Genomic DNA, 211548 nt, shown 5'->3' with positions numbered 1-211548 from the left:
AGCTACAGCAAAGTTAGAGGACCAAACAATGTTTCCCATCTTTTACAATGTGTGGGGACACAGTGCCTCCCCCTCAGTGCAGGTCTGGCGTGGGGAACTCTGAAACTGAAATGCATTAGTGTCTCACTGACATCTCCCTGCACTGCTCTGCTGATAGGGAGAAAGTCGAGTGCCGGCAAAAGAGACTTTGTGTGCTGGGGGTTGCCTACTCCTGGCATAGCTCCTTAATCCTGTCAAGTATTTCTCCAACAGGGCTCTTCTTTAGCATAGAACCTCAACACCTTGAGACATTGGCGAAAAAACTGAGGTACTTCCTGTATGAGAGGGGTTATATAGAGGGGGACTTCCTGTTTTTTTAGTGCACCAGTGTCCATTCACCTATAGGTGGCATTTAACCCACATAGTAATTACTATGGCTACTCTGTGTCCCGTGATGTATGATAAAGAAAAAACACCATCTTTCTGTTTTTGCCAGACATGATCAGATCAGATTGGATGGTGGCGGGCATCAGCAGACATGTGTCTGCTGCCATCCGCTGCTCCACAGAGGAGACTGGAGGGTCTGATCAGGTCTGCCTGAAAAACTGACAGGCGCAGCTGATTGGATAGCTGATGTGAAGTAGACCTTCGGCTGTGTTGCTGTGGCATGACAAGGATTGAGTGCAAAACTGAAGATAATAAAATAAAAATAAAAAATACAAAATGAATTATAATGAAAAAAAAAAAAAAAACGTTTCCCTTGTCAGGGAGGGGGTGGTAAATGGAACTGAAACCATTCCAACCAGCTGCCCCACACTCCCTATCCACTCACTATTAAGGTGAAGCCCGCAACACCTTCAATCTCTTACCAGCTGTCAAATTGATGTCGGAGGAGGGCGAGCAGTGGAAGCCCTCAGCACTGTCAGTGACTGCTTGTCGCAGCCCCAGGCACCAGAAAAGGGCAACGGTTCGCCGGCCAATGTTATCATTGTAAGGGCAATGCCCTTAGTCAGCATAGCAGGCGCTGCATCTCGCTCCAGCAGGCCGCAAAGCCACGGCCTCATTTACCGGCCAACACACCCTGTTAGTCCACACACCCGTGCGGGGTGCAGGGGGACATGACACCTGCCACAGTGCAGCCCAGACGCCAGGCCGCTAATTCTAGTTGCCCAAGCAACCTGGCACCTGGGGTGTGTTGAGCCCTGCTTTAACCTTATACATCAAGGAATTCTCCTGTTTGTTCTTGAAATTCCCCTTGCCTGTCCTTAATGTCAGTTAAAGAGGAACTGCAGTCTGTTCACATAATTTGTAATAAAAACATCTTTGCCGTTCTGAAGCTTCCCTCCAACCACTTTGTATATTTATTTTATTTTGTACTTGCCAAATATGTTGCAGAAATCTCCGTCCACTGAGTCTGGCTGATTGCATTTTAACTGTGGGCAGCTGAAGCTGCTGCCTGTTCACTTCCTGGATTTACACAGACACACAGGAGGCACACCTCCAGCTCTGCAGCTCTCATTGGCCCTCTTATGATTCACCCCCCCTCCCTTCCTGGCAAACTCTCACCAGAGGGAGAGAGAGCTGTGCATGATGGCATAAGCCTAGGCCAGTGATGATGAACCTTGGCACCCCCCAGATGTTTTGGAACTACATTTTCCATGATGTTCAAGCACTCTGCAGATGAGCATAATGGGAAATGTAGTTCCAAAACACCTGGAGTGCCAAGGTTCACCATCACTGGCCTAGGCTAATGGCCAGACAAGAAACAGGAAGTGGGCTGTATACGGTATTTATACACAAAAAAACCCTAACTTCTAGATTGAAAGGACTATAGCGGTAACAATGGAGTAAAGAAGTATCTAACAACTAACTAAACAAATGAAAGTGCAGCGCAAACTGTTAAAAGCATTAAATAAAAAGTCCATCTAGTAAGACATATATTAAATTCTTCTTGGCACAAACAGACTGGTCCCCTTTTCCTGCGTCTCAGATGTCATATACAAAATCGTATGGGTACGCTTACCGGAAGGGATGGACCCCTTAATTACAGGGGGTCAGACACGCCTGGATGAATATCTGAGGGGCAGCTGCCTTAGATCTCGTCTGCGGTGGTCGGTCAAACAGTATATCTGAAGTGAAGTCGTAACCTGGCAGCAAAAAGGGTTGTTGGTTCAAATCCCGTGACACCATTCGCCCGTGACACCATCTGCCTGGACTGCAGGCATCCAGACATCTGAGACGCAGGAAAAGGGGACCAGTCTGTTTGTGCCAAGAAGAATTTAATATATGTCTTACTAGATGGACTTTTTATTTAGTGCTTTTATTTAATGCTTTTAACAGTTTGCGCTGCACTTTCATTTGTTTAGTTATTTGCTATTGAGGTTGGTGAATCCTTTAAGTGTCCAGCTTGCATTCATTATTACGTTTAGTTTGCACTGATTGTCCTCTGCTTTAGTAAAGAAGTATCAAAAGTATTTATTTATACAAGTTAAAATTACTGAAGACATGAAAATATACACATATACCACAAACATAAACATCAAGACGATATGATGCTCTTCTTAGTGTTGATTCTCATCAACCCTACTACAGTGGGGGATGAGGGACTTGCTTTAGCTTTGTCGCAGTTGCGTTTCATGGGGCATAGCCCGCCCTTTCTTCAGGAAAAATGTATCGCAGTCAAACACTGAAAAAAGAAATATTATAAATATCAATAAGTATTCTGCCACAATAATGTGTTGCCACATACCTCAATGTTGTATAAAAGAACAAATAAATGGATTCATAATAAATGGCCTTCATATAGTCAGCTGCCACCTTCTGGTGGGCACATGGGATAGTCCGCATACAGCTCTTTAACCACTTCAGCCCCGGAAGAATTGGCTGCCCAATGACCGGCCCATTTTTTGCCATTCGGCACTGTGTCGCTTTAACTGACAATTGCGCGGTCGTGCGACGCTGTACCCAAACAAAATTGATGACCTTTTTTTACCCACAAATAGAGCTTTCTTTTGGTGGTATCTGATCACCTCTGCGGTTTTTACTTTTTGCGCTATAAACAAAAAAGAGTAACAGTTTTGAAAAAAAAGCAATATTTTTTACTTTTTGCTGTAATAAATATCCCTAAAAAATATACAAAAAAACAAATGTTTTCCTCAGTTTAGACCGATACGTATTCTTCATATTTTTGGTTAAAAAAACCCGCAATAAGGGTATATTGATTGATTTGCACAAAAGTTATAATGTCTACAAAATAGGGGATAGATTTATGCCATTTTTATTAATATATATTTTTTTTTCTAGTAATGGTGGCGATCTGCAATTTTTTTATCGGGACTGCGACAATATGGCGGACACATCAGACACTTTTGACACTACATAAGTTCACCTCTCCCCCGCTGCAATCGTCTGGGACACGTTCCAGAAGATTGCCCGGCCAATCACAGCGCGGCTCGCACATGCGCAGTGCGTGCCTGGCTGTGAAGCTACAACCGGGCGCCCACAGTAGTGATGCCGTTCCCGCAGAGAGGAGCGGGCTTCGTTCGCCCGCATCGCTAGACCGTGGGACAGGTGAGTGTCTGATTATTAAAAGTCAGCAGCTACACTTTTTGTAGCTGCTGACTTTTAATTGGGTGTTTAATGAGGAAGTAAACCCTGATGGGCTTTACTTCCTCTTTTGCTCATTGCAAACCCTGCAAATTAAAAGCATAATGGGCTATGTGACACCTGCAAATGAATCCAGTGCTGTCCCCTGTGCAGGCTGCGTCCACCTTTATGCCCCTCTTCCTTCTGGAGCCTCGGATTCCGGCTCTGTGATTGGCCGGAGCCTCAATGACGTCACTCCCACGCATGGGAGCCGCCAGTAGCGGCACAGTCTAACAGAAGCAACGGCACAACGTGCCATTGCTTCAGTGCGCATGTGCCGATGACTTCGGCACATGCAGATACAGGGGGATATCTCCTAAACCGTGCAGGTTTAGGAGATAATTCAGGGTAGCTACAGGTAAGCCTTATTATAGGCTTACCTGTAGCAAAAAATGGTTTGTAAGGGTTTACAACCACTTTAAGCAAAAGCATTATCATATGCAAATATAAGAGCTTTCATTATATGATTCAGGACCTACCCAGCTCCACCAGGGGGCAGCAGCTGGCTATTTACATATTTAAAACAATATACACATGCTGATAACATATTGATGCAGCTGTAGACATAAATGACAAAGACATAACAAATGCACAATAACACCAATGGATCCCTCCTACCCCCCCACACTAAAACAGAAATCCTTACTTATAGGCAGTATAGTATATACATACAGTATATATAGGCAGTATAGTATATACATACAGTATATGTAGGCGGCATATACATCTCTAACCTGTGGGATGACGGCCACACTGAACTACAAGAACAAACCTGTTACCAGAATTGTCAAATAGAAGAAACAGAAGTAAGAACAGAAAAAGAAGGGCATGAGGCCAATAAAAAGAGGGGTACTAAAAGGATATACAGAAGGGGGAGGGGAACTCCACATCCCAGTCATACCTATTCTTTTTTAAATACAAAGAATACAAAAGAAGAAAACCCAATAATTTCTCTCATCCCTGTATAAATTGCACCATAGACACTATTTTAATATAAAGTTTGATTCTTCCAAAATCTTGAATTTGATTCAATCCAAACTATTTTATTGAGTAGTTACATTTTACCATGTATAAGGAGGGTAAATGTTTTATATTTGTTTCATTAGATTTACTTCCTGAATCCATTCTCCCTCCATAGGTATATACACATTTTCAGGGTTAATGTGGAATCACATAGGAAAACACTGAATTCGTATAATTACTAAAACCCAGTGATTTGTAAAATGCTGGTCCCTCTGAATTATGAAAAGTTGTTTTGCCTATTAACCACTTGAAGACCAGGCCTTTTCTGGGACTTTTTTGCTATAAAATGACTTAGAATGACTTTCCCCTGCTGTAGCAAATTGGAGCATGCTCTGCTGGGGTTTTTTTGCCTTCCTCTGGATCAACTGTGGGTATAGTATTGGGTATATTGTTTTTTTTGTTTTTTTATGGTTGGACTGGATGGACTTGTGTCTTTTTTCAACCTGACTAACTATGTAACTATGTAAGAACCCCCAAACATTATATACGGTATATTTTTTTAGCAGACACCCTAGAGAATAAAATGGCGATTGGGCTTGGGGGTTGCTGGTGACCCGGGCCGAACGACCCATGGGGGGAGGGGTTGTTTGCATTGTTTGATGGCCCCCAAACAAACCACTAGCCACCACTGTTGGAGATTCTCTGCATGTTGTAGTGTTTAATGCAGTTTTCCATTTTTTGGCTATTAAATTAATGTGTATTGGTACAATAAATATTCACTCTTCAGGTTGGTGAGTTTGGCTTCTTCGGAAGTAAGTACTGCACGAGATATAATTGTGGGTACAGAAAAACAATGTATTTGATTTATCTGTTAACCTGTTTTGCTGTCCTAATCATGCATGAAGGTAAAAAACCTCTGTGCAGCAGCCCCCCCCTAATACTTACCGGAGCCCCATCGTCTCTCTGGAGACTCTCCCTCCTCGTTGGCTGGGGCCGAGCCATGGCTCTGTGTATGAATGGACATGCAGAGCAGCAGTTCGGGAACGAGCCAACTTCAGTGCCCCAATTGCAAGGGACTTGCTCTGGGGGCAGGAGGGAAGGGCCAGGAGCGCCATCGGGGGGACCCGAGAAGTGGAGGATTGGAGCTGGTCTGTGCAAAACCATTATACAGAGCAAATGAGTATGACATGTTTGTTATTTTTTTTAAAAAGTAAGCCTTTAATATCACTTTAATGTTAGGGTATATGAGGTGTGTCTAAAAAGTTTGGTAAATGATCCAATATCTCAATGGCAACATGGGCCAGGTGCATGCACATGTGTGAGAGATATGGTCACAGTGTAATGGAGCAATGAGTGAACATCAAGTTCTGCTACAAGTTGGGGAAACCATTGATGGAGATGCAAAAAATGTTGGTGCAAGTGTACGGGCAGAACCTATGACCAGAAAATGTGTTTCGCGTCAGGAAGGAAACAACTGAGGATGAGCCACATTGGGGTTGGCCGTTGACAAGCAGAACCCCAGTGTCAGGAAGGCACTAGACATAGTACAGATGAAGCCTCAAGATGTACACTGGTGCGCAGGGACAGTTGTGCAGTTGCCCGTGTTACTTCTGTTATTGACCCAGCTTTCTCTGACCTCACTTGAACGCTGCCTGCCCTGACCTTGGCCTGTCTCTGGATTTGCTCTGCCTCCTGCTCATCTGCCTGATTCTACATTGCTGTATTCGGCTTGTATCCTGACCATTCTCTGCCTGCTGTTTATGCCTGTATCTGACCATCTGTTGTAGACCTGGCTCGTCTGACCTTGTATCCAGTTACCCACCCATCCTGCTCTGCATGCTACCTGGTCCCTACTGGTCCTGAACCTGCTACCTGCCAGCCGCCTGTCAAGCAGCTGCAGCCTGCCCAATCCGGGGATGGCTGTCTCTGCTGCCATCTGCTGTTCCAGCAATCTGACCCGTCTCTGGCAACGTACTTGCAACCCACTGACGCGGCTGACAGACATCATACAGGCACTCGTACCTCGCCGTGCTCTCACTGCCACTGACGCTTCATCAGTGGTCTCAGAGCTGGGGCTGTATGAGAGGCCGCCCTGTACACATCAGGCTTTGTCACAAGGTAAGTGACACCCAGACATGATAGAGCGAGTGCAACAAATGCTAGCACGGAAGTGAAAGATCTGTACCCGGTTTGTGCCACACAAGGTGACAGACAAACAGAAAGCAAAATGGATGGAAACCTCAGGAGATTTCATTACCATGTGTGACCAGGAACCATCCTTCCATCGTCACAGAGGATGAGACCCGGTGCGATCCACGTGCGCCAATTCTTGGCTCAGCACGGTGCACCTGTTCTCGATCATCCACCATACTCCCCTGATCTGGCGCCTGTGGACTGCTTTCTGTTTCCCCACCTAAAGAGCGCCACGAAAGGCGCACGTTATGCGGACAAGGCGGCAATCCAAGAATGTGTGACAGCGGTTTTGCGATAGGTTCCTAAAGAGGCCTTTGATGAGTTGCCAGAGGCTTTATGAATGTTACTAAAAGTGTGTTGTGAAGGATGGCAATTATTTTGAAGGCCAATGAAGGTAATTTGTATTTTCTGTTTTGTTTGATGAATGGTATCAGAAAACAAACTTTCTAAACACACCTCGTATATATGCCAAAAGATCTGACTGGGTAAACTTATGCAGTATTTTATTGCATAAACGGCTGCAGCCACCAGAATTTTGGGTAAAAAAGATTCCTGCCTGTCAGGTGGATGCATTCAGGCGCCTGCGCTGCCGCCTGATTTCCTCCACACACTCCCGGTAACGGTGCTGCCCCCCCCGCAATGCATTTTGGACTCCGCTTACCCATCTGTGGGCCTGGGACTGACATGGCAGGTGGTAGAGGGGAGGGAGTAGAGCGGACATGTCTGCTCCCCTCCCCTTCTTGCTGTGACCTGGAAAAGCAATGTTGTATGACATCACTTCCAGGTCAGCCTCTGTGTCCCCGGCTAGCAGAGCCAGGAGAGGATGTATTGCAATGCATTCAGTGAAGCCCAGAGGAGACCCTGCATGTCTCATTAAAGAGAACCGCTTACCTAAAAATCATCACATAGGGGACTTTTTTTTTATCACATAGGGGACAAAAAGTGAAAGTGGTTCTAAAGGCAGAAGGTTTCTTTTTTTTAATCTATTTTTATTCTATGCAGTACAATAAAAAAAAAAAAAACCTGTGTGCAGCAGCCCCCTTCATACTTACCTGAGCCCCATCTTGATCCCCACGATCTTGCACGAGAGTCTCGGCTGTCCGGGGCTCTCCCTTCTGATTGGCTGAGACACAGCAATTTGGGCTCCATTGGCTCTCCCGCTGCGGTCAAAGTCAGTGAGCCAAGGGGGAGAGAGAGGGGGCAGGGCCCAGCCGCGGCTTCTTTTTTTTAATTGACACACGGAACAGAACAGCTCGGCCCAGGTGCCGCCATAGCAAGCTGCTTGCTGTGGGGGCACTCAACAGGAGGGAGGGGCCAGGAGTGCCAGCGGGGGACCTGAGAAGCAGAGGATCAGGGCTGCTCTGTGCAAAACCGCTGCAAACACATTTTTGTTTTTTTTAACAAACAAAAAAAAAGACTCTGATATCACTAATTTAATATCACTTAAAAAAAAAAAAAAAGTTACACCCAAGCACGTAAACCTCCCCCTAAAAAATGTTGAGGATCCCCACTTATGAATGTATATGCTTGTGTTGGGGGCACCTACACGTGAAACAGTTGATTGCGATGCACGTTACATATCGCCACGCACGCTAGAGAGAGCAATATTTCTAGCACCAGACCTCCTCCGTAACACTAAACTGATGACATATAGAGGGCTTTTGAAGCATCACCTATAGAAAATATAGGGGACTGAAGTTTGTCGCCATTTCATGGGTTCATGCAAATTTAAGGTCTGACATGTTGGGTATCTATTTACTGGGCGCAACCTCGTCTTTTATATTTTACCAAAATGTGGGTAGTTTATTTGCCCTAAAATTCACTTTAGTGTTTTTCTACCTAGATCTTTTCGGTGATATCAAGTGACAACCAGGGCCTGGTTTTTCAACCAGAGTGCCTTTGGATTTCTTCAGGGGTGCCTTGGCAAAAATGCCTAAAAATTGCCCAAAAAGTGTATACAAGGCCAGCAGGTGGATCAAGCACCATTACAACCTTACAGCTGCCAGTGTCCGAACAACCAATTATGTCATCAGATAAGGAGGATGTTGGGTGCCTGCACAGCATCCTTGTTAGACAGATAAAGTGAGCAAATGTCAAGGTAATGGGGGGGGAGAAAGGGCTCATGGCGATATTATGGGTCACTGGGAGCCTGGGTCCTCGGGAGACCCAGAAATTGCTGTGGACCTTGATATACCCTCTGGAGTGTAAATGAGCCTCTGGGTTATTTTTTTCTGTATATCCTGAATTTCTGTTTGAATGCTGGATATCTGGCTGCCTTATCATTATTATACAGGATTTATATAGCGCCAACAGTTTACGCAGCGCTTTACAATATAAAAGAAGACAATACAGTTACAATACAATAAAATACAAGAGGATTAAGAGGGCCCTGCTCAGAAGAGCTTATAACCTTATGAGAAGTGTTGCATTGTATCTGGGTTGTGAACTAGCTAGTTTGAGATATTTATTGGGAATTATATTATTATTACAGCTTATCCCCAGCTTTTTATACGCTGGATTGCTGCTTGCATATTGAATACTTGGTTACCAATGGTAAGTGTTGCCTATATCTGAGATGTGAACTAGCTAGTGTGAGATGGTAATTACTGGGAATTAACAACATTATCATTATTTTATCCTATCTTCAGCTTTACATTATGTACCACCATTGCTGTCTATGGTTATCCGGAACATGTTTTTTAATTGAAGGTCAGTATCATCATCAGGCTGTAATCTTTTTACTTGTGATTACAATTTGTGACCCATGGGGGGTTCTATTTACTTGCTCATAATTGTTGTATCATATTTGTAATTTGGTGATTTCTGTAATACAGCCCTTAGGCTATGTTGAGAGCCTTTAGCCTAACTGCTCCACTCCAGGAGGTTGTTTGGCCCAGTGCAATTCCTTGAATGTTTGTCTCCCATGGCTCAAACAGAAGTGATGGTTATGTGATCCAACACTCTTTTCCCCCTCCCCTCCCTCTTATGTATATGTTGTTCCTTTCTCCATTGGATAGGGTTTTTTTTTTTTTTTTTTTTTTTAAGATGTACGCATATATGAACGTGTGTTCTTGTTAAATTTATTTTGACTATGTATTGATCATATATGTTCATTGATTTTAGGTATTCAGTCAGATGCTGAGAGCCTGAAGAAGCGGCCTTGATCTTGTAACGCGTAGGCAATTTCTCATCACCTCATCTTGTTTTTATATACTACGGACTACTTTGTAACTTTTATGCTACAAAATGTAATTTTAAGCATTTTTGTTGTAATAAAGACATCATTTAAAATAAATAATTTGTCTAGTGCAATTTGGGTTATCAAGGGGTCACCCTTACCTTGACATTTGCTTGCTTTATCTATATATACTTATAGGGTTGATGACCCCCTGATACTTAGTTGGGCTAGTCCCTTCCGTTTTGCCCATTCCATACATCCCTCTATTACTATCCTTGTCAGACCCTCTCCCTCTGTCAGCATTGGGGTCATGTTAGCTGAACGAGGGAGAGAAATTGAGGAAGAAGACAAACATTAGAAGTCAGTACCAGTGTAGACATTGGGTGTTATACGTCTGTGGACGTTGCCGCGTTATGTAAAACTGTATTTCATTTTTTTGCCTCGAGATTATGCATCATTTTAAAGGGTGCTTTGACTGAAAAAAAAAAGATTGAGAAACACTGCTTGAGGGTGTCAGCTTTCAGAAAATCTATAGTTTGTTTTTTTTTTTTTTTTTTTGTAATCTTCAGGCCTAAAATTATTTTTTTTTAAACGTGTGCAAAAAAAATGCCCCTGGCAGCCAAAGTGTTAAATGAAAAGTATAATGTATATTGGCATTACTGTGGGCTTTACCTCATGCACACTGGATGTTTTTATAGCTTTTGTTTTTGGCTTTAGACCTTTTTTTTCTAGTCATTAAACTCCCCATCATGTTATCCTATGTGTCCATGCACACATACGCTGTCATCAGCAGTTTTCGGCAGGGGTATTTTTTTTGGCTTTAAAAAATAAAACCTCAAAACTAGTGGGTTCTGAAAGGAGTTTTTTTTTTTTTTTTCAGCTCTAACGTAAAAAAAAAACATAGATAAACGTTCAATCACCAGCGTTTAACGTTTTTGATCCATTGAAAAAAAAAAAAATGCTAACGCAGAAAAACACTATAAAAACTCACGGCAAAGCTACTGGCATTTTTATAACGTTATTTTAACGTCCAGTGTGCATGAGGCCTCAAAGTAGTTTTAAACCCAAAGGTAGACATTTACATTATTGCAGTTTACCATTTATTAGATGTGATGGCTGCATTAGACTTTTTTTAGGCTCTCTTTCCTTTATAATCATCAGGTGATGCAGCCAGTAAATCCGTTTTTCTAAACAAAATCTCCTGCAGATTATATCAGTTACACGGATGAGACAACCGGTTTGCTGTAGCTGCTTATAAAAGTGTTAGATGGAGTTTGGCTTCAATTTGTTAGTGTATTTTAATGTGCTACAACATCCAACACTCCCCTCCCCCCAGACTGACAATTCTGCTGTGCCCCCCTCTGCTCATTCATCCAGAATGGGGGCACTGTAATACAGGAGGGGGGTTACTGGCCAGATCACCAGGGGAAAAAAAAGAGGAAAAGAAGCCTGAAAAAAGAAAACAAATGCAGCTACCACCTCTAAGAATTGGTAAGCTGCAATATTACATTTTTGGTTTAGGGAATTTTTTTTATTTGACCTTCTAAAATGAAAAAGCTTACTCTTTTTTTATACATTTGCTGATCAACTACTTTGTATTTGCCTCTCCCATCCTTCCTTCCTTAACCACTTGCCGACCGCCGCACGACGATGTACGTCGGCAGAATGGCACGGGCAGGCATAAGGACTTACCTGTACGTCCTTGCCTGCCCGCGGGCGGGGGGTCCGATCAAACCCCCCCCCCGGTGCCTGCGGCGGTCAGATTATCGTCAGGGGCGATCAAAGGTGAGGGGGAGGCCACTCATTCGTGTCTCCCCCCTCGCGATCGCTCCTGGCGAATGAAATGCTTCCTCAGCTTCTGTAATGTAAACAAAAGCGGAGGAAGTGATGTCATCTCTTCTCGAGCCGGTCTTTTTGTTCTGCCGCCGAGGAGAGAAGACATCAATGTGAATTTGCACAACACTACACTTACAGTAGAACACGCAGGCACACTTTTCACCCCCCAGTCACCCCCCTGTACCCCGTCACAGTGACACCAATAGCAGTTTTTTTTTTTTGCATTGGTGTCAGTTTGTGACAGTTATAAGTGTTAGGGCAGTTAAGGTTAGCCCCCTTTAAGTCTAGGGTACCCCCCTAACAAAGGTTAACCCCTTGATCACCCCCCGTCGCCAGTGTCACTAAGGCTCGGTTCACACTGGGGCAACACGACTTCAACCCGACTTCAACACGACTTGTGGATCCGACTTTCAATGAACGGGGATCCGACTTGGATCCCCGCCACGGTGTTTGGTATGAATCTTTAGGGGGAACTCTGTGCCAAATTTTAAATAAAAATCCGGCATGGGTTCCCCCCCAGGGGCATACCAGGCCCTTGGGTCCGGTATGGATCTTGAGGGGAACCCCCCTACGCCGAAAGGACGGCGTGGGGGGTCCCCCCCAATCCATACCAGACCCTTATCCGAGCACGCAGCCCGGCCGGACAGGAATGGGGGTGGGGACGAGCGAGCGCCCCCCCCCTCCTGAACCGTACCAGGCCGCATGCCCTCAACATGGGGGGGTTGGTGCCTTGGGGGAGGGGGGCGCGCTGCGGCCCCCCCACCCCAAAGCACCTTGTCCCCATGTTGATGAGGACAAGGGCCTCTTCCCGACAACCCTGGCCGTTGGTTGTCGGGGTCTGCGGGTGGGGGCTTATCGGAATCCGGGAGCCCCCTTTAATAAGGGGGCCCCCAGATCCCGGCCCCCCACCCTATGAGAATGAGTATGGGGTACATCGTACCCCTACTCATTCACCTAGGGAAAAGTGTCAATTTAAAAATAAAACACTACATAGATTTTTAAAGTATTTTATTAGACAGCTCCGGGGTCTTCTTCCGACTTCGGGGGTCTCTCCGGTTCTTCTCCGCGCTCTCCGGGTCTTCTGCCGGGCTCCTCCGCTCTCTTCTGCCGCTCTTTTGCTAAAGCGGAGGAGCCCGGTCTTCCGTCTTCTGCCCTCTTTTCTTCTGATGTTGACACGACGCTCTCTCCGGCTAGAATGCTCTCTGTACGCTCTGCTTTGACTTATATAGGCGGTGACCCCGCCCCCTTATGCCGTCACAGTCCCTGGGCATGCTGGGACTATGACTGCATAAGGGGGCGTGGTCATTGGGTGATGACCACGCCCCTAAAACGTCACAGTCCCAGCATGCCCAGGGACTGTGACGGCATAAGGGGGCGTGGTCACCACCTATATAAGTCAGAGCGGAGCGCTCAGAGTGCATTCCAGCCCCAGAGAGCGTCGTGTCAACATCAGGAGAAAAGAGGGCAGAAGACGGAAGACCCGGCTCCTCCGCTTTAGCAAAAGAGCGGCAGAAGAGAGCGGAGGAGCCCGGAGAGCGCGGAGAAGAACCGGAGAGACCCCCGAAGAGAAGAAGGCAGCAGACCGGGCTCCTCCGCTATAGCAAAAGAGCGGCAAAAGAGCAGAAAATAGCGGAGCAGCCCGGCAGAAGACCCGGAGAGCGCGGAGAAGACCCCCGAAGACGGAAGAAGACCCCCGGAGCTGTCTAATAAAATACTTTAAAAATCTATGTAGTGTTTTTTTTTTTAAATTGACACTTTTTCCCTAGGTGAATGGGTAGGGGTACGATGTACCCCATACTCATTCACATAGGGTGGGGGGCCGGGATCTGGGGGCCCCCTTATTAAAGGGGGCTCCCGGATTCCGATAAGCCCTCCGCCCGCAGACCCCGACAACCAACGGCCAGGGTTGTCGGGAAGAGGCCCTTGTCCTCATCAACATGGGGACAAGGTGCTTTGGGGTGGGGGGGGCCGCAGCGCGCCCCCCTCCCCCAAGGCACCAACCCCCCCATGTTGAGGGCATGCGGCCTGGTACGGTTCAGGGGGGGGGGGGGGCGCTCGCTCGTCCCCACCCCCATTCCTGTCCGGCCGGGCTGCGTGCTCGGATAAGGGTCTGGTATGGATTGGGGGGGACCCCCCACGCAGTTTTTTCGGCGTAGGGGGTTTCCCTCAAGGTCCATACCAGACCCAAGGGCCTGGTATGCCCCTGGAGGGGGAACCCATGCCGGATTTTTATTTAAAATTTGGCGCGGAGTTCCCCCTCAAGATCATCTGAGCACAAGTCGCATGCCGAAGTCGGATCATGCGAGACGGCGATCCGACTTCAATGATAGTCAATAGGCTGAAGTCGGATCAAAGAAAGGGCTTTGTCTTCAAGTGGTTAGAAGAGTGGGTGATGTGTGACATAAGCTTCTAAATGCTGTGCATAAAAAGCCAGGACAGTTCAAACCCCCCCAAATGACCCCATTTTGGAAAGTAGACACCCCAAGCTATTTGCTGAGAGGCATGTCGAGTCCATGGAATATTTATATTGTGACACAAGTTGCAGGAAAAGGACAATATATTTTTTTTTTTTGCACAAAGTTGTCGCTAAATGATATATTGCTCAAACATGCCAAAATACATTCTGTTGCTTCTCCTGGCACAAAACCCCCCCAAATGACCCCATTTTGGAAAGTAGACACCCCAAGCTATTTGCTAAGAGGTATGGCGAGTATTTTGCAGACCTCACTTTTTGAAAATTGAAAAAAGAAAAAAGAAAAAAACATTTTTTTTTTGACATTTTTTCTACCAAGGACATGTGGCCGAATACATTTTGGCCTAAATGTATGACTAAAATTGAGTTTATTGGATTTTTTTTATAACAAAAAGTTGAAAATATTTTTTTTTTAATTTTCGGTCTTTTTCCGTTCATAGCACAAAAAATTAAAACCGCAGAGGTGATCAAATACCATTAAAAGAAAGCTCTATTTGTGGAAAGAAAAGGAAGCAAATTTCGTTTGGGTACAGCTTTCCATGACCGCGCAATCGGCAGTTAAAGCGACGCAGTGCCAAATTGTAAAAAGTGCTCTGGTCAGGAAGGGGGTAAATCCTTCCGGGGCTGAAGTGGTTAAAAGGAATCCATCAAGAAAGAAATGTGGAGCGGACCTCTTTCTGAGAATGCTCGTTGCCTGGATGACTTGCTACCCCCCTCAACCGTTAAACAAGTTGAGCTGCAAACCTGAAAATTAGTATGTAGATCAGCAAATTCAAAGTACTCAAGTCAGTGGGTTAGCATAACAGCCAGGCAACTAGCAGATTCAGATCTATTCTGAGCCATGAGTCTTTCACGTGGAATTCAGTAAAAAAGGAGTGCAAGGGCACTAAACAGACTTTTTTTTTTAAAGTTAAAACTTGCAACACCAGTGTGTTTAACAAGCACCAATTGCCTAGGATTTACCTTGAATTTCTAGCTATGGGTGGCAGAATTGCCCACCAAACGCAACAGGGGGAATAATCTTTACAGCACCACAGAGGAAAGCATTGCAGCCATGGCATATGTACACCCCTGTCGGTCTACCTTTGCAGCATAAGTGGGAAGGGGGGTGCAGTAAAGGTGGCTCAGCTGCCTATTTTGTTTGCCTAACCCCCCCCCCCCCCACCACCACATGTTCACTAAGCCCAAATCATATCTTGATGGAATTCAAAGCAATGATTCTCTACTAGAGTGATTGTAAATTATAGGTTGTGATTTTTTTTATTTTTAAATAACCATGTTATACTTACCTGCTTTCTGCAGTGATTTTGCACAGATCAGCCCGGTCCTCTTCTTTTTGGGTCCTCCCCCGGCGCTCCCAACAGCTCCTCTATGCTGAGTGCCCCCAATAGCAAGCCTCTTGCTATTGGGGCACACAAGCAGGCTTGTTTCCGAGCCACGCTCCTGTAAATGGACATTATCTATTCACACAGAGTGTGGCTCAGCTGCCCCCCCCCCTCCTCCTCACTGGCTGTGATTGACAGCACTAGGAGCCAATGGCTCCAGCTGTTGTGTGAGCCAATGAGGAGAAAGACCTGGGAGAGTTACTTCTCTCATGCATATCGCTGGATTGAGATGGGGCTCAGGTAAGTATAAGGAGGGGGGGCTAGGGGGAGCTGAACCCAGAAGGTGTTTAACCTTAATGCATAGAATGGGTTAAAGGTAAAAATAAAACCTTCTGCCTTTAGAGCCACTTTAAGGCCAAAACAGTGCAAAGAGCATGGCCAGGGTGACCAGATTATAGGATCTTTGGTGAAATAGGCTAAATGCTCTGACCTTACTGTGTGCTACAGATCTTCTATATGGATAACAATGTTGTCCACTTTCTTATTACATGGAACATGACAGGAGCCTTTTTGGGTAAAATAGTCTTTATTTTCTACCAATATATACATTGCATTAAAAGTCGATGACCTCTTTCAGTAATGCACACACAGTGTACATATCAAGAAAAAAAACCAATTGAAGCAAAGATATGCCTAGAGCTGAACTCCAGCTGACAAAGATTTAATACAATAGTGTGTATACAAGAACCTGTCTTTATATTGGGTTCCTGTAACCTCCTGCAATGAAGGACCCAGAAGGAGAGAGAATAATGTGAGAATAAAGATCCAACACCAGGAACATGATGGAGAATGAAGAAAGGGGAGCGCACTGGGCTAACAATGTGATCCAACTGGTGTGGTAATCCTTCTTCACTGTCCAAGCAGCAGTCTTCGGTACAGGTAAGTGACCCATACTTACAGCTTATCTGCAGTGGAGAAAAAAAAAGTGAGGTCAATGACCTGACTATTCAGTGTCCGGATCAAAAGATGGGCTGATCAGAATTACAAATCTTTTCTCCAAAAAAAGCATTTCACCTAGACTTGTGTGCATGGAGTTCAGCATTACGTTTTACTGGACAGGACAAAAAAACATCAATATGTGAAACATACAACACAAACCATTAAATCGTATACAATAATACAAATATGGAAGACAATAGTTTGTTGAACTAAAGCAAAAATATATTCCTATGCAATTCGGATATTATCAACCAAAGAAATTACCACATCTACCAAGTATAGTATTAACACATTAGGCCAAAAAGAATGGTTCTGTATAAAAATATATTTGTGAATAAAACAAGAGGAATAAAAAAAAAAGTGCATTCTCATGGGGTATTTAAATCCCATTCAATTGCAGCACAAAACAAATCACCTTCCTCATGTAGGAAAACATGGTCAGCATAGCTTCTATTACCCACCACTGCTTAACACATAATGACAGCCTCATATACACAGAAAGTAAAGGAAAAGAAAATTAAGTTTTGACCACAGAAGTCAATTCAATGCTTATTTTTATTACCAAAACTTGCAAACCCGAAAAAAAAAAAGTAATAAGTGGTTGGTTTTAATGGGCAACATATCTTTTTTCAGACCTTACTAGGGTCCTGTATAACTGTTGGCAAACAAATCTTCTCTACATCAGATCCAAGGCTGTAGTCACATAGCGGGAAAATATACAAGCTGGCAAATGTATACAAATGCTCTAGAAACATCACCGTCCAACATTACACAATGCAAAAATAAGGGCAAAAAACAAAACAAAAAAACACAGTAACCTTGGCAAGACCATGGTAGCAAGAAGAAAAAAAAGACGCATGCAGAAAGTGCCATGCACAAAAATTGGATCTAGAATTTTAAAATAAAAAGTGAGCAGGTACCCATCACATTTCCATTGGTAAATTTCCCTGCAGGAAGCCCAATTGTTTCTCAGTGGAGTTTTCTCTTCTCTTGGTCTTTATTTTTCTATAGCACAAATAGATGTCCAGTCAGCAAAACTGTTGTAACACCATTGTCAGGCCATCTCTGAAAAACATTTCAATTAAACATAAAAGAATGGTTTAGTAACGGATTACAATATACAAAGTATATACTGTACAGTACAGGGGACCTGTAAAGATGGCAGGTACTAATACTGACTGCAGACTCCAAAGGTGTCATCCAGAGTCCCACAACCTTAGGACCTGTATTGATGGCATTAGTCTGAGATGGTTCTGAGACTATTCAGAATTTTTTGATAATGGAGGGCAGACCAGTCTAAATGGACCTAAGCAAATTTTACATACCCATAGATTAGCATGAAAATGCAAACTCATTTGAAGCAAACAAAATCCTGTCAATCTAGGCCTTTAACCACTTCAGCCCCGGAGGATTAGACTGCTGAATGACCAGACCACTTTTTACAATTTGGCACTGCGCTGCTTTAACTGGTAATTGCGCGGTCATGCAATGTTGTACCCAAACGAAATTTGCGTCTTTTTTTCCCCACAAATAGAGCTTTCTTTTGATAGTATTTGATTGCCTCTGCGATTTTTATTTTTTGCAATATAAACGGAAAAATACCAAAAATTTTGAAAAAAAAAAAAAAGATATATTCTACTTTTTGTTATAAGAAGAATCCAATAAACTCAATTTTAGTCACACATTTAAGCCAAAATGTATTTGGTAAAAGAAATGTCAATAAGCGTATATTTTTTGGTTTGCGCAAAAGTTATAGCGTCTACAAACTAGGGTACATTTTCTGGAATTTACGCAGCTTTTTAGTTTATGACTACCTCATTTCTTGAGGTGCTAAAATGGCAGGGCAGTACAACCCCCCCCCTTCCCCCAAATGATCCCATTTTGAAAAGTAGACACCCCAAGAAAATTGCTGAGAGGCATATTGAGCCCATTGAATATTTTATTTTTTCTCCCAAGTGATTGAAATTTTTTTACACAAAGTTGTCACTAAATGATATATTGCTCATACATGCCATTGTTATATTTGGAATTACACACCAAAATACATTCTGCTGCTTCTCCTGAGTATGAGGATACCACATGTGTGGGACTTTTTGGGAGCCTAGCCGCATACAGGACCTCAAAAACCAATCACCGCCATCAGGATTTCTAAGGGCATACATTTTTTATTTCAGTCCTCACTACCTATCACGGTTTCGAAGGTCATAAAATGCCAGGATAGCACAACCCACCCAAATGACCCCATTTTTTAAAGTAGACACCCTAAGCTATTTGATGAGAGGCATGTTGAGTCCATGGAATATTTTATATTTTGCCACAAGTTGCGAGAAAAAGACAATTTTTTTTTTTTTTGCACAAAGTTGTCACTAAATGATATATTGCTCAAACATGCCATGGACATATGTGAAATTACACCACAAAATACATTCTCTTTAGGTCAAGTACATAGATACCAAACACGATATGCTTTAAAATTGCGCACAAACGTGCAGCGGCAACAAACTACATACATTTTTAAAAGCCTTTACAGGTTACCACTTTAGATTTACAGAGGAGGTCTACTGCTAAAATTACTGCCCTCAATCTAACTTGCTCACATGCATGGTGCAATTGCTGTTTACATATGACACCAGGCCGACGCTTGCGGAGGGGACAGGGGTGCTTTTTTTTTTTTTTTTTTTTTTTAATTATTTATTTTGCTTTTTTATTTTATTTTTAAACTGTTCCTTTCATTTTTTTTTTTTCATTTCTATTGTTATCTCGGGGAATGTAAATATACCCTGTGATAGCAATAGGTAGTGACAGGCAGTGTTAATTTTGTCGACTAAAACATTTTAGTCGACTAAATGAACATTATTTTAGTCTACTAAAATACGACTAAAACTAAAATGCCATTTTAGTCAAAAGACTAAGACTAAAACTAAATTGAAATTTGACTTCAAAATTAATACTGGTCTGTAGTGCATGTTCATACCTCAATGTAATAATAAACAACATATTAGATTTTTCACTCCAGCAGTATATAATGACTTTGCAAATTGTAGAGAATTGTTAACTAATGCATTGCAATTGAATTACACCCATTAGATTTTAATCGACTAAAATATACTGGAGATTTTAGTTGACTAAATCGTAGGACATTTTAGTCGACTAAATAAGACTAAAATTAAAACAATTGCAGAAGACTAAAATGGGATGAAAACTAAAATTCCATTTTAGTCCTAAGACTAAATTGAAATATGCTGCCAAAATTAAACACTGGTGACAGGTACTCTTTTTTTGAAAAAATTGGGGTCTATTAGACCCTAGATCTCTCCTCTGCCCTCAAAGCATCTGACCACACAAAGATCGGTGTGATAAAATGCTTTCCCAATGGTGCTGTTTATATCCGGTGAAATCTAAGTCATGAAATGCTTGTAGCCGTTCTGGTCTCTGATCAGCTCTATGGTCAGCTGGCGGAACTACCGGCTGTATTCTCAGGTTCCCTGTTGGGACAGTTGAGCCAGAGAAAACCATGGAAGATGGGGGGCGACGTTCCCTCCTACTGCTTGTAAAAGCAGTCTAGAGGCTAATTAGCCGCTAGGATTGCTTTTACATTAAAGTCGACTGCTGGCTGAAAAGAATGATATCAAGATGATACCTAAACCCGCAGGCATTATTCTGGTATAACCACTCAAAGTCCAGCAACATACCAGTACGTTGCTGCTCCTTGTTAGGCATATATTGTAATCTTTTTTCATGCAGCCTGTGGGCTGAACGGAAAAAAAAAAAAAAAAAAAAAAAAAAAAAAAAAAAAAAAAAAAAGATTGATTGGTGGGTATGCCCCCCCATTAGAATACCGCCCTTCATCCACCAACTTCTAATGGATGGGCATACATGCTTCATTTTGTTTTTAACTGTGGTGGTGAAATCACCCCCTACAGCACTGGAGTCGCTGATTTATGTATCGTGGGAGCAAATGCTGTTGCTGTCAAGATAAATAAATCAGTGCTGCAGCTGATTGGCGTACCTGCTTAGCAAATGATGGTTAACAATAAAACAAAGTAGCATTACAGTATAACAGTAAGACATACCATACCTGCAAAGCAAATACAAAAAAAAAAAAAAAGTAAAAAATAAAACATTTTTTTACGCAATCTGTGCCTAAAATATATTTATATATGCCGAAGCATGGGGGAAAATCCGCCCCTAATGTTAGGAGCAAATCGCTCCTCCACCCCTGCCCCCATGCTTCGGCATATATGCTCTGTTTTTAACTGTGGTGGTGAAATCACCTCCTACAGCGCTGGAGTCATAGCTTTATGTATCATGGGAGAAAAACGCTGTCAATCTGCTGTCAAGATAGATAAATATGCGCTGCAGCTGAATAGCGTACCTGAAAACAAAAAATGGTTAACAATAAAACACAGTAAAGTATAAAATTCATACATACCTGAAAAGCAAACATGATAAAACATAACAATAAAAAACATTGCAGTTAAGCATAGAATACAGTAAAAAAGAGCAGAACAAATCGAGAGAGAATAGAGAGATAACAATAAAACGACAACTATTTTTGGTTTTTTAATTTATATTTTTTTTTTGTGTTTATTTTTTTGCCATCTTGGGAGACCCCATGAAAGTGTGTCCTAGTCTGTGCAGTGCTGTACCCTACGCTAATACTCCACTAGTGTATGGTAGCGTTCAAAACATTCACCAATGCAAAGACCAGGATTGTCAGGACAGGAGGGACAACAATAGCGGGTGTCAAACCTATATCCACGCTTGCTACAGACACGACATCTTCTTTGGGGGGCTCGTTGGATAGGGGTACCAGGGAGGACATACGGAAAATGCCTCTCATGCAGCTTACTGCATTTGCATTGGGAAGGTGGAGTGCAGCACCGTCTGGAAACAGAAGGGCTGTGATGATCTCTTCCTGGAATTTAAAGGGGTTGTTAAGGTTCATGTTTTAATGCATCCTAGGGGTAGATTTCCTCTCACTTCCTGTTGTCTCCCTCTGTTTGCAAGTAGGAGTTGTTTGTAAGTCAGATGTTTGAAAGTAGGGGACCGCCTGTATGTACTATACGGCCTGCCCTATATACTCTGCAGAAAATTGGGCCTTAGGTGTTGGTGGTACCAGAACACTGTAAGCCCACACAGTTACTCTTGGTGGGCGCTGGAACGGGCCCTGCTGTGAATTATTATATTAAGAATTGTAATTACATGCCACTGTTAAACAGGAGTAGAAAAATTGGGCCTTTGGTGGTGGTGCCACAACACTCTAAACCCTCACACTTACTCTTGGTGGGTGCAGGAACGGGCCCTGCTGTGAAATATTAGAGCAAATATTGTAATTACATGCCCCTGTTAAACAGGGGCAGAAAAATTGGGCCTTAGGCACTGGTGGTGGTGCCACAACACGGCAACGCCTCACAGATACTCTAGTTGAAAGCAAGAACGAGCCCTGCTGCAAAATATTACAGCAAAAATTATAATTATAAAACAGGGGCAGAAAAATTGGTCCTTAGGCACTGGTGGTGGTGCCCTGAAATAAAAATGTTCTTAGAGCGATCAACATGAACATTGAGGAGAAATAGGATAGTCGCTTAGCATAGGCAGTCTTCAAGGGATCTCACATTCATAGAAAAATTAATTGGTTACATCAGCATCAGGTGCTTGGTAGCTGGTGATCCAAGACTGATTCATTTTTATGAAGGTGAGTCTGTGGACAGGCGCACTCTGTGGTCGGTTACAAAGCCTCCAGCAGCACTGAATGTGCGTTCAGAAAGAACAGGACAGGCCAGTAGCTCAATTGCATATTGCGCAAGCTCTGGCTAGTGATCCATCCTCAAGACCCAATTACCCAGTGGATTTTCAGTTGGAAAGGTCTCAAAGTCTGATCTTGCCCCTAGGTATTCCTGCACCATGTAAATCAGATGCTGGCGATGCTTGCTGGAACCGATCAGACCTTGGGGCTGCGGACTAAAGAATTGTCTGAATGCATCAGTCAGACGGCCACCTTCTCCACTGCTCCTTCTTTGACTGACCGAAGCCTCAGCAACACGTTGTCCAGGAGGACCAGGAAATTGTAACCTCTGAGGCTCTGGAAATGCATTGCACAAACCTTTCTGCAAGGCCTCCCAAAGAGGTTTGATCCTTTGCTCCCTCTGCGAAGGCTGGATAAGTCCGCAACCTTACCCTTGTAACGTGGATCAAGAAGGGTTGCCAGCCAGTAATGATCCCTCTCCTTGATACCACGAATCCGAGGGTCCTTTCGCAGGCTTTGCAGGATCAAGTAGGCCATGCATCAAAGGTTTGCTGAGGCATTCGATCCAGAGTCCTCGGGGTCACTAAGGATGACATGATCCACAGCCACCTCCTCCCAGCCACGAACAAGTCCATGGGTTTCAGGGGACTGAGAACGATCCCTTGAAGACTGCTGCTGATGCTGAGTGCTAGGCTTCGCCTCCATGCTGACACAATCCTCATTCTTCTCTTCCTGTGTGATCGGCAGGCCTGCAGGAATACTGTCTGGATAAAGGGAGCGTTAAGAGGTAAGGAAGTCCTCTTCTTCCTCCCTCTGTTCTGCCTCAAGTGCCCTGTCCATTATTCCACGAAGCGTGTGCTCCAACAGGAAGACAAGAGGGACAGTATCACTGATGCATGCACTGTCAACTGCTCACCATCCTTGTGGCCTCCTCAAATGGTGAAAGGACAGTGCATGCATCCTTGATCAGTAGCCACTGGCGTGGCGAAAAAAAGCCAAGCTCCCCTGACCCTGTCCTGGTGCCATACTCGCACAGGTACTCATTGATGGCCCTCTGCTGCATGTGCAGCCACTGCAGAATTGCCAATGTTGAGTTCCACCCGGTGGGCATGTCACAAATGAGGCGATTTTTGGGCAGGTTGCATTCCTTTTGAAGGTCAGCCAGCCGAGCACTGGTATTATATGACCGGCAGAAATGCCTACAGACTTTCCAGGCCTGCCTCAGGAGATCCTGTAAGCCCAGGTACCTGCCCAAGAACCGCTGCACCACCAAATTAAGGATGTGAGCGAAAAAGTGAACATGGGTCAAGTGTCCCTGTCGGAGGGTGGAGAGGAGGTTGGTGCCATTGTCGCAAACCACCATTCCTGGCTGAAACTGGTGTGGTGTCAACCACCTCGGAGTCTGCCCCTGCAGAGCTGACAGAATCTCTGCCCCAGTGTGGCTCCTGTTCCCTAAGCAGACCAACTCAAGCACCGCAGAGAAAGGGGAGTTATGGTCTGGAGAGACCCCTCTAACACCTCCATCCCTAAATATTGCAAAAGAACAAGGAAAGCTAGCCCATTGGGACTTTGAATGAGGTGAGTGGGATAGGCACACGTACACACAAAATGCAATAAAAATTGATTAATTAATACAGAGGCTGTATAAACAAATGGGAACAACAATAAATGTGCGTTACCCGGCATAGTAGCCTAGTTACAGCATAGGTAAAAAACAAATACAATTACACTGCAATCAGTTTGTACATCCATAAAAAGTAGCAAGATCCACGATGAACATTATAACCAATAAATACATATATATCATTTAACATTTGAAAATACACAAACATAAGTGGCAGCAGTGTATGAACATGGTATGGCCAGCTGCGGGAACCCAGCAGAATGGGCATGCAGGTAGCATCGATGGTGCCCTATGCGCTTCGCGAGTCTGTTCTCGCTCATCCAGGGTTTTGGTGACCAAGCCCAGTTGATTGGTGAGTATGAGGCCTTTATGTTATTGACCTCACTTGCCAACCACCTCTCCCGCCCGACCCATCTAATGAATTACATATATTCACTACTTTAATATTTCTGTTATAGACAAACTCAGTATGCATCTGCCCCTGATGAGCGAGAACAGACTCGCGAAACACATAGGGCACCATCGATGCTACCCGCATGCCCATACCATGTTCATACACTGCTGCCACTTATGTTTGTGAACGTTCAAATGTTAAATGATATATATGTATTTATTGGTTTTAATGTTCATCATGGATCTTGCTACTTTTTATGGATGTACAAACTGATTGCAGTGTAATTGTATTTGTTTTTTCCTATGATGTTAACTAGGCTACTATGCCGGGTAACGCACATTTATTGTTGTTCCCATTTGTTTATATAGCCTCTGTATTAATCAATTTTTATTGCAGTTTGTGTGTATGTGTGCCTATCCCTCTCACCTCAAAGTCCCAATGGGCCAACTCAAGCACCGCATGGCATCTTTTTGCCTGAGTGTTTGCGTAGCCCCTTGAACGCCTACGGAGCACCGCTGGTTCCGAGAAGAAATATGCAGAGGAAGAGGCCATAGAAGAAGAGGGGGTGGAGGAGAGAGGTGTGGCAGAATAACCACTACTAGCATTTTGGAGGCGTGGTGGCGGAACAAGCTCCAACAATACTGCACCCTGTCCTGCATCCTTCCCAGCTGCCAGCAGAGTTACCCAGTGAGCCATGAAAGAAAGGTAACATCCCTGTCCATGCCTGCTGGACCATGAGTCAGCAGTAATATGCACCTTACCGCTGACCACCCTGTCCAACGAGGCCAAGACATTGCCTTTCACATGCCGGTAGAGTGCCGGAATGGCCTTCCGTGAAAAGAAATGGCGTTTGGGAACCTGCCACTGAGGTACCACACATTACACAAATGCACAAAAGGGGGCAGAGTCTACCAGCTGAAAAGGCAGCAGTTGGAGTGCTAGCAATTTAGCCAAGCTAGCATTCAGCCGCTAAGCATCTGGATGGCTGGGACCGAATTTCTTTCTACAGTTTAGCAACTGGGGTAGGGAAATTTGCCTGCTACAATTGGATGTTGGTGTAGCGATAGCAGATTGCCCGCAAATACTTGGCACACCTAATTCTACACCTTCATTCCTCTCAGTGCAGGTTTCTAAGAGGGCTGAAGGTATAGTGGGGTTGGAGAACCCAGCTGATGGGGAGCAAGGAGAGGTCCGCCTTGTTCTTTGATGTGGGTCTTTTAAGTACTGTTGCCAATGGGCTGCATGGGAGGTCGACATATGTCTGGTCAAGCATGTGGTGCCCAAGTGGCTGCTGTTTTGGCCGCGCTTGATACGCTTCAGACATAGGTTGCAAACAGCAACTGTGCAATCTGCTGCACACAAATCAAAAAAGGCTCACACCAAAGATCTTTTTAAAATACGTGGGGAGTCAGCAGCACCCTGCACATGCGGAGCTCTGCGGTGTGATGCAGTCGGGTGGCTGCCCTTAAGCTGGACCCTGGGGGGCATCCTCCCTCATTGGAGATGTGCCTCCTCCTCCTCTCTTCCATCAGGCACCCACATAGAGTCAGTGACCTCATCATCCCCTCCCTCCTCGTCACTGGAGCAAACCTGGCAGTATGCTGCAGCTGGGGGAACATGACTGGCAGTTTCTTGTCCTTCTTGGGCACCCCCTCTCTCTGGGCTCATGTTACTGCCTTCCTCAACCTGGGTACGATCATCCCTAGTTGTAAGCTTGTTCTAGGGTCAATGGTTCACTAATAACAGAAAGATAAGAGAAGTATGATGCCTCCAGAGCGGGCACTTTCAAGACCAAGCTAGAACTAGCTGATCTTATATTTCTACACTACATATTCCATTAAAAAGTGGACCCACAATGTCCATAGTGGGTGACTGGACACTGTACTGTGGGAGGTGGGGTGAGTGCCAGATGTTATATAGTCTGTTTACCAGACTAAAAGAGCAACTCAAGCAGCAAGCGAGCACTGGAGCGAAAAGGTGTAGGGAAAGGGTGAAGCTTCACAAACTCATTTACTAACTTAAAAGGAAGTAATTATAGTTTTCTTCATACAAAACGTGTACTATACATACAGCTGCTAAAAGGTGACACTTCTGACATTCCAGTTCCATTTTTAATTTTTTCAATGTATAGTTATTTTTTTTTTTTTTTAACACTAAATCGTTTTTCTTCTGTTTTTGCCTTACCAAAAGGGGAAGAAAAAAAATATATGACCATTAAATCTTATGGAACTCTTCACACCAGTCAGTTGCATTTTTGCTACACAGAAGCTGCCTTTTTGGTAAGAGGGAAAAAAAAAAAAAAAAAAAAAAAAAAAAAAAACACACCCCACGCACCTTCCCACTAAAATGAATGGAAAACAGCAAAACCGCATCAGAAATGCACCCACAGTTGCGTTTTTTTGAGTCGCATGCACTTTTTCACAGGTGCAAACTGCACCAGACATGCTTCAAAAACGCATTTGCGCTTCTTACCGCGTTTTCACAAAAGAGCAGTGTGGAAAACTCCCAAAATGTTTTTTGCCAATACCAATCACACACATACATTTCATACAATTCTCTGAATAAAATTGCCCACTTGGACTTTTCCACATTTTGTAGTGTTACAGTACAAAATAACATGTACTGAGTAGTGCTAAAGGTTCTTTTAAACATACATCTACATAGTCAATTTCAGTACAACACTAATTGTTTTAAAAAAATGTCCACAAGTTATTTTATGCCGTTATAGGCCCCTCTATACCACCCAGGAAACGGGAGCTCCGCTTCATTCATTATATGTTCCATATTTCAACAACCTGTTTTCAATCATTTTGCAGAGGCAGGTCATAGTGCCTCTATCGCTCTCGGGCTGCCTGTGGCTATAGCTACAGGCAGTGTCTTTAGGCTAGCCTGCAGTCTTTCATGGAAGCATGCATTAACGGGTGCTGTGGGGCTCCTTGAGATCTTGCAATGCAAACATTTTACCCTTACAATGGAAACCAAGACCAGCAAAGAGGGGGCCAAGTGAAAAGGGAGGATCAACAAGCAGAAGCATAAGAACAGAATATGAATCTCATAGTGGGAGGGTTCCAGCAACAGTGGCATTACTGCTAAACCAGAACGCAGTTGGCAGGACTAGGTGTAGCCATGTGCTGATTGACTAGCTAAGAGGAATCAGGAGTAACAAAGGCGACAATGGCCCCTGCAATTTTTCTTTATCCCACTGCTGTGGAAGCAAGCACTGCCTACATGAGAGTTACAACTCTGCTCCAAATTCAGAAGAAGTGCAGCATGGGTGCCACACACCATCAAAGAGGCTGCATTAGGTGAACTTCACTGGCAGGCTGAATAGATGTTGATGAGACTAACGGAACACTAAGAGGTTGATTTACTAAAGGCAAATATACTGTACACTGCAAGTGCAGTTGCTCCAGAGCTTAGTAAACGAGGTAAAGCTTTACTTTGCAAATACCCAATCACATGCATGGAAAAAAAAAAAAAAAAAAAAAAAAAAAAAAAAAAAAAAAAAAAAAACACACAGCATTTTTGCTTTTACATAATTGGAATCAGGAGAGCTTCCCCTCAGATCTAGAGCTTGAAGATTACTTGCGGTGCACAGTATATTTACCTTTAGTAAATCATCCCCTAAGTATAGATGCAAAATGTTGTAGCACATTTTTTATGGGAGGCCATAGTTCTGCTATCTTTTTCTTTTTTTAAAGCTGCAGCACAAAAGATAGTCAAAAGTAAAGAAGTAGAAAACCCTCCACCCCAAGTCAATACTTGGCGGAATTAACTTTGGCTTTTGTTCCATTTTTACTTTTATTAAAAATATAACTTCCTAGGAGTTTTGCACATAAGAGTGTGAGATGAAAACTAACACTTTCATTTCCACATCTTCCCAGCAGATGGTATACGCAACACATAATAACACACTGGGTAGGTTAACCTCTATCACCTTGGTAGCTGCAGGTCATTAGAACGGTTGTTTCGCTATGCTCTATAAAACAGAAGCCTATGCGGATTCTCCTCACTGCGATTGGTTCGCATTGGAGTGATTTGGCATGCGATTTGACATGTCAAATCGGCGGCAATGGCACCATGCGAATCGGTGCGACACAGCATTTGCGGAGCTGCACTGATTCCCAAAAGTAGTTTCTGTACTACTTTTGGCAACTTCGGGGTGCGATTTTCATAGACATCTGTGCAGGAACCCGCAAAGATGTCTCTGAAATCGCCCCCCAAAGTCAGGACTGACATGTGGGAATGAAATTGTGCGAGTTCAACTGAACTTGCACAATTTCATTGCCGCTGTCAGTGTAAACCTGGGCTTAAACAATTTGCCAAGACTGAGTTTTTGATGACAAAAAAAAAGTGTTCCTCAGTTCATTACACTTGGTTGTTTTGCTACTTTCTAAGAAATGGATGTCTCTGCTGGATTCCATTCCAACAAAATCACTCCCATCATCTCTAATCGCCAGTAAAAAGAATAATGCAGACTTCCTGTGTAGAGGTACAGAGAAACAAGGAGTATACAACCCCAAGTTCCAGATATTGGTCAGCTCCCCAAGATATACCAACTTGTACCAGGTTGGCCACAGAATTATAAACAAATTGGAAAGGAAAAATGGGAAGGCAGTCCCACCCTTCCAAGAGTTAGGGGACTAGTAATTTCTGGGGTAAGCTAACTTCCCTGAAAAACTTACACAAATGACCGTGTTTAACATTGCCCTTAGGGGTTGATTTATTAAAAGTGAAGCACTCCAAATCTGGTGCAGCTGTGCATGGTAGCCAATCCGCTTTTAAGTTCAACTTATTCGATTAAACTTTGACAATAAAACCTGGAAGCTGATTGTTTTCTGTGCAGAGCTGCACCAAATTTTGCACTCTCCAGTTTTAGCAAATCAACCCCTTATGTTGATGTTATTCAGACCAACTATTCCCCTAAGGTGCCTATGACTTTACTCCCTCCCCTCGCGCAATGGAGGACAGAGGCACTTGACACACCTGTAAGGCCTCATGCACACTGGCCATTTTTACAGCTGCTGTTTTTGGCTCTCCAGCATGTTATCCTAGGTGTCCATGCACACATAGGCTGTTATCAACTGTTTTTGGCTGTAAAAACCCCCAAAACTAGTGGGTTCCGATAAACGCTCAAAATTGCAGCTCACCAGCGTTTTTAAAGTTTTTGATCCCATAAAAAAAAAAAAAAAAAAACTGAAAAATTACTGGCATTTTTTTAACGTTGTTATAATGTTCAGTGTGCATGAGGCCTAATGCCTGGTTTACACTGATGCAAATTCATAACGAATGCGATGCATCAAACACTTTAAATTCGCATGTCATCCCTAAAGTCATTGTTTTCAATGACGGTCGTTGACATACATGCGTTGCGATTCCTCTACGAGTGCGATAAAAGAAAGGGTCTTGTGCGAGTTTACTGCGTTGCGAATTTAGTCTCCAGAGACATCAATGTAAATCGTTCTTGAACCGCATTGATGGTTCAGATATGTGTGAATTCCACCACACACTACTCTCCACAAAAACCAGGAAGTACACAGAAGGTTAACACCTTTTTTTTTTTTTTTTTATCAATAAAGTGATTTCGCACACAACAAAAAAGTGAAAATGAAATTCCAAATAATACTCCAAATAATGTTCAAGTGCCAAAAAACTCATAAAAAGGAAGTAAAGTGAACAATGATGAAGATCAAAAAATAAAAATAACCTCCAAAATAAAAATCGGTGTAGTGGATCAACCGATATTATAGATAGATAGATAGATAGATAGATAGATAGATAGATAGATAGATAGATAGATAGATAGATAGATATAGATATATATATAGTCAATCAATAAATTGGTCCAATCGTGCTGGGATTGGATACGTTCCAAACATAGGGTGGATGATGTAGACAGCAATAGGTGACATCTGTGTAATAATGTGCTCACAGAGCCCTTACCTCTAGAGGCATAGGTAAATGCCTTAGTGCTCCAAATGGTGGTAGAAGGTGGGGGATGGATGAGTCCTCGGGTCAATAGATGTCAATCGTCGATCTGGGTCAGGGTCATCTCCGGATCCAGGTGTATAATGCAGAGAAAAGAAAAAAGGACAACCTCCAATGGTGTAGTAAAAAAATCCCGTATTTAATGATAAAAACCGCTGTACAGGGCATGTAGGCAAAACAGTACAGCATACAGCGGCATACCGCCGCTATCTAATACAAAACTTCCGGTTCGCAATGTAAACAACCGGGTCGGAGTAAGAGCTACCGGTTGTGTGAGCTGACGTGGATCCTACGCGTTACGTCACAACCCCTCGTGACTTCCTCAGGGAATCTGATTGGCTAAGCAATCAGTCCATTATATAATGAGAGAACAGGAAGTAGTGCAGACGCCATTTTAATGGAGTCCGAGGGATATTTACTATAGAAAGTGACGGCGGCTATACAAAACAATGCGGCAGTTAAAAGGAATATATGAAAAAAGATGAAAATGAAGATACTTTTAATACAATGGTTAAAAACAATGAATAGTGCATGTGTCGTACTCAGGAAAAATAAAAATGAAAATAAACAGCATCCAAGAGCACTAATGTCAATCTGAACAGATAGATGCTCACTATTGACATCTTGTGGAAATCTGTCAAACTGCATGTAGTCTAATGGTCATACCAATGACCAGTCGCTCATAGAATTGAATAATTTGAAGATGAATAGTGTATTAACTGTACATCATCTAAAAATATAAAATCAAGGCCATCGAAAAAAAGAGAGAGACCGATCCAGATCAAAATTAAAAAGGGGGTAAACTTACATAAACAGCGTTCCGGGAAATTGAATAAAAGGTTCACACAAGATCAGAGCAATTCAAATTAAATCAATAATCACTAATAAAACAATTGAAATCGAAGTCTATATTTAACCCATTAGGTGTAAGTGTGTTGATTTTATGGATCCATTGGGACTCTTTTTAGCTAATACTCCTAATTCTGTGGTCTCCCCCTCCAAGGTTTATGGTATCTGTCTATACCCCAAAAGGTAATTTCTGCTGGATTTCTGTTGTGTGCTAGAGCGAAATGCCTTGATACATTGTGTTTTGGGAATGCTTCAGTGGCGGAAGTATAGGGGTCGCTGAGGTCACCATGGCGACTGGGCCCCTTGAGGGCCCCCCTGTTTATCTTGATAGGAGGAGCGGCTAAGATCGATCTTCCCATCGGCAGCCGAACTGTAATCGGCACTGTGCGGGGAGCTTGTCACAGTGATCTAAAGTGAAAGCTCAATGTGTGCTGTGCTCTTTGTCTCCCCCTACAGTGCAGTACCCGGCAGGAAGAGGTAAGGTAAAGCATTGCCGTTTTTGAAAAGGCTTTCTGTATGTGTGTGTGTGTTCTTGTATGTGTATGTGTTTGCATGTGTTTATGTGTGAATTTATATATGTTTGTGTGTGTATATTATGTGTGTGTTTATCTATGTGTATGTGTGTGTTTAGATGCAGTGGCGGCCCATGCATTAAGGGCGCACGGGTGCCGCCCCCTCTTTCCAGCCACCCCTCTATCACCAATAGATAGATAGATTCATGAATCTATCTATGGCCGCCGCTGCCACCCCCTATTCAGGCGCCCAGACCCTTTTTGGGCGCAGGGAACCTGAATTACAGCGGCGAGGGGGGGGGGGGGGGGTTGAAGCACTGGATTAGAGCCATAGGCTCTAATAGGCATCAAAAAAGGTGACCTCACAGGTCACTCAGCTGTGTTAGAAAAACGAATGACTATGCGCTTTCCTAACACTAAACTGCCTCTCCGCCAATCTGGTGCTCGGGTCTGTTACCCGTCACCTGATTGGCTGAAACGACAGGCACCACTATTGGACGCCTATCAGGAGGAGAGGACGGGAGATGAGGACAGCAGGAGACGCATGGAGGACCCCACTCGTCGCAGTCACCCGCTGCCCCACCAAGACAGGGTAAGTGCCGGTGAGCGGTCGGGGGGGGGGGGGTCACACTGGCAGCATTTAATGGGCACACGGGCAGCGTTTGATTTTTTTTTTTTTTTAAAAAATGTTTCGCCCCCTAAAAAATTTTGAGCACCAGCCGCCACTGTTTAGATGTATGTATGCAAATTTTATGTATGCACGTTTAATCCTGACACCCTATATGTGTACAATCAGAACTGATTTTTTTTTCTTGCTCGTTCAAAGTACCAGCAACAAAATACTGTTCCTCTGAAAAGCGATCCATGCTCAGATCACTTTTCAGAGGCATTTGACAGCCGGTAAAGAGGCAATATGTTGCCTCCTGACCACCTGTTTTAACCCCTTAAAGTGATTGAAAAGGTTTTTTTTTTTAAATAACAAACATGTCATACCTTCATTGTGCAGTTAGTTTTGCACAGAGTGGCCCCGAACACCGACTTCTGGGGTCCCTCGGCGGCTCCTCCTCTTATCAGACATCCCCCTAGGAAAAGCGCTGTCCAGGGGTCAGGGGGGCCCTTCATGATTTCTTGCATTGGGGCCCTGAAGGTTTTAGTTAAGCCACTGGAATGCTTTCATGATATTCTGAACATGCTCTTTAAGTCTAACTTTCAGTGCTCTTTTTGTTCTTCCTACATACTGTAGTTTACAAGAACATTGCAAGACATACACTACCCCCTCTGTATGGCAGCTAATAAAATCTTTGATTGGGAATGTGTGTCCAGTGCTGGTTGCCAAAAATTCGGTCTTTTTTCCTTGGAATTTTTTAGAATGCTGACATGCAAAATAATATTTGCATGGAAAGAATCCTTTTCCAATAAAGAAAGAGAAAGTATTGGTGGAGGGGAGGTCCACTACGTTTTTAGATTCATGATAATCAGCATATCGAAGTCTTCAAGAATTTAGACCTAAAAGACCTGGCTGCACTAAAAATTAAGAAAATCAAGGAACCCAATCACATCAAAAAAGGCATACGTTCACTAGTGGCTAGAAAAGATATAGTAATCAGACCAGCTGATAAAGGATGAGGAGTGGTGCTACAAACTATATCCAATTACTTGAATGAAATCGAACGACAATTGCAAGATTCCACTACATACACTAAACTGTTAAAGAATCCCACGACGCAAGTTAAACGTGGACTATAAACGTTCACTCGGGAGTAAAAAATCAATTTTGAATAATAAAGAAGCCTGTTATTTAGTGTATATAATGGACTGATTGCTTAGCCAATTAGATTCCCTGAGGAAGTCACGAGGGGTCGTGACGTGACGTAACGCGTAGGACCCACGTCAGCTCACGCAACCGGAAGCTCTTACTCCGACCCGGTTGTTTACATTGCGAACCGGAAGTTTTGTATTAGGTAGCGGCAGTATGCCGCTGTATGCTGTACTGTTTTGCCTACATGCCCTGTACAGCAATTTTTATCATTAAATACGGGATTTTTTTACTACACCATTGGAGGTTGTCCTTTTTTCTTTTCTCTGCATTATACACCTGGATCCGGAGATGACCCTGACCCAGCTCGACGATTGACATCTATTGACCCGAGGACTCATCGATCCCCACCTTCTACCACCATTTGGAGCACTAAAGCATTTACCTATGCCTCTAGAGGTAAGGGCTCTGTGAGCACATTATTACACAGATGTCACCTATTGCTGTCTACATCATCCACCCTATGTTTGGAACGTATCTAATCCCAGCACGATTGGACCAATTTATTGATTGACTATATATATAATATCGGTTGATCCACTACACCGATTTTTATTTTGGAGGTTATTTTTATTTTTTGATCTTCATCATTGTTCACTTTACTTCCTTTTTATGAGTTTTTTGGCACTTGAACATTATTTGGAGTATTATTTGGATTTTCATTTTCACTTTTTTGTTGTGCACGAAATCACTTTTATTGATATTTTTTGTATTGGTTAATTGGTGTACGCCGTAGATTTTGCAGCACTTCACATAGTACACATTTGTAGTACACACTTTTTTAGCACATATTTTAGTAGCGCAGAGGTTCACTTATATTGTACTTCTTCCTTCTTTCCTTTCTTCGGCGTGGTCACTGTGTGAGGTAAGGAAAGCCGAAGCCTTTCCTGTGAAAGCAGTGCCCAAATTATCAGTGCAGCATATCGGTGCCCAACAGTGCTGTCTTGTCAGTGCCCATTTATGCAGCGCACATCAGTGAAATAGAAAAATTACTTATTTGCAAAATTTTATAATCAAAACCAGAGGATCTTTTCTCAAAACTTTTGGTCTTTTTGTTTGTTTATCAGAAAAAAAAGTCCAGTGCTGACTAGCACCAAAAGAAAGTTCAATCTTTCTTAAAAAAAAAAAAAAAAAAAAGTCATATGGGTACAGAGTTGCATGACCACGCAATTGTCATTTAAAAAGTGTGACAGCGCTTAAAGCTGAAAATTGGCCTGGGCAGGAAAGGGGGTAAAAGTGCCCTATGGGCAAGTGGTTAAAGAGTTTGTTACCCTTAAAAAGAAAAAAATGGATCCTGTTCCCTTAAAGCATGCTAAACAGCACAGTGCTTGTGCTGTGTTATTTGGCCATCTCTATCACCTGAAATACTGGCTAATCCTGCCTGGTTCTGCCCTCCCCTATGTAAACTGACCACGGTTTATTATGGCTGCTGACACCGTGGTCAGTTTACGTGCCTCTGTCATCTGCTGATATCTGCAGCTTTCCTGTGTCTCCCTATGTCCTCCTTCTGTCTGTGCTTTATAAAAAAAACAGATTTCTACCTAACTTCACAGCGCCTCCCAGCCCTCTCCTTCCCGGCTAATGTCAGCAGGAGTTCTCAGCCCCACCCGCTGGAGCTGTCAGACGGGGAGAGGAGAGAGCCGGGAGACAATGTGAAATCGGGTAGAAATCAGTTTTTTTTTTTTTTTGTTAAATAAAACACGGGCATTAGGACACAGGTTGTTATCGAACAATGGCGATGGTATAAACATAACATAGCTTAACAACCACTTTAACCACTTGCCGACCGCCTCACACATATATACGTGAGCAGAGCGGCACGGGCAGGCAAAATCACGTACCTGGTACGTGATTGCCTTCCCGCGGGCGGGGGGTCCGATCGGACCCCCCCCCGGTGCCATCGGCGGTCGGCGTTTGGTTGGAAGCGATGAGAGACGAGGGGGAGACCATCCGATCGTGGCCCCCCCCTCGCGATCGCTCCCAGCCTATGAGAAACATCCCCTGCCTCTGTATAGTACACAGAGGCAGAGGATGTGATGTCATCTCTCCTCGGCTGGCCAGTTTCCGTTCCAGCACCGAGGAGAGATGACATGTAAGTGCGCCAACACTCACACACAACACAGTAGAACATGCCAGGCACACTAAACACCCCCGATCCCCCCCGATTGCCCCCCGATCCCCCCCCAATCACCCCCCCCCGTCACAAACTGACACCAAGCAGGTTTTTTTTTTTTTTTTCCTGATTACTGCATAGTGTCAGTTTGTGACAGTTACTGTGGTAGGACAGTGAGTGTTAGCCCCCTGTAGGTCTAGGGTACCCCCCTAACCCCCCCCTAATAAAGTTTTAACCCCTTGATCACCCCCTGTCGCCAGTGTCGCTAAGCGATCATTTTTCTGATCGCTGTATTAGTGTCGCTGGTGACGCTAGTTAGGAACGTAAATATTTCGGTTCGCTGTCAGCGTTTTATAGCGACAGGGACCCCCATATACTATCTAATAAATGTTTTAACCCCTTGATTGCCCCCTAGTTAACCCTTTCACCACTGATCACCGTATAACTGTTACGGGTGACGCTGGTTAGTTCGTTTATTTTTTATAGTGTCAGGGCACCCGCCGTTTATTACCGAATAAAGGTTTAGCCTCCTGATCACCCGGCGGTGATATGCGTCGCCCCAGGCAGCGTCAGGTTAGCGCCAGTACCGCGAACACCCACGCACGCACCGTACACCTCCCTTAGTGGTATAGTATCTGAACGCATCAATATCTGATCCGATCAGATCTATACTAGCGTCCCCAGCAGTTTAGGGTTCCCAAAAACGCAGTGTTAGCGGGATCAGCCCAGATACCTGCTAGCACCTGCGTTTTGCCCCTCCGCCCAGCCCACCCAAGTGCAGTATCGATCGATCACTGTCACTTACAAAACACTAAACGCATAACTGCAGCGTTCGCAGAGTCAGGCCTGATCCCTGCGATCGCTAACAGTTTTTTTGGTAGCATTTTGGTGAACTGGCAAGCACCAGCCCCAGGCAGCGTCAGATTAGCGCCAGAACCGCTAACACCTACGCACGCACCGTACACCTCCCTTAGTGGTATAGTATCTGATCGGATCAATATGTGATCCGATCAGATCTATACTAGCGTCCCCAGCAGTTTAGGGTTCCCAAAAACGCAGTGTTAGTGGGATCAGCCCAGATACCTGCTAGCACCTGCGTTTTGCCCCTCCGCCCGGCCCAGCCCAGCCCACCCAAGTGCAGTATCGATCGATCACTGTCACTTTTTTTTGTAGCATTTTGGTGAACTGGCAAGCACCAGCGGCCTAGTACACCCCGGTCGTAGTCAAACCAGCACTGCAGTAACACTTGATGACGTGGCGAGTCCCATAAGTGCACTTCAAGCTGGTGAGGTGGCAAGCACAAGTAGTGTCCCGCTGCCACCAAAAAGACAAACACAGGCCCGTCGTGCCCATAATGCCCTTCCTGCTGCATTCGCCAATCCCAATTTGTGAACCCACCACTTCTGCAGCGCCCGTACTTCCCCCATTCACATCCCCAACCAAATGCAGTCGGCTGCATGAGAGGCATTTATATGTCCTCCCGAGTACCCCTACCCAACGAACCCCCCCAAAAAAGATGTGTCTGCAGCAAGCGCGGATATAGACGTGACACCCGCTATTATTGTCCCTCCTGTCCTGATAATCCTGGTCTTTGCATTGGTGAATGTTTTGAACGCTACCATTCACTAGTTGAGTATTAGCGTAGGGTACAGCACTGCACAGACTAGGACACACTTTCACAGGGTCTCCCAAGATGCCATCGCATTTTGAGAGACCCGAACCTGGAACCGGTTACAGTTATAAAAGTTACAGTTACAAAAAAAAAGTGTAAAAAAAAAAACAAACAAAAAAAATAGTTGTCGTTTTATTGTTCTCTCTCTCTCTATTCTCTCTCTATTGTTCTGCTCTTTTTTACTGTATTCTATTCTGCAATGTTTTATTGTTATTATGTTTTATCATGTTTGCTTTTCAGGTATGCAATTTTTTATACTTTACCGTTTACTGTGCTTTATTGTTAGCCATTTTTTTGTCTTCAGGTACGCCATTCACGACTTTGAATGGTTATACCAGAATGATGCCTACAGGTTTAGGTATCATCTTGGTATCATTCTTTTTAGCCAGCGGTCGGCTTTCATGTAAAAGCAATCCTAGCGGCTAATTAGCCTCTAGACTGCTTTTACAAGCAGTGGGAGGGAATGCTCTCGCGCTAAGGCGAACGCAAGCGTCGGTCTGGCGTCAAATGTAAACAGCAATTGCACCATGCATGTGAGGTATCACCGCGAAGGTCAGATCGAGGGCAGTAATTTTAGCAGTAGACCTCCTCTGTAAATCTAAAGTGGTAACCTGTAAAGGCTTTTAAAGGCTTTTAAAAATGTATTAAATTTGTTGCCACTGCACGTTTGTGCGCAATTTTAAAGCATGTCATGTTTGGTATCCATGTACTCGGCCTAAGATCATCTTTTTTATTTCATCAAACATTTGGGCAATATAGTGTGTTTTAGCGCATTAAAATTTTAAAAAGTGTGTTTTTTCCACAAAAAAATGCGTTTGAAAAATCGCTGCGCAATTACTGTGTGAAAAAAAAAAAATGAAACACCCACCATTTTAATCTGTAGGGCATTTGCTTTAAAATAATATATAATGTTTGGGGGTTCAAAGTAATTTTCTTCCAAAAAAAAATAATTTTTTCATGTAATCAAAAAGTGTCAGAAAGGGCTTTGTCTTCAAGTGGTTAGAAGAGTGGGTGATGTGTGACATAAGCTTCTAAATGTTGTGCATAAAATGCCAGGACAGTTCAAACCCCCCCAAATGACCCCATTTTGGAAAGTAGACACCCCAAGCTATTTGCTGAGAGGCATGTCGAGTCCATGGAATATTTTATATTGTGACACAAGTTGCGGGAAAGAGACAAATTTTTTTTTTTTTTTGCACAAAGTTGTCACTAAATGTTATATTGCTCAAACATGCCATGGGAATATGTGAAATTACACCCCAAAATAAATTCTGTTGCTTCTCCTGAGTACGGGGATACCACATGTGTGGGACTTTTTGGGAGCCTAGCCGCGCACGGGACCCTGAAAACCAAGCACTGCCTTCAGGCTTTCTAAGGGTGTAAATTTTTGATTTCACTCTTCACTGCCTATCACAGTTTCGGAGGCCATGGAATGCCCAGGTGGCACAAAACCCCCCCAAATGACCCAATTTTGGAAAGTAGACACCCCAAGCTATTTGCTGAGAGGTATAGTGAGTATTTTGCAGACCTCACTTTTTGTCACAAGGTTTTGAAAATTGAAAAAAGAAAAAAAAAAAAATTTTTTTTCTTGTCTTTCTTCATTTTCAAAAACAAATGAGAGCTGCAAAATACTCACCATGCCTCTCAGCAAATAGCTTGGGGTGTCTCCTTTCCAAAATGGGGTCATTTGGGGGGGGGGGGTTGTGCCATCTGGGCATTTTATGGCCTTCAAAACTGTGATAGGTAGTGAGGAGTGAAATCAAAAATGTATGCCCTTAGAAATCCTGAAGGTGGTGCTTGGTTTTCGGGGCCCCGTACGCGGCTAGGCTCCCAAAAAGTGCCACACATGTGGTATCCCCGTACTCAGGAGAAGCAGCTGAATGTATTTTGGGGTGCAATTCCACATATGCCCATGGCCTGTGTGAGCAATATATCATTTAGTGACAACTTTTTGTAAATTTTTTTTTTTTTTTTGTCATTATTCAATCACTTGGGACAAAAAAAATAAATATTCAATGGGCTCAACATGCCTCTCAGCAATTTCCTTGAGGTGTCTACTTTCCAAAATGGGGTCATTTGGGGGGGGGGTTTGTACTGCCCTGCCATTTTAGCACCTCAAGAAATGACATAGGCAGTCATAAACTAAAAGCTGTGTAAATTACAGAAAATGTACCCTAGTTTGTAGACGCTATAACTTTTGCGCAAACCAATAAATATACGCTTATTGACATTTTTTTTACCAAAGACATGTGGCCGAATACATTTTGGCCTAAATGTATGACTAAAATTTAGTTTATTGGATTTTTTTTATAACAAAAAGTAGAAAATATCATTTTTTTTCAAAATTTTCAGTCTTTTTCCGTTTATAGCGCAAAAAATAAAAACGGCAGAGGTGATCAAATACCATCAAAAGAAAGCTCTATTTGTGGGAAGAAAAGGACGCAAATTTCGTTTGGGTAGAGCATTGCATGACCGCGCAATTAGCAGTTAAAGCGACGCAGTGCCGAATTGTAAAAAGTGCTCTGGTCAGGAAGGGGGTAAATCCTTCCGGGGCTGAAGTGGTTAAAAATGCACTGATTACTGTGTAAATGACACTGGCAGTGAAGGCGTTAACCACTAGGGGCCGGGGAGGGGTTAAGTGTGACCTAGGGAGTGATTACTAACTGTAGGGGGATGGGCTGTGTGGGTGACGTCACTGATCTCTGCTCCGATGACAGGGAGCAGAGATCGAGTGACACTTGTCACTAGGCAGAACGGGGAGATGCTGTTTATAACGGCATCTCCCCGTTCATCCGCTCTGTGAGGCGATCGCGGGTATCCCCGCGGCGATCGAGTCCGCGGGACCCGCGACTCGACTCACGGAGCTCCCGGGCGGCACGCACGCACGGGCACGGCGGGAAATTCAAATGGACGTACAGGTACGCCCATTTGCCCAGCCGTGCCGCTCTGCCGACGTACATCGGCGTGCACCGGTCGGCAAGCGGTTAATCGCACTGATCGCTGTATAAATGGCAATGGTCCCAAAAATGTGTCAAAAATGTCCGACATGTCCGCCATAACGTCGCAGTCACAATAAAAATCGCTGATCGCCGCCATTACTAGTAAAAAAAAAAATTATTAATAAAAATGCCATAAAACTATCCCCTATTTAGTAAACACTATAACGTTTGCGCAAACCAATAAATAAACGCTTATTACGATTTTTTTTACCAAAAATATGTAGAAGAATACGATCGCCTAAACTGAAGAAAAAAAATGTTTTTTTTATATATTTTTGGGGGATATTTATTATAGCAAAATGTAAAAAATAATGCGTTTTTTTCAAAATTGTCGCTCTTATTTTGTTTATAGCGCAAAAAATAAAAATCGCAGAGGCGATCAAATACCACCAAAAGAAAGCTCTTATTGTGGGAAAAAAAGGACGTCAATTTTGTTTGGGAGCCACGTCGCACGACCGCACAATTGTCAGTTAAAGCGACGCAGTGCCGAATCGCAAAAACCGCTCTGGTCAGGAAGAGGGTAAATCCTTCCGGGGCTGAAGCGGTTAAAGTTAACAGCTATACTTAAGACTTAGGCCCCTTTCACACATGCGGACCGTATGTCCGTATTTCATCCATCCGTTTTCGGATGAAATACGGACATACATGCATCCCTATGGGATAGCGGGTGTCAGCGGATGTACATCCGCTAACACCCGATGTTGTCCGGCTCCGCTCTCGTCCGATTCTGCGGACAGAAGAAAATCCTATTTTTCTATCCGTCTGCAGAGCGGATCGGAGGAACACGGACAGACGGTCCGTGTTCCTCCGATCCCCCATAGGGGAGAGCGGAGATCTGACAGGGCGGTCCCTGCACAGTGTGCGGGTCCCGCCCTGTCATCTGCCTGCTCAGCTGGGGAAAGCGGAGCGATCCTCGCTGAGCAGCGGATAAACACGGGGCGGATCAACACGGATCCGTCCCGTGTGAAAGGGGCCTTAAAAAGAATTGGTCATAACATATAGGAGTTGCCACTTAAGTCACTAACCTGGAACAAGGTCACTATCGGGTGCTGAGTTAATGGCTTAACAAAAAAAAAAAAAATAAAGGACCTACACACAACACCCCGCAGTCCTATATCATGAGCCTTAAAAAAATAAGTTGGCAGAGGCAGCTCCCATAGTTCTGTCTTGACATTTTCTTTTCAACAGAAATACTCCCACCAAAAGTTAGGCCGGGTTCCCACTGCTGCGATGCAAGACAATGTTGTGCGGATCACATGCGATGTCTGTGCGATGCAAATTCAGATTGTATGGCTGAATTTGCATCGCATTTGGACCAAAGTCGTGCAGGACACTTTTTTTGGTCCACTCCAGAATAGGATCACATGGGTGTTCACACCCATGCGATCCGATTTCTGTTCAAACTGACAGTTCGCACTGCGATATGCAAACCGATCCGGGGGTGTCGTTAACACCTGCAGCGGTTCTCATAGGGCAGTGTGAACTGCCTGCGAGTTGTATGCGATGCGGGAACCAGCACTGGATTCGCACGGGTTCTTGCATCGCAGCAGTGTGAACCAAGCCTTAAAAAGATTTATTAAATCCTGCGTATGAGGACATAGATTTGAAGCCCTCTTTTATATTGCCTCCATGCTGCAGTATGATGAGTCTTGTACTAAGCTTCAGTTGGGGGAGTTTGGTTTTTCAGTTACATTTATAGATCACCATATGGTTTAGGGAAGGTATCTCTGATAGGAAAAAGAAATCGTTTTTTTTTTTTTTTTCCTTTCTCCTTTTTGCTCTGGAGTCTTCATGCCCCCACCTTATAAGTATAAAACACTCATACAGTTTTTCCCATACATTTTAATAAAGGTTAATTTGGTGCATGGGTAGACACACTTCTGTTTTGAAGTAGAGATTTTCTACTACTCATCTTGCCTACCCTGTGCTTGAAAAAAAATAAAGATCTCTATGCTTACCTTTTTTAAAATCCGGCCCGGTCGTGTGATCCTGCAGTTTCAACCCTATACACAAAACACTCGTCCCTATTAAAATCAGTGCTATGGGTTGGAATTAAAAATGCAATTTTTATTACTGTTATTGCTGACTGTCGCTCCACCCTGGGCAGAAGACCAAATAATGGGTGTTCCTATGGGGAGGTACAGGCAGCACTAAAGTCGCAGTCACCTCTCAAGTCTACAGACCCTCTTGCCATGCTGTGCCTCCTCTGCTCTTTTTGTACAAATAATAGGCTGAGCCTGCAACTAATATATTCCCAAGCCATTTCTCACAGCTGCCAGCTTGTGTTGAGCCAACAGCACATTCCTGCAACTACTACATTTATCAGAGATACAGACTTGTATAGTAGTTGGTGGAGTGTGCCTCCTTTATCCAGTGTTGTTGGATAGCAGTGAGTTGTAAGAAGGGCTTACAACGCTGCTTAGGAACCAATTTTAACAGGGACATATGCTATGTGCATAGGATCCCCTTGGGGGATTTAACAAGTGTTATATAATTCTAGGGAGAGTTCTTTAAAGTGGAATGCAAGCCCAACACTGACTAATCGTAAAAACGCCCCCCCCCCCCCTACTCCTCCCTATCCTGCCCACCCTGTGCAAAAAAGATCTGTATACATACCCATTTTTTAGTCCAGTTACCCGATCTCGCAGCGACGGTGTTACCCATAGTCTAGCTGTGATCCCTCTTCTCCCCTGCAGGCACGATCAATAACACAGGGGACTTGAAACTGGAGGATCACATGACCAGAATGGATTTAAAAAATGTAAGCAGAGAGATTTTTTTTTTCAAACACAGGGCAGGCAAGATGGGTAGAAGAAGATCTCTACTTCAGAATGGTACCAGCTGATTGGAATGGTACCAGCTGATTGGAGAAAAGCCAATGTAGCACCAATATTTAAAAAGGGCCCAAAAAACATCCCTGGGAATTACAGACCAGTTAGCCTAACATCAATAGTATGTAAACTCTTGGAGGGGATGATAAGGGACTATATACAAGATTTTAGTAATAAGAACGATATCATTAGCAGTAATCAGCATGGATTCATGAAGAATCGTTCTTGCCAAACCAATCTATTAACCTTCTATGAGGAGGTGAGTTGCCATCTAGATAAAGGAAGGCTCGTAGACGTGCTGTATCTGGATTTTGCAAAAGCATTTGACACAGTTCCCCGTTTACTGTACAAAATAAGGTCCGTTGGCATGGACCATAGGGTGAGTACATGGATTGAAAACTGGCTACAAGGGCGTGTTCAGAGGGTGGTGATAAATGGGGAGTACTCAGAATGGTCAGGGGTGGGTAGGGGGGTTCCCCAGGGTTCTGTGCTGGGACCAATCCTATTTAATTTGTTTATAAACGACCTGGAGGATGGGATAAACAGTTCAATCTCTGTATTTGCAGATGATACTAAACTAAGCAGGGCAATAACTTCTCCGCAGGATGTAGAAACCTTGCAAAAAGACCTGAACAAATTAATGGGGTGGGCGAATACATGGCAAATGAGGTTCAATGTAGAAAAATGTAAAATAATGCATTTGGGTGGCAAAAATATGAATGCAATCTATACACTGGGGGGAGAACCTCTGGGGGAATCTAGGATAGAAAAGGACCTGGGGGTCCTAGTAGATGATAGGCTCAGCAATGGCATGCAATGCCAAGCTGCTGCTAATAAAGCAAACAGAATATTGGCATGCATTAAAAGGGGGATCAACTCCAGAGATAAAACGATAATTCTCCCGCTCTACAAGACTCTGGTCCGGCCGAACCTGGAGTATGCTATCTAGTTGTGGGCACCAGTCCTCAGGAAGGATGTACTGGAAATGGAGCGAGTACAAAGAAGGGCAACAAAGCTAAAGGGTCTGGAGGATCTTAGTTATGAGGAAAGGTTGCGAGCACTGAACTTATTCTCTCTGGAGAAGAGACGCTTGAGAGGGGATATGATTTCAATTTACAAATACTGTACTGGTGACCTCACAATAGGGATAACATTTTTTCGCAGAAGAGAGTTTAATAAGACTCGTGGCCACTCATTGCAATTAGAAGAAAAGAGGTTTAACCTTAAACTACGTAGAGGGTTCTTTACTGTAAGAGCGGCAAGGATGTGGAATTCCCTTCCACAGGCGATGGTCTCAGCGGGGAGCATTGATAGCTTCAAGAAACTATTAGATAATCACCTGAATGACCGCAACATACAGGGATATGTAATGTAATGCTGACGCATAATCACACACATAGGTTGGACTTGATGGACGTGTGTCTTTTTTCAACCTCACCTACTATGTAACTATGTAGAACAGAAGTGCGTCTACCCCTGCACCAAATTAATCTTTATTAAAATGTATGGAGAAAAAAAGTGTAGGTGTGTTTATACTTATAAGATGGGGCATGAAGACTCCAGAGCAAAAAGGGAGGAAAAATAAATCAAGTTTCTATTGGAGATACCTTCCCCAAACCATATGGTGGTCTATAAATGTAACTGAAAAACCAAACTCCCCCAACTGCAGCTTAGTACAAGACTCATCATACTGCAGTATGGAGGCAATATAAAAGAGGGCTTCAAATCTACGTCCTCATACAGTCAATTTTGGTGGGGGTATCAAAAAACATTCAGTGAATATAGATAATGCCAATATTAACCTCCTCCTGTGCATAAACTATATTCCACTCAAAAAAAAGACTCAAACCAGTAAAAGGTTATCTTAGAGGGATCAAAAAATGGGTTCAGTGACCTCAAGGAAATCTTAACCCCCTGCACACTGTCTCCACCAATGCAACCCCAACTATGTTTCAAGCCACCCTCAGCAATTGTTAAACAGCATCATCTGCCACCTCCCCAATAATAAACCATGTGTGCAAAAAAAAATAAATAAAAAAAGCACTCCCCAAAAAAGAAGGAATACAACCCTACATGTTTTTCTCTAATAAGAGCTTCATCAGGTTTTTTAGCAAAATGATACTCCCACAAAAGCTCATGGCTCAAAAATGCTGATAAACGCAGAATAGCTGCGTCTTTCAGCACTTTTAAATTGTTTTCAACCTTTTTCAGAGTTAGAGCACGCACACTGGATGTTTTTAACAGCTGCATGTTTTGAAAGGAGGCGTTATTCAGCTGTAAAAACGCTCTAACTTTGATAAAAGCTTCAGGCTCCATGCACACTATAAGCTTAAAAAAAAAAAAAAAAGCCAGAAAAATGCTGAACAACAAATGCTGATAATAGCATTTTAGCAGCCTTTAGGAGTATTAGCATTTTATTGGCATTTTTGCAGTAAATGAAGGGGGAAAAAAAAAAAGCAGCTGTTATTAGCATAATTTTCTGCTGGAAAAATGCTCCAAGAAACATTACAAAACTATTTTTTTTCTTCTCTTAGAAGCTGAAGCTCAAAAAACGCTAAAGGCCTATAGTAGTGTGCATGGACACAGAGTACTAAACAGTGTTATCCTAAGAGCCTAAAAAAATGCTAGCGTGCGTGGAGCCTGAAAAATGCCAGAGAAAACCGAAAAACGCAGCTAATTGGCATTTATTAGCATTTTTGAGCCATAGGCTTTTGTGGGAGTATTAGTTTGCTAAATAAAGCTAAAATGCTACAGCTGAAAAATGCTAAAAAACGCTGAAAAAATGAATTCTACAGCTTTCTGCAGCTAATGCTACTGGCGTTTTTATAACGTCCAGTGTGCATGAGGCCTTACAGTTGAAAAACTCATCTCAAAACCCACTAAAGGTAGTTCTGGGTATTTTTTTTTCAGCTCGAAAACTCCCCTGCCAAAAACTGCTGATAACAGGCTGTGTGCAAGGACACATAGGATAACATGCTAAGGAGCGTTTATTGGCACCTGAAGCCAAAAACAGCAGCTGTATAAACGTCCAGTGTGCATGAGGCCTAAAAACAGTGCATAGGTGGGTTTGTTTTTTCTACAGTATATAATAGAAGTACCACATTTTCCTCCATGAAAGTCATTTATTGTATATTTGACAATAAACAGAAAAATCCTTTACAAAAAGGTGTCACCGGTCACATGTGCCCAATGTGCGCCATCTCTGAATCCAGCAATGGGTGGCATATTCAGCACAACCACAAAAGTGCTGACTGCACCGAGTTGTGTAAGAGTGTGTGGGTGAGTATTTAGAGATTAACGTTTCAAACGTCCCGTTCTAGAACACGTATTCCTATATTACAGCTTTACATATCCGGTATCCCAGTCTAACATTTTAACTAGCGATAGGTTAAAATTGTGAAAAGCATTACACTTACCGGCTGTGGCTGCTCTCCAATGCAGACACACACAGCAATAACCCAGCACCAATGATAGACCACCCAGAGAGCTCCAAGCAGGACATGTAATAAATAACTTGTGTATAAACCATGCCAAGTACTAGAACATTGTAAATAAATATCGAATAACTTGTACAAAAGAGTAGAGGAAGAAAACAATCAGGGACCACCCGTGCAGCCGGACCAACCGTAGCTGGTAAATACAGATAGTAACAAAAGGAACACAAATGCAGCCCAGCGCTCAGGGTGTATTAAAAGCAACCTGCAACGGTCGTAAGAATTGAGTAATTTAATAAATCAGTAATAAGTAATTATAAAGTAACAGTAGTAGCTACTGATTGAAAAAATTAAGTTAAAAAGCACTGTTACAGAAAAACCACAGTAACACAGTATTGAGAACCACAACCTCACAATAATAAAAAAGTTAATAGGTATTGCTCTAAGTTTCAACATATGAAGAGCACTTGAAATGGAATACAGTCAGCCTTGGAACAACAGGAGACCATCACAGGAGATCCTTGCCAAAAAAACTACCCCAGCACAAGAAGGTGGGTGAGGTGGTCAGAGCGGAACACAGTGCTCACAGCAGGAGAAAAACACTCACAGCTACCCCGTTCGTTGGGGAGGTTGGCATCATTCAGAACGGCTCGCCGGCTCCAACAGGCTGTGAGATGACCGCAGCATGGATGGTGACAGAGCTCCGCCATGAGGAGAGCAGCCCAGCTGGAGCTCTGTGGCGTTGAGAGATGACGTCAGCACGGGGGAGCCGCTGGGATGTCAGCGGATGGACAGCAAACCGCTGCTCTGCCGGATGGTGTCTCCACAGGGGTAAAAGCTCCTCAGTGAGAATGGTGACACTGCACCGGGATGTGTATTGAAACTAGGAAGCTAGTCAAGGGGGAAATGGTGATGCCAGCAGGCTGATGGAGCTCTCATCTGCCTACACGGCCTGGGGTTCATCAGAAAAATGTAAATGCAATAAATCAATCAAAATAAAAAAATAAAAATGAAAAATGGAGCAACCCGGAAAACTAGATCGGATGTCGCCAGACCAGGAAGGAGTGGTGAAAGTAATGATGCTGAGGAAGAGCCACTGCTGGTTGATGAGGCGGTATCACAAAAAAGATGGATGGATGGATCGATCGATCGAGGCTCACTGTGAAATGGCTCTGGCTGGGGCCACTGTACTGGGGTTGCCTTGACAACGCGTTTCGCACATGAGCGCTTTGTCATATTCAAAAGTGTAGCCAACTCGCAAGATTTAAATAGATAAATGTGAATTAAAGGAGGGGACATGGTGGGAGGGGGAAAAAAAAAAAAAAAAGTTAACCCATTATGGGGGACAGAGGAAAAAAAAAAAAAAACAGGATCTCCGATGTTGACCCCCTGTTGTTCAAAACACCCAATGATGGAAAAAAAATCACAATACTATATATATAGCTCCAGCTGGGCTGCTCTCCTCACGGCGGAGCTCTGTCACCATCCATGCTGCAGTCATCTCACAGCCTGTTGGAGCCGGCGAGCCGTTCTGAATGATGCCAACCTCCCCAACGAACGGGGTAGCTGTGAGTGTTTTTATCCTGCTGTGAGTACTCTGCTTCGCCCTGACCACCTCACCCACCATCTCCTGCTGGGGTAGTTTTTTGGCAAGGATCTCCTGTGATGGTCTCCTGTTGTTCCAAGGCTGACTGTATTCCATTTCAAGTGCTCTTCATATGTTGAAACTTAGAGCAATACCTATTAACTTTTTTATTATTGTGAGATTGTGGTTCTCAATACTGTGTTACTGTGGTTTTTCTGTAACAGTGCTTTTTAACTTAATTTTTACTCAATCAGTAGCTACTACTGTTACTTTATAATTACTTATTACTGATTTATTAAAATTACTCAATTCTTATGACCGTTGCAGGTTGCTTTTAATACACCCTGAGCTCTGGGCTGCATTTGTGTTCCTTTTGCTCTCCAATGCAGCAACTGAAGCAGAAGAGAAATTCAGTCATTTTCTTAAGGGTCAAATGGAAGCCAGCCTCTCTCTAGAGAATAAAAAAAGAAGTGTTTTCTTCCTCCCAACCACTGATGGGGCCACCACAAAAACTCATCCGGAAGACACACTCCGGAAAGTCAATCAATGAAGATGTTTGTCACCCTTCAAAAGGAACGAACAAACAAAAAAAAGATCTAAAAGCTTAAATACAACATCAACAATCTAAGGCTGCTTTCACACTGCTCTGCTGCAAAAATGCAGTAAAAACGCATATGTACTTTCAGTGTTTTGGCTGAATTTCTGGTGCGTTTTCTGGTTGCCTGACATCAACATGCACCTGTGAAATATGGACACGTGACAACCGCGGGTGCATTTTTGATTAGTTTTCAATCACTTTCAGTGGGGAGGTACGTTTTTGGTATCGTTTTAAATAGGGATTGACCGATTTTTTTGGAAGTATCGGTAACAAACATACCCGATATTGCTTCAAGGGATTTTACCCCGGTACTGTTCTTTAGAGCGGAAGGTCGGCTTTATTGTAATAACAACCAATGTGGCTCAGCAGTCACTCAACTGTTATTACAAGCAGCGGGAGGAGGCGCCCCCCCCTCCTGCCACCGCTCACCCGGGTTTTCCCATCCCATCGGAAGGCCCGAGCAACCACCCGGAACGTCCGCCGGCTGGCCGAAGAAAGCCGATGCTTCATTTGGGTCTCGGATCTAGTAACCCGGAAGCAAAGTCATGACGTTTTGAATACTTTCAAGTGCAGTAGAGGGGTTTGGGGGTCTTATAGACCCCCGATCTCTCCATAAAGAGTACCTGTCACTGCCTATTACTGTCACAATGGAGGTTTACACTTCTTGTGACAGCAATAACAGTGATAAAAAAAAAAAAAGGACACTATACATTTTTTTTAAATGTACAGAATATCGGCTATAGGCCTGAAATATCAGTATTGTATCGACACCGAAAAAATTATATCGGTCAATCCCTAGTTCTAAACATGCATCACAAATGCAGCAAGCTGGATTTTTAGGCTGCATTCACACCTGAGCATTTTCAGCTCATAAAATGCTCGTAAAACGCCCAACAAGCAAAATCCCATTCATTTCAATGGCACCTGTTCACATCTGAGCGTTTTGTCACCTGAAGCAAAGCACCTGAAAAACACCCTAAGCTCAAAAAAAAAAACATGAGCTTCTTTGGGGCAGACTACAGGCGTGTTTCTGCCTTTTACATTGGTGACCTTAACAAAATCGCAGTACTTTGAAATGCTCAGGTGTGAATGCAGCCTTAAAAATGCAACTGATGTGAAGAGTTCCATAGGATTTTAAGCAGGGGTGCTCAACCTTTGAAAAGAGAGGTCCACTTAAAGTGGTGGTAAACTCAGATTTTTGACTTGTACCTACAGGAAAGCCTATAAAAAGGCTTACATGTAAGTACGATGAATATCTCCTAAAATTGCACAGTTTAGGAAACATTCACATGGAATTCCACAAGTGACATCACCAGTGCACTCTGAAAGTCCGGCAGACCATAGCCGAGGGCTCCCATGCACATGGAAGGAAGACCGGGGGAAGATGGAAGCCCTGTCAGCGTACCGCTAGAGGGCTTCGTTTTAAGCTAAGTCTCACATAATGTGATGTAATGGAGCCGCTTCACACATGTTCGGGGCGGCCGTGGTCTGTTTTTCAAAAAAAAAAAAAAAGAGTCCTGTGCGATTTTAGGTCCGGTTTGAATATACACCTGAATCGGTGAACAAAACTGCACCGGACTCTTTTTAAAAATGGAACTGCAGCCAGACATGTGTGAATCTAGCCTAGGGCTGTCAGCAGATACAAACTCCGCACCCCTCTGGAAAAAGCCCTATTCCAGCGTTCGCACTGATGCATTTTTACTAGGTATCGACCAATTATTGGTGCGGCAGATATTCACTTTTTTGAAGTACACAATATTGCTTCAAAGGGTTTTACTGGGGTGATGTCTGCAGGTGCATGCATCACCCCGGTACCGTCAGCTTTCTTATAATAACAACCAATGAGGCTCAGCTGTTATTATAAGCAGCAGGAGGGGACGTCGCCCTCCTACCGCCGCTCACCCGGGCCCTCCCATCCCACCGGGCGGCCCGAGCAACCAGCCAGCGCGTCTGCTGGCTTGCCGAAGACTCGAGCAAAGCTGATGCTCCGTTTGGGTCTTGGCTCTAGTAACTCGGACACAATGTCATGACATCACTTCCCGGATTACTGGCATCTTAAAGAGAAAGCGAACCCTGATGGGTTTTACTTCTTTTGCTCCTTGCAAATTAAAAGCATAATGGGCTAGTATGCATCGCATACTAGCCCATTATGTGGCACTTACCCGCAAACGAATCCAGCGCTGTCCCCTGTGCAGGCTGCGTTCATCTTCTCGCCCCTCTTCCTTCCGGGGCCACGGACTCCGGCTCTGTGATTGACATCACTCCCGCACATGAGCGTGGGAGCCGCCAGTAATGGCACAGTCTAACTAAAGCAACGGCATGACATGCCATTGCTTCAGTGCGCATGTGCCAATGACTTTGGCACATGCAGATGTAGGGGGATATCTCCTAAACCGTGCAGGTTTAAGAGATATCCTGGGTAGCTACAGGTAAGCCTTATTATAGATTTACCTGTAGCAAAAAGTGTTTTAAGGGTTTACAACCACTTTAAAGGCGCCAGTTTTAAAAAATAGAAAGTATTCCAAAATGCTGATCTTGGTGTTTTAAATACTTTCAAGTGCAGAGGAGGGGTTTGGAGTCTTTTAGAGATCTCTCCATAAAGAGTACCCGTCACTGACTATTACTGTCACAAGGGATGTTTACATTCCTTGTGACAGCAATAACATTAAAATAAAAATGTAAAATGACAGTGTAAAAATAAAAATGTACAGATTATTGGCACATAATATCGATGGTCTGAGAGGTGGCCGAAAAATCTGTATTGTATCGGCACCAAAAAAAACGATATCGGTCGATCCCTACTTTTTACCATCCTAAAACACAAGAAAAAGGTTTTTCCCTTTATCTTATGGAACTCTTCAAACCAGTTCGGTGTTCAAAAACCACCAGTTCAAAAACGAAGCTCCCCATTGAAATGAATAGAAAACATGGCAAAAACAGATCAAAAAAATGCAACACGTTTGCATTTTTGGTGCCTTTTTTTTTTTTTTTAGTCATTTGCCCATTTCTCGTGGGTGCAGACAACCAAAAAATGCACCAGAAACGCAGCAAAAAACACATGCGTTTTTGCAACGGAGCAGTGTGAATGCCGCCCATATCACCTACCCAAATTCAAAAAATCAAAAAAATGTTTTTGCTCTAGGGTTAGGAAAGAGTCTTGCTGCAAACATCGGGCTTTTTGAGGCATCAATGGGCTTTACGTGCGTATTTCTGTACCTGGGAAAGTCAGCTGCAGTGTACAATAACTAGATATTTGTGAGCACACCAAGGATCATCAATTTTGTCCAAAGGGGTTTTTATTCAAGAAAGATCACATCACAAAATAGTATAGTGCAATGTTACGGAGCCACACAGGGCCCCTTCGTCAGGCTGTGATGTCATCCCTGACACTATACCATTACCACTAATCCACAAGGTCTATAAAACAGATATAAAATCCATATACACAGAGCCCCCTTACTACAGCTGATTGCAGTCACAGCTCACTCTGCACAGCTCTGGGGGGATTTCTAATGACATCAAAGTTTGGTGGAGTTGCTGGGATGGATGCAATCATCTATTGTAATATTACAGGAAGACCCCGCCCCCTAGAAATAGATCCTTCAATAATAACATGAACAGAGCCCGGATCCCCAAACAAGGGAGAGATGTAACGAGCAGCAAATAAATCCCAGCGACCACTGGTGCTCTGTCAATATCTCCAACCCATCAGAAACTCCAACCACATCACTTCTGGTTTATTTAAAACCTTAGTAATCAGAGATTTTGATAAATTGGTGGTTGGACACAACACCGACAACCGAATAGAGTCCCGTGCAGGAAGACTGAGCTGTTTTGACAGCACAGCGACTAACGAGGACAAAGTTGTTGCTGCCTCGGGAGGTGGCCATTTTGTTGGCTACTATTGGAGCAAGAATCCCCGCTCATAATATCCTGCTCCGGACTCTATTTGGTTGCCAGTGTTGTGTCCAACCACCAATTAGTCAAAAACTCCAATTACTGCTGTTTTTAAATTAACCGTAAGTTAAGCGGTTTGAGTTTCTGACGGGTTGGAAAACTTAACAGAACACCGGCACACCCCTTATCTGCAGCCCGTGTTCAGTCAGATTTGGTAATGGAAGTGACGTTTTGTTGCCGCCATCTTGCTACACCCCGCACTCCTCCATAGTAAGGTCGCCACCTTTTCTTCAAGTCAAATCCGAACTTACAGCAAATTTTTTTTATAGTATAAACTATACATATATTTTGCAATTAAATAACATTTCTAATCATATGAAGTGAACAAGAGTCCCCCTTTACATCAAAGTCCACAGAGTTTTTTTTACATCTGAATCTGCAGAGTTCTCTTTTCACATCTGAACTCGCTGAGTTCCCTTATACTGTAAGGGGGACTCTGCAGACTCCGATGTAAGGGAGAACTCTGGGGACTCTGACATAAGGGATTCTCTGGGAACCCTGATTTAAGGGGGAACACTGAGAACTCTGAGGTATGGAGAGGACTCTGATGTACTCACTCAGAGGCAGGAGAGAGAAGGGGGGAAACTTCAGTTACAGACAGGGATGGATGGTGATCTCATTCACCCCTTGGCAGTCAGCACCTCTCATCCAGATGTATCTGAGGCTGCTGGACTTCAAACTTTCCTTTTCTGAGGCACAGCACTGGGGATTGGATTGTGGGCAGAAGCAGGAGGATCAGATTGAGCCCTCTCCTCTCCCGTCTGTGTGTGTGTGTGTGTGTGTGGGGGGGGGAATTGTAAGTGTTGGATTTGGGCAGTGTGAAAGAGAGTGTAACAGACAGTCTTTGCTTAAACAACTGCAGCCAGCAACCCTACTGGGAAGCCATATCAGGTCTGAACTATGTGTCTGGGTTTCAGTCAATCTGAAATTGATGATTCCAAACCCAAACTGTCTGGGTGGTAACCCTACTCCATAGTAAGGATACACTGAGAAGGGGCAAGCGGACATCTTGTTATACCCATCGGAGTTTTGCATTTTACACTTATTTTTAACAGTAAAGTGAGTTGATATAGTGAAATACAGTACTTAAAACTCCATCTGACGGTTTACGTTCTGAATTTTAAAAGCAGCAAACTTCTGTCCAATTAGCAAGCCTGTGAGATTAGCAGGCTTGCTGCTGCTTTTAAAATTCAACATGTAAACATGGAGTTGTAAGTACTGTATTTCACTATATCAACTCAGTTTACTATTAAAAATAAGTGTAAAATGCAAAACTCTGATGGGTGTAACAAGATGTCCGCTTGCCCCCATCTCAGTGTATCCTTACTATGGAGGAGTGCGGGGTGTAGCAAGATGGCAGCGACGAAACATCACTTGCGTTAACAATTCTGACGGGTCGCCAAATCTGACGGAACACCCGCACATCACACTGCAGTGCAGCTTCTGCAGCAAGCTCCATAATCTCCACCCCTGGGGGCGGTACCCAGCCCACCATGTGACCAGCCTACCGCTGTCAGTGTATAGCGATCCGCTGCCAAAGGGGACCAACAACTAGGAGAGAAACAAGCTCCACCCCCGTGGCTGATTGACGCAGACATAAGCTCCGCTCCCCCGTATTTTGTTTGAGTAGGTGTAAGGCCCACCTCCTAGGTCTGATTGGAGCAAGTTCGCCATGCATAGGTAGTTGGCGGAGTCCAGGAGAGGAGTAAAAATTGTGAGATTTGTGGTGGCCAATAATCGGTGCAGTGATCGGGGACAGTGGGAGTGGTCTGATCGCCCAAATATTGAACACATCCGACCACAGTGAACAGGGAGGTGTGTGACAGTTATAACACCTAATAAAAAATGATTATATAATAAATAAATATAATAAAGGGTCAGTTCACCATTACTTAGTTCAGAGGCGCCTCCTTACCTAGGCAAATTCGGCGGTCACCTTAACTATAAATTTCATATATTAAGAGCCAAAGTGCTGGTGTCAGTGCGCCCTCTCTCAGCCATGGTGTCAGTGCGCCCTCTCTCAGCCATGGTGTCAGTGCGCCCTCTCTCAGTCATGGTGTCAGTGCGCCCTCTCTCAGCCATGGTGTCAGTGCGCCCTCTCTCAGCCATGGTGTCAGTGCGCTCTATCCGGTGTTGGTGCGCTCTCCCTCTCCTCAATGGTGTCAGTGTGCTCCCTCTGGTTTTAGTGCGCTCTCTCTGGTGTCAGTGTGCCCTCTCTCAGCCATGGTGTCAGTGCGCTCTCTCTGGTGTCAGTGAGCCCGCTCTCAGCCATGGTGTCAGTGTGCTCTCTGGTGTCAGTGAGCCCGCTCTCAGCCATGGTGTCAGTGCGCTCTCTCTGGTGTCAGTGAGCCTGCTCTCAGCCATGGTGTCAGTGCGCTCTCTGGTGTCAGTGAGCCTGCTCTCAGCCATGGTGTCAGTGCGCTCTCTGGTGTCAGTGAGCCCGCTCTCAGCCATGGTGTCAGTGTGCTCTCTGGTGTCAGTGAGCCTGCTCTCAGCCATGGTGTCAGTGCGCTCTCTCTGGTGTCAGTGAGCCCGCTCTCAGCCATGGTGTCAGTGTGCTCTCTGGTGTCAGTGAGCCTGCTCTCAGCCATGGTGTCAGTGCGCTCTCTCTGGTGTCAGTGAGCCCGCTCTCAGCCATGGTGTCAGTGCGCTCTCTCTGGTGTCAGTGAGCCTGCTCTCAGCCATGGTGTCAGTGCGCTCTCTCTCTCAGCCATGGTGTCGGTGCGCTCTTTCTCTCTCCTCAATGGTATTGTGCTCTCTCTCATTATGCTCTTTCTATCTCGAAGCTGGTGTCAGTGTTCTCTCTCTCAGTGCTGGTGTTGGGGCACGCTTTCTCAGTGTCCTCTATCTCCCTACTGGTGTCAGTGCTCTCCCTCTGTGCTGCACTGACATCAAGCTCCTTGAACTTGGCCTCATAGAAGAGAAGGGATGTGCGAGTTTCATCACTGCGGAGGTTTTGTCAGGAAGCAGTAGGTCCCCATAGGACTCTCCATAGGGGAAGACCTCCTGGCAGGAGAAAGCAGTGGAAAAGCCAAACAGGCAGTTGCAGCGCTTGATGCGGAGTGCCTGGCCCACCATGGCTAAGGATCGGCCCTGGACTGAGCCGGGACCCTCGCACCAGAGGGAGGGTCAGGGGGATAGGCGCTGTCACTGGTGGGTACACTGGCAGAGGACTGAGCTCTCCTCACTATTTAGGACTCCCATAAATGGGAAAAATAATTCAAGCGATAAACTTTAACTGTATAAAGTTCATATATTAAGAGCCCTAAAGTGCTGGTGTCAGTCAGCGCACGCTCTCTCTCTCAGCGCTGGTGTCAGGAATTACAATGTTTATGCCACTGAAGATGAAGAAAGCCTTTGGGAAGCAATACTCTATTACCACCAAGTCCATCAACTAACCATTACACACAATGCAGCACTTTACCTCAGCACCCACCTGCATGAAGTTGCAAAAAAAAAATGATTTGCATTTTCAGTACAGGTGATGCTAAATACAAAAAAAAAAAAAAAAAAAAAAAAAAAAAAAGCAAACTATTAATAGGCATGTCAGTTTTATAGAACATGATTCTCCTTTATGTTGCACATGCCCATTGTCCACTCTTTGACAGCGGCTCTATTTCAGTGTGCATGTTCCATTCCCTACTTGAACAACCCCTCTGCACTCCCAGGGCACCTGACATCTTTACGCCATCAGGGAGACCTGTCTGGACGAGAGTTGGGCTGCGCATGCGCAGATTGTAGAGAGGATACTGTGAGGTGCTGGTACTTGGCTGGGTACGAGGCCGATCACAGTGCTCTATACAGACTGTTTTCTCTAGTCTCATCATTGTAGAGCAGACTTCCCTCGATCACAGTGCAGTATATCTAATATCTCACAAAAGTGAGTACACCCCTCACATTTCTGTAAATATTTTATTAGATCTTTTCATGTGACAACACTGAAGAAATGACACTTTGCTACAATGTAAAGTAGTGAGTGTACAGCTTGTATAACAGTGTACATTTTCTAAACCGCTGGCAACAAAAGTGAGTACACCCCTAAGTGAATATGTCCCTCCCTGGTGTCATGTGACTCATTAGTGTTACAAGGTCTCAGGTGTGAATGGGGAGCAGGTGTGTTAAATTTGGTGAGATTAGAAGGGGAGACTAAGGGGGGATATGATCAACATGTACAAATATATAAGGGGTCCATATAGTGAACTTTGTGTTGAGTTATTCACTTTACGGTCAACACAGAGGACAAGGGGGCACTCTTTACGTCTAGAGGAAAAGAGATTTCATCTCCAAATACGGAAAGGTTTCTTCACAGTGAGAGCTGTGAAAATGTACAATAGACTCCCTCCAGAGGTGGTTCTGGCCAGCTCAGTAGATTGCTTTAAGAAAGGCCTGGATTCTTTCCTAAATGCCCACAATATAACTGTGTACTGACATTTATAGGTAAAGTTGATCCAGGGAAAATCCAAATGCCTCTTGGGGGTCAGGAAGGAATTTTTTTGTCCCCTGCTGTAGCAAATTGGATCATGCTTTGCTGGGGTTTTTCCCCTTCCTCTGGATCAACTGTGGGTGTAGGATTGGGTATATGGGATTGTTTGATGTTTATTTATATGGTTGAACTAGATTGACTTGTATCTTTTTTCAACCTGACTAATTATGTAACTAAATAAATTGTAGCGCTAAAACACACGTGTAAAGTATGAACAGAGTGTCTCTGTAAACATACAAAAAGTGTCCCAGTAATGACGTGTTATAAAAGAAGTGGTCCACAGTGAATGGGTGCAATCAGTGTGATGGTTCTTTCTGCTTCCCAACTGTTAGCTCAGATGTCATCAAACTAACGAATAGATGGGATACGCTTACCGGAACTGTTGGATTCTACTGCCATAAGCATAGAATCAATCGAGCAGTGTGCCACCAAGGGCAGATGTGTGGAGTGGTGAAGGCAAGGTGGAGCCTCTGCAGGGCCAAGATGTCACCTCTGGATCCACAGGAACAAGGCAAGATTGGTTCCAAGATAGAAGCTTTTCAGTAGACTTTTTACCCTGGCTTGACATTCCACAGACTCCACTTCTGTCCATACAGCATAAGCGGTTCTTCAGTCTTCACACTATCAATCTCTTCTCCTGCTCAAACTTTCAACACAAACACAGGCAGACTGTCCACACTTCAGAGCTGAATATACCTGGAATTCTGCATTAAAACTCCCCCTACAGGCCCAGGAGTAGAATCCTCTCACGCTCTAAAAGACTAAGGTGCACACACGGGGAGAGAGGTCCTGCTCCAGCAGCCCTGCAGAGGCTCCACCTTGCCTTCACCACTCCACACATCTGCCCTTGGTGGCACACTGCTCGATTGATTCTATGCTTATGGCAGTAGAATCCAACAGTTCCGGTAAGCGTATCCCATCGATTCGTTAGTTTGATGACATCTGAGCTGACAGTTGGGAAGGAGAAAGAACCGTCACACTGATTGCACCCATTCACTGTGGACCACTTCTTTTATAACACGTCATTACTGGGACACTATTTTTATGTTTACAGAGACACTCTGTTCATACTTTACACGTGTGTTTTAGCGCTACAATTTATTTATTTAGGATTTGTTTGCATTTTTGTCACATGGTTTGTAGCAGCTTTTTTCTTCTTTTTTCTTGTCTTTTTTGGGTAGCGCATTAATCATCCCCCTCTTTTTTATTGTAATTATGTAACTATATGGCATCTCATGGCAAAGAACTCTGAGGATCTGAAAAGAAGAATTGTTGCTCTACATAAAGATGGCCTAGGCTACAGGAAGATTGCCTAGACCAGTGACGGAAAACCCGTTACACGCGTGCCGCTGCCGGCACGCCGAGCCCTCTCTGTGGGCACTCCAGGAAAAATGGAGAAAAGCACACACTTAAACACTGAAATCGCCCACACTGCACCATGAACTACATTTCCCACAGGTCTCTAGGTTAGCGGTGACGCGGCCAGGAGTGACGTGTATGCGCACGCAAATCCAATCACAGAATCTGTCTCGTCCACATCAATCTACATCTCCCACAAATCTCTGGGGCCAGCGGTGACGTGTATGGGGTGGGCGTGCCTGAGAGAACAGGGCTCCCACGCGGCTGGGATCGATTAGGGGTGATGTGCGGACGGGAATGAGCTGCCAGATCAGGAAACACTGGAGACAAGTGAGATGTTTATATGGACAAAAAATAGAAAACTGGGAACCACACTATGGAATACAAATATTACTGAGAGCTCATCCACTCACTATGCAAAGGAAGTGGAGCTCAGTGTCCAAAAAGCTACATACAAGGGAGAAGGACTGTGCCAGAGAGAAGGAACAGTTAAGATGCCACAAAATAGAGCTACAGGGATATAGCAATTAAAAAAAGAAAACAAAAATAATGGAAAAATGACAAAAACGTATTAATTAAAACAGGTCAAATACAAAAAGTTGCTCCTCCACCTACAACCATCTAAAAAGACAAAGTTGTCTAAAACAAAAACATCTAGGTGCCATTATGCATTCACATACCCAAACAATCGTGCAGTATCCATATAACAATGGAATGTATGCCTGGGTATACCCAATACCCAGCAAATGCATCCTTACCAGTGCTCAGCAAATGCATCCCTGCATTCTGAGCGCAACGCACTCCTGATCCCTGCATTCTGAGCGCAACGCACTCCTGATCCCTGCATTCTGAGCGCAACGCACTCCTGATCCCTGCATTCTGAGCGCAACGCACTCCTGATCCCTGCATTCTGAGCGCAACGCACTCCTGATCCCTGCATTCTGAGCGCAACGCACGCCTGATCCCTGCATTCTGAGCGCAACGAACGCCTGATCCCTGCATTCTGAGCGCAACGCACGCCTGATCCCTGCATTCTGAGCGGAACGCATTCCTTTAAAAAAAAAATTAAAAATCTCTGGGCAGAATCGTACGTTTTTGGTCCCTTAGGGCTCATTCAGAGGGATGATCAGTCTCATCCCCTGTACTGAACCGCTGGTAGGTTTAATTCTGTGTTGGCACTTTGAAAAAAATAAGTTGTTTTTTGTCGCTGTTTGGGCACACAGGCTCAAAAAAGGTTCGCCATCACTGGCCTAGACCCTGAAACTGAGCTGCAGCAAGGTGGCCAAGATCATACAGCGGTTTAACAAGACAGGTTCCACGCAGAACAGGCCTCGCCATGGTCGACCAAAGAAGTTGAGTGCACGCTCTTAGCGTCATATCCAGAGGTTATCTTTGGGAAATAGACGTATGAGTGCTGCCAGCATTGCTGCAGAGGTTGAAGGGGTGGGGGATCAGCCTGTCAGTACTCAGACCATATGCCGCACACTGGATCAAACTGGTCTGCATGGCTGTCGTCCCAGAAAGAAGCCTCTTCTAAAGATGATGCATGAGAAAGCCCGCAAACAGTTTGCTGAAGACAAGCAGACTAAGGACCTGGATTACTGGAACCATGTCCTGTGGTCTGATGAGACCAAGATAAACTTATTTTGTTCAGATGGTGTCAAGCGTGTGTGGTGGCAACCAGGTGAGTACAAAGACTAGTGTGTCTTGCCTACAGTCAAGCATGGAGGTGAGAGTGTTATGGTCTGGGGCTGCATGAGTGCTCCTGGCACTGGGGAGCTACAGTTCATTGAGGGAACCATGAATGCCAACATGTACTGTGACATACTGAAGCAGAGCATGATCCCCCTCCTTTTGGAGACTGGGCCGCAGGGCAGTATTCCAACATGATAACGACCCCAAACACATCTTTTAGACAACCACTGCCTTGTTAAGGAAGCTGAGGGTAAAGGTGATGGACTGACCAAGCATGTCTCCAGACCTTAACCCTATTGAGCATCTGTGGGGCATACTCAAAACGGAGGGTGGAGGAGCACAAGGTCTCCAACATCCACCAGCTCTGTGATGTTATCACGAAGGAGTGGCTGAGGACTCCAGTGGCAACCTGTGAAGGTCTGGTGAAATCCAGGCCCAAGAGGGTTAAGGCAGTGCTGGAAAACAATGGTGGTCACACAAAATATTGACACTTTGGGCTCAATTTGGATTTTTTCACTTAGGAGTCTACTCACTTTTGCTGCCATCGGTTTAGACATTAATGGCTGTGTGTTGAGTTATTTTGAAGGGACAAAAAATGTACACTGTTATACAAGCTGTACACTCACTACTTTACATTGTAGCAAAGTGCCATTTCTTCAGTGTTGTCACATGAAATGATATAATAAAATATTTACAAAAATGTGAGGGGTGTACTCACTTTTGTGAGATACTGCATAACAGGAGCACCTAGCCTAGGAGGTCCTAGGAGACTGGGCTAGTGACTTACTCTTGCCTCTACCCTGTAGCTGCTTGCATGCAGTACACTGGTTGAAGGGGAAAAATGCTCAGCTCAGACACAGAGCGATGCCGCACACACTGAATCCCAAAACAGCTATCATGTCTACTATTAACTTTGGCAGCTGGGTGCTAAAAGGAGTATTCCAGCACCCAGCTGCCAGAGGGACATGGCTAAGATTCACCATTGCAACCCCTGTAACCATGCAAGTGTGTATGGGTAAATGGCTGCATGCATGTATAGGTAAATGGATGTTCTTTTTGGGTAAATAACTGTGTATATATACCCTGTGCAAGTATGAGCAATTGACTGAATATGGCTGTGTGAAAGTATGGATAAATGCATGTCTGCATGAACGGGTAAATTACTGTATATACAGTTAGGTCCATATACAGTGGGGACAGAAAGTATTCAGACCCCCTTACATTTTTTACTCTTTGTTATATTGCAGCCATTTGCTAAAATCATTCAAGTTCATTTCTTCCTCATTAATGTACACACAGCACCCCATATTGACAGAAAAACACAGAATTGTTGACATTTTTGCAGATTTATTAAAAAAGAAAAACTGAAATATCACATGGTCCTAAGTATTCAGACCCTTTGCTGTGACACTCATATTTAACTCAAGTGCTGTCCATTTCTTCTGATCATCCTTGAGATGGTTCTACAGCTTCATTTGAGTCCAGCTGTGTTTGATTATACTGATTGGACTTGATTAGGAAAGTCACACACCTGTCTATACAAGACCTTACAGCTCACAGTGCATGTCAGAGCAAATGAGAAAAATTAGGTCAAAAGGAACTGCCTGAAGAGCTCAGAGGCAAGGCACAGATCTGGCCAAGTTTACAAAAAAAATTTCTGCTGCACTTAAGGTTCCCAAGAGCACAGTGGCCTCCATAATCCTTAAATTCAAGACGTTTGGGACAACCAGAACCCTTCCTAGAGCTGGCCGTCCAGCCAAACTGAGCTATCGGGGGAGAAGAGCCTTGGTGAGAGAGGTAAAGAAGAACCCAAAGATCACTGTGGCTGAGCTCCACAGATGCAGTCAGGAGATGGGAGAAAGTTGTAGAAAGTCAACCATCACTGCAGCCCTCCACCAGTCGGGGCTTTAGGGCAGAGTGGCCCGACGGAAGCCTCTCCTCAGTGCAAGACACATGAAAGCCCGCATGGAGTTTGCTAAAAAAAACACCCGAAAGACTCCAAGATGGTGAGAAATAAGATTCTCTGGTCTGACGAGACCAAGATAGAACTTTTTGGCCTTAATTCTAAGTGGTATGTGTGGAGAAAACCAGGCACTGCTTATCACCTGTCCAATACAGTCCCAACAGTGAAGCATGTTAGTGGCAGCATCATGCTGTGGGGGTGTTTTTCAGCTGCAGGGACAGGAGGACTGGTTGCAATCGAGGGAAAGATGAATATCCTGGACGAAAACCTTCTCCAGAGTGCTCAGGACCTCAGACTGGGCCGAAGGTTTACCTTTCAACAAGACAATGACCCTAAGCACACAGCTAAAATAACAAAGGAGTGGCTGCACAACAACTCCGTGACTATTCTTAAATGGCCCAGACAGAGCCCTGACTTAGACCCAATTGAGCATCTCTGGAGAGACCTAAAAATGGCTGTCCAACATTTACCATCCAACCTGACAGAACTGGAGAGGATCTGCAAGGAGGAATGGCAGAGGATCTCCAAATTCAGGTGTGAAAAACTTGTTGCATCTTTCCCAAAAAGACTCATGGCTGTATTAGATCAAAAGGGTGCTTCTACTCAATACTGAGCAAAGGGTCTGAATACTTAGGACCATGTGATATTTCAGTTTTTCTTTTTGAATAAATCTGCAAAAATGTCAATATGGGGTGCTGTGTGTACATTCATGAGGAAAAAAAATGAACTTAAATGATTTTAGCAAATAGCTGCAATATAACAAAGAGTGAAAAATTTAAGGGGGTTTGAATACTTTCCGTCCCCACTGTATATTTGGACACAGGCACAATGAGTTTTTTTCCCTTCAGGTATTTACTAAAACATATTAAAGCTATCATTATATAATGGATATATATGGGCTGAAAGTGTACACTCTCAGATTTAATTTGAGGGTATGTACATTGAAAATTGAGGAAGGGTTTAGGAATTATAACTCTTAAGAATAGCCATTCCCCTTTTCTTAAGGGACCAAAAGTAATTGGACAATTGAATCAAAAGCTGTTTCATGGCCAGGTGTGGGCTTCTCCTTCGTAAAAGGTCTGGAGTTGATTCTAAGGGGGTTATTTACGAAAGGCAAATCCACTTTGCACTTCAAGTGCAAACTACAAGTGCAAAGGGCACTGAAAGTGCACTTGGAAGTACAGTCACTGTAGATCCAAGGGGGACATACAAGGAAAATAATAAACAGCATTTTAGCTTGCACATGATTGGATAATAAAATCAGCAGAGCTTTCCCTCATTTCAGATCTACCCCTCAGATTTACAACGACTGCACTTCCAAGTACACTTTCAGTGCAATTTCAAGTGCACTTTGCACTTGTAGTGCAAAGTGTATTTGCCTTTTGTAAATAACCCCCCCAAGTGTGGTATTTGCATTTGGAATCTATTGCTGTGAACCTACATCATGCGTTCAAAGGAGCTGTCCAGGCAAGTGAAACAGGCTATTAGAAGGCTTCAAAAACAAAACAATTCCATCAGAGAGATAGCAGCAACATTAATAGTGGCCAAATCAACAGTTTAGTACATTCTGAGGGAAGAAGAATGCACTGGTGAGCTCAGCAACATAAAAAGGCCTGGAAGACCATGGAAGACAACAGTGGTGGATGATTGCAGGAAAACATTCACAACATCCAGACAAGTGAAGGACTCTCTCCAGGAGGTGGGCATATCATTGTCAAAGTCTACAATCAAAGAAAAAGCTTAACGGGAACAAATACAGAGGGTTCATTACCAGGTGAACCATTCTTAAGCCTAAAGAATAGAAAAGCCATATTAGACTTAACCAAAAAAAATCTAAAAAAAGCCAGATCAGTTCTGCAAAAGCATTCTTTGGATGGATGAAACTAAAATGAATCTGTACCAGAATGACGGCAAGAAAAAAAGTGTGGAGAAGGCTTGGAACAGCTTATGATCCAAGGCACACAACGTCATCTGTAAAACATGGTGGAGGTAGTGTGATGGCATGGGCATGCATGGCTTCCAGTGGCACTGGGTCAATGGTGTTTATTGATGATGTGACAAGACAGAAGCAGCTGGATGAATTATACAGTGTTTAGAGATATACTGTCAGCCCAGAGTCAGCCAAATGCAGTAAAGTTGATTGGATGGCACTTCACAGTACAGATGGACAATGATAAAAACACACTGCAAAAGAAACCCAGAAGCTTTTCAAGGAAAATAAGTGGAATAAACTCTGCAATGGCCGACTCAATTACCTGATCTCAACCAAATTGAGCATGCATTTCACTTGCTGAAGGCAAAGCTAAAAGGCAGAAAGACCCACAAACAAAGAACAAATGAAGCCCCCACCCCCTGATGCACCACATCCTTAGCCATTTGAAAGGAACCCAATGAGATATCCAGTACGATACCTACTTACACCAGATGGACCCTAATTGTTGGGATGCTTGTTGCTGCTATCTGCCTGGAAGTCATGGACTACCTGCACCCGCTACTTATTGCGCAGGTGAATCTGCATTATGCTCAATTCAGAGCTTACTATGGGAATAACGCTCCTGCAGGATTTACACAGGATTACCATCTAACCTGCATTACCTGCTTGGACTAGGGGATAGCCGTTTTCGATCATCTTCATTCAGTCACCTTGTTGATTGCAATTCTTTGGAGGACTGCCACAACTACAACCATCCAGCTGCCCCTTGAGGAAACAGATCTGTGAGTTCACTCATACACATCACCGATCATATTGGCAGTTCTAACGGAGTACCCGGGTTGTCGGGACCCATTTACTCACTGGCCGGATCGGATGTATGTAATTATCTGTGTGTCCCTGTGACACTGTATAGCACTTTCCATCTGTGGGGTCACCTCCATATGACTTATATCTGTGTGTGACATTGTGCGGCACGACCAGCAGTATTACCAGTGGATGAGGGCATTCCCTGACTATCCAATTATCACTCATGGCTTGATCCCCTGTTTTAGTCATACAACCAGGATCACCAGAACTTTTGTTTTATCCATCCAGGTGGGATTAGGTCTGGTTCATATAGGAATCACCTACACAGAGGTGATCATTATCTATTGAGTTTGGTCCATCTGAGGATTCCCTGACCTGGTATTGGGTTACTGCATTCACCCAATGTGGCTATAAGGTGCAGAGCCTTATACTTAGGCAATCGGGCAATTACCTGGTCTGGAATCATCATTGGGTGTTCATCACAGGTGGTTCATCACAGTCCTTTGGTTCCAGCGCTGGTATGGATATAAGGGGGGTTCTTAGCGGTTCCACACATGTGCTGAGGGGAGATATGGGAAGGGAATAGGCTCACATGGTTTACCGAGTTTTGATGGTTGGGAGGGCTGAAGGGGTTTTGGAGCATTCTTATTGGGGGATATGGCATCTTATGTGAGGGAAAATTGTTATAGAAATGTAATTTGATGGCATTTTTAACAAAACATTTTGAGGAGATAACCCATAGGTGTGCAGATAGAGTATATATATATATATATATATATACACACACACACACACATATATACACACACATACATCTATCCATCCATCTATAGCTTTGCATTTTGTATACACACCCTACCATTATTGATGGATGTACCCTCATATATGTAACTTGTCAGGCTCCCAGTTGGTTTTTGTTTTGTTTTACTTTTTTTTCATAGAACAACTGAAGACAGCTGCCGTTAGAGCTTGGCAAAGCATCAGAAAGGAGGAGACCCAGTCTTTGGTAATGTCCACGGATTCCAGACTTCAGGCACTCATTGCCAAGTAAAGGATTCTCAACAAAATATTAAAAATGAACATTCATGATTAATTTGTCCAATTACATGTGAGCCCCTGAAAATTGTGGGGGGGGGGGGGGACTGTGTATAAAAATGGTTGCAGTTCCTAAAATGTGTACTATTTATGTTCAATGTTCAACCCCTTGAATTAAAGCTGAAGGTCTGCCCTTCAAATTAATTTGGATTGTTTCATTTTAATTTTATTCTGGTGGCATACAGAGCCAAAAGTATGAAAATTGTGCGCGTGTCCAAATCTATATGGACTTAACTGTATGTCTGTGCACAAGTATGGGTAAATGGTTGTGTCACCTCAAACACCTGTTCCACCATTGCACCACCTCCTGAACAGCTGTTACAACACTGCACCCTCATCTTTTCTACCACTGCACTCCCTCCTGTTTAAAACACTGCATCCCCTCCTGAGCACCTGTTCCAACCACTACACCCCTTCTTAAGCACCTGTTCCAACCACTGCACCCCTTCCTAAGCACCTGTTCCAACCACTGCACCCGCACCGGAGCACCTGTTCCAACCACTGCACCCCTCTTGTGCTAACCACTGAACTCGCTCCTGAGCACCTGTTCCACCGCTGCACCCCTCTTGTTCCAACCACTGCACCCCCTCCTAAGCATCTGTTCCAACCACTGCACCCCCTACTGACCACCTGTTCCAACCACTGCATCCCTCTTGTTCCAACCATTGCACCCCCTCCTGAGCGCCTGTTCTACCACTGCACCCCTCTTGTTCCAACCACTGCCCCTCTTCTGAGCATCTGTTCCAACCACTGCACCCCCTCCTGAGCACCTGTTCCACTACTGCACTCCCTCCTTAGCATCTGTTCCATCCACTGCACCCTCTTGTTCCAACCACTGCACCCCCTCCTCTTCCACCACCTCCCCCCTGAACTGCTGTTCTAGCACTGAAAAATACACTAGTTTCTATACCTCCGATTCCTCTTCCACACGCCTGCATGCTTCTTCTCCTGTTGCTTCCAGGTCGGGTGGAGCCAAATGACGTGACTGCTACCCTCAAGATCTGGGATGAGTATTAGAGTAGTAATACTGCACGGCTGCAGCAGCCTGACAGATGATCATGATTTTAAAAAAATGGTGGGCAGACACCCATGAAGACCTGGTGCTCCCAATGCTGTACTGTACTGAGTTGAGTGAGCAGTGTGAGAGCAGTGGTGACAGCTAGCCTGGACACATCCTGTTATATCGGGACACAGCCACTGTGGCCAGGCTGCTGTACACACAGTGTAGCCGGAACTGAGTGATGTGGTCTCTCATTGGCTGGGAGGAGGGAGAGGTGACGGCTAAGCAAGGTCAGTCTTCGGAGCCCAGAGGGGGCTCTTCAATTAGGCGGCCGTGGGGCCCCTGTGACCGCGAGGCCTTCGGCAACCGCCTAGTTTAAGAGCTGCCCATGCTCCTCACCTAAAACAATTTGGTCAATGACTGGTTTTAGCTGCTTTGCACCTTTCTCCTCATGCCCCAACAGGACAGTGGTAACACCTGAGTCTAAATTTTAATTATTTCTGTACTTTTTAGGTGCGATTGCACTCAATGCACTCCAGCCAGCTTCCTTATCTGTTCACCTCTAGTTATAACTTTGCTGTCAAATTAACACATCTGATAACACTGATAAGGTTATCATTACCTGCTTAGTGGACATAAGCTGGCTGTTTATAGAACCCAGTAACCCAAGCTGAAATTAACAGGCAAGCAAAGGAGTTGGAAGACTTAAGCTAGCCATAGATGGATTGAAATTTGGCCGGATCAGCAAGGACTGGATATTCCAGTGAAGTTGATTTAAATTATTGACTTCTTTCAAACTGGCTTGTTGGAAAACATCCCTTTGATCAGTGTATTTTGACAAGGGAGGAGTCCCCACTGTCAGAATATAATAACACAGTGGGGCAGATTCCTCCATCCACTTCACTTGTATGGATGGGAGAATCTGTTCAGTTTTTTTCAAACAGCCGCGATAAAAAAAAAAAAAACACGAAAAATGATGTATGACTAGTCTTGCTTGTTTGTTAGGCTGTAAAAGTCTTTCAAATAGATGGAGAGTCTGAAAGGAAACTGCTTCTTACTCTCTAGAAACCCATGTATGGTGCACTCTGACAAAAGTATCCTGGGTGGCAATTTAAAAATATTGGATTTTATATGATTAGTAAAAAAATAAAAAATAAAAAAATAAATGCAAATCCTTATTTCAAACATTTTAAAAAGCCCTTATATTTTCCTATTTGCCAATGCTTGGTCTTTATCACTTGGTAATTTTCAGACAGTATATGTGGGTTTCGTTCAGAAATTACCGTATTTATCGCCGTATAACACGCACCCCAAGTTTAGGAGGGAATTTTAAAGGAAAAGAAACTTACATTAAATGCCCATCAATGCAGCCTTATCAGTGTCCATCTGCATGCTTGTCCAGTGTCATTTGCAGCCTTGTCAGTGTCATTTGCAGCCTTGCAGCCTTGTCAGTGTCCATCTGCAGCCAAACTGCAGTGACATGTCAGTGTCACTGCAGTTTGAAAATGGCGCTGCTGAGTACACAGAGCCGGTCCTGTATCTCGGCGGCTCTCGGCCGCTTTCGGCTCCTCTCGTAGTCCCGCCCGGGTTGGGTGTGACTGTGAGCGGAGCAGAGTGCCGCCCATATACATAGATAGCCTCGGCTAGTTCCGATTACAGTCACGCCCAGTCCCTGTGTCCATCATAGGGCGGGACTGGGCATGACTGTAAGCGGAGGTAGCCGAACCTAGCCGAGTACACTTGGCTATCTATGTATATCAGCGGCCGTCGCTCACTCCGCTCAGTCAGCGGGGGATCGGCAGGGATTGGTGTATAAACACGCACCCGCGATTTCCCCCTGATTTTAAGGGGAAAAATGTGCGTGTTATATGCCGATAAATACAGTACATTCATTTTAAAACTGAATGTTAAAAGCAAGTGAAATTTTTAAACGACATTCTTTTATTCAGTGAATGTACAAAAATTTTTGGTAGGAATATTTTCATCCGAAATTCGATACGTGTATGGCCAGCATAAGGCTCTATGCAGTTTGCTTTTGATCAGTTTCTGCAGTGGTTTTTGCTGCGTGTTTTGCACACACAATTTGCGTTTAGCATTTCTATGCTTTTTTTGGCCAATTTGTTGTTGGGCAGATTAAAAAAAAACACAAATTGCAGCAAAACCACACTACATGCTTTTCTGCAGTTTCTCCATTGAAGTCTATTGAACCAAAAAAAAGCACCATTTGGCGTTGAAAAAAGTCCTGACCCTTTCCAAATACTCAGGGTGGAAGGGAGATAAATATATATTTTATATTAAATGAGGAACTAAAAGCTAAGACTTCTTTTCATCAATATGATCATTTTAAATATAATGCACAATACTGGTAAAAGTTTACTTTAAACGTAATTGTAATGCCCTCTATTACCTCCAGTCTATCAGCCTCCAGGCAATCTTCTGGGACACATCACAGGTCTCAGAAGATTGCCCGGCCAATCACAGTGCGCATGAAGCCACAGCCGTGCGCCCACAGTAAGAATGCCGGTACCGTGAAGAGGAGGGGGGAGAGGGGCGGGGCTTTGTACGCACGCATCACTGGACCGCGGGACAGGTGAGTGTCTGATTATTAAGAGTTAGTGGCTACATTTTTTGAGGCTGCTGACTTTTAATTATTTTTTTTTCGGCGGAACTCCACTTTAATGGATTCTATGCATTAAGCTCCCCAGAGCCCCCCCCTTTAACTTAACTGAACCCGATCTTTCCAGCGTCGAGAATGAGCACAGCAGCTCCAGCCACTGTCTTGGGTCCTCATTGGATAAATTGATAGCAGCAGGAGCCATTAGGGGCAAGGCCGAGTCCTGCTGTCTATGTCAATGGACGCAGCAGCAGGACTCTGGAGCATGCCCCCATGGAATGTGGCTCTCTGTGGGGGCAATCGACGCAGGGAGGAGCCAGGAGTGCCACTGGGGGACCCCAGAAGAGGAGGATCGGGACCGCTCTGTGCAAAACCCTTGCACAGAGGTAGTAAGTACAATATGTTTGTTATTTTAAAGAAAAAGCCCTGGAAGGATTTGCACCCTTAATGACCAGGCCATTTTTGGCGATACGGCACTATGCTGCTTCAAAGTGGTGTTCCGGACGAAATTGTACTTTTTAAATAAAAATACCCCTATAATACACAAGCTTAATGTATTCTAGTAAAGTTAGTCTGTAAACTAAGGTCTATTTTGTTAGTTTATAGCAGTAGTTTGTTATTTTAAACACTTACAGCAGGCCATGGCCATCTTAAGTATGGGCATCTGAAGCCAGACTGTATTTCTTCCTGGATCTCATCCTTGCAGATCTCGCATATGCTCAGTGCAGCACAAGCAGTATAATAGGTTTCAGGTCAGGTTTCCATAGCAACGGCAGTTTCAGAGGAAGTTGCCGCCCCTTCCCAGAAGGCATTGCAAACAGGAAATGATGCGATGGGCCACGGCCAGGCAGCAGGAAGTGAAAAATGAATACAGCAGATATGCAGTAGGTGCTAAGAAAAAAAATAGAAAAATATCCAATTTGTTTACAGTGCACAGTTTAGTGAGGGATGCTGAAGAGTTGTAAAAGCTCGAAACCCAAAAAAAAAAATGTCCTTTAATAGAGCTTTCTTTTGGTGCAATTTGATCACCTCTGCGGTTTTTAATTTTTGCGCTATAAACAAAAAAAAGAGTAATCAAAAAAGTGCAGCGCTGGACTAAGTGATATATACAAATAATAAAAAAGTTGTTGAACAATACAGCAAACACCTGAATGAAAAAAGTGTAGATAGCACTCATAAACATCAAAATAACAGTGCATTAAGTGAATCTAAGTGAACATCACAAAAAATTTCAAAGAAATTAAGAGTCCCAAAAAAATGTGTAGATATTCCATACAGGGTCAGGAATCAATCTTCACCATTCTGTGTTGCTCACCACGTGATAGTAAATTGGAGGCTTACCAGAAAGCCTGTGACCGCCCTTACTCAGGGGGGGTCCAAACAGGCTTAGCAGATGGAGAAAGACCACCTTGGGGATACTTCAGAGGACACCACCGGATAAACACCACAACCTCCTTCCTAGGCAGCAAGCTGGCTACCGCTGGGAGTGATTTCCAAAATCCTGTTCCGGGACCTCCTCACATAGGGCTATTGGTAATGGCTTCCTAGGCTCCAACTCAAAAATTGGTATGATACCAAAAAAGAGGGGAAAAAAAAAAAAAAAAAAAAAGAAGAGACTCCGCTGGTGTAGAAATCTTCAGTTTGTTTAATTAAAGCGGAGGTCCACCTATCTATCTTTTTTTTTTTTTTTTGAGTTCATTCACAAACTTTTCTTCTCAGCATTACATACTCACATATTGTGTGTAATATGTCCGCCTGTGTCAGATTTCGTCGGAAAGAATAACTTATATTATTCACTGCAGGCGGTTTCCATCTTCATTGTGGGCATTTGAAGCCCACAAGCATTTATTTCCTGGATGTGGTGAATGCTCTGCTCCCATTCACCGCTCGTTCCTGCACATGCTCAGTGGCATCCTGGGAAGCCTGAGACTAGCTCCCAGGAGTCTGGGAGAGGCTAGAAACACGCCTACTCCCACGGGAGGAGAACCAGGAAGTGCAAAGAAGAATAGAAAAATAAAAAGGTAATTACTGCGATTTAAATTTTTTTAAACGGCATGTCAGCATCTAGGCAAGGAAGAGAATACATACAGATATTGTTCAAAATTTGGGTGGAACCCCGCTTTAAATAGCAAATAAATACAATCAAGATGCGGATCCTTCATAAAAATAGCAGATAGATAAAAAACGACAGTTAAAAGCGCGCATGCGCAGTGCGTATAGTGTTGTGACTCTACGGCCGTTTCATCACAACTGACGTAATCAGGGGTACACACCGACGCACACGCAACGCATGCGCATTATAAACTTTAGCAGCGTAACAGAGAGCGCCGTGATTGGCTAATCTAAAGAGGAACAAAAATTTTTTTTTGGTCTAAAAATATCTGGCATCAACCACTTAAAAGAGGGAGGAACCCCTCGATTAATTGTGGAGATAGGCTTCCTTATATTTCCTCTAATTAAATTAGATACAAGTACATGGGGAAATATATTAAATGCCCTCTAGTGGATCTTGAGAGATATTACCCAAGAGATCACATGAATAGAACAAGAGTTTATAACCAAGAGTGCGTGGGAAAATACACCTAATGCCATCTAGTGGTTCCTGTTGAGTATTACCCAAAAAAGAACAAATCAATAGTTTAGAAATTTCTAACCAAGAGGACATGATATTGCAAAATTAATAATAATCTTTCCAAAATCACTTAAAATATAAGTAAACAAATTATTAAACACCCAGTGTTGTGAAGTAGCATATGAACAGCATAAATGCATAAAATACTGAGAATAAATAGAAAGGATAGGTAAAACCCAGTCACAAAAGAAGATCAATATAGAATCGTAGAACAAAAATCACCCCTTTCTACAGCGGTGTTAAATAACTGGGTAACATGGATTAATTATTTATGTATAAAACATAATCTGATCATCAATCTAAATAGGCACACCAGAAAACATCAGGAAAAAAAGCAAAACAGCAAAGATGTATTGGGGGGAACATTAACCATTGTTAATAAAACAATTAATGTCCCACTCTATGTTCAAACCGTTAGGGGCATGGCAGCCAAGCTTATAAATCCAGTTAGTTTCTGATCTGGAGATAGTTCGCTTCCCATTACTGCCACTCCAGTGTGGAACATATTTTTCTATACCTATGAAAACGGTACCTTTAGGGTCTCTTTTGTGTACTAAATCATAGTGTCTAGAGACTTTCTATTTATTCTCAGTATTTTATGCATTTATGCCAGTGGTTCTCAACCTGGGGGTCGGGACCCCTTCAGGGGTCAAATGACGATTTGCTAGGGGTCACCAAATCCTGGGCTGTTCCTGAAGCCTGCACCGCTCTCCCAGCTATTTTGAGGCTGCCCAGCAGGGCTGTCCCTGGAGCCCTCAGCCGCCCACTCAGCCTCTTCGCAGCCACCCATTCAGTTCACTGCATTGCTGGGGGCAGAGACTAGAGGTCAGCTGACTGGTGAGGAATGTGAAGTGGGAAGGGCTGCAGGAGACCCCATCTCCTGATTTCGGCATAGGTGTCACTGCTGCGAGACACCACAAAGTAGGAGACACAGTGAAGCCAGGGATACAGTGAGTAACACTACCTGTGATTATAGTAGTCATTAAAAGTCCCCACTACAGTTCTCAGATCAGCAGATGACCTAAGTTGCCTGATCAGAACTCCCCCCAGCACTGCCACTCATTCTCCCCCCCCCCCCCCCCACTAAGGAGTAAGAGAAGGAATAAAAATAGAGAATACATGGAAGGGAGAGGAAAAGAGGGGGAGGAACAAAGAAAAAGGGAGAGAAAGAATAAAGTGAAAGAACAAGGAAGACAAGAGAGAGGAATGGGGGAATAAAAACAAGAAATTAGGATAGAGGAAAATTAAAAGGGAAAGAAAGGATAACAAAAGAGAAGGAGTGGTAAATCCTAAAATATACCATAAGGAGTTTTAATACTGTACGAGTAGAAGGGACTCGGGGAGCGCTAAATGTCCGTGGGTTTAGGGGCGCAAATTACTTGTCTTGCCTTGGGTGCTGACAACCCACGCTATGAAAATAATTTTACTGTTAGGGGTCACCACAGCTTGGGAAATTTTATCAAGGGGTCACGGCACTAGAAAGGTTGAGAACCACTGATTTATGCTGTTCATATGCTACTTCACAACACTGGGTGTTTAATAATTTGGTTACTTATATTTTAAGTGATTTTGGAAAGATTATTATTAATTTTGCAATATCATGTCCTCTTGGTTAGAAATTTCTAAACTATTGATTTGTTCTTTTTTGGGTAATACTCAACAGGAACCACTAGATGGCATTAGGTGTATTTTCCCCTGCACTCTTGGTTATAAACTCTTGTTCTATTCATGTGGTCTCTTGGGTAATATCTCTCAAGATCCACCAGAGGGCATTTAATATATTTCCCCATGTACTTGTATCTGTTTTAAATTAGAGGAAATATAAGGAAGCCTATCTCCACAATTAATCTAGGGGTTCCTCCCTCTTTTAAGTGGTTGATGCCAGATATTTTTAGACCAATAAAAAATGTTGTTCCTGTTTAGATTAGCCAATCGCAGCGCTCTGTTACGCTGCTAAAGTTTATAATGCGCATGTGTTTGCGTTGGTGTGTACCCCTGATGACGTCAGTTGTGACGAAATGGCCATAGGGTCACAACACTATACGCACTGCGCATGCGCGCTTTTAATTTAAACAGCGGCACTGTCGTTTTTTTATCTATCTGCTATTTTTATGAAGGATCCGCATCTTGTTTGTATTTATTTGCTATTTAATTAAACAAACTGAAGATTTCTACACCAGCGGAGTCTCTTCTTTTGTTTTTTTTCCCCCTCTTTTTTGGTATCATACCAATTTTTGAGTTGGAGCCTAGGAAGCCATTACCAATAGTCCTATGTGAGGAGGTCCCAGAACAGGATTTTGGAAATCACTCCCAGCGGTAGCCAGCTTGCTGCCTAGGAAGGAGGTTGTGGTGTTTATCCGGTGGTGTCCTCTGAAGTATCCCCAAGGTGGTCTTTCTCCATCTACTAAGCCTGTTTGGACCCCCCTGAGTAAGGGCGGTCACAGGCTTTCTGGTAAGCCTCCAATTTACTATCAGGTGGTGGGCAACACAGAATGGTGAAGATTGATTCCTGACCCTGTATGGAATATCTACACATTTTTTTGGGACTCTTCTTTGAAATTTTTTGTGATTGTTTTTCTACACAAAATTACTTGTGTTCACTTAGATTCACTTAATGCACTGTTATTTTGATGTTTATGAATGCTATCTACACTTTTTTCATTAAGGTGTTTGCTGTATTGTTCAACAACTTTTTTATTATTTGTATATATCACTTAGTCCAGCGCTGCACTTTTTTGATTGCCTACATGTTATGATGCCCTTATATCGGGGTTATGATGTATAGCTGCAGGACAGTTTTTTCATATTTGTATTTACATTAGTCATTTTGATTTTTTCACGCACCAAGCGCAATTCTTTTCTGATTTTCTATTTTAAACAAAAAAGAGTGACAATTTTGAAAAGAATAAAAAAATATTTTTTTACCTTCTGCTATAATAAATATCCCCCCAAAAAACTAAAAATTCCTTCATCAGTTTAGGCCAATATGTATTATTGCAATTTTTTTTAAGAAGTGTATATTGATTGGTTTGCGCAAAAGTATTAGCGTCTACAAAAAATAGGGGTGAGATTTATGGCATTTTTTTTTTTTACTAGGAATGGCGGCGATCTGCGATTTTTAGCGGAACTGCGACATTGCGGCGGACAGTTTGGACACTTTTTGGGACCATTGACATTTATACAGCGATCAGTGCTATAAAAATGCACCAATTACTGTGTAAATGTCACTGACAGGGAAGGGGTTAACACTAGGGGGCGAACAATGGGTTAAATGTGTTCCCTCATGTGTGTTTCTAACTGTGGGGGGGTGGGACTGACTGGAGGAGGAGACAGATCGCTGTTCCTAATTACTAGGAACAGCAGATCTGTATCTCCTCCCCTGTCAGAACAGGGATTTGTGTGTTTACATACACAGATCCCCCTTCTGTCTCTTGTGCCCGTGATCATGGGTTACTGGCAGACATTGTGGCTGCCGGGCACACGCCCCTGCTATGCTCTTAAAGGAGTTAACGTACAGGTACGGCGATTCGTGAGAACGAGTCACCTGCCGCTGTGCAATGACGGTGGCTGGTCGGCAAGTGGTTAAAGTGATTTTTTAAACAACAAACCTATACTTACCTGCTCTATGTAATGGTTTTGCACAGAGCAGCCCCGATTCTCCTTCCGGGGTCCCCCACTGACGCTTCTGGCTCTTCCTGTCTTTAAAGTGCCCCAATAGCAAGCTGCAAAGTATAGTATAGAGTACCCCTATACCAAGGTAAAAAAAAAACTTCTGCCTTTAGAACCAATCACTTCCTACCCAGGACTACATGTCCCATGAGGCATTGCTCCTCACACTTTTACAAGTTCTCAGGCACTTTGACATATATGGATGGTGTACTGAGCTGTATGTGTGCTGCACTGTGTCTTCTGACATGTATGGACTTTGTACGATTACGTTGTACGATAGAGTAGTTGTCGATTAATAGATTTGTTGTTTCTACCCTACACTATAAAGTCTGATTTTACAATCTTTGCTACCATCTGCTATGTAGCGCAAGGGCCAGTCTAATTTCATATCAAAACGATGTAATATGGAGTCAAATGTAAACAATACAGAGGCATTTGTACAATCAGCTATGTAGTGCAAGGGCCTGTCTGATTTCATACAAATGGAACAGATTGTTTACACCGGGCGACATATTATATCGTTTTGGTAAGTCTAAAGACAATCGTACAATCAGATTGTATAGTTTATGGCCAGCTTTAATGTGACACTAAAAGATATCCGATATCCTTATTTTCTGAAAAAAAATATCCATACACATCCACTATTTTACGGGCCTGTCATTTATTTTTCATTAGTTTCTTCTGTATTTCCTTCTGTATTTTTCTGCCTTCTAATGTCCTCTATGAGCTCTCGAACCTCTGCTTCCCCCCCTCACTTCTGTTTGTTCATAATGAACAGAGACCGTTAGTTGTGGTCATACGCTATATTGCCAAAAGTATTAGGACACCCCTCCAAATTATTGGATTCAGGTGCTCCAATCACCTCCATGGCCACAGGTGTAAAATCAAGCACCTAGGCATGCAGACTGCTTCTGCAAACACTTGTAAAAGAATGGGTCGCCTTCAGGAGCTCAGTGAAACCAGGCGTGGTACCGCTATAGGTTGCCACCTGTGCAATAAATTAATCCAGGAAATTTTCAACGATTAACCACTTCAGCCCCGGAAGGATTTACCCCCTTCCTGACCAGAGCACTTTTTACAATTCAGCACTGCGTCGCTTTAACTGCTAATTGCGCGGTCATTCTATGCTCTACCCAAACGAAATTTGCGTCCTTTTCTTCCCACAAATAGAGCTTTCTTTTGATGGTATTTGATCACCTCTGCCGTTTTTATTTTTTGCGCTATAAACGGAAAAAGACTGAAAATTTTAAAAAAAAATGATATTTTCTACTTTTTGTTATAAAAAAAATCCAATAAACTAAATTTTAGTCATACATTTAGGCCAAAATTTATTCGGCCACATGTCTTTGGTAAAAAAAATGTCAATAAGCGTATATTTATTGGTTTGCGCAAAAGTTATAGCGTCTACAAACTAGGGTACATTTTCTGGAATTTACACAGCTTTTAGTTTATGACTACCTATGTCATTTCTTGAGGTGCTAAAATGGCAGGGCAGTACAAACCCCCCCAAAAGACCCCATTTTGGAAAGTAGACACCCCAAGGAAATTGCTGAGAGGCATGTTGAGCCCATTGAATATTTATTTTTTTTGTCCCAAGTGATTGAATAATGACAAAAAAAAAAAATTTACAAAAAGTTGTCACTAAATGATATATTGCTCACATAGGCCATGGGCTATGTGGAATTGCACCCCAAAATACATTCAGCTGCTTCTCCTGAGTACGGGGATACCACATGTGTGGCACTTTTTGGGAGCCTAGCCGCGTACGGGGTCCCGAAAACCCAGCACCACCTTTAGGATTTCTAAGGGCATACATTTTTGATTTCACTCCTCACTACCTATCACAGTTTTGAAGGCCATAAAATGCCAAGATGGCACAACCCCCCCCCCAAATGACCCCATTTTGGAAAGTAGACACCCCAAGCTATTTGCTGAGAGGCATGGTGAGTATTTTGCAGCTCTCATTTGTTTTTGAAAATGAAGAAAGACCAGAAAAAAAAATTTTTTTTTTCTTTTTTCAATTTTCAAAACCTTGTGACAAAAAGTGAGGTCTGCAAAATACTCACTATACCTCTCAGCAAATAGCTTGGGGTGTCTACTTTCCAAAATTGGGTCATTTGGGGGGGGGGGTTTGTGCCACCTGGGCATTCCATGGCCTCCGAAACTGTGATAGGCAGTGAAGAGTGAAATCAAAAATTTACGGCCTTAGAAAGCCTGAAGGCAGTGCTTGGTTTTCGGGGTCCCGTGCGCGGCTAGGCTCCCAAAAAGTTCCACACATGTGGTATCCCCGTACTCAGGTGAAGCAGCAGAATGTATTTTGGGGTGTAATTTCACAAATCCCCATGGCATGTTTGAGCAATATAACATTTAGTGACAACTTTGTGCAAAAAAAAAAAAAAAAAAATTTGTCTCTTTCCCGCAACTTGTGTCACAATATAAAATATTCCATGGACTCGACATGCCTCTCAGCAAATAGCTTGGGGTGTCTACTTTCCAAAATGGGGTCATTTGGGGGGGTTTGAACTGTCCTGGCATTTTATGCACAACATTTAGAAGCTTACGTCACACATCACCCACTCTTCTAACCACTTGAAGACAAAGCCCTTTCTGACACTTTTTGTTTACATGAAAAAATTATTTTTTTTTGCAAGAAAATTACTTTGAACCCCCAAACATTATATATTATTTTAAAGCAAATGCCCTACAGATTAAAATGGTGGGTGTTTCATTTTTTTTTTTCACACAGTAATTGCGCAGCGATTTTTCAAACGCATTTTTTGTGGAAAAAACACACTTTTTAAAATTTTAATGCACTAAAACACACTATATTGCCCAAATGTTTGATGAAATAAAAAAGATGATCTTAGGCCGAGTACATGGATACCAAACATGACATGCTTTAAAATTGCGCACAAACGTGCAGTGGCAACAAAATTAATACATTTTTAAAAGCCTTTAAAAGCCTTTACAGGTTACCACTTTAGATTTACAGAGGAGGTCTACTGCTAAAATTACTGCTCTCGATCTGACCTTCGCGGTGATACCTCACATGCATGGTGCAATTGCTGTTTACATTTGACGCCAGACCGACGCTTGCGTTCGCCTTAGCGCGAAAGCAGGGGGGACAGAGGTGCTTTTTTTTTCTTTTTTTTTTTTCTTTATTATTTTTTTGCTTTTTTATCTTTTTAAACTGTTCCTTTCATTTTTTTTTAAATCATTTTTATTGTTATCTCAGGGAATGTAAATATCCCCTATGATAGCAATAGGTAGTGACAGGTACTCTTTTTTGAAAAAATTGGGGTCTATTAGACCCTAGATTTCTCCTCTGCCCTCAAAGCATCTGACCACACCAAGATCGGTGTGATAAAATGCTTTCCCAATTTCCCAATGGCGCTGTTTACATCCGGCGAAATCTAAGTCATAAAATGCTCGTAGCTTCCGGTTTCTTAGGCCATAGAGATGTTTGGAGCCACTCTGGTCTCTGATCAGCTCTATGGTCAGCTGGCTGAATTCTCAGGTTCCCTGTTGAGACAGGAGAGCCAGAGAAAAACACGTAAGACGGTGGGGGGGGGCATTCCCTCCCACTGCTTGTAAAAGCAGTCTAGAGGCTAATTAGCCGCTAGGATTGCTTTTACATGAAAGCCGACCGCTGGCTAAAAAGAATGATACCAAGATGATACCTAAACCTGCAGGCATCATTCTGGTATAACCACTCAAAGTCGTGAATGGCGTACCTGAAGACAAAAAAATGGTTAACAATAAAGCACAGTAAACGGTAAAGTATAAAAAATTGCATACCTGAAAAGCAAACATGATAAAACATAGCAGAATAGAATACAGTAAAAAAGAGCAGAACAATAAAGAGAGAATAGAGAGAGAGAGAGAGAATAAAACGACAACTATTTTTTTTTATTTTTGTTTGTGTTTTTTTTTTTTTTTTTACACTTTTTTCTTGTAACTGTAACTTTTATAACTGTAACCGGTTCCAGGTTCGGGTCTCTCAAAATGCGATGGCATCTTGGGAGACCCTGTGAAAGTGTGTCCTAGTCTGTGCAATGCTGTACCCTACGCTAATACTCAACTAGTGAATGGTAGCGTTCAAAAAATTCACCAATGCAAAGACCAGGATTGTCAGGACAGGAGGGACAATAATAGCGGGTGTCACGTCTATATCCGCGCTTGCTGCAGACACATCTTTTTTGGGGGGGTTCGTTGGGTAGGGGTACTCGGGAGGACATATAAATGCCTCTCATGCAGCCGACTGCATTTGGTTGGGGATGTGAATGGGGGAAGTACAGGCGCTGCAGAAGCGGTGGGTTCACAAATTGGGATTGGCGAATGCAGCAGGAAGGGCATTATGGGCACGACAGGCCTGTGTTTGTCTTTTTGGTGGCAGCGGGACACTACTTGTGCTTGCCACCTCACCAGCTTGAACTGCACTTATGGGACTCGCCATGTCACCAAGTGTTACTGCAGTGCTGGTATGACTACGACCGGGGTGTACTAGGCCGCTGGCGCTTGCCAGTTCACCAAAACGCTACAAAAAAAAGTGACAGTGATCGATCGATACTGCACTTGGGTGGGCTGGGCTGGGCGGAGGGGCAAAACGCAGGTGCTAGCAGGTATCTGGGCTGATCCCACTAACACTGCGTTTTTGGGAACCCTAAACTGCTGGGGACGCTAGTATAGATCTGATCGGATCAGATATTGATCCGATCAGATACTATACCACTAAGGGAGGTGTACGGTGCGTGCGTGGGTGTTAGCGGTACTGGCGCTAATCTGACGCTGCCTGGGGCTGGTGCTTGCCAGTTCACCAAAATGCTACCAAAAAAACTGTTAGCGATCGCAGGGATCAGGCCTGACTCTGCGAACGCTGCAGTTATGCATTTAGTGTTTTGTAAGTGACAGTGATCGATACTGCACTTGGGTGGGCTGGGCGGAGGGGCAAAACGCAGGTGCTAGCAGGTATCTGGGCTGATCCCGCTAACACTGCGTTTTTGGGAACCCTAAACTGCTGGGGACGCTAGTATAGATCTGATCGGATCAGATATTGATGCGTTCAGATACTATACCACTAAGGGAGGTGTACGGTGCGTGCGTGGGTGTTCGCGTTACTGGCGCTAATCTGACGCTGCCTGGGGCGACGCATATCACCGCCGGGCGATCAGGGGGCTAAACCTTTATTCGGTAATAAACGGCGGGTGCCCTGACACTATAAAAAATAAACGAACTAACCAGCGTCACCCGTAACAGTTATACGGTGATCAGTGGTGAAAGGGTTAACTAGGGGGCAATCAAGGGGTTAAAACATTTATTAGGTAGTATATGGGGGTCCCTGTCGCTATAAAACGCTGACAGCGAACCTAAATATTTACGTTCCTAACTAGCGTCACCAGCGACACTAATACAGCGATCAGAAAAATGATCGCTTAGCGACACTGGCGACAGGGGGTGATCAAGGGGTTAAAACTTTAATAGGGGGGGTTAGGGGGTACCCTAGACCTACAGGGGGCTAACACTCACTGTCCTACCACAGTAACTGTCACAAACTGACACTATGCAGTAATCAGGAAAAAAACAAAAAAAACAAAAAAAACCTGCTTGGTGTCAGTTTGTGATTGGGGGGGGTGATTGGGGGGGGATCGGGGGTGTTTAGTGTGCCTGGCATGTTCTACTGTGTTGTGTGTGAGTGTTGGCGCACTTACATGTCATCTCTCCTCGGTGCTGGAACGGAAACTGGCCAGCCGAGGAGAGATGACATCACATCCTCTGCCTCTGTGTACTATACAGAGGCAGGGGATGTTTCTCATTGGCTGGGAGCGATCGCGAGGGGGGGGCCACGATCGGATGGTCTCCCCCTCGTCTCTCATCACTTCCAACCAAACGCCGACCGCCGATGGCACCGGGGGGGGGGGTCCGATTGGACCCCCCGCCCGCGGGAAGGCAATCACGTACCAGGTACATGATTTTGCCTGCCTGTGCCGCTCTGCTCACGTATATATGCGTGAGGCGGTCGGCAAGTGGTTAACTGTTAGTGGTATTATAATAAAGTGGAAGCAACAACAACTCAGCCATGAAGTGGTATGCCACGTAAAATGACGGATCGGGGTCCACGCATGCTGAAGCGCACAGTGCTCTGAGGTCACCTACTGTCTGCAGAGTCAAATAGCTACAGAGCTCCAAACTTCGTGTGGCCTTTAGATTAGCACAACAACAGCGTGTAGAGAGCTTCATGGAATTGGTTTCCATGGCTGAGCAGCTGCATCCAAGTGCAATGCAAAGCGTTGGATATAGTGGTGTAAAGCACGCCGCCAATGGACTCTAGAGCAGTGGAGGTGTGTTCTCTGGAGTGACCAATCATGCTTCTCTGTCTGGCAAGCCAATGGATGTGTCTGGGTTTGGCGGTTGCCAGGAGACCAGCACTTGGCTGACTGCATTGTGCCAAGTGTAAAGTTTGGTGGAGGGGGGATTATGGTGTGGGGTTGTTTTTCAGGGTTTGGGCCCCTTAGTTCCAGTGAAGGAAACTCTTAAGGCGTCAGCATACCAAGACATTTTGGACACTTTCATGCTCCCAACTTTGTGGGAACAGTTTGGGGATGGCCTCTTTGTGTTCCAACATGACAGTGCACAAAGCAAGGTCCATAAAGACATGGATGAGCGAGTTTGTTGTGGAGGAACTTGACTGGCCTGCACAGAGTCCTAACCTCAACCCGATAGAACACCTTTGGGATGAATTAGAGTAGAGACTGCGCGCCAGGCGTTCTCATCCAACATCAGTTCCTGACCTCACAAATGCGCTTATGGAAGAATGGCCAAATATTCACATAAACACTCCTCAACCTTGTGGACAGCATTCCCAGAAGAGTTGAAGCTGTCATTGCTGCAAAGGCTGGGCCAACTCAATAAGCCTGGGATGCCATTAAAGTTCATGTGCGTGTAAAGGCAAACATCCCAATACTCTGGGCAATACAGTGTATGTACAGCTCTGTGCACACTACACATCCCACATTCCCATCTCAGGAGAGAGCAAGAGAGGGGGGTCTACATTTCTACACACACTGAGAATTTGAAGGAAACTGAAAGCAATCAATGGGACTTTTTGAGTCAAGAACCCAAACTCGAATAGAATTTTTATTTTTTAACCACTTAAGGACCGGAAGATTTGCCCTCTTAAAGAAGAGTTCCACCCAAAAATGGAACTTCTGCTTTAAGTGTTGGTCACCCCCTGACATGCCACATTTGGCATGTCCTTTACTTGGGGGGAGGAACGGGTACCCTGTTTTTACAGGCACCCAGCTCCCACTTCCTCCCTGGTGCCGCAGCGCTGAAAAGGAAGATCACCTCTCCCCCCTCCCTCCCTGCAATCTTCTGGGACACGTCACAGGTCGCAGAAGATTGCCCGGCCAATCACAGTGCGCGCACAGCCGGGCACCCACAGCTAGAATGCCGGCGCCGCAGAGAGGAGGAGGAGAGGAGTGAGGCTTCATGCGCACGCATTGCTGGACTGTGGGTCAGGCGAGTGTCTGATTATTAAAAGTCAGCAGCTACACTTTTTGTAGCTGCTGACTTTTAAATGGGTGGAACTCCATAAAATTAGGAACATAACAAATCTTTCCGTTCTGCACATGTCTACTGGTGACTCTCATTGGTAAATACTGTAAATATATTTCTTTAAATAACTGCATTGGTAATCTCTCTTTGCCATTTGGTCTTCTGGTTTATAACTATGGATGTTTTATATTTACCCACTTCAGCCCTGGAAGGATTTACCCCCTTCCTGACCAGGTCATTTTTTGCGATACGGCACTGTGTCACTTTAACTGACAGTCGTGCAACGCTGTACCCAAACAAAATGAACGTCCTTTTTTTCCCCACAAATAGAGCTTTCTTTCGGTGGTATTTGATCACCTCTGCGGTTTTGATTTTTGCGCTATAAACATAAAAAGAGCGTCAATTTTGAAAAAAAACAAAACAAAAAAAACACATTAACTTTTCGCTATAATAAATATCCCAAAAAAATAAATGTCTTCATCAGTTTAGGCCAATATGTATTTTTCTACATATTATTGGTAAAAAAAAAAAAAATATTCGCAATAAGCGTACATTGATTGGTTTGCACAAAATTAATAGAGTCTTCAAAATAGGGGATAGATTTATGCCATTTTTATCATTTTTTTTTTACTAGTAAAGTCGGTGATCAGCGATTTTTAGTGGGACTGCGACATTGCAGCGGAAAGATCGGACACTTTAGACACTTTTTTATGAACAATTACTGTATAAATGCAGGCTGGTGCAAGGATTTTTGACACTCTAGGCAAACCTAATTTTGCCGCCCTCCCTTGGCTCCACCCCTGACCCCACCCCTTCTGCCCTACCTATGTATACCTCACCTTTAGAATGAAGCCCCCATCAAATGCAGCCTACCAGCGCCCGTCAACGCAGCCTACCAGCGCCCGTCAATGATTGTTTGCTTGCTTCCATTCATTCGGGATTTGGGACACAAACCTCCGCCGCTAAGCCTCTAACACTATGTGCGACCATGGTGCTTCTCCTCTCTCCCACTGCTTCCTGCATCACCAATCATATACAAAAATCCTAAGCAAGTCTGATTCTGATTGTGTGAATTGAGATGTCTCCTAAGGCCAACACTTTCTTTTACATTAGGATGTATGTTGGGAATTGCTCTCCTGTATAGCAAACATGTGTTCTCACATCACCAACAAAAGTGACTGGAAAAGACTGGAATTTCTGTGGTGCATTACAGGATCACCTGGAGAAAAACTGCACTACAGGACAGGTATGCTGTGCTCTCTGTATGTATTTCGTTTTTACTGAAGTGTACTTATGGGAAAAAAAAAAAAAAATCCATACTTACCTCCAGGTTCCTGCACACCAGATCTGTTCTCGTCTAGTGAGCCCTGATCTGTGGTTGTTGGCTCTTGGCCAATCCTGTTCTGAGCTTTACTACCGGCTAGTGTGGCTGCCCATCACAGAAACTGGCCACTAGTAAGTCGCTGGTGGGCAAGGAAACCCTTAAAGAGGAAGTAATCGCCCATGCATGAACTTTCGATAAATCTATAATAAGGCTTACCTATGGGTACACTAAATATCTCCTAAACGTGTAACCTGCACAGGAGATATTTACTGTACATGCAGCCGGTGACTTCACAAGCGGAAATGCTTTGAAGGAACGGCATACCAGTGTCTTTCCTTCAGAGTCCTGTGCCATAAACGGCGGCTCCAGCACACGTGCGCAGGAGTGTTATCATGGCTCCAGCCACTCATACAGCCAGCGTCCGAACCCGTAAGGAAGACCAGGTGAAGATGGAAGTGCCTTCAGCGTGACAGCGCGCCGCTGGTAGGCTTCGTTTTCAGGGAAGTTTCACAAAAAAATAAAATGAAAAAGTATACCTTTCAGGTTAACAAAAACAAAAACCCAGCGGTTTACTACCATTAAGGGCCAGTTCACACCAGATGCAGTTCTGTGCGCTTTTTTTCTGCACTAAAAATGCATGCACAGTGTTTTCCATATATTCCAATGGCTCTAGTTCACACCAATGCAGTTCAGTTTCTGGTCTATTTATGCACCGGAAACTGACTGCATGGTGTGAACTAGAGCCATTGGAATACATGGAAAACACTGTGCATGCATTTTGTACAGAAAAAAAGCGCATGGAACTGCATCTGGTGTGAACTGGCCCTAAATGGAACCATTACCACAACACACAATTCCTGGTGACTGCAGCTCTATGTCGGCATCCCTAAACAGCATCAAAGTGGTTCTAAAGGCAAAAGGTGTTTATCTTAAAGTGATTGTAAAGTCTTGGTTTTTTTTTCTATAAAAATAACAAACATGTTATACTTACCTCCTCTATTGCACTGGATTTGCACAGAGCAGCCCGGATCCTCTTCTTCTTGGGTGCCTCTTCACTGCTTCTGGCCTCTCCCTCCTGTTCAGTGCCCCCACAGCAAGCAGCTTGCTATGGGAGCACCTGAGCCAAGTCACAGCTCTGTGTATCCATTCAGACATGGAGCCCAAACCTGGCCCCACCCCCACCCTCCCCTGTTTGGTTAGCTAACTTTGACAGCAGCGGGGGGGCAATGGCACCGCTGCTGTGTATCAGCCAATCGGGAAAGAGAATTTCAGATGGCCAAAACACTTGGGGACATTGCTGGAAAGAAAGGGGCCTCAGGTAAGTGTTAGTGGGGGCTGAGGGGGGCTGCTGCACACAGAAAGCTTAGAATGCATCAAGGTAAAAAACCTTCTGACTTTACAACCCCTTTAATGAAATCTCTGCATTAAGACAGAAGAGTATTGTTAAGTCAGATCCCCTCTCCCCACTAAATACTTACCTGATCCCGATCTCAATCCAGTCCTGTACCCGTCTGCAGCAGCACTGCTCTTCTCTCCCTTCTTCTCACAGGGAGCTCAGCAGCAGCAGGATCCACTGTATAAATGTGCAAAGCTCCACACTAAAGACAATGAAACTAGGAGCTTTCAGCTCTGAAACCCGCGCAATCTCTTGTGGTATCCCTCAAGGTTTACCCTTGTCACCAGTGCTCTTCAACATCTACATCCGCCCACTCCTCAAAATCATCAGAAAATCGGACCTCTGCTTCCACCCATATGCTGATGAAACCCAACTCTACCTTCGCATCACCGGAGAAAAAGACCATCATCAACTAGAAAAATGCCTCACTTTGATAGACGACTGCATGACCACTAGCTCTCCTAAACTCAACGGATCAAAAACAGCTTCTTCTCCTACATGCAAACCAAAACTTCAAAACTAAGACCCCATGGACACCGCCCACCATCTTTGGACAGACCATCTCTCCAAGCACCAAAGCCAAGAGTCTCGGAGTCATTTTTGACTCAGAAATGTCAATGGATGCACAAATAAGATCAGTAGTCAGCGGATCTCACCATCTCCTCCGCTTGCTACGTAGACTCATCCCCTTCGTCCCAGAAGAGGACAAACCAGCAGTGGTTGGAACAATCCAATATGAGCTTGCGCGCTTGCAACTCATCCAAAACACGGCGGCAAGACTGTTAACAGGAAAAAAACCCTGGGAATCCATCTCCCCTTCCCTGAGGAGCCTACATTGGCTAACCGTAAAGAACCTAATCACTTTCAAGACCCTCTGCCTCACCCACAAATGTATACAAGTAAACACTCCTCAATACCTATGCGAGAAAATAAAGCACTACACACCCAATCACAGTCTTCGATCTTCTAACCAAAACCTACTCCTTATTCCAAAAACCTGCTACAAAAACAAAGGAGAACGAAGATTCGCAGTCCAAGTGAAAGTAAAATGTAGCGCATAAATTGTGCAAAAAGTCTTCAACCAAGAAAACAATTGAAAAAACAAATATCCACGAATGGTAAACAAAACAATAATAAAACCTATAAGTCTCTCAATAGAGGTGGATAAAATCCAGTGAGTAAATAGAAAACAAATACACATGGAATGTCCCACTGGAAATGGTAAGTGGATGCGAGACGGCAAATGTTCTAACACGGGTAAATAATCAGATCATCTCCAAGCTGTATCTCACAACTGCATGTGACTTTAGTAAAGATGGAGTGTAAGAAACTCTTACCAGATACATTGGACTCCCTTGTCAGCGACAGGGAGTCACTCGAGCGGGTTGCCTCTCAGGGCCTGTAAACGGACATCACAGCTCTGCGAACCTTCTGGGTCAAACTCTGTGTGGATCTCCTGGGGCCGCCAGGTGGGTCCCCCCAAAGGATGGCCAAGATGCGAATCAGAGGGAACCGTGCGTCACGTGAAGACTGGTTTGATCTCTCAGTGGATATGTGGAGAAAAAATGAACAGGCTCCACATAGTGTAGATGAGCAAAGTGGGATTTTTATTGCTAAAAAAGCCAGGTAACAATAAAATGTGATCACAGGGTATAAAAACAAAAGATGGGCAACAAGAAGGATGCTGAAAGCGACCGACGCGTTTCGATCAATGGATCGTCTACTGGGGCATAGGACCAAGGACCACGGTTATGGAACGCTCTACCTACTCACATTCGCATGGAAGAAAACCATCAGGCCTTCAGGAAGAAACCCAAGACCTACCTCTTCTAAAAAGCTGGACAACACAGGACAGATCTAGCGCCTTGAGGTGATTCAGTTCGCATTTGCAGCGCTATACAAATCATTAATTCAAAGAGCTTTTCAAATTTGAAGTCATTGTAAAGTCTTGTTTAAAAAAAAAAAAAAAAATTAAAAAAACAAAAAAAACAAACACAAAACATGTTATACTTACCTGCTCTTTGCAAAAATCTAGTCTTCTCGGGTCCCTCTTCGGTGCTCCTGACCCCTCCCTCCTGTTGCGCAGCTTGCTATGGGGGCACCCGAGCCGAGTCACAGGGAGCCATTCAGACATGAAGCCGTGACCTGGCTCCGCCTCCTCTCTCTCCCCCAGTTGGCTGACTGACCGACTGATTGACAGAAGCAGGAGCTAATCGTGCTGTGCTTCAGGCTTAGCCAATGAGGAGAGTCCCCACCAGCTGAGACACTTCTGCTACATCGCTGGATAAAAGTGGACACAGGTTTTTTTTTATCTTAATGCATTTAAAAAAAAATCTGCATTTACAATCCCTTTAAACAGTTTCTCCCGCTGCTGCAACTGGCTAATGCTGCTGTCAATCAAACCTCTGAGCAAAGAGTGGGGGTGGAGCCAAACCTGCGCTGTGTGTGTGCATGTGTGTCAATGGATGCACATAGCTCGACTCCGAAAAGCAAGCCTCCAAGTGTGCCAGCATAGCAAGCAGCTTCTTATGGGGGCACATTCAGAGGAGGAGGAGCATTGAGTGCCGGTGTGGACCCCAGAAGAGCAGGTTCTTTACATAAAGCGGATCTTCACTTAAACTAAGTCTCATATTGCCCCTCCTCCCCCTCCCTCTCACAAAGCAGCACTTCTGCATTACCTCTTCTAGGCGAGAATTAGGTTTATGCTGCCCCGCCCCCTCCCTGATTCCGCAGAGGAGCCTCCAGGTTCAGATCCATCCAGGACAGCTATTGTGGAAGGCTCAAAACGTTGCCATGTTTGTGCATGTACAGGAAATATCCTGCATAGATATGCTGCCAAAGGGCTCTTCCAGAACCCAAAAACCAGGCAGGGTCCTTCTCCTCCATCCAGGTTTTCACTAGGCACTGGTGATGTAGCCAGGTCCTCACAGTTGTCCCCTGAGAAGGTGATGTCCCCAGTGCCCTCCAGGGAGATCTTGAATGATGTCACACGTGTCATAGGAGATCTGATGAGATTTGTATTTCTTCAATAACAAACTGTCAGATCCCGTATGACATGTGTGAGATCAGGAGCAGACGTCACTGGTAGGCTGCACAATCAGGGGGAGAACAGACCATGGAGATGCCGGTAACTATTACAAGTTTATTGATTTTAAAGGGTTAGTTCACGTTTCAAAAAGGAAAAAAAAGCTGAACAGACTCACACTGCCCCCCCCCCCCCCATTACATTTAGCTCCTTCAATGATAATCTTCCACTGCCCACACTAGTCAATGCAGCGGTCCAGGCATTTAAAAAACGCACTGATGTGTACCTTCTTTTATCTGGGATGTTGTTCCAGAACAAAGAGGGCCCAGAGAGATGCTCATTGGTCAGTGTGGTCACATACCGGGGCTGACCAATGACTGCTCACCATAGACAAGCTTTATGATGTTGCTGCACTGGTTGGCATGGGTGGCACAGGATGGTTATGGAAGGAGCCAAGTTCAGCGTTTTGCGGGGGTGGGGAGGGGGTTCTTAGTGCACCCTTTCTTCTTTTTGCGAAAAGGTGAACGTAAGCTGGCCACACACTAATAGAATTTTGGTCAAAACATTTCATTTTAAGAACGTTTGTTCAAATTTCTAAATGTTATTGGAGTGAAATCGATGTCAATTTTTTTCTTCAACAAATTTCTAGCAGTGAATGTGGTTTTCATTCAGGAAAGTTTGTTTGTTCCAAAACTGAATATTGAAAACAAGTGAAATGTTGAAGTCGTTTGGAATTACATTTGCCGAATTACCGAGTGATTAGATGAATTTTCATACAAATGTTTAATAGAAAATCTATTTGTGTATGGCCGGATTAACCACTTCCCACCCAAGGACGTCATCTGACATGCTTAGGTTGAAGTAGTGATATCTGAATGATGCTTGCAGCTACGTCATGATGTCACTTTCCGCACTGACAGATGTAAACACTGCCAGTTTTTTGTCCTGGATCAATGGTTTTTGTTTATCTCATGTTTTCCAGGGTAGAGGAGAGATTTGGGGTCTGACAAGTCCATAAAGAGGACCTGTCATGCTTTATTCCTATTACAAGGGATGTTTATATTTCTTGTAATAGAAATTATATGTGTGTGTGTATATTATATATGTGTATTATATATATAGCATTTGAACCAAATATGTAAGGTATCACCGCAAACAGAGTGAGAGCAATAATTCTAGCACAATACCTCCTCTGTAACTCTAAACTGGTAAACAGCCTACGAAGATGTTTAAGTATCCAGGTTAGGCGCTATTCCACAAGTGTGCATAATTTTAAAGCTGACATGTTAGGTATCCATTTACTCGCACCAACCTCATCTTTCACATTATATAAAAATTTAGGTAAATAGTGTTTTGTTTTTTCCTAAAAAATTGCGTTTAAAAATTGATACGCAAATGCCATGTGATAACAAATTTCAACAATCGCCATTTTATTTGCCAGGGTCTGTGCTAAAAAAAATATAATGTTTGGGGTTTCTAAATAATTTCTTAGTAAAAAAATAATGATTTTTACATGTAGGAGAAAAATGCCAGAATTGGCTCGGTATGGAAGTGGTTAACCCTCGATTGATAATTTATGATCAGATCTTCCAATTATTGATCCAAATCCAACGACCTCAAATAACTAGAGATCAACTGGAAAGAAATCATTTTCTGAAGTGTGTATGACCACCATTAAGGCTCTGTGTACACAGGACTGAGGAGGTTATGCCGGATCTTCCTGACACCAGTATGGTGTATATAGTGCATGTGTATCCTCCGTATAGATGTGTAGACGTCCTCATCAGTATCATATTCCTCCACCTCCCAGGATTTTCCATGAAAACCTTCAAACTATATTCTATTCTAAACTAATATTCTGATCGATAATCTTGGTGACCTTTCTTGCACTTTTTTCAGGGGGGTTAGTGATTTGTGTGTGTAGACGTGTATATGAGTATTCAGGAAGACACATGGAATATACGGATGGCTTTCTGAGGAATGTGATTCGAGTGGTTCATTAGCCGCTGAATTGCTTTCAGAAGCAATGGGAGGGGAAGTTCCTCCCTCCTGCTGGTGTTTCTCAGGCTTACCGGTTCTACCGATGCGTCCAAGAAACAATCCAATGGTCAGCCAGCTGGTCACAGAGATGAAGAGACCAGATTGTCTCTGATCGCCTTCATGGCCTTGGAGGACTGAAGCGACGTCATGGACATAGCTTCCGGTCTAGGACTAAACAAAATATCTCTATATTTTTTTTTTAAAGCAAAAGCTCAAACACTTTTGCTTTTAAAAAAGGTAAAAAGGTGAGATTTGGGGTCTTTATGGATCTCTCCATAAAGAGGACCGAGCAATAATTCTAGTGCTAGACGTCCTCTAACTCTAAACAGGTAAGCTGTATAGATTTTTAAAGCATCGCCTATGGAGATTTTAAGTTTTGTAGTTTGTCGCCATTGCATAAGCATGCGCAATTCAAAAGCGTGATATGTTAGGTATCTATTTACTCGGCGTGACATCATCTTTCATAAAAAAACCAAGGTAAAATCTTGTGAGCAACTAGAATGCTACAAGTAAAAAGTGAGATCTAGCTGCTAGCATTTAAACACATCCCCATACTTATGTCTACATCCATAAAGTTAAAATAAACGTGTCGCGTAATTATATGTACCTAAATAAATATTATACTGATTTCACAAATTATAAACACAATCCAATCGATAAAAAATGCTTCCAACTCCTAATCGGATTATATTGTGATCTACAATCCAAATTTCACAGTTTATCATCCCACTATTTAATTAGAATTGTGCCAATACCTAAATAAAAAAAAAGCATACAATATAATAAAATTAAAATAAGAGTAAAACAAAATTATAAAATATTTATAACAATAGTTCATGAATGTGCAATCCTGTCCCTGGTGGTGCATCAATAGTGCCGTGCTTGCATGCTTCTAAGTATACATATGCTTCTCATAAAACGTTTGGGTGCTTCACACATATGATTATATAATACACTCGTGTCCCCCCATCAGATGTGCGCTCAACTGATGATATGTGACCTTACAATTAAGCTCGGTCATGTATCGCTTTTGGTCCTTCCAGGACTAGAGCAGCAGATGTCAGCTCTCCTTTCCCGCTGCTATGTCTCCTCAACTCATACAGCATTTCCAGACCATATAAATAAGGAAAAAAACGCCAATAGTGCTAATATCATAAAAATATATAAATGTCTTTATTTCTTCCAAAAGTAGCTACTCACATTAGTTGGGTGCTCCAGGGCACTTCCTTATTACAGCATTAAAAACTCAATATATCCGTGACACTGCATCTGCCTGCGATCGGTATGTTTGGAATCCAAGCGTCGTGCCGTCCTGTTGCCCCTCTCTAGGGGGCACTATTTACACCACAATTACACCCCATTGTGGCCCTGCCCCATTAACCTGCTTGGGCTGTGATGGGGGGGGGGTCAGTTCTGCTGTGACCTGTGTACAGCCCCCACCAACTGCAGCTTCTCCTCCAGGTTGGGGGGCGGTAATGATGCAGTTTCATTGCCATCCGTGGGAATGAGGCCATGGAGACAGCCAATCACAGATCACCATCAGACAGGGTCAGAGGTCAGGATTGGGGAAGATGGGGACACCTTCCGCCATACACAGATCCCCCAATATCACACAATACAGCCCCTCCCCCATATCACACAATACAGCCCCTCCCCATATCACACAATACAGCCCCTCCCCCATAAACACACAATACAGCCCCCCATCATATCATACAATACAGACAGTTCTACAAGCAGTAATCAGCTGGAGGGGCGGAGCGCTGAGCTGTATCTCAAGAAGGAGCTTAACCAGTTAACCCCGTAAGTGCCGGGCGTCAGAGGCACAGAGGATGTGATTTCATGGGGGAAACCGAACAAACATCTCACACTAAATAGTCTGGGGGATCAGAAGATGTGCGTAGAGGGTGTCAGTCTGGGGTAGATGGGGGTGGGGGTATCAGTCCTGGGTAGATGGGGTGGGGGGGTATTAATCTGGGGTAGTTGAGGGTGGAGGGGGTATCAGTCTTGGGTAGATGGGGATGGGGGGGTATCCGTCTAGGGTAGTTGGGGGGGGTATCAGCCTGGGGTAACTGGGAGGTATCAGTCTGGGGTAGATTGGGGTGGAGGGGGGGGTCAGTTTGAGATGGGTGGGGTTGTCTGGGGTAGATGGGGGTCCATGGTTGTAGGGGTAGATGAGGGTGGGGGGTAAATCAGTCTGGAGTAGATAAGGGTCGGGGTCAGTCTGGGATAAAAAGGAGGTAGTCAGTCTAGGTAGATGGGGGTGGGGGAGTATCAGTCTGGGGTAACTGGGGGGGTATCAGATTGGGGTAGGGGGTCAGTCTGAGATGGGTGGGTCAGTCTGGGGTAGATGGGGATATCAGTGGTTGGGGGGAGGGGTGTCAGTGATGGGGGGAGGGGGTGTCAGCGATGGGGGGAGGGGGTGTCAGCAGTTGAGGGGAGGTGTTGTCAGTGGTTGGGGGCAGGGGTATCAGTGATGGGGGGAGGGGTTTCCTCACGGCTCTTTTTATATAACAATAAAAGTATTTTACGATCTGTGTGATTATCTCTTTATCTCGTGTTAGTGGTGATTTCTAATGATTTCGGAAGGTGGATCCTCCAGTAAGAGTCCATTCACTCCGTATTGATGAAATAACATGCATCTTCCAGCGATGTTACCACAATGCACATCGATACCCCATAAGTTGGTGGATGTGATGGGGGAGGGGGGCATTCTTGGACCCCAATGTACCTTCCAGCAGACATACTTGGGGTATAATGTATGACAATGCAGTAAAGTGTCTAGTGGTGTTTGCCAAGTAATAGTACATGGAACGTTCTGCCACCTCCCTACCCACACAGCGCACTCAGGTCCTCGCTTCTTTCCTTCGTCCCTTAAGTAGACCATACAGTATACAATGTGGTTGTACAATCTTCATCAGATTGTGGTGTATGGACTTGCCTGATCTGATACAATTGAATGGGTGGTTTAAATCTGTCCTCCTATTACATAGTTCTGGTAAATATAATGAAGATTGTACAATCACATTGTATAGTGTATGGCCAGCTTTGCACAGAAACATCAGTCACCATGGATACGTATGTGCGCTGTGTGGGCATTAAAGCCCGCCCTCATTGCGGCCACACATGTGCATTACGTGGTCAGCAAGAGGTTAACATTGCGGTGCTGTTTTGTAAATAAATTCTGACTTCTTCAGATGTTATGACTTTTCTTCCTCTCTCTGTCTTGCTAATGACAGCTCCAGAAAACTCACAACTGTACTCTCAGCTTTGCTCCCTACCCACACATGCACAGTCCATTCTCATGGAAAGATAAGCTGGAAGAGAAAGCAGACTGTGCATGCGTGGGTAGAGCATGAAGCTGAGTGTGCATTTGTGAGTTCTTGGGGCGCACAACAAAAGCTGGGTACATTCTGCCATCTGCAGGACAGAGAGGAGAGGACAGTCCCCTTCCAGCGCAGGGAGCACTCCACCACACCATCACCTATCACCTACCAGGTCCAGTTCCAATGTCACTGTACCACGGTCTGGCCGCACACAGCCACTGCAGAACACAGAGTTCTCTACATGCTGCCAGACATAGGAAGAAGGATTCTCAACCAAGTACCTATCCGCTACAGCATATGTCAGAGCCTTATACATGTGTAGCAGGAATGTGCTTATGTACAACACTACGGCATATGTCACAGCCATATACATGTACAATAGCACATTGCTGTTATGCAACGGTATGGCATGTGTCACAGCCATATACATGTATAGTAGGAATATGCCATTGTACAGCGCTATGACATATGTCAGAGCCATATCCATGAGTAGCAGGAATGTGTCATAGTACAATGGTACAGCATATGTCAGAGCCATATACTGTACATGTATAACAGGAATGTGCAATTGTACAGCGCTATGACATATGTCTGAGCCATATCCGTGAGTAGCAGGAATGTGTGACTGTACAATGCTATGGCATATGTCAGAGCCATATCCATGTATAGCAGCAATGAGCCATGGTACGGCATATGTCAGAGCCATATACTGTACATGTATAGCAGGAACGAGCCATTATACAATGCTACAGCATATGTCAGAGCCAAATACATTTATAGTAGCAATGTGTCATTGTACAACGCTACAGAATATGTCGGAGGCAAGTCTAAAATATAGCTGATGATTGCCTACATCCCTTAAATACATGTATATGGAACAAGGACTCTCCTAAATGGGACTTTACATGGCAACAGATAATATTCCCCAAATTAATTGCAATTAGGAGTATATTGTTTGTAAAAATCTTTTAAAGTACTTTATTAACCACTTGCCGACCAGCCACAGTATATACTGTATACTGTGGCAGGCCGGCTCTCCTGCGCAAACTGATGTACCCGTACATCGGTCCATGCATGTTAAACTGCAGGTATGCGCGCCCGCTGCACGCCGCGGGAGAACGCCGGCGGCTTATGCGGACTCGATGTCCGCCGGCGCCCCGCAATCGCGGTACACAGAGGCAGAACAGGGATCTGCCTATGTAAATAAGGCGGATCCCCATTCAGTCAGAGGACATCATGGAGATCTGCTGTTCCCAGTGATCAGGAACAGCGATCTCTGTGATGTTCCAGTAAGCCCATACCCCATACAGTTAGAACACAGTTAACCCCTTGATCGCCCCCTTGTGTTAACCCTTTACCTGCCAGTGTCGGTTATACATTGATCTGAATTTTTATAGCACTGATCAATGTAATAATGTCACTGGTCCCCAAAAAGTGTCACTTGGGGTCAGATTTGTCCGCCACAATGTTTGCTTATAGCGCAAAAAATAAAAAACGCAGAGGTGATCAAATACCACCAAAAGAAATCTCTATTTTTGGGAAAAAAGGACATCAATTTTGTTTGGGTACAGCATCGCACGACCGCACAATTGTCAGTTAAACTGACGCAGTGCCGTATCGCAAAAAATGGCTTGGTCATTAAAGGGGGTAAAACATTCTGGGGCTGAAGTGGTTAATGTCACAACAATGGTTTTAAAAAAACACATACAACACAACACATGGTAGAGATGGCTATTCATATATACACTTCCAACTTGAAAGCATCAGAGTGCCTAATGCAATGCACATCCAATGCGTTTTAAAAATAACTTTCATAGTCTTCTTCAGGGATGTATTTGGAAGCAAGAAGCAATATTCTATAATAAAAACATAACAAATTGTTCAAGAAATTGCTAAAAGCTTTTTTTGTGTGTATTAACTGTATATATGGCTGGTACCTGTTTGGAGGTTGAAGAAATAGCCATAGTAAAAACAAAGGAAATTATAGGTAATGTCCTCCAGTTACCAGTAGGGGGCACAGGGGGCCGGGGCACTCAGCCTGAACCCCACTGGGGTCGGTTAGAATCAGAAGAGTGAAAAAAAGTGCTGTTTGGACATAAAGATTCCAAAATCACTAGTGAGCCTTTCTACCTTAAAACATGTATAATGACTGAATAGAAATATAGGTAAATAAATATGTCTAACCTTGGAGGGATTAATATTGTAGTAGCAGATGTGTTAAAGTGGTTGTAAACCAACAAAAAAAAAAAAAAAAAAAAAAAAAAAACTGCAAGACAAAAGGCATAGCATACTAGCTCATTATGAAATACTAACCTTAGATCGAAGCCCCCACAGCGGTCCCAGTACACAGCTCCGGCCGGCGACATTTCCCCCGGAGTAACTTCCAGGTATCGCGGCTCCGATAAAAGTGGATTGTAAGGGTTTACAACCACTTTAATATAAATGCTGCATCTTATAAAGTATATGTGGTATATGTAGTTCACAGCGAGGCATCTGAGTCTTTTTAAGGGAGAGAATTCTTAGGCCTCATGTACACTGCTGCTGGTAAACGAACGTTTAGGAGCATTTGGGCATTTTCAGCTTCTCTTGAACTCTCCCCTATGTTATCTTATCAGTACATGTACACAGAGTCGTTTACAGTAGTTTCTAGGCAGTGAGTTTAGAAGAATTTTTTTTTTAACGCAAAAAAAGGGTTAAGACGGGTGTTCAGAGGCATTTCAAACACCAAATGCCTGTAACAGCTTGTAAATGCTGCTGAATGCGGTAACTCGCGTTTAGCAGCATTTCATTTACAGACGTTTTTCATTTTAACAAAAAAAAACATTTTTTTTGCAAACGCTTCTAGACGCAAACACGGCTAAATGGACTTTTTAGATGTCTGTTTCTAGCTATCAAGTTAAGTAGGTTCAGGAGAACGTGTACATGAAGCCTAAATCTGCAGTGAGATGAAATCTAATCAATCACTGCAGAGTAAAATAAATAGATTCCTTATTATTGACGGAATTAGAGACAAATATAAAATGCAATTATATATATATATATATATATATATATATATATATATATATATATATATATATATATATATATATATATATACATACACACACATACATACATACACACACACACACACACACACACACACACACACACACACACACACACATATACATACACACACACACTGCCAGGATGTCTTAGACACGGACATATACTTTCAGCAAGGAGAGGCTTATCTAGTTTTCACAGGCAGCTATAGCATGCCACTGCTCTGCTGGTTGGAAGGCAAATGGACAGAGGAAAAAAAAAAAAAAAAAAAAAAGAAAGAAAAAAATAATCTTGATTTTGCAAACAAAAAACTCACAATGCCTCTTACTAAATACCTTGGAATGCCTACTTTCCAAAAAGGGGTCATTTGGGGGTATTTGTACTTTCCTGGCTTGTTAGGGTCTCAAGAAATGAGATAGGCCGTCAGTACTTCAGGTGTGATCAATTTTCAGAGATTGGCACCATAGCTTGCGGACTCTAACTTTCACAAAGACCAAATAATATACACCAATTTGGGTTATTTTTACCAAAGATATGTAGCAGTATAAATGTTGGCCAAAATGTATGAATAAAAATTACTAATTTTCAAAATTTTATAAAGAAATGAAGAAAAATGCATTTATTTACTTTTTTTTTTTTACAGAATTTTCAGGTTTTTTTTTGCGCTATAAAAGAAACAGCGGTGATTAAATACCACCAAAAGAAAGCTCTATTTGTGTGAAAAAAAAAAAGGACAAAAATTTCATATGGGTACAGTGTTACATGACTGAGTAATTGTCATTCAAAATGTGAGAGCACCAAAAGCTGAAAATTGGTCTGATTAGGAAGGGGGTTTAACCAACTGTTTAATACGTCCAGGGACGCCCTTCCAGACGCCAATTGCCGGGAGGGCGTCCCTGGACGTATTCCTGTTTACTTATATGAGGCACGCTCCCGCAGGCGCACATCGGGGAAATTCTGTGCTGGCCATGTCAGCCAGTCACAGATCGCTGTAAATGGCCAATCACAGCGGCCGTTTACAGCGCGATCGGAGCTTCCAATGAGAGATGATCTCATATGTAAACATATGAGATCATCTCTCATCGCCGACTCTCCCTCCTCACACAGAGACAGCGTGTGAAGAGGGAGAGCTAACGGCTGCAGCGTGAGTGTCAGGGGGGGAAAAAAAAAAAAAAAAAAAACAGAAAATATAAAGTGCCCAGAGTACCTGTCAGTGCCACTTGTCCTCACTGCCACCTGTCCCCACTGCCACCTGTCCCCACTGCCACCTGTCCCCACTGCCACCTGTCCCCACTGCCACCTGTCCCCACTGCCACCTGTCCACAGTGCCACATGCCATCTGTTATCAGTGTCATGTGTGCCACGTTTCAGTGCCATCCTGTCATCAGTGCCACGTATCAGTGCCATCTGTCATTGTCCTGGTGCTCCAGGCCTTCGAAATGTAATAGGTAGTCAACAAGTTAGATGTGTAATTTTTGCTCCTAGAACACGTGATGGTGCTCCCTGCATGTTGGGCCTCTCTATGTGGCTAGGCTGTGAAAAAGTACCACACATGTCGTATCGTAATACTCAGGAGGAATAGCAGAATGTATTTTGGGGTGTCATTTGTGGTATACACATACCATGTGAGAGAAATAACTTATTACAATGACAATTTTGTGGGAAAGAAACAAAATCTTCATTTTGCAAAGAATTGTGGGGAAAAAAATTACATCAAAAACCTCACCATGCATTTTGCTAGGGGTGCAACAGATCGCCACCGACCCGTGATCCGTACGGTTCAACCTGTTCGGATAGGCACACATGCGCTCAGCGGAGCGCGCCACTGCCTCGGCCTTAGGAAAGGCCGTGGCTTCGGCCTAGCTCCGAAACGGCGGCCATCTTGGTACACCCGGCGGCCGTTTAGCACATGATCGCTCCGTCAAATGACATGACCCTGGTTCCTCTCTCCCCTTTGTGTACTGATCTGTACAGTGGAGGGGAGAAATCGGATGGCAGCAGTGCCAATACTCTGCCATACCCTGCAAATATATTATTACAGTGGGGGAGACTGTGGATCTTATTACAGTGGGGGAGACTGTGGATCTTATTACAGTGGGGGAGACTGTGGATCTTATTACAGTGGGGGAGACTGTGGATCTTATTACAGTGGGGGAGACTGTGGATCTTATTACAGTGGGGGAGACTGTGGATCTTATTACAGTGGGGGAGACTGTGGATCTTATTACAGTGGGGGAGACTGTGGATCTTATTACAGTGGGGGAAACTTTTTTTGTTGATCCGAAAATGATCCGAACTGTGACTCCTGATCCGAGGAACGATCCGAACTGAGTTTTTTGATCTGTTGCACCCCTACATCTTACTAAATACCTTGGAATGTCTACTTTCAAAAAAGGGGTCATTTGGGGGGTATTTGTACTTTCCTGACTTGTTCGGGTCACAAGAAATGAGATAGGTGTGCAATATACATATATTGTTATTACACAGAATCTATTTGCAGTGTCGATACTCAATTTTATTATTTTGTACTATATTTATTGTTTTCATTTTTATTTGCACAGTGGTCTGATGTACTTATTAATGTACTCTTATTAAGCTTTGCTTGGATTTAGTCACTTTTTGGATTATTTGATGATAACCCCGTTTTTTTTGGATGTATGAGGCTCATTAGTGATTTAGAAATAGGGAAACCTACACCCAATTTTTGTTGTAGCAATGGTTTATTATAACCTTTGGTACACAATATGATGGGAGATTAATTGTTTTTGACACAATCATCATTTGGATTCTCTTTTAGAATCTCCATTTACGTGGTTGTTTTACATTATCATAATAACTATTTCACACCATCTATATTGTATTTTTGCACACCTTTTTTTGGATTTAGTGCCACATTACCTATTATTTTGTCAGATTTTTGTTGGGGTGATGGCTTTATCATTTTATTATATATATTTTAATATTTTAGTTTGTGGTTTGCGCACCAGTTCTCACTATTACTAAGAAATGAGATAGGCCACCAGTACATCAGGTGTGATCAATTTTTTTATGATTTGAACCACAGCTTGTAGACTCTCTAACTTTCACACACACTAAATAATATCAACCAATTTGGATTATTTTTACCAAAGATATGTAGCAGTATAAATTGTGGCCAAAATTTATGAAGAAAAATAATTTGCAAAATTTTATCACAGAAACTAAGAAAAATGCGTTTTTTTTTTTTCTAAATTTTCGGTCTTTTTTCATTTATAGCGCAAAAAATAAAAAAACTCAGAGGTAATCAAATATCACCAAAAGAAAGCTCTATTTGTATGAAAAAAAAAGGACAAAAAGATCATTTGGTTACAGTATTACATGACTGAGTAATTGTCATTCAAAGTGTGAGAGCACTGAAAGCTGAAAATTGGTCTGGGCAGGAGGGGGGTTTAAGTGCCCAGTAGGAAAGTGGTTAAACCCTCAGAAGCTCACTAAGGCAGGGTCCATGTTAATTGAAAAACAATTAACATATGCACAATGGCACATATATGTAAAATTTGTAAGTGTTGTGTACTGGATCCAGCCGATGTTGCAAATAAAAATAAATAAAGTAGAATATGTCAGTTAATGTAGAATGATTTGTGATTGTACAACACTACAGAATATGTCAGAGAAGGTGAATGGCACCTGGAAGAGAATTTGAACTAATTTGCATAATAACCATCATATTTGCTGTCCAGTAATGTTGCAGGTATTTTGCCAATTTGCATAATAACTGTCACATCTGCTGTACAGTAATGTTGCAGGGATTTGGCTAATTTGCATAATAACTGTCACATCTGCTGTCCAGTAATGTTGCAGGGATTTTGCTCATTTGCATAATAACTGCCACCCAGGGCAGAGCCAGTTGCCGCGGCAACACATGTTCAGTGATGATGTCATAGTGAGACCTACCTGATAAACAGCTGCTCACAGATGCCACTCTGACACTTCTAACTAGAAGCTTGCAGAGTACAGACGTGTTTTCAGTTGCTCCATTTCAGAGTTGGTGAATTATTCATTCTGTTATATAGATTATATAATATATATTAGAGGAAGGACATCGCAATCTAGGAGGAATAGAGCGGTTTGTTTATATTTATATTTTTTAAAAAATAAAAAACAAAATGGTGAGACAGATCCGTAAGAGGAAGGAGCCTTTTGCTCCAATCTCCCAGAGGCAACTTAGGGAATCTAAGGAGGAGGAGGAAGAAGTCAGCAGAGTTGAGAACGTCTGCTGTTCAACATCTAATAATTCAGATATGAGCACCAGAAAGAGGCGCAGAGAGAAAGTATCTGATAGCACTAGAGAGGAAGGACAGGGCTCTGTGGAGGGGAATGGTGCAACCCCAAGGAAGCAGAGCAAATATGACAGCCCTGCAGAGACAGGACAGAGCTCTGCACAACAGAGAGGAAAGAAGAGGAAATATACTGAAGAGCCTGAATGTGAGAGTCCTGTGGTGAAGAAGAGGACAGTACAGAGCTCTTCAGAGGATGACAATACTACAAGGAAGCAGAGCAAATATGACAGCCCTGCAGAGACAGGACAGAGCTCTGCACAGCAGAGAGGAAAGAAGAGGAAATATACTGAAGAGCCTGAATGTGAGAGTCCTGTGACCAAGAAGAGGAAAGTACAGAGCTCTTCAGAGGAGGATGACGATACTACAAGGAAGCAGAGCAAATATGACAGCGCTGCAGAGACAGGACAGAGCTCTGCACAGCAGAGAGGAAAGAAGAGGAAATTTCCTGCAGAGACTGAATGTGAGAGTCCTGTGGTAAAGAAGAAGACATTACAGAGCTCTTCAGAGGAGAATGGTGAGACACCGAGCAGAAATTACACTGCAGAACAGAGAGGCAAGAAGAGGAAATCTACTGAAGAGACTGAATGTGAGAGTCCTGTGACGAAAAAAGGAAGAACAGACAAAGCAGGTAAGTGTTATAACGATGGATTATTATATAGTACATGGGGAAGGGGGGAGGGGAAGGCATTTCTCCACTAACTTCAACATTAGTTAAAATGAACTCAAACAGCAGAGATTTGCTTTGTTATCGGGAAGATTTTGAAGCGTTAAAGTGGAACTCTAGCCAAAATGAAAAATGATATAGGCTGTCAGTAGATCACAGTCTTTGCTTTCCTGAGTTCCACTTTTTACATAGTTTATCACCTGGTGATCTGGCCAGCAAGTTTGTGGTTCAGCTTTTTTTTTTTTTTAACAGACCAAGCTGTCCAGCACAGGATGTCAGTTGAAAGGGTCATAAGGAGCTAGCAGGAAGGGGTAAAGGGAACCTGTAAAAACAATACAGGGGCTCCAATTGCTGACCTGTTCTTAATGGCTCATGCTCCAGGCCTGACATCATAATCCTGGCTTTCTATCAGGTCAGAAATGGAGAGTTTTTATTTATTTCTAATCCTGGCATGAAGATTGGTGAAATGGCAGTCAGATCCCAAGTATACCAGGGAGGGGCGCTGTTTGAATAGGATCTGGTTTACCTTGTGGCAGAGGAATTGGCTATCGATTTGACATTTGTTTAACTGATTTAGGATACTTTCACAGTGAGGCGCTTTACAAGCGATATAGCGCTAAAAATAGCGCCTGTAAAGCGCCTCTCCTGTTACTCCACTGTGAAAGCCCACTGGAGCGGTGCGCTGGCAGGACGCTAAAAAAGTCCTGTAAGCAGAATCTTTGAGGCGCTTTAGGAGCGGTGTTTATACTGCTCCTAAAGCGCCCTTGCCTATAGAAATCAATGGGCAGCACCAGCGAAGTGGCACTTTTAAACCTTTTTCGGCCGCTAGTGAGGGTTAAAGGCACCCCACTAGTGGCCAAAAAGTGCTGGTAAAACTACGGTAAATCACTGCTAAAAATAGCAGCACTTTACCGCCAATACCCGCCTGCCCCAGTGTGAAAGTGCCCTACATGCAAAACCGAATGATCAGTTCTAGCTGGAGTAAGACGTTTTTGTTTGCTGTACTCTGTTTTAGCAGTTCTTTCTGTTTTGGAGCCTTCAATTCCTGTAACATGATTGGTGACGGGGTAATAAATGTAATTTCTTTCTTTCTCTAGGAGTTAGCGGAACGACATTGACTCACAGCAAAAAAAGAAAAGAACGTGAAACGGCCTCCCTGGGTCCAGACGACTTCATCTTCCATAAGATACTTGGAGAAGGAGGCTTTGGGAAGGTAAGTGATCGAAGATAACTACTAAGGAAACTATAAACACTGGGGGGGGACACAATATGACCCTCCGCACAGAAGACTGTACACCATGTGCAGCATAAACATGTACACTCAGCTAAGTCTGCGGGGAGAAGGATTGGAATGAAGTCCTCAGCAAGACTATCTGTACACCCTTGCCCCCCACCACTGCAAGGGTTAAATGATCATTTTAAGTCAACACTGAAAAATAAAAAACACATAGATCTCCACACACCTACATGAGTTGAACTACAATAATTTTATTGCCTATAAAAAGCGATATACATAGAAAAAAGCACCATACTAGGGGAGGGAATAGGTCTGCAGACTGTGGGATCTGTTTATCCCCTCCCATTTGTGAGGGTTTTTTTCTAAACATTATTTACACACTCATGTAGGTGTGTGGAGATCTATTTGTTTTTTATTTTTCTGTGTTGACTAATTCTAATTTTTGATCACACCCTCCGAAATTCATTCGGTGAGTGCTACGATTTCAAATAGGCGGGATTCCCATTTTGCTCTCTCTGCATGTTAAATGCTCATTTTGCCTAGGGGGAGGTGAATACGGCAAGATCCTTAACTTATTAATCCAGACATCTCAAGTCTCCCGCGAGCCGCGGGAACCTCCCGCATTTGGTTGCGGGCTCCCAGACACCCGCGAATGTAGGGCGATCTCCTGGCTGCACCTGTCACTCAGCCACAGACAGACAGAGCAGCCCGAGTGGCCGAATGGAGTACGGCCGCTCTGTCTGTGACTGAATCAGGGGCGGGCTGGGCCGGGGTGCAGGAACGTTAGTGCTGTGAGCGGACATCTGTCCTGTCACAGTGCTGTTCCCTGCTTCTGAGCTGACAGTCTGTGTCCCTTTAGAGCAAAGCCGAATGGAAGAGGGTGGATCCGCTCTGCCTCCTCCAGCCCCCCTTTCTCACTGTCCCCGCCCACACTCTGGGCAGCCAGTGTGCTGTGTCTGAATAGGACATGTGGATGGGAACATTTAAAATAAGCGGACATTGTATACTGTTAGGGATGCTCTGGATGCTGATGACTGAGCCTTGTGCTGGGTCCTTCCTTCCAAGTAGATGAGCTGTGACCGGCCTCCCCCCCCCCCCCCCTTCCTGCTCGCTCCCAATCCCCCCCTGCAGGTGAGGAGGTTTCTTTCAGTACCTGGTCCTGCGTTCTATGATGTGGGCTCACACTGGTGTGCTGCAGTGAGTGTTGGTGATCTCACTGTCTTCCTGCATGTTACCCCCCCAGTCAAATGCAGCCTCACCATGCCATGAATTGCAGCCTCACTGTGCCCATGAATTGCAGCCACACTATACCCATCAAATGCAGCCACTGTGACCCCCGGTGGCATTTAACCAGCACCCCCCCTTGCCCGCTCACTGTCTGAGTGGCACTTACCCCATCTCGGTGGCGTGTCAGGCAGCGGATGACAGCGGTGAGCTGTGGGATGGGCAGCGGGTCAGGGAGCAGCTCCTGTGTTCTCCATGCTTTTCCTCCTGCTAGATGTCCAATAGGAGCGCCTGACCTTTCAGCAAATCAGGTGATGGGTATCAGACCCGCGCTTCCTGATTGCCGGAGAGGCGGTTCAGTGTTAGAAAAGCAAATATTCATTTGCTTTTCTAACACACCTGGGTGGTCTCCAAGCACAATGCTCTGCGCGAAGCGTCACCTCCCTGAAAGGAGTTTGAAACTTCCCTGAAATGGATTTTTGCAGGTCGGGATGTCTGTTAGTCACGTCAATGGCAGCCAGCACTCTCCTCCGCTTCCCATGGCCCTCAACATCCTTCCATATAATGCAGGACTCCTGGATCTGCACTATATGGGATGAGATCAGAGAGCTACAACCGGCTAGGCAATGAAGGGAAGACACTTCGGAGGGAGTGGTCATGCAGTGCGGGGGAGGCCTGCGGGAGTAAGGAATACAGTAAATACAGTACATTACCTTATTCATTATCCCCAAGGTACAATGAGCAACTAACCCTTGTAGCGCAGAGGGTGACCCCACTGCAAGGGAACATTGTAATGGGGAGTGTCACACTGTGCCTGGCAGTGCAGCAACCAGTCAGAATCCACCTCGTCTGACTTCTGCAGAGTGAATTCTGATGCTTATAAATCAGCCTCCTGTGGTGAATAAGGCTGACAAAGTTTTTGTGTACAGAACACATATGGCAGTCGGTTATATTTCATCAAATGGCAAAACCAACAGGACAGAAGTAATTTAAGATATTTAGGCATAGAACATGAGGATTGTATAATAATGATATTCAGCTAGAGTGCATGGAAAAGATGTATTAACTGTCTCTCTCCTACAGGTGGTGCTGGCGACACACCGTGACAGCGGACTACTGGTGGCTGTGAAAATGGCCCACAAGAGGCAGCCAATTAGGGAGAACCCAGACAGGGTGCTAAATGAGCGCATAGCCATGGAGAAGGCTGGGGGCAGTATTTTCTGTGCCCATGCTTATGCCACATTCCAGACGGAGGTAAGTCTAATGTTGGAAAAGTTAAAAAGTCAGAATTATCAAATGAACAGCATATATAAAATATAACATACAGGAGCACAAACATAGCTTGAATCCAGGATGAGATTAATCAGGTGTAGGAGAAGACACTAGAAACATGTTACCAAAAAATGTACATTGCTTATAAGTTTAGTATATGTGTCCTTTCTCCATGGAACACTTCAGTATTTACAGCAACTGCCGGAAAGTGAGATGCTATACATGAGATAGATAGATAGATAGATAGATAGAGAGATAGAGAGATAGAGAGATAGAGAGATAGATAGAGAGATAGATAGAGAGATAGAGAGATAGAGAGATAGAGAGATAGAGAGATAGAGAGATAGAGAGATAGAGAGATAGAGAGATAGATAGATAGATAGATCTTCAGTAGTTTGTTTTGGTAGAAAATTGTAACATGTTAGTTACTTTCATTTGGACCTTTTAACTGAAATTCATTCACTGACCTGTCTGTATTCTTTCTCCAGAATTACTTATTCTATGTTATGGACTATATGAGAGGAGGAGATCTGCCTGACGCATTGGAGGCAAGTGGCATAATTGAGCCCACTGACACAATGGACCTCCCCACACTCAAACTCGTGGCAGCGGAGCTCGTGTGTGGTCTGGAGTACCTGCATTCCAGAGGCATCGTTCACAGGTAAATATAACATTCTTCAATCATTTTACAATTTACCCCAACCCCCGATGAATGAATGGTTCAGTTTCTGTTCCATTCATTCCCTATTCATGGGTTATTACAATTCTTCTCCTTTCTCTGATGTAAGCAGAAGGGATTGGCAATGTGGTCATCACAGCGATCGCAAGGTACTGAGCTGTTCAGATCAGCTCTGCACACTGTGTCTGTGTACTGAGCTGTACAAGCATGGCTCACTACACAGTGGTTAGAGGGCGCAACAGCGGCCCAAAGGCGTTGTTTATAAACTGCCCAGTAGTGGTCTGTACGTGGTTAAAGTGGGATTCCGTAAAAAAAAAAAAAAAACAACTGTAAAAGTCAGCAGCTACAAACACTGTAGCTGCAGACTTTAAATAAGTACTTACCTGTCCTGGGTGCCCGCGATGTCGGCCGCCCGAGGCCGACCCGTCCCTCGGCTCTCGGGTCCCGGCACCGCCATCCTAGGTAAGGGAAATAGGCAGTGGAGCCTTGAGGCTTCACTGCCAGTTTCCTACTATGCACGCGCGAGCGGCGCTCTGTGAATGGCCCCGTGGTGTTCTTGGAACACACACAGTTCCCAGAAGACAACGGGGCTGCTCACCGAGGAGCAGAACACGCCGCAGAATAGGAAGAGGCAGATTAGGAAGACTGCCTAGCATCAAGGGTTTAGGCAAGTTTAAACTTTTTTTTTCAAATTTTTTTTTCTTTTTTTTAGGATTTTTCGTGAAATTTTTTTTTTCAGGGTGGTCCTCCACTTTAATGATAGCACAGCTCATTTAGTGCAATCAGTTCATGAAAGATACGACTGTTTCCTGAATTGTAACAAGCTGTGCATGGACTGTGCTAGAAAAGGGAGCTTTGGTATTGTCGATCCCTCTGTGGATCAGTAATATTGGGGTATATGGGGGATAATTGCCTGAAATGCAGAAATGACACTTATTTTCTCTCCACAGGGACATAAAGAACGATAACATTCTTGTAGACAGCACCGGTCATGTAAAGATCGCGGACTTCGGCTTGGCAGTATTAAACGTGTTTGGATACAACATGGTGACAGAATACTTTGGACGTATGTTTAATGCGGCTCCAGAAGTAAGTTAAAAAACATTTTTTCTACTTTTCTAATATGCTCATACACATAGCAATTATATATCATATTAGTCCTAAAGAAACCTGTATAAATCTGTCAATAAAGGACCAGATTGGGCCTGTCCAGAATTAAAGAGAACCTGTGTATGAAGTGCAACTATGAACCAGATTAGGCCTAGATGATAGAAAACCAATATACACAGTATAATTATTGACCAGAATAAAAATAGAACCTGTCAGCTTGGCCTTTACCAGTCTCAGCTGAGGGTCGCATCTGGCACTAAAGAAAGGCACCGACTCCCAGCAGCAGTGCTAGTTCCATGGCTGGCATGTCCGTATGTGTGGCCTGCCCTGGAACTAGCACCACTTTTGGAAGTTGAATAATCAGAGCTTTCAGCACTGATAGGAAGTTGGGACAAGTTTAATCCACAGGGATAGGTTCTCTCTAACGTGCCAATAACCGGGCAAGAAATAACCGCTTTAACTGGACTATAGAAAGCTCACATTTGATTGTGTTCTGGGATTGGAAGTTTCGCTCGGGAGTCATCCAGCCCTGGGGGTCCTGTCCAGTTACCATCCAGCCCTGGGGGTCCTGTCCAGTTACCATCCAGCCCTGGGGGTCCAGTCCAGTTACCATCCAGCCCTGGGGGGCCCTGTCCAGTTACCATCCAGCCCTGGGGGACCCTGTCCAGTTACCATCCAGCCCTGGGGGACCCATATCTTTGCTCAGGATTAGTTATAATCCATATAATATGTATCACTGATATCATTATTAATATAAATATGACAGGATAAAAATTACTCTTGCCAACTTGGCAAGGGTCAGAGAATTGTACTTATAGCTCTGTGTGCACAGACAGTGAATCTGGACAGTGTGTAATGGCTTGTTTATGTCGGCTCCACATAGAAGTTGGATGATTCTAAATAACCTAAATTATACATTTTAATGAAAACTTCTGGGTGGAACCTTGTTCTAAATGATGCTGCTTTCCAGTCTGATTTGTCATTCTAATCCTACTCTCTCTCTGATTTTTTCACAGATGTTGTTCAAAGTTCCGTATGATGGAGCCGTGGATTACTTTGCATTGGGGATCTTACTATTTGACCTGGCATTTAATCGATTTGCCTTTCCAGAGAGTTTGACTGGGGTACGAGGTATAAAGTATGGTGTGCCACGCTACCCAAAGGGCGCTGACCCCGACGTCAAGGACCTTCTGGAAAAGGTACGTAGTGACAGTCCAAGCGGGACAGGGAAAGTAGACATATAGGCTCAGCCAAGGAGCCAGTGTGCTTTATAAATACGATTTGAACTTAACTAGCTTTGGGACTCTGAACAAAAGTGAAGCCCCATTCAATCTAATGATCGTTAAAAAAAAAAAAAAGAAAAAAAAAGTGTCATGTGACGGCACTCTCATCCTATGATCATGCATTCTTTGCAGCATTATGCAGAGAACACACCGTAGACTCCACATTGCGCTCAATTTATTAATAGAATGTACATTACCAGCGCCATGTGGAGTATTTCCTGCGATGTGCGGAGAGTGAAGGCCACAGGACTGTATAAATAGACTTCTTAGCAATGTTATGCCATAGCTGTCATCTTATGTTTTTCTATTTTTCCTCCACAGCTCCTGTGTAAAGATCCATGCAGACGCAATGATTTCATTGCCGACATACAAGATCACCCATTTTTCAACGGCATAAACTGGAAGGAAGTGGAAGCGGGGGAGGCACGCCCTCCTTTTTTCGTACAACGGAAGGTAAGTAAAAAAAATCTGAGCAGTTTGTATACGGTCCACCAACCTGTCACTGTACACAGCTGTGACCAATCATGACACTTTTAGCGGGGGTGTTTATAGAGGAGACAATGACATTTGTGAGACAGAGTATCATTGTGCTTCTAGAGGAATTCCAAGCTAAACCCTAACTAATCTTAAAAATGTCCCCTCCCCCAACATCTATTGATTAACCTATGTAAAAAAAGATGTATATACTTGCCTATCAGACTGCTCCAATCTGGTCAGGTGATCTGACTTCCTTGTGTCAGCCAGAAAAAGCAGCTGCAAGGAAGAGGAGACAGTGTTGGTGTCTTGCTGAAAAAGTTCCCCCGGCGGATAAGGACCCCCTGTACTGCGCATGCACTGCTCTTGCGCAGTACGAACGGCCTGCGCAGTACAGGGGAGTCCTTATCCGCCGGGGGGGGGGGAACTTTCTCGGCAGAACACCGGCAGTGGCTGGAATGCCTAGGAGTGGTGACATCACCCATAGACTCATATGGCCCAACAGTTTTTATTGCTCCCTGCTCTCCCTTGCAGCTGCTACTGGCTGACACAGTGAAGCAGGATCACCTAAAAATAGGCAAATAGGCAAATATAAATATATATATATATCTTTCTATCACAGGTAATTCAGTATAAGTGTTAGGAGAGGAGAATCCGAATATTCAGACTTCATTTATTCTAATTGTGCAGCATTTTCATTTGCCATCTTAGCTTTACCTTGAATCTGATTCACCAGTTTGAGAGTCTCAGGGAAGGACTTACATTTCACGGCCACAGGGTTCTTTTATTTGATGCAGTTATGCACTCAAGAACTGGGAGACACTGGGGTTGATTTACTAAAGGCAAATATACTGTGTACTGCAAGCGCAGTTGCTCTAGTTCTAAGGGAAAGCTCTGCTGATTTCTAGTATCCAATCATGTGCAACCAAAAAACACTGTTTGTTTTATTTTTGTTGCATGCAATCAAGTGTTCTTTGCAAAGTTTACCTCATTTACTAAGCTCTGGAGCAAGTGCATTTGCAGTGCACAGTATATTTGCCTTATTGCCTGACTCAATCTGGAGACTTAGGAGAAGTGAGATTAGGGGACACATATAAACTATTCAGAAGTGAGTTTGCACAACTCTAATAGTGACAATCCTCATCTTTCCTTATGCACAGTGATGACTGGTATCTGACATTTCCTTTCTATGGACTTGAATGGCCCACACATGGGCAGATGGTCCCCAAAGGTCATAGAGGCATTTCTTCTAATAAGTGGTGGATCTCATGGCTCTCTCTTTCTTTTTTAGGGCTTCAGAAACTTCACAAGAGAGAGGATAAAACCGGAAGACCTGATGAACAACATTGATTGTGACGGAGACCCTATTGAACCTTCAATTTCAGCTGAGGAACAGCAGCTGTATAATGGCTTTTCCTTTGTCAGTGACACATGGAAAGCCATCCAGAAGCTGAAATGAAGCCAAACACACCAGGTTGTTGGGATCCGGGTAGAGGTGAGGGGGTTGTGCTAGGAAGGTTATTTTAGGGAGGGGGGTGCAAGGAGATAGGATTAGGGAGGGTTTGTGCTGTGGAGGTGATTTAGGAAGGTTTGTGCTAGGAGGGGGGCCTAGCGCTCTTTCTAAATCATCTATAACCATGTGCCAGAATGGGAATTTGAGTAGAGGTGGGTTGGTTGTGCTAGGAGGAGGTATTAGGGGGGTTGTGCTAGGAGGGTTATTTTGGGGGGAGGTGAAAGGAGGAGGAATAGGGTGGGCTGTGCTAGGAGATGGGATTAGGGAGGGTTTGTGCTATGGAGGTGATTTAGGAAGGTTTGTGCTAGGAGGGGGGCCTAGCGCTCTTTCTAAATCATCTATAACCATGTGCCAGAATGGGAATTTGAGTAGAGGTGGGTTGGTTGTGCTAGGAGGAGGTATTAGGGGGGTTGTGCTAGGAGGGTTATTTTGGGGGGAGGTGAAAGGAGGAGGAATAGGGTGGGCTGTGCTAGGAGATGGGATTAGGGAGGGTTTGTGCTATGGAGGTGATTTAGGAAGGTTTGTGCTAGGAGGGGGGCCTAGCGCTCTTTCTAAATCATCTATAACCATGTGCCAGAATGGGAATTTGAGTAGAGGTGGGTTGGTTGTGCTAGGAGGAGGTATTAGGGGGGTTGTGCTAGGAGGGTTATTTTGGGGGGAGGTGAAAGGAGGAGGAATAGGGTGGGCTGTGCTAGGAGATGGGATTAGGGAGGGTTTGTGCTATGGAGGTGATTTAGGAAGGTTTGTGCTAGGAGGGGGGCCTAGCGCTCTTTCTAAATCATCTATAACCATGTGCCAGAATGGGAATTTGAGTAGAGGTGGGTTGGTTGTGCTAGGAGGAGGTATTAGGGGGGTTGTGCTAGGAGGGTTATTTTGGGGGGAGGTGAAAGGAGGAGGAATAGGGTGGGCTGTGCTAGGAGATGGGATTAGGGAGGGTTTGTGCTATGGAGGTGATTTAGGAAGGTTTGTGCTAGGAGGGGGACCTAGCGCTCTTTCTAAATCATCTATAACCATGTGCCAGAATGGGAATTTGAGTAGAGGTGGGTTGGTTGTGCTAGGAGGAGGTATTAGGGGGGTTGTGCTAGGAGGGTTATTTTGGGGGAGATAAAAGGAGGAGGAATAGGGTGGGCTGTGCTAGGAGATAGGATTAGGGAGGGTTTGTGCTAGGGAGGTGATTTGGGAAGGTTTGTGCTAGGTGGGGGGCCTAGCACCCTTCCCAAACCATCTACAGCCATGTGCTAGAAGGGAAATTTGGGTAGAGGTGGGTGGGTTGTACTAGGAGGAGGGATAAGGTGGTCTGTGCTAGGAGACAGGATTAGGGAGGGTTTGTGCTAGGAAGGTGATTTGGAAGGGTTTATGCTAGGTGGGGGGCCTAGCACCCTTTTCAAACCATCTACAGCCATGTGCTAGATGGGAAATTTGGGTAGAGGTGGGTGGGTTGTGCTAGGAGGAGGTATTAGGGGATTTGTTGTAGAAGTGAGGATTAGGGGAGCTGTTCCAGGAGAAGTAATTAAGGTTATTAATGGGGGTTGGGGGGGGTGCTAGGAGGAGGGATAGGTTGGGCTGTGTTAGGAGACAAGATTAGGGAGGGTTTGTGCTAGGAAGGTTCATATGAACTTGGTGTTGAGTTATTCACTTTACGGTCAACACAGAGGACAAGGGGGCACTCTTTACGTCTAGAGAAAAAGAGATCTCATCTCCAAACACGGAAAGGTCTCTTCACAGTAAGAGCTGTGAAAATGTGGAATAGACTCCCTCCAGAGGTGGTTCTGGCCAGCTCAGAAGATTGCTTTAAGAAAGGCCTGGATACTTTCCCAAATGTACATAATATAACTGGGTACTAACATTTATAGGTAAAGTTGATCCAGGGAAATTCCGATTGCACTTTGGGGGATCAGGAAGGAATTTTTTCCCCTGCTGTAGCAATTTGGAGCATGCTCTGCTGGGGTTTTTCGCCTTCCTCTGGATCAACTGTGGGTATAGAATTGGGTAAATGGGATTGTACAATATTTTTTATTTTTATGGTTGAACTAGATGGACTTGTGTCTTTTTTCAACCTGACTAACTATGTAAAAGTGTGACAGCACTAAAAGCTGAAAATTGGCCTGGGCAGGAAGGAGGTAAAAGCGTCCAGTCGGCAAGTGGTTAAAGTGGATGTTAATCCAATTGCCTCCAATTAATCAGGCACACAGTACATGGTTCCCTAAGCATTGCAGCATCTTATTTTTTTGTGTGTAAATACCTTTTAACTAGCCTTTTTTAGCTCTGCCACTTGTCCTGTTTCATCTTTATATCCAAGCTGAGGGAGCTGAGTAGGAGGGACACAGATTCCTTCTGATGTATGCAAGATACGTCAGAAGAGGAATCTCTTATCTTCCTCCCTGTGGCCATCAATGCAGTGTGTACAAGTGTGTGGTGTGTAGTGATAGGGTAGTCAGTGTGTTGGACCAGCTATATGGGAAGACTGTAGGCTGGTACTTTTTTTTAGGTGTGTGTTGGACTGGCTATAAGGGGAGGTCGGAGGCCAGTATTTTTTTTAGGCGTGTGTTGGACTGGTTATAAGGGGAGGTCGGAGGCTTGAGGGGCGTGGCTGGGAATGTAGGAGATCATCTTTCTCAATCCAGACAACGGTGTTGGCAGGTAGAGGGAGGGGGAGCTGAAAACAGGCAGAGGAAAGGGGAGACCTGCGGATGATGCAGAAACGCATTTAGACTGCGGTATCTTGGCTCAGCAGCCATGATAATTGTGGTCTGTTCTCAGGGGGGAAGACAGGAGCTGTCAGGATCAAACAGGTATTGTAAGATATACAGAGAAGTAATGCAAAAAAGCAAAAGTATCATGCTGCAGCTGGCACATTAAAGAGACAGGAGCAGCATATTTTTTGGGGGGGGTTAAACACTTTAACAAGGCAAGAAGAGTTTGATTTAACCACTTGCCAACTGTAGGATGTCCACAGCAGGCAGTATGAAAATTTTCAGCCAAGGATTTCCTTTAATGCAGAAGTAATTTATGTGGCTAAATACCCCCTTCCCACCACCTTTCCCGGGCTCTGCCGTCCGATCACGTAGCCTCGGAGCAATGCTGCACAGAACAGAGAGAGGAACTGACACTGTTCCTCCCTCTCTGTGATACCGGAAACAGGAAGCAATTAGTATGTCTTTACTTCCGGTTCCACCTCTGTTTTCCTGGCTGTCAGCAGCCGATAAGACCGATTTGTGTCTGATCAGCTGTATTGGAGGCCAGAGGAGAAATCTGTGGGTCTAATGGACCCTAGATCTCTCCATAAAGAGGACCTGTCACAAGGAATGTTGTTCATCCCTTGTAATAGAGCCCTTGCCCTTCCATGTGCTCCTTGCTGTGAAGGCAGTTATAGGTGGGGGCAGGGGCCCATTTGAAAGCAGGGTGACACTGTAGGTACAACTATAGAAGTATCTCAACGTCCCACTATTAAATTGATACAATTATTGTTGCCTTACTAATTTTCTTACCTCATTATCAATTGTACGCATTTTCTTGTCGTGAGTCATGCTACCACCACGAGAGACTCTTCCTTGTCTTCTTTCCTTTTCAATTTACTTACCCCTGTTCTCCATTTTAAGCTGACCTACTGGCCTGCATCGTCTTAACACTTAATCCTTTTTCTTTTCTACTTCCTTTTCTCCATTTTCTCTATTTTTCATTATATGACCCACAAATGGGATTCTCATATTCCTCAACTAAATACATACAACGAAGAGATTAAAACGCATCACCTTTACTGATAGTTTGATCCTTACTGCTTTTCTCTTAGACCTACTGCAATCGAGTATTGTAATATGAGTACCACGCCCACTTCATACCCCATATTAGGGATGAGCTTCTGCCATGTTCGACTCGAACATCGCCTGTTCAATTGTTCGTCGAATTGCAAACGTTATGGGCCGTTCGCGCCAAATTCGAGTGGCGCGTCATGGCCCATAATTCACTGCGGAATCGCTATGCATTACTGGCTGATGATTGGCCAAGCATGCACTATAACCCGAATGCTTGGCCAATCACCGCGCTGTCTGTACAGAGAGCCGTAATTGGCCAATTATGGCTCAGGGGGTTTAGTACATGCCCCACACTATATAAGGCCGCCTACGTGGCAGTGTGTTGCGGCGGTGGAGAGAGATAGAGACAGTGTCATTTGGATTTAAAGTTAGTGTAGGCAGGCGAGTCAGTCAGTTAGCTGCACTTACAGTGTATTGTGTATATATATATATATATATATATATATATATATATATATATATATATATATATATATATATATATATATATATATATATATATATATATATATATATATATATATATATATATATACATACATACACATACATACACATACATCTCAAGCGTATCTCGCGTGGCCAAAACATCACCCGCTTGGGCACCACATGCGTGACCAGACGTATGTCGACCTGCCATGCAGTTCATTGGCAAGCGTATCTAAAAGACCCACACCAAAGAACAAAGCGGACCTCTGCTTGCTCCTCATCAGCTGGGATCTCCAACCCCACTATACCTTCAGTCCTCTCTGAAACCTGCACTGAGAGGAATGAAGGTGTAGAATTAGGTGCGTCACAGCCAAGTACTTGCGGGCAATCTGCTATTGGTACACCGAAGTCAGATTGTACCAGGCAAATTTCCCTGCCCCAGCTGCTGCACCACCGAAAGAAGTTCGCTCACAGCCATCCACATGCCCAGCAGTTGAATGCTAGCTAGGCTAAATTGCTAGCACGTCAACTGCTACCTTTTCAGTTGGTAAACTCTGCCCCCTTCCGTGAGTTTGTGGAATGTGCGGTTCCTCAGTGGCAGGTTCCCAAACGCCACTTTCTCACGGAAGGCGATTTCGGCTCTCTACCAGCATGTGGAAGGCAATGTCTTGGCCTCGCTGGACAGGGCAGTCAGCGGTAAGGTGCATATTATCACTGACTCATGGTCCAGCAGACATGGACAGGTACGTTACCCATCTTTCAACGCGCACTGGGTGACTCATTGGGCAGCTGGGAAGGATGCAGGACAGGGTGCAGTAGTGTTGGAGGTTGTTCCGCCACCACGCCTCCAAAATTCTAATAGTGGTGATTCTGCCACACCTCTCTCCTCCACCCCCTCCTCTTCTTCCTCCATGGCCTCTTCCTGTGCTGATTTGTCCTCGGAACCAGTGGTGCTCCGTAGGCGTTGAAAGGGCTACGCAAGCACACAGGCAAAAAGATGCCATGCGGTGCTTGAGCTGGTGTGCTTGGGGGACAGGAGCTACACTGGGGCAGAAATTCTGTCAGCTCTGCAGGGGCGGGTTCAGAGGTGGTTGACGCCACACCAGCTTAAGCCAGGAATGGTGGTTTGGGACAACGGCACCAACCTCCTCTCCGCCCTCTGACAGGGATAACTGACCCATGTGCCCTGTTTGGCTCACGTCCTTAACTTGGTGGTGTAGCGGTTCTTGGGCAGGTACCTGGGCTTGCAGGATGTCCTGAGGCAGGCCAGGAAAGTCTGTGTGCATTTCCGTTGGTCATATAATGCCAGTGCTCGGCTGGCTGACCTCCAAAAAGAATTTAACCTGCCCAAGAACCGCCTAATCTGTGACATGCCCACCAGGTGGAACTCAACGTTGGCCATGCTGCAGCGGCTGCACACGCAGCAGAGGGCCATCAATAAGTATCTATGCGACTATGGCACCAGGACAGGGTCAGGGGAGCTTGTTATTTTTTCCCCACCCCAGTGGGCTATGATCAGCGATGCATGCACTGTCCTGTAACAATTTGAGGAGTCCACGAGAATGCAGAGCAGTGACATGCATCTGTGACACTGTCCCTCTTGTCCACCTGTTGGAGCACATGCTGCGTGGAATAATGGACAGGGCACTTGAGGCAGAACAGAGGGAGGAAGAGGAGGACTTCCTTTACCTCTCAAGGGCAATCAGTATAATCAAACACAGCTAGACTCAAATGAAGGTGGAGAACCATCTCAAGGATGATCAGAAGAAATGGACAGCACCTGAGTTAAATATATGAGTGTTACAGCAAAGGGTCTGAATACTTAGGACCATGTGATATTTCACTTTTTCTTTTAATAAATCTGCAAAAATGTCAACAATTCTGTGTTTTTCTGTCAATATGGGGTTCCTGCGTGTCCGCCGATCAAGCAGGACGAGGATGAGGGGGAGGAGGAGGAGGATTGTGTCAGCATGGAGGTGAATTCTGGCACTCAGCATCAGCAGCATTCTTCAAGGGATCATTTACAGTCCAAAGAAACCCATGGACTTGTACGTGGCTGGGAGGAGGTGGCTGCGGATCATGTCGTCCTTCGTGACCCAGAGGACTTTGGACCGAATGCCTCAGCAAATCAATGCTGCATGGCCTCCCTGATCCTGCAAAGCCTGCGGAAGGATCCTCATATTCGTGGTATCAAGGGGAGGGATCATTACTGGCTGGCAACCCTCCTTGATCCACGTTACAAGGGTAAGGTGGCGGACCTTATCTTGCTGTCGCAGAGGGAGCAGAGGATGAAACATCTTCGGGAGGCCTTGCAGAAAGGTTTGTGCAACGCATTTCCAGAGCCTGGGAAGTTACAATTTCCTGGTCCTCCAGGACAACGTGTTGCTGAGGCTTCGGTCAGTCACAGAAGGAGCGGTGGAGATAGTGGCCGTCTGACCGATGCGTTCAGACAATTTTTTAGTCCGCAGCCCCAAGGTATGATCGGTTCCAGCAACCATCGCCAGTGTCTGATTCACATGGTGCAGGAATACCTAGGGGCAAGATCAGACTTGGACACCTCGGAACGCACATTCAATGCTGCTGGAGGCTTTGTAACCGATCACAGGGTGCGCCTGTCCACCGAATCGGTCAATCGGCTGACCTTCATAAAAATGAATCAGTCTTGGATCACCAGCTACCAAGCACCTGATGCTGATATAACCAAATCATTTTTTTTTTTCTAAATGTGAGATCCCTTCAAGACTGCCTATGCTGATGCTGAGTGACTATCCTGTTATGCTGAGTGACAATCCTCTTCCTCCTCAATTTTCATGCTGATAGCTTGTAAGAACATTTTTGGTTCTGGGCACCGCCACCAGTGGCTAAGGCCCAATTTTTCTGCCACTGTTTAACAGGGGCGTGTAATTACAATTTTTGATGCAATACTTTAGAGCAGGGCTCATTCCTGCGCTCCAACTATAGTATCTGTGAGGGGTTGCAGTGTTGTGGCAGCAGTGGCTAAGGCTCAATTTTTCCGCCCCTGTTCAACAGGGAATTGTAATTACAATTCTTGATCTACTATTTCACAGCAGGGCCCATTCCTACGCCCACCAAGAATAACTGTGAGGGCTTACAGTGTTGTGGCACCACCAAAGGCCCAATTTTTCTACCACTGTTCAACAATGGCATGTAATTACAATTCTTGATCTAATAGTTCACAGCAGAGCCCGTTCCTGCGCCCACCAAGAGTAACTGTGAGGGCTTACAGTGTTGTGGCAACACCAACACCTAAGGCCCCAATTTCTGCAGAGTATATAGGGCAGGCCCCTACTTTCAAACATCCAAACTTACAAACTTACAAACGACTCCTACTTGCAAACGGAAGAAGGAGACAACAGGAAGTGAGATGAAATCTACCCCTAGGAAGGGAAATTCTCTACTGTAAGAGTTAATATGGGAAAAACATGTCTCCTCTCCACTGATGCTTTATCACCAATCCTTGTTTCACTAAAAACCTCAAAATTTTCAAAAAACATTTGTCATTGGGACAGAAAGTGAGGTGAAATCTTCTGAAGAGGTGCACAGACAACAAAACAAATGTTACAGGGGTGATAACCCTTCCCTATGTTTTCCAAAAAGCTTAAAAATAGATTTTTTGGCTGGAGCTACACTTTAAAAATGTACCAGTTCAAAATTACAAACAGATTCTACTTAACAAACCTACAGTCCCTGTCTTGTTTGCACCGCCTGTATACTGCTGTTCAGAGTATATAGGGCCTGGGGGCCCCACGCCTTTCCTTTTTTTAATTTGGGTGTGGGATTCCCCTTAATATCTATACAAGACCCAAAGGACCTGGTAATGGACTGGGGGGTACCCATGCCATTTGTCTCACTGATTTTCATCCATATTGCCGGGACCCGACATTACATTAAAGCCGCAAGCAGTTTTGAATGACTTTTTATTCCTTTAAAAATGTCATTTTGTGCAGGGACTGTTCTAAGCACGGGAAACACGCGCCACATTACAGGCATACTATAGACACCCCCCAGGTACGATATTTAAAGGAATATTTCACTTTTTTTTTTAACTTTAAGCATCATTAAAATCACTGCTCCTAAAAAAAAAAAAAAAAAAAAAAAAAAAAAAAAAACGGCCGTTTTAAAAACTTTTTTTTGCATTGATACATGTCCCCTGGGGCAGGACCTGGGTCCCCAAACCCTTTTTAGGACAATAACTTGCATATTAGCCTTTAAAATGAGCACTTTTGATTTTGAACGGTTGAGTCCCATAGACTTTAACGGGGTTCTAAAGTTTGCGCAAACTTTTGGTCTGTTCGCAGGTTCTGGCAGTGGTGTAGCGTGGGTTGTCAACACCCGGGGCAAGGCAAGTAATTTGCGCCCTCCTAACCTGCGGACTTTTAGCTATCCCCGAGTCCCTTCAAATACAATAGTAGTGACCTACCTGATTCCTATACTGACCACTACACTGAGAACTACACTGTCCACTACACTACATTGTCCACTACACGGACCACTATGCTATACTGTCCACTATATTACACTGACCACTATACTGTCCACTACACTGACCACTATACTACACTGACCACTATACTGACCACCATACTACACTATACTGACCACCATACTACACTACACTGACCACCATACTACACTGTCCACCATACTACACTGTCCACCATACTACACTGTCCACCATACTACACTTTACTGACCACCATACTACACTGTCCACTATACTACACTACACTGACCACTATACTACACTGTCCACTATGCTACTATACTACACTGACCACCATACTACTATGTCCACTATACTACACTGACCACTATACTACACTATACTGACCACCATACTACACTGTCCACTATACTACACTACACTGACCACTATATTACACTATACTGACCACCATACTACACTACACTACACTGACCACCATACTACACTGTCCACTATACTACACTGTCCACTATACTACACTACACTGACCACCATACTACACTACACTGTCCACTACACTGACCACTACACTACACTGTCCACTATACTACACTATACTGACCACCATACTACACTGACCACTATACTACACTATACTGACCACCATACAACACTACACTACACTGACCACCATACTACACTGTCCACTATACTACACTACACTGACCACCATACTACACTACACTGTCCACTACACTGAACACTACACTACACTGTCCACTATACTATACTATACTGACCGCCATACTACACTGTCCACTATCCTGACCACCATACTACACTGTCCACTATACTACACTATACTGACCACCATACTACACTGTCCACTATACTACACTACACTGTCCACTATACTGACCACCAAACTACACTGTCCACTATACTGACCTCCATACTAAAACTACACTATACTAACCACTACACTGACCACTATACTACACTATACTGACCACCAAACTACACTGTCGACTATACTGACCTCCATACTAAAACTACACTATACTAACCACTACACTGACCACTATACTACACTGTCTGTTATACTACACTGTCCACTACACTACACTGTCCATCATACTACACTGTCCACCATACTACATTATACTGACCACTATACTACACTATACTGACCACCATACTACACTGTCCACTATACTACATTACACTGACCACCATACTACACTGTCCACTATACTACACTGACCTCCATACTAAACTACACTATACTACACTAACCACTATACTACACTGTCCCCCATAGTACACTGTCCACTATACTGACCACCATACTACACTACACTGACCACTATACAATACTGACCACTATACTACACTACACTGTCCACTACACTAACCACCATACTAACCCCTATACTACACTACATTGACCTCCATACTAAACTACACTATACTGACCACTATGCTAACCACTATACTACACTAACCACTATACTGTCCACTATACTACACTATACTGACCACTATACTACACTACACTGCCCCCATACTGACCACTACACTACACTGACCTCCATACTAAAGTACACTATAATGACCACTATACTAACCAGTATACTACACTACACTGTCCTGCCTACAGTCTCTCTCTCGCCCCCCCCCCCCCGGCCAGTAACAAGACTCACACGAGGGAGTCTCACTAACCTTCTTATCCTGGCCTGCATCGATCTGGAGGAGGAGGAGAAGACAGCGGTGGCTCACATTCTTCTCTCCCCTGCGCTCTGCCTGCTGCCATGTTCAGTGTCCAGCGCCCTGTGATTGGGCGTATGGGGGGTCATGTGCGGAGGCGGGACTTCAGGAGCAATCAAGGACAGGCCAGCCCTACGCCTCACATGACCCCCATACGCCCAATCACTTGGTGCCGGACACTTAACATGGCGGCCGGAGCGCAGGGGACACAGGAATTAAAAATTAGGAGGAGGCAGCCAGTGACACATACTGGCACCCCCCTAAATGTCGCGCCCGGGGCCATGGCACCCCCTGCACCCCCCACGCTACGCCACTGGGTTCTGGTGTGAAGCAAACCAGGGGGTGTTCGGCTCATCCCTACCCCATATACAGTGGGAATGGAAAGTATTCAGACCCCCTTAAATTTTTCACTTTGTTATATTGCAGCCATTTGCTAAAATCATTTAAAGTTCATTTTTTTCCTCATTAATGTACACACAGCACCCCAAATTCACAGAAAAACACAGAATTGTTGACATTTTTGCAGATTTATTAAAAAACAAAAAAAAAAACTGAAATATCACATGGTCCCAAGTATTCCGACCCTTTGCTGTGACACTCATATTTAACTCAGGTGCTGTCCATTTCTTCTGATCATCCTTGAGATGGTTCTACACCTTCATTTGAGTTCAGCTGTGTTTGATTATACTGATTGGACTTGATTAGGAAAGCCACACACCTGTCTATATAAGACCTTACAGCTCACAGTGCATGTCAGAGCAAATGAGAATCATGAGGTCAAAAGGAACTGCCTGAAGAGCTCAGAGACAGAATTGTGGCAAGGCACAGATCTGGCAAAGGCTACAAAAAAATGTCTGCTGCACTTAAGGTTCCTAAGAGCACAGTGGCCTCCATAATCCTTAAATGGAAGACGTTTAGGATGACCAGAACCCTTTCTAGAGCTGGTCGTCCGGCCAAACTGAGCTATCGGGGGAGAAGAGCCTTGGTGAGAGAGGTAAAGAAAAACCCAAAGATCACTGTGGCTGAGCTCCAGAGATGCAGTTGGGAGAAAGTTGTAGAAAGTCAACCATCACTGCAGCCCTCCACCAGTCGGGGCTTTATGGCAGAGTGGCCAGACAAAAGCCTCTCCTCACTGCAAGACACATGAAAGCCCGCATGAAGTTTGCTAAAAAACACCTGAAGGACTTCAAAATGGTGAGAAATAAGATTCTCTAGTCTTATGAGACCAAGATAGAACTTTTTGACCTTAATTCTAAGCGGTATGTATGTGTGGAGAAAACCAGGTACTGCGCATCACCTGCCAAATACAGTCCCAAGAGTGAAGCATTGTGGTGGCAGCATCATGCTGTGGGGGTGTTTTTCAGCTGCAGGGACAGGACGACTAGTTGCAATTGAGGAAAGGATGAATGCGGCCAAGTACAGGGATATCCTGGACAAAAACCTTCTCCAGAGTGCTCAGGACCTCAGACTGGGTCGAAGGTTTACCTTCCAACAAAACGATCACCCTAAGCACACAGCTAAAATAACGAAGGAGTGGCTTCACAACAACTCCGTGACTGTTCTTGAATGGCCCAGCCAGAGCCCTGACTTAAACCAAATTGAACATCTCTGGAGAGACCTAAAAAATGGCTGTCCACCAATGTTTACCATCCAACCTGACAGAACTGGAGAGGATCTGCAAGGAGGAAGGGCAGAGGATCCCCAAATCCAGGTGTGAAAAACTTGTTGCATCTTTCCCAAAAAGACTCATGGCTGTATTAGATCAAAAGGGTGCTTCTACTAAATACTGAGCAAAGGGTCTGAATACTTAGGACCATGTGATATTTTAGTTTTTACTTTTTTAATAAATCTGCAAAAATGTCAACAATTCTGTGTTTTTCTGTCAATATGGGGTGCTGTGTGTATGAGGAAAAAAATTAAATGATTTTAGCAAATGGCTGCAATATAACAGAGTGAAAAATTTAAGGGGGTCTGAATACTTTCCGTCCCCACTGTAACTTACCTCTTGTATTAGAGGAGTACACTTCAACACCTTATAAATGTGCCCCCACCCAATCACAGTTTGAGCCCATTGGGGTGGATGGGTGGTCTGGAGGCACGATTCACTGTGTTCACCAAACGAATAGGGGCTCTCACTCTTGTTCTTTCAATCGCTTTGTTACACAGATTGCTACTTGACCTTATTCTTGTTTTTTTACTCATAGATATGTAAGAGATAGTCTGATTCTATAGTCATTGTATGTATGCCATGTATACATCTATACACTGCTCTGTTTTTCTTACGTAAACCTCAATAAAAATATTGAACAAGAATTTAAGCAGCACCAAGAAGGGCAAACTCTCTATCTCTTGCCTCTGAAGCCCAGCCCTGTCCAGGCAGCCTCCCCGCCTAAGCTTACGGCATCATTAGGGACTGTCTACCTGTTATTTACCACAAGCCGAGTAGTGGGGGCCAACACTGTGGTAAGCAACACTGTTTGTACTGGCAGAGCTTCTGGGTTGAGCTAAATGCTGCTCATCTGTGCCACCTTTCTGTGCACACCCTGGCCATTAACATCTCCTATTCCAAAAATATGAGCAACACCAGGTATGATGTAAGCAGCAACATGTTGCACTGCAACTTGTACAGGTATCCCCTGACTCTCTTTACTCATAACTGATGGAAAGTGATAACTATGACCATCTCATTTCATAGTTGGTCTTTAATAAAACATGACCAAAAGGTAACCTCAAAACGCAAGGTCTCCGCTCAAGCACCTGTAAATCCACCTGGTGTTTCCTGCAAGGGGTGCTGGCTAAGCAGGGGTTAGTCTAACTCCTCACATTCTGCGCATATGCATATAAAAAAGTCCCAAACACTGCACACCTAGCAAAGCCATTAGTAAACAGGTGAAAGCAGCCTCAGCCAGCTTCAACCTAAGTCAAGACCCCAAGAATTGCTTTGGATGAAGTTGCTTTCACCAGTTTACTAATGACTTTGCTAGGTGTGCAGTGTTTGGGACCTTTCTCTATGTGTGACCAAAAGGCAAGATGTGGAAAACCCTAGTGTGCTTAGAATTCAAAGTGCAATGCATCCAACTTGCTAGGACACTCTGAGGGAAAAAGACAAATTACAACAGTACCACTCCTACTGCAACTCTGTAAATAGGACTTTAAAAAGAAGAGATGCTGTTGAGCTCCATGGATGAGGGCCCAGAATTGCCCCAGCCCCACACAATTATCCTCAGTACTGTTTATCTCCTGAAAACAAACATGCTGTGGATGTTGCTCAAGAAATTTAATGCCAACCCAGCTCTAATCAAGTGACTTAACTAGACTTATAAAGTCACAAGGATGAAGACATCTTTAGAGAAAGACAATTTTTACATATCTGTACATCCTATTCCCAGGTGGAAATGAATAGGATATCTCAAGGTTATAAATTTGTGACTTTTTCATGAAGAACAAGGTGTGAAATTATGTTATTAACAGCAAAGTGACAAAATAATATAAAATAAATATGATATAAAATAAAATAACAGCATAATGACAAAATGAACAGGCCTTATGCAACGTTAATACAAGAAAATTAAGTCCCAGCCCACATTAATGCATTAGGTAAAAGTCTCCTTTTCCTGCTGGTCCTGAATTACTGAAGAAGGTCATTAAATGATTAAATAAAAATGGATACCCATGTACGAAAAGGAAAGATTAAAGTCATCAAAATCTGATTTAAAGTTAAAAATAGATTGTAAATGCTGGCTAGAAAATAAACTGAACCAATGCGTTTTGTTTACTTAGTTCAGTTCGGTAAAAAGGTTGAGGATGCGTCTACCAGAGACCAAAAATTTAGAAATTGCATATTTTCAGCACAAAGGTCCCATAAGGATGCCGGAGAGAATCTTTATAACACATGATTAGCATGTAATATTAAGGCTTAAAATTACATCTTGTAGCTACATTTAAAATTGCAGAATATATACAGCTTAATGCCACTAATTCCTGATCTGACGGGGTCGCAGGCAGGGTTTCAGTTTTCAAATTTTATCTTTAGAGAAAAGTCAAAGTTGAGTTCCACCACACACTGCATAGCAGAGCTTTGGTTATCTCTTAAGAGGTGCCCTGTGTTAGGAGTGAAGGATATTCCTGTGCAACGAACGAACAGTACACTATTGAATATCTGGCTATTAAAATGTCATATTTGTATACAACAATCTGAAATTGAGGCTGCATTGCCCAAAAAAGTATCACACCTAACAGATACAAAATTAAGCTGGCCATTCAATAATAGAATTTTGTTGGAATATTTTTATTTTCAGAACATTCCTTAGATTTTCTAATGATTAGTGGGGTAATATCGTCATTTTCTACAGTAGTAATGAGAATATTTCTCAAACGAATGTGGTTTTCATTCAGGACAATTGTGCATATTGTAATGAGTCTGGGATTTCATTCAAATAGTGGGTCTTCAAAGTCATATGGCATGTCGCAGATTATTCTCTTCAAGTGGCAGTGACTTTGAAAAGGTGCCTGCACTACTATGATGTTACCTTGATCCACAGAGTTTAAAGTCGGATCAAAGTCAATGAAAACTGTGCAAATTTGGAGTTGCGCTAGTGTGAATGACACCTTAATGATGGCAAGAAAGAATGTTCTGACAAAAAAAATTTCTTTGAATGTTCAAATGAAAATTTAACTCTGTATGACCAAGCTATGGGTAATAAATATCCAATTATCAATCAAAGCTGATAGTTGTCATATATGTTGCTTACCTGGAGCTTATCACTGATTCACACTCCATCATGAGCTCTGGGAAGACTTCACTTTGTTTCCCAAGATAGTCAAGTTCCTGGAAGAAAGAACACAATGAATAAATCTCATAATTAATCCAAAGGGCCAGTAAGGTAACTGTACCATTTTGTAGCAGAGTAGAAAATAAAACAAGATCTGATCAGTGATTTTTTTCTTCAGAATTAATATTAATATTTTTATTAGCCATTTAAATAACTCTGTTAGGCACCAACTGCAACTAAGATGACCAGATAATATCACTTCGTAACAGTCAGGTGCACAAGGAAGAACTGAAATACAAAAACTGGACCTGTCTGCCACTAGACTTCCTTATGTCATTGCTGAGCATTGATGGGCCAGGAAAAAGTACTTTTCTTCAATGATACAAAAAAAAAAAAAATATAGGATAGCTTACCTGTAAAATCCTTTTCTTGGAGTACATCACGGGACACAGAGCAGCCATAGTAATTACTATGTGGTATATACTCCACCTATAGGTGAATGGACACTGGTACACTCAAGACAGTATGTTCCCCCCTATATAACCCCTCCAACACAGGGAGTACCTCAGTTTTTGTAGCAAAGATAGAGATATAAAGAGAAAATTATATATATACACACATACATACACATATGCATACATACACATAATGATGTACTCCAAGAAAAGGTGTTTTCTTGGGCATACATAGTAATTACTATGTGGGATGTCCCAAAAGCACTGCCTCTGAGGGGAGGGAGACACATATCAAGCAAGCCGTCATCAGACGCGAGGACCTATACTGCTGCCTGCAGTACTGCGCCCAAAAGGCGGCATCCTCTTGCCACCTTACATCCACCTGATAGAATTTTGTGAATGTATGCACTGATGACCAATGTTGCAGCCTTGCAAATCTGAGTCATAGAAGCCTGGTGATGCACCGCCCAAAAAGCACTGACTGCCCTGGTAGAAAAGGTGGAACTTTCCTTTTTAGACCATAGGCCTGAACAATAACCTGATGAATCCATTTTGAAATGGTTGATTTTGATGCCGCTTGCCCTTTCCTGGGGCTCTCTGGAAGCACAAACAAAAAACATTAGTTTTTTGTATTTGAGCTGTCACCTACAGATAGGCTTTTACTGTTCTCACTACATCGAGAGAGTGCAACAATCTTTCTTCCACAGAACGAGGTTGTGGAAAAAAGGAAGGCAGGGCAACATCTTGATTCAGATGAAAACCTGACACCACCTTAGGTAGAAAGGTTGGGTGAGGACGCAACACCACCTTATCCACAACTAGGTATGGTTCTTTACAAGAAAAAGCTGCCAAACCTGATACCCTTCTTGCGGAAGTTACTGTAACTAAGAACACTAATTTCTTTGTCAAAAGAACCAAGGAAATATCGCGCACTGGCTCAAAAGGCAGTGTTTGCAAAACTGACAGAACCAGATTCAAGTCTCATGGGCACAAAGGTGTCCTAACTGGTGGAGCCATGTGCATTACCTCTTGTATAAAGGACCAGACCAAAGAATGGGAAGCAAGCGGCCTTTGAAAAAACACTGACAAGACTGAAATCTGACCCCTGATTGTACTCAGGGCCAGCTTCATTTCTACCCCCAACTGAAGGAAGGCAAGAATTCTACTTTTGACATACTTCCAAGGATGCCATCTTTTGGTTTGACACCAATATAGGCATTCCAGACCCTATAATAAATGGTTCTGGAAGCTGGCTTTCTTGCATTAATCAGGGTAGTTACCACAGAACCTGAAAGCCCCCGATTCTTTAGAATGTAGGCCTCAATAGCCAAACCGTTAAATTTAGCGATTGTAAGGCAGGATGGAACACCGTCCCCTGTGACAGCAGGTCTGGATGATATGGAAGAGTCCATGGACTCCCCTACTGTCATCCTTAAGATCTCTGCATACCAGGATCTTCTGGGCCATGCTGGGGCTACTAGAACCACCGGCTTCCGTTCCTCTTTGATTCTGCGAAGCCACGGTAGCAGCTGAACTGGGGGAACGCATAGCTCAGTGAAAACTGATCCCGCTGGGTCACTAACGCATCTGTCCCGTATACGAGTGGATCCCTTGTCCTTGACACAAAGTTGTCCAACTTTCTGTTTAACCTGGAAGCCAATAGATCTATGTCCGGGGTACTGCAACTTTGGCATTTGGCCAAAACAATGTTGGGGTGTAGAGACAACTCTCCCGGGAAAAATTTGTTGACGGCTCAAGAAATCCACTTGCCAATTCTCCACCCCTGGAATGAAGACTGCCGATAGGCAAGGTACATGCTCCTCTGCCCAGGCCAGAATATGATTCACCTCCTTCTGGGCTGCATGGCTTCTGGTGCCCCCTTGGTGATTGATATAGGCCACTGCCGTGGCATTGTCGGATTGTACCCTGGCAGGACATCCTCGCAACCTGAACGTCCAGGCTATTAGCGCTAGATGTGCCACCCGAATCTCTAGGATGTTGATGGGCAAGGTCGTCTTGGACTCTGACCACTTCCCTTGGACAGTGGTTTCTTCCAGGACTGCACCCCAGCCCGAGAGGCTGGCATGCGTTGTTACTACCTTCCAAGTCACCGGCATGAGAGTTTCCCCTTCTGCAAATTTTTGGCCGTCAACCACCAATTGAGACTCTGGCACACCCTCAGGGTCAGACACATTGGGTGATCCAAGGCTTGGGTATCTTTCTTCAAGACAGACAGAATGTTGTTTTGCAACAGTTTTGAATGAACCTGGGCATAGGGGACCTCTTCGAATGAAGCCACCATCTTCCCTAGTAACCTCATGCAGAGGCGAATGGAAGGACCCTTCTTGCCCTGACCACCTCTCTTACAGCGTTGACCTTTGTCTGAGGCAAAAACACCCTTCTTTGGGCTGTGTCTATAACCAGACCTAAATACTCCAGCCTCCTTACCGGATGCAAGGATGATTCCTCTAGGTTGATAATCCAACACCCTGGTTTAACCGTGCCACTGACTGATCTACCAGCAACAGGTCATCCAGGTATGCCATTACTGCTATACCCTGGCCCCTTAGTTTTGCTAGTACTATGGCCAGAACCTTTGCAAATACTCGGGGAGAGGTGGCCAACCTGAAGGGTAAGGCCACAAACAAAGTGGTGGTGTTCTACCGCAAAACGCAGAAACGTCTGGTGAGCAGGAAATATTGGTGTGCATCTTTGATGTCTATTAACACTAGAAATTCTTCTCTCCGCAAGGTAGAAACGACTGACTGGATTGACTCCATGCTAAAGGAGCAGATGTTTAGGAACAGATTCAGATTTTTGAGGTCTAGAATAGGTTCGACACCTCCATTCTGTTTTGGTACCGTGAAGAGATTTGAATAGAACCCCATGCCCTGCTCCTTTGATGGGGTCTCTACGATTACACCCCGAGACATCAACTAGTTTAGTGCCAGAAATAAAGCCATTCTTTACCCTGTCTTTGGGAATGTTGGAGGAAACTTCTGAAACTCTAGTTTGTAGCCTAGGGCTACCACAGAGATGACCCATCTGTCTAGGATCTCTTCCTGCCAAGCGCCTGAAAACCACAGAAGTCTTCCTCCTCACTCGATCGAGCGGGGGTGCCCCTTCACAAGGAGGCCTTGGGATTCTGTTTTGTAAGGCTTCTGCCCCCAGGGCTTTTTCTGGCCTTGTACTTGGCCCTGAGGCCTACCCTTTGACCCTGACGGCGGAGGCCATCGCAACTGCCTGGAGGCTGATGTTCCTGGCATTAGTGAGGAAGCCCGTTTGTATGAAGAAGGCTTACCCTTTCTTTTGATCGGTAGAAGAGTACTCTTACCACTTGAAATTTTTTAGATGTACTTATCCAATTCCTCCCTGAACAACCGTTCCACATGAAAAGGGAAACCCAGCCAATCGCTTTTTACATGGCGATTCAGCTTACCAATGCTTTAGCCACAGAATTCTACGCACATGTACCAATAGGAGAGCAAGGCGTGATGCCTGGTGAATAGAATCTTTGATAGCATTAACCGCAAAACATAAGGCCCTTGGCAGCTCAGCTAGATCTCGGGCCTCTTCGCCTCGAGAAAGCACATCTTTGAAAACCTGCTTAACTTCGTCCTTTTGGGCTTGACAAACACCTATTGCTGCTACTGCAGGTTGTGAAACTGCACCTGCTATAGCAAATGAGGCCCTAAATAAAGGTTCCAGTCTTATCGGCTGAATCCGTTTTTTTTTTTTTTTTTAAAGTCAGCAGCTACAAAATACTGCAGCTGCTGACTTTTAAAATAAGGACACTTACCTGTCTAGGGCGCCCGCGATGTCGGCACCCAAAGCCCATCTGTCCCTTGGTCCTCAGATACTGCAGCCGCCATCCTCGGTAAGGGAATCAGGAAGTGAAGCCTTGCAGCTTCACTTCCCTGTTCCCTACTGTGCATGTGCGAGTCACGCTGCGCAATCTGAATGGTCCCTGCTGTCTCTGGGACCCATGTGTCTACCAGCAGACAGCCGGGGGGGGGGGGGGGGCGTAGCTTCTGCGGGAGTCTATGCCCGGAAGTGGGTGCAAATACCTGTATTATACAGGTATCTGCACCCCCCTCCCCCCTGAAAGGTGCCAAATGTGACACCGGAGGGGGGGGAGGGTTCCGAAAAGTGGAACTCCGCTTTAAACACCTGGACATTGTCCACTGGACAAGTCAGACTCCTATTTACAGAGGAGGTAGCTGCGTCTACTGCTGGCAAACTCCACTTTTTAGTGAACTTCTCTTCCATAGGGTAAAGAGAAAACTTTCTAGGAGGAAGAAAATGCGTATCTGGGTGATCCCAGTCTGGATATATTAGCTGTTCCAGTAAAGGGTGTACAGGAAAGGCGTGAGGATCCTGTGGAGGTTTTAGGGAACCCAGAGAGGAAAAGGAGGCCTCAGCTGCCTCTGCTGGGGGCAATTTATATCCAGAACGGACCAACTCTGTAAGGGACTGAACCAAAAATCTTTGGGATTGTGAGGCTGAAAAAGGCTCTTCTGAGACGGAGTCCTCAGAGGAGGAGACATCTGCATTAGGGTTGTCCCGATACCACTTTAAGACTGAGTACAAGTACCGATACTTTTTTTCAAGTTCTCACCGATACCGATTACAGATACTTTTTTTTAATGTCATGTGACAGTTTGACTAATGGGCACTTATAGGTGGCACTGATAGATGGCACTGACTGATGGGCATTGATAGATGGCACTGATAGACAGCACTGATCGGTGGGACAGATGGGCACTGACAGATATATGGCACTGATAGACGGCACTTATGGGCGGCACTGATAGGCAGGCACTAATGGGCACTGAAATGTAGCACTGATTGGCAATTGCTTAATAAATGACATGAATGATGAAAGGAGAGGAAGTATTTTGCAATGCTGTATGGCATAAAGCATTGCAAAATCCTTCCTTGCCTCATCAGTCATATCATTTAACATCTAGTTAAGTATGCTGCAATGCCCATATTGGTACACCTTGCACTTGGCTGCAGTAAGCCAGCAGCGGACATCTTGTTACACCCAGCCTGAACTATATGGGCTGGGTGTAACAAGATGTCCGCTGCTGGCTTACGGCAGCCGAGTACAGGATGTACCAAGATGGGTGTCGCGATGTTTACCCTCCAGAGACACGGAACGTCACTTCCTGCACCGAATGCGACGGCTCCAGTCACCACTGTGGAAGAAATATGCAGCGGCGCACTGCAACCTTGCCCCGGCCAGCTTACCCTCGTGTTCCACTGCTACCAGACCGATCTCCGTTCCACCCCCTCTCTGCCCGCCGACTTCCGGTTCCAGGTATCGGATCTAGCATTGGGAGCATTTGGGCGAGTACAAGTACTCGCCCAAAAGCTCTGTATCGGTCCCGATACTATTATCGGTATCGGGACAACCCTAATCAGCATGCCTCTCTCTTCCTGATGTCCCAAAGGTAAATCAACATCTCCTGCCCATTCCTGTTCCAATGCTGGAAGGTCAGGGGCAGGAGAGGAGGACCTGTCGCTTTTTCTCCCAGTCTGGGAAGAAGATGCGATCATCTCAGCAATTTTCATTTCCAGCCCAGCTAATGCAGAAGCCAAATCGTCCTTAGTGACGTATGCAGAGGCTGAAAAGTTGGAAGCAGCTGCAACACCTGAGGGTCTGGATGGCTCAGACTGGCCTGTCGCTTCAGGTCCTTTAGGGGAGGATGGTACTGTGGAAGCTTGACTAGGATCCTCAGACCCTGACCACAGCACCCTTGCGCTCCTCCCTGCTGAATTCCCCTTCCTACTTTGGGAAGACATAGTCCTAAGCACAAAAGCAGAGCTATTAACACCATGCATCCACTGCTGAGCTCTAGTCCAGCAATGAGCATTATGCCACTATAATTGCTCAGCCTGATGCTGAGTAGGTCTGCCTTAAGAATGCCTGTGTCCACTGCTCATACAGCTTACGTGCCCCACATATGCTCTGTGTCCTCTTCCACCAGCCACCAGATTGTTTCCAGCGTGAAAAACTTATGAGGGAGTGAGCCCTGCACCTGCGCCGTGCACGCCGGTTCTCGTGCACGCCGGCTGCTAAGCCACGCCCCCTGCGTCGGGGGGGGGGGAGCTCTTCTAGGGGGGAACCTGGAACCCCATACCTCTTCTGGTGGCTGCAGAGCAGGCTGTTCCAGGCTATGACGCTGACACTGAGCAGAAACTGGAGAAGCATGGTAATGTTAAACTCTGAGGTATGCACTTTCACACCCTCTAGTGGAAACAACAGACAAGACATAATCCACTCAAATAGAGAAGTCCACAAGTGAACCTAGGCTCCTTAGGATCTTCTAAATTTACCATTCCCACCGTAGGATACTGCTGGAAATCCCAGACAGACCCAAACTTCACCCATCACAGTGGGTCATGTCATGACAGGCCTAAAAGGACTGGGTCCCTTTGGTATATGGGGTTCCTCTTCTTTGGACCTGTACAGCACCCTGCCAGAGCAACCCTTGGTATAGTATATGTGACCAAGGCACTGGATCCCAGGGCCCAGCCCTCAAAAGAGGAGCATTACAGGTATGAAACCTCGATCTTCATCGGGTACCATTCACTTTGGCACTTTGAATGGATCCGATAGCATAGCCCAACGATCCTGTCAAGGATCTTTGTAGCGGAGCTTACTCTTAGCACATCATTACCCGTGACCAACACCTAAGACAATGGCAAAAAAACTGAGGTACTCCCTGTGTGGGAGGGGTTATATAGGGGGGACTTCCTGTCTTGCGTGTACCAGTGTACATTCACCTATAGGTGGTGTATAACCCACATAGTAATTACTTTGACTGCTCTGTGTCCCGTGATGTACGATAAATAAAGGTTCCCAAAGTGTGCTTTATCTAAGCGGTCAAAGCTGTGCTGTTCATCTCAAACACCATCATGCTTTTTTTTTATCCAACTAGAAATCTTTAAAGAACTGAAGATCACCCGCTAAATACATAACAAGCTGGGAAGGTGCTTTACTTACCAAAAATGTGTATTCTTTTTCAGCCACTTTTGAAATCCACACACATTGGACCTTTCCCTATTTACTAAATTTCTCATTGGCATCCATCACTGCATGCTGATGTGAAAGTATCTAACACTGATTAAAAAAAACTAACTTACCTTTTCTATGCCCACTTCCCGGGTCCCCTGAAGGCACTAATGACATAGTGCTGGACGCAGAGGTGACCCCTGGGAGGGCAACGTCACTAGTACCTTCAGGGTGATCCCATAACTAGCCTGCAAGATCTCTGCACACGTGTGAGATGAAGTGCATGATGTTATTCACTTCATCTTGCTCATACGCCGTACTGCATTAAACTTGTTTGCTGTTTAAAATAAGAAAAAAAAAAAAAAAGTGGCCTTTCCTATAGGGGTGTTGGGAACTTCCTGCAGAAATACCAATTAAACAATGCAGGTACAGAACACAGGCTCAATACTTCTCTGAAGGCCTAACTCAGTAAATCATACTGTTAGAGAACATAAGTGCTCTATTTTTCTCTTTCTATTATTACGCATGCTATAAGCTGCGCTTCTGAGCAACAAGAAGCAAAAACCCAATATATGCTCTTGTAGGGGTCAAGGTCCAAAAATATGTGTAAACAAATTGCCCACATCTTCTCACACCTAACCTAAGGCTGCCTCAATCTCAAGGCCTTGTTCACACTGCAACACATTACCTCACCCTCAGTAATGCACTTTAGATGTAAGTTGAGGTGTGCCACAGTGCAAAGTTAAATACAATCCAATGCACAACTACAGTGCGCTGCCATACACACACACACACACACACACACACGTGTGCAGAACAGATGCATTGCCCAGAAAAAGGAAATTGCACAAGATCTTTTTTGTGCATTGCAATGTACAGAATTATGTTGTAAGTGGGCTCTAAAATCCTAATCTAAATGAACCCTTTAAGTTTATGTCTAGTCAAAACTTTTTATTACGAAAGGATAAGAACACCTGTCAAGTTTTTATTGCCCTCTGTGGTCCCGCTATGTAGATTCACCCTCTTTGTCCAGGTAACCATTCTCATTGACACAAAAAGTGATTAGAAATCCAAAATGTTCAGTGTATTGAGACATATGACCCTAGGTGCTGGGCACTGGCATGCCCTTGGACCCATACAGTCCTAAACTAGGGGTCACCAAACTACAGCCCTCCAGCTGTTGCGGAACTACACATCCCATGAGGCATTGTAAAAATGACCTTCACAGACATGACTAGGCATGATGGGAATTGAATTGTAGTTCCTGAACAACTGGGGGGGGGCATAGTTTGGAGACCCTTGACCTAAACCATGGGGAGTCCACTCTTTTGCCCCTAAAACATAGAAGGCCAACCAGTTGTCCTACTGCGGGGGGTGGGAGAATGAACGAGTCTTCACAGCTGACCCCTCTGCGTTTTCTTTCCATACCCTTCTCTCACCCCTTTCTCTTTCTAGACACTATCACAATAGCTTGTGCCCTGCCTTTGAGTGATTGAGAGTATGTCTACTTTTCTAGTCTGTCAAACACTTAAAGGCAAAAAAGGGAAGACCAACATGGTCTACAAAATCAATGAGGAGATGGCATTCAACGAGACAATAAATAGCAGAAGTTAAATCATCGCCATCTCCAACTTGATTTTGTAGACCATGTTGGTCTTCCCTTTTCTATATATCTAACCTCTTGTATTGATATGTGAATACTGACTCTGCAAGTCTGATATTTTGTATTACATCAATGAAACTGTTATGAAAAAAAGATGCAAAATTTTGCACTTGTCACCTGAACAAAAGGTGGGGGTAAATCTTCCAATGGGGCCACCTGTTCTTGATGACTACCCAAAATGTGGGATTTTCTTTTACTTTCACTTTCCATGATAACGGTCATCGGGGCAAATAGAGGGGGTGACTCTCTCCAACAGGGGCACATAAAAAACAGATATTGATTCCAATCCCTTTCCACTGTATCAAAAAAAATGCTTTTAGTTATACTTTAACCCTTCCAATATGCTATAAAAAAAAAACTAAGGGTAAAGAAAGGTTTGGCCTGGTGCAAATGATTTTGACAGGCCACCTGGTAGCTTCACGGGTGCCATCTTGCTGGCAATGACAACTGCCATGGAAAATGAACAAGCATGCAGCAGGAGAGCCAGAAAAGTGTCTGAATTTCTTATCACTATTTGTTGTGTGCCTGTGATTCAGCAAACATTAAAAGACAAAGAATCAACATAAAGCTGGCCTTACACGATTTCAAATTTGGGCAATTCCTGAAGAAGCAGATGAAATTCACATAGTGGGTGGCCCTGTAGTCCCCTTACCGCCTGACATCCTTCAACTGAAAAATTAAAAGGAGTTGGGCAGAAAATTGTCAACTGAACAGCAGCTGCATCCAATTAGATGTATCTGCTGTTTGGGTATTCTGACAGCTACTAGTGGCTACAAAAGCACAGCACAGAGAGATTCATCCATCCAGACAAGCCAGATGTGGAATCCTACATATTTCCCTTATAACATGTGTCCATTGAACAAACACACTGAGGTTTAACCACTTGCTTACAGGGCACTTAAACCCCCCTCCTGCCCAGACCAATTTTCAGCGCTGATGCACTTTGAATGACAATTGCGCGGCCATACAACACTGTACCCAAATTACATTTTTATCATTTTTTTCACACAAATAGAGCTTTCTTTTGGTGGCATTTGATCACCTCTGGGGTTATTTTTTGCCAAAACAAAAAAAGATGGAAAATTTAGAAAAAAAAATAAAAAATCAAAGTTTTATATTTTGTTAAAACATTTTGCAAACAGGTCATTTTTCTCCTTCATTGATATGCGCTGATGAGGCAGCACTGATAGGCACAGATAAGACGGTACTGATGGGCACTGGTAGGTGACAATGATGGGCAGCACTGTTGATGAGGCACTGATTAGTGACTTGATAGGTGGCACTGTGGGCACTGATAGGCGGCACAGATGAGTTGTCCACAGCTCTTCCTGAGCGGGACCGATGTCCCTGTCTTCTGCCGGTGATCGGCTGCTTTTTCCCCCTCACGCTATCACCACTTATGAGCCTATTGGGCTACTGTGATATCTCTACTCTTATACTTTTTCTATAGGCAACACTATTAGGCGTGCACTCTTTGTTGCCCACAGACAGATTGCCCTTAAGTGAACCTCTCCCCATCCGTGGACTGCATCTGACTAGATTTCAGATCTTAATAGGATTATGATATTTGAAAAACATACATATTTTTCAAGAAACACCATGAATAAGTTTGATGCTATCTGGTCAAAGTGGCTTGAGTCTATGTCCCTGGCATCGGTAAAGACCAATCTGTACTATGTATACTGCAATATCAGATATTGGGCTGTAGGTGACCATCTTAATACAGCTATCTATGGGTAAATATATATGTTTTTGGTTTGTCTTTTGTGGCCACCTTCAGTGTAGTGTCCATTTTGGTTTATGTGATTCTGTTTGGATAATTTGTTTGTATTGTTTTAATGTTGTTTGCATATAAAAAATAAAAAATCTGATTTAAAAAAAAAAAAATAAGGTGCTACAGTTTGCAATCTCTTTTACTAGCAAGGTTTCTTTTTCAAAAAGTGCTGACCACAGTATTCTGAGCTCCAGAAAATATTAACATTTTTTGTAACAAGTTTAACCACTTGACGACCGCCTCACGCCGATGTACGTCGGCAAGGTGGCACGGACAGGCAAAATCACATACATATACGTGATTTGCCTTCCGCGGGTGGGGGGTCCGATCGGTCCCCCCCCCGGTGCCCGAGGCGGTCGGCATTTGTTCCCGGGCGATGAGAGGTCAGGGGGAGGCCATCCATTGTTGGCCACCCCCTCCCGATCGCTCCCGACGAATGAAAATGCTTCCTTTCCCTCTGTAATGTAAACAGAGGGAAAGGAAGTGATGTCATCCCTCCTCGAGCCGGTCTTTTTGATCCGGCGCCGAGGAGAGAAGACATCAAGTAAGTCTGCACAACACTACACTAACAGTAGAACACGCCAGGCACACTTGTCACCCCCCATCACCCCCCGATCACCCCCCAGTACCCCCTGTCACTCTGACACCAATAGCATTTTTTTTTTTTTTGCATTGGTGTCAGTTTGTGTCAGTTACAAGTGTTAGGGCAGTTAGGTTAGCCCCCTTTAGGTCTGGGGTACCCCCCTTAGGTCCAGGGTACCCCCCTAATAAAGGTTAACCCCTTGATTACCCCCCGTCACCAGTGTCGCTAAGCGATCGTTTTTCTGATCGCTGTATTAGTGACACAGGTGACGCTAGTTAGGGAAGTATATAGGTTCGCTGTCAGTGTTTTATAGCGACAGGGACCCCCATATACTACCTGCTAAAGGTTTTAACCCCCTGATTGCCCCCTAGTTAACCCTTTCACCAGCGATCACCGTTTAAGTGTTACGGGTGACGCTGGTTAGCTAGTTTGTTTTTTGTAGTTTATTATAGTTTATTACAGTTAATTATAGTTTTAGGGCACCCGCCGTTTATTACCTTATAAAGGTTTAACCCCCTAATTGCCCGGCGGTGATATAAATTACATTTTTAGGGTCAGCTACGGTCTGCGTCGCCCCAGGCAGCGTCAGGTTAGCGCCAGTACGGCTAACACCCACGCACGCAGCATACACCTCCCTTAGTGCTATAGTATCTGAGCGGATCGATAACTGATCCGATCAGATCTATACTCCCCAGCAGTTTAGGGTTCCCTGAAACGCAGTGTTAGCGGGATCAGCCCAGATACCTGCTAGCACCTGCGTTTTGCCCCTCGGCCCAGCCCTGCCCAGCCCACCCAAGTGCAGTATCAATCGATAACTGACACTTACAAAACACTAAGCACACATAACTGCAGCGTTCGCAGAGTCAGGCCTGATCCCTGCGATCGCTAACAGTTTTTTGGTAGCGTTTTGAATCAGTCGCTGACAGTCAGGAGCTTTTTTGCCTGTGAGTCTCACTAGTGTACCCCTAAATTTAGAGCCCAAAATGGCAAATCGAAGGTACACTAGTGAAGAGGCCTACACGTTTCTGAGCATGACAGATAGTGAAGAGGAAGTCACTCATCTGTCAAGTTCAGGCTCAGAATACGAACCTGTAGAGGACAGCGGCTCCATGACAGATAGCTCTGACGACAGAGTTGTGGTCCCTGCTAGAGTCAGGCGTACCAGACCCCAATCTTCTTCTTCTGTCCTTGAAGTGCAAGAACCGCAGGGCTCTCGTATGGAGCAGAGCAGTACTAGTGCCGCTATTCCTTCTGGTGAACTGGCAAGCACCAGCGGCCTAGTACACCCTGGTCGTACATCCAGCACTGCAGTAACACTTGGTGACGTGGCGAGTCCCATAAGTGCAGTTCAAGCTGGTGAGGTGGCAAGCACTAGTAGTGTCCCGCTGCCACCAAGAAGACAAAGACAGCCCGTCGTGCCCATAGTGCCCTTCCTGCTGCATTAGCCAATCTGAATTGGGAACCCACCACTTCTGCAGCACCCGTACTTCCCCCTTTCACTGGCCAACCCGGAATTCAGGTGGCAACAGTTGACTTTACGCCACTGGATTTTTATTCACTGTTTTTCACCGAAGATCTCTACAGATCTATTGTGGACCAAAGCAATTTATACGCTGGTCAACACATCGCCGCTAATCCCCAGTCCTCCCTTGCCAGAGCTTGGAGACCAATTACGGTCTCCGAATTTAAGACCTTTCTGGGCCTTTCCCTCCTCATGGGGTTGAATAAAAAGAGTAAGTTGCGGTCATATTGGTCCACTGACCCAATTTACCATTCGCCCTTGTTCTCTGCTTCCATGGCCAGGGCACGATACGAGCAGATTTTGCGGTTCATGCACTTCAACGACAATGAACTCTGTCGTCCTCGTGGAGACCCTGCATACGATCGGCTCTACAAAATTCGGCCCCTCGTAAACCACTTCAACCAACGTTTTGCAGACTTGTTTACCCCCCATCAAGTTGTCTGCATTGATGAGTCCCTGATTAAATTTTCTGGCCGCTTGTCATTCAAACAGTACCTTCCCAGCAAGCGTGCCAGATACGGGGTCAAGATGTATAAGCTCTGTGACAGGGCCACAGGCTATACATATAGTTTTATGGTTTACGAGGGCAAAGATAGTCACGTAGAGCCGACAAACTGCCCTGACTACATAGGAAGCGCTGGCAAGATAGTGTGGGACTTGGTGTCACCCTTATTCGGAAAGGGGTACCACTTGTACGTGGACAATTATTATACGAGCGTGCCACTTTTTAGTCACTTGTTTGATCAGCAGATTGGAGCATGTGGCACCGTGCGACCTAATCGCCGGGGCTTTCCCCAGCGGCTTGTAGATTCCCGTCTTAGGCTCGGGGAGAGAGCCTGCTTGAAGTATAATAATTTGCTCGCTATGAAGTGGAAAGATAAGAAGAATGTTTTCGTTCTCACCTCCCTTCATGCAGACACGACGACCCAAATTCCTACGGCGACTGGTGTTGTGGAGAAACCCCTCTGTGTCCACGAATACAACCTTAATATGGGAGGGGTGGACCTCAACGACCAGTTGTTGGCGCCATACCTAGTTGCCCGTAAGGCCAGACGCTGGTACAAAAAAGTGTCTGTTTATTTATTTCAATTGGCTTTGCTGAACGCTCATGTGCTATACAGAGCTTCAGGACGGACTGGATCCTTCCTTAAATTCCAGGAAGAGATCGTCAGAGCCCTTCTGTTTCCAGACGGTGCTCTACCTCATCTTCCCCAACCAAATGCAGTAAGCCGGCTGCATGAGAGGCATTTTATTTATGCCATCCCGAGTAGCGTAGGGTTCAGCACTGCACAGACTAGGCACACTAACACAGGGTCTCCCAAGATGCCATTGTATTTTGAGAGACCCAAACCTGGAACCAGTTACAAAAGTTAAAAGTTACTAAAAAAAAAAAGTGTAAAAAAAAATAAATAAATAAAAAAAATAAAAAACACAAAAAAAAAATATAAAATAAAAAAACCAAAAATAGTTGTTGTTTTATTGTTCTCTCTCTCTCTATTTTTTCTCTATTGTTCTGCTCTTTTTTACTCTATTCTATTCTGCAATGTTTTATTGTTATTATGTTTTACCATGTTTACTTTTCAGATTTTTTATACTTTACTGTTTACTGTGTTTTGTTGGTAACCATTTTATTGTTTCCAGGTACGCCATTCAGTTGCAGCGCGGATTTATTTATCTTGACAGCAACAGCGTTTGCTCCCACGATATATAAAGCCGTGACTCCAGCGCTGTCGGAGGTGATTTCACCACCACAGTTACATACTTCAGCATATATGCCGAAGCGTGGGGGCAGCAGTGGGTGGAGGAGCAATTTGCTCCTGCCTTTTGCGGGAGGATGCCCCCATGCTTCGGCATATATAAATGGTGCATGTATGCCCATCATTAGAAGTGGGTGGATGAAGGGAGGTATTCTAATGGTGGGCATACCCACCGATCAATATCTTTTTTTCGTTCAGCCCACAGGCTGCATGAAAAAAAAGTTTACAATGTATGCCTAACAAGGACCAGCAACGTACTGGTATGTTGCTGGACTTTGAGTGGTTATACCAAAATGATGCCTGCAGGTTTAGGTATCATCTTGGTATCATTCTTTTCAGCCAGCGGTCGGCTTTCATGTAAAAGCAATCCTAGCGGCTAATTAGCCTCTAGACTGCTTTTGCAAGCAGTGGGAGGGAATGCCCCCCCCTCCCCCACCGTCTTCCATGTTTTTCTCTGGCTCTCCTGTCCCAACAGGGAACCTGAAAATGCAGCCGGTGATTCAGCCAGCTGACCATAGAGCTGATCAGAGACCAGAATGGCTCCAAGCATCTCTATGGCCTAAGAAAGCGGAAGCTACGAGCATTTCATGACTTAGATTTCGCCGAATGTAAACAGCGCCATTGGGAAATTGGGAAAGCATTTTATCACACCGATCTTGGTGTGGTCAGATGCGAGATCTAGGGTCTAATAGAGCCCAATTTTTTTAAAAAAAGAGTACCTGTCACTACCTATTGCTATCATAGGGGATATTTACATTCCCTGAGATAACAATAAAATTAATAAAAAAAAAATAAAAATGAAAGGAATAGTTTAAAAATAAGATAAAAAAGCAAAAAAATAATAAAGAAAAAAAAAAAAAAAAAAAAAAAGCACCCCTGTCCCCCCCTGCTCTCGCGCAAAGGAGAACGCAAGCGTCGGTCTGGCGTCAAATGTAAACAGCAATTGCACCATGCATGTGAGGTATCACCGCGAAGGACAGAACGAGGGCAGTAATTTTAGCAGTAGACCTCCTCTGTAAATCTAAAGTGGTAACCTGTAAAGGCTTTTAAAGGCTTTTAAAAATGTATTTATTTTGTCGCCGCTGCACGTTTGTGCGCAATTTTAAAGCATGTCATGTTTGGTATCCATGTACTCGGCCTAAGATCATCTTTTTTATTTCATCAAACATTTGGGCAATACAGTGTGTTTTAGTGCATTAAAATTTAAAAAAGTGTGTTTTTTCCCCAAAAAATGCGTTTGAAAAATCGCTGCGCAATTACTGTGTGAAAAAAAAATATGAAACACCCACCATTTCAATCTGTAGGGCATTTGCTTTAAAAAAATATATAATGTTTGGGGGTTCAAAGTAATTTTCTTGCAAAAAAAAAAATAATTTTTTCATGTAATCAAAAAGTGTCAGAAAGGGCTTTGTCTTCAAGTGGTTGGAAGAGTGGGTGATGTGTGACATAAGCTTCTAAATGTTGTGCATAGAATGCCAGGACAGTTCAAACCCCCCCCAAATGACCCCATTTTGGAAAGTAGACACCCCAAGCTATTTGCTGAGAGGCATGTCAAGTCCATGGAATATTTTATATTGTGACACAAGTTGCGGGAAAGAGACAATTTTTTTTTTTTTTTTGCACAAAATTGTCACTAAATGATATATTGCTCAAACATGCCATGGGAATATGTGAAATTACACCCCAAAATACATTCTGTTGCTTCTCCTGAGTACGGGGATACCACATGTGTGGGACTTTTTGGGAGCCTAGCCGCGCACGGGATCCCGAAAACCAAGCACCGCCTTCAGGCTTTCTAAGGGCGTAAATTTTTGATTTCATTCTTCACTGCCTAGCACAGTTTCAGAGGCCATGGAATGCCCAGATGGCACACCCCCCCCCCCCCCCAAATGACCCCATTTTGGAAAATATACACCCCAAGCTATTTGCTGAGAGGTATAGTGAGTATTTTGCAGACCTCACTTTTTGTCACAAACTTTTGAAAATTGAAAAAAGAAAAAAAAAAAAAATACATTTTTCTTGTCTTTCTTCATTTTCAAAAATAAATGAGAGCTGCAAAATACTCACCATGCCTCTCAGCAAATAGCTTGGGGTGTCTACTTTCCAAAATGGGGTCATTTGGGGGGGGGGTTGTGCCATCTTGGCATTTTATGGCCTTCAAAACTGCGATAGGTAGTGAGGAGTGAAATCACAACTTAACGCCGTTAGAAATCCTGAAGGCGGTGCTTGGTTTTCGGGGCCCCGTATGCGGCTAGGCTCCCAAAAAGTCCCACACATGTGGTATCCCCGTACTCAGGAGAAGCAGCAGAAAATATTTTGGGGTGTAATTCCACATATGCCCATGGCATGTTTGAGCAATATATCATTTAGTGACAACTTTGTGCAAAAAAAAAAAAAAAAAAATTGTCACTTTCCCGCAACTTGTGTCAAAATATAAAATATTCCATGGACTCAACATGCCTCTCAGCAAATAGCTTGGGGTGTCTACTTTCCAAAATGGGGTCATTTGGGGGGTTTTGTGCCATCTTGGCATTTTATGGCCTTCAAAACTGTGATAGATAGTGAGGAGTGAAATCACAACTTAATGCCCTTAGAAAACCTGAAGGCGGTGCTTGGTTTTCGGGGCCCTGTATGCGGCTAGGCTCCCAAAAAGTCCCACACGTGTGGTATCCCCGTACTCAGGAGAAGCAGCAGAATATATTTTGGGGTGTAATTCCACATATGCCCATGGCCTGTGTGAGCAATATATCATTTAGTGACAACTTTTTGTAATATTTTTTTTTTTTGTCATTCAATCACTTGGGACAAAAAAAAATAAATATTCAATGGGCTCAACATGCCTCTCAGCAATTTCCTTGGGGTGTCTACTTTCCAAAATGGGGTCATTTGGGGGGGGGGGTTGTACTGCCCTGCCATTTTAGCACCTCAAGAAATGACATAGGCAGTCATAAACTAAAAGCTGTGTAAATTCCAGAAAATGTACCCTAGTTTGTAGACGCTATAACTTTTGCGCAAACCAATAAATATACGCTTATTGACATTTTTTTTACCAAAGACATGTGGCCGAATAAATTTTGGCCTAAATGTATGACTAAAATTGAGTTTATTGGATTTTTTTTATAACAAAAAGTAGAAAATATCATTTTTTTTCAAAATTTTCGGTCTTTTTCCGTTTATAGCGCAAAAAATAAAAACCGCAGAGGTGATCAAATACCATCAAAAGAAAGCTCTATTTGTGGGAAGAAAAGGACGCAAATTTCGTTTGGGTACAGCATTGCATGACCGCGCAATTAGCAGTTAAAGCGACACAATGCCAAATTGGAAAAAGACCTCTGGTCCTTAGGCAGCATAATGGTCCGGGGCTCAAGTGGTTAAATAAATGTGATTTCAGCAATAAATTCAGCTTTTTCTATTTCCAGTACTGTTCTCTGGTGAGTGCTGGTATACAATTGGTAGATATAGCTCAACAAGCCAATATCACCTTTTAGAAATGTGTATGCCTCTGTAATTTCACTATAGCATTGCTCCTACCTTGAAATCAATCGGTTTTCAATGCTAGAGCTGGGCAACTATGAAAAAATCATGCAAATAGTTGGATTTATACATGTCCACATTATATATATTACAGTTAAAGAGGGAGTCCCGCGAAAATTTTTTTTTAAATGTCAGCAGCTACAAATACTGCAGCTGCTGACTTTTAAAATAAGGACACTTACCTGTCTCAGGGTCCAGCGATGTCAGCACCTGAGGCCGAACTGTCGCTCGGCTCTCGGGTGCTGCCGCCGCCAACTTCTGTAAGGGAATCAGGAAATGAAGCCTTGCGGCTTCACTTCCCGGTTCCCTACTGCACATGCACGAGTCGCGCTGCGCAATCAACGGTCCCTGCTGTCTCTGGGACTCGTGTGTGTCCCGGCAGACAGCGCGGAGGGACAGGAAGTGGCGTAGACTCTGCACCCCCCTGAAAGGTGTCAAATGTGGCACGGGAGGAGGGGGGGAGGGTTCCGAAAAGCGGAGGTTCAATTTTTGTGTGAACCTCTGCTTTAAGTTACAGCTTTATAAATAACCAAAGTGCATGGACCATTAAACTGCCTAAAAAAAAAAAAAAAAAAAAAAAAAAAAAAAAAAAAAAAAAACACAAACACACACATTACGTAGCTGTCCCAATTCCCTGACCTAAAGCCAGTGGTGTTCTAGAGCTTGACCTCAGGAAATAAGCGCACATAAGAAAACTAAGAGCCACATACATATTCCCTGAAGGAATGGTTAGAAATCCATAACCAAAGCTGAAAATTAATAGAACAGTTGGTGAGTAAATACAATCATGATTTTAAAACAGGAGCTTGTCATCTACAGATGAAGGTTAAAATAGTATAAAGGTAAATAACAGGGAGATTCTGTAGCAATATATATTTTTTGTTCTTCCGTATTATAATTCTGCCATTCTATAAAGCTCTGGTCAGATCTTATCTAGAGTTTTCCATTCAGTTCTGGTCACCAGTCCTCCAAATGGATGTGCTGGAACTAGAGAATCCAAAGAAGGGCAACGAAACTTATAAGGGGACTGGAGGACCTCAATTATGAGGAACAAACTACAAAACACTAAATTTATTCTCACTGGAGATGAGATGCTCGAGAGGAGACATGATAGAGATCTACAAATATCTCAATGGGGATTCCAGCATAGCAAATAAACTATTCAGCCCTAGGGAGTGTAAAAGGACACGGGGTCACACAATGAGACTGGAGGAGAAGAGGTTTAACCTTAAACTGGGAAGGGGTTCTTCACTGTCAGGGTAATAAGGATGTGGAACGCTCTCCCACAATTGGTGGTGGATGCAGGGAGTATGGATATCTTTAAAAGACTCTTAGACATCCTAAAGGACACAACATACAGGGATATGGGAAATCAGCATAGACACTGATACATGCACCTACACAGGTTGAACTGAATGGACAATAGTCTTTTTTCAGCCTTACCTACTATGTAACTTTTTAATGGGATAACGTGTTTGAATCTGTCTGGTTTTAATCGCTGTGCGTCCCTGCCGCCACTGTCCCTCGGCTCCTCTTAATGACACGACAGGCTGTGAGGGTAATCTTTCCAATGGTGCACAAACAAAACAAATACATTTTTTTCTTTGGAGTTGTTCACATGAGGGCGTATGCATCTGTGCCCCCCGAGTAAGGGTGTGTGAGGCTGTGCAGCTGCTGCTTCCCAATTGACTTGAATAAGACTATCTGGACAGGGATGCATGGAACACCTGTGCAGGTGGCAACCACCCCAACCTATAACTAGCCTTTGTAGTAAGGTGCACATGGAAGAGCAACGCACAACACAAACACAATTTTCCCAGCACACTTACCATCTAGCCTGCAAAAAATACAAATTGACCATCTAACAATTCACATTAAAAACAGGGTTTTGTTTGCACAGATTTGCAAATATATGCATAATTCTCAGTGCCTACATCAAGATTCCTCTGTGTACTATGGTATAAATGCTATAATTGTAAAAATTAAGGGCAGGCTTGCCCGGATGAAGCCCACCCCTCCTTAAAGGCACAAGGACACATAGGGCACCCAGCAAGAGCACAATGGCAATTGAAGGCATCCAGTGCATTCCCGCATCAAATTCAACCAACAGTACAAAAAAGAGGCAACCACCCCAACCCTATAACTAGCCTTTGCAGTAAGGTCTATATAGAAGGGCAACTCACATCCTGTGCATTCCTGTGCTTTTAAGGAGGGGTGGGTTCCCTCCAGGCAAACCTGCCCTTAATCTATCCACTGCTATATGTACTCCAATTTGGAGACTCTGAAAATGATAGAGCTAGGACCATAGTACACAGAGGAGCCTTGACATTGGCACAGCAGCTTACGCATATATTTGCAAATGTGTGCAAACTAATCCTCTGTTTTTTTAACGTGAATTGTTATACAGGGTCAATTAGTATTTTCTGCAGGCTAGCTGGTAAGTGTGCTGGGAAATGTTTGTTGGTTTGAGAAGCACAGCCCTCACATGGGGCACGGAGGAATACCCCCCTTGTGAACCCTTGAACTGGATGCCTTTAGAGTGCAGAAGGGCGCAAACCTCTTTCAGGTTTTACTACTGTATGTGGCACAGTGGGAGATTTCTCCTTCCATTTTGCCATGTCATCAAGGATGGGAATTGGGAAAATACAAGGGGATACGAACAACACAAACCTCCTTCCTCCCACTACGCAAAGATAAAAGTTTTGCAGTTTAGGTAAATAAATTCAGTGATTAAAAACAAAACCCACTAATGTGCCAATTATGTAGGTGTACGATTCCTAAATGATGTAATAGTTGTTTTTCTTTCCCCCAAGTACAGTAGTTACATTTAAATCTGATAAATTAAACTTCATTTCTATTCTTCAGCATGTTTGGCATCAAACCTCCTGTATACAGTTTTCCTTTTTCTGTAAATATGTTGCAAAGTTTCTTACCTGAAGATTCTGCCAATAGCAGCATTTCCTGTTGTAGGCGGACAACACTAAGATTCTACCGTGCAATTTTTAACAGCGTTTTCAGCTTGCTGGACATTCTCCTTCAGTTGGTCTTTCTGCCTATCTGACAGATCATTCAGAGAGGCAGCCTATTGGCCAACTTCACAAAACACGCAAGTCAGGCTGATAAAGATAAGCCGGTGTCTTGTCGAAAACTGTCCCCCATCCGATAGTGTCCGCCCTGTACTGCGCAGACGCAGTACAGAGGACAAACGAGAGCCGAAAGTCTCCGAAGTTCAACAGCTGATCGTCAGCTGTACACGGCGCCTGTGCTTTTATTCTTACCCTGTGTCCAGGTTCATTCCCTACTATCCAAGTGGACATAGAGTAAGAATAAATAGATGCCGAGCGCAGCGAGGCCGTGCCCGAAGCATGGCGAGCGAAGCGAGCCCGCGAGGGGCCCTCTTACACAGCCATCACTAATAAGTGCCCAAGCGCCATGTACAGCTGATGGTCAGCTGATCAACTTCGGACACTTTCGGCATCTCCTTCTCCTCCGTACTACGCAGGCGCTGCGCCTGTGCAGTACGGGGCGAACACTATCTGATAGGAGGACACTTCTCGTCAGAACACCGGCAGTTCATAAATAGCAGCAGCATTGTCAGCTTGCAAGGAAGTGCTGTTAATAGCAGAATCTCCATGTGAGGAACTTTGCCACAGATTAACCCAAAAAATGTGCTTACAAAAATTGTATATGTTGAGGCATGATGGCAAACATACTGAAGTATAAATGTAGAGTTTACGTACACTATATTACCAAAAGTATTGGGACACCTGCCTTTACACGTACATGAACTTTAATGGCATCCCAGTCTTAGTCCGTAGGGTTCAATATTGAGTTGGCCCACCCTTTGCAGCTATAACAGCTTCAACTTTTCTGGGAAGGCTGTCCACAAGGTTTAGGAGTGTGTCTATGGAAAAGTTTGACCATTCTTATAGAAGCGCATTTGTGAGGTCAGGCACTGATGTGGATGAGAAGGCCTGGCTCACAGTCTTCACTTTAATTCAACTCAAAGGTGTTCTATGGGGTTGAGGTCAGGACTTTGTGCAGGTCAGTCCAGTTCCTCCACCCCAAACTCGCTCATCCATGTCTTTAAACAGTTACAGTGGGGAGAACAAGTATTTAATACACTGACGATTTTGCAGGTTTTCCTACTTACAAAGCATGTAGAGGTCTGTCATTTTTATCATAGGTACTCTTCAACTGTGAGAGACGGAATCTAAAACAAAAAGCCAGAAAATCACAGTTTATGATTTTTAATTAATTTGCATTTTTATTGCATGACATAATTATTTGATACATCAGAAAAGCAGAACTTAATATTTGGTACGGAAACCTTTGTTTGCAATTTCAGATGTCATACATTTCCTGTAGTTATTGACCAGGTTTGCACACACTGCAGCAGGGATTTTGGCCCACTCCTTCATACAGAGCTTCTGCAGATCATACAGGTTTTGGGGCTGTCACTGGGCAATACAGGCTTTCAGCTCCCTCCAAAGATTTTCTAAATGGGTTCAGGTCTGGAGACTGGCTAGGCCACTCCAGGACCTTGAGATGCTTCTTATGGAGCCACTCCTTAGTGCGTTTCAGGTCGTTGTCATGCTGGAGACCCATCTTCAATGCTCTTACTGAGGGAAGGAGGTTGTTGGCTAAGATCTTGCGATACATGGCCCCATTCATCCCCCCCTCAATACGGTTCAGTCCTAACACGTGCCCCTGGCCAGGCTGTATGGACTGTTTTGTGGTCAACCCTAGTGAACAAACAGCATCCTAAAGGCCAAGGAACACACCAGACAGGTCAGGGATAAAGTTGTGGAGAAGTTTAAAGCAGGGTTAGGTTATAAAAAAAATATCCCAAGCTATGTGTGACTGAAAACTAACACTGCACATCACGCTGAATACACCATCCCCATCGTGAAACATGGTGGTGGCAGCATCATGCTGTGGGGATGCTTTTCTTCAGCAGGGGCAGGAAAGCTGGTCAGAGTTGATGGGAAGATGGGCAATCTTAGAAGAAACGCACCAACACCTTTGCAGCCATTGAGCTACATGCTGGGTGTTTGGTGTGCTCCTGTACCTTTAAGAAGGGGTGGGCTCCCCTTCAGTCCACCGGCCCTCATCTATCGATCAGAATGCATGCGCCTCCATTGTGGGGACACTCATAGTTTAGCGTTAGGACCACAGATACCAGGGTGAAGTGGCGAGGCTCTGTGGCTTACGCATGCGTTTGCAAATGCGTGCGGACTAAATCCCTGTTTAGTGAGAGAGCTGGTCAGTAAGTAGGCTTGGGTTTTTCCTGGGCATATCCCAGGCTTTGTTGTTAATCTTAGAAGAAAACCTGTTAAGAGTCTGAAAAAGACTTGAGACTGGGGCGGAGGTTCACCTTCCAACAGGACAAGGACCCTAAACATACAGCCAGAGCTACAATGAAATGGTTTAGAGCAAAGCATATTCATGTGTTAGAATGGCCCAGTCAAAGTCCAGTCCTGTGTAGCAATACTTGAAATTTGCTGTTCACAGACGCTCCCCATCCAATCTGACAGAGCTTGAGCTATTTTGCAAAGATGAACTGGCAGAAATTTCACTCTAAGTGTGCAAAGCTGGTAGAGACATCCCCAAAAAAACTTGCAGCTGTAATTGCAGTGAAAGGTGGTCCTACAAAGTATTGACTCAGGGGGGCTGAATACAAATGCACACCACACTATTCACATATTAATTTGTAAATATTTGGAAAACCATTTATCATTTTCCTTATGCCCCGTACACAGGGTCGGATTTTCCGATGGAAAATGTCAGATCGGAGCGTGGAAATTCCGACCGTGTGTAGGCTCCATCGGACATTTTCCATCGGATTTTCCAACACACAAAGTTTGAGAGCAGGATATAAAATTTTCCGACAACAAAATCCGTTGTCGGAATTTCCGATCGTGTGTACACAAATCCGACGGACAAAGTGCCACGCATGCTCAGAATAAATAAAGAGATGAAAGCTATTAGCCACTTCCCCGTTTATAGTCCCGACGTACGCTTTTTACGTCACCGCGTTCAGAAAGATCGGATTTTCCGACAACTTTGTGTGACCGTGTGTATGCAAGACAAGTTTTTGTTGTCGGAATGTCCGAACAAAGTCTGACCGTGTGCACGGGGCATTACACTTCACAATTATGTGCCACTTTGTGTTGGTCTATCACATAAAATCCCAATAAAATTTACATCTTTGGTTGTAACATGACAAAATGTGGAAAATTTCAAGGGGTATGAATACTTTAAGGCACTGTAATTAGGAATGAACAGTCAAAAAATTAAGTGACAAAAATCTTAGCCTTAGAAGACATCTTAAAATTGGACTAAACAAAAGTTGGATGTATTTTTTGAAACCTCATGAATGCGTATCAACGCTGTGTCAATTACTGTATGTGCACTGCAGTGGACAGTGTTTTCACAGGGTCGCATTTGTGTTGCTTCGCATTGAGACGCACTAAAATTCTGACATGCAGTGGCGGCACATCTATAGGGGGAGCATGGGCGCCGCCCCCCCTCCAGGCAGTCAGAAAAAAAAAAAAAAAAAAAATAATATCTTTGAAACTGGCCCTTTAAAAAAAATAAATAAATACAAAAAAGGTCCTTAAGTGCACTGTGTTCGGACGCCATGCACAGTGCAGCGCCGGACACAGTGCACTATGGGAAGCGCCACGCCTATGCAATCACGAGATTGCAGACGCGCCGCTTCATTTGCGGGCTTTTATCCTGCCTTGCGGCACTTTCCGAAGGGCTGAGTAGCTTCCGCCCGATGCTTGTAGTATCTATTACTACGGCCGGGCGGTTTGATTGTCATCTGAGTTTGATGTCACTTCCTGATTTCCCTCTCCCATTGCGCCCGGGAGAGAGAAAACTGGAAGTATGAGGAGCCGGAGCGGACTCCTCTATCGCCGCTGTGTTAGGAGACACCACAGGAGAGGACAACACAGCAAGGTAAGTACCGCTGTGCTCCCACGGAAAAAGGGGGGGGGGGGTTCGATGGGACACTGGCAAGGCTGCATTTGGTGGGACACATCAGCAGGTGACCACGCCCCCCTAAAACCTCACAGTCCCAGCATGGCCAGGGACTGTGATGGCATAAGGGGGCGGGGTCTCCGCCTATATAAGTCACATTGGAGCGCTCAGAGAGCATTCCAGCCTGAGAGACCATCGTGTCAACATCGGAAGAAGAGGAGAAGAAGAGAAGGAGCCCAGAAGCCAGAAGTCCGGGCCTCCGCTGGCAAAAGAGCGGCATGAAGATAGTGGAGGAGTCGGCAAAAGAACTGGAACACTGGTAGAAGAGGCCAGAGAGAGCGGAGAAGAACCAACCGGACGCCGGGAGAAGAGGAACCGGAAGACCCCCGAAGTCCGAAGAAGACCCTCGAAGCCGGAAGAAGAACCCCCCCGGAGCTGTCTGATAAATTACTTTAAAAACCTGTGTAGTGCGTTTTATTATTGACACTTTTTCCCTAGGTTAATGGGTAGGGGTACCATGTACCCCATGCTCATTCACAAAGGGTGGGGGCTCTGCAGGGCACCCCCTCCCCCAAAGCACTCACCCCCATGTTGAGGGCATGCGGCCTGGTATGGTTCGGGGGGGGGGGGGGGCTCGCTCGTCCCCACACCCTTTCCTGACCGGCCGGGCTGCGTGCTCGGATCGGGGTCTGGTATGGATTCTAGGGGGGACCCCACCCCATTTTTTCGGCGTAGGGGGTTCCCTTTAAAATCCATACCAGACTTAAGGGCCTGGTATGCCCCGCACTCGCCGCAATAGGAGAATGTGTTTTTCCTATTGCAGCGAGCGCAAGATGCAATACCCTGCCCTTGCGTCGTATCTGGTCCGTCGGACCAGCATACAGACGAACAAGATGAATGGGCTTTCCGTCAGAAACTGAGTCCGGCGGACTAAGATTTGAAACATGCTTCAAATCTAGGTACGGCGGACTTTTGGGGAAAAAAAGTCCGCCGGAGCCTACACACGATCGGATTGTGCGGCGAACTTTGGTCCGCCGGACCAAGTCTGCCGGAAAGTCTGTTCGTGTGTACGCGGCATAACAATACAAGTGCGCCGTGTTGGGTTTCACAAGTTCTAAAATGCGTGCCAAAAGGTGGGATTTTGCGCCCGGCCAGGTGCTGCACTGGTGTGAAGGCAGAATAAGGCCCAACTCTAGAAAAAGGCTCATTACAGGGTGGATTTGATTTAAAACACTAGTAAAAAAAAAAAAAAAAAAGTCTTGATTTATATCATAATTTTTAAAGAGCAACTGTCATCTCTGTCCCGCAGTAGATCCTCCTCTGACCCGCTGTAGACTCACCGACAGTCCCATTCACTTTAATGGGAAGGCTGGTGATGTGGCAGTGACACAACAAGGTGAGGGACGTGGCGGCAGCAGGTGAGTGGATGCCCGCTAACAGGCGCTGTCATGATGGATCTGAAATGACAGGTGCTCTGTAAAATGTAAGGACTTATTCTTGCTGGTAGTTAGAATCTTTAATATTTGCAAACAAAATGAAGGTTTCCCATTTAGAATAATAAGCTGTCAGGTTAGTAAAACAGCGATATCAGAACTGATTCAATCATACAGTTTGTAGTGTACATAGATTTGCAAAACAATGGGATAAAGAAATATTCCTGAACTTTGTTTTATCTCATGGTTACTGTGAAATTGTGTGAATGCATCAATGCAGTGCATGTTCTCAGCCTGCAGAGCTTGAGTTCATTGAAATCCAAAAATGTAAATATTGCCGAGTATACAGCCTCATGCTACATAACTAAGCTCCATTTCATGCTGAACTAAATAATTAATGTCTCTTAAATAGAAAATTATCTTTAGCTAGATTTTTACTCCAAAAGCATTTCATTAAAATAAATTTGATTAAAAAAAAAAAAAATAAAAAAATAAAAAAACACAAAAAAAATAAAAAATTAGGGACGCACCGAAATTTGGGCCGCCGAAACACATCGGCCGAAAATGGCCCTTTCGGCAAAAAGCCGAAAGAGAATTCTTGCTGATACTGGCGCCGAAAATGGGGCGGGGCTCAGCCCCCACCCCTGGTGTCGTCTATCAGGGGAGCTTCCTATATCGTAGAAGAGAGGAGAGCCGCTGCCTGTTTGATTACAGCTCCGGGAACATCACAGCTTTCATTTTAATAGCTGTGTGTTCCCCGCTTTGCGCCGTCACATACAGCCCCTCCCCCTTTCTGGCCACTTTGATAGACAGATCACCCGTCTGGGTGATCTGTCTATCAAAGTGCCCGGACAAGGGGGAGGGGCTGTATGTGACGGCGTGCAGCGGGGAACACACAGCTATTGAAATGAAAGCTGTGATGTTCCCGGAGCTGTAATCAAACAGGCAGCGGTGGCTCTCCTCTCCCTTCACTGGCTGCAATGGGGACACAGGCTGCACTACCGGGGACACTGGCGAGGCTGCATTGATCTCCTGTACCGCCTCCCCAGTCTCTGATCATCTCCCAAGTCTCTGACCGTCTCCAGTATAAAAATATTTTTAAAAACAGTCACTTTTGGTATCGTTTCGGGATCAAGGAAGATTTATTTTCTGTATCGGTACCAAAAACCCATTCGGTGCATCCCTAATAAAGATAATCAGATTTTTAATTTTTTTTAATAAATCATTGCTTATATCCACCCTGGAAACTTGTATTTTTTTTTGTTTTTTTTGTACAGGAAACGTGCAAACCCCGCATGTTCTGCCATTTACTGTTAATGACATCCCAAATGTACATGTGAGGTTGGGGGGGGGCGGTAAAACTCCATGGTTGAGCACTCAACTACTAGCACCCTCTTCAGTTGCAGAGGCAGCAGCAGGGAGTGTATATTTTAAAAATGTAAAAACTTCCAAACATACAGCTTGTTATTACAAAACAATTATACAGGGGGGGGGACTCCGCCATTACTACACATTATACAGGGGGGGGGCTCCACCATTACTACACATTATACAGGGGGGGGGCTCCGCCATTACTACACATTATACAGGGGGGGGACTCCGCCATTACTACACATTATACAGGGGGGGGGACTCCGCCATTACTACACATTATACAGGGGGGGGACTCCGCCATTACTACACATTATACAGGGGGGGGGGACTCCGCCATTACTACACATTATACAGGGGGGGGGGGACTCCGCCATTACTACACATTATACAGGGGGGGGGGACTCCGCCATTACTACACATTATACAGGGGGGGGGGACTCCGCCATTACTACACATTATACAGGGGGGGGGGGGACTCCGCCATTACTACACATTATACAGGGGGGGGGGGGACTCCGCCATTACTACACATTATACAGGGGGGGGGGGGACTCCGCCATTACTACACATTATACAGGGGGGGGGGACTCCGCCATTACTACACATTATACAGGGGGGGGGGGACTCCGCCATTACTACACATTATACAGGGGGGGGGGGACTCCGCCATTACTACACATTATACAGGGGGGGGGACTCCGCCATTACTACACATTATACAGGGGGGGGGACTCCGCCATTACTACACATTATACAGGGGGGGGACTCCGCCATTACTACACATTATACAGGGGGGGGACTCCGCCATTACTACACATTATACAGGGGGGGGACTCCGCCATTACTACACATTATACAGGGGGGGGACTCCGCCATTACTACACATTATACAGGGGGGGGACTCCGCCATTACTACACATTATACAGGGGGGGGACTCCGCCATTACTACACATTATACAGGGGGGGGGACTCCGCCATTACTACACATTATACAGGGGGGGGGACTCCGCCATTACTACACATTATACAGGGGGGGGGACTCCGCCATTACTACACATTATACAGGGGGGGACTCCGCCATTACTACACATTATACAGGGGGGGGGCTCCGCCATTACTACACATTATACAGGGGGGGACTCCGCCATTACTACACATTATACAGGGGGGGGGGCTCCGCCATTACTACACATTATACAGGGGGGGGGGCTCCACCATTACTACACATTATACAGGGGGGGGGGGACTCCGCCATTACTACACATTATACAGGGGGGGGGGACTCCGCCATTACTACACATTATACAGGGGGGGGGGGGGACTCCGCCATTACTACACATTATACAGGGGGGGGGGGACTCCGCCATTACTACACATTATACAGGGGGGGGGGACTCCGCCATTACTACACATTATACAGGGGGGGGGCTCCGCCATTACTACACATTATACAGGGGGGGGGACTCCGCCATTACTACACATTATACAGGGGGGGGGGGACTCCACCATTACTACACATTATACAGGGGGGGGGGACTCCGCCATTACTACACATTATACAGGGGGGGGGACTCCACCATTACTACACATTATATGGGGGGGACTAGAGGTGGTAGTGGGAGGACTGAACCATGTACAAGTAGGGGGGGTCCCCGGCACACACTTACCCCATGGTGATGGGTAGTCAGGCAGCTGCGGGTGACATCCAGCGGGAGTTCTCGGTGTCTCTCCGGCTCTCAGCGGATCACACACGCGGCTCTCATCAGTTGATCCTCACGGAGCTCCAGGCGGCACCGGGCTGAGTGTGATCCCGGGAAGGAGAGGCGGAGTCCCGGGGATGTAGTGTGCTCCGTCCTCCGGTGATCAGGATTAGTGGATCTCTCCCGTCTTCTCCGCTCTGTGTGGATGAAGAGAGAACACAAACGTCCTGACGAGAAACGTTTCCCATCAGATAGTATCCGCCCTGTACTGCGCAGGCGCACAAAGGAGACGCCGAAAGTCTCCGAAGATGAACGGCTGTTCATGAGCTATACACGGCGCCTGCGGAGAGAGCAGCCCCGGCATCCCTTTAGATGGGACTCCTCCAGGGGGCCGCTAGGTGGCGCTGGAGAGATGGAGACAGACCGAGCTGATAACTGATCGATCACTGCCAGCCCTAAAGGGGAACTCCACCCTGACTATCACAGATGACTGATAATTATAGAAACATAAAATATAAGAGGAACAAATGACTTTCCAAATGAAAGTTTCCTCTTTTTTAACTTTGTTTCTGGTCCTGTTTTCCTCTTCTCTATCCTGGATGATGTATATCATACATGTGAACGCTCGCAGTATTTTATATGTGATATTATTACTGTAATCCCGTAACCTCAAATACTCTGTACTGTGTAGGTGTTTCCTCATGTAAATTGTATATGTGTCCCTTAAAAACATCACCGAGAAGATAACAATCTCCAAGTGTGTATATCAATCGATCAATGTTCTTTTTTTATGTAATAATTGTAATTCCTTTTTTTTAAAAAACGTATGTCTTCCTTGGTACCAGTAAAGTCCATTATTCCCTTTTGGGTCCTTTTTCTTCTTAGGCCCGGTTCACACGGGGGCGACTTGTCAGGCGACCTAGCCGCCTGACAAGTCACCTCCCGTTCTGTACAATGGAACCGTTCTAATCGGAGCGACGCAAGTCGCTCCGACTTAGAAGAAAGGTTCCTGTACTACTTTGGGGGCGACTTGCATAGACTTCTATACAGAAGTCGTCTTGCAAGTCGCCCCAGCAGTCGTGTGCAGGTCGCCTCGGTGAGGCGACCTGCAAGTCGTGCCTCTTCCTATGTGAACCGGCTCTTATTTAAACCTCTTGCTGATGTGTTTACATCATTATTTTTTTACTAGAAAAAATTACTAGAAAATTACGTATAACCCGCAAACATAATACATTTTGTATTATGGGAATAGCATGGCGATCGTTGCAATTTCTCTTCCTTTAAAAGCAAAAAAATAAAAAAATGTTTTTGATCTTTTTCTTTTGAAAAAAAAATATATATATATTTGCTTCTAGCCTATAAGTGACGTCATGAAGTCGCTCTGGTCCTCCAAGGCAGGGCCGCAGGAAGCGGCAATAGGAAGCGTCAGTGGGTGGCCTTTCTTTCTTTCTTTCTTTCTTTCTTTCTTTCTTTCTTTCTTTCTTTCTTTCTTTTCCAAGGATTTTGCCTTTGTCCCAGGAAAATTGGGATTGTTTTAGGAAAAACTGATCTAATCATTCAAAGTTGAACTGTAATGCCCCGTACACACGAGCGGATTTTCCGTCAGAAAAAATTTGGATGGTTTTTCTGACAGGATTCCGCTCAAGCTTGCCTTGCATACACACGGTCACACAAAGGTTCTCTGGACATTCGACCGTCAAGAATGCGGTGATGTACAACACTACGACGAGCCGAGAAAATGAAGTTCAGTGCTTCCGAGCATGCGTCAAATTGTTTCCGAGCATGCGTAGGAATTTTGCACATCGGAATTTGTACAGCCGATCGCATTTTCGGCTAGGAACTTTTTCCGACCGAAAAGTTGAGAACCTGGAATTCCACCAGCAAAAGACCGATGGAGCATACACACGGTCGGTTTTTCTGACCAAAAGCTCTCATCGGCCTTTTGCTGGCCGAATTTCCGATCGTGTGTACGGGACATAAGAATCTGCTGGAATAAAAGCGAAGTCCGTCTTTCTGAGCACATTTCACATTAAACTAATCTTTAGGCTGTAATCTGGAACATGGTGGCAGTCTGCAGTCCCCCATCTCCCCCACCTACATTATCCGGGGGTTCATCTCCCGGCAGCATTCCGTCACTATTTGAATTCAGCACAGCTGTGTGTGGCTCCGCCCTTATAACAGTGGTCGCCCATTCACAAGACTCTGAATGAAAAAAATACAATTCCCATTGGCCACTGCAGCAGAGGGGCTCGTAGTTCTCAATAGAGCACAAGTCCAGTGGGGAATAGTCCACCGACTACTTCCTCTAGCCCCATATCTGAAGGTCTGTACTGAGGTGCCTACAGATGTGCAGCTGGAGGAAACATCTGCAGGAGCCAGAGCATTGCACCCACAATCCACTGAGTGCGGTTGCAATGCTTTGCAGGCTCCAATGCAAAAAGTTGTAATCACACATTTTTTAATTAATCAATATGGGTGTATTTATTATTTTCCTTTTTGCAAAAGGTGAAATTAGCCTTTTGGTTTACCAAGCATGTACATCCATGTGAATTTCTCCTTAATGCCTGGAATGCAGTACAGTGTGATAAATGGTTTACATATATCTTCTATACTGCAGAAAATGGCACAAAAAAACAGAACAGAAAATGTAGTTAACTTTAACCTCTTGCAGCCCACACATCACACATGTAAGACAGCAAAGAGGGTGGACTTCAACCCCCACACTCCGCACATACTGTATGTGTCCATGGACAGCCGACGTTTCTGTATGGGGGGGGTGGTTGGGGGGTTTGCTCTCACTGCATGCTTGCAGCACAAAGACAGTCTCCTCATGATCGGGAGCCAGCAGGACGGGCTTCTGACCATGTGACCACTGTAACAGCCAATCAGAATGGTCACGTGATCAGGAAGTCCATCCTGGCCCGCTAAGCATAAAGGCCAACTTTAAAGGGCTGCTGAGGCTGAGCGGGAAGGGGCTAACTGTATAAAACAATTAATTTATTGAATTTTACTTTTATGTTAGTGGGATTTATTTATGAACGATACATTATTATTTCAGATTGTTCAAAATATTTTTGAAGTAAAAACTAAAAAAAAAAAAAAAACTTTAAAAATTGGGTTATTTTTATTGTTTAGCAGGAAAAAGATACATTTTCTCTGACAACTTCATTAAAAAGCATGACTTCCCTTTCCACAAATACTGTGACATAACAAATGGAAAATTGCAGCTACTACAGGAGCCCAAACCACTAAATTGGAACCATTAAAATAGGGGTGTCAAACTCAATTTCATTGCGGGCCGCATTGGCAGTATGGTTGTACCTGCAAGACTATGAATCTATGCTTTTATTATTCAGGAGTGCATTATGTACAGAGTGCAGAGTTTAGGAGTGCACTGCTGCACTCAGTGTGTAACACCAACAACCTTCCTTGCGTCTCTACTCTATGTAAGCGGCTCCAGTACCGCCCTGTGTAGGCAGCTCTCTCTACTACCCATGTAGTTGGGTCTGTTATACCTCCCCTGGGTAAGTGGCGCTGCCGAACAGGTAAATAGTTCTCGCTCTTAGATTCTGGAGAACTGTCCCCGCCGTGCCCCCTCATGAGGGATCTGTTACATCTGAAAGCAAAGCTATCCCTTGTAAGGCTTCTGTGTTTACAAGTGACAGCGGGGAGCAAAGAGTGAGAGCCTGAGGTGGCGGAATGGAGTTCCACCACAATCCAGCTGCAAAACTGGGTGGGAGGGCCACATGACAAGGCCTGAATTCGGCCCATGGGCCTTGTGTAGACATACAGTATGTGCACTAGAAGAAACATGTCATGATAGAAACATGAAGACTGCTATTGCTGACCTCACCAGAAAATGCTAGTTGCCCGGCTGCCATACTGACCCCTTAGCTTCAAGCAGTCCTAGGACTCATGCACACTGGGCTTAAAAAAATAAAAAATCCCTCTTTCACAGGCATTAAGCGTTTTTTTCTGTCTGTAAAAAAAAAGACACACACATGGTTAACTCTCCTCCACTCTTATGCCACGCACACACGATCGGTTTTCTCATCGGAAAAAGATATGACGGCTTTTCCGACGGGATTCCGCTCAAGTTTGCTTTGCATACACACGGTCGCTGAAATTACGACCGTCAAGAACGCGGTGACGTACAACACTACGGCGAGCCGAGAAAATTACGCTCAATGCTCCAGAGCATGCGTCAAATTGTTTCCGAGCATGCGTAGGGAATTTGCACTTAGAAATTACTACAGACGTGCCACAGACGATCGCATTTTCGGATAGGAACTTTTTCCGACCGAAATATTAAGAACATGCTCTCAATTTTTTGCTGGCTGTAATTTGGCCAGCAAAAGTCCGATGGAGCATACACACGGTCGCATTTTCCAATGAAAAAATCTCATCGGTCTTTTGTGGGCCGAAAATCCGACCGTGTGTACGCGGCATAAGTTCTCTCTCTGCTTAAAAAAGTGCATTTATTATTTTTGCTCCTGTGCCCTGACCAAACTGTGCCACCCTTACCCTTCACAGATCACTGTGATCCACTGCTCCCGACCTTCGGGGACGGTTTACATCCCGCACCAGAAAACTCCATCTGCTGGCTGTACCTAAGCATTACACTCCCACCAGCTTCTACGAGGCCATCATTGACTTCTACCATGAGCACGATGTGCTATCAACCTGGCCTCATAGCCAGCCAGGAGAGGGTGACTTGAAGCTCAGGATGTAAACAATCATTGAAGTGCACTTATGCTTTATACAGAGAAAACTCAGTGGGGCAATGAAAGCTACATACCACAGCCTTGATTTTATGAATGGGACATGCCGTGTGATCTGCAGTGTGCAGACCCAAGTGGCATCCAAGTAGTGCAGATAGCAAGATCTGCTCTGTTGTTATGAACTGGTCTCTTATGCCGCGTACACACGGTCGGACTTTTCGTCTACAAAAGTCCGACAGCCTGTCCAAAAGACTTTCGACGGACTTTTGGCGGACTTTTGGCGGACTTGCGGCAGACTTTCTTACGAACGGACTTGCCTACATACGATCACACAAAAGTCCGACGGATTCGTACGTGATGATGTACACCGGACTAAAATAAGGAAGTTGATAGCCAGTAGCCAATAGCTGCCCTAGCGTGGGTTTTTGCCCGTCGGACTAGCACACAGACGAGCGGATTTCTGGGTCTGGCGTAGTTACGACGTAAAGATTTGAAGCATGTTTCAAATCTAAAGTCCGTCAGATTTGCTGCTGGAAAAGTCCGCTGAAAGTCCGCTAAAAGTCCGGGGAAGCCCACACACGATCGGATTGTCAGCCAGCTTTAGTCCGTCGGCGTCCGTCGGACTTTTGTAGATGAAAAGTCCGACCGTGTGTACGTGGCATTAGGCTTTGTTTACTTTTCTGCAATGCAGGAACAAGTGCGTTCCACATGTTATTTGCATTGGTGCAATGCAGTGCTATTCATTCTGAATGCCACCCCAACGCACCTTGATGCAAGCAGTACACAGAAGAGCAACATATGGCAATGTACTAGCATGCCTTTTGGTGCAGTGCGCAACCAGAAAAAGTGCAGGCGTGTTTTTCTTGGTGTGGTGTGTTGTCTGCTCATTCATCATTATTGCGCCAAAAAAAGAAGTGCATACAGTGAGGGGAAAAAGTATTTGATCCCCTGCTGATTTTGTACGTTTGTCCACTGACAAATAAATGATCAGTCTCTAATTTTAATGGCAGGTTTATTTGAACAGTGAGAGACAGAACTAAAATATCTAGAAAAACACATTTCAAAAAAGTTATAAATTGATTTGCATTTTAATGAATGAAATAAGTATTTGATCCCTTAGCAAAACATGACTTAGTACTTGGTGGCAAAACCCTTGTTGGCAATCACAGAGGTCAGACGTTTCTTGTAGTTGGCCACCAGGTTTGCACACATCTCAGGAGGGATTTTGTCCCACTCCTCTTTGCAGATCCTCTCCAAGTCATTAATGTTTCGAGGCCGCCGTTTGGTAACTCGAACCTTGAGCTCCCTCCACCTATATTCTATGGGATTACGGTCTGGAGACTGGCTAGGCTGCTCCAGGACCTTAATGTGCTTCTTCTTGAGCCACTCTTTTGTTACCTTGGCCGTGTGTTTTGGAGCATTGTCATGTTGGAATACCCATTCATGACCCATTTTCAATGCCCTGCTTAGGAAAGGATTTTCTCACCCAAGATTTGAAGGTACATGGCCCTGTCCATCATCCCTTTGATGTGGTAAAGTTGCCATGTCCCCTTAGCAGAAAAACACCCCCAAAGCATAATGTTTCCACCTCCATGTTTGACAGTGGGGGTGGGGTTCTTTGGGGCCATAGGCAGCATTCCTCCTCCTCCAAACATGTTGAGCTGAGTTGATGCCCAAAGAACTTGATTTTGGTATCCTCTGACGACAACACTTTCACCCAGTTCTCCTCTGAATCATTCAGATGTTCGTTAGCAAACTTCAGACGGGCCTGTACATGTGCTTTCTTGAGCAGAGGGACTTTGCGGGCACTGCAGTGATTCAGTCCTTCATGGTGTAGGGTGTTACCAATTGTTTTCTTGGTGACTATGGTTCCAGCTGCCTTGATATCATTGATAAGATTCTCCGGTGTAGTTCTGGGCTGATTCCTCATCATTCTCATGATCATTGAAACTCCATGAGGTGAGGACCTTGCATGGAGCCCCAGACTGAGGGAGACTGACAGTTATTTTGTGTTTCTTCCATTAGCGGATAATCGCACCAACGGTTGTCACCCTCTCACCAAGCTTCTTGGTGATGGTCTTGTTGCCCATTCCAGCCTTGTGTAGGTCCACAATCTTCTTATCCTGACATCCTTGGACAGGTCTTGGTCATGGTAGAGAGATTGGAATCTGATTGACTGATTCCTTCTGCGGACAGGTTTCTTTTATACAGGTAACAAACTGAGATTAGGAGCACTCCCTTTAAAGAGAATGCTCCTAATCTCAGCTTGTTACCTGTATAGAAGACACCTGGGAGCCAGAAATCTTGCTGATTGATAGGGGATCAAATACTTTTTCTAACCATTAAAATGCAAATCAATTTATAACTTTTTTGAAATAAGCTTTCTGGATATTTTTGTTGCTATTCTGTCTCTCACTGTTAAAATAAACCTACCATTAAAATTATAGACTGCTCATGTCTTTGTCAGTGGGCAAACATACAAAAGTTAGCAGGGGATCAAATTCTTTTTTCCCCTCACTATACGTTAATGCAATGTACCTCAGTGATTAAGTAAGAACCTAGCCTTATGCCCCGTACACACGAGCGGAATTTCCATCAGAAAAAACTTGGATGGTTTTTCTGACGGAATTCTGCTCAAGCTTGCCTTGTATACACACGGTCACACAAAAATTCTCTGAACTTTCGACCATCAAGAACGCGGTGACGTACAACACTATGACGAGCCGAGAAAATGAAGTTCAATTCTTCCGAACACGCGTCAAATTGTTTCCGAGCATGCGTGATTTTTTTGCGCGTCCGAATTGCATACAGACGATCGCATTTTCGGATAGGAACTTTTTCTGACCGAAAAATAGAGAAACTGCTCTTAATCTTTTGCTGGCTGGAATTTCGCCAGCAAAAGTCCGATGAGCATACACACAGTCGCATTTTCCCGACCAAAAGCTCTCATCGGTCTCTTTTGCTGGCGGCATTTCCGATCGTGTGTACGGGGGCATTAGTGTTTATTGTAACATACACTCACCGGCTACTTTATTATTAGTTACACCTTGCTAGTACCGGGTTTGACCCCCTTTTGCCTTTAGAACGACCTCAATTCTTCAGGGCATGGATTCAAGAAAGGTGTTGGAAACATTCCTCAGAGATTTTGGTCCATACTGACATGATAATGTGGGGTTATACCGCGCTAGAGTTCTAACATACATATACAGCTGCAAGAAAATCTATCAGATATCTCTACAGTGCAGAAAATTGACATGATAGCATCACGCAGTTACTGCAGAGCTGTCGGCTGCACATCCGTGATACAAATCTCCTGTTCCACCAAATCCCAAAGGTGCTCTATTGGATTGAGATCTGGTTGACTGTGGAGACCATTGGAGTACAGTGACCTCATTGTCCAGTGGTGAGATGATTTGGGCTTTGTGACATGGTGCATTATCCTGCTGGAAGGAGCCATCAGAAGATAAGGACACTGTAGTCATAGAGGGATGGGACATGATCAGCAACAATACTCAGGTAGGCCGTGGTGTTTAAATGATGCTCAGTTGGTACTGAGGGGCCCAAAGTGTGCCAAGAAAATATCCCCCCCACCATTACACCACCACCAGCCTGAACTATTGATACAAGGCAGGATGGATCCATGCTTTCACGCCAGATTCTGACTCTACCATCTGAATGTCACAGCAGAAATCAAGACTCATCAGACCAGGCAACATTTTTTCCAATCTTCTGTTGTCCAATTTTGTTCAGCCTGTGCAAATTGTAGCCTCAGATTCCTGTTCTTAGCTGACAGGAGTGGCACCCGTTGTGGTCTTCTGCTGCTGTAGCCCATCTGCTTCAAGGTTCGATGTGTTGTGCATTCAGAGATGGTATTCTGCATGCCATCGTTGTAACGAGTGGTTATTTGAGTTACTGTTCCCTTTCTATCATATCCAACCAGTCTGCCTATTCTCCTCTGACCTTGACAAGGCATTTTCCTCCATACAACTGCCGCTCACTGGATATTTTCTCTTTTTCAGACACTTTTCTCTATCCACCCCCAATCCCATCCTGCCCCCCCCCCCCCGATCCCATCCCAGCTCCATCCCCCCATCCCATCCTAACTCCATCCACCCCCCCCGATCCCATCCCAGCTCTATCCACACCCCCCCAATCCCATCCCAGCTCCATCTATTGTGGCGGGTTAAGGGAGGAGAGTCTCACCAATACACTAGCCTGCAAGGGGGGGGTGACACCATGTTTTACCGCACCAGGTGACACCAACCCTAGTGACGCCACTGTGTGCTGGCACCAATCCCCCTGTAGTGCAGCTGGAGGGAGAAAGAGAAGCTGGCAGCACTGCAGGGGGAGGCAGAAGAGGAACATTGGCGGATATAAGACAGTACAGCCGCCCCTCATGACGTCATTTCTAGGCTAGAAGCAAATATATCTTTTTTTTTTTTTCAAAAGCAAAAGATCAAAAAAAATTTTTTTTTACTTTTATCGATCAGAACGAGAAATTGCAACGATCGCCATGTTATTCCCTAAGGTGTCTACTAAAAAAAAATGTATAATGTTTGGGGGTTATAAGTAATTTTCTAGTAAAAAAATAATGATTTAGGACCGGTTCACACTGCTGCATGGTGCAAAATCACATGCGATGTCCATGCGATACGATTTCAGCCATACAGATAGTATGGCTGAAATTGCATCGCATTTGGACTAAACTCACACAGGAGCCTTTTTTGGTCTGCACCAGAATCGGATCACATGGGTGTTCACAGCTCTGTCATCCGATTCATGTCCGAACTGACAGTTCGCAGTGCGATATACAAGCTAAATAGAGGTGTCATTAACAATGAATTGACACTCCCCAGCAGTTTGCATATGGCAGTGTGAACTGCTGTGCGAGTCGGGTGCGATGCGGGAACCCGCAGTGGATTCGCAGGGTTCCCACATCGCACTAATGTGAACCCGGCCTTACACTTGTAAACACATCAGCAAGAGGTTTAAATAAGGAAAAAAAAGGACCCAAAAGGGAATAATGGACTTTACTGGTACCAAGGAAGACATACACTTGTTTTTTTTTAAAAAGGAATTACAATTATTACATAAAAAAAGAACATTGATCGATTGATATACACACTTGGAGATTGTTATCTTCTCGGTGATGTTTTTAAGGGACACATATACAATTTACATGAGGAAACACCTACACAGTACAGAGTATTTGAGGTTACGGGATTACAGTAATAATATCACATTTAAATACTGCGAGCGTTCACATGTATGATATACATCATCCAGGATAGAGAAGAGGAAAACAGGACCAGAAACAAAGTTAAAAAAGAGGAAACTTTCATTTGGAAAATCATTTGTTCCTCTTATATTTTATGTTTCTATAATTATCAGTCATCTGTGATAGTCAGGGTGGAGTTCCCCTTTAGGGCTGGCAGTGATCGATCAGTTATCGGCTCGGTCTGTCTCCATCTCTCCAGCGCCACCTAGCGGCCCCCCGGAGGAGTCCCATCTAAAGGGATGCCGGGGCTGCTCTCTCCGCCGGTCTTCTCACTTCATCCACACAGAGCGATCAGAGCGGAGAAGACGGGAGAGATCCACTAATCCTGATCACCGGAGGACGGAGCACACTACATCCCCGGGACTCCGCCTCTCCTTCCCGGGATCACACTCAGCCCGGTGCCGCCTGGAGCTCCGTGAGGATCAACTGATGAGAGCCGCGTGTGTGATCCGCTGAGAGCCGGAGAGACACCGAGAACTCCCGCTGGATGTCACCCGCAGCTGCCTGACTACCCATCACCATGGGGTAAGTGTGTGCCGGGGACCCCCCCTACTTGTACATGGTTCAGTCCTCCCACTACCACCTCTAGTCCCCCCCCCCCCTGTATAATGTGTAGTAATGGCGGAGTCCCCCCCCCGTATAATGTGTAGTAATGGCGGAGTCCCCCCCTGTATAATGTGTAGTAATGGCGGAGTCCCCCCCCCTGTATAATGTGTAGTAATGGCGGAGTCCCCCCCCCGTATAATGTGTAGTAATGGCGGAGTCTCCCCCCCCTGTATAATGTGTAGTAATGGCGAAGTCACCCCCCCTTGTATAATGTGTAGCAATGGCGGAGTCCCCCCCCCTGTATAATGTGTAGTAATGGCGGAGTCCCCCCCCCTGTATAATGTGTAGTAATGGCGGAGTCCCCCCCCTGTATAATGTGTAGTAATGGCGGAGTCCCCCCCCTGTATAATGTGTAGTAATGGCGGAGTCCCCCCCCCGGTATAATGTGTAGCAATGGCGGAGTCCCCCCCCGGTATAATGTGTAGCAATGGCGGAGTCCCCCCCCCCCCCCCGGTATAATGTGTAGCAATGGCGGAGTCCCCCCCCTGTATAATGTGTAGTAATGGCGGAGTCGTCCCCCCCCTTGTATAATGTGTAGTAATGGCGGAGTCCCCCCCCCCTGTATAATGTGTAGTAATGGCGGAGTCCCCCCCCTGTATAATGTGTAGTAATGGTGGAGTCCCCCCCCCTGTATAATGTGTAGTAATGGCGGAGTTCCCCCCCCCCCTGTATAATGTGTAGTAATGGCGGAGTCGACCCCCCCTGTATAATGTGTAGTAATGGCGGAGTCCCCCCCCCCTGTATAATGTGTAGTAATGGCGGAGTCCCCCCCCCCCCGTATAATGTGTAGTAATGGCGGAGTCCCCCCCCCCCCGTATAATGTGTAGTAATGGCGGAGTCCCCCCCCCCCCGTATAATGTGTAGTAATGGCGGAGTCCCCCCCCCCGTATAATGTGTAGTAATGGCGGAGTCCCCCCCTGTATAATGTGTAGTAATGGCGGAGTCCCCCCCCTGTATAATGTGTAGTAATGGCGGAGTCGCCCCCCCCCCCCCCTGTATAATGTGTAGTAATGGCGGAGTCCCCCCCCCCGTATAATGTGTAGTAATGGCGAAGTCACCCCCCCTTGTATAATGTGTAGTACTGGTGGAGTCCCCCCCTGTATAATGTGTAGTAATGGCGGAGTCCCCCCCCTGTATAATGTGTAGTAATGGCGGAGTCCCCCCCCTGTATAATGTGTAGTAATGGCGGAGTCCCCCCCCCGGTATAATGTGTAGCAATGGCGGAGTCCCCCCCCCCGGTATAATGTGTAGTAATGGCGGAGTCCCCCCCCCCTGTATAATGTGTAGCAATGGCGGAGTCACCCCCCCCTGTATAATGTGTAGTAATGGCGGAGTCCCCCCCCCTGTATAATGTGTAGTAATATTGGGGTCACCCCTGTGTAGAAATGGTGGGGGCCCCCCTGTATAATGTGTAGTAATGGCGAAGTCACCCCCCCCTTGTATAATGTGTAGTAATGGCGGAGTCCCCCCCCCCGTATAATATGTAGTAATGGCGGAGTCCCCCCCCTGTATAATGTGTAGTAATGGCGGAGTCCCCCCCCCTGTATAATGTGTAGTAATGGCGGAGTCTCTCCCCCTGTATAATGTGTAGTAATATTGGGGTCACCCCTGTGTAGAAATGGTGGGGGCCCCCCTGTATAATGTGTAGTAATGGCGGAGTCCCCCCCCTGTATAATGTGTAGTAATGGCGGAGTCGTCCCCCCCCCCTGTATAATGTGTAGTAATGGCGGAGTCCCCCCCCCCTGTATAATGTGTAGTAATGGCGAAGTCACCCCCCCTTGTATAATGTGTAGTACTGGTGGAGTCCCCCCCTGTATAATGTGTAGTAATGGCGGAGTCCCCCCCCTGTATAATGTGTAGTAATGGCGGAGTCGTCCCCCCCCCCCCTGTATAATGTGTAGTAATGGCGGAGTCCCCCCCCCTGTATAATGTGTAGTAATGGCGGAGTCCCCCCCCTGTATAATGTGTAGTAATGGCGAAGTCACCCCCCCCTTGTATAATGTGTAGTACTGGTGGAGTCCCCCCCTGTATAATGTGTAGTAATGGCGGAGTCCCCCCCCTGTATAATGTGTAGTAATGGCGGAGTCGTCCCCCCCCCTGTATAATGTGTAGTAATGGCGGAGTCCCCCCCCCTGTATAATGTGTAGTAATGGCGGATTCCCCCCTCCCCTGTATAATGTGTAGTAATGGCGGAGTCCCCCCCCTGTATAATGTGTAGTAATGGCGGAGTCGTCCCCCCCTGTATAATGTGTAGTAATGGCGGAGTCCCCCCCCCTGTATAATGTGTAGTAATGGCGGAGTCCCCCCCCCCCTGTATAATGTGTAGTAATGGCGCAGTCCCCCCCCCTGTATAATGTGTAGTAATGGCGGAGTCCCCCCCCCCTGTATAATGTGTAGTAATGGCGGAGTCCCCCCCCCCTGTATAATGTGTAGTAATGGCGGAGTCCCCCCCCCTGTATAATGTGTAGTAATGGCGGAGTCCCCCCCCCTGTATAATGTGTAGTAATGGCGGAGTCCCCCCCCTGTATAATGTGTAGTAATGGCGGAGTACCCCCCTGTATAATGTGTAGTAATGGCGGAGTCCCCCCCTGTATAATGTGTAGTAATGGCGGAGTCCCCCCCCTGTATAATGTGTAGTAATGGTGGAGTCCCCCCCCCCTGTATAATGTCTAGTAATGGTGGAGTCCCCCCCCCTGTATAATGTCTAGTAATGGTGGAGTCCCCCCCCCCTGTATAATGTGTAGTAATGGTGGAGTCCCCCCCCCTGTATAATGTGTAGTAATGGTGGAGTCCCCCCCCCTGTATAATGTGTAGTAATGGTGGAGTCCCCCCCCCCTGTATAATGTGTAGTAATGGTGGAGTCCCCCCCCCCTGTATAATGTGTAGTAATGGCGGAGTCCCCCCCCCCTGTATAATGTGTAGTAATGGCGGAGTCCCCCCCCCCTGTATAATGTGTAGTAATGGCGGAGTTCCCCCCCCCTGTATAATGTGTAGTAATATTGGGGTCACCCCTGTGTAGAAATGGTGGGGGCCCCCTGTATAATGTGTGGTAAAGGCGAAGTCCCCCCCCCCCCCCTGTATAATGTGTAGTAATGGCGGAGTCTCCCCCCCTGTATAATGTGTAGTAATGGCGGAGTCTCCCCCCCCTGTATAATGTGTAGTAATGGCGGAGTCTCCCCCCCCTGTATAATGTGTAGTAATGGCGGAGTCCCCCCCCCCTGTATAATGTGTAGTAATGGCGGAGTCCCCCCCCCCTGTATAATGTGTAGTAATGGCGGAGTCCCCCCCCCTGTATAATGTGTAGTAATGGCGGAGTCCCCCCCCCCTGTATAATGTGTAGTAATGGCGGAGTCCCCCCCCGTATAATGTGTAGTAATGGCGGAGTCCCCCCCCCCTGTATAATGTGTAGTAATGGCGGAGTCCCCCCCCCGTGTATAATGTGTAGTAATGGCGGAGTCCCCCCCCCCTGTATAATGTGTAGTAATGGCGGAGTCGTCCCCCCCCTGTATAATGTGTAGTAATGGCGGAGTCCCCCCCCCTGTATAATGTGTAGTAATGGCGGAGTCCCCCCCCCCCGTATAATGTGTAGTAATGGCGGAGTCCCCCCCCCCTGTATAATGTGTAGTAATGGCGGAGTCCCCCCCCCCCGTATAATGTGTAGTAATGGCGGAGTCCCCCCCCCCCCGTATAATGTGTAGTAATGGCGGAGTCCCCCCCCCCCCGTATAATGTGTAGTAATGGCGGAGTCCCCCCCCCGTATAATGTGTAGTAATGGCGGAGTCCCCCCCTGTATAATGTGTAGTAATGGCGGAGTCCCCCCCCTGTATAATGTGTAGTAATGGCGGAGTCGCCCCCCCCCCCCCCTGTATAATGTGTAGTAATGGCGGAGTCCCCCCCCCCGTATAATGTGTAGTAATGGCGAAGTCACCCCCCCTTGTATAATGTGTAGTACTGGTGGAGTCCCCCCCTGTATAATGTGTAGTAATGGCGGAGTCCCCCCCCTGTATAATGTGTAGTAATGGCGGAGTCCCCCCCCTGTATAATGTGTAGTAATGGCGGAGTCCCCCCCCCGGTATAATGTGTAGCAATGGCGGAGTCCCCCCCCCCCGGTATAATGTGTAGTAATGGCGGAGTCCCCCCCCCCTGTATAATGTGTAGCAATGGCGGAGTCACCCCCCCCTGTATAATGTGTAGTAATGGCGGAGTCCCCCCCCCTGTATAATGTGTAGTAATATTGGGGTCACCCCTGTGTAGAAATGGTGGGGGCCCCCCTGTATAATGTGTAGTAATGGCGAAGTCACCCCCCCCTTGTATAATGTGTAGTAATGGCGGAGTCCCCCCCCCCGTATAATATGTAGTAATGGCGGAGTCCCCCCCCTGTATAATGTGTAGTAATGGCGGAGTCCCCCCCCCTGTATAATGTGTAGTAATGGCGGAGTCTCTCCCCCTGTATAATGTGTAGTAATATTGGGGTCACCCCTGTGTAGAAATGGTGGGGGCCCCCCTGTATAATGTGTAGTAATGGCGGAGTCCCCCCCCTGTATAATGTGTAGTAATGGCGGAGTCGTCCCCCCCCCCTGTATAATGTGTAGTAATGGCGGAGTCCCCCCCCCCTGTATAATGTGTAGTAATGGCGAAGTCACCCCCCCTTGTATAATGTGTAGTACTGGTGGAGTCCCCCCCTGTATAATGTGTAGTAATGGCGGAGTCCCCCCCCTGTATAATGTGTAGTAATGGCGGAGTCGTCCCCCCCCCCCTGTATAATGTGTAGTAATGGCGGAGTCGTCCCCCCCCCCCTGTATAATGTGTAGTAATGGCGAAGTCACCCCCCCCTTGTATAATGTGTAGTACTGGTGGAGTCCCCCCCTGTATAATGTGTAGTAATGGCGGAGTCCCCCCCCTGTATAATGTGTAGTAATGGCGGAGTCGTCCCCCCCCCCCTGTATAATGTGTAGTAATGGCGGAGTCCCCCCCCCTGTATAATGTGTAGTAATGGCGGATTCCCCCCTCCCCTGTATAATGTGTAGTAATGGCGGAGTCCCCCCCCTGTATAATGTGTAGTAATGGCGGAGTCGTCCCCCCCTGTATAATGTGTAGTAATGGCGGAGTCCCCCCCCCTGTATAATGTGTAGTAATGGCGGAGTCCCCCCCCCCCCTGTATAATGTGTAGTAATGGCGCAGTCCCCCCCCCTGTATAATGTGTAGTAATGGCGGAGTCCCCCCCCCCTGTATAATGTGTAGTAATGGCGGAGTCCCCCCCCCCTGTATAATGTGTAGTAATGGCGGAGTCCCCCCCCCTGTATAATGTGTAGTAATGGCGGAGTCCCCCCCCTGTATAATGTGTAGTAATGGCGGAGTACCCCCCTGTATAATGTGTAGTAATGGCGGAGTCCCCCCCCTGTATAATGTGTAGTAATGGCGGAGTCCCCCCCCTGTATAATGTGTAGTAATGGTGGAGTCCCCCCCCCCCCTGTATAATGTCTAGTAATGGTGGAGTCCCCCCCCCTGTATAATGTCTAGTAATGGTGGAGTCCCCCCCCCTGTATAATGTGTAGTAATGGTGGAGTCCCCCCCCCTGTATAATGTGTAGTAATGGTGGAGTCCCCCCCCCCTGTATAATGTGTAGTAATGGTGGAGTCCCCCCCCCCTGTATAATGTGTAGTAATGGTGGAGTCCCCCCCCCCTGTATAATGTGTAGTAATGGCGGAGTCCCCCCCCCCTGTATAATGTGTAGTAATGGCGGAGTCCCCCCCCCTGTATAATGTGTAGTAATGGTGTAGTCCCCCTCCCTGTATAATGTGTAGTAATGGCGGAGTCCCCCCCCGTATAATATGTAGTAATGGCGGAGCCCCCCCCCCCCCTGTATAATGTGTAGTAATGGCGGAGTCTCTCCCCCTGTATAATGTGTAGTAATATTGGGGTCACCCCTGTGTAGAAATGGTGGGGGCCCCCCTGTATAATGTGTAGTAATGGCGAAGTCACCCCCCCTTGTATAATGTGTAGTACTGGTGGAGTCCCCCCCTGTATAATGTGTAGTAATGGCGGAGTCGTCCCCCCCCCCCTATAATGTGTAGTAATGGCGGAGTCCCCCCCCCCCTGTATAATGTGTAGTAATGGAGGAGTCCCCCCCCCCCTGTATAATGTGTAGTAATATTGGGGTCACCCCTGTGTAGAAATGGTGGGGGCTCCCCTGTATAATGTGTAGTAATGGGGGAGTCTCCCCCCTGTATAATGTGTAGTACTGGTGGAGTCCCCCCCCTGTATAATGTGTAGTAATGGCGGAGTCCCCCCTCCCCTGTATAATGTGTAGTAATGGCGGAGACCCCCCCCCTGTATAATGTGTAGTAATGGCGGAGTCCCCCCCCCTGTATAATGTGTAGTAATGGCGGAGTCCCCCCCCCTGTATAATGTGTAGTAATGGCGGAGTCCCCCCCCCCTGTATAATGTGTAGTAATGGCGGAGTCCCCCCCCCCTGTATAATGTGTAGTAATGGCGGAGTCCCCCCCCCTGTATAATGTGTAGTAATGGCGGAGTCCCCCCCCCCCTGTATAATGTGTAGTAATGGCGGAGTCCCCCCCCTGTATAATGTGTAGTAATGGCGGAGTCCCCCCCCTGTATAATGTGTAGTAATGGCGGAGTCCCCCCCCTGTATAATGTGTAGTAATGGCGGAGTCCCCCCCCTGTATAATGTGTAGTAATGGCGGAGTCCCCCCCCCTGTATAATGTGTAGTAATGGCGGAGTCCCCCCCCCTGTATAATGTGTAGTAATGGCGGAGTCCCCCCCTGTATAATGTGTAGTAATGGCGGAGTCCCCCCCCTGTATAATGTGTAGTAATATTGGGGTCACCCCTGTGTAGAAATGGTGGGGGCCCCCCTGTAAAATGTGTAGTAATGGCGGAGTCGTCCCCCCTGTATAATGTGTAGTAATGGCGGAGTCGTCCCCCCTGTATAATGTGTAGTAATGGCGGAGTCGTCCCCCCTGTATAATGTGTAGTAATGGCGGAGTCATCCCCCCCCTGTATAATGTGTAGTAATGGCGGAGTCCCCCCCCCCTGTATAATGTGTAGTAATGGCGGAGTTCCCCCCCCCTGTATAATGTGTAGTAATATTGGGGTCACCCCTGTGTAGAAATGGTGGGGGCCCCCCTGTATAATGTGTGGTAAAGGCGAAGTCCCCCCCCCCCTGTATAATGTGTAGTAATGGCGGAGTCTCCCCCCCTGTATAATGTGTAGTAATGGCGGAGTCTCCCCCCCCTGTATAATGTGTAGTAATGGCGGAGTCTCCCCCCCCTGTATAATGTGTAGTAATGGCGGAGTCTCCCCCCCCTGTATAATGTGTAGTAATGGCGGAGTCCCCCCCCCCTGTATAATGTGTAGTAATGGCGGAGTCCCCCCCCCCTGTATAATGTGTAGTAATGGCGGAGTCCCCCCCCCCTGTATAATGTGTAGTAATGGCGGAGTCCCCCCCCGTATAATGTGTAGTAATGGCGGAGTCCCCCCCCCCTGTATAATGTGTAGTAATGGCGGAGTCCCCCCCCCGTGTATAATGTGTAGTAATGGCGGAGTCCCCCCCCCGTGTATAATGTGTAGTAATGGCGGAGTCCCCCCCCCGTGTATAATGTGTAGTAATGGCGGAGTCCCTCCCCCCTGTATAATGTGTAGTAATGGCGGAGTCCCTCCCCCCTGTATAATGTGTAGTAATGGCGGAGTCCCTCCCCCCTGTATAATGTGTAGTAATGGCGGAGTCCCTCCCCCCTGTATAATGTGTAGTAATGGCGGAGTCCCTCCCCCCTGTATAATGTGTAGTAATGGCGGAGTCCCTCCCCCCTGTATAATGTGTAGTAATGGCGGAGTCCCCCCCCCCCGTATAATGTGTAGTAATGGAGGAGTCCCCGTCCCCCCCTGTATAATGTGTAGTAATGGCGAAGTCCCCCCCCTGTATAATGTGTAGTAATGGCGAAGTCCCCCCCCTGTATAAAGTGTAGTAATGGCGAAGTCCCCCCCCCCCCGTATAATGTGTAGTAATGGCGGAGTCCATCCCCCCCTTTATAATGTGTAGTAATGGTGGAGTCCCCCCCGTATAATGTGTAGTAATGGCGGAGTCCCCCCCGTATAATGTGTAGTAATGGCGGAGTCCCCCCCGTATAATGTGTAGTAATGGCGGAGTCCCCCCCGTATAATGTGTAGTAATGGCGGAGTCCCCCCCGTATAATGTGTAGTAATGGCGGAGTCCCCCCCCGTATAATGTGTAGTAATGGCGGAGTCCCCCCCCGTATAATGTGTAGTAATGGCGGAGTCCCCCCCCCGTATAATGTGTAGTAATGGCGGAGTCCCCCCCCCCGTATAATGTGTAGTAATGGCGGAGTCCCCCCCCCGTGTAATGTGTAGTAATGGCGGAGTCCCCCCCCGTATAATGTGTAGTAATGGCGGAGTCCCCCCCCGTATAATGTGTAGTAATGGCGGAGTCCCCCCCCCCGTATAATGTGTAGTAATGGCGGAGTCCCCCCCCGTATAATGTGTAGTAATGGCGGAGTCCCCCCCCGTATAATGTGTAGTAATGGCGGAGTCCCCCCCCCCGTATAATGTGTAGTAATGGCGGAGTCCCCCCCCCTGTATAATGTGTAGTAATGGCGGAGTCCCCCCCCCTGTATAATGTGTAGTAATGGCGGAGTCCCCCACCCCTGTATAATGTGTAGTAATGGCGGAGTCCCCCACCCCTGTATAATGTGTAGTAATGGCGGAGTCCCCCACCCCTGTATAATGTGTAGTAATGGCGGAGTCCCCCACCCCTGTATAATGTGTAGTAATGGCGGAGTCCCCCACCCCTGTATAATGTGTAGTAATGGCGGAGTCCCCCCCCACCCCTGTATAATGTGTAGTAATGGCGGAGTCCCCCCCCATATAATGTGTAGTAATGGCGGAGTCCCCCCCCCATATAATGTGTAGTAATGGCGGAGTCCCCCCCCTATATAATGTGTAGTAATGGCGGAGTCCCCCCCCTATATAATGTGTAGTAATGGCGGAGTCCCCCCCCTATATAATGTGTAGTAATGGCGGAGTCCCCCCCCCTATATAACGTGTAGTAATGGCGGAGTCCCCCCCGTATAATGTGTAGTAATGGCGGAGGCCCCCCCCCTGTATAATGTGTAGTAATGGCGGAGTCCCCCCCCCCTGTATAATGTGTAGTAAAGGTGGAGTTCCCCCCCCCCCTATAATGTGTCGTAATGGCGGAGTCCCCCCCCCCTGTATAATGTGTAGTAATGGCGGAGTCCCCCCCGTATAATGTGTAGTAAAGGTGGAGTCCCCCCCCCCCTATAATGTGTCGTAATGGCGGAGTCCCCCCCCCCCTGTATAATGTGTAGTAATGGCGGAGTCCCCCCCCCTATAATGTGTAGTAATGGCGGAGTCCCCCCCCCCCTGTATAATGTGTAGTAATGGCGGAGTCCCCCCCCCTCTGTATAATGTGTAGTAATGGCGGAGTCCCCCCCCCCTGTATAATGTGTAGTAATGGCGGAGTCCCCCCCCTCTGTATAATGTGTAGTAATGGCGGAGTCGCCCCCCCTCTGTATAATGTGTAGTAATGGCGGAGTCGCCCCCCCCTCTGTATAATGTGTAGTAATGGCGGAGTCGCCCCCCCCTCTGTATAATGTGTAGTAATGGCGGAGTCGCCCCCCCCTCTGTATAATGTGTAGTAATGGCGGAGTCGCCCCCCCCCTCTGTATAATGTGTAGTAATGGCGGAGTCGCCCCCCCCCTGTATAATGTGTAGTAATGGCGGAGTCGCCCCCCCCCTCTGTATAATGTGTAGTAATGGCGGAGTCCCCCCCTGTATAATGTGTAGTAATGGCGGAGTCCCCCCCTGTATAATGTGTAGTAATGGCGGAGTCCCCCCCTGTATAATGTGTAGTAATGGCGGAGTCCCCCCCCTGTATAATGTGTAGTAATGGCGGAGTCCCCCCCTGTATAATGTGTAGTAATGGCGGAGTCCCCCCCTGTATAATGTGTAGTAATGGCGGAGTCCCCCCCTGTATAATGTGTAGTAATGGCGGAGTCCCCCCCTGTATAATGTGTAGTAATGGCGGAGGCCCCCCCCTGTATAATGTGTAGTAATGGCGGAGGCCCCCCCCTGTATAATGTGTAGTAATGGCGGAGTCCCCCCCCTGTATAATGTGTAGTAATGGCGGAGTCCCCCCCCCCGTATAATGTGTAGTAATGGCGGAGTCCCCCCCCCCGTATAATGTGTAGTAATGGCGGAGTCCCCCCCCCCGTATAATGTGTAGTAATGGCGGAGTCCCCCCCCCCGTATAATGTGTAGTAATGGCGGAGTCCCCCCCCCTGTATAATGTGTAGTAATGGCGGAGTCCCCCCCCCCCCCCCGTATAATGTGTAGTAATCAAAAACATTTTTTTATTTTTTGCTTTTAAAGGTAAGGAGGAGAAATTGCAACGATCGCCATGCTATTCCCATAATACAAAATGTGTTATGTTTGCGGGTTATACGTAATTTTCTAGTAAAAAAATAATGATTTAAACACATCAGCAAGAGGTTTAAATAAGGAGAAAAAGGACCCAAAAGGGAATAATGGACTTTACTGGTACCAAGGAAGACATACACTTGTTTTTTTTTAAAAAGGAATTACAATTATTACATAAAAAAAGAACATTGGAGATTGATATACACACTTGGAGATTGTTATCTCCTCGGTGATGATTTTAAGGGACACGTATACAATTTACATGAGGAAACACCTACACAGTACAGAGTATTTGAGGTTACGGGATTACAGTAATAATATCACATATAAAATACTGCGAGCGTTCACATGTATGATATACATCATCCAGGATAGAGAAGAGGAAAACAGGACCAGAAACAAAGTTAAAAAAGAGGAAACTTTCATTTGGAAAGTCATTTGTCCCTCTTATATTTTATGTTTCTATAATTATCAGTCATCTGTGATAGTCAGGGTGGAGTTCCCCTTTAGGGCTGGCAGTGATCGATCAGTTATCGGCTCGGTCTGTCTCCGCTTCTCCAGCGCCACCTAGCGGCCCCCCGGAGGAGTCCCATCTAAAGGGATGCCGGGGCTGCTCTCTCCGCAGGCGCCGTGTATAGCTCATGAACAGCCGTTCATCTTCGGAGACTTTTGGCGTCTCCTTTGTGCGCCTGCGCAGTACAGGGCGGATACTAGCCGATGAGAGACATTTCTCGACAGGACATCTGTGTTCTCACTTCATCCACACAGAGCGGAGAAGACGGGAGAGATCCACTAATCCTGATCACCGGAGGACGGAGCACACTACATCCCCGGGACTCCGCCTCTCCTTCCCGGGATCACACTCAGCCCGGTGCCGCCTGGAGCTCCGTGAGGATCAACTGATGAGAGCCGCGTGTGTGATCCGCTGAGAGCCGGAGAGACACCGAGAACTCCCGCTGGATGTCACCCGCAGCTGCCTGACTACCCATCACCATGGGGTAAGTGTGTGCCGGGGACCCCCCCTACTTGTACATGGTTCAGTCCTCCCACTACCACCTCTAGTCCCCCCCCCCTATAATGTGTAGTAATGGCGGAGTCCCCCCCCCCTGTATAATGTGTAGTAATGGCGGAGTCCCCCCCCTGTATAATGTGTAGTAATTGCGGAGTCCCCCCCCCCCTGTATAATGTGTAGTAAAGGTGGAGTTCCCCCCCCCCCTATAATGTGTCGTAATGGCGGAGTCCCCCCCCCCTGTATAATGTGTAGTAAAGGTGGAGTTCCCCCCCCCTATAATGTGTCGTAATGGCGGAGTCCCCCCCCCCTGTATAATGTGTAGTAATGGCGGAGTCCCCCCCGTATAATGTGTAGTAATGGCGGAGTCCCCCCCCCTGTATAATGTGTAGTAAAGGTGGAGTTCCCCCCCCCCTATAATGTGTCGTAATGGCGGAGTCCCCCCCCCCTGTATAATGTGTAGTAATGGCGGAGTCCCCCCCCTATAATGTGTAGTAAAGGTGGAGTCCCCCCCCCCTATAATGTGTCGTAATGGCGGAGTCCCCCCCCCCCTGTATAATGTGTAGTAATGGCGGAGTCCCCCCCCTATAATGTGTAGTAATGGCGGAGTCCCCCCCCCCTGTATAATGTGTAGTAATGGCGGAGTCCCCCCCCCCCTGTATAATGTGTAGTAAAGGTGGAGTTCCCCCCCCCCCTATAATGTGTCGTAATGGCGGAGTCCCCCCCCCCTGTATAATGTGTAGTAATGGCGGAGTCCCCCCCGTATAATGTGTAGTAATGGCGGAGTCCCCCCCCCCTGTATAATGTGTAGTAAAGGTGGAGTTCCCCCCCCCCCTATAATGTGTCGTAATGGCGGAGTCCCCCCCCCCCTGTATAATGTGTAGTAATGGCGGAGTCCCCCCCTGTATAATGTGTAGTAATGCGGAGTCCCCCCCCCTGTATAATGTGTAGTAATATTGGGGGGTCACCCAGTTCTGTATGTGATCATCCTGGGGGGGGGGTGATCTCTCTGTAGTAGGGGCTCCATTCATGACTTCTCATCTCTGATCAGATTTGTACACTTTGCTGTCACCAAGTGTGGGGCCCCTAATGTGGAATACGGGGGCCCCATATACATGAGAGTAGCGCTGTGTCATGTGTTGCACTTTGTAGGAAGGGACGATCGTACAATTCAGAAGGGAGTTCTGTCACATTCCCTTTTCACTTTATTGAGGACTTGCCCCCCCCGAGGTGTATCTGAGTGTGTGTGTGTTCCCACGTCTCGTGTTTTAGGGCAGCCTATTAATATCAATGGGCAGCCATGTTTGTGTGAAACGTACAATAAAGGTGCAGATGGGATTTTTGAAATCACTTCCCAACAATCCGCATTATATTGCAGTGCGGTGCATATTGGTGGGTGTGAATACTCGTGTGATTGCTGCATGTGTGGGGATGGCATTAAAAAAATCAACGGCAACCAGAATTGTCTGAAAAAGGCAGGGGTGGGGGTGGGGGGTGGGGGGGTTTGGTGCGGGAGAACGTGTGATTTTATGTGCCGTCACATGGGTGCTGAGCCCCGCACAGTGTGATGGGACGTTTATCTGTTTGGTGTGGAGCTGCATGTATGGAGACACAGCTGTGCTGAGATTGGAAGTAACGCCCGCTACACATGATGAGATTATCACACAAAGGATCGTCTGGGTTTTTTACAGGCAAGTCTCACATCAAAAATGAAGAGTTTATTAAAGTTACAAAAACTCTCGTATGACAGAATACAAATTTGGAAGTCATGTCATGTATTGTATTGTATTGTATTGTATTGTATTGTATTTTTGTATGTTACTATGTTTTTAATAACAAGCTGTATGTTTGAAAGTTTTTAAATTTTTAAAATATACACTCCCTGCTGCTGCCTCTGCAACTGAAGAGGGTGCTAGTAGTTGAGTGCTCAACCATGGAGTTTTACCGCCCCCCCCCCCCCCCCCCAACCTCACATGTACATTTGGGATGTCATTAACAGTAAATGGCAGAACATGCGGGGTTTGCACGTTTCCTGTACAAAACAAAACAAATACAAGTTTCCAGGGTGGATATAAGCAATGATTTATTAAAAAAAATTAAAAATCTGATTATCTTTATTAGGGCTGCACCGAATGGGTTTTTGGTACCGATACCGAAAATAAATCTTCCTTGATCCCGAAAACCGATACCGAAAGTGACTGTTTTTAAAAATATTTTTATATTGGAGATGGTAAGATACTGAGGATACGGTACAGGAGACGGTCAGAGACTGGGGAGACGGTACAGGAGACGGTCAGAGACTGGGGAGACGGTACAGGAGACGGTCAGAGACTGGGGAGACGGTCAGAGACTGGGGAGATGATCAGAGACTGGGGAGACGGTACAGGAGATCAATGCAGCCTCGCCAGTGTCCCCGGTAGTGCAGCCTGTGTCCCCATTGCAGCCAGTGAAGGGAGAGGAGAGCCACCGCCGCCTGTTAGATTACAGCAACGAGAACATCACAGCTTTCATTTCAATAGCTGTGTGTTCCCCGCCGCACGCCGTCACATACAGCCCTTCCCCCTTGTCCGGGCACTTTGATAGACAGATCACCCATCACATACAGCCCCTCCCCCTTTTCCGGGCACTTTGATAGACAGATCACCCGTCCCATTGGACGGGTGATCTGTCTATCAAAGTGCCCGGAAAAGGGGGAAGGGCTGTATGTGACGGCGTGCGGCGGGGAACACACCGCTATTGAAATGAAAGCTGTGATGTTCCCAGCGCTGTAATCAAACAGGCGGCTGCTCTACTATCTTCTACGATATAGGAAGACCCCCTGACTGACGGCACCAGGGGCGGGGGCGGAGCCCTGCCCCATTTTCGGCGCCAATATTGGCAAGAATTCTCTTTCGGCTTTTTGCCGAAAGGGCCATTTTCGGCCGATATGTTTCGGCGACCCAAATTTCGGTGCATCCCTAATTTTAATTTTTTTTTTTTTTCCTGTTTTTAAATCCTCTTTTTTTTTTTTTTTTTTTTTTTTTTTTTTTAATCAAATTTATTTTAATGAAATGCTTTTGGAGTAAAAATCTACCTAAAGATAGTTTTCTATTTAAGATACATTATTAGGTTTATTCAGCATGAATTGGAGCTTAGTTATGTAGCATGAGGCTGTATATTCTGCGATGTTTACATTTTTGGATTTTAATGAATTCAAGCTCTGCAGGCTGAGATAACATGCACTGCATTGATGCATTCACACAATTTCACAGTCACCATGAGATAAAACAAAGTTCAGGAATATTTCTTTATCCCATTGTTTTGCAAATCTATGTACACTACAAACTGTATGATTGAATTGGTTCTGATATCGCTGTTTTACTAACCTGACAGCTTATTATTCTAAATAGGAAACCTTCATTTTGTTTGCAAATATTAAAGATTCTAACTACCAGCAAGAATAAGTCCTTACATTTAAAGAGCACCTGTCATTTCAGATCCATCATGACAGCGCCCGTTAGCAGGCATCCACTCACCTGCTGCCGCCACGTCCCTCTCCTTGTTGTGTCACTGCCACATCACCAGCCTTCCCATTAAAGTGAATGGGACTGTCGGTGAGTCTACAGCGGGTCAGAGGAGGATCTACTGCGGGACAGAGATGACAGTTGCTCTTTAAAAATTATGATATAAATCAAGACTTTTTTTTTTTTTTTACTAGTGATTTAAATCAAATCCACCCTGTAATGGGCCTTTTTCTGTAGTTGGGCCTTATTCTGCCTTCACACCAGTGCAGCACCTGGCCGGGCGCAAAATCCCACCTTTTGGCACGGGCCGGGTGCAAAATCCCACCTTTTTGGCACGCATTTTAGAACTTGTGAAACCCAACACAGCGCACTTGTAGTGTTATGCCGCGCACACACGAGTGGACTTTCCGGCAGACTTGGTCCGGCGGACCAGAGTCCGCCGCACAATCCGATCGTGTGTAGGCTCCGGCGGATTTTTTTTTCCCCAAAAGTCCGCCGTACCTACATTTGAAGCATGTTTCAAATCTTAGTCCGCCGGACTCAGTTCCTGACGGAAAGCCCATTCGTCTTGTTCGTCTGTATGCTTGTCCGACGGACCAGATACGACGCAAGGGCAGGGTATTGCATCTTGCGCTCGCTGCAAAAGGAAAAACACATTTTCCTATTGCGGCGAGTGCGGGGCATACCAGGCCCTTAGGTCTGGTATGGATTTTAAAGGGAACCCCCTACGCCGAAAAAACGGAGTGGGGTCCCCCCTAGAATCCATACCAGACCCCGATCCGAGCACACAGCCCGGACGGTCAGGAAAGGGTGTGGGGACGAGCGAGCGCCCCCCAACCACCAAGCACCTTGTCCCCATGTTGATGAGGACAAGGGCATCTTCCCGACAACCCTGGCCATTGGTTGTCAAGGTCTGCGGGCGGGGGGCTTATCGGAATCCGGGAGCCCACTTTAATAAGAGGGCCCCCAGATCCCGGCCCCCCACCCTTTGCGAATGAGTATGGGGTACATGGTACCCCTACCCATTTACCTAGGGAAAAAGTGTCAATAATAAAACGCACTACACAGGTTTTTAAAATAATTTATTAGACCGCTCTGGGGGGGGGGGGTTCTTCTTCCGGCTTCGGGGGTCTTCTTCCGACTTCGGGGGTCCCTCCGGTTCCTCCTCTCCCAGCGTCCGGTTGGTTCTTCTCCGCTCTCTCTGGCCTCTTCTCCCAGTGTTCCAGTTCTTTTGCCGACTCCTCCGCTATCTTCATGCCGCTCTTTTGCCAGCGGAGGCCCGGACTTCTGGCTTCTTGGCTTCTGGGCTCCTTCTCTTCTTCTCCTCTTCTTCCGATGTTGACACGACGGTCTCTCAGGCTGGAATGCTCTCTGAGCGCTCCGATGTGACTTATATAGGCTGAGACCCCGCCCCCTTATGTCATCACAGTCCCTGGGCATGCTGGGACTGTGACGTTTTAGGGGGGGCATGGTCACCGGGTGATGTGTCCCACCAAATGCAGCCTTGCCAGTGTCCCATCGAACCCCCCCCCCTTTTTCCGTGGGAGCACAGCGGTACTTACCTTGCTGTGTTGTCCTCTCCTGCGGTGTCTCCTAACACAGCGGCGATAGAGGAGTCCGCTCCGGCTCCTCATACTTCCAGTTTTCTCTCTCCCGGGCACAATGGGAGAGGGAAATCAGGAAGTGACATCAAACTCGGATGACAATCAAACCGCCCGGCTGTAGTAATAGATACTACAAGCACCGGGCGGAAGCTACTCAGCGCTTCGGAAAGTGCCGCAAGGCGGGATAAAAGCCCGCAAATGAAGCGGCGCGTCTGCAATCTCGTGATTGCATAGGCGTGGCGCTTCCCATAGTGCACTGTGTCCGGCGTCCGACCTTTTTTGTATTTTTTTTTTTTTTTGACTGCCTGAAGGGGGGGGGGGGCGGCGCCCATGCTCCCCCTATAGACGGGCCGCCACTGCATGTCAGAATTTTAGTGCGTCTCAATGCGAAGCAACACAAATGCGACCCTGTGAAAACACTGTCCACTGCAGTGCACATACAGTCATTGACACAGCGTTGATACGCATTCATGAGGTTTCAAAAATACATCCAACTTTTGTTTAGTCCAATTTTAAGATGTCTTCTAAGGCTAAGATTTTTGTCACTTAATTTTTTGACTGTTCATTACTAATTACAGTGCCTTAAAGTATTCATACCCCTTGAAAATTTTCCACATTTTGTCATGTTACAACCAAAGACGTAAATGTATTTTAATGGGATTTTATGTGATAGACCAACACAAAGTGGCACATAATTGTGAAGTGTAAGGAAAATGATAAATGGTTTTCCAAATATTTACAAATTAATATGTGAATAGTGTGGTGTACATTTGTATTCAGCCCCCCTGAGTCAATACTTTGTAGAACCACCTTTCACTGCAATTACAGCTGCAAGTTTTTTTGGGGATGTCTCTACCAGCTTTGCACACTCATGCCCCGTACACACGGTCGGATTTTCCAAAGGAAAATGTGTGATAGGACCTTGTTGTCGGAAATTCCAACCGTGTGTAGGCTCCATCACACATTTTCCATCGGATTTTCCGACACACAAAGTTTGAGAGCAGGATATAAAATTTTCCGACAACAAAATCCGTTGTCGGAAATTCCGATCGTGTGTACACAAATCCGACGGACAAAGTGCCACGCATGCTCAGAATAAATAAAGAGATTAAAGCTATTGGCTACTGCCCCGTTTATAGTCCCAACGTACGTGTTTTACGTCACCGCGTTCAGAATGATCGGATTTTCCGACAACTTTGTGCGACCGTGTGTATGCAAGACAAGTTTGAGCCAACATCCGTCTGATAAAATCCTAGGATTTTGTTGTCGGAATGTCCGAACAAAGTCCGACCGTGTGTACGGGGCATAAGAGTGAAATTTCTGCCAATTCATCTTTGTAAAACAGCTCAAGCTCTGTCAGATTGGATGGGGAGCGTCTGAACAGCAAATTTCAAGTATTGCTACACAGGACTGGACTTTGACTGGGCCATTCTAACACATGGATATGCTTTGCTCTAAACCATTTCATTGTAGCTCTGGCTGTATGTTTAGGGTCCTTGTCCTGTTGGAAGGTGAACCTCCGCCCCAGTCTCAAGTCTTTTTCAGACTCTTAACAGGTTTTCTTCTAAGATTAACAACAAAGCCTGGGATATGCCCAGGAAAAACCCAAGCCTACTTACTGACCAGCTCTCTGACTAAACAAGGATTTAGTCCGCACGCATTTGCAAACGCATGTGTAAGCCACAGAGCCTCGCCATGGCACCCTGGTATCTGTGGTCCTAACGCTAGACTATGAGTGTCCCCACAATGGAGGCACATGCATTCTGATCGATAGATGAGGGCAGGTGGACCGAAGGGGAGCCCACCCCTTCTTAAAGGTACAGGAGCACACCAAACACCCAACATGTAGCTCAATGGCTGCAAAGGTGTTGGTGCGTTTCTTCTAAGATTGCCCATCTACCCATCAACTCTGACCAGCTTTCCTGCCCCTGCTGAAGAAAAGCATCCCCACAGCATGATGCTGCCACCACCATGTTTCACGATGGGGATGGTGTATTCAGCGTGATGTGCAGTGTTAGTTTTCAGTCACACATAGCTTCGGATATTTTTTCCCTTATCGTCTTTCAGGACAGCACTTGAGAGAGTGACTCCTCCCCTTGCCAACAGGAAACACCTCTTCCACCAAACTTTAAAAGGAGGCTCCTTTCCACACATTGTCAGTTTTTGTGTTTCCTCCGGAGGGAACACTTCGTGGGAAGTCAGGGCTCTCAGGTGCTGTCCTGGGAGCTCAGGTTTCCTGGATTTCCATCAAACACTTTTTTACCTCATGAGAGCTGTTCCTCCCATTCCACAGCTGAGGTGAAGTGCTGCTGGCTGGGCTCCCTCTCCCTCTTCATATGGGCTCAGGGTGAGTCCGACTGTCGTGGGCATCGCTCCTAGGCGGCGGCAAGACAGGCGGTGGCCGTTTACTATATTTTTTTCTCAGGTCCACCGCCTGTTGCTTATTGCACCGCCGCCATCTTGGGGATGGCAGCGGGGCTCCATCCGCCGGAAGTGAGGCATCCGGAGGGGGCGGCGCCCACAGAACAGGCGTGCAGCGTCATTTCCGCCGGAAATCGCAGAGGGAAAGGGGAGGAACGGGGCTGGTGCTTATTTAGCGGTTCTGGTCCGGCTCACTGGCGCTATTGGAGTCCGGAACCGGCGTTTAGCCACACAAACACAGCAAGCGCTCCTCGATGGAATCGATGGCGGCAGCGAGTGGGACAGGCACAGGCACCAGCAAGGCCCAGGTAAGGTGCAGTTGTATACTGTCTTCCTTGTACTGTGGGGTCTCTCTCTCTCTCTATCCCCCCCCCCCCCCCGGTGGCAGGGGCCTGTCTGGGCACATAAAGCAGTTAGCTCTTACTGTGCACCTGTGGTGAGCATCCTTGGGTATAGGACAGGTTATCTCACTGGGATGGTTTCTTCTTTTGTCTCATGGCAGGCCAAGAGCTCTGATCCAGTGGCAAAAAGAAAATGTCCTTCATGTAAATCCAAGCTACCTGAAGGATGGAAGAAGACGTTATGTCAAGCTTGTATTGATTTGCTAGTTAAAGAAGAAGCTTCTTCCGCTTGCAGCGACTTGATTGCATCGGTTAAAAAGGAACTTGATGCGACTATTCAATCATTTCGCTCTTCCCTAGCAAACCCATCCCTGAGTCAGCCTACTACCTCACAGTCCTCCCAAGGCTCACTTATAGTCCCGGCGATGGAGACTGAGGCATCTCCTACCCCAGAGGGACATTCCCCCTCTCAATCTGAGGATTCTGATGAGGGTGAGGAAGGAGAAAATTAACCTTCAAGATTTAAATTGTCTTTAGAACAGGTAGATGGCCTGTTAAAAGCAATCTATACCACACTGGGTCTGGAGGAGGAAAGAAAGGAGTTATCTCTGCATGATAAAATGTATGCAGGGCTTAGCGAGCACAAAAATCGCAATTTCCCAGTACACTCTGTTATTTCTGAAGCTATTAAGAAAGAGTGGGCAGAGCCAGAGAGAAAGCCTTTCTTTCCCAAAGCCTTGAAAAGGCGTTTCCCTTTTGGTGAAGATCCAGCGGCGGTTTGGAACAAAAACCCCAAACTAGAGCCGCGTTTTCCCAGGTCTCGAGGTCTACAGATTTGGCATTCGAGGACATGGGGGTGTTGAGAGATCCCATGGATAAAAGGATGGACCAGCTACTAAAGAGGGCTTGGCAATCCATCATGGGAAATCTTAAACCTACTATGGCAACTACAGTGGTATCCAGAAATATGGAGTTCTGGTTAGAGCAACTTAAGGCCCATATCTCAGCAGACTCACCAAAACAAGAAATTTTGGATTCATTTTCAACTCTGTCTGTCGCTGTCGCATTTATATCTGATGCTTCAGCGGAATCAATTAAAATGACAGCTAGATCTGCTGCCCTAGCCAACTCAGCCAGAAGGGCTCTGTGGTTGAAAACTTGGCCGGGGGACGCGGCATCCAAAAACAAGCTGTGTGGGATACCGTTCCTGGGTGACTTGCTTTTTGGACCTGATTTAGATGCGGTTCTAGATAGAACTGCTGATAAAAAGAAGTCTTTTCCCATCAAAAAGAAAAAGCAGCCAGTTAAACGTTTTTTTCGTTCCCAAAGGGCTCAAGAACAAACCAAACCCCAGGAGAAAAGAAAAAATTGGGCATCGCAGAAGGGTAAAGGCAAAGGAAATGTCCTTTTCCATCCTCCTGCAGCCTCCGGTAAAGCACAATGACTTGTGCGTACCAGTGGGGGGAAGGCTTCAAAGTTTCCTTCCCCTTTGGGCCAGCATGACAGAAAGTCTATATATTTTGGACATGCTGTCCCAAGGTTACAGGATAGAGTTTTCGGATCGCCCGCCAGAAAGATTCTTTGTAACAAACCTACCAAGGGATCTAACAAAGGCTCTGGCCATGAAGAACCTTTTAAAGGATCTGAGGCACCAGAGGATAGTGATACCAGTATCCCCAGAAGAACAGGGTCAGGGTTTCTATTCACACATCTTTCTGATAAGAAAACCATCCGGAAACTTCCGTCTTATCCTCAACCTAAAACCCCTGAACAAATCAGTCCTATACAAAAAGTTTTGTATGGACTCAATTTTCACGGTCAGAAACATTCTGACAAAAGATTGTTTTATGGCATCAATCGATCTGAGGGATGCTTATCTTCATATTCCTGTAGCACCTCAGTCCCAGAAGTTCCTGAGATTTGCGGTGAATATGGGCAAGGAGATTATACATCTTCAGTTCAGGGCCCTTCCCTTCGGCCTGTCGTCAGCTCCTCGTATTTTTACGAAGATAATGGCGGAAGCTCTCGCCCCTCTTCGACTCCAGGGGATTGCGGTAATTCCATATCTGGACGACCTCCTCTTTTTTGCCCCATCCAGGGAAAAGTTGCAGGAGGATTTGAACAAATCCCGCAGTCATTTGGAGTCACTAGGGTGGATAGTGAATGTTCAAAAATCAAATTTCATCCCAGCTCAGCAAGTACTGTTTCTGGGTTATTTGATAGATTCAGTGGAGCAAAAGTTTTTTTCTCCCAGAAGAGAAAAAGATCAAGGTCCAAAGGGTAATAACGGCACTACAAACAAATCAACTGATTTCAGTCCGAAAGGTTATGTCGGCTCTGGGGAGATTAACCTCTTCAATGCCAGCCATCCAATGGGCAAGGCTGCATTTCAGGACCCTCCAGAGGTTCCTTCTAAAGACATGGAACCACAGGACGGAGAGTTTGGATACAAAAGTAAAGATTCCCACCAGAGTCAAACGTTCACTTTGGTGGTGGAAAAGTCAGGTGGTACTGCAAAGAGGTCTTCTTTGGTCTTTTCCGACCGGGAAAGTGGTCACAACAGACGCCAGTTTGCAGGGATGGGGGGCCCACATGGGTCAAGCCTTAGCGCAGGGAACATGGTCCCAGTTCGAGGCCCAAAGATCCTCAAATTGGAGAGAGCTGAAGGCAGTTGCCCTAGCATTAGCTTTCTTCTCTCAAAACCTCATAGGTTGCCATGTCCAGATTTTGTCGGACAATGCCACGGCCATAGCCTACCTGAACAAACAGGGAGGCACAAGAAGCAGGGCCCTTCACTTACTGTCAGTAGAGATTCTGGAGTGGGCGGAGAACCACTTACTATCTCTATCCGCAGTCCATCTAAAAGGCACATTGAACGAAGTAGCGGATTATCTGAGCCGACAAAAAGTTCAGGAATCAGAGTGGAGTCTGAACAGGAAGGTGTTTGCGTTAATCACCAGTGTTTGGGGCCTTCCGCAGGTAGATCTGTTTGCTTCAAAACAAAACACGCAGCTCCCGAATTTTTTCTCCCTTCAGAGAGACATTTGCTCTCAGGGGATAGATGCTCTGGCACATCCGTGGGATTTTCACCTAGGGTATGCTTTTCCTCCATTTCGATTAATCCCTCTAGTGTTGAGGAAAATACTGAAAGAGAGAGTATCAATCATTTTGATTACTCCATATTGGCCAAAGAGAGCTTGGTTTTCCACGATTCTGCAGTTGGCAATCAAACCATGTTGGCATCTCCCGCTCAGTCAGGATCTGTTGATTCAGGGGCCAGTGCTTCATCCAGGGGTAGACAGGTTAAAGCTCACTGCCTGGTATCTGAGGAGCAATTAATGAGAAGCAAAGGCTTTTCAGAACGTTTAACTGCTACGTTGCTTTCCAGTAGGAAAAAGGTAACCAGGGATATTTACGCCAAAGTATGGAAAGTCTATGTTTCTTTCTGTCATTCCGAACATAGGGGGGTTAAAGACCTAGTTTCAGTGCTGGAATTTTTGCAAAAAGGTGCAGACAAGAATCTGGCGGTCAGCACTCTTAAGATGCAGGTGGCTGCCTTGGGAGTTTATCTGGAGAGATCCTTATCTTCAGAAACTCTGATCATGAGATTTTTCAAAGCACTTTCCAGGTCGAGACCGGTACCGGTGAAGCATTTCCCAAATTGGGATCTCTCGGTGGTTCTGCAGGCTCTGGCAAAAGAACCATTTGAGCCTTTACAGGCCATATCCCTAAAGAATTTAACTTTGAAGACTATTTTTCTGGTCGCAATTACTTCAGCAAGAAGGATTAGTGAACTGCACGCTTTATCAGTAAAAGAGCCTTTTTTGTCAGTTTTTCCTGATAGAGTTGTCCTTAAAGTAGATCCGGGGTTTTTGCCAAAAGTGGCAAGCTTTAGTAACAGGTCTCAAGAGATTACTCTACCAACCTTTTCTGCTAACCCTTCGGGTGCAAAGGAGGAGCAGTTTCACAATTTAGACGTAAGACGTATCCTATTACAGTATTTGGAAGTAACAGGAGGGTTTAGAGTTTCAGATTCATTATTTGTTCTTTTTTCTGGAAACAAGAAAGGCCAACAAGCATCAAAAGCATCATTGGCTAGATGGCTTAAGACAGCTATTTCTGTAGCCTATTCTCAAATGGGTTTATCTTCCCCGCTGGGAATTAGGGCTCATTCAACAAGAGCGCAGGCCACTACATGGGCAGAAAGAGCTGGTGCCACCCCAGATCAGATTTGTAAGGCGGCTACGTGGTCAAGCTACTTAACGTTTGTCCGTCATTACAGACTGGATCTCCTATCAGCAGGTGATCAGGCTTTTGGCAGAAAGGTTCTGCAGGCTGTGGTCCCTCCCTAGGGGGGTAAGTCTCTATTATCCTCTCAAGTGCTGTCCTGAAAGACGATAAGGGAAAATTCAAGTTAGACTTACCGGTAACTTGTTTTCCTTGAGTCTTTCAGGACAGCAGCATCCCGCCCTATTGTTTTTACATATATATACTGTGACTAATCATATCTCGATTATGTGTTCCAGTTTGGGGCCGGAGGTTCTCTACTACTACTGACAATGTGTGGAAAGGAGCCTCCTTTTAAAGTTTGGTGGAAGAGGTGTTTCCTGTTGGCAAGGGGAGGAGTCACTCTCTCAAGTGCTGTCCTGAAAGACTCAAGGAAAACAAGTTACCGGTAAGTCCAACTTGAATTTTTTATAACCTAACCCTGCTTTAAACTTCTCCACAACTTTATCCCTGACCTGTCTGGTGTGTTCCTTGGCCTTCAGGATGCTGTTTGTTCACTAGGGTTGACCACAAAACAGTCTATACAGCCTGGCCGGGGGCATGTGTTAGGACTGAACCGTATTGAGGGGGGGGATGAATGGGGCCATGTATCGCAAGATCTTAGCCAACAACCTCCTTCCCTCAGTAAGAGCATTGAAGATGGGTCTCCAGCATGACAACGACCCGAAACGCACAGCCAGGGCAACTAAGGAGTGGCTCCATAAGAAGCATCTCAAGGTCCTGGAGTGGCCTAGCCAGTCTCCAGACCTGAACCCATTAGAAAATCTTTGGAGGGAGCTGAAAGTCCGTATTGCCCAGTGACAGCCCCAAAACCTGAAGGATCTGCAGAAGCTCTGTATGAAGGAGTGGGCCCAAATCCCTGCTGCAGTGTGTGCAAACCTGGTCAATAACTACAGGAAATGTATGACATCTGAAATTGCAAACAAAGGTTTCTGTACCAAATATTAAGTTCTGCTTTTCTGATGTATCAAATAATTATGTCATGCAATAAAAATGCAAATTAATTAAAAATCATAAACTGTGATTTTCTGGCTTTTTGTTTTAGATTCCGTCTCTCACAGTTGAAGAGTACCTATGATAAAAATGACAGACCTCTACATGCTTTGTAAGTAGGAAAACCTGCAAAATCGTCAGTGTATTAAATACTTGTTCTCCCCACTGTAACTGTTTAAAGACATGGATGAGCGAGTTTGGGGTGGAGGAACTGGACGGACCTGCACAGAGTCCTGACCTCAACCCCATAGAACACCTTTTGAGTTGAATTAAAGCGAAGACTGTGAGCCAGGCCTTCTCATCCACATCAGTGCCTGACCTCACAAATGCGCTTCTAGAAGAATAGTCAAACATTTCCATAGACACACTCCTAAACCTTATGAAAAGTCTTCCCAGAAAAGTTGAAGCTGTTATAGCTGCAAAGGGTGGGCCAACTCAATATTGAACCCTACGGACTAAGACTGGGATGCCATTAAAGTTCATGTGCGTGTAAAGGCGGGTGTTCCAATACTTTTGATAATATAGTGTACGCAAACTGTACATTTTACACTTCAGTATGTTTGCCATCATGCCTCAACATATACAATTTTTGTAAGCACATTATTTTGGGTTAATCTGTGGCAAAGTTCCTCACTTGGAGATCCTGCTATTAACAGCACTTCCTTGCAAATTGACAATGCTGCTGCTATTTATGAACTGCCGGCTTATCTTTATCAGCCTGACTTGGGTGTTTTGTGAAGTTGGCCAATAGGCTGCCTCTCTGAATGATTTGTCAGATAGGCAGAAAGACCAACTGAAGGAGAATGTCCAGCAAGCTGAAAACGCTGTTAAACATTGCACGGTAGAATCTTAGTGTTGTCCGCCTACAACAGGAAATGCTGCTATTGGCAGAATCTCCAGGTAAGAAACTTTGCAACATATTTACAGAAAAAGGAAAACTGTATAAAGGAGGTTTGATGCCAAACATGCTGAAGAATAGAAATGTAGTTTAATTTATCAGATTTAAATGTAACTACTGTACTTGGGGGAAAGAAAAACAACTATTACATCATTTAGGAATCGTACACCTACATAATTGGCACATTAGTGGGTTTTGTTTTTAATCACTGAATTTATTTACCTAAACTGCAAAACTTTTATCTTTGCGTAGTGGGAGGAAGGAGGTTTGTGTTGTTCGTATCCCCTTGTATTTTCCCAATTCCCATCCTTGATGACATGGCAAAATGGAAGGAGAAATCTCCCACTGTGCCACATACAGTAGTAAAACCTGAAAGAGGTTTGCGCCCTTCTCCACTCTAAAGGCATCTAGTTCAAGGGTTCACAAGGGGGGTATTCCTCCGTGCCCCATGTGAGGGCTGTGCTTCTCAAACCAACAAAAATTTCCCAGCACACTTACCAGCTAGCCTGCAAAAAATACTAATTGACCCTGTATAACAATTCACGTTAAAAACAGAGGATTTGTTTGCACACATTTGCAAATATATGCGTAAGCCACTGTGCCTATGTCAAGGCTCCTCTGTGTACTATGGTCCTAGCTCTATCATTTTCAGAGTCTCCAAATTGGAGTACATATAGCAGTGGATAAGTTAAGGGCAGGTTTCCCTGGAGGGAACCCACCCCTCTTTAAAAGCACAGGAATGCACAGGATGTGTGTTGCCCTTCTATATAGACCTTACTGCAAAGGCTAGTTATAGGGTTGGGGTGGTCGCCTCTTTTTTGTACTGTTGGTTGAATTTGATGCGGGAATGCACTGGATGCCTTCAATTGCCATTGTGCTCTTGCTGGGTGCCCTATGTGTCCTTGTGCCTTTAAGAAGGGGTGGGCTTCATCCAGGCAAGCCTGCCCTTAATTATTACAATTCTAGCATTTATACCGTAGTACACAGAGGAATCTTGATGTAGGCACTGAGACTTATGCATATATTTGCAAATCTGTGCAAACAAAACTCTGTTTTTAATGTGAATTGTTAGATGGTCAATTTGTATTTTTTGCAGGCTAGATGGTAAGTGTGCTGGGAAAATTGTGTTTGTGTTGTGCGTTGCTCTTCCATGTGCACCTTACTACAAAGGCTAGTTATAGGTTGGGGTGGTTGCCACCTGCACAGGTGTTCCATGCATTCCTGTGCAGATAGTCTTATTCAAGTCAATTGGGAAGCAGCAGCTGCACAGCCTCACACACCTTTACTCGGGGGGCACAGATGCATACGCCCTCATGTGAACAACTCCAAAGAAAAAAATGTATTTGTTTTGTTTGTGCACCATTGGAAAGATTACCCTCACAGCCTGTCGTGTCATTAAGAGGAGCCGAGGGACAGTGGCGGCAGGGACGCACAGCGATTAAAACCAGACAGATCTAAACACGTTATCCCATTAAAAAGTTACATAGTAGGTAAGGCTGAAAAAAGACTATTGTCCATTCAGTTCAACCTGTGTAGGTGCATGTATCACTGTCTATGCTGATTTCCCATATCCCTGTATGTTGTGTCCTTTAGGATGTCTAAGAGTCTTTTAAAGATATCCATACTCCCTGCATCCACCACCAATTGTGGGAGAGCGTTCCACATCCGTATTGCCCTGACAGTGAGGAACCCCGTCCCAGTTTAAGGTTAAACCTTTTTCAAGTCTTTTTACATTCCCTAGGGCTGAATAGTTTATTTGCTATGCTGGGATCCCTATTGAGATATTTGTAGATCTCTATCATGTCCCCTCTCGAGCATCTCATCTCCAGCGAGAATAAATTTAGTGTTTTGTAGTTTGTTCCTCATAATTGAGGTCCTCCAGTCCCCTTATAAGTTTCGTTGCCCTTCTTTGGATTCTCTAGTTCCAGCACATCCATTTGGAGGACTGGTGACCAGAACTGAATGGAAAAACTCCAGATAAGATCTGACCAGAGCTTTATAGAGTGGCAGAATTATAGTATGGAAGAACAAAAAATATATATTGCTACAGAATCTCCCTGTTATTTACCTTTATACTATTTTAACCTTCATCTGTAGATGACAAGCTCCTGTTTTAAAATCATGATTGTATTTACTCACCAACTGTTCTATTAATTTTCAGCTTTGGTTATGGATTTCTAACCATTCCTACGTAATGTGTTTTTTTTTTTTTTTTTTAAGGCAGTTTAATGGTCCATACACTTTGGTTATTTATAAAGCTGTAACTTAAAGCAGAGGTTCACACAAAAATTGAATTGAACCTCCGCTTTTCGGAACCCTCCCCCCCCCCCCCCCCTCCGGTGTCACATTTGGCACCTTTCAGGGGAGTGCAGATACCTGTCTAATACAGGTATTTGCACCCACTTCCGGGCATAGACTCCCACAGGAGTCTACGCCACTTCCCGTCCCTCCGCGCTGTCTGCCGGGACACACACGAGTCCCAGAGACAGCAGGGACCGTTGATTGCGCAGCGTGACTCGTGCATGTGCAGTAGGGAACCAGGAAGTGAAGCTGCAAGGCTTCATTTCCTGATTCCCTTACAGAAGATGGCGGCGGCAGCACCCGAGAGCCGAGCGACGTTTCGGCCTCAGGTGCTGACATCGCTGGACCCTGAGACAGGTAAGTGTCCTTATTTTAAAAGTCAGCAGCTGCAGTATTTGTAGCTGCTGACATTTAAAAAAAATTTTCGCGGGACTCCCTCTTTAACTGTAATAAATATATATAATGTGGACATGTATAAATCCTACTATTTGCATGATTTTTTCATAGTTGCCCAGCTCTAGCATTGAAAACCGATTGATTTCAAGGTAGGAGCAATGCTATAGTGAAATTACAGAGGCATACACATTTCTAAAAGGTGATATTGGCTTGTTGATCTATATCTACCAATTGTTGTATACCAGCACTCACCAGAGAACAGTACTGGAAATAGAAAAAGCTGAATTTATTGCTGAAATCACATTTATTTAAACTTGTTACAAAAAATGTTAATATTTTCTGGAGCTCAGAATACTGTGGTCAGCACTTTTTGAAAAGGAAACATTGCTAGTGAAAGATTGCAAACTGTAGCACCTTATTTTTTTTTAAATCAGATTTTTTATTTTTATATGCAAACAACATTAAAACAATACAAACAAATTATCCAAACAGAATCACATAAACCAAAACGGACACTACACTGAAGGTGGCCACAAAAGACAAACCAAAAACATATATATTTACCCATAGATAGCTATATTAAGATGGTCACCTACAGCCCAATATCTGATATTGCAGTATACATAGTACAGATTGGTCTTTACCGATGCCAGGGACATAGACTCAAGCCACTTTGACCCGATAGCATCAAACTTATTCATAGTGTTTCTTGAAAAATATGTATGTTTTTCAAATATCATAATCCTATTAAAATCTGAAATCCAGTCAGATGCAGTCCACGGATGGGGAGAGGTTCACTTAAGGGCAATCTGTCTGTGGGCAACAAAGAGTGCATGCCTAATAGTGTTGCCTATAGAAAAAGTATAAGAGTAGAGATATCACAGTAGCCCAATAGGCTCATAAGTGGTGATAGCGTCAGGGGGGAAAAAGCAGCCGATCACCGGCGGAAGACAGGGACATCGGTCCCGGTCAGGAAGAGCTGTGGACAACTCATCTGTGCCCACGTCTGCCGCCTATCGGTGCCCACAGTGCCACCTCTCATGTCACTAATCGGTGCCTCATCAACAGTGCTGCCCATCATTGTCACCTACCAGTGCCCATCCGTGTCGACTATCTGTGCCCATCAGTACCGCCTTATCTGTGCCTATCAGTGCCCACCAGTGCAGCCTATCAGTGCTGCCTCATCAGCGCATATCAGTGAAGGAGAAAAATGACCTGTTTGCAAAATTTTTTAACAAAATATAAAACTTGATTTTTTTTTTTTCTAAATTTTCCATCTTTTTTTGTTTGTTTAGCAAAAAATAAAAACCCCAGAGGTGATCAAATACCACCAAAAGAAAGCTCTATTTGTGTGAAAAAAATGATAAAAATGTAATTTGGGTACAGTGTTGTATGACCGCGCAATTGTCATTCAAAGTGCATCAGTGCTGAAAGCTGAAAATTGGTCTGGGCAGGAGGGGGGTTTACGTGCCCTGTAAGCAAGTGGTTAAACCTCAGCAAAAGGCAGAAGACTTGGCGATGATCCCTTTGCTTGTGTTTACCAGCATATTGCAAGAGACATTCCAATCCATTGATCTCTAGGGATCAAAAGATCAACCATATTAGATGTTTTACATGCTGCTAATGTTTCTTGGGATTAGTATGATCTTCAGTTATAATTCCTCCACAGAGATAAACGTAACTGTGTGATCCAAGCATGCACGGTTTTGCAACTGTGTTTTTTCTTTTAATGCTCATGACAAAATTAAAACTTTTCTTTTGCAGAGAGGTGTGTGTGTGTGTGTGTGTGTGTGTGTTTGTTTGTTCAATGGACACATGTTATAAGGAAAATATGTAGGATTCCACATCTGGCTTGTCTGGATGGATGAATCTCTGTGCTGTGCTATTGTAGCCACTGGTAGCTGTCAGAATACCCAAACAGCAGATACATCTAATTGGATGCAGCTGCTGTTCAGTTGACAATTTTCTGCCCAACTCCTTTAATTTTTCAGTTGAAGGATGTGAGGCGGTAAGGGGACTACAGGGCCACCCACTATGTGAATTTCATCTGCTTCTTCAGGAATCACCCAAATTTGAAATCGTGTAAGGCCAGCTTTATGTTGATTCTTTGTCTTTTAATGTTTGCTGAATCACAGGCACACAACAAATAGTGATAAGAAATTCAGACACTTTTCTGGCTCTCCTGCTGCATGCTTGTTCATTTTCCATGACAAGAGGTATTGATGCCAAGGCAGTTGTCATTGCCAGCAAGATGGCACCCGTGAAGCTACCAGGTGGCCTGTCAAAATCATGTGCACCAGGCCAAACCTTTCTTTACCTTTAGTTTTTTTATAGAGTATTGGAAGGGTTAAAGTATAACTAAAAGCATTTTTTTTTGATACAGTGGAAAGGGATTGGAATCCATATCTGGTTTTTATGTGCCCCTGTTGGAGAGAGTCACCCCCTCTATTTGCCCCGATGACCGTTATCATGGAAAGTGAAAGTAAAAGAAAATCCCACATTTTGGGTAGTCATCAAGAACAGGTGGACCCATTGGAAGATTTACCCGCACCTTTTGTTCAGGTGACAAGTGCAAAATTTTGCATCTTCTTTTTTTCATAACAGTTTCATTGATGTAAAAAAACACAGGAGTAATACAAAATATCAGACTTAGAGTCAGTATTCACATCTCAATACAAGAGGTTAGATATATAGAAAAGGGAAGACCAGCATGGTCTACAAAATCAAGTTGGAGATGGCGATGATTTAACTTCTGCTATTTATTGTCTCGTTGAATGCCATCTCCTCATTGATTTTGTAGACCATGTTGGTCTTCCCTTTTTTGCCTTTAAGTGTTTCTGACAGACTAGAAAAGTAGACATACTCTCAATCACTCAAAGGCAGGGCACAAGCTATTGCGATAGTGTCTAGAAAGAGAAAGGGATGAGAGAGAAGGGTATGGAAAGAAAACGCAGAGGTGTCAGCTGTGAAGACTCGTTCATTCTCCCACCCCCTGCAGTAGGACAACTGGTTGGCCTTCTATGTTTTAGGGGCAAAAGAGTGGACTCCCCATGGTTTAGGTCAAGGGTCTCCAAACTATGCCCCCCCCCCCCAGTTGTTCAGGAACTACAATTCAATTCCCATCATGGCTAGTCATGTCTGTGAATGTCAGTTTTACAATGCCTCATGGGATGTGTAGTTCCGCAACAGCTGGAGGGCTGTAGTTTGGTGACCCCTAGTTTAGGACTGTATGGGTCCAAGGGCATGCCAGTGCCCAGCACCTAGGGTCATATGTCTCAATACACTGAACATTTTGGATTTCTAATCACCTTTTTTGTCAATGAGAATGGTTACCTGGACAAAGAGGGTGAATCTACATAGCGGGACCACAGAGGGCAATAAAAACTTGACAGGTGTTCTTATCCTTCCGTAATAAAAAGTTTTGACTAGACATAAACTTAAAGGGTTCATTTAGATTAGGATTTTAGAGCCCACTTACAACATAATTCTGTACATTGCAATGCACAAAAAAGATCTTGTGCAATTTCCTTTTTCTGGGCAATGCATCTGTTCTGCGTGTGTGTGTGTGTGTGTGTGTGTGTGTGTGTGTGTGTGTGTATGGCAGCGCACTGTAGTTGTGCATTGGGTTGTATTTGCACTGTGGCACACCTCAACTTGCATGTAAAGTGCATTACTGAGGGTGAGGTAATGTGTTGCAGTGTGAACAAGGCCTTGAGATTGAGGCAGCCTTAGGTTAGGTGTGAGAAGATGTGGGCAATTTGTTTACACATATTTTTGGACCTTGACCCCTACAAGAGCATATATAGGGTTTTTGCTTCTTGTTGCTCAGAAGCATGCGTAATAATAGAAAGAGAAAAATAGAGCGCTTATGTTCTCTAACAGTATGATTTACTGAGTTCAGAGGAGTATTGAGCCTGTGTTCTGTACCTGCATTGTTTAATTGGTATTTCTGCAGGAAGTTCCCAACACCCCTATAGGAAAGGCCACTGATTTTTTTTTTTTTTCTTATTTTAAACAGCAAACAAGTTTAATGCAGTACGGCGTATGAGCAAGATGAAGTGAATGACATCGTGCACTTCATCTCACATGTGTGCAGAGATCTTGCAGGCTAGTTATGGGATCTCCCTGAAGGTACTAGTGACGTTGCCCTCCCAGGGGGCATCTGTGCGTCCAGCACTATGTCATTAGTGCCTTCAGGGGACCCGGGAAGTGGGCATAGAAAAGGTAAGTTAGTTTTTTTAATCAGTGTTAGATACTTTCACATCAGCATGCAGTGATGGATGCCAATGAGAAATTTAGTAAATAGGGAAATTTCCAATGTGTGTGAATTTCAAAAGTGGCTGAAAAAGAATACACATTTTTGGTAAGTAAAGCACCTTCCCAGCTTGTTATGTATTTAGCGGGTGATCTTCAGTTCTTTAAAGATTTCTAGTTGGATAAAAAAAAAAGCATGATGGTGTTTGAGATGAACAGCACAGCTTTGACCGCTTAGATAAAGCACACATTGGGAACCTTTATTTATCGTACATCAGGAGACACAGAGCAGTCAAAGTAATTACTATGTGGGTTATACACCACCTATAGGTGAATGTACACTGGTACACGCAAGACAGGAAGTCCCCCCTATATAACCCCTCCCACACAGGGAGTACCTCCAGTTTTTTCGCCATTCTTAGGTGTTGGTCATGGTTAATGATGTACTAAGAGTAAGCTCTGCTACGAAGATCCTTGACAGGATCATTGGGCTATGCCATCGGATCCATTCAAAGTGCCAAAGTGAATGGTACCCGATGAAGATCGAGGTTTCATGCCTGTAATGCTCCTCTTTTGAGGGCTGGACCCTGGGATCCAGTGCCTTGGTCACATATACTATACCAAGGGTTGCTCTGGCAGGGTGCTGTACAGGTCCAAAGAAGAGGAACCCCATATACAAAAGGGACCCAGTCCTTTTAGGCCTGTCATGACATGACCCGCCGTGATGGGTGAAGTTTGGGTCTGTCTGGGATTTCCAGTAGTATCCTACGGTGGGAATGGTAAGTTTAGAAGGTCCTAAGGAGCCTAGGTTCACTTGTGGACTTCTCTATTTGAGTAGATTATGTCTTGTCTGTTGTCTCCACTAGAGGGTGTAAAAGTGCATACCTCAGAGTTTAACATTACCATGCTTCTCCAGTTTCTGCTCAGTGTCAGCGTCATAGCCTGGAACAGCCTGCTCTGCAGCCACCAGAAGGGGTATGGGGTTCCAGGTTCCCCCCTGGAAGAGCCCCCCCAAGCCATCCCGATCGAGGGATCGCGTTTCTGCGCATATGGAAAATAATCCCTTTTGTAAAAAAAAAAGGAGGGGGAGGCGATCTTATGACGCAGGGGGCGTGGCTTAGCAGCCGGCAGGTGCAGGGCTCACTCCTTCATAACAATCTGGTGGCTGTTGGAAGAGGACACAGGGCACATGTGGGGCACGTAAGCTGTATGAGCAGTGGACACAGGCATTCTTAAGGCAGATCTACTCAGCATCAGGCTGAGCAATTATAGTGGCATAATACTCATTGCTGGACTAGAGCTCAGCAGTGGATGCATGGTGTTAATACCTCTGCTTTTGTGCTTAGGACTATGTCTTCCCGAAGTAAGAAGGGGAATTCAGCAGGGAGGAGCGCAAGGGTGCTGTGGTCAGGGTCTGAGTATCCTAGTCAAGCTTCCACAGTACCATCCTCCCCTAAAGGACCTGAAGCGACGGGCCAGTCTGAGCCATCCAGACCCTCAGGTGTTGCAGCTGCTTCCAACTTTACAGCCTCTGCATACGTCACTAAGGACGATTTGGCTTCTGCATTAGCTGGGTTGGAAATGAAAATAGCTGAGATGATCGCATCTTCTTCACAGACTGGGAGAAAAAGCGACAGGTCCTCCTCTCCTGCCCCTGACCTTCCAGCATTGGAACAGGAATGGGCAGGAGATGTTGATTTACCTTTGGGAGATCAGGAAGAGAGGCATGCTGATTAGGGTTGTCCCGATACCGATAATAGTATCGGTATCGGGACCGATGCAGAGCTTTTGGGCGAGTACTTGTACTCGCCCAAATGCTCCCGATGCTAGATCCGATACCTGGAACCGGAAGTTGGCGGGCGGAGAGGGAGCGGAGATCGGTCTGGTAGCAGTGGAAAATGAGGGTAAGCTGGCCGGGGCAAGGTTGCAGTGCGCCGCTGCATATTTCTTCCACAATGGTGACCGGAGCCGTCGCATTCGGTACAGGAAGTGACGTTCCGTGTCTCTGGAGGGTAAACCTCACGACACCCATCTTGGTACACCCTGTACTCGGCTGCCGTAAGCCAGCAGCGGATATCTTGTTATATATAGTTCAGGCTGGGTGTAACAAGATGTCCGCTGCTGGCTTACTGCGGCCAAGTGCAAGGTGTACCAATATGGGCATTGCAGCATACTTAACTAGATGTTAAATGATATGACTGATGACAGGCAAGGAAGGATTTTGCAATGCTGTATGCCATACAGCATTGCAAAATCCTTCCTCTCCTTTCATCATTCATGTCATTTATTAAGCAATTGCCAATCAGTGCTACATTTCAGTGCCCATTAGTGCCTGCCCATAAGTGCCGCCTATCAGTGCCCATCAGTGCCGTCCATAAGTGCTGCCTATCAGTGCCCATAAGTGCCGTCTATCAGTGCCATATATCTGTCAGTGCCTATCCCATCTGTCCCACCCATCAGTGCTGCCTATCAGTGCCATCTATCAATGCCCATCAGTCAGTGCCATCTATCAGTGCCACCTATGAGTGCCCATTAGTCAAACTGTCACATGACATTAAAAAAAAAGTATCGGTAATCGGTATCGGCGAGTACTTGAAAAAAGTATCGGTACTTGTACTCAGTCTTAAAGTGGTATCGGGAAAACCCTAATGCAGATGTCTCCTCCTCTGAGGACTCAGTCTAAGAAGAGCCTTTTTCAGCCTCACAATCCCAAAGATTTCTGGTTCAGTCCCTTACGGAGTTGGTCCGTTCTGAATATAAATTGCCCCCAGCAGAGGCAGCTGAGGCCTCCTTTTCCTCTCTGGGTTCCCTAAAACCTCCACAGGATCCTCACGACTTTCCTGTACACCCTTTACTGGAACAGTTAATATATCCAGACTGGGATCACCCAGATACGCATTTTCTTCCTCCTTGAAAGTTTTCTCTTTACCCTATGGAACTGAAGTTCACTAAAAAGTGGAGTTTGCCAGCAGTAGACGCAGCTACCTCCTCTGTAAATAGGAGTCTGACTTGTCCAGTGGACAATGTCCAGGTGTTCCACTTTTCGGAACCCACCCCCCCTCTGGTGTCACTTTTGGCACCTTTCAGGGGGGAAGGGGGGGTTCAGATACCTGTATAATACAGGTATTTGCACCCACTTCCGGGCATAGACTCCCGCAGGAGCTACGCCTCCCCCCCCCCCCCCCCCTGCTGTCTGCTGGTAGACACATGGGTCCCAGAGACAGCAGGGACCATTTGGATTGCGCAGCGTGACTCGCACATGCACAGTAGGGAACCGGGAAGTGAAGCTGCAAGGCGTCACTTCCTGATTCCCTTACCAAGGATGGCAGCTGCAGTATCCGAGGACCGAGGGACAGATCGGCTTTGGGTGCCGACATCGCGGGCACCCTAGACAGGTAAGTGTCCTTATTTTAAAAGTCAGCAGCTGCAGTATTTTGTAGCTGCTGACTTTAAAAAAAAAAAAAAAAAATTGGCGGACCTTCGCTTTAAGGATTCAGCCGATAAGACTGGAACCTTTATTTAGGGCCTCATTTGCTATAGCAGGTGCAGTTTCACAACCTGCAGTAGCAGCAATAGGTGTTTGTCAAGCCCAAAAGGACGAAGTTAAGCAGGTTTTCAAAGATGTGCTTTCTCGAGGAGAAGAGGCCCGAGATCTAGCTGAGCTGCCAAGGGCCTTATGTTTTGCGGTTAATGCTATCAAAGATTCTATTCACCAGGCATCACGCCTTGCTCTCCTATTGGTACATGTGTGTAGAATTCTGTGGCTAAAGCATTGGTAAGCTGAATCGACATGTAAAAAGCGATTGGCTGGGTTTCCCTTTCATGGGGAACGGTTGTTCAGGGAGGATTTGGATAAGTACATCTAAAAAATTTCATACAAACGGGCTTCCTCACTAATGCCAGGAACATCAGCCTCCAGGCAGTTGCGACGGCCTCCGCCGTCAGGGTCAAAGGGTAGGCCTCAGGGCCAAATACAAGGCCAGAAAAAGCCCTGGGGGCAGAAGCCTACAAAACAGAATCCCAAGGCCTCCTTGTGAAGGGGCACCCCCGCTCGATCGAGTGAGGAGGAAGACTTCTGTGCTTTTCAGGCGCTTGGCAGGAAAAGATCCTAGACAGATGGGTCATCTCTGTGGTAGCCCTAGGCTACAAACTAGAGTTTCATTCAACATTCCCAAAGACCCAGGGTAAAGAATGGCTTTATTTCTGGCAATAGACCGGTTGATGTCTCAGGGTGTAATCGTAGAGACCCCATCAGAGGAGCAGGGCATGGGGTTCTCTTCACGGTACCAAAACAGAATGGAGGTGTCGAACCTATTCTAGACCTCAAAAATCTGAATCTGTTCCTAAACATCCGCTCCTTTCGCATGGAGTCAATCCGCTCAGTCGTTTCTACCTTGCGGAGAGGAGAATTTCTAGTGTCAATAGACATCAAAGATGCATACCAATATTTCCTGCTCACCAGAAGTTTCTGCGTTTTGCGGTAGAACACCACCACTTTGTTTGTAGCCTTACCCTTCAGGTTGGCCACCGCTCCCCGAGTATTTGCAAAGGTTCTGGTCCCAGTACTAGCAAAACTAAGGGGCTAGGGTATAGCAGTAATAGCATACCTGGACGACCTGTTGCTGGTAGATCAGTCAGTGGCACGGTTAAACCAGGGTGTTGGATTATCAACCTAGAGGAATCATCCTTGCATCCGGTAAGGAGGCTGGAGTATTTAGGTCTGGTTATAGACACAGCCCAAAGAAGGGTGTTTTTGCCTCAGACAAAGGTCAACGCTGTAAGAGAGGTGGTCAGGGCAAGAAGGGTCCTTCCATTCGCCTCTGCATGAGGTTGCTAGGGAAGATGGTGGCATCATTCGAAGAGGTCCTCTATGCCCAGGTTCATTCAAAACTGTTGCAAAACAACATTCTGTCTGTCTTGAACAAAGATACCCAAGCCTTGGATCACCCAATGTGTCTGACCCTGAGGGTGTGCCAGAGTCTCAATAGGTGGTTGACGGCCAAAAATTTGCAGAAGGGGAAATCCTTCATGCCGGTGACTTGGAAGGTAGTAAGAACGCATGCCAGCCTCTCGGGCTGGGGTGCAGTCCTGGAAGAAACCACTGTCCAAGGGAAGTGGTCAGAGTCCAAGAAGACCTTGCCCATCAACATCCTAGAGATTCGGGCGGCACATCTAGCGCTAATAGCCTGGACGTTCAGGTTGCGAGGATGTCCTGCCAGGGTACAATCCGACAATGCCACGGCAGTGGCCTATATCAATCACCAAGGGGGCACCAGAAGCCATGCAGCCCAGTAGGAGGTGAATCATATTCTGGCCTGGGCAGAGGAGCATGTACCTTGCCTATCGGCAGTCTTCATTCCATGGGTGGAGAATTGGCAAGCGGATTTCTTGAGCCGTCAACAAATATTCCCGGGAGAGTTGTCTCTACACCCCAACATTGTTTTGGCCAAATGCCAAAGATGCGGTACCCCGGACATAGATCTATTGGCTTCCAGGTTCAACAGAAAGTTGGACAACTTTGTGTCAAGGACAAGGGATCCACTCGTATACGGGACAGATGCGTTAGTGACCCAGCGGGATCAGTTTTCACTGATTTATGCGTTCCCCCAGTTCAGCTGCTACCGCGGCTTCACAGAATCAAGGAGGAACGGAAGCCGGTGGTTCTAGTAGCCCCAGCATGGCCCAGAAGATCCTGGAATGCAGAGATCGTAAGGATGACAGTAGGGGAGTCTATGGACTCTTCCATATCGTCCAGACCTGCTGTCGCAGGGGACAGTGTTCCATCCTGCCTTACAATCGCTAAATTTAATGGTTTGGCTATTGAGGCCTACATTCTAAAGAATCGGGGGCTTTTCAGGTTCTGTGGTAACTACCCTGATTAATGCAAGAAAGCCAGCTTCCAGAACCATTTATTATAGGGTCAGGAATGCCTATATTGGTGTCAAACCAAAAGATGGCATCCTTGGAAGTATGTCAAAAGTAGAATTCTTGCCTTCCTTCAGTTGGGGGTAGAAATGAAGCTGGTCCTGAGTACAATCAAGGGTCAGATTTCAGTCTTGTCAGTGTTTTTTCAAAGGCCGCTTGCTTCCCATTCTTTGGTCCGGGCCTTTATACAAGAGGTAATGCACATGGCTCCGCCAGTTAGGACACCTTTGTGCCCATGAGACTTGAATCTGGTTCTGTCAGTTTTGCAAAAACAGCCTTTTGAGCCAGTGCGCGATATTTCCTTGGTTCTTTTGACAAAGAAATTAGTGTTCTTAGTTACAGTAACTTCCGCAAGAAGGGTATCAGATTTGGCAGCTTTTTCTTGTAAAGAGCCATATCTAGTTGTGCATAAGGATAAGGTGGTGTTGCGTCCTCGCCCAACCTTTCTACCTAAGGTGGTGTCAGGTTTTCATCTGAATCAAGATGTTGCCCTGCCTTCCTTTTTTCCACAACTTCGTTCTGTGGAAGAAAGATTGTTGCACTCTCTCGATGTAGTGAGAACAGTAAAAGCCTATCTGTAGGTGACAGCTCAGATACGGAAAACTGATGTTTTTTGTTTGTGCTGCCAGAGAGCCCCAGGAAAGGGCAAGCAGCGTCAAAATCAACCATTTCAAAATGGATTCATCAGGTTATTGTTCAGACCTATGGTCTAAAAAGGAAGGTTCCACCTTTTCAAGTTTAGGCGCATTCTACCAGGGCAGTCAGTGCTTCTTGGGCGGTGCATCACCAGGCTTCTATGACTCAGATTTGCAAGGCTGCAACATTGGTCATCAGTGCATACGTTCACAAAATTCTATCAGGTGGATGTAAGGTGGCAAGAGGATGCCGCCTTTTGAGCGCAGTACTGCAGGCAGCAGTATAGGTCCTCGCGTCTGATGACGGCTTGCTTGATATGTGTCTCCCTCCCCTCAGAGGCATTGCTTATGGGACATCCCACATAGTAATTACTATGGATGCTCTGTGTCCCGTGATGTATGAAAAGAAAATAGGATTTGTATAACCGCTTACCTGAAAAAACCCTTTTTTACATCACGGGATGTGTGTGTGTGTGTGTGTGTGTGTGTGTGTGTGTATATATATATATATATATATATAGATATATATATATATCTATATATATATATATATCTATATATATATATATATATATATATATATATATATATATATATAGAGATATATATATATATATATATATATATATATATATATATATATATATATATATATATCTCTTTACATCTCTATCTTGGCTACAAAAACTGAGGTACTCCCTGTGTTGGAGGGGTTATATAGGGGGGAACATCCTGTCTTGAGTGTACCAGTGTCCATTCACCTATAGGTGGCGTATATACCACATAGTAATTACTATGGCTGCTCTGTGTCCCGTGATGTACTCCAAGAAAAGGATTTTACAGGCAAGCTATCCTATTTTATTTTTTTTTGTATCATTGAAGAAAAGTACTTTTTCCTGGCCCATCAATGCTCAACAATTACATAAGGAAGTCTAGTGGCAGACAGGTCCAGTTTTTGTATTTCAGTTCTTCCTTGTGCACCTGACTGTTACGAAGTGATATTATCTGGTCGTCTTAGTTGCAGTTGGTGCCTAACAGAGTTATTTAAATGGCTAATAAAAATATTAATTCTGAAGAAAAAAATCACTGATCAGATCTTGTTTTTATTTTCTACTCTGCTACAAAATGTTAGTTACCTTACTGGCCCTTTGGATTATTTATGAGATTTATTCATTGTGTTCTTTCTTCCAGGAACTTGACTATCTCGGGAAACAAAGTGAAGTCATCCCAGAGCTCATGATGGAGTGTGAATCAGTGACTGATAGGCTCCAGGTAAGCAACATATATAACAGCTATCAGCTTTGATTGATAATTGGATATTTATTACCCATAGCTTGGTCATACAGAGTTAAATTTTCATTTGAACATTCAAAGAAATTTTTTTGTCTGAACATTCTTTCTTGCCATCATTAAGGTGTCATTCACACTAGCGCAACTCCAAATTTGCACAGTTTTCATTGACTTTGATCCGACTTTAAACTCTGTGGATCAAGGTAACATCAGAGTAGTGCAGGCACCTTTTCAAAGTCACTGCCACTTGAAGAGAATAATCTGCGACATGCCATACGACTTTGAAGACCCACTATTTGAATGAAATCCCAGACTCATTACAATATGCAAAATTGTCCTGAATGAAAACCACATTCGTTTGAGAAATATTCTCATTACTACTGTAGAAAATGACGATATTACCCCACTAATCATTAGAAAATCTAAGGAATGTTCTGAAAATAAAAATGTTCCAACAAAATTCTATTATTGAATGGCCAGCTTAATTTTGTATCTGTTAGGTGTGATACTTTTTGGGCAATGCAGCCTCAATTTCAGATTGTTGTATACAAATACGACATTTTAATAGCCAGATATTCAATAGTGTACTGTTCGTTCGTTGCACAGGAATATCCTTCACTCCTAACACAGGGCACCTCTTAAGAGATAACCAAAGCTCTGCTATGCAGTGTGTGGTAGAACTCAACTTTGACTTTTCTCTAAAGTTAAAATTTGAAAACTGCAACTCTGCCTGGGACCCCGTCAGATCAGGAATTAGTGGCATTAAGCTGTATATATTCTGCAATTTTAAATGTAGCTACAAGATGTAATTTAAGCCTTAATACTACATGCTAATCATGTGTTATAAAGATTCTCTCCGGCATCCTTATGGGACCTTTGTGCTGAAAATATGCAGTTTCTAAATTTTTGGTCTCTGGTAGACGCATCCTCAACCTTTTTACTGAACTAAGTAAACAAAACACATTGGTTCAGTTTATTTTCTAGCCAGAATTTACAGTCTATTTTTAACTTTAAATCAGATTTTGATGACTTAATCTTTCCTTTTTCGTACATGGGTATCCATTTTTATTTAATCATTTAATGACCTTCTTCAATAATTCAGGACCAGCAGGAAAAGGAGACTTTTATCTAATGCATTAATGTGGGCTGAGACTTAATTTTCTTGCATTAACGTTGCATAAGGCCTGTTCATTTTGTCATTATGCTGTTATTTTATTTTATATCATATTTATTTTATATTATTTTGTCACTTTGCTGTTAATAACATAATTTCACACCTTGTTCTTCATGAAAAAGTCACGTATTTATAACCTTGAGATATCCTATTCATTTCCACCTGGGAATAGGATGTACAGATATGTAAAAATTGTCTTTCTCTAAAGATGTCTCCATCCTTGTGACTTCATAAGTCTAGTTAAGTCACTTGATTAGAGCTGGGTTGGCATTAAATTTCTTGAGCAACATCCACAGCATGTTTGTTTTCAGGAGATAAACAGTACTGAGGATAATTGTGTGGGGCTGGGGCAGTTCTGGGCCCTCATCCATGGAGCTCAACAGCATCTCTTCTTTTTAAAGTCCTATTTACAGAGTTGCAGTAGGAGTGGTACTGTTGTAATTTGTCTTTTTTCCCTCAGAGTGTCCTAGCAAGTTGGATGCATTGCACTTTGAATTCTAAGCACACTAGGGTTTTCCACATCTTGCATTTTGGTCACACATAGAGAAAGGTCCCAAACACTGCACACCTAGCAAAGTCATTAGTAAACTGGTGAAAGCAACTTCATCCAAAGCAATTCTTGGGGTCTTGACTTAGGTTGAAGCTGGCTGAGGCTGCTTTCACCTGTTTACTAATGGCTTTGCTAGGTGTGCAGTGTTTGGGACTTTTTTATATGCATATGCGCAGAAAGTGAGGAGTTAGACTAACCCCTGCCTAGCCAGCACCCGTTGCAGGAAACACCAGGTGGATTTACAGGTGCTTGAGCGGAGACTTTGCATTTTGAGGTTACCTTTTGGTCATGTTTTATTAAAGACCAACTATGAAATGAGATGGTCATAGTTATCACTTTCTTTCCCCCAACTTTCCATCAGTTACGAGTAAAGAGAGTCAGGGGATACCTGTACAAGTGGCAGTGCAACATGTTGCTGCTTACATCATACTGGTGTTGCTCATATTTTTGGAATAGGAGATGTTAATGGCCAGGGTGTGCAAAGAAAGGTGGCACAGATGAGCAGCATTTAGCTCAACCCAGAAGCTCTGCCAGTACAAACAGTGTTGCTTACCGCAGTGTTGGCCCCCACTACTCGGCTTGTGGTAAATAACAGGTAGACAGTCCCTAATGATGCCGTAAGCTTAGGTGGAGAGGCTGCCTGGACAGGGCTGGGCTTCAGAGGCAAGAGATAGAGAGTTTGCCCTTCTTGGTGCTGCTTAAATTCTTGTTCAATATTTTTATTTAGGTTTACATAAGAAAAACAGAGAAGTGTATAGATGTATACATGGCATACATACAATGACTATAGAATCAAACTATCTCTTACATATCTATGAGTAAAAAAACAAGAATAAGGTCAAGTAGCAATCTGTGTAACAAAGCGATTGAAAGAACAATAGTGAGAGCCCCTATTCGTTTGCTGAACACAGTGAATCGTGCCTCCAGACCACCCATCCATCCCAATGGGCTCAAACTGTGATTGGGTGGGGGCACATTTATAAGGTGTTGAAGTGTACTCATTTAATACAAGCGGTAAGTTACAGTGTGGACGGAAAGTATTACAACCCCCTTAAATTTTTCACTCTGTTATATTGCAGCCATTTGCTAAAATCATTTAAGTTCATTTTTTTCCTCATACACACAGCACCCCATATTGACAGAAAAACACACAATTGTTGACATTTTTGCAGATTTATTAAAAAAGTAAAAACTAAAATATCACATGGTCCTAAGTATTCAGACCCTTTGCTCAGTATTTAGTAGAAGCACCCTTTTGATCTAATACAGCCATGAGTCTTTTTGGGAAAGATGCAACAAGTTTTTCACACCTGGATTTGGGGATCCTCTGCCATTCCTCCTTGCAGATCCTCTCCAGTTCTGTCAGGTTGGATGGTAAACATTGGTGGACAGCCATTTTTAGGTCTCTCCAGAGATGCTCAATTGGGTTTAAGTCAGGGCTCTGGCTGGGCCATTCAAGAACAGTCACGGAGTTGTTGTGAAGCCACTCCTTTGTTATTTTAGCTGTGTGCTTAGGGTGATCGTTTTGTTGGAAGGTAAACCTTCTGCCCAGTCTGAGGTCCTGAGCACTCTGGAGAAGGTTTCTGTCCTGGATATCCCTGTACTTGGCCGCATTCATCCTTTCCTCAGTTGCAACTAGTTGTCCTGTCCCTGCAGCTGAAAAACGCCTCCACAGCATAATGCTGACACCACCATGCTTCACTGTTGGGACTGTATTGGGCAGGTGATAAGCAGTACCTGGTTTTCTCCACACATACCGCTTAGAATTAAGGTCAAAAAGTTCTATCTTGGTCTCATCAGACCAGAGAATCTTATTTCTCACCATCTTGGAGTCCTTCAGGTGTTTTTTAGCAAACTTCATGTAGGCTTTCATGTGTCTTGCAGTGAGGAGAGGCTTTTGTCTGGCCACTCTGCCATAAAGCCCCGACTGGTGGAGGGCTGCACTGATGGTTGACTTTCTACAACTTTCTCCCATCTCCCAACTGCATCTCTGGAGCTCAGCCACAGTGATCTTTGGGTTTTTCTTTACATCTCTCACCAAGGCTCTTCTCCCCCAATAGCTCAATTTGGCCGGACGACCAGCTCTAGAAAGGGTTCTGGTCGTCCTAAACGTCTTCCATTTAAGGATTATGGAGGCCACTGTGCTCTTGGGAACCTTAAGTGCAGCAGACATTTTTTGTAGCCTTTGTCAGATCTGTGTCTTGCCACAATTCTGTCTCTGAGCTCTTCAGGCAGTTCCTTTGACCTCATGATTCTCATTTGCTCTGACATGCACTGTGAGCTGTAAGGTCTTATATAGACAGGTGTGTGGCTTCCCTAATCAAGTCCAAGCAGTATAATCAAACACAGCTGAACTCAAATGAAGGTGTAGAACCATCTCAAGGATGATCAGAAGAAATGGACAGT

General features: G+C 44.9%; 1 protein-coding gene and 1 long non-coding RNA gene across 3 annotated transcripts; one reads left to right on the top strand and one right to left on the bottom strand.

Annotated features, from left to right (window-relative positions):
• Positions 1-2257: 2257 nt before the first annotated feature.
• Positions 2258-156784, bottom strand: LOC141131452 (uncharacterized). Of its 2 annotated transcripts, XR_012242779.1 has the most exons (6): positions 156452-156784; positions 149143-149202; positions 126660-126736; positions 17512-17656; positions 16341-16557; positions 2258-2665 (listed from the first exon to the last, which is right to left on the bottom strand). It is a non-coding gene; the product is annotated as an uncharacterized lncRNA (long non-coding RNA). The 2 variants fall into 2 exon arrangements; XR_012242778.1 differs by lacking the exon at positions 2258-2665 and having other exon boundaries at positions 16160-16557; positions 156452-156775.
• On the top strand, positions 106075-111399 carry LOC141131135 (protein kinase C delta type-like). The gene is made up of 6 exons (XM_073618192.1): positions 106075-106376; positions 106883-107055; positions 108024-108162; positions 109200-109382; positions 109788-109919; positions 111232-111399. Exons 1-6 carry the CDS (start codon positions 106254-106256, stop codon positions 111397-111399), a joined length of 918 nt encoding a protein of 305 aa, XP_073474293.1. The 5' UTR covers positions 106075-106253.
• Positions 156785-211548: the final 54764 nt, after the last annotated feature.

This window comes from Aquarana catesbeiana, linkage group LG03 (genome assembly GCF_042186555.1).
Source record: "Aquarana catesbeiana isolate 2022-GZ linkage group LG03, ASM4218655v1, whole genome shotgun sequence".
Taxonomy (NCBI): domain Eukaryota; kingdom Metazoa; phylum Chordata; class Amphibia; order Anura; family Ranidae; genus Aquarana; species Aquarana catesbeiana.
This window is presented reverse-complemented; position numbering and strand designations above follow the sequence as displayed.

What these genes read in the sequence shown, in the direction of transcription:
- LOC141131135 (XM_073618192.1), top strand. Translation starts at nt 106,254, where the DNA reads ATGGCCCACAAGAGGCAGCCAATTAGGGAGAACCCAGACAGGGTGCTA. An exon ending in TCCAGAGGCATCGTTCACAG is followed by an intron (nt 107,056 to 108,023) that starts GTAAATATAACA and finishes TTCTCTCCACAG; the next exon opens with GGACATAAAGAACGATAACA. An exon ending in TGTTTAATGCGGCTCCAGAA is followed by an intron (nt 108,163 to 109,199) that starts GTAAGTTAAAAA and finishes ATTTTTTCACAG; the next exon opens with ATGTTGTTCAAAGTTCCGTA.